Source organism: Hyperoodon ampullatus (genome assembly GCF_949752795.1).
Source record: "Hyperoodon ampullatus genome assembly, contig: scaffold_463, whole genome shotgun sequence".
Lineage (NCBI taxonomy): Eukaryota > Metazoa > Chordata > Mammalia > Artiodactyla > Ziphiidae > Hyperoodon > Hyperoodon ampullatus.
Window position 1 is genome coordinate 1 of NW_027640622.1, and position 202,000 is coordinate 202,000.

Sequence of the window (202,000 nt, forward strand, 5' to 3'; positions counted from 1 at the left end):
GTTTTTTTCTTGTAGTTTATTTCTAATCTCATAGCATTGTGGTTGGAAAAGATGCTTGATATGATTTCAATTTCCTTAAAGTTACCAAGACTCGCTTTGTGATCAGTCCTGGAGAATGTTCCATGTGCACTTCAGAAGACTGTTTACTCTGCTGCTTTTGAATGAAATGCTCTATAAATATCAGTTAGGTCCATCTGGTCTAATGTGTCATTTAAGGCCTTTGTTTCCTTATTGATTTTCTTTCTGGATGATCTGTTCTTGGATGAAAGTGGGGTGTTAAAGTCCCCCACTATTATTGTATTACTGTCAATTTCTCCTTTTATGGCTGTTAGTATTTGCCTTATATATTGGAGTGCTCCTATGTTGGGTACATATACGTTTTCGATTGTTATAGCTTCTTCTTAGATCGATCTCTTGATCATTATGTAGTGGCCTTCTTTATCTCTTGTAACAGTCTTTATTTTAAAGTCTATTTTGTCTGATATGAGTATGGCTACTTCAGCTTTCTTTTGATTTCTATTTGCATAGAATGTCTTTTTCCATCCTCTCAATTTCAGTCTGTATGTGTCCCTAGATCTGAGGTGGGTCTCTTATAGACAACATATATACGGATCTTGTTTTTGTATCCATTCAGCCAGTCTTGTGTCTTTTGGTTGGAGCATTTAATCCATTTACATTTAAGGTAATTATCAATATGTGTGTTCCTCTTGCCATTTTCGTAATTGTTTTGGATTTGGGTTTTTTTGTGGGTTTTTTTGGCTGCATCCCTTGTTTTGGGACATGGCAGTGAAAGTGCCAAGTCCTAACCACTGGACCACCAGGGAATTCCCTGGATTTGTTTTTGTAGGTCTTTCTTCTTTCCTTCCTCTTTTGTTCTCTTATCTTGTGCTTTGATGACCAACTTTAATGTTGTGTTTCAATTCCTTTTTCTTTTTTGTGTGTATCTATTGCAGATTTTTGGTTTATGGTTCCCATGAGCTTTTGATACAGCAGTCTGTATATAAAGAAGATTGCTTTAAGTTTCTAGTCTTTTAATTTCAAATGCAATTCCAATATCCTGCATTTGTGCTCTCCTCTTCTCACAGTTACTGGTTTTGATATCATATTTGTGTGCAGATGATTTCCTACATTAACTGTATGTTTACCTTTACTGCTGAGCTTTCCATTCATAATTTTCTTGTTTCTAGTTGTGGCCTTTTCTTTTCCACCTGGAGAAGTTCCTTTAGTGTTTGTTGTAAAGGTGGTCTGGTGGTGCTGAATTCTCTTGGCTTTTGCTTGTCTATAAAGCTTTTGATTTCTCCTTGAAATCTGAAAGAGAGCCTTGGTGGGTAGAGTATTCCTGGTTTTAGGTTCTTGCCTTTAATCACTTTAAATATATCTTGCCACTCCCTTCTGGCCTGCAGAGTTTCTGCTGAGAAATCACTTGATAGCCTTATGGGAATTCCTTTGTATGTTACTTGTTGCTTTTCCCTTGTTGCTTTTAATATCTTTTCTTTGTCTTTCATTTTTGTCAGTTTGATTAGTGTGTGTCCTGGCATATTCCTCCTTGGGTTCATCCTACCTGGGAGTCTCTCTGCTTCCTGGACTTGGGTTACTGTTTCCTTTTCCATGTTAGGGAAGTTTTCAGCTATTATCTCTTCAAATATTTTCAAAGGTTCTTTCTCTCTCTATTCTTCTTCTGGGAGGCCTATAATGTGAATGTTGGTGCATTTAATGTTGTCCTGAAGTCTCTTAGACTCTCTTCATTTCTTTTCATTCTTTTTTCTTTATTCTGCTCCATAGCAGTGATTTCCACCATTCTGTCTTCCACCTCATTTATCCATTCTTCTGCCCCAGTTATTCTGCTATTGATTCCTTCTAGTGTATTTTTCATTTCAGTTATTGTATTGTACATCTCTGTTTGTTTGGGCTTTAGTTCCTCTATGTCTTTTTTAAACATTTCTTGTATCTTCTCAGTGTGTGCCTCCATTCTTTTCCTGAGATCGTGGAACATCTTCAATATCATTACTCTGAATTCTTTTTCCAGTAGGTGGCCTATCTCCACTTCACTTAGTTGTTCTTCTGGTGTTTTATCTTTTTCTTTCATCTGGGACATATTCCTTTGCCGTCTCATTTTGTCTTAACTTTCTGTGATTGCGGTTTCCATTCCGCAAGCTGCAGGATTGTAGTTCTTCTTGCTTCTGCTGTCTGCCCTGTGGTGGCTGAGGCTGTCTAAGAGGCTTGTGCAGGCTTCCTGGTTCCTGCCCACTGGTGGGTAGAGCTGGTTCTTGTCCCTCTGGGCAGGGCCATGCTCAGGAAGACTTTAAGCAGCCTGTCTGCTGATGGGTATGACTGTATTCCCGCCCTGTTGGTTGTTTGGCCTGAGGCGTCCCAGCACTGGAGCCTACAGGCTGTTGGGTGGGGCTAGGTCATTGGGAGGAAATGGCACCGTCCAGGAGTGCTCATGCTAATGATTACTCACCACAACTACTGCTACCAGTGTCTTTGTACCTGCAGTGAGCCATAGCACCTCCCCTGCCTCTCCAGGAGACCCTCCAATACTAGCAGGTAGGTCTGGCCCAGTCTCTTATGAGGTCACTGCTTTTTTTCCCTGGGTCCTGGTGCACATGAGACCTTGCCTGTGCCCTCCGAGAGTGGAGTTTCTCTTTCCCCATTCCTGTGGAATTCCTGCGATCAAACCCCGCTGGCCTTCAAAACCAGATTCTCTGGGGGCTCTTCCTCCTCTTACCAGGTCCCCACGCTGGGAAGGCCGACATGGGGCTCTGAACTTTCAGTCCTGTGGGAGACCTTTTCAGGTATAATTACTTTCTAGTTTGTGGGTCGCCCACCCAGTGGGTATGGGATTTGATTTTATTGCAGTTGTGCCCCTCCTACCATCTCGTTGTGGCTTCCTCTTTGTCTTTGGATGAAGGGTGTCTCTTTAGGTAGGTTCTAGTGTTTTATTTTCTATGGTTGTTCAGCAGTTAGTTGTGATTTTGGTGTTTTTGTATGAAGGAGTGAGCTCATGTCCTTCTACTCCCCCATCTTGCAACTGTCATCCTGCACCCATTTTTTATTCTAACAATTTTATAGTTTTACAGATTACATTTTGGTCTTTGATCCATTTTGTGTTAAATTTTATATATGGTATGAGGTAGAGGTTTAACTTCATTATTTTGCCTGTGGATATCCAGTTATCCCAGGACGATTTGTTGGAAGACTGTTCTTTCTATTGAATGATGTTGGCTCCCTTGTCAAAATCTAGTTAACCATAGATGCATGGGCTTATTTCTGGACTCTCAATTCCATTGCATTGATATATATGACTGTACGTATGCCAGTACCACATGGTCTTGATTACTGTAGCTTTGTAATAAGTTTTAAAATTGAGATGTGTGAGCCCTCCAACTTTATTTTTTTTGAGATTGTTCTGGCTATTCTGGATCCTTGCATGTCTATATGAATTTCAGGATCAGATTTTCCATTTCTGCAAAAAAAGAGGAGCTGGAATTTTGATAGGGTTTGTATGATCCTGTAGATCAATTTGGAGAGTATTGCAATCTTAACAATAGAGTATATATTTTCTCTATATAAGGTTGTGCCATCTGCAAATGGAGATAGTTTTATTTTTTCCTTTCCAATTTGTTGCTGTTTGTTTCTTTTTCTTGTGTAATTGCTTTGGCTAGAACCTCCAGCCATGAGAGGTTGAATAGAAGTGATGAGAGCAGACATCCTTGTTTTGTTCCTGAGTTTAGAGGGTTAGCTTTCAGTTTGGCACCATTAAGTATGATGTTAGCTGTGTCCGAAATGCCCATGATCAGGATGAGGAAATTCCCTTCTATTCCTAGTTTGTTGGGAATTTTTATCATGAAAATATGTTGAACTTGTTCAGTTGCTTTTTCTATATCTGTTGGAATAATCTTGTGGATTTTGTCCTTTATTCTATTACTAAGGTGTATTACATTGATTGATTTCAAATGTTGAACCAAGTTTTCCTTTGGGGGATAAATTTCACTTGATCATGGTGTATAATCCTTTTCATATGTTGTTTGATTTGGCTTGCTATTATTTTGTTGAGGATTTAAGAATCTATATTAATAAGGGTTACCACATAGTTTTTTGTTTTTTTTTCTTGTGACATCTTTGGTTTTGGTATCAAGGTATTGAATAATATTGGCCTCTTAAAATGATTTGATAGTGTTCCCTCTCCTATTTTGAGAAGACTTTGTGAGGGATTGGTGTTAATTCTTTCAGTGTTTTGTAGAATTCAACAGTAAAGCCATCTGGTTCTAGGTTTTTCTTTGTGGGGAGTGTTTTGTTTTTTATTATTATTATTATTGATCCAGTCTCTTTATTTGTTATAGTTCAATTCATATTTCTACTTCTTTTTGAGTTTTAGTCATTTGGGTCTTTCTAGGAATTTGTCCATTTCATCTAGGCTATGTAATTTATTGGCATACAGTTGTTCCTAGTAGCCCCTTTTTAATTTCTGGGAGTTCAATACAATCTCTCTTCTTTCATTTCTAATTTTAGCAATTTGTGTATTCTTTATATTTTTTTCTTGGTTAATACCACAGTGGTTTGTCAATTTTGTTGATCTTGTCAAAGAACCAACTTGTGGTTTTACTGATTTTCTCTATTGTTTTTCTAGCCTCTGTTTTATTTCTGCTATAATCCTTATTATTTTCTTCCTTTTGCTTGCTTTGAGTTTAATTTTCTTTTTCTAGGTTCTTAAGATGGATGCTTAGGTTATTGATATCAGATATTTCTCTTTTTTTAAATATAAGTTTATACAGCTACATATTTCCCTCTAAACACCACTTTAGCTGCATACCATACATTTTCTTTATCATGTTATATTTTCATTTTCATTCATCTCAAAATATTCTTTAATTTCCTTTGTAATTTCCTCTTTGACCCATTGATTATTTAGAAATATGTTGTTGATTTCCCCATATATGTGAATTTTCCAAATTTCCTTCTTTTATTCATTTAATTTTATTTCATTGTTGTTGGAGAACATACTTTATATAATTTCAGTCCTTTCAGATTTATTGAGAGTTGTTTTATGGTTTAACATGTGGTATATCCTAGAGCACGCTTCATGTGCACTTGAGAAAAATGTGTATTCTATTATTGTTTGGTGGAGTGTTCTAAAGATGTGTTTTAGGTCCAGTTGCTTTATAGTGTTGTTCAAGTCATCAGCTGTTTCTTCATTGATCATCTAACTGTTCCACCTATTATTGAAAGAGGGATATTGAAGTCTTCAACTGTTAGTGTTGAATTGTTATTTCTCCCTTCAATTCTGTCAGTTTTTGCTGTATTGTTTTTGCTTCATTGGGGTTGTGTTGTTAGATGCAAATGCATTTATAAATGTTATCTTCTTAATGGATTGATCCTTTTTTCAATATTTAATGTCCTTCTTTTTTTTTTTTTTTTGTTTCGTGGGCCTCTCACTGTTGTGGCCTCTCCCGTTGTGGAGCACAGGCTCTGGATGCGCAGGCTCAGCGGCCATGGCTCACGGGCCCAGCTGCTCCGCAGCATGTGGGATCTTCCCGAACTGGGGCACGAACCCATGTCCCCTGCATCGGCAGGCGGACTCTCAACCACTGCGCCACCAGGGAAACCCTATAATGTCCTTCTTTATCTCACAGATTTTTGTCTTAATATCTACTTTGTCTCATGTTAGTGTAGCCACTCCAGCTCTTTTCAGATTACTGTTTACATCATATGTCTTTTCCCATCCTTTTATTTTCAACCCATTTGTGTCTTTGGATCTAAAGTGTGTCTCTTATAAACAGCATACAGTTGGGTCTTTTAAAAAATTTATTCTGCCTGTCTCTGCTTCTTAGTTGGAGTGTTTAATCCATTAATATTTAACATCATTACCCATAAGGTAGGATTTACATCTGCCACTTTACTGTTTTTTTATATGTTTTATGTGATATTTGTTCCTCTGTTTCTCCAGTATTGCCTTCCTTTGTGTTAAGTAGATATTTCTGGTGCACTATTTTAATTCCCTTAACCTTTCTTTTACTATATATTTTTGATTTATAGATAACTGAGTTACAAACAAGAACTACATATTTATATGTCTTCTACATGTACCTACATTGCTACATTTTCTGGTACCCTTTATTTCTTTATGTGGATTCCAGTTATTATCTAATCCCCTTTTATTTCAGCCTGAAGAGCTCCCTTTAGCATTTCTTACAGGGCATTTTTTTCTAGCCTCACAGTCTAGACCCCACCAAAGGGCGGACACTGGTAAATTATCCCACACAATTTAAATTGGGATTAGAGAGAATTGACATCTTAGCAATATTGTATCTTCCTAATACAGGGCCACAGTATGTCTCTCCATTTTATTTAGGCTTTTGATTTGTCTTGTCAGCATACTGTAATTTTCAGCATGTCAAATATTGGACATATTTTTTCTTAGATTTGTACCTAAGAATTTCATGGATTTTGGTGCTGTTATAAATGGAACTTTTAAGAAATATCAATTTCCAATAGTTTGTTGCTAATATATAGAAATACAATTGATTTGACCTTGTATCCTTCAACCTTACTAAACTCACTTATTCTAGGATTTCTTTTGTAGATTCTTTGGGATTTCCTATGTAGACTATCATGTCTGTTGTAAGTGGAGACAGTTTTCTTTCTCCCTTTCCAATTTCTATGCTTTTTATTACTTTTTCTTACCTTGTTGCACCAGCTAAGGCCTCCCGTATGATACTGAATAGGAATGGCAAGAGCAGATATCCTTGCCTTTTTCCCAGTCTTAGGGGAAAACATTCAGTCTTCCACCAATACTGATATTAGTTGTAGGTTTTTACAGACATAATTGATCACATAGAGATGGTTCCCTTTCATTTCTAGGTTACTGGGTTTTTATCATAAATTAATTTGAATTTTGTGGAATGCTTTTTCTGTGTCTATTGAGATGGTCATATGGTTTTTCTTCTATAGTCTATTGATGTGGTGAATTATTGTAATTAATTTTGAATGTTGAACAAGCCTTGTATTACCAGAATAAACTACACTTAGTCCTGATTTGTTATCCTTTTATTTATTGCTGGATTCATTTTGCTAATATTTTTTGGAGTATTTTTGCCTCTATATTTATATGCTCGAGTTAATATATAAATAGGTACCAAGTATCAGAAGGACTTTCACTTCTAGTAAATGTACACTATGCAATTTGTAATAACTCTCCTGCTAAAGACAACTAAAAAGCAGGGAAACACATTCATAAGATACCATTTATTTTACAGTTAAAAATGTCATTTTAAAAACAAGATAAGGGCTTCTCTGGTGGTGCAGTGGTTGAGAGTCCGCCTGCCGATGCAGGGGACACGGGTTCGTGCCCCGGTCCGGGAAGATCCCACATGCCGTGGAGCAGCTAGGCCCGTGAGCCATGGCCGCTGAGCCTTCACGTCCGGAGCCTGTGCTCCACAATGGGAGAGGCCACAACAGTGAGAGGCCTGCGTACCGCAAAAAAACAAACAAACAAAAAACAAGATAATATTTTTGGATCTGGCATAGAATTCTTTTCTCTTTTTTCTTCTAAAGGTAGGCATAAATGCATTAACCTGCAACCTGCAAACTCTAGAGCAAAAGAATAAGCAACTGGCAGATCAAATTGCTTCCCTAGAACTTGAGCAAGCAACTTCTGATTACCATTGGGGGTATAAAAAGTCAGTCTAAATTAGCAATTAATGACTATGAGTTTTAAAAACAATCAGAAATCAGGAGATGGGTTTCCTTCATTTTTTTTTTGATAATTATCACAAGTCTGAATAATGCAGGCTAAATATGTCAGAGAGCCCTACGGTATTCAGACAATACAGGATTTAGGAAAACAAGAGTTTAAGACAGCCTTTAAATGTCTGCCTACACAGATGATCTATAATGCTGAAAAGCACCAATATTTCTAACGTTTTAAAATATTTTCTTTTCCATAAATTGTGAGGAAGAAACTTGTATTTTTTTTCTCTTTCTGACAGTTCGATCCATTAGGAAATGAATAGTAAGTTCGATTCCTAAAGGCTACTTGACAAGGTCAATCCATTACAAATAAATGGTAGAAGTCTTAAAACATCTCCAGGTGAAGGAGATTTAAAGAGATGATTGTTATGTTAAACAGCTAATAAGCTTTCCATGTGCTTCTGAATACTTGAGAAAGAATTAGCCATTGCTTCTATAACATGCAAATCATCTTTCAAAATTCCAAAGAAGGCCCTGTTGTGAAGTCTGCCTTAATCTGAACTAAATTCTTTCAAACTCTGTCATAAGCTGCTCATTACTTCAACTATAAAAAATTACAGAGACTAAATCTAAATCCTGGGACTTCCCTGGTGGTGCAGTGGTTAAGAATCCGCCTGCCAATGCAGGAGACATGGGTTCAAGCCCTGGTCCAGTAAGATCCCACATGCCACGGAGCAACTAAGCCCATGTGCCACAACTACTGAGCCTGCGCTCTAGGGCCCGCGAGCCACAACTGCTGAGCCCTCGTGCCACAACTACTGAAGCCTGCATGCCTAAAGCCTGTGCTCTGCAACAAAGAGAAGCCACCTCAATGAGAAGCTCATACACCCCAATGAAGAGTAGCCCCCACTCACTGCAACTAGAGAAAGCCCGTGCGCAGCAACGAAGACCCCATAGAGCCAAAAATAAATAAATAAATAAAAATTAAAAATATATGTATAAATACTCTAATTTTTCATGGCTTTAGAGCCAGACTATCTATATTTCAATTTTGGCTGTGACCTTGGGTGTGATCCTTAACCTCTCGGAGCCTGAGTTTCTTAATGTCTCAAAATGGGGATAATCATACTATTATTAGGAGGTTGTTGAGGTTAAGTAAGTTAATACATGTAAAACATGTAGAGCATTCTAACATTTATTGAATTCTTAGTATCTCAACTGTCTCAGAAGAAAGCCTGTAAGTTCCTATCAGAGCAACAAGGTGCATTAGCTCTAATTCCTGGTACTGTCTCAAACCACGCCTCCCTCCCCCAAGATTAAAGATTCATCCATGTCCTTTCCTGTTGGCCAGGCCTCAGCTGGGCTTATCCACCCACCTGGCTTGGGTCTCTCTGGAAGACCATATCTCAGTCTGCATGATTCTTTCATGCCTCTACTGCCAGTGAGCAGGCCTGTGACCTTATCCTATTAGTGACTTTGACGGGTCTTGCAAGTGATTTGCTCAATGCTGATTCTTGCCTGTCCACAGCATCTCTTGATTAAGGTCTCCCAGTGATATCCCATACCTCAATTCCAGCTTATATGTCTATGCAAAGAATCTTCTCTGACCAAACCTGCCTGGAAGTGCCTCACTTGGCTGTATGAGTCTTGAGGAAAGAGGTTAAGAACTTTTTTTTTTTTCAATCCGAGCAATGTCATTAAACCTATTGTTCTTTGAGAATTAACACTTGAAATTCTCAATAAAAACTACCCTCTAGTATAACCTCTTACTGATTTTTAGAGATATACATATGAATGTGTGTTGTGTATGCCACACCACAGATTTAAATTCAGACCTGGTTACAATACTCGGCTCCATTTACTGTGTGACCTGGGCAAGTTCTTAACCTCTATGGCCTTCAGCGCCAAGGGGATCTGCCCTAACTGTGGGGTTCTACTGTGCAAACCCATAGCAAAATAGGTACTACATTTCTAACTGCTAAGTTAGAAATTGACCTGCTTATGCATCTGCCTTCACTCTCTTCTAATGCAAGAAGAGTAGTTACTCATCTGTATACTCCCTTGCCTACCGTAACACCTAATACATAATAGGTGTTAAAGAAATGTTGATTGGGTAGAGCACAAAGAGGGTCATGTGGTCTTACCAGGCTGTGAGGATTAAATGTCATACTGTGAGTAAAGTGCCCCTCACAGGGCCAACATATACAGTATACTTGTATAAATGTAATTTCTTCTTTTTCTCACACTTCCTAATTTTAGGTTTATGTTTTCCATTTCAGCCTTTAATGACTGTGTAATTTTTAAATTTTTTTATTGAAATATAGTTGATTTACAACGTTGTGTTAATTTCTGCTGTACAGCAAAGTGAGCCGGTTATACTTTTATATTTTTAAATATTCTTTTCCATGTGGTTTATCACAGGATATTGAATATAGTTCCCTGTGCTATACAGTAGGACCTTGTTGTTTATATATTCTATATATAATAGTTTGCACCTGCTAACCCCAAACTCCCACTCCCTCCCTCCCCCATTCTCCCCTCCCCCTTGGCAACCACAAGTCTGTTTGCTATGAATAATGGTGTAACTTAAGTCCGTTACCACAGGCAGTCATGCAGGGAAATACAATGAGAAAAGGTCCAAATGTGAGAAGGTTACTATTCCTGGATTCAAGTTAAATGACTATTTGCCCCACTTCTCATTTGTATTTTAAACATACGTTTTCAAATGGTAGCAGCAGACAGAAGTAGAATTAGTTGCATACACAACTAGGATTATAATGACTTGAAATTAAACAATGTATTAAATGTAGTATTTCTTAAAACTAGGGTGACATTCAGTCAGTGTATACTTGTGAGGGTGACAGAGTCGGTTCCATTTGCGGGGGCCTATGTCATACTGGTTGTTAAAAATTTTGAATAAAATTCGTACTTAACAATCTACTTATAAAACAGCTTTACCAAGATGCTACTATCTCTTGGTTTTATGTATCCTTCTAACAGCTTCTGCTAACTTTTAGAGCTTACCCAGATTTTTAAAATTATTTTAGAAATCACTTTGTGGCTTACTGTTGATCCTTGTCAACCTGCCTTTCATATCGTAAGATAATTCTTTCTGTGTTAGCTTCCTGCTTTTCCAAGGAGTGATGTTTTTGTGCTTGAGTTAAAATGTATATTCTAACCATTAGCATTTTTCTTTGTATGCTGTTTCTGGGGTGATTCTCCAGTTTCTGTTTTGCTCTGTATATTAATAAATTTTATAGTATATTGCCAAGATTATTTAAGCAAAGGTTACATTGAGTTCTGCATTCCACAACTCAGAATCTGAGATATTCACTCATTTAAGTGGTCTCTCTCTAATTTTTGGTGTTCCACCAATTTCCTTAAGTACAGGGCCTATTTAAATAATCTGAAAACAGTCATTTAAGTGACTGCCTTAACATCTACTTTCCTTTAGCAACTGGAACAATTTATTTTTGTTTGTCATAAATTTAAATAAGTGACTTTGTGTCAAACAGTAACACATTTTGATTTTTCTTAGTTTTCACTTATCAGTGCATTAGTGTTCTCTTGGGTGGCAAAAAGGGGAAATTATTTTAAAAGTGTATTTGAAAGAGTAATAGAATTCTTTATGCCTTTGCCTAAAAGAGGGAATTTTATTGAAGAAAAAAGTGCCATTATTTTAAAAATTCTTGGACACATTTTATAAGAGACCCAGACTATCCAAGTTATTTAAAAAAAAATAAAAAGCCTTCCACATTCCAAGAAGGCAAGCAAAGTTATTTTTGAGTGTTTTTATTTGTAATAGCTAGCATATTTTTGGTTAAATCTGGCTCTTGACTTTTTATAAGCTATAGCTACGTTTTGCAGCACATTGGGCACCTTGATTTATAGGACTTGGAACTGAATTTTAAGTTTTAAATAATTCAGCTTTTATGGTTATGGTGTAGCTTTGTTTTTGTAGCATTATTGGCCATCCTTGTCATATATTTTCTGCTGAAGTCTTGACCAAAACATAATCCCAGGGCTTCCCTTGTGGCACAGTGGTTGAGAGTCCGCCTGCCGATGCAGGGGATATGGGTTCGTGCCCTGGTCCAGGAAGATCCCACATGCCGCGGAGTGGCTGGGCCCGTGAGCCATGGCTGCTGAGCCTGAGCATCCAGAGCCTGTGCTCCACAACGGGAGAGGCCACAACAGTGAGAGGCCTGCGTACCGCAAAAAAGAAAAAACCCTCATTATTAAAGGCTGTTTGAATGATTAAATATGTAATTTCATGAAACAGAGACTTCAGTAATGTTTGTCCTAGATAACATTACGTTGAGTACTTGATCAAACAATGTTGGAGTTTCCGACAAACATTTCTTTTGTTTTTTTTTCAGTTTTTTTTTCTTTTTTTACTGCCTTTTACTATGGTAACTGAGGTGTCTGCTATTGACCAAATGGTTGTGATCATTTGTAGCTCCCACTGTCTTAAATAACTACAATCATCCCTCAGTATGTGTGGGGGATTGGTTCCAGGACCCCCCAGATACCAAAATCTGTGGATGCTCAAGTCCCTTATATAAAATGGTGTGATATTTGCATATAATCTATGCACATCCTTCCATATACTTTAAATCATCTCTAGATTATTTATAATACCGAACACAATGTAATGCTATTTAAATAGTTGTCAGTTGCCCGTGTGTGGCAAATTCAAGTTTTGCTTTTTGGAACTTACTGGAAATTAATTTTTCCTGAATATTTTTGATCCACAGTTGGTTTAACCAGTAGATGTGGAACCTGTGGATACAGAGGGCCAACTGCATATAATCCTCAAACTGCATATCTGCAACCACTGATAAAACCACCCCACATCTGGGTTAGGTTGCAACTACAAAGGAATACTTGACATAACAAAAACAGAATTAGGAAACAAAGAACAACAGTGAGTCCTAAGGCACTCATATTTTCATTAGCAGTCTCTCTACATGTTTCATATTACACTATGATCAGCTGTCTAAAGACAGACTAAGTGGTAGCAGTAGCAAATAAATATGAATCCTGGATTCATTACTTTAGAAATAGTAAGGGTATAAATACTTGTTTAAGAAAGAAAATGATTATTCATTCTATGCCTAGAGGTACTGATACCTGTGTTTGCTTTATCAGCTTGCCCAACAGCAGGTGGAAAATGTCTTGGGAAAAATTACTGAGAGTAAAAATAAACTGGCCTATGAAAAGGGAAGACTACAGGTATGAGATTTCGTTTTTTGATTTTTGTTTTCTAATTTTTTAATGCCAGTTGTCAAGCTAAATTTTGCTGGATTTTGAGAGGACTTAGCTCTGTCATTTACTAATTCTATAACTTTGGACAAGATTTTAAGCCTCCCTAAGTTTGGTCCCTCATTGAAATCCAGGTGACTTCTATTTACACACCTATAATATAATACTGAAACCTAAAATTGTGAAGCCAAGGCTCATTCTGTGACAGTATAAAACTTTATTATAATTATTTTATGCATGGTCATTTGCTGCCAATGTAGAAAGCCTATGTTCTCTCTTTCTTTATCGAAGTATAGTTGATTTACAGTATTACATTAGTTTCAGGTGTACAACAGAGTGACTCAATACTTTTATAGATTATACTCCATTTAAAGTTATTATAAAATATTGGCTATATTCCCTGTACTGAACAATCAGTCCTTGTAGCTTGTTTATTTTATACATAGTAGTTTGTACCTCTTAATCTCCTACCCCTGTTTTGCCCCTCCCACCTTCCTTCCCCCCACTGATAACCACTAGTTTATTCTATTTCTGTGAGTCTGTCTCTGTTTTGTTATTTTCATTGCTTTGTTTTATTCTTTAGATTCCACATATAAGTGCTAACATATAATATTTGTCTTTCTTTGTCTGACTTATTTCACTAAGTATAATACCTTTCTGGTCTATCCATGTTGTTGCAAATGGCAAGATTTCATTCCTTTTTATGGCTGACTAATATTCTCTCTCTCTATATATATATATATATGTCTGTGTCTGTGTATATATACGTACACGTATGTATATGTATATATATAGAGAGAGAAAGAGAGAGAACATATATATATATATTCTCACATCTTCTTTATCCAGTCATCTGTTGATAGACCCTTAGGTTGATTCCATATCTTGGCTATTGTAAATAATGCTGCTATGAAGATTGGGGTTTTTTTCCTCCTAAAATAATGGGTTTATTGAGATATAATTCACGTTTAAAATGTAAAATTTAGTGGTTTATAGTACATTCACAAAGTTGTGGAATCATTACCACTGTCTAATTCCAGAATATTTTCATCATGACAGAAAGAAACCCTGTACCCACTAGCAGTCATTCCCCATTCTCCCCTTCCCTAGCCTCTGGCAACCACTAATTTACTCTCTGTCTCTGTAGATTTTCCTATTCGGGACCATGTTTAATTTTTGAAGTGTAAAAAAGAACTCTTTTTTTTTTCTTTTTTTTTACTACCCCCTCCCCGGAGCTGCTTTCCCCCCTTGGTGTCCATACGATTGTTCTCTACATCTGTGTCTCTATTTCTACCCTGCAAACTGGTTCATCTGTACCATTTTTCTAGGTTCCACATATATGTGTTAATATACGGTATTTGCTTTTCTCTTTCTGACTTACTTCACTCTGTATGACAGTCTCCAAGTCCATCCACGTCTCTACAAATGACCCAATTTCGTTCATTTTTATGGCCGAGTAATATTCCATTGTATAAACGTGCCACATCTTTATCCATTCATCTCTCGGTGGGCATTTAGGTTGCTTCCATGACCTGGCTATGGTAAATAGTGCTGCAATGAAATTGGGGTGCATGTGTCTTTTTGAATTATGGTTTTCTCTGGGTATATGCCCAGTAGTGGGATTGCTGGATCATATGGTAATTCTATTTTTAGTTTTTTAGGGAACCTCCATACTGTTCTCTATAGTGGCTGTATCAATTTGCATTCCCATCAACAGTACAAGAGGGTTCCCTTTTCTCCACACCCTCTCCAGCATTTGTTGTTCATAGATTTTCTAATGATGCCCATTCTAACTGGTGTGAGGTGATATGTCATTGTAGTTTTTTTTGTGTGTGTGTGTGTGGTACGTGGGCCTCTCACTGTTGTGGCCTCTCTCATTGTGGAGCACAGGCTCCGGACACGCAGGCTCAGCAGCCATGGCTCACGATCCCAGCCGCTCCGCGGCATGTGGGATCTCTCCGGACCAGGGCAAGAACCCGTGTCCCCTGCATCGGCAGGCAGACTCTCAACCGCTGCACCACCAGGGAAGCCCTGTCACTGTAGTTTTGATTTGCATTTCTCTAATAATTAGTGATGTTGAGCAGCTTTTCATGTGCTTCTTGGCCATCTGTGTGTCTTCTTTGGAGAAATATCTATTTAGGTCTTCTGCCCATTTTTGGATTGGTTGTTTGTTTGTTTATTTAATATTGAGCTGCATGAGCTATTTATATATATTGGAGATTAATGCTTTGTCCTTTGATTTGTTCTCCCATTTTGAGGGTTGTCTTTTCATCTTGTTTATGGTTTCCTTTGCTGTGCAAAAGCTTTTAAGTTTCATTAGGTCTCATTTGTTTATTTTTGTTTTTATTTCCATTACTCTAGGAGGTGGATCAAAAAACATCTTGCTGTGATTTATGTCAGTGTTCTGCCTAGGTTTTCCTCTAAGAGTTTTATAGTGTCCAGTCTTACGTTTAGGTCTCGAATCCATTTTGAGTTTATTTTTGTGTTAGGGAGTGATCTAAGTTCATTCTTTTATATGTAGCTGTCCAGTTTTACCAGCACCACTTACTGAAGAGACTGTCTTTTCTCCATTGTATATCCATGCCTCCTTTGTGATAGATTAGTTGACCATAGGTGCATGGGTTTATCTCTGGGCTTTCTGTCTTGTTCCATTGATTTATATTTCTGTTTTTGTGCCAGTACCCTATTGTCTTGATTACTGTAGCTTTGTAGTATAGTCTGAAGTCAGGGAGTCTATTCCTCCAGCTCCGTTTTTTTCCCTCAAGACTGCTTTGGCTATTCAGGGTCTTTTGTGTCTCCATACAAATTTTAAGAATTTTTGTTCTAGTTCTGTAAAAAATGCCATTGGTAATTTGATAGCGATAGCATTGAATCTGTAGATTGCTTTGTGTTGCATAGTAATTTTCACAATATTGATTCTTCCAATCCAAGAACATGGTATATCTCTCCATCTGTTTGTATCATCTTTAATTTCTTTCATCCGTGTCTTAATAGTTTTCTGCATACAGGTGTTTTGTCTCCCTAGGTAGATTTATTCCTAGGTATTTTATTCTTTTTGTTGCAGTGGTAAATGGGAGTGTTTCCTTAATTTGTCTTTCAGATTTTTCATCATTAGTGTATAGGAATGCAAGAGATTTCTGTGCATTAATTTTGTATCCTGCAACTTTACCGAATTCATTGATTAGCTGTAGTAGTTTTCTGGTGGCATCTTTAGGATTCTCTCTATATAGTATCATGCCATCTGCAAACAGTGACAGTTTTACTTCTTTTCCAATTGGTATTCCTTTTATTTCTTTTTCTTCTCTGATTGCTGTGGCTAGGACTTCCAAAACAGTGTTGAATAATAGTGGTGAGAGTGGACATCCTTGTTCCTGATCTTAGAGGAAATGCTTTCAGGTTTTCACCACTGAGAATGATGTTTGCTGTGGGTTTGTCATATATGGCTTTTATTATGTTGAGGAAAGTTCCCTCTATGCCCACTTTCTGGAGACTTTTTTATCATAAATGGGTGTTGAATTTTGTCATAAGCTTTTTCTGCATCTATTGAGATGATCATATGGTTTTTATTCTTCAAATTTTTACTATGGTGTATCACATTGATTGATTTGCGTATATTGAAGAATCCTTTCATCCCTGGGATAAATCCCATTTGATCATGGTGTATGATTCTTTAATTTGTTGTTGGATTCTGTTTGCTGGTATTTTGTTGAGGATTTTTGCATCTATATTCATCAGTGATATTGGTCTGAAATTTTCTTTTTTTTGTAGTATCTTTGTCTGGTTTTGTTATCGGGGTGATGGTGGCCTCATAGAGTGAGTTTGGGAGTGTTCCTTCCTCTGCAATTTTTGGAAGAGTTTGAGAAGGATGTGTGTTAGCTCTTCTCTACATGTTTGATAGAATTCACCTGTGAAGCCATCTGGTCCTGGACTTTTGTTTGTTGGAAGATTTTTAATCACAGTTTCAATTTCATTACTTGTGATTGGTCTGTTCATATTTTCTATTTCTTCCTGGTTCAGACTTGGAAGGTTATACCTTTTGAAGAATTTGTCCATTTCTTCCAGGTTGTCCATTTTATTGGCATAGAGTTGCTTGTAGTAGTCTCTTAGGATACTTTGTAATTCTGCGGTGTCTGTTGTAACTAACTTCTCCTTTTTCAATTCTAATCTTATTGATTTGAGTCCTCTCCCTCCTTTTCTTGATGAGTCTGGCTAATGGTTTATCAATTTTGTTTATCTTTTCAAAGAACCAGCTTTTAGTTTTATTGATCTTTGCTATTGTGTTCTTTGTTTCTATTTCATTTATTTCTGTTCTGAGCTTCATGAATTCTTTCCTTCTGCTAACTTTGGGTTTTGTTTGTTGTTCTTTCTCTAGTTCCTTTAGGTGTAAGGTTAGATTGTTTATTTGAGATTTTTCCTGTTTCTTGAGGTAGGCTTGTATAGCTATAAACTTCCCTCTTAGAACTGCTTTTGCTGCATCCCATAGGTTTTGGATCGTCATGTTTTCATTGTCATTTTCTCTGGGTATTTTTTGATTTCCTCTTTGATTTCTTCAGTAATCTCTTGGTTATTTAGTAATGTATTGTTTAGCCTCCATGTGTTTGTGGTTTTTATGTAATTTTCCCTGTAATTGATGTCTAATCTCACAGCATTTTGCTCAGAAAAGATGCTTGATATGATTTCAATTTTCTCAAATTTACTGAGGCTTGATTTGTGAACCAAGATGTGATCTATCCTGAAGACTGTTCCATGCGCACTTGAGAAGAAAGTGTAATCTGCTGTTTTTGGATCGAATGTCCTATAACTATCAATTAAATCTATCTGGTTTATTGTGTCATTTAATGCTTGTGTTTCCTTATTAATTTTCTGTTTGGATGATTTGTCCATTGGTGTAAGTGAGGTGTTAAAGTCCCCCACTATTATTGAACATTGGGGTTTTTGAATTAGTATTTTCATTTTCTTCAGATATATACTTGGGAGAAATTGCTCGATCATATGGTAGTTCTATTTTTAGTTTTTTGAGGAACCTCCATACTGTTTTCCATATGGCTGCAACAATTTACATTCCCACCAACATTGCACTAGGGTTCCCCTTTCTCCACATCCTTGCCAATGTTTGTTATTTGTGGTCTTTTTGATGATAGCCTTTCTGACAGGTGTGAGGTGATATCTCATTGTGGTTTTGATTTGCATTTCCCTGATGATAAGCAGTGTTGAGCATCTTTTCATGTGCATGTTGGCCCTCTGTACATCTTCTTTGAAGAAATGTCTATTCAGGTTTTCTGACCATTTTTTTAATTGGGGTGTTTGGGTTTTTTGATATTGAGTTGTATTAGCTGTTTACGTAGTTTGGATATTAACCCCTTATCAGTCATTCCATTTGCAAACATTTTCTCCCACTCAGTAGGTTGTCTTTTCATTTTGTCAATGGTTTTCTTTGCTGTGCAAAAGGTTTTAAGCTTAATTAGGTCCCATTTGTTTTATTTTTGCTTTTGTTTCCTTTGCCTTAGGAGAAAGAACCCAAGAAAGATTGCTACAATGTATGTCAAAGAGTGTTCTGTGTTTTCTTCTAGGAGTTTTGTGGTTTCGGGTCTTACATTCAAGTCTTTAATCCATTTCAAGTTAATTTTTGTAAATGGTATAAGTTAGTGGTCCATTTTCTTTCTTTGTCAAGTGCCTGTCCAATTTCCCCAACACAGTTTATTGAAGAGACTACCTTTTTCCCATTGTATATTCTTGGTTCCTTTGTTGTAAAATAATTGACCATATATGTGTGGGTTTCTTTCTGGACTCTCTGTTTTGTTCCATTGATCTATGTGTCTCTTTTTATTCCAGTACCATACTATTTTGATTACTGTAGCTTTGTAGTATAGTCTGAAGTCAGGGTGCATATGTTAACTCCAACTTTGTTCATTTTTCTCAAGATTGCTTTGGCTATTCAGGATCTTTTGTGGTTCAATATAAATTTTATGATTATTCTAGTTCTGTGAAAAATGTCCTGGGTTTTTGATAGGGATTGCATTAAATCTGTAGATTGCTTTGTGTAGTATGGACATTTTACCAAAATTTCTGTGAACATGGGATATCTTTCCCTTTCCTTATATCATCTTTAATTTCCTTCACCAGTGTTTTATAGTTTTGGAGAGTATAGGTCTTTCACCTTCTTGGTTAAGATCATTCCTAGGTATTTTATTCTTTTGGTGTGATTTTAAACAGGATTGTTTTGCTTTCTCTTTGTGATTGTTCATTGTAAGAGTATAGAAAAGCAACAGACTTCTGTATATTAATCTTGTATCCTGCAACTTTACTGAATTAATTTATTCTAATAGTTTTTTGGTGGAGACTTTAGGGTTTTATATATAAGTATAATGTCATCTGCAAATAGTGACAGATTTACCTTTTCCCTTCCAGTTTGATGCCTTTTATTTCTTTTTCTTGTCTGATTCCTGTGTCTAGGATTTCCAATACTGTGTAAAATATAAATGGGAAGAGTAGGCATCCTTGTCTTGTTTCTGATTTTAGAGGAAAAGCTTTCAGCTTTCCAACATTGCGTATGATGTTAGCTGCCGGTTTGTCATAAATGGCCTTTATTTATGTTGAGATATGTTTCATCTATACCAACTTTGATGAAAGTTTGTATCATGAATGTTTGTTGAATTTTTTCAAATGCTTTTTCTACATCTGTTGAGATGATCATGTGATTTTTATCCTTTGTTTTGTTAATGTGGTGTATCACATTGATTAATTTGTAGGTATTAAACCATCCTTGCATCCCTGGAATAAATCCCACTGGATCACGGTATATAATCCTTTTTATAATTGTTGAATTCAGTTTTCTAATATTTTGTTGAGGATTTTTGCAACTATATTAATCAGAGATGTTGGCCTGTAATTTTCTCTTTTTTTGTGGTGTCTTTGTCTGATTTTGGTATCAGGATAATCGTAGGCTCATAGAATGAATTTGGGAGTGTTCCCTCCTCTTCAGTTTTTTGGAGTAGTTTGAGAAGGATAGGTATCAGCTCTTCTTTATATGTTTGTTATTGATAGAATTTCCCTGTGAAGCTGTCAGGTCCTGGACTTTTGTTTCCTGGGAGTTTTTTGATTACTAATTCAATTCCACTACTAGTGATCAGTCTGTTCAGATTATCTCTTTCTTCCTCATTCAGTCTTGGAAGAATGTATGTTTCTAGAAATTTATCCATTTCTTCTAGGTTGTCCAATTTGTTGGCATATAGCTGTTCATAGTATTCTCTTCTGATGTTTTTATGTACCTCTGTGATATCAGTTGTAATTTCTCCTCTTTCAGTTATTATTTTGTTCATTTGTGTTCTCTGTCTTTTTTTCTTAAAGTGCCTGGCTAAAGGCTTATTGATTTTATTTATCTTTTCAAAAAAACAGCTCTTAGTTTCATTGATCCTTTCTATTGGTGTTTTTTTTTTTTAGTCTCCTTTTCATTTCTTCCTCTCTGATCTTTATTATTTCCTTCCTTTTGACTTTGGGCTTTGTTCTTTTTCTAATTCCTTTAGATGGTATGTTAGGTTGTTCATTTGAAATTTTTCTTTTTTCTTGAGGTAGTCCTGTGTCGCCGTAAACTTCCCTCTTAGGACTGTTTTTGCTGCATCTCGTAGATTTTGGAAAGTTGTGTTTTTATTTTCATTTGTTTCAAGGTATTTTCTGATTTCCTCTTTGATTTCTTTACCTACCCATAGGTTTTAATAGCATGTTGTGTAGTCTCCACGTTTGTGGTTTTCCCATTTTTCTTCCTGTAGTTGATTTCTAGTTACATACCATTGTGTTCATAAAAAAATGCTTGATATAATTTCTGTTCTCTTCAATTTGTTGAGACTTGTTTTATGGCCTAGCTTGTGATCTATCCTGAAAAACATTCCATATGCATTTAAATTTTATTTATTTTTTATTTTTTTAAATTTTTGGCTGCATTGGGTCTTCATTGCTGTGCGCAGGCTTTCTCTGGTTGTGGCACGCAGGGGCTGTTCTTCATTGCTGTGTGCAGGCTTCTCATTGCAGTGGCTTCTCTTGTTGTGGAGCACGGGCCCTAGGTGCACGCCCTTCAGTAGTTGTGGCACGCGAGCTCCAGAGCACAGGCTCAGCAGTTGTGGCGCATGGGCTTAGTTGCTCCGTGGCATGTGGGATCTTCCCAGGCCAGGGCTCGAACCTGTGTCCCCTGCATTGGCAGGTGGACTCCCAACCACTGTGCCACCAGGGAATCCCCCATCTGCATTTAAAAAGAATGTGTATTCTTCTGTTTTTGGACGAAAGTCCCATAGATATCTATTAAGACCAACTGGTCTAATGTGCCATTTAAGACCACTCTTTCCTTATTGATTTTCTGTCCATTGATACAAGTGGAGTGTTAAAGTCCCGTACTATTATTGTATTGTTGTCTTTTTCTGCCTTTATGTCTGTTAATATTTGCTCTATATGTTTAGATGCTCCTGATTAGGTTCACCTGTTTTATGTACATATATGTTAATGAAAGTTAATCCTATTCTTGTACAGATCCCTTTATTATTATATAATGCTGTTTGTTTTCTTTTGTTATAGACTTTATTTTAAAGTCTACTTTGTCTGCTATGAGTATTGCTACCTCAGCATTTTTTTCCTCTTCCATTTACATGAACTATCTTTTTCCATCCCCTCACTTTCAGGCTGTGTGTGTGTCTCTGAGATGTGTCTCTTGCAGGCAGCATATAGATGGGTCTTCATTTTTATCCAGTCAGCCACCCTATGTCTTTTGACTGGAGCATTTAGCCCATTGATATTTAAAGTGATTATTGATAAGTGTGTACTTATTGCCATTTTGTCCCTAGTTTTCTGGTTGTTTTTATAGTTCTTCTCTGTTATCTTCTTCTTTTACTTCCTTCCCTTGTGGTTTGATGATTTTCTTTAGTGGTGTGCTTGTATCTATTGTAGGTTTGTGTATCTATTGTATCTATTGTAGGTTTTTTATTTGTGGTTACTGTGGAGTTCATATATGTTGACCTAGAACTTTATGTGCTTATTTTAAACCGATAGTTATTTCAGTTCAGGTACATTTATACACTTTTAAAAAGCCACATTTTTTATTCCCTCCCACCACATTTTGTGTTTTCAATGTCATATTTTACATATTCATGTCTATCCCTTAACTATTTATTGTAGTTATGGTTGATTTTATAATTTTTGTCTCTTAATCTTGTACTAGCTTATTTAAGTAGTTGATCCACAACCTTTATCTTATATTTGCCTTTTCTAGTGGGATTTTCCTTTCCTATAAATTCTTCTTGTAGCCTTTTCCACTTAGAGAAGACCCTTTAACACTTGTAACATCAGTTAGATGAGCTCTCTTAGTTTTTGCTTCTCTGAGAAGTTGTTCATCTCTCTTTCAATTCTGAATAATAATTTTGCTGGGTAGAGTATTCTGGCTTGTAGGTTTTTCCCTTTCAATACTTTAAATATATCATGCCACTCCCTTCTGACCTGCCAAGTTTCTATGGAAAAAGCAGCTGATAGCCTTACGGAGGTTCCTTTGTATGTTAGTCTTTATTTTTTTTTTTCTTGCTGCCTTTAAAATTCTCTCGTTAACTTTTGCCATTTTAATTATATGTCTTGGTGTGGGTCTTTTTAGGTTCATCTTATTTGGAACTCTTTGTACTTCCTATACCTAGAAATCTGTTTCTTTCTTCATCCTCAGGAATAAATTTTTTCAGCCATAATTTCATCAAATACATTTTTAACCTTCTTCTCTTGCTCTTCTCCTTCTAGGACCCCTAAAATGGGAATGTTGTCCCAGAGGTTCCTTCAACTATCCTCATTTTTTTAAATTTGTTTTCCTTTTTGCTCTTCTGAATTGGTGATTTCCAATACTGTATCTTCCTGATTACTTATGCATTCTTCTGTATCTCCTAGTCTGTTATTAATTCCTTTTAGTGTACTTTTTTTGTTTTGTTTTTTGTGGTACGCAGGCCTCTCACTGTTGTGGCCTCTCCCGCTGCCGAGCAGAGGTTCCGGACGCGCAGGCCCAGCGGCCATGGCCCACAGAACCATCCACTCCGCGGCATGTGTGATCCTCCCAGACCGGGGCACGAACCCGTGTCCCCTGAATTGGCAGGCAGACTCTCAACCACTGCACCACCAGGGAAGCCCTTTAGTGTACTTTTCATTTCAGTTATTATGATTTTCAGCTCCAACTGGTTCTTTTTTATATTTTCTAGTCCCTTGTTAAAATTCTTACTCTATTCATCTATTCTTTCCCCAAGTTCAGTTAGCATTCTTATTACTAATGCTTGGACCTCTATATCTGGTAAATTATTTATCTCTATTTCATTAGTTGTTTTTTTCAGGGTTGTTTTTTGTTCTTTTGTTTCAAATACATTCTTTTATCTTCTCATTTTGCTTTACTTTCTGTATCTCTAGGTAAAAGTTACTTATCCCAAACGTAAAGGGGTGACCTCGTGTGGGAGTGTCCCTGTGCAGTCTGCTCGTGTCCAGTGGCTTTGTTGGGAGAGCTGAATCTGAAATGAGCACAGGTTACATCTTCCCCCAGGGTGTGCTGGCAGTTACCACCTTGGTGGGAGGTAGGGCCAGAGACGGAGGGGCTAGAACCAGAGCAAGGTGTGAGCTGGCATTTCTCCTCTGCTCAATGGCTATAGCCACCCTATCAGGTGTAGGGCCAGGTATCAAGGTGCTGGAGCAGAAGCCCTAAGGGTTAGGTCCAGGCTGGTTTTTTCCCTGTTAAGTGTGCACTCCCTCTCCCCTCCAGCAATGGCAGCCTTCAGCCTAGTGGGCAGCTGCATCGGAGCAAAAGGTTCCAGAGTAGGTACCTGGCGTTGGCTGGGGTATGCACTGGGATGGTCCCAGCACATCAGTAGGAGTTCCAGGTAGCTCCTGCCCCACCACTTCTGCACACACTGGTAATGATTGCCCTCACCCTGTTCAGATGCAGGGCCCAGTCTGAACTGCTCCATCTCCCCCAAGTGCTTATCCTCCTTGACAGTGGCAGCCTTTACCTAGTGTGGAGCTGCTCCAGAGCAAGAGGGGCTGGAGCTGTCATCCGTGCAGGCTAGGGCAGCTGTTGGGGTGGTCTTGGGAAACCGGCCAGAGCCCCAGGCCATTTTTAATCTGTTTCCTCTCCATTGTTCCTGGGAGTAAGCAAGCGTGTGTGCACTCTTCAGTAGCGGAGTCTCAGGTTCTTACAGCTCTCTGGTATGTCCCACTGATTTTCAAACCAGCTAGTGGGATTCATCTTTCCATTGTTGGTCCCCAGGACTGAGGTTCCTAATATGTGGTTCAAGCCCAAAAATCCCCAGGGAGGATCTCTGAACCTGTGATATCCCCTCCTCTTCTGTATCCCTACTAGGGACATAGGTCCCAACCTGATCACTTCTCCCTTCCTACCAAACTCTGTGGATCTTTCTTTGCAGCCTTGGTTGTAGACATCTTCCTGCCAGTCTCCAGTTTGTTTTCACTGAGAGCTGCTACACATATAGATGTGTTTTTGATTTGTTTGTAGGGGTAGGTGAGCTCAGCATCATCCTACTCCACCATCTTGATTCCCTCCATCGCATATGTTTTCCTTTTTGCAAAATTTTTATAACATTCCTAAAAAGAAATAACCCTGGAAATTGAGAGGCAAGGCAATAGAATTGACTTGTGCATGAGATGATACTCTTCTTTCACTCCATGTGAGTTTTGTCCCTAAAGTGTCCTCAGAGCAGGAAGCTTGCCACTAATAAGGCTAGACCTGCCTTAAACCAACTTCAGTAGAAACACTGAAGTCTAAGTTAGTGGTTCTCAGCCTTAGCTACACAGTAGGCTCCCCTGGGGAATTTTAAAAACTCTTCATGCTAGGAAGTATATGATGTCTGCCATTTACTTTGAAATGAATCATTAAAAAAAGAAAAAAGAAAATCGTTTGGTAGATCGATACAGGAAATGATGGATGGATATATGATAAGTAAGTATAAAAATGTTAATGGTTGAATTTGAAAGGCAGGTGTATGCACATTTCAATTTTTCTGTATATTTAAATTTTTTCATAATAAAATATAAAGGGAAAACTCCCCATGAGCGGGCTTGCACCCCAGAGCACTTAAATCAGAATCTCAGGAAATAAGTCATAGGCTTCAATACTTTTTAAATCCCCGTTGATTCCAATGTGCACACATAGTTGAGCACCACTGGACTGAATGGTATGAAGTGAAGTCTGGTTAGGCTTGGCAGCTATAGAGCTGACTGAATAAGTAATCTCAATAGAGATTTGCCGAACACCTCAGTGTTAATCTTATCTCATCTTCCCAAGGAACTTGCCATAGGGTTAGCAGACAAAATCCAGCCCAGAAATGGCAGGTGATCTGAAAGGCAGTTGCTAAATCATGGTTGTGCAACAGTATGTTGTCCAGTAAAACGATAACGCTGGGATTCCCTGGTGGTGCAGTGGTTGAGAGTCCGCCTTCCGATGCAGGGAATGCGGGGTGTGCCCCGGTCCGGGAAGATCCCACATGCCGCGGAGCGGCTGGGCCCGTGAGCCATGGCCGCTGAGCCTGCGTGTCCGGAGCCTGTGCTCTGCAACGGGAGAGGCCACAACAGTGAGAGGCCCGTGTACGAAAAAGAAAATAAGTTCCTTTTCATCCATTTCTTAGGTGTCTCACAGTTTCTATAGTGTTATGTTTTTATAGTTTTATATTAGAAAATATATGGAAGGGGCAATATTAGGGTAGGAGATTAAGAAGTACAGACTACTGTGTATAAAATAAGCTACAAGGATATATTGTACATTACATGGAATATAGCCGATATTTTATAATAACTATAAATGGAGTATAATCTTTAAAAATTGTGAATCCCTATGTTGTATAGTTGAAACTTACATAATATTATAAATCAACTCTACCTCAATTTTTAAAAATATGTATCTATATATATTTAGATCATTTGAAACAGTAGGAGGATATGACCTTGACCTAAATACTGGTATTTCCGAGACTGCCTGGTAAGCTAGCTGTGGAAGCTACTTGGATTTTAATGACACAGAAACATCAGGTCTCTGAGGGCAGCAGGATTTATTTGCTTCTGTGTTCTTCCCCATTTCAGTGTCCTGAATTAGAAATTCTTCCAGAAAAGAAACCCAGTATAAAAAGTAAAGTGCTTTATAGATGAGAACATGCCTTCTGACAAGTTTCAGGCCATTTTATTGAGTACTCTGAGGCTGGGGGTAGCGTCAGTTACCTGAGAAATATTGTGGAATAAGGATATTCTGTGTTTTGTTTGAAGAGAGGCAAATCGAAAATTCTTGAGTGTTCATCAGTATTTTCCACTGAGTTCTAAGGTTAACAGCAGTTTGCTTACGTTTAAAATGAGAATAAGTGTTGCATCAATACCTCTCTTTAGAGGCAGCCATTCTAATTCTGAACCTTAAGTGAATACACTTAAGGGGGAGCCATGGAACATGTTTTATACTGTACACTGTGGAAAAGAGCACCAGAAACAGGCAAAGATGAGAAAAAGGATTCTGCTGATGGAACAAGAGAGATTTCCTAAGACAAAATGTGTTTTCATGTAGCCTTTCTAAAAAAAACGAAGTATTAGCACTCAAATTTTAACAGTTCTTGAAAACAATCAGTGGCTACAACCAAGAGGAGTTTGCCCTTCAGAGGTGGGAAACAAGAAAAGATACTGAGAGAGGAAAAAGTTGATTTAAATTAAAAATTTTGGATGAATTTTTTTCTGATTCAGAGATAAGCTCAGTAATGTTAATTGTCGATTTGTATTGAGAGGGTTGGGAATAAGAGGAAGAAAATGTAGAAAAACACACAATTTGGAGATTTGTGAGTAAATATTAATGATTTTATTCCCCCAAATCATCTTTTCTTTAAAGTGAAAGATGTGAGTAGTCAGCTTTATGAGTTAGTTTTCAAATATAATTCAGCCTATAAGAATTCTGTTAATTCAACTTTCGTAATTCTCTGTGGGTAAACACAAGACTCTTGTCTCCTTACATATTGACAATTCTAATTATCCGTACTCAGAAAGGGTTTTGAATACTAGATACCACAATTTCTTTAAAATTGAAATATTTTACCCACAAAGTCTCACTGTTATATTCATGAGTCATGTTAATTTGGACTTTCCATAAACGCTATAAACCAAATGAATTATCTCAGTACATGTATAAGGCTATAGCCTATTTTATTTGTTGAAATAGCTATTTTAGTAGAAGTAGCGTCATTAGAAAAACAGGATCGCTTTTTACAAGGTTTAAGGATTTTCTGTGATTTTTTTTCTGCAAAACTTGTGACATCTTTTTTTTTCTGTTTTGGAGTGTGTGTGTGTGTGTATATATATATATGTATATATACACACATATATATATGTATATATACGTATATTTATATATATATATATATTTCGTTAATGAGACTTGTTTTTTTATTCTTCTGTTTTTCCTCTAGATAAAAGTTAAGCAGCTAGAAGAACAACTACATTCTTTTTCTGAAACCAGTTCACAGAACGACCATCTACTCAAGTTGAATAAGGCACTAGAGGGCAAATATGCTCAGGTGTGATTAATAGCTATAAAACAGATTGCTTCTATGTTGTTTTAATTAGCTTTTAAGAAATTGGTGACTTTCTCCCCACCTCACCGTATGATCCCAGAAAGATGAATATTCTCTCACTTGACTCAATTTATCAAAAATATTTTAAACACCCTCGATGTACAAGGTTCCACTCAACCACAGAAGAGTTCATAAAGATGCCTGAAGCAGTATTGGGACATTGAACTTGCATGCTCTAATTGCAGGATTAGGAATGTACTCGGCAGATTTTATTATAGAATAGAAGGTTATGCCTTTCAGAAACAAAATAGATTGTATTGTGAGCATGCATAGGGAACATCATCATGATGAAAGCCTCGAGAATCTCTATCATAGAGGAAGTGTTTTTTTAATTTGAACCTTAAAACTTTTGTCAGAGGTGAGGAACAAGTATCTTTGGGTTTTTAATTACAGGCGAACGCAGAACTCATTGCCAACAAGATATACTTGCAATAGCGCACTTGAAAGAGGTATTAGTAGTGAAGGTGCTTACTGGTTAGCATGGTGGCTATTGAGACTGAGACTATTGAGACTATTAAGAATGATTTACAAATTTATCACATTATTTATTTTTAATTTTTAACAGTGTAAGCATGTGTAACTTCTTTAACTATAACGTTTGTGTATGTATACCCTTGGTAACCAAGCAACTAGAATGTGTCTTCAAATGGGTTCTAACAATCTGACTATACTGGTAAAGGGGACCTCATTAGATATGCTTTGTTTCTTCATGAGGACATACTTTACACTAGTATTTTCTTCATTCTGAAAGCAAAGGAACACATTTTAAAGTATATTTTCCATCCCAGCTTCATTTGGAACGTTGTGCTGTTTCTCATAGTAAAGGGGGCACTCACTGAAAAATAATTCTAGGTTTAGTTGATTTTGTCTTTTTAAATTGCTGATGCTTCCAAGAAGGAGGAAGTCTCCAGAGAGGCCTGCATCTTCAAAATTACTTTAAAGCCATAGGCCCCGTGTCAACAATGTAAAGGAACGAAGTTCATCAGTTGTTTTGCCCAGTGTTAGGCCAAACCCTACACACCATGTGACCTTTGCACCTACCGTGACTTCTGTGAGGTCTTCTCAGGAGATTGGAGACTCTGGGATCTCTCTAAAGACTCTTTTGAATGCCATTAAAACCATGGAGGGAAGACTGGAAGGTAAAATAGACATTCTTGCCTCAAGACCATTAAAAAATGATGAGTCACCAAATTTTCTTCACCGGGATTCGGTAAGTGAAGGCCACAAATTAAATCATAAGGAAATTTCAGATTTATACAACAATGAAGAAAAGTAGTAACATCTAGAAAGATAACGTTTGGAGGTGTGAGTAACAACAAGGAAAGAACTTCTTCACAAACAGCAAAAACTGATGATGTAGATCAAAACCATCATTCTGGCTATTGCATACTTAGTTTTTGATTTGGACACAGAAATGTCATATTTGGCTTAAGAGTAACCATTGAGATTTTTAATCTAATTTTCACTTTAAAAATTAATGCTAATAGTCTTAACATTTACAGTAAAATGGGTAAAGCCTGATTTTCAAGTAGAAATACATAAATAGAAGCCCTGAGAACTTGAACACTGGAAAATACTTCCCAAAGAAAACTTACTAGAGCATCCATCTTTGTTTGGTATTTAAAAATAGAAAGTACTGTAGCTTGTCTTCTAGAGTTAACTACAATTTAGACCCTTTCTGTAAGCACTTTTGCTAGTGGCCTTTTCATTTTTATAAATAATTTATAAGCACTGGTAAAATTATAAAAACTATATTCTTCCTAATGTGCTTTTCTAGAACAAAATCCAATAGGTTTTCAAAACCTTCTAAGTTAGCATCTTTTGTAGTATTCTTGAACCCTTACAGAAGACGTTAAAGTATTTTTAACGTTACAGGTTAAAAGTTATAAGGAAGTATAATTTGAGGAAGATGTGGGGAAAAGGCATTCTTCTTTGCTGCTGCTTGGAGTGCCCTTTTCCTGTGGAGGACAATTTGGCTTTGTTTATCACCTTACACCCACAGTTGTACTTTTTCCTACAGATACACTAGCTTGTACATAAGACATGTTTACAAGGTTACTTTCTGAAGTATTGTTTGTTATTAGCAAAAGACTAGAAACAACCAAAATTCCATCAGTAAGAGGCTGGCTAAATAAATCATGGTATATCCATAGTTTGGAATACTGTTTGAAGATATATTTATCTTAATCATAACATATCTATTATTAGGTTAAAACAGTCAAGGTTCAGAAGAGTATACAGAGTATTTTACTATTTGTGTGCAAAAGGGTTGGGGCGATGAAGTATACATATGTATTCACTTTTGAATAGAGTCTCTCTAAAATGAATCGTAATAAATTGGCAACATTATTTTCGAGGAAGGAAACTGGGTGGCTGGGAGATTTTTCACTTTATCCTTTTGTACCTTAAGAGTAATGTGAATGTGCTACCCATCCAGAAAAAATTTATGAACATTTTATTTTCAACAGAAGTAAAAGTAGAGAAAGGATGGTCTTTTCAACAAATGTGCTAAAGCAATTGGGTATCATATGCAGAAACAAAAAAAACAAAATACCTTTGATCCATACCTCTTACCATATATAAAAATTAACTCAAAATGGATGAAATCCCTAAAGGTAAAACTTAAAACTGTAAAACTTCTGAAACATAGGATGAAACCATTGTGATCTTGGATTACACTAAGATTTCTTAGGTTTGACATCAAAAGCATGATCCATAAAGGAAAAAATGTAACATTGACAACGTATGCTCTTCAAAGACATTGTTAAGAAAATGACAAGCTACAGGCTGGGGGAAGAAAACATTTGCAAATCACATATCTGATAAAGGTCTTGTCTCCACAGTTTATTAAAAACTCTCAAAACTCACTAAGAAGGAAAAACAATCTGAAAAAAAAAAAGGCGCAAAGTATTTTATTTATTTGGTGAACACACGTTTCACCAAAAAAGATATACGGATGATAAATAAGCACCTGAAAAGATGTTAAACATCAGTCATTAGGGAAATGCAAATTAAAACTGCAGTGAGGTACTACCACACACTATTAGAATGTCTAAGATTGAAAAACTGATTACCCCAAGTGTTAGTGAAGATGTGGAGGAACTCTCATACATTGCTGAAGGGAATGTAAAATCACTCAGCCACTCTGGAAAATAGTTTGGTAGTTTCTTTAAAAGTGAGACATGCTACGACCATACAACCCAGGCATTCCACTCCTATGCATTCACCAAAGATGAATGAAAGCGTATATCTACATGAAGATCTGTATACAACTGCCCAGAGCAGCTCTACTTGTAACAGCTTAAAACTGGAACAACTCCAGTGTTCAGCAGAACACTCTTCAGCAACAGAAAGGAAGAAGTATTGATATATAAAGAAGAGTGAGTGAATCTCACAATAATTGTGCTGAGTGGAAAATCGTTCAAAAATGAGTACATCAAATATGATTTCATTTATATAAAATTCTAGGAAATAAAAGTGAATTGATTGTGACAGAAAAGAGGTCAGTGGTAGCCTTGGGTGGATGTGTAGGAACAGGGAGAGATAGAAGTGGGGGAAATTACAAAAAGGCATAAGGGAACTTTTGGGATAATGGAAGTGTTCATTATCATGATTATGGTTTATACATATATCAAAATTGTACACTTTAAATATACATAGCTTATTTCAACTATATCTCAGTAAGGCTGTTTTAAAAAATGTGAATGTATTATACTAAAATTAATTATTTTTAAATGTTTAAAATAACATTCTTGAAATGACAAAAACAGTAGCGATAGAGAACAAATTACTGGTTGCCAGGGGACATGGGATGAGTTTGGGGGAGGGTGTGAACACAGAGAAGTAGCACAAGTGAGTTCTTTGCGGCAGTGGAGCAGTTCTGTATCTTGATTGTCGTGATCACAGGAATATGTGCATGGGGTCAAATTACATAGAGCTACGTGCATGTGTGCATACACAGATGAATGCAGGTTAAAAAAATGGTGAAGGGCTTCCCTGGTGGCGCAGTGGTTGAGAGTCCACCTGCCGATGCAGGGGACGTGGGTTCGTGCCCCGGTCCGGGAAGATCCCACATGCCGCGGAGCGGCTGGGCCCGTGAGCCATGGCCGCTGAGCCTGCGTGTCCGGAGCCTGTGCTCCGCAACGGGAGAGGCCACAACAGTGAGAGGCCCACGTACCACACACACACACACACACACACACACAAAAAGTTCCTTTTCATCCATTTCTTAGGTGTCTCACAGTTTCTATAGTGTTATGTTTTTATAGTTTTATATTAGAAAATATATGGAAGGGGCAATATTAGGGTAGGAGATTAAGAAGTACAGACTACTGTGTATAAAATAAGCTACAAGGGTATATTGTACATTACATGGAATATAGCCGATATTTTATAGTAACTATAAATGGAGTATAATCTTTAAAAATTGTGAATCCCTATGTTGTATAGTTGAAACTTACATAATATTATAAATCAACTCTACCTCAATTTTTAAAAATATGTATCTATATATATTTAGATCATTTGAAACAGTAGGAGGATATGACCTTGACCTAAATACTGGTATTTCCGAGACTGCCTGGTAAGCTAGCTGTGGAAGCTACTTGGATTTTAATGACACAGAAACATCAGATCTCTGAGGGCAGCAGGATTTATTTGCTTCTGTGTTCTTCCCCATTTCAGTGTCCTGAATTAGAAATTCTTCCAGAAAAGAAACCCAGTATAAAAAGTAAAGTGCTTTATAGATGAGAACATGCCATCTGACAAGTTTCAGGGCATTTTATTGAGTACTCTGAGGCTGGGGGTAGCGTCAGTTACCTGAGAAATATTGTGGAATAAGGATATTCTGTGTTTTGTTTGAAGAGAGGCAAATCGAAAATTCTTGAGTGTTCATCAGTATTTTCCACTGAGTTCTAAGGTTAACAGCAGTTTGCTTACGTTTAAAATGAGAATAAGTGTTGCATCAATACCTCTCTTTAGAGGCAGCCATTCTAATTCTGAAACCTTAAGTGAATACACTTAAGGGGGAGCCATGGAACATGTTTTATACTGTACACTGTGGAAAAGAGCACCAGAAACAGGCAAAGATGAGAAAAAGGATTCTGCTGATGGAACAAGAGAGATTTCCTAAGACAAAATGTGTTTTCATGTAGCGTTCTAAAAAAAACGAAGTATTAGCACTCAAATTTTAACAGTTCTTGAAAACAATCAGTGGCTACAACCAAGAGGAGTTTGCCCTTCAGAGGTGGGAAACAAGAAAAGATACTGAGAGAGGAAAAAGTTGATTTAAATTAAAAATTTTGGATGAATTTTTTTCTGATTCAGAGATAAGCTCAGTAATGTTAATTGTCGATTTGTATTGAGAGGGTTGGGAATAAGAGGAAGAAAATGTAGAAAAACACACAATTTGGAGATTTGTGAGTAAATATTAATGATTTTATTCCCCCAAATCATCTTTTCTTTAAAGTGAAAGATGTGAGTAGTCAGCTTTATGAGTTAGTTTTCAAATATAATTCAGCCTATAAGAATTCTGTTAATTCAACTTTCGTAATTCTCTGTGGGTAAACACAAGACTCTTGTCTCCTTACATATTGACAATTCTAATTATCCATACTCAGAAAGGGTTTTGAATACTAGATACCACAATTTCTTTAAAATTGAAATATTTTACCCACAAAGTCTCACTGTTATATTCATGAGTCATGTTAATTTGGACTTTCCATAAACGCTATAAACCAAATGAATTATCTCAGTACATGTATAAGGCTATAGCCTATTTTATTTGTTGAAATAGCTATTTTAGTAGAAGTAGCGTCATTAGAAAAACAGGATCGCTTTTTACAAGGTTTAAGGATTTTCTGTGATTTTTTTCTGCAAAACTTGTGACATCTTTTTTTTCTGTTTTGGAGTGTGTGTGTGTGTATATATATATATATACACACATATATATATGTATATATACGTATATTTATATATATATATATATTTCGTTAATGAGACTTGTTTTTTTATTCTTCTGTTTTTCCTCTAGATAAAAGTTAAGCAGCTAGAAGAACAACTACATTCTTTTTCTGAAACCAGTTCACAGAACGACCATCTACGCAAGTTGAATAGGGCACTAGAGGGCAAATATGCTCAGGTGTGATTAATAGCTATAAAACAGATTGCTTCTATGTTGTTTTAATTAGCTTTTAAGAAATTGGTGACTTTCTCCCCACCTCACCGTATGATCCCAGAAAGATGAATATTCTCTCACTTGACTCAATTTATCAAAAATATTTTAAACACCCTCGATGTACAAGGTTCCACTCAACCACAGAAGAGTTCATAAAGATGCCTGAAGCAGTATTGGGACATTGAACTTGCATGCTCTAATTGCAGGATTAGGAATGTACTCGGCAGACTTTATTATAGAATAGAAGGTTATGCCTTTCAGAAACAAAATAGATTGTATTGTGAGCATGCATAGGGAACATCATCATGATGAAAGCCTCGAGAATCTCTATCATAGAGGAAGTGTTTTTTTAATTTGAACCTTAAAACTTTTGTCAGAGGTGAGGAACAAGTATCTTTGGGTTTTTAATTACAGGCGAACGCAGAACTCATTGCCAACAAGATATACTTGCAATAGCGCACTTGAAAGAGGTATTAGTAGTGAAGGTGCTTACTTGTTAGCATGGTGGCTATTGAGACTGAGACTATTGAGACTATTAACAATGATTTACAAATTTATCACATTATTTATTTTTAATTTTTAACAGTGTAAGCATGTGTAACTTCTTTAACTATAACGTTTGTGTATGTATACCCTTGGTAACCAAGCAACTAGAATGTGTCTTCAAATGGGTTCTAACAATCTGACTATACTGGCAAAGGGGACCTCATTAGATATGCTTTGTTTCTTCATGAGGACATACTTTACACTAGTATTTTCTTCATTCTGAAAGCAAAGGAACACATTTTAAAGTATATTTTCCATCCCAGCTTCATTTAGAACGTTGTGTTGTTTCTCATAGTAAAGGGGGCACTCACTGAAAAATAATTCTAGGTTTAGTTGATTTTGTCTTTTTAAATTGCTGATGCTTCCAAGAAGGAGGAAGTCTCCAGAGAGGCCTGCATCTTCAAAATTACTTTAAAGCCATAGGCCCCGTGTCAACAATGTAAAGGAACGAAGTTCATCAGTTGTTTTGCCCAGTGTTAGGCCAAACCCTACACACCATGTGACCTTTGCACCTACCGTGACTTCTGTGAGGTCTTCTCAGGAGATTGGAGACTCTGGGATCTCTCTAAAGACTCTTTTGAATGCCATTAAAACCATGGAGGGAAGACTGGAAGGTAAAATAGACATTCTTGCCTCAAGACCATTAAAAAATGATGAGTCACCAAATTTTCTTCACCGGGATTCGGTAAGTGAAGGCCACAAATTAAATCATAAGGAAATTTCAGATTTATACAACAATGAAGAAAAGTAGTAACATCTAGAAAGATAACGTTTGGAGGTGTGAGTAACAACAAGGAAAGAACTTCTTCACAAACAGCAAAAACTGATGATGTAGATCAAAACCATCATTCTGGCTATTGCATACTTAGTTTTTGATTTGGACACAGAAATGTCATATTTGGCTTAAGAGTAACCATTGAGATTTTTAATCTAATTTTCACTTTAAAAATTAATGCTAATAGTCTTAACATTTACAGTAAAATGGGTAAAGCCTGATTTTCAAGTAGAAATACATAAATAGAAGCCCTGAGAACTTGAACACTGGAAAATACTTCCCAAAGAAAACTTACTAGAGCATCCATCTTTGTTTGGTATTTAAAAATAGAAAGTACTGTAGCTTGTCTTCTAGAGTTAACTACAATTTAGACCCTTTCTGTAAGCACTTTTGCTAGTGGCCTTTTCATTTTTATAAATAATTTATAAGCACTGGTAAAATTATAAAAACTATATTCTTCCTAATGTGCTTTTCTAGAACAAAATCCAATAGGTTTTCAAAACCTTCTAAGTTAGCATCTTTTGTAGTATTCTTGAACCCTTACATAAGACGTTAAAGTATTTTTAACATTACAGGTTAAAAGTTATAAGGAAGTATAATTTGAGGAAGATGTGGGGAAAAGGCATTCTTCTTTGCTGCTGTTTGGAGTGCCCTTTTCCTGTGGAGGACAATTTGGCTTTGTTTATCACCTTACACCCACAGTTGTACTTTTTCCTACAGATACACTAGCTTGTACATAAGACATGTTTACAAGGTTACTTTCTGAAGTATTGTTTGTTATTAGCAAAAGACTAGAAACAACCAAAATTCCATCAGTAAGAGGCTGGCTAAATAAATCATGGTATATCCATAGTTTGGAATACTGTTTGAAGATATATTTATCTTAATCATAACATATCTATTATTAGGTTAAAACAGTCAAGGTTCAGAAGAGTATACAGAGTATTTTACTATTTGTGTGCAAAAGGGTTGGGGCGATGAAGTATACATATGTATTCACTTTTGAATAGAGTCTCTCTAAAATGAATCGTAATAAATTGGCAACATTATTTTCGAGGAAGGAAACTGGGTGGCTGGGAGATTTTTCACTTTATCCTTTTGTACCTTAAGAGTAATGTGAATGTGCTACCCATCCAGAAAAAATTTATGAACATTTTATTTTCAACAGAAGTAAAAGTAGAGAAAGGATGGTCTTTTCAACAAATGTGCTGAAGCAATTGGGTATCATATGCAGAAACAAAAAAAAACAAAATACCTTTGATCCATACCTCTTACCATATATAAAAATTAACTCAAAATGGATGAAAGCCCTAAAGGTAAAACTTAAAACTGTAAAACTTCTGAAACATAGGATGAAACCATTGTGATCTTGGATTACACTAAGATTTCTTAGATTTGACATCAAAAGCATGATCCATAAAGGAAAAAATGTAACATTGACAACGTATGCTCTTCAAAGACATTGTTAAGAAAATGACAAGCTACAGGCTGGGGGAAGAAAACATTTGCAAATCACATATCTGATAAAGGTCTTGTCTCCACAGTTTATTAAAAACTCTCAAAACTCACTAAGAAGGAAAAACAATCTGAAAAAAAAAAAGGCGCAAAGTATTTTATTTATTTGGTGAACACACGTTTTACCAAAAAAGATATACGGATGATAAATAAGCACCTGAAAAGATGTTAAACATCAGTCATTAGGGAAATGCAAATTAAAACTGCAGTGAGGTACTACCACACACTATTAGAATGTCTAAGATTGAAAAACTGATTACCCCAAGTGTTAGTGAAGATGTGGAGGAACTCTCATACATTGCTGAAGGGAATGTAAAATCACTCAGCCACTCTGGAAAATAGTTTGGTAGTTTCTTTAAAAGTGAGACATACTACGACCATACAACCCAGGCATTCCACTCCTATGCATTCACCAAAGATAAATGAAAGCGTATATCTACACGAAGATCTGTATACAACTGCCCAGAGCAACTCTACTTGTAACAGCTTAAAACTGGAACAACTCCAGTGTTCAGCAGAACACTCTTCAGCAACAGAAAGGAAGAAGTATTGATATATAAAGAAGAGTGAGTGAATCTCACAATAATTGTGCTGAGTGGAAAATCATTCAAAAATGAGTACATCAAATATGATTTCATTTATATAAAATTCTAGGAAATAAAAGTGAATTGATTGTGACAGAAAAGAGGTCAGTGGTAGCCTTGGGTGGATGTGTAGGAACAGGGAGAGATAGAAGTGGGGGAAATTACAAAAAGGCATAAGGGAACTTTTGGGATAATGGAAGTGTTCATTATCATGATTATGGTTTATACATATATCAAAATTGTACACTTTAAATATACATAGCTTATTGTATTTCAACTATATCTCAGTAAGGCTGTTTTAAAAAATGTGAATGTATTATACTAAAATTAATTATTTTTAAATGTTTAAAATAACATTCTTGAAATGACAAAAGCAGTAGCGATAGAGAACAAATTACTGGTTGCCAGGGGACATGGGATGAGTTTGGGGGAGGGTGTGAACACAGAGAAGTAGCACAAGTGAGTTCTTTGCGGCAGTGGAGCAGTTCTGTATCTTGATTGTCGTGATCACAGGAATATGTGCATGGGGTCAAATTACATAGAGCTATGTGCATGTGTGCATACACAGATGAATGCAGGTTAAAAAAATGGTGAAGGGCTTCCCTGGTGGCGCAGTGGTTGAGAGTCCGCCTGCCGATGCAAGGGACGCGGGTTCGTGCCCCGGTCCGGGAAGATCCCACATGCCGCGGAGCGGCTGGGCCCGTGAGCCATGGCCGCTGAGCTTGCGTGTCCGGAGCCTGTGCTCCGCAACGGGAGAGGCCACAACAGTGAGAGGCCCACGTACCACACACACACACACAAAAAGTTCCTTTTCATCCATTTCTTAGGTGTCTCACAGTTTCTATAGTGTTATGTTTTTATAGTTTTATATTAGAAAATATATGGAAGGGGCAATATTAGGGTAGGAGATTAAGAAGTACAGACTACTGTGTATAAAATAAGCTACAAGGATATATTGTACATTACATGGAATATAGCCGATATTTTATAATAACTATAAATGGAGTATAATCTTTAAAAATTGTGAATCCCTATGTTGTATAGTTGAAACTTACATAATATTATAAATCAACTCTACCTCAATTTTTAAAAATATGTATCTATATATATTTAGATCATTTGAAACAGTAGGAGGATATGACCTTGACCTAAATACTGGTATTTCCGAGACTGCCTGGTAAGCTAGCTGTGGAAGCTACTTGGATTTTAATGACACAGAAACATCAGATCTCTGAGGGCAGCAGGATTTATTTGCTTCTGTGTTCTTCCCCATTTCAGTGTCCTGAATTAGAAATTCTTCCAGAAAAGAAACCCAGTATAAAAAGTAAAGTGCTTTATAGATGAGAACATGCCATCTGACAAGTTTCAGGGCATTTTATTGAGTACTCTGAGGCTGGGGGTAGCGTCAGTTACCTGAGAAATATTGTGGAATAAGGATATTCTGTGTTTTGTTTGAAGGGAGGCAAATCGAAAATTCTTGAGTGTTCATCAGTATTTTCCACTGAGTTCTAAGGTTAACAGCAGTTTGCTTACGTTTAAAATGAGAATAAGTGTTGCATCAATACCTCTCTTTAGAGGCAGCCATTCTAATTCTGAACCTTAAGTGAATACACTTAAGGGGGAGCCATGGAACATGTTTTATACTGTACACTGTGGAAAAGAGCACCAGAAACAGGCAAAGATGAGAAAAAGGATTCTGCTGATGGAACAAGAGAGATTTCCTAAGACAAAATGTGTTTTCATGTAGCCTTTCTAAAAAAAACGAAGTATTAGCACTCAAATTTTAACAGTTCTTGAAAACAATCAGTGGCTACAACCAAGAGGAGTTTGCCCTTCAGAGGTGGGAAACAAGAAAAGATACTGAGAGAGGAAAAAGTTGATTTAAATTAAAAATTTTGGATGAATTTTTTTCTGATTCAGAGATAAGCTCAGTAATGTTAATTGTCGATTTGTATTGAGAGGGTTGGGAATAAGAGGAAGAAAATGTAGAAAAACACACAATTTGGAGATTTGTGAGTAAATATTAATGATTTTATTCCCCCAAATCATCTTTTCTTTAAAGTGAAAGATGTGAGTAGTCAGCTTTATGAGTTAGTTTTCAAATATAATTCAGCCTATAAGAATTCTGTTAATTCAACTTTCATAATTCTCTGTGGGTAAACACAAGACTCTTGTCTCCTTACATATTGACAATTCTAATTATCCGTACTCAGAAAGGGTTTTGAATACTAGATACCACAATTTCTTTAAAATTGAAATATTTTACCCACAAAGTCTCACTGTTATATTCATGAGTCATGTTAATTTGGACTTTCCATAAACGCTATAAACCAAATGAATTATCTCAGTACATGTATAAGGCTATAGCCTATTTTATTTGTTGAAATAGCTATTTTAGTAGAAGTAGCGTCATTAGAAAAACAGGATCGCTTTTTACAAGGTTTAAGGATTTTCTGTGATTTTTTTCTGCAAAACTTGTGACATCTTTTTTTTTCTGTTTTGGAGTGTGTGTGTGTGTATATATATATATATACACACATATATATATGTATATATACGTATATTTATATATATATATATATATTTCGTTAATGAGACTTGTTTTTTTATTCTTCTGTTTTTCCTCTAGATAAAAGTTAAGCAGCTAGAAGAACAACTACATTCTTTTTCTGAAACCAGTTCACAGAACGACCATCTACGCAAGTTGAATAGGGCACTAGAGGGCAAATATGCTCAGGTGTGATTAATAGCTATAAAACAGATTGCTTCTATGTTGTTTTAATTAGCTTTTAAGAAATTGGTGACTTTCTCCCCACCTCACCGTATGATCCCAGAAAGATGAATATTCTCTCACTTGACTCAATTTATCAAAAATATTTTAAACACCCTCGATGTACAAGGTTCCACTCAACCACAGAAGAGTTCATAAAGATGCCTGAAGCAGTATTGGGACATTGAACTTGCATGCTCTAATTGCAGGATTAGGAATGTACTCGGCAGACTTTATTATAGAATAGAAGGTTATGCCTTTCAGAAACAAAATAGATTGTATTGTGAGCATGCATAGGGAACATCATCATGATGAAAGCCTCGAGAATCTCTATCATAGAGGAAGTGTTTTTTTAATTTGAACCTTAAAACTTTTGTCAGAGGTGAGGAACAAGTATCTTTGGGTTTTTAATTACAGGCGAACGCAGAACTCATTGCCAACAAGATATACTTGCAATAGCGCACTTGAAAGAGGTATTAGTAGTGAAGGTGCTTACTGGTTAGCATGGTGGCTATTGAGACTGAGACTATTGAGACTATTAACAATGATTTACAAATTTATCACATTATTTATTTTTAATTTTTAACAGTGTAAGCATGTGTAACTTCTTTAACTATAACGTTTGTGTATGTATACCCTTGGTAACCAAGCAACTAGAATGTGTCTTCAAATGGGTTCTAACAATCTGACTATACTGGCAAAGGGGACCTCATTAGATATGCTTTGTTTCTTCATGAGGACATACTTTACACTAGTATTTTCTTCATTCTGAAAGCAAAGGAACACATTTTAAAGTATATTTTCCATCCCAGCTTCATTTAGAACGTTGTGTTGTTTCTCATAGTAAAGGGGGCACTCACTGAAAAATAATTCTAGGTTTAGTTGATTTTGTCTTTTTAAATTGCTGATGCTTCCAAGAAGGAGGAAGTCTCCAGAGAGGCCTGCATCTTCAAAATTACTTTAAAGCCATAGGCCCCGTGTCAACAATGTAAAGGAACGAAGTTCATCAGTTGTTTTGCCCAGTGTTAGGCCAAACCCTACACACCATGTGACCTTTGCACCTACCGTGACTTCTGTGAGGTCTTCTCAGGAGATTGGAGACTCTGGGATCTCTCTAAAGACTCTTTTGAATGCCATTAAAACCATGGAGGGAAGACTGGAAGGTAAAATAGACATTCTTGCCTCAAGACCATTAAAAAATGATGAGTCACCAAATTTTCTTCACCGGGATTCGGTAAGTGAAGGCCACAAATTAAATCATAAGGAAATTTCAGATTTATACAACAATGAAGAAAAGTAGTAACATCTAGAAAGATAACGTTTGGAGGTGTGAGTAACAACAAGGAAAGAACTTCTTCACAAACAGCAAAAACTGATGATGTAGATCAAAACCATCATTCTGGCTATTGCATACTTAGTTTTTGATTTGGACACAGAAATGTCATATTTGGCTTAAGAGTAACCATTGAGATTTTTAATCTAATTTTCACTTTAAAAATTAATGCTAATAGTCTTAACATTTACAGTAAAATGGGTAAAGCCTGATTTTCAAGTAGAAATACATAAATAGAAGCCCTGAGAACTTGAACACTGGAAAATACTTCCCAAAGAAAACTTACTAGAGCATCCATCTTTGTTTGGTATTTAAAAATAGAAAGTACTGTAGCTTGTCTTCTAGAGTTAACTACAATTTAGACCCTTTCTGTAAGCACTTTTGCTAGTGGCCTTTTCATTTTTATAAATAATTTATAAGCACTGGTAAAATTATAAAAACTATATTCTTCCTAATGTGCTTTTCTAGAACAAAATCCAATAGGTTTTCAAAACCTTCTAAGTTAGCATCTTTTGTAGTATTCTTGAACCCTTACAGAAGACGTTAAAGTATTTTTAACGTTACAGGTTAAAAGTTATAAGGAAGTATAATTTGAGGAAGATGTGGGGAAAAGGCATTCTTCTTTGCTGCTGCTTGGAGTGCCCTTTTCCTGTGGAGGACAATTTGGCTTTGTTTATCACCTTACACCCACAGTTGTACTTTTTCCTACAGATACACTAGCTTGTACATAAGACATGTTTACAAGGTTACTTTCTGAAGTATTGTTTGTTATTAGCAAAAGACTAGAAACAACCAAAATTCCATCAGTAAGAGGCTGGCTAAATAAATCATGGTATATCCATAGTTTGGAATACTGTTTGAAGATATATTTATCTTAATCATAACATATCTATTATTAGGTTAAAACAGTCAAGGTTCAGAAGAGTATACAGAGTATTTTACTATTTGTGTGCAAAAGGGTTGGGGCGATGAAGTATACATATGTATTCACTTTTGAATAGAGTCTCTCTAAAATGAATCGTAATAAATTGGCAACATTATTTTCGAGGAAGGAAACTGGGTGGCTGGGAGATTTTTCACTTTATCCTTTTGTACCTTAAGAGTAATGTGAATGTGCTACCCATCCAGAAAAAATTTATGAACATTTTATTTTCAACAGAAGTAAAAGTAGAGAAAGGATGGTCTTTTCAACAAATGTGCTAAAGCAATTGGGTATCATATGCAGAAACAAAAAAAACAAAATACCTTTGATCCATACCTCTTACCATATATAAAAATTAACTCAAAATGGATGAAATCCCTAAAGGTAAAACTTAAAACTGTAAAACTTCTGAAACATAGGATGAAACCATTGTGATCTTGGATTACACTAAGATTTCTTAGGTTTGACATCAAAAGCATGATCCATAAAGGAAAAAATGTAACATTGACAACGTATGCTCTTCAAAGACATTGTTAAGAAAATGACAAGCTACAGGCTGGGGGAAGAAAACATTTGCAAATCACATATCTGATAAAGGTCTTGTCTCCACAGTTTATTAAAAACTCTCAAAACTCACTAAGAAGGAAAAACAATCTGAAAAAAAAAAAGGCGCAAAGTATTTTATTTATTTGGTGAACACACGTTTCACCAAAAAAGATATACGGATGATAAATAAGCACCTGAAAAGATGTTAAACATCAGTCATTAGGGAAATGCAAATTAAAACTGCAGTGAGGTACTACCACACACTATTAGAATGTCTAAGATTGAAAAACTGATTACCCCAAGTGTTAGTGAAGATGTGGAGGAACTCTCATACATTGCTGAAGGGAATGTAAAATCACTCAGCCACTCTGGAAAATAGTTTGGTAGTTTCTTTAAAAGTGAGACATGCTACGACCATACAACCCAGGCATTCCACTCCTATGCATTCACCAAAGATGAATGAAAGCGTATATCTACATGAAGATCTGTATACAACTGCCCAGAGCAGCTCTACTTGTAACAGCTTAAAACTGGAACAACTCCAGTGTTCAGCAGAACACTCTTCAGCAACAGAAAGGAAGAAGTATTGATATATAAAGAAGAGTGAGTGAATCTCACAATAATTGTGCTGAGTGGAAAATCGTTCAAAAATGAGTACATCAAATATGATTTCATTTATATAAAATTCTAGGAAATAAAAGTGAATTGATTGTGACAGAAAAGAGGTCAGTGGTAGCCTTGGGTGGATGTGTAGGAACAGGGAGAGATAGAAGTGGGGGAAATTACAAAAAGGCATAAGGGAACTTTTGGGATAATGGAAGTGTTCATTATCATGATTATGGTTTATACATATATCAAAATTGTACACTTTAAATATACATAGCTTATTTCAACTATATCTCAGTAAGGCTGTTTTAAAAAATGTGAATGTATTATACTAAAATTAATTATTTTTAAATGTTTAAAATAACATTCTTGAAATGACAAAAACAGTAGCGATAGAGAACAAATTACTGGTTGCCAGGGGACATGGGATGAGTTTGGGGGAGGGTGTGAACACAGAGAAGTAGCACAAGTGAGTTCTTTGCGGCAGTGGAGCAGTTCTGTATCTTGATTGTCGTGATCACAGGAATATGTGCATGGGGTCAAATTACATAGAGCTACGTGCATGTGTGCATACACAGATGAATGCAGGTTAAAAAAATGGTGAAGGGCTTCCCTGGTGGCGCAGTGGTTGAGAGTCCACCTGCCGATGCAGGGGACGTGGGTTCGTGCCCCGGTCCGGGAAGATCCCACATGCCGCGGAGCGGCTGGGCCCGTGAGCCATGGCCGCTGAGCCTGCGTGTCCGGAGCCTGTGCTCCGCAACGGGAGAGGCCACAACAGTGAGAGGCCCACGTACCACACACACACACACACACACACACACAAAAAGTTCCTTTTCATCCATTTCTTAGGTGTCTCACAGTTTCTATAGTGTTATGTTTTTATAGTTTTATATTAGAAAATATATGGAAGGGGCAATATTAGGGTAGGAGATTAAGAAGTACAGACTACTGTGTATAAAATAAGCTACAAGGGTATATTGTACATTACATGGAATATAGCCGATATTTTATAGTAACTATAAATGGAGTATAATCTTTAAAAATTGTGAATCCCTATGTTGTATAGTTGAAACTTACATAATATTATAAATCAACTCTACCTCAATTTTTAAAAATATGTATCTATATATATTTAGATCATTTGAAACAGTAGGAGGATATGACCTTGACCTAAATACTGGTATTTCCGAGACTGCCTGGTAAGCTAGCTGTGGAAGCTACTTGGATTTTAATGACACAGAAACATCAGATCTCTGAGGGCAGCAGGATTTATTTGCTTCTGTGTTCTTCCCCATTTCAGTGTCCTGAATTAGAAATTCTTCCAGAAAAGAAACCCAGTATAAAAAGTAAAGTGCTTTATAGATGAGAACATGCCATCTGACAAGTTTCAGGGCATTTTATTGAGTACTCTGAGGCTGGGGGTAGCGTCAGTTACCTGAGAAATATTGTGGAATAAGGATATTCTGTGTTTTGTTTGAAGAGAGGCAAATCGAAAATTCTTGAGTGTTCATCAGTATTTTCCACTGAGTTCTAAGGTTAACAGCAGTTTGCTTACGTTTAAAATGAGAATAAGTGTTGCATCAATACCTCTCTTTAGAGGCAGCCATTCTAATTCTGAAACCTTAAGTGAATACACTTAAGGGGGAGCCATGGAACATGTTTTATACTGTACACTGTGGAAAAGAGCACCAGAAACAGGCAAAGATGAGAAAAAGGATTCTGCTGATGGAACAAGAGAGATTTCCTAAGACAAAATGTGTTTTCATGTAGCGTTCTAAAAAAAACGAAGTATTAGCACTCAAATTTTAACAGTTCTTGAAAACAATCAGTGGCTACAACCAAGAGGAGTTTGCCCTTCAGAGGTGGGAAACAAGAAAAGATACTGAGAGAGGAAAAAGTTGATTTAAATTAAAAATTTTGGATGAATTTTTTTCTGATTCAGAGATAAGCTCAGTAATGTTAATTGTCGATTTGTATTGAGAGGGTTGGGAATAAGAGGAAGAAAATGTAGAAAAACACACAATTTGGAGATTTGTGAGTAAATATTAATGATTTTATTCCCCCAAATCATCTTTTCTTTAAAGTGAAAGATGTGAGTAGTCAGCTTTATGAGTTAGTTTTCAAATATAATTCAGCCTATAAGAATTCTGTTAATTCAACTTTCGTAATTCTCTGTGGGTAAACACAAGACTCTTGTCTCCTTACATATTGACAATTCTAATTATCCGTACTCAGAAAGGGTTTTGAATACTAGATACCACAATTTCTTTAAAATTGAAATATTTTACCCACAAAGTCTCACTGTTATATTCATGAGTCATGTTAATTTGGACTTTCCATAAACGCTATAAACCAAATGAATTATCTCAGTACATGTATAAGGCTATAGCCTATTTTATTTGTTGAAATAGCTATTTTAGTAGAAGTAGCGTCATTAGAAAAACAGGATCGCTTTTTACAAGGTTTAAGGATTTTCTGTGATTTTTTTCTGCAAAACTTGTGACATCTTTTTTTTTCTGTTTTGGAGTGTGTGTGTGTGTATATATATATATATACACACATATATATATGTATATATACGTATATTTATATATATATATATATTTCGTTAATGAGACTTGTTTTTTTATTCTTCTGTTTTTCCTCTAGATAAAAGTTAAGCAGCTAGAAGAACAACTACATTCTTTTTCTGAAACCAGTTCACAGAACGACCATCTACGCAAGTTGAATAGGGCACTAGAGGGCAAATATGCTCAGGTGTGATTAATAGCTATAAAACAGATTGCTTCTATGTTGTTTTAATTAGCTTTTAAGAAATTGGTGACTTTCTCCCCACCTCACCGTATGATCCCAGAAAGATGAATATTCTCTCACTTGACTCAATTTATCAAAAATATTTTAAACACCCTCGATGTACAAGGTTCCACTCAACCACAGAAGAGTTCATAAAGATGCCTGAAGCAGTATTGGGACATTGAACTTGCATGCTCTAATTGCAGGATTAGGAATGTACTCGGCAGACTTTATTATAGAATAGAAGGTTATGCCTTTCAGAAACAAAATAGATTGTATTGTGAGCATGCATAGGGAACATCATCATGATGAAAGCCTCGAGAATCTCTATCATAGAGGAAGTGTTTTTTTAATTTGAACCTTAAAACTTTTGTCAGAGGTGAGGAACAAGTATCTTTGGGTTTTTAATTACAGGCGAACGCAGAACTCATTGCCAACAAGATATACTTGCAATAGCGCACTTGAAAGAGGTATTAGTAGTGAAGGTGCTTACTTGTTAGCATGGTGGCTATTGAGACTGAGACTATTGAGACTATTAACAATGATTTACAAATTTATCACATTATTTATTTTTAATTTTTAACAGTGTAAGCATGTGTAACTTCTTTAACTATAACGTTTGTGTATGTATACCCTTGGTAACCAAGCAACTAGAATGTGTCTTCAAATGGGTTCTAACAATCTGACTATACTGGCAAAGGGGACCTCATTAGATATGCTTTGTTTCTTCATGAGGACATACTTTACACTAGTATTTTCTTCATTCTGAAAGCAAAGGAACACATTTTAAAGTATATTTTCCATCCCAGCTTCATTTAGAACGTTGTGCTGTTTCTCATAGTAAAGGGGGCACTCACTGAAAAATAATTCTAGGTTTAGTTGATTTTGTCTTTTTAAATTGCTGATGCTTCCAAGAAGGAGGAAGTCTCCAGAGAGGCCTGCATCTTCAAAATTACTTTAAAGCCATAGGCCCCGTGTCAACAATGTAAAGGAACGAAGTTCATCAGTTGTTTTGCCCAGTGTTAGGCCAAACCCTACACACCATGTGACCTTTGCACCTACCGTGACTTCTGTGAGGTCTTCTCAGGAGATTGGAGACTCTGGGATCTCTCTAAAGACTCTTTTGAATGCCATTAAAACCATGGAGGGAAGACTGGAAGGTAAAATAGACATTCTTGCCTCAAGACCATTAAAAAATGATGAGTCACCAAATTTTCTTCACCGGGATTCGGTAAGTGAAGGCCACAAATTAAATCATAAGGAAATTTCAGATTTATACAACAATGAAGAAAAGTAGTAACATCTAGAAAGATAACGTTTGGAGGTGTGAGTAACAACAAGGAAAGAACTTCTTCACAAACAGCAGAAACTGATGATGTAGATCAAAACCATCATTCTGGCTATTGCATACTTAGTTTTTGATTTGGACACAGAAATGTCATATTTGGCTTAAGAGTAACCATTGAGATTTTTAATCTAATTTTCACTTTAAAAATTAATGCTAATAGTCTTAACATTTACAGTAAAATGGGTAAAGCCTGATTTTCAAGTAGAAATACATAAATAGAAGCCCTGAGAACTTGAACACTGGAAAATACTTCCCAAAGAAAACTTACTAGAGCATCCATCTTTGTTTGGTATTTAAAAATAGAAAGTACTGTAGCTTGTCTTCTAGAGTTAACTACAATTTAGACCCTTTCTGTAAGCACTTTTGCTAGTGGCCTTTTCATTTTTATAAATAATTTATAAGCACTGGTAAAATTATAAAAACTATATTCTTCCTAATGTGCTTTTCTAGAACAAAATCCAATAGGTTTTCAAAACCTTCTAAGTTAGCATCTTTTGTAGTATTCTTGAACCCTTACAGAAGACGTTAAAGTATTTTTAACGTTACAGGTTAAAAGTTATAAGGAAGTATAATTTGAGGAAGATGTGGGGAAAAGGCATTCTTCTTTGCTGCTGCTTGGAGTGCCCTTTTCCTGTGGAGGACAATTTGGCTTTGTTTATCACCTTACACCCACAGTTGTACTTTTTCCTACAGATACACTAGCTTGTACATAAGACATGTTTACAAGGTTACTTTCTGAAGTATTGTTTGTTATTAGCAAAAGACTAGAAACAACCAAAATTCCATCAGTAAGAGGCTGGCTAAATAAATCATGGTATATCCATAGTTTGGAATACTGTTTGAAGATATATTTATCTTAATCATAACATATCTATTATTAGGTTAAAACAGTCAAGGTTCAGAAGAGTATACAGAGTATTTTACTATTTGTGTGCAAAAGGGTTGGGGCGATGAAGTATACATATGTATTCACTTTTGAATAGAGTCTCTCTAAAATGAATCGTAATAAATTGGCAACATTATTTTCGAGGAAGGAAACTGGGTGGCTGGGAGATTTTTCACTTTATCCTTTTGTACCTTAAGAGTAATGTGAATGTGCTACCCATCCAGAAAAAATTTATGAACATTTTATTTTCAACAGAAGTAAAAGTAGAGAAAGGATGGTCTTTTCAACAAATGTGCTAAAGCAATTGGGTATCATATGCAGAAACAAAAAAACAAAATACCTTTGATCCATACCTCTTACCATATATAAAAATTAACTCAAAATGGATGAAATCCCTAAAGGTAAAACTTAAAACTGTAAAACTTCTGAAACATAGGATGAAACCATTGTGATCTTGGATTACACTAAGATTTCTTAGGTTTGACATCAAAAGCATGATCCATAAAGGAAAAAATGTAACATTGACAACGTATGCTCTTCAAAGACATTGTTAAGAAAATGACAAGCTACAGGCTGGGGGAAGAAAACATTTGCAAATCACATATCTGATAAAGGTCTTGTCTCCACAGTTTATTAAAAACTCTCAAAACTCACTAAGAAGGAAAAACAATCTGAAAAAAAAAAAGGCGCAAAGTATTTTATTTATTTGGTGAACACACGTTTCACCAAAAAAGATATACGGATGATAAATAAGCACCTGAAAAGATGTTAAACATCAGTCATTAGGGAAATGCAAATTAAAACTGCAGTGAGGTACTACCACACACTATTAGAATGTCTAAGATTGAAAAACTGATTACCCCAAGTGTTAGTGAAGATGTGGAGGAACTCTCATACATTGCTGAAGGGAATGTAAAATCACTCAGCCACTCTGGAAAATAGTTTGGTAGTTTCTTTAAAAGTGAGACATGCTACGACCATACAACCCAGGCATTCCACTCCTATGCATTCACCAAAGATGAATGAAAGCGTATATCTACATGAAGATCTGTATACAACTGCCCAGAGCAGCTCTACTTGTAACAGCTTAAAACTGGAACAACTCCAGTGTTCAGCAGAACACTCTTCAGCAACAGAAAGGAAGAAGTATTGATATATAAAGAAGAGTGAGTGAATCTCACAATAATTGTGCTGAGTGGAAAATCGTTCAAAAATGAGTACATCAAATATGATTTCATTTATATAAAATTCTAGGAAATAAAAGTGAATTGATTGTGACAGAAAAGAGGTCAGTGGTAGCCTTGGGTGGATGTGTAGGAACAGGGAGAGATAGAAGTGGGGGAAATTACAAAAAGGCATAAGGGAACTTTTGGGATAATGGAAGTGTTCATTATCATGATTATGGTTTATACATATATCAAAATTGTACACTTTAAATATACATAGCTTATTTCAACTATATCTCAGTAAGGCTGTTTTAAAAAATGTGAATGTATTATACTAAAATTAATTATTTTTAAATGTTTAAAATAACATTCTTGAAATGACAAAAACAGTAGCGATAGAGAACAAATTACTGGTTGCCAGGGGACATGGGATGAGTTTGGGGGAGGGTGTGAACACAGAGAAGTAGCACAAGTGAGTTCTTTGCGGCAGTGGAGCAGTTCTGTATCTTGATTGTCGTGATCACAGGAATATGTGCATGGGGTCAAATTACATAGAGCTACGTGCATGTGTGCATACACAGATGAATGCAGGTTAAAAAAATGGTGAAGGGCTTCCCTGGTGGCGCAGTGGTTGAGAGTCCACCTGCCGATGCAGGGGACGCGGGTTCGTGCCCCGGTCCGGGAAGATCCCACATGCCGCGGAGCGGCTGGGCCCGTGAGCCATGGCCGCTGAGCCTGCGTGTCCGGAGCCTGTGCTCCGCAACGGGAGAGGCCACAACAGTGAGAGGCCCACGTACCACACACACACACACACACACACACACACACAAAAAGTTCCTTTTCATCCATTTCTTAGGTGTCTCACAGTTTCTATAGTGTTATGTTTTTATAGTTTTATATTAGAAAATATATGGAAGGGGCAATATTAGGGTAGGAGATTAAGAAGTACAGACTACTGTGTATAAAATAAGCTACAAGGATATATTGTACATTACATGGAATATAGCCGATATTTTATAGTAACTATAAATGGAGTATAATCTTTAAAAATTGTGAATCCCTATGTTGTATAGTTGAAACTTACATAATATTATAAATCAACTCTACCTCAATTTTTAAAAATATGTATCTATATATATTTAGATCATTTGAAACAGTAGGAGGATATGACCTTGACCTAAATACTGGTATTTCCGAGACTGCCTGGTAAGCTAGCTGTGGAAGCTACTTGGATTTTAATGACACAGAAACATCAGATCTCTGAGGGCAGCAGGATTTATTTGCTTCTGTGTTCTTCCCCATTTCAGTGTCCTGAATTAGAAATTCTTCCAGAAAAGAAACCCAGTATAAAAAGTAAAGTGCTTTATAGATGAGAACATGCCATCTGACAAGTTTCAGGGCATTTTATTGAGTACTCTGAGGCTGGGGGTAGCGTCAGTTACCTGAGAAATATTGTGGAATAAGGATATTCTGTGTTTTGTTTGAAGAGAGGCAAATCGAAAATTCTTGAGTGTTCATCAGTATTTTCCACTGAGTTCTAAGGTTAACAGCAGTTTGCTTACGTTTAAAATGAGAATAAGTGTTGCATCAATACCTCTCTTTAGAGGCAGCCATTCTAATTCTGAAACCTTAAGTGAATACACTTAAGGGGGAGCCATGGAATATGTTTTATACTGTACACTGTGGAAAAGAGCACCAGAAACAGGCAAAGATGAGAAAAAGGATTCTGCTGATGGAACAAGAGAGATTTCCTAAGACAAAATGTGTTTTCATGTAGCGTTCTAAAAAAAACGAAGTATTAGCACTCAAATTTTAACAGTTCTTGAAAACAATCAGTGGCTACAACCAAGAGGAGTTTGCCCTTCAGAGGTGGGAAACAAGAAAAGATACTGAGAGAGGAAAAAGTTGATTTAAATTAAAAATTTTGGATGAATTTTTTTCTGATTCAGAGATAAGCTCAGTAATGTTAATTGTCGATTTGTATTGAGAGGGTTGGGAATAAGAGGAAGAAAATGTAGAAAAACACACAATTTGGAGATTTGTGAGTAAATATTAATGATTTTATTCCCCCAAATCATCTTTTCTTTAAAGTGAAAGATGTGAGTAGTCAGCTTTATGAGTTAGTTTTCAAATATAATTCAGCCTATAAGAATTCTGTTAATTCAACTTTCGTAATTCTCTGTGGGTAAACACAAGACTCTTGTCTCCTTACATATTGACAATTCTAATTATCCGTACTCAGAAAGGGTTTTGAATACTAGATACCACAATTTCTTTAAAATTGAAATATTTTACCCACAAAGTCTCACTGTTATATTCATGAGTCATGTTAATTTGGACTTTCCATAAACGCTATAAACCAAATGAATTATCTCAGTACATGTATAAGGCTATAGCCTATTTTATTTGTTGAAATAGCTATTTTAGTAGAAGTAGCGTCATTAGAAAAACAGGATCGCTTTTTACAAGGTTTAAGGATTTTCTGTGATTTTTTTCTGCAAAACTTGTGACATCTTTTTTTTTCTGTTTTGGAGTGTGTGTGTGTGTATATATATATATATACACACATATATATATGTATATATACGTATATTTATATATATATATATATTTCGTTAATGAGACTTGTTTTTTTATTCTTCTGTTTTTCCTCTAGATAAAAGTTAAGCAGCTAGAAGAACAACTACATTCTTTTTCTGAAACCAGTTCACAGAACGACCATCTACGCAAGTTGAATAAGGCACTAGAGGGCAAATATGCTCAGGTGTGATTAATAGCTATAAAACAGATTGCTTCTATGTTGTTTTAATTAGCTTTTAAGAAATTGGTGACTTTCTCCCCACCTCACCGTATGATCCCAGAAAGATGAATATTCTCTCACTTGACTCAATTTATCAAAAATATTTTAAACACCCTCGATGTACAAGGTTCCACTCAACCACAGAAGAGTTCATAAAGATGCCTGAAGCAGTATTGGGACATTGAACTTGCATGCTCTAATTGCAGGATTAGGAATGTACTCGGCAGACTTTATTATAGAATAGAAGGTTATGCCTTTCAGAAACAAAATAGATTGTATTGTGAGCATGCATAGGGAACATCATCATGATGAAAGCCTCGAGAATCTCTATCATAGAGGAAGTGTTTTTTTAATTGGAACCTTAAAACTTTTGTCAGAGGTGAGGAACAAGTATCTTTTGGTTTTTAATTACAGGCGAATGCAGAACTCATTGCCAACAAGATATACTTGCAATAGCGCACTTGAAAGAGGTATTAGTAGTGAAGGTGCTTACTGGTTAGCATGGTGGCTATTGAGACTGAGACTATTGAGACTATTAACAATGATTTACAAATTTATCACATTATTTATTTTTAATTTTTAACAGTGTAAGCATGTGTAACTTCTTTAACTATAACGTTTGTGTATGTATACCCTTGGTAACCAAGCAACTAGAATGTGTCTTCAAATGGGTTCTAACAATCTGACTATACTGGTAAAGGGGACCTCATTAGATATGCTTTGTTTCTTCATGAGGACATACTTTACACTAGTATTTTCTTCATTCTGAAAGCAAAGGAACACATTTTAAAGTATATTTTCCATCCCAGCTTCATTTAGAACGTTGTGCTGTTTCTCATAGTAAAGGGGGCACTCACTGAAAAATAATTCTAGGTTTAGTTGATTTTGTCTTTTTAAATTGCTGATGCTTCCAAGAAGGAGGAAGTCTCCAGAGAGGCCTGCATCTTCAAAATTACTTTAAAGCCATAGGCCCCGTGTCAACAATGTAAAGGAACGAAGTTCATCAGTTGTTTTGCCCAGTGTTAGGCCAAACCCTACACACCATGTGACCTTTGCACCTACCGTGACTTCTGTGAGGTCTTCTCAGGAGATTGGAGACTCTGGGATCTCTCTAAAGACTCTTTTGAATGCCATTAAAACCATGGAGGGAAGACTGGAAGGTAAAATAGACATTCTTGCCTCAAGACCATTAAAAAATGATGAGTCACCAAATTTTCTTCACCGGGATTCGGTAAGTGAAGGCCACAAATTAAATCATAAGGAAATTTCAGATTTATACAACAATGAAGAAAAGTAGTAACATCTAGAAAGATAACGTTTGGAGGTGTGAGTAACAACAAGGAAAGAACTTCTTCACAAACAGCAGAAACTGATGATGTAGATCAAAACCATCATTCTGGCTATTGCATACTTAGTTTTTGATTTGGACACAGAAATGTCATATTTGGCTTAAGAGTAACCATTGAGATTTTTAATCTAATTTTCACTTTAAAAATTAATGCTAATAGTCTTAACATTTACAGTAAAATGGGTAAAGCCTGATTTTCAAGTAGAAATACATAAATAGAAGCCCTGAGAACTTGAACACTGGAAAATACTTCCCAAAGAAAACTTACTAGAGCATCCATCTTTGTTTGGTATTTAAAAATAGAAAGTACTGTAGCTTGTCTTCTAGAGTTAACTACAATTTAGACCCTTTCTGTAAGCACTTTTGCTAGTGGCCTTTTCATTTTTATAAATAATTTATAAGCACTGGTAAAATTATAAAAACTATATTCTTCCTAATGTGCTTTTCTAGAACAAAATCCAATAGGTTTTCAAAACCTTCTAAGTTAGCATCTTTTGTAGTATTCTTGAACCCTTACAGAAGACGTTAAAGTATTTTTAACGTTACAGGTTAAAAGTTATAAGGAAGTATAATTTGAGGAAGATGTGGGGAAAAGGCATTCTTCTTTGCTGCTGCTTGGAGTGCCCTTTTCCTGTGGAGGACAATTTGGCTTTGTTTATCACCTTACACCCACAGTTGTACTTTTTCCTACAGATACACTAGCTTGTACATAAGACATGTTTACAAGGTTACTTTCTGAAGTATTGTTTGTTATTAGCAAAAGACTAGAAACAACCAAAATTCCATCAGTAAGAGGCTGGCTAAATAAATCATGGTATATCCATAGTTTGGAATACTGTTTGAAGATATATTTATCTTAATCATAACATATCTATTATTAGGTTAAAACAGTCAAGGTTCAGAAGAGTATACAGAGTATTTTACTATTTGTGTGCAAAAGGGTTGGGGCGATGAAGTATACATATGTATTCACTTTTGAATAGAGCCTCTCTAAAATGAATCGTAATAAATTGGCAACATTATTTTCGAGGAAGGAAACTGGGTGGCTGGGAGATTTTTCACTTTATCCTTTTGTACCTTAAGAGTAATGTGAATGTGCTACCCATCCAGAAAAAATTTATGAACATTTTATTTTCAACAGAAGTAAAAGTAGAGAAAGGATGGTCTTTTCAACAAATGTGCTAAAGCAATTGGGTATCATATGCAGAAACAAAAAAACAAAATACCTTTGATCCATACCTCTTACCATACATAAAAATTAACTCAAAATGGATGAAAGCCCTAAAGGTAAAACTTAAAACTGTAAAACTTCTGAAACATAGGATGAAACCATTGTGATCTTGGATTACACTGAGATTTCTTAGATTTGACATCAAAAGCATGATCCATAATGGAAAAAATGTAACATTGACAACGTATGCTCTTCAAAGACATTGTTAAGAAAATGACAAGCTACAGGCTGGGGGAAGAAAACATTTGCAAATCACATATCTGATAAAGGTCTTGTCTCCACAGTTTATTAAAAACTCTCAAAACTCACTAAGAAGGAAAAACAATCTGAAAAAAAAAAGGTGCAAAGTATTTTATTTATTTGGTGAACACACGTTTCACCAAAAAAGATATACGGATGATAAATAAGCACCTGAAAAGATGTTAAACATCAGTCATTAGGGAAATGCAAATTAAAACTGCAGTGAGGTACTACCACACACTATTAGAATGTCTAAGATTGAAAAACTGATTACCCCAAGTGTTAGTGAAGATGTGGAGGAACTCTCATACATTGCTGAAGGGAATGTAAAATCACTCAGCCACTCTGGAAAATAGTTTGGTAGTTTCTTTAAAAGTGAGACATGCTACGACCATACAACCCAGGCATTCCACTCCTATGCATTCACCAAAGATGAATGAAAGCGTATATCTACATGAAGATCTGTATACAACTGCCCAGAGCAGCTCTACTTGTAACAGCTTAAAACTGGAACAACTCCAGTGTTCAGCAGAACACTCTTCAGCAACAGAAAGGAAGAAGTATTGATATATAAAGAAGAGTGAGTGAATCTCACAATAATTGTGCTGAGTGGAAAATCGTTCAAAAATGAGTACATCAAATATGATTTCATTTATATAAAATTCTAGGAAATAAAAGTGAATTGATTGTGACAGAAAAGAGGTCAGTGGTAGCCTTGGGTGGATGTGTAGGAACAGGGAGAGATAGAAGTGGGGGAAATTACAAAAAGGCATAAGGGAACTTTTGGGATAATGGAAGTGTTCATTATCATGATTATGGTTTATACATATATCAAAATTGTACACTTTAAATATACATAGCTTATTTCAACTATATCTCAGTAAGGCTGTTTTAAAAAATGTGAATGTATTATACTAAAATTAATTATTTTTAAATGTTTAAAATAACATTCTTGAAATGACAAAAACAGTAGCGATAGAGAACAAATTACTGGTTGCCAGGGGACATGGGATGAGTTTGGGGGAGGGTGTGAACACAGAGAAGTAGCACAAGTGAGTTCTTTGCGGCAGTGGAGCAGTTCTGTATCTTGATTGTCGTGATCACAGGAATATGTGCATGGGGTCAAATTACATAGAGCTACGTGCATGTGTGCATACACAGATGAATGCAGGTTAAAAAAATGGTGAAGGGCTTCCCTGGTGGCGCAGTGGTTGAGAGTCCACCTGCCGATGCAGGGGACGCGGGTTCGTGCCCCGGTCCGGGAAGATCCCACATGCCGCGGAGCGGCTGGGCCCGTGAGCCATGGCCGCTGAGCCTGCGTGTCCGGAGCCTGTGCTCCGCAACGGGAGAGGCCACAACAGTGAGAGGCCCACGTACCACACACACACACACACACACACACACACACAAAAAGTTCCTTTTCATCCATTTCTTAGGTGTCTCACAGTTTCTATAGTGTTATGTTTTTATAGTTTTATATTAGAAAATATATGGAAGGGGCAATATTAGGGTAGGAGATTAAGAAGTACAGACTACTGTGTATAAAATAAGCTACAAGGATATATTGTACATTACATGGAATATAGCCGATATTTTATAGTAACTATAAATGGAGTATAATCTTTAAAAATTGTGAATCCCTATGTTGTATAGTTGAAACTTACATAATATTATAAATCAACTCTACCTCAATTTTTAAAAATATGTATCTATATATATTTAGATCATTTGAAACAGTAGGAGGATATGACCTTGACCTAAATACTGGTATTTCCGAGACTGCCTGGTAAGCTAGCTGTGGAAGCTACTTGGATTTTAATGACACAGAAACATCAGATCTCTGAGGGCAGCAGGATTTATTTGCTTCTGTGTTCTTCCCCATTTCAGTGTCCTGAATTAGAAATTCTTCCAGAAAAGAAACCCAGTATAAAAAGTAAAGTGCTTTATAGATGAGAACATGCCATCTGACAAGTTTCAGGGCATTTTATTGAGTACTCTGAGGCTGGGGGTAGCGTCAGTTACCTGAGAAATATTGTGGAATAAGGATATTCTGTGTTTTGTTTGAAGAGAGGCAAATCGAAAATTCTTGAGTGTTCATCAGTATTTTCCACTGAGTTCTAAGGTTAACAGCAGTTTGCTTACGTTTAAAATGAGAATAAGTGTTGCATCAATACCTCTCTTTAGAGGCAGCCATTCTAATTCTGAAACCTTAAGTGAATACACTTAAGGGGGAGCCATGGAATATGTTTTATACTGTACACTGTGGAAAAGAGCACCAGAAACAGGCAAAGATGAGAAAAAGGATTCTGCTGATGGAACAAGAGAGATTTCCTAAGACAAAATGTGTTTTCATGTAGCGTTCTAAAAAAAACGAAGTATTAGCACTCAAATTTTAACAGTTCTTGAAAACAATCAGTGGCTACAACCAAGAGGAGTTTGCCCTTCAGAGGTGGGAAACAAGAAAAGATACTGAGAGAGGAAAAAGTTGATTTAAATTAAAAATTTTGGATGAATTTTTTTCTGATTCAGAGATAAGCTCAGTAATGTTAATTGTCGATTTGTATTGAGAGGGTTGGGAATAAGAGGAAGAAAATGTAGAAAAACACACAATTTGGAGATTTGTGAGTAAATATTAATGATTTTATTCCCCCAAATCATCTTTTCTTTAAAGTGAAAGATGTGAGTAGTCAGCTTTATGAGTTAGTTTTCAAATATAATTCAGCCTATAAGAATTCTGTTAATTCAACTTTCGTAATTCTCTGTGGGTAAACACAAGACTCTTGTCTCCTTACATATTGACAATTCTAATTATCCGTACTCAGAAAGGGTTTTGAATACTAGATACCACAATTTCTTTAAAATTGAAATATTTTACCCACAAAGTCTCACTGTTATATTCATGAGTCATGTTAATTTGGACTTTCCATAAACGCTATAAACCAAATGAATTATCTCAGTACATGTATAAGGCTATAGCCTATTTTATTTGTTGAAATAGCTATTTTAGTAGAAGTAGCGTCATTAGAAAAACAGGATCGCTTTTTACAAGGTTTAAGGATTTTCTGTGATTTTTTTCTGCAAAACTTGTGACATCTTTTTTTTTCTGTTTTGGAGTGTGTGTGTGTGTATATATATATATATACACACATATATATATGTATATATACGTATATTTATATATATATATATATTTCGTTAATGAGACTTGTTTTTTTATTCTTCTGTTTTTCCTCTAGATAAAAGTTAAGCAGCTAGAAGAACAACTACATTCTTTTTCTGAAACCAGTTCACAGAACGACCATCTACGCAAGTTGAATAAGGCACTAGAGGGCAAATATGCTCAGGTGTGATTAATAGCTATAAAACAGATTGCTTCTATGTTGTTTTAATTAGCTTTTAAGAAATTGGTGACTTTCTCCCCACCTCACCGTATGATCCCAGAAAGATGAATATTCTCTCACTTGACTCAATTTATCAAAAATATTTTAAACACCCTCGATGTACAAGGTTCCACTCAACCACAGAAGAGTTCATAAAGATGCCTGAAGCAGTATTGGGACATTGAACTTGCATGCTCTAATTGCAGGATTAGGAATGTACTCGGCAGACTTTATTATAGAATAGAAGGTTATGCCTTTCAGAAACAAAATAGATTGTATTGTGAGCATGCATAGGGAACATCATCATGATGAAAGCCTCGAGAATCTCTATCATAGAGGAAGTGTTTTTTTAATTGGAACCTTAAAACTTTTGTCAGAGGTGAGGAACAAGTATCTTTTGGTTTTTAATTACAGGCGAATGCAGAACTCATTGCCAACAAGATATACTTGCAATAGCGCACTTGAAAGAGGTATTAGTAGTGAAGGTGCTTACTGGTTAGCATGGTGGCTATTGAGACTGAGACTATTGAGACTATTAACAATGATTTACAAATTTATCACATTATTTATTTTTAATTTTTAACAGTGTAAGCATGTGTAACTTCTTTAACTATAACGTTTGTGTATGTATACCCTTGGTAACCAAGCAACTAGAATGTGTCTTCAAATGGGTTCTAACAATCTGACTATACTGGTAAAGGGGACCTCATTAGATATGCTTTGTTTCTTCATGAGGACATACTTTACACTAGTATTTTCTTCATTCTGAAAGCAAAGGAACACATTTTAAAGTATATTTTCCATCCCAGCTTCATTTAGAACGTTGTGCTGTTTCTCATAGTAAAGGGGGCACTCACTGAAAAATAATTCTAGGTTTAGTTGATTTTGTCTTTTTAAATTGCTGATGCTTCCAAGAAGGAGGAAGTCTCCAGAGAGGCCTGCATCTTCAAAATTACTTTAAAGCCATAGGCCCCGTGTCAACAATGTAAAGGAACGAAGTTCATCAGTTGTTTTGCCCAGTGTTAGGCCAAACCCTACACACCATGTGACCTTTGCACCTACCGTGACTTCTGTGAGGTCTTCTCAGGAGATTGGAGACTCTGGGATCTCTCTAAAGACTCTTTTGAATGCCATTAAAACCATGGAGGGAAGACTGGAAGGTAAAATAGACATTCTTGCCTCAAGACCATTAAAAAATGATGAGTCACCAAATTTTCTTCACCGGGATTCGGTAAGTGAAGGCCACAAATTAAATCATAAGGAAATTTCAGATTTATACAACAATGAAGAAAAGTAGTAACATCTAGAAAGATAACGTTTGGAGGTGTGAGTAACAACAAGGAAAGAACTTCTTCACAAACAGCAGAAACTGATGATGTAGATCAAAACCATCATTCTGGCTATTGCATACTTAGTTTTTGATTTGGACACAGAAATGTCATATTTGGCTTAAGAGTAACCATTGAGATTTTTAATCTAATTTTCACTTTAAAAATTAATGCTAATAGTCTTAACATTTACAGTAAAATGGGTAAAGCCTGATTTTCAAGTAGAAATACATAAATAGAAGCCCTGAGAACTTGAACACTGGAAAATACTTCCCAAAGAAAACTTACTAGAGCATCCATCTTTGTTTGGTATTTAAAAATAGAAAGTACTGTAGCTTGTCTTCTAGAGTTAACTACAATTTAGACCCTTTCTGTAAGCACTTTTGCTAGTGGCCTTTTCATTTTTATAAATAATTTATAAGCACTGGTAAAATTATAAAAACTATATTCTTCCTAATGTGCTTTTCTAGAACAAAATCCAATAGGTTTTCAAAACCTTCTAAGTTAGCATCTTTTGTAGTATTCTTGAACCCTTACAGAAGACGTTAAAGTATTTTTAACGTTACAGGTTAAAAGTTATAAGGAAGTATAATTTGAGGAAGATGTGGGGAAAAGGCATTCTTCTTTGCTGCTGCTTGGAGTGCCCTTTTCCTGTGGAGGACAATTTGGCTTTGTTTATCACCTTACACCCACAGTTGTACTTTTTCCTACAGATACACTAGCTTGTACATAAGACATGTTTACAAGGTTACTTTCTGAAGTATTGTTTGTTATTAGCAAAAGACTAGAAACAACCAAAATTCCATCAGTAAGAGGCTGGCTAAATAAATCATGGTATATCCATAGTTTGGAATACTGTTTGAAGATATATTTATCTTAATCATAACATATCTATTATTAGGTTAAAACAGTCAAGGTTCAGAAGAGTATACAGAGTATTTTACTATTTGTGTGCAAAAGGGTTGGGGCGATGAAGTATACATATGTATTCACTTTTGAATAGAGCCTCTCTAAAATGAATCGTAATAAATTGGCAACATTATTTTCGAGGAAGGAAACTGGGTGGCTGGGAGATTTTTCACTTTATCCTTTTGTACCTTAAGAGTAATGTGAATGTGCTACCCATCCAGAAAAAATTTATGAACATTTTATTTTCAACAGAAGTAAAAGTAGAGAAAGGATGGTCTTTTCAACAAATGTGCTAAAGCAATTGGGTATCATATGCAGAAACAAAAAAACAAAATACCTTTGATCCATACCTCTTACCATACATAAAAATTAACTCAAAATGGATGAAAGCCCTAAAGGTAAAACTTAAAACTGTAAAACTTCTGAAACATAGGATGAAACCATTGTGATCTTGGATTACACTGAGATTTCTTAGATTTGACATCAAAAGCATGATCCATAATGGAAAAAATGTAACATTGACAACGTATGCTCTTCAAAGACATTGTTAAGAAAATGACAAGCTACAGGCTGGGGGAAGAAAACATTTGCAAATCACATATCTGATAAAGGTCTTGTCTCCACAGTTTATTAAAAACTCTCAAAACTCACTAAGAAGGAAAAACAATCTGAAAAAAAAAAGGTGCAAAGTATTTTATTTATTTGGTGAACACACGTTTCACCAAAAAAGATATACGGATGATAAATAAGCACCTGAAAAGATGTTAAACATCAGTCATTAGGGAAATGCAAATTAAAACTGCAGTGAGGTACTACCACACACTATTAGAATGTCTAAGATTGAAAAACTGATTACCCCAAGTGTTAGTGAAGATGTGGAGGAACTCTCATACATTGCTGAAGGGAATGTAAAATCACTCAGCCACTCTGGAAAATAGTTTGGTAGTTTCTTTAAAAGTGAGACATACTACGACCATACAACCCAGGCATTCCACTCCTATGCATTCACCAAAGATAAATGAAAGCGTATATCTACACGAAGATCTGTATACAACTGCCCAGAGCAACTCTACTTGTAACAGCTTAAAACTGGAACAACTCCAGTGTTCAGCAGAACACTCTTCAGCAACAGAAAGGAAGAAGTATTGATATATAAAGAAGAGTGAGTGAATCTCACAATAATTGTGCTGAGTGGAAAATCGTTCAAAAATGAGTACATCAAATATGATTTCATTTATATAAAATTCTAGGAAATAAAAGTGAATTGATTGTGACAGAAAAGAGGTCAGTGGTAGCCTTGGGTGGATGTGTAGGAACAGGGAGAGATAGAAGTGGGGGAAATTACAAAAAGGCATAAGGGAACTTTTGGGATAATGGAAGTGTTCATTATCATGATTATGGTTTATACATATATCAAAATTGTACACTTTAAATATACATAGCTTATTTCAACTATATCTCAGTAAGGCTGTTTTAAAAAATGTGAATGTATTATACTAAAATTAATTATTTTTAAATGTTTAAAATAACATTCTTGAAATGACAAAAACAGTAGCGATAGAGAACAAATTACTGGTTGCCAGGGGACATGGGATGAGTTTGGGGGAGGGTGTGAACACAGAGAAGTAGCACAAGTGAGTTCTTTGCGGCAGTGGAGCAGTTCTGTATCTTGATTGTCGTGATCACAGGAATATGTGCATGGGGTCAAATTACATAGAGCTACGTGCATGTGTGCATACACAGATGAATGCAGGTTAAAAAAATGGTGAAGGGCTTCCCTGGTGGCGCAGTGGTTGAGAGTCCACCTGCCGATGCAGGGGACGCGGGTTCATGCCCCGGTCCGGGAAGATCCCACATGCCGCGGAGCGGCTGGGCCCGTGAGCCATGGCCGCTGAGCCTGCGTGTCCGGAGCCTGTGCTCCGCAACGGGAGAGGCCACAACAGTGAGAGGCCCACGTACCACACACACACACACACACACAAAAAGTTCCTTTTCATCCATTTCTTAGGTGTCTCACAGTTTCTATAGTGTTATGTTTTTATAGTTTTATATTAGAAAATATATGGAAGGGGCAATATTAGGGTAGGAGATTAAGAAGTACAGACTACTGTGTATAAAATAAGCTACAAGGATATATTGTACATTACATGGAATATAGCCGATATTTTATAGTAACTATAAATGGAGTATAATCTTTAAAAATTGTGAATCCCTATGTTGTATAGTTGAAACTTACATAATATTATAAATCAACTCTACCTCAATTTTTAAAAATATGTATCTATATATATTTAGATCATTTGAAACAGTAGGAGGATATGACCTTGACCTAAATACTGGTATTTCCGAGACTGCCTGGTAAGCTAGCTGTGGAAGCTACTTGGATTTTAATGACACAGAAACATCAGATCTCTGAGGGCAGCAGGATTTATTTGCTTCTGTGTTCTTCCCCATTTCAGTGTCCTGAATTAGAAATTCTTCCAGAAAAGAAACCCAGTATAAAAAGTAAAGTGCTTTATAGATGAGAACATGCCATCTGACAAGTTTCAGGGCATTTTATTGAGTACTCTGAGGCTGGGGGTAGCGTCAGTTACCTGAGAAATATTGTGGAATAAGGATATTCTGTGTTTTGTTTGAAGAGAGGCAAATCGAAAATTCTTGAGTGTTCATCAGTATTTTCCACTGAGTTCTAAGGTTAACAGCAGTTTGCTTACGTTTAAAATGAGAATAAGTGTTGCATCAATACCTCTCTTTAGAGGCAGCCATTCTAATTCTGAACCTTAAGTGAATACACTTAAGGGGGAGCCATGGAACATGTTTTATACTGTACACTGTGGAAAAGAGCACCAGAAACAGGCAAAGATGAGAAAAAGGATTCTGCTGATGGAACAAGAGAGATTTCCTAAGACAAAATGTGTTTTCATGTAGCGTTCTAAAAAAAACGAAGTATTAGCACTCAAATTTTAACAGTTCTTGAAAACAATCAGTGGCTACAACCAAGAGGAGTTTGCCCTTCAGAGGTGGGAAACAAGAAAAGATACTGAGAGAGGAAAAAGTTGATTTAAATTAAAAATTTTGGATAAATTTTTTTCTGATTCAGAGATAAGCTCAGTAATGTTAATTGTCGATTTGTATTGAGAGGGTTGGGAATAAGAGGAAGAAAATGTAGAAAAACACACAATTTGGAGATTTGTGAGTAAATATTAATGATTTTATTCCCCCAAATCATCTTTTCTTTAAAGTGAAAGATGTGAGTAGTCAGCTTTATGAGTTAGTTTTCAAATATAATTCAGCCTATAAGAATTCTGTTAATTCAACTTTCATAATTCTCTGTGGGTAAACACAAGACTCTTGTCTCCTTACATATTGACAATTCTAATTATCCGTACTCAGAAAGGGTTTTGAATACTAGATACCACAATTTCTTTAAAATTGAAATATTTTACCCACAAAGTCTCACTGTTATATTCATGAGTCATGTTAATTTGGACTTTCCATAAACGCTATAAACCAAATGAATTATCTCAGTACATGTATAAGGCTATAGCCTATTTTATTTGTTGAAATAGCTATTTTAGTAGAAGTAGCGTCATTAGAAAAACAGGATCGCTTTTTACAAGGTTTAAGGATTTTCTGTGATTTTTTTCTGCAAAACTTGTGACATCTTTTTTTTTCTGTTTTGGAGTGTGTGTGTGTGTATATATATATATGTATATACACACATATATATATGTATATATACGTATATTTATATATATATATATTTCGTTAATGAGACTTGTTTTTTTATTCTTCTGTTTTTCCTCTAGATAAAAGTTAAGCAGCTAGAAGAACAACTACATTCTTTTTCTGAAACCAGTTCACAGAACGACCATCTACGCAAGTTGAATAAGGCACTAGAGGGCAAATATGCTCAGGTGTGATTAATAGCTATAAAACAGATTGCTTCTATGTTGTTTTAATTAGCTTTTAAGAAATTGGTGACTTTCTCCCCACCTCACCGTATGATCCCAGAAAGATGAATATTCTCTCACTTGACTCAATTTATCAAAAATATTTTAAACACCCTCAATGTACAAGGTTCCACTCAACCACAGAAGAGTTCATAAAGATGCCTGAAGCAGTATTGGGACATTGAACTTGCATGCTCTAATTGCAGGATTAGGAATGTACTCGGTAGACTTTATTATAGAATAGAAGGTTATGCCTTTCAGAAACAAAATAGATTGTATTGTGAGCATGCATAGGGAACATCATCATGATGAAAGCCTCGAGAATCTCTATCATAGAGGAAGTGTTTTTTTAATTTGAACCTTAAAACTTTTGTCAGAGGTGAGGAACAAGTATCTTTGGGTTTTTAATTACAGGCGAACGCAGAACTCATTGCCAACAAGATATACTTGCAATAGCGCACTTGAAAGAGGTATTAGTAGTGAAGGTGCTTACTGGTTAGCATGGTGGCTATTGAGACTGAGACTATTGAGACTATTAACAATGATTTACAAATTTATCACATTATTTATTTTTAATTTTTAACAGTGTAAGCATGTGTAACTTCTTTAACTATAACGTTTGTGTATGTATACCCTTGGTAACCAAGCAACTAGAATGTGTCTTCAAATGGGTTCTAACAATCTGACTATACTGGCAAAGGGGACCTCATTAGATATGCTTTGTTTCTTCATGAGGACATACTTTACACTAGTATTTTCTTCATTCTGAAAGCAAAGGAACACATTTTAAAGTATATTTTCCATCCCAGCTTCATTTAGAACGTTGTGTTGTTTCTCATAGTAAAGGGGGCACTCACTGAAAAATAATTCTAGGTTTAGTTGATTTTGTCTTTTTAAATTGCTGATGCTTCCAAGAAGGAGGAAGTCTCCAGAGAGGCCTGCATCTTCAAATTTACTTTAAAGCCATAGGCCCCGTGTCAACAATGTAAAGGAACGAAGTTCATCAGTTGTTTTGCCCAGTGTTAGGCCAAACCCTACACACCATGTGACCTTTGCACCTACCGTGACTTCTGTGAGGTCTTCTCAGGAGATTGGAGACTCTGGGATCTCTCTAAAGACTCTTTTGAATGCCATTAAAACCATGGAGGGAAGACTGGAAGGTAAAATAGACATTCTTGCCTCAAGACCATTAAAAAATGATGAGTCACCAAATTTTCTTCACCGGGATTCGGTAAGTGAAGGCCACAAATTAAATCATAAGGAAATTTCAGATTTATACAACAATGAAGAAAAGTAGTAACATCTAGAAAGATAACGTTTGGAGGTGTGAGTAACAACAAGGAAAGAACTTCTTCACAAACAGCAAAAACTGATGATGTAGATCAAAACCATCATTCTGGCTATTGCATACTTAGTTTTTGATTTGGACACAGAAATGTCATATTTGGCTTAAGAGTAACCATTGAGATTTTTAATCTAATTTTCACTTTAAAAATTAATGCTAATAGTCTTAACATTTACAGTAAAATGGGTAAAGCCTGATTTTCAAGTAGAAATACATAAATAGAAGCCCTGAGAACTTGAACACTGGAAAATACTTCCCAAAGAAAACTTACTAGAGCATCCATCTTTGTTTGGTATTTAAAAATAGAAAGTACTGTAGCTTGTCTTCTAGAGTTAACTACAATTTAGACCCTTTCTGTAAGCACTTTTGCTAGTGGTCTTTTCATTTTTATAAATAATTTATAAGCACTGGTAAAATTATAAAAACTATATTCTTCCTAATGTGCTTTTCTAGAACAAAATCCAATAGGTTTTCAAAACCTTCTAAGTTAGCATCTTTTGTAGTATTCTTGAACCCTTACATAAGACGTTAAAGTATTTTTAACATTACAGGTTAAAAGTTATAAGGAAGTATAATTTGAGGAAGATGTGGGGAAAAGGCATTCTTCTTTGCTGCTGTTTGGAGTGCCCTTTTCCTGTGGAGGACAATTTGGCTTTGTTTATCACCTTACACCCACAGTTGTACTTTTTCCTACAGATACACTAGCTTGTACATAAGACATGTTTACAAGGTTACTTTCTGAAGTATTGTTTGTTATTAGCAAAAGACTAGAAACAACCAAAATTCCATCAGTAAGAGGCTGGCTAAATAAATCATGGTATATCCATAGTTTGGAATACTGTTTGAAGATATATTTATCTTAATCATAACATATCTATTATTAGGTTAAAACAGTCAAGGTTCAGAAGAGTATACAGAGTATTTTACTATTTGTGTGCAAAAGGGTTGGGGCGATGAAGTATACATATGTATTCACTTTTGAATAGAGTCTCTCTAAAATGAATCGTAATAAATTGGCAACATTATTTTCGAGGAAGGAAACTGGGTGGCTGGGAGATTTTTCACTTTATCCTTTTGTACCTTAAGAGTAATGTGAATGTGCTACCCATCCAGAAAAAATTTATGAACATTTTATTTTCAACAGAAGTAAAAGTAGAGAAAGGATGGTCTTTTCAACAAATGTGCTGAAGCAATTGGGTATCATATGCAGAAACAAAAAAAAACAAAATACCTTTGATCCATACCTCTTACCATATATAAAAATTAACTCAAAATGGATGAAAGCCCTAAAGGTAAAACTTAAAACTGTAAAACTTCTGAAACATAGGATGAAACCATTGTGATCTTGGATTACACTAAGATTTCTTAGATTTGACATCAAAAGCATGATCCATAAAGGAAAAAATGTAACATTGACAACGTATGCTCTTCAAAGACATTGTTAAGAAAATGACAAGCTACAGGCTGGGGGAAGAAAACATTTGCAAATCACATATCTGATAAAGGTCTTGTCTCCACAGTTTATTAAAAACTCTCAAAACTCACTAAGAAGGAAAAACAATCTGAAAAAAAAAAAGGCGCAAAGTATTTTATTTATTTGGTGAACACACGTTTTACCAAAAAAGATATACGGATGATAAATAAGCACCTGAAAAGATGTTAAACATCAGTCATTAGGGAAATGCAAATTAAAACTGCAGTGAGGTACTACCACACACTATTAGAATGTCTAAGATTGAAAAACTGATTACCCCAAGTGTTAGTGAAGATGTGGAGGAACTCTCATACATTGCTGAAGGGAATGTAAAATCACTCAGCCACTCTGGAAAATAGTTTGGTAGTTTCTTTAAAAGTGAGACATACTACGACCATACAACCCAGGCATTCCACTCCTATGCATTCACCAAAGATAAATGAAAGCGTATATCTACACGAAGATCTGTATACAACTGCCCAGAGCAACTCTACTTGTAACAGCTTAAAACTGGAACAACTCCAGTGTTCAGCAGAACACTCTTCAGCAACAGAAAGGAAGAAGTATTGATATATAAAGAAGAGTGAGTGAATCTCACAATAATTGTGCTGAGTGGAAAATCATTCAAAAATGAGTACATCAAATATGATTTCATTTATATAAAATTCTAGGAAATAAAAGTGAATTGATTGTGACAGAAAAGAGGTCAGTGGTAGCCTTGGGTGGATGTGTAGGAACAGGGAGAGATAGAAGTGGGGGAAATTACAAAAAGGCATAAGGGAACTTTTGGGATAATGGAAGTGTTCATTATCATGATTATGGTTTATACATATATCAAAATTGTACACTTTAAATATACATAGCTTATTGTATTTCAACTATATCTCAGTAAGGCTGTTTTAAAAAATGTGAATGTATTATACTAAAATTAATTATTTTTAAATGTTTAAAATAACATTCTTGAAATGACAAAAGCAGTAGCGATAGAGAACAAATTACTGGTTGCCAGGGGACATGGGATGAGTTTGGGGGAGGGTGTGAACACAGAGAAGTAGCACAAGTGAGTTCTTTGCGGCAGTGGAGCAGTTCTGTATCTTGATTGTCGTGATCACAGGAATATGTGCATGGGGTCAAATTACATAGAGCTATGTGCATGTGTGCATACACAGATGAATGCAGGTTAAAAAAATGGTGAAGGGCTTCCCTGGTGGCGCAGTGGTTGAGAGTCCGCCTGCCGATGCAAGGGACGCGGGTTCGTGCCCCGGTCCGGGAAGATCCCACATGCCGCGGAGCGGCTGGGCCCGTGAGCCATGGCCGCTGAGCTTGCGTGTCCGGAGCCTGTGCTCCGCAACGGGAGAGGCCACAACAGTGAGAGGCCCACGTACCACACACACACACACAAAAAGTTCCTTTTCATCCATTTCTTAGGTGTCTCACAGTTTCTATAGTGTTATGTTTTTATAGTTTTATATTAGAAAATATATGGAAGGGGCAATATTAGGGTAGGAGATTAAGAAGTACAGACTACTGTGTATAAAATAAGCTACAAGGATATATTGTACATTACATGGAATATAGCCGATATTTTATAATAACTATAAATGGAGTATAATCTTTAAAAATTGTGAATCCCTATGTTGTATAGTTGAAACTTACATAATATTATAAATCAACTCTACCTCAATTTTTAAAAATATGTATCTATATATATTTAGATCATTTGAAACAGTAGGAGGATATGACCTTGACCTAAATACTGGTATTTCCGAGACTGCCTGGTAAGCTAGCTGTGGAAGCTACTTGGATTTTAATGACACAGAAACATCAGATCTCTGAGGGCAGCAGGATTTATTTGCTTCTGTGTTCTTCCCCATTTCAGTGTCCTGAATTAGAAATTCTTCCAGAAAAGAAACCCAGTATAAAAAGTAAAGTGCTTTATAGATGAGAACATGCCATCTGACAAGTTTCAGGGCATTTTATTGAGTACTCTGAGGCTGGGGGTAGCGTCAGTTACCTGAGAAATATTGTGGAATAAGGATATTCTGTGTTTTGTTTGAAGGGAGGCAAATCGAAAATTCTTGAGTGTTCATCAGTATTTTCCACTGAGTTCTAAGGTTAACAGCAGTTTGCTTACGTTTAAAATGAGAATAAGTGTTGCATCAATACCTCTCTTTAGAGGCAGCCATTCTAATTCTGAACCTTAAGTGAATACACTTAAGGGGGAGCCATGGAACATGTTTTATACTGTACACTGTGGAAAAGAGCACCAGAAACAGGCAAAGATGAGAAAAAGGATTCTGCTGATGGAACAAGAGAGATTTCCTAAGACAAAATGTGTTTTCATGTAGCCTTTCTAAAAAAAACGAAGTATTAGCACTCAAATTTTAACAGTTCTTGAAAACAATCAGTGGCTACAACCAAGAGGAGTTTGCCCTTCAGAGGTGGGAAACAAGAAAAGATACTGAGAGAGGAAAAAGTTGATTTAAATTAAAAATTTTGGATGAATTTTTTTCTGATTCAGAGATAAGCTCAGTAATGTTAATTGTCGATTTGTATTGAGAGGGTTGGGAATAAGAGGAAGAAAATGTAGAAAAACACACAATTTGGAGATTTGTGAGTAAATATTAATGATTTTATTCCCCCAAATCATCTTTTCTTTAAAGTGAAAGATGTGAGTAGTCAGCTTTATGAGTTAGTTTTCAAATATAATTCAGCCTATAAGAATTCTGTTAATTCAACTTTCGTAATTCTCTGTGGGTAAACACAAGACTCTTGTCTCCTTACATATTGACAATTCTAATTATCCGTACTCAGAAAGGGTTTTGAATACTAGATACCACAATTTCTTTAAAATTGAAATATTTTACCCACAAAGTCTCACTGTTATATTCATGAGTCATGTTAATTTGGACTTTCCATAAACGCTATAAACCAAATGAATTATCTCAGTACATGTATAAGGCTATAGCCTATTTTATTTGTTGAAATAGCTATTTTAGTAGAAGTAGCGTCATTAGAAAAACAGGATCGCTTTTTACAAGGTTTAAGGATTTTCTGTGATTTTTTTCTGCAAAACTTGTGACATCTTTTTTTTTCTGTTTTGGAGTGTGTGTGTGTGTATATATATATATATACACACATATATATATGTATATATACGTATATTTATATATATATATATATTTCGTTAATGAGACTTGTTTTTTTATTCTTCTGTTTTTCCTCTAGATAAAAGTTAAGCAGCTAGAAGAACAACTACATTCTTTTCTGAAACCAGTTCACAGAACGACCATCTACGCAAGTTGAATAGGGCACTAGAGGGCAAATATGCTCAGGTGTGATTAATAGCTATAAAACAGATTGCTTCTATGTTGTTTTAATTAGCTTTTAAGAAATTGGTGACTTTCTCCCCACCTCACCGTATGATCCCAGAAAGATGAATATTCTCTCCCTTGACTCAATTTATCAAAAATATTTTAAACACCCTCGATGTACAAGGTTCCACTCAACCACAGAAGAGTTCATAAAGATGCCTGAAGCAGTATTGGGACATTGAACTTGCATGCTCTAATTGCAGGATTAGGAATGTACTCGGCAGATTTTATTATAGAATAGAAGGTTATGCCTTTCAGAAACAAAATAGATTGTATTGTGAGCATGCATAGGGAACATCATCATGATGAAAGCCTCGAGAATCTCTATCATAGAGGAAGTGTTTTTTTAATTTGAACCTTAAAACTTTTGTCAGAGGTGAGGAACAAGTATCTTTGGGTTTTTAATTACAGGCGAACGCAGAACTCATTGCCAACAAGATATACTTGCAATAGCGCACTTGAAAGAGGTATTAGTAGTGAAGGTGCTTACTGGTTAGCATGGTGGCTATTGAGACTGAGACTATTGAGACTATTAAGAATGATTTACAAATTTATCACATTATTTATTTTTAATTTTTAACAGTGTAAGCATGTGTAACTTCTTTAACTATAACGTTTGTGTATGTATACCCTTGGTAACCAAGCAACTAGAATGTGTCTTCAAATGGGTTCTAACAATCTGACTATACTGGTAAAGGGGACCTCATTAGATATGCTTTGTTTCTTCATGAGGACATACTTTACACTAGTATTTTCTTCATTCTGAAAGCAAAGGAACACATTTTAAAGTATATTTTCCATCCCAGCTTCATTTGGAACGTTGTGCTGTTTCTCATAGTAAAGGGGGCACTCACTGAAAAATAATTCTAGGTTTAGTTGATTTTGTCTTTTTAAATTGCTGATGCTTCCAAGAAGGAGGAAGTCTCCAGAGAGGCCTGCATCTTCAAAATTACTTTAAAGCCATAGGCCCCGTGTCAACAATGTAAAGGAACGAAGTTCATCAGTTGTTTTGCCCAGTGTTAGGCCAAACCCTACACACCATGTGACCTTTGCACCTACCGTGACTTCTGTGAGGTCTTCTCAGGAGATTGGAGACTCTGGGATCTCTCTAAAGACTCTTTTGAATGCCATTAAAACCATGGAGGGAAGACTGGAAGGTAAAATAGACATTCTTGCCTCAAGACCATTAAAAAATGATGAGTCACCAAATTTTCTTCACCGGGATTCGGTAAGTGAAGGCCACAAATTAAATCATAAGGAAATTTCAGATTTATACAACAATGAAGAAAAGTAGTAACATCTAGAAAGATAACGTTTGGAGGTGTGAGTAACAACAAGGAAAGAACTTCTTCACAAACAGCAAAAACTGATGATGTAGATCAAAACCATCATTCTGGCTATTGCATACTTAGTTTTTGATTTGGACACAGAAATGTCATATTTGGCTTAAGAGTAACCATTGAGATTTTTAATCTAATTTTCACTTTAAAAATTAATGCTAATAGTCTTAACATTTACAGTAAAATGGGTAAAGCCTGATTTTCAAGTAGAAATACATAAATAGAAGCCCTGAGAACTTGAACACTGGAAAATACTTCCCAAAGAAAACTTACTAGAGCATCCATCTTTGTTTGGTATTTAAAAATAGAAAGTACTGTAGCTTGTCTTCTAGAGTTAACTACAATTTAGACCCTTTCTGTAAGCACTTTTGCTAGTGGCCTTTTCATTTTTATAAATAATTTATAAGCACTGGTAAAATTATAAAAACTATATTCTTCCTAATGTGCTTTTCTAGAACAAAATCCAATAGGTTTTCAAAACCTTCTAAGTTAGCATCTTTTGTAGTATTCTTGAACCCTTACAGAAGACGTTAAAGTATTTTTAACGTTACAGGTTAAAAGTTATAAGGAAGTATAATTTGAGGAAGATGTGGGGAAAAGGCATTCTTCTTTGCTGCTGCTTGGAGTGCCCTTTTCCTGTGGAGGACAATTTGGCTTTGTTTATCACCTTACACCCACAGTTGTACTTTTTCCTACAGATACACTAGCTTGTACATAAGACATGTTTACAAGGTTACTTTCTGAAGTATTGTTTGTTATTAGCAAAAGACTAGAAACAACCAAAATTCCATCAGTAAGAGGCTGGCTAAATAAATCATGGTATATCCATAGTTTGGAATACTGTTTGAAGATATATTTATCTTAATCATAACATATCTATTATTAGGTTAAAACAGTCAAGGTTCAGAAGAGTATACAGAGTATTTTACTATTTGTGTGCAAAAGGGTTGGGGCGATGAAGTATACATATGTATTCACTTTTGAATAGAGTCTCTCTAAAATGAATCGTAATAAATTGGCAACATTATTTTCGAGGAAGGAAACTGGGTGGCTGGGAGATTTTTCACTTTATCCTTTTGTACCTTAAGAGTAATGTGAATGTGCTACCCATCCAGAAAAAATTTATGAACATTTTATTTTCAACAGAAGTAAAAGTAGAGAAAGGATGGTCTTTTCAACAAATGTGCTAAAGCAATTGGGTATCATATGCAGAAACAAAAAAAACAAAATACCTTTGATCCATACCTCTTACCATATATAAAAATTAACTCAAAATGGATGAAATCCCTAAAGGTAAAACTTAAAACTGTAAAACTTCTGAAACATAGGATGAAACCATTGTGATCTTGGATTACACTAAGATTTCTTAGGTTTGACATCAAAAGCATGATCCATAAAGGAAAAAATGTAACATTGACAACGTATGCTCTTCAAAGACATTGTTAAGAAAATGACAAGCTACAGGCTGGGGGAAGAAAACATTTGCAAATCACATATCTGATAAAGGTCTTGTCTCCACAGTTTATTAAAAACTCTCAAAACTCACTAAGAAGGAAAAACAATCTGAAAAAAAAAAAGGCGCAAAGTATTTTATTTATTTGGTGAACACACGTTTCACCAAAAAAGATATACGGATGATAAATAAGCACCTGAAAAGATGTTAAACATCAGTCATTAGGGAAATGCAAATTAAAACTGCAGTGAGGTACTACCACACACTATTAGAATGTCTAAGATTGAAAAACTGATTACCCCAAGTGTTAGTGAAGATGTGGAGGAACTCTCATACATTGCTGAAGGGAATGTAAAATCACTCAGCCACTCTGGAAAATAGTTTGGTAGTTTCTTTAAAAGTGAGACATGCTACGACCATACAACCCAGGCATTCCACTCCTATGCATTCACCAAAGATGAATGAAAGCGTATATCTACATGAAGATCTGTATACAACTGCCCAGAGCAGCTCTACTTGTAACAGCTTAAAACTGGAACAACTCCAGTGTTCAGCAGAACACTCTTCAGCAACAGAAAGGAAGAAGTATTGATATATAAAGAAGAGTGAGTGAATCTCACAATAATTGTGCTGAGTGGAAAATCGTTCAAAAATGAGTACATCAAATATGATTTCATTTATATAAAATTCTAGGAAATAAAAGTGAATTGATTGTGACAGAAAAGAGGTCAGTGGTAGCCTTGGGTGGATGTGTAGGAACAGGGAGAGATAGAAGTGGGGGAAATTACAAAAAGGCATAAGGGAACTTTTGGGATAATGGAAGTGTTCATTATCATGATTATGGTTTATACATATATCAAAATTGTACACTTTAAATATACATAGCTTATTTCAACTATATCTCAGTAAGGCTGTTTTAAAAAATGTGAATGTATTATACTAAAATTAATTATTTTTAAATGTTTAAAATAACATTCTTGAAATGACAAAAACAGTAGCGATAGAGAACAAATTACTGGTTGCCAGGGGACATGGGATGAGTTTGGGGGAGGGTGTGAACACAGAGAAGTAGCACAAGTGAGTTCTTTGCGGCAGTGGAGCAGTTCTGTATCTTGATTGTCGTGATCACAGGAATATGTGCATGGGGTCAAATTACATAGAGCTACGTGCATGTGTGCATACACAGATGAATGCAGGTTAAAAAAATGGTGAAGGGCTTCCCTGGTGGCGCAGTGGTTGAGAGTCCACCTGCCGATGCAGGGGACGTGGGTTCGTGCCCCGGTCCGGGAAGATCCCACATGCCGCGGAGCGGCTGGGCCCGTGAGCCATGGCCGCTGAGCCTGCGTGTCCGGAGCCTGTGCTCCGCAACGGGAGAGGCCACAACAGTGAGAGGCCCACGTACCACACACACACACACACACACACACACAAAAAGTTCCTTTTCATCCATTTCTTAGGTGTCTCACAGTTTCTATAGTGTTATGTTTTTATAGTTTTATATTAGAAAATATATGGAAGGGGCAATATTAGGGTAGGAGATTAAGAAGTACAGACTACTGTGTATAAAATAAGCTACAAGGGTATATTGTACATTACATGGAATATAGCCGATATTTTATAGTAACTATAAATGGAGTATAATCTTTAAAAATTGTGAATCCCTATGTTGTATAGTTGAAACTTACATAATATTATAAATCAACTCTACCTCAATTTTTAAAAATATGTATCTATATATATTTAGATCATTTGAAACAGTAGGAGGATATGACCTTGACCTAAATACTGGTATTTCCGAGACTGCCTGGTAAGCTAGCTGTGGAAGCTACTTGGATTTTAATGACACAGAAACATCAGATCTCTGAGGGCAGCAGGATTTATTTGCTTCTGTGTTCTTCCCCATTTCAGTGTCCTGAATTAGAAATTCTTCCAGAAAAGAAACCCAGTATAAAAAGTAAAGTGCTTTATAGATGAGAACATGCCATCTGACAAGTTTCAGGGCATTTTATTGAGTACTCTGAGGCTGGGGGTAGCGTCAGTTACCTGAGAAATATTGTGGAATAAGGATATTCTGTGTTTTGTTTGAAGAGAGGCAAATCGAAAATTCTTGAGTGTTCATCAGTATTTTCCACTGAGTTCTAAGGTTAACAGCAGTTTGCTTACGTTTAAAATGAGAATAAGTGTTGCATCAATACCTCTCTTTAGAGGCAGCCATTCTAATTCTGAAACCTTAAGTGAATACACTTAAGGGGGAGCCATGGAACATGTTTTATACTGTACACTGTGGAAAAGAGCACCAGAAACAGGCAAAGATGAGAAAAAGGATTCTGCTGATGGAACAAGAGAGATTTCCTAAGACAAAATGTGTTTTCATGTAGCGTTCTAAAAAAAACGAAGTATTAGCACTCAAATTTTAACAGTTCTTGAAAACAATCAGTGGCTACAACCAAGAGGAGTTTGCCCTTCAGAGGTGGGAAACAAGAAAAGATACTGAGAGAGGAAAAAGTTGATTTAAATTAAAAATTTTGGATGAATTTTTTTCTGATTCAGAGATAAGCTCAGTAATGTTAATTGTCGATTTGTATTGAGAGGGTTGGGAATAAGAGGAAGAAAATGTAGAAAAACACACAATTTGGAGATTTGTGAGTAAATATTAATGATTTTATTCCCCCAAATCATCTTTTCTTTAAAGTGAAAGATGTGAGTAGTCAGCTTTATGAGTTAGTTTTCAAATATAATTCAGCCTATAAGAATTCTGTTAATTCAACTTTCGTAATTCTCTGTGGGTAAACACAAGACTCTTGTCTCCTTACATGTTGACAATTCTAATTATCCATACTCAGAAAGGGTTTTGAATACTAGATACCACAATTTCTTTAAAATTGAAATATTTTACCCACAAAGTCTCACTGTTATATTCATGAGTCATGTTAATTTGGACTTTCCATAAACGCTATAAACCAAATGAATTATCTCAGTACATGTATAAGGCTATAGCCTATTTTATTTGTTGAAATAGCTATTTTAGTAGAAGTAGCGTCATTAGAAAAACAGGATCGCTTTTTACAAGGTTTAAGGATTTTCTGTGATTTTTTTCTGCAAAACTTGTGACATCTTTTTTTTCTGTTTTGGAGTGTGTGTGTGTGTATATATATATATATACACACATATATATATGTATATATACGTATATTTATATATATATATATATTTCGTTAATGAGACTTGTTTTTTTATTCTTCTGTTTTTCCTCTAGATAAAAGTTAAGCAGCTAGAAGAACAACTACATTCTTTTTCTGAAACCAGTTCACAGAACGACCATCTACGCAAGTTGAATAGGGCACTAGAGGGCAAATATGCTCAGGTGTGATTAATAGCTATAAAACAGATTGCTTCTATGTTGTTTTAATTAGCTTTTAAGAAATTGGTGACTTTCTCCCCACCTCACCGTATGATCCCAGAAAGATGAATATTCTCTCACTTGACTCAATTTATCAAAAATATTTTAAACACCCTCGATGTACAAGGTTCCACTCAACCACAGAAGAGTTCATAAAGATGCCTGAAGCAGTATTGGGACATTGAACTTGCATGCTCTAATTGCAGGATTAGGAATGTACTCGGCAGACTTTATTATAGAATAGAAGGTTATGCCTTTCAGAAACAAAATAGATTGTATTGTGAGCATGCATAGGGAACATCATCATGATGAAAGCCTCGAGAATCTCTATCATAGAGGAAGTGTTTTTTTAATTTGAACCTTAAAACTTTTGTCAGAGGTGAGGAACAAGTATCTTTGGGTTTTTAATTACAGGCGAACGCAGAACTCATTGCCAACAAGATATACTTGCAATAGCGCACTTGAAAGAGGTATTAGTAGTGAAGGTGCTTACTTGTTAGCATGGTGGCTATTGAGACTGAGACTATTGAGACTATTAACAATGATTTACAAATTTATCACATTATTTATTTTTAATTTTTAACAGTGTAAGCATGTGTAACTTCTTTAACTATAACGTTTGTGTATGTATACCCTTGGTAACCAAGCAACTAGAATGTGTCTTCAAATGGGTTCTAACAATCTGACTATACTGGCAAAGGGGACCTCATTAGATATGCTTTGTTTCTTCATGAGGACATACTTTACACTAGTATTTTCTTCATTCTGAAAGCAAAGGAACACATTTTAAAGTATATTTTCCATCCCAGCTTCATTTAGAACGTTGTGCTGTTTCTCATAGTAAAGGGGGCACTCACTGAAAAATAATTCTAGGTTTAGTTGATTTTGTCTTTTTAAATTGCTGATGCTTCCAAGAAGGAGGAAGTCTCCAGAGAGGCCTGCATCTTCAAAATTACTTTAAAGCCATAGGCCCCGTGTCAACAATGTAAAGGAACGAAGTTCATCAGTTGTTTTGCCCAGTGTTAGGCCAAACCCTACACACCATGTGACCTTTGCACCTACCGTGACTTCTGTGAGGTCTTCTCAGGAGATTGGAGACTCTGGGATCTCTCTAAAGACTCTTTTGAATGCCATTAAAACCATGGAGGGAAGACTGGAAGGTAAAATAGACATTCTTGCCTCAAGACCATTAAAAAATGATGAGTCACCAAATTTTCTTCACCGGGATTCGGTAAGTGAAGGCCACAAATTAAATCATAAGGAAATTTCAGATTTATACAACAATGAAGAAAAGTAGTAACATCTAGAAAGATAACGTTTGGAGGTGTGAGTAACAACAAGGAAAGAACTTCTTCACAAACAGCAAAAACTGATGATGTAGATCAAAACCATCATTCTGGCTATTGCATACTTAGTTTTTGATTTGGACACAGAAATGTCATATTTGGCTTAAGAGTAACCATTGAGATTTTTAATCTAATTTTCACTTTAAAAATTAATGCTAATAGTCTTAACATTTACAGTAAAATGGGTAAAGCCTGATTTTCAAGTAGAAATACATAAATAGAAGCCCTGAGAACTTGAACACTGGAAAATACTTCCCAAAGAAAACTTACTAGAGCATCCATCTTTGTTTGGTATTTAAAAATAGAAAGTACTGTAGCTTGTCTTCTAGAGTTAACTACAATTTAGACCCTTTCTGTAAGCACTTTTGCTAGTGGCCTTTTCATTTTTATAAATAATTTATAAGCACTGGTAAAATTATAAAAACTATATTCTTCCTAATGTGCTTTTCTAGAACAAAATCCAATAGGTTTTCAAAACCTTCTAAGTTAGCATCTTTTGTAGTATTCTTGAACCCTTACAGAAGACGTTAAAGTATTTTTAACGTTACAGGTTAAAAGTTATAAGGAAGTATAATTTGAGGAAGATGTGGGGAAAAGGCATTCTTCTTTGCTGCTGCTTGGAGTGCCCTTTTCCTGTGGAGGACAATTTGGCTTTGTTTATCACCTTACACCCACAGTTGTACTTTTTCCTACAGATACACTAGCTTGTACATAAGACATGTTTACAAGGTTACTTTCTGAAGTATTGTTTGTTATTAGCAAAAGACTAGAAACAACCAAAATTCCATCAGTAAGAGGCTGGCTAAATAAATCATGGTATATCCATAGTTTGGAATACTGTTTGAAGATATATTTATCTTAATCATAACATATCTATTATTAGGTTAAAACAGTCAAGGTTCAGAAGAGTATACAGAGTATTTTACTATTTGTGTGCAAAAGGGTTGGGGCGATGAAGTATACATATGTATTCACTTTTGAATAGAGTCTCTCTAAAATGAATCGTAATAAATTGGCAACATTATTTTCGAGGAAGGAAACTGGGTGGCTGGGAGATTTTTCACTTTATCCTTTTGTACCTTAAGAGTAATGTGAATGTGCTACCCATCCAGAAAAAATTTATGAACATTTTATTTTCAACAGAAGTAAAAGTAGAGAAAGGATGGTCTTTTCAACAAATGTGCTAAAGCAATTGGGTATCATATGCAGAAACAAAAAAACAAAATACCTTTGATCCATACCTCTTACCATATATAAAAATTAACTCAAAATGGATGAAATCCCTAAAGGTAAAACTTAAAACTGTAAAACTTCTGAAACATAGGATGAAACCATTGTGATCTTGGATTACACTAAGATTTCTTAGGTTTGACATCAAAAGCATGATCCATAAAGGAAAAAATGTAACATTGACAACGTATGCTCTTCAAAGACATTGTTAAGAAAATGACAAGCTACAGGCTGGGGGAAGAAAACATTTGCAAATCACATATCTGATAAAGGTCTTGTCTCCACAGTTTATTAAAAACTCTCAAAACTCACTAAGAAGGAAAAACAATCTGGAAAAAAAAAAGGTGCAAAGTATTTTATTTATTTGGTGAACACACGTTTCACCAAAAAAGATATACGGATGATAAATAAGCACCTGAAAAGATGTTAAACATCAGTCATTAGGGAAATGCAAATTAAAACTGCAGTGAGGTACTACCACACACTATTAGAATGTCTAAGATTGAAAAACTGATTACCCCAAGTGTTAGTGAAGATGTGGAGGAACTCTCATACATTGCTGAAGGGAATGTAAAATCACTCAGCCACTCTGGAAAATAGTTTGGTAGTTTCTTTAAAAGTGAGACATGCTACGACCATACAACCCAGGCATTCCACTCCTATGCATTCACCAAAGATGAATGAAAGCGTATATCTACATGAAGATCTGTATACAACTGCCCAGAGCAGCTCTACTTGTAACAGCTTAAAACTGGAACAACTCCAGTGTTCAGCAGAACACTCTTCAGCAACAGAAAGGAAGAAGTATTGATATATAAAGAAGAGTGAGTGAATCTCACAATAATTGTGCTGAGTGGAAAATCGTTCAAAAATGAGTACATCAAATATGATTTCATTTATATAAAATTCTAGGAAATAAAAGTGAATTGATTGTGACAGAAAAGAGGTCAGTGGTAGCCTTGGGTGGATGTGTAGGAACAGGGAGAGATAGAAGTGGGGGAAATTACAAAAAGGCATAAGGGAACTTTTGGGATAATGGAAGTGTTCATTATCATGATTATGGTTTATACATATATCAAAATTGTACACTTTAAATATACATAGCTTATTTCAACTATATCTCAGTAAGGCTGTTTTAAAAAATGTGAATGTATTATACTAAAATTAATTATTTTTAAATGTTTAAAATAACATTCTTGAAATGACAAAAACAGTAGCGATAGAGAACAAATTACTGGTTGCCAGGGGACATGGGATGAGTTTGGGGGAGGGTGTGAACACAGAGAAGTAGCACAAGTGAGTTCTTTGCGGCAGTGGAGCAGTTCTGTATCTTGATTGTCGTGATCACAGGAATATGTGCATGGGGTCAAATTACATAGAGCTACGTGCATGTGTGCATACACAGATGAATGCAGGTTAAAAAAATGGTGAAGGGCTTCCCTGGTGGCGCAGTGGTTGAGAGTCCACCTGCCGATGCAGGGGACGCGGGTTCGTGCCCCGGTCCGGGAAGATCCCACATGCCGCGGAGCGGCTGGGCCCGTGAGCCATGGCCGCTGAGCCTGCGTGTCCGGAGCCTGTGCTCCGCAACGGGAGAGGCCACAACAGTGAGAGGCCCACGTACCACACACACACACACACACACACACACACAAAAAGTTCCTTTTCATCCATTTCTTAGGTGTCTCACAGTTTCTATAGTGTTATGTTTTTATAGTTTTATATTAGAAAATATATGGAAGGGGCAATATTAGGGTAGGAGATTAAGAAGTACAGACTACTGTGTATAAAATAAGCTACAAGGATATATTGTACATTACATGGAATATAGCCGATATTTTATAGTAACTATAAATGGAGTATAATCTTTAAAAATTGTGAATCCCTATGTTGTATAGTTGAAACTTACATAATATTATAAATCAACTCTACCTCAATTTTTAAAAATATGTATCTATATATATTTAGATCATTTGAAACAGTAGGAGGATATGACCTTGACCTAAATACTGGTATTTCCGAGACTGCCTGGTAAGCTAGCTGTGGAAGCTACTTGGATTTTAATGACACAGAAACATCAGATCTCTGAGGGCAGCAGGATTTATTTGCTTCTGTGTTCTTCCCCATTTCAGTGTCCTGAATTAGAAATTCTTCCAGAAAAGAAACCCAGTATAAAAAGTAAAGTGCTTTATAGATGAGAACATGCCATCTGACAAGTTTCAGGGCATTTTATTGAGTACTCTGAGGCTGGGGGTAGCGTCAGTTACCTGAGAAATATTGTGGAATAAGGATATTCTGTGTTTTGTTTGAAGAGAGGCAAATCGAAAATTCTTGAGTGTTCATCAGTATTTTCCACTGAGTTCTAAGGTTAACAGCAGTTTGCTTACGTTTAAAATGAGAATAAGTGTTGCATCAATACCTCTCTTTAGAGGCAGCCATTCTAATTCTGAAACCTTAAGTGAATACACTTAAGGGGGAGCCATGGAATATGTTTTATACTGTACACTGTGGAAAAGAGCACCAGAAACAGGCAAAGATGAGAAAAAGGATTCTGCTGATGGAACAAGAGAGATTTCCTAAGACAAAATGTGTTTTCATGTAGCGTTCTAAAAAAAACGAAGTATTAGCACTCAAATTTTAACAGTTCTTGAAAACAATCAGTGGCTACAACCAAGAGGAGTTTGCCCTTCAGAGGTGGGAAACAAGAAAAGATACTGAGAGAGGAAAAAGTTGATTTAAATTAAAAATTTTGGATGAATTTTTTTCTGATTCAGAGATAAGCTCAGTAATGTTAATTGTCGATTTGTATTGAGAGGGTTGGGAATAAGAGGAAGAAAATGTAGAAAAACACACAATTTGGAGATTTGTGAGTAAATATTAATGATTTTATTCCCCCAAATCATCTTTTCTTTAAAGTGAAAGATGTGAGTAGTCAGCTTTATGAGTTAGTTTTCAAATATAATTCAGCCTATAAGAATTCTGTTAATTCAACTTTCGTAATTCTCTGTGGGTAAACACAAGACTCTTGTCTCCTTACATATTGACAATTCTAATTATCCGTACTCAGAAAGGGTTTTGAATACTAGATACCACAATTTCTTTAAAATTGAAATATTTTACCCACAAAGTCTCACTGTTATATTCATGAGTCATGTTAATTTGGACTTTCCATAAACGCTATAAACCAAATGAATTATCTCAGTACATGTATAAGGCTATAGCCTATTTTATTTGTTGAAATAGCTATTTTAGTAGAAGTAGCGTCATTAGAAAAACAGGATCGCTTTTTACAAGGTTTAAGGATTTTCTGTGATTTTTTTCTGCAAAACTTGTGACATCTTTTTTTTTCTGTTTTGGAGTGTGTGTGTGTGTATATATATATATATACACACATATATATATGTATATATACGTATATTTATATATATATATATATTTCGTTAATGAGACTTGTTTTTTTATTCTTCTGTTTTTCCTCTAGATAAAAGTTAAGCAGCTAGAAGAACAACTACATTCTTTTTCTGAAACCAGTTCACAGAACGACCATCTACGCAAGTTGAATAGGGCACTAGAGGGCAAATATGCTCAGGTGTGATTAATAGCTATAAAACAGATTGCTTCTATGTTGTTTTAATTAGCTTTTAAGAAATTGGTGACTTTCTCCCCACCTCACCGTATGATCCCAGAAAGATGAATATTCTCTCACTTGACTCAATTTATCAAAAATATTTTAAACACCCTCGATGTACAAGGTTCCACTCAACCACAGAAGAGTTCATAAAGATGCCTGAAGCAGTATTGGGACATTGAACTTGCATGCTCTAATTGCAGGATTAGGAATGTACTCGGCAGACTTTATTATAGAATAGAAGGTTATGCCTTTCAGAAACAAAATAGATTGTATTGTGAGCATGCATAGGGAACATCATCATGATGAAAGCCTCGAGAATCTCTATCATAGAGGAAGTGTTTTTTTAATTTGAACCTTAAAACTTTTGTCAGAGGTGAGGAACAAGTATCTTTGGGTTTTTAATTACAGGCGAACGCAGAACTCATTGCCAACAAGATATACTTGCAATAGCGCACTTGAAAGAGGTATTAGTAGTGAAGGTGCTTACTTGTTAGCATGGTGGCTATTGAGACTGAGACTATTGAGACTATTAACAATGATTTACAAATTTATCACATTATTTATTTTTAATTTTTAACAGTGTAAGCATGTGTAACTTCTTTAACTATAACGTTTGTGTATGTATACCCTTGGTAACCAAGCAACTAGAATGTGTCTTCAAATGGGTTCTAACAATCTGACTATACTGGCAAAGGGGACCTCATTAGATATGCTTTGTTTCTTCATGAGGACATACTTTACACTAGTATTTTCTTCATTCTGAAAGCAAAGGAACACATTTTAAAGTATATTTTCCATCCCAGCTTCATTTGGAACGTTGTGCTGTTTCTCATAGTAAAGGGGGCACTCACTGAAAAATAATTCTAGGTTTAGTTGATTTTGTCTTTTTAAATTGCTGATGCTTCCAAGAAGGAGGAAGTCTCCAGAGAGGCCTGCATCTTCAAAATTACTTTAAAGCCATAGGCCCCGTGTCAACAATGTAAAGGAACGAAGTTCATCAGTTGTTTTGCCCAGTGTTAGGCCAAACCCTACACACCATGTGACCTTTGCACCTACCGTGACTTCTGTGAGGTCTTCTCAGGAGATTGGAGACTCTGGGATCTCTCTAAAGACTCTTTTGAATGCCATTAAAACCATGGAGGGAAGACTGGAAGGTAAAATAGACATTCTTGCCTCAAGACCATTAAAAAATGATGAGTCACCAAATTTTCTTCACCGGGATTCGGTAAGTGAAGGCCACAAATTAAATCATAAGGAAATTTCAGATTTATACAACAATGAAGAAAAGTAGTAACATCTAGAAAGATAACGTTTGGAGGTGTGAGTAACAACAAGGAAAGAACTTCTTCACAAACAGCAAAAACTGATGATGTAGATCAAAACCATCATTCTGGCTATTGCATACTTAGTTTTTGATTTGGACACAGAAATGTCATATTTGGCTTAAGAGTAACCATTGAGATTTTTAATCTAATTTTCACTTTAAAAATTAATGCTAATAGTCTTAACATTTACAGTAAAATGGGTAAAGCCTGATTTTCAAGTAGAAATACATAAATAGAAGCCCTGAGAACTTGAACACTGGAAAATACTTCCCAAAGAAAACTTACTAGAGCATCCATCTTTGTTTGGTATTTAAAAATAGAAAGTACTGTAGCTTGTCTTCTAGAGTTAACTACAATTTAGACCCTTTCTGTAAGCACTTTTGCTAGTGGCCTTTTCATTTTTATAAATAATTTATAAGCACTGGTAAAATTATAAAAACTATATTCTTCCTAATGTGCTTTTCTAGAACAAAATCCAATAGGTTTTCAAAACCTTCTAAGTTAGCATCTTTTGTAGTATTCTTGAACCCTTACAGAAGACGTTAAAGTATTTTTAACGTTACAGGTTAAAAGTTATAAGGAAGTATAATTTGAGGAAGATGTGGGGAAAAGGCATTCTTCTTTGCTGCTGCTTGGAGTGCCCTTTTCCTGTGGAGGACAATTTGGCTTTGTTTATCACCTTACACCCACAGTTGTACTTTTTCCTACAGATACACTAGCTTGTACATAAGACATGTTTACAAGGTTACTTTCTGAAGTATTGTTTGTTATTAGCAAAAGACTAGAAACAACCAAAATTCCATCAGTAAGAGGCTGGCTAAATAAATCATGGTATATCCATAGTTTGGAATACTGTTTGAAGATATATTTATCTTAATCATAACATATCTATTATTAGGTTAAAACAGTCAAGGTTCAGAAGAGTATACAGAGTATTTTACTATTTGTGTGCAAAAGGGTTGGGGCGATGAAGTATACATATGTATTCACTTTTGAATAGAGTCTCTCTAAAATGAATCGTAATAAATTGGCAACATTATTTTCGAGGAAGGAAACTGGGTGGCTGGGAGATTTTTCACTTTATCCTTTTGTACCTTAAGAGTAATGTGAATGTGCTACCCATCCAGAAAAAATTTATGAACATTTTATTTTCAACAGAAGTAAAAGTAGAGAAAGGATGGTCTTTTCAACAAATGTGCTAAAGCAATTGGGTATCATATGCAGAAACAAAAAAACAAAATACCTTTGATCCATACCTCTTACCATATATAAAAATTAACTCAAAATGGATGAAATCCCTAAAGGTAAAACTTAAAACTGTAAAACTTCTGAAACATAGGATGAAACCATTGTGATCTTGGATTACACTAAGATTTCTTAGGTTTGACATCAAAAGCATGATCCATAAAGGAAAAAATGTAACATTGACAACGTATGCTCTTCAAAGACATTGTTAAGAAAATGACAAGCTACAGGCTGGGGGAAGAAAACATTTGCAAATCACATATCTGATAAAGGTCTTGTCTCCACAGTTTATTAAAAACTCTCAAAACTCACTAAGAAGGAAAAACAATCTGAAAAAAAAAAAGGCGCAAAGTATTTTATTTATTTGGTGAACACACGTTTCACCAAAAAAGATATACGGATGATAAATAAGCACCTGAAAAGATGTTAAACATCAGTCATTAGGGAAATGCAAATTAAAACTGCAGTGAGGTACTACCACACACTATTAGAATGTCTAAGATTGAAAAACTGATTACCCCAAGTGTTAGTGAAGATGTGGAGGAACTCTCATACATTGCTGAAGGGAATGTAAAATCACTCAGCCACTCTGGAAAATAGTTTGGTAGTTTCTTTAAAAGTGAGACATGCTACGACCATACAACCCAGGCATTCCACTCCTATGCATTCACCAAAGATGAATGAAAGCGTATATCTACATGAAGATCTGTATACAACTGCCCAGAGCAGCTCTACTTGTAACAGCTTAAAACTGGAACAACTCCAGTGTTCAGCAGAACACTCTTCAGCAACAGAAAGGAAGAAGTATTGATATATAAAGAAGAGTGAGTGAATCTCACAATAATTGTGCTGAGTGGAAAATCGTTCAAAAATGAGTACATCAAATATGATTTCATTTATATAAAATTCTAGGAAATAAAAGTGAATTGATTGTGACAGAAAAGAGGTCAGTGGTAGCCTTGGGTGGATGTGTAGGAACAGGGAGAGATAGAAGTGGGGGAAATTACAAAAAGGCATAAGGGAACTTTTGGGATAATGGAAGTGTTCATTATCATGATTATGGTTTATACATATATCAAAATTGTACACTTTAAATATACATAGCTTATTTCAACTATATCTCAGTAAGGCTGTTTTAAAAAATGTGAATGTATTATACTAAAATTAATTATTTTTAAATGTTTAAAATAACATTCTTGAAATGACAAAAACAGTAGCGATAGAGAACAAATTACTGGTTGCCAGGGGACATGGGATGAGTTTGGGGGAGGGTGTGAACACAGAGAAGTAGCACAAGTGAGTTCTTTGCGGCAGTGGAGCAGTTCTGTATCTTGATTGTCGTGATCACAGGAATATGTGCATGGGGTCAAATTACATAGAGCTACGTGCATGTGTGCATACACAGATGAATGCAGGTTAAAAAAATGGTGAAGGGCTTCCCTGGTGGCGCAGTGGTTGAGAGTCCACCTGCCGATGCAGGGGACGCGGGTTCGTGCCCCGGTCCGGGAAGATCCCACATGCCGCGGAGCGGCTGGGCCCGTGAGCCATGGCCGCTGAGCCTGCGTGTCCGGAGCCTGTGCTCCGCAACGGGAGAGGCCACAACAGTGAGAGGCCCACGTACCACACACACACACACACACACACACACACAAAAAGTTCCTTTTCATCCATTTCTTAGGTGTCTCACAGTTTCTATAGTGTTATGTTTTTATAGTTTTATATTAGAAAATATATGGAAGGGGCAATATTAGGGTAGGAGATTAAGAAGTACAGACTACTGTGTATAAAATAAGCTACAAGGATATATTGTACATTACATGGAATATAGCCGATATTTTATAGTAACTATAAATGGAGTATAATCTTTAAAAATTGTGAATCCCTATGTTGTATAGTTGAAACTTACATAATATTATAAATCAACTCTACCTCAATTTTTAAAAATATGTATCTATATATATTTAGATCATTTGAAACAGTAGGAGGATATGACCTTGACCTAAATACTGGTATTTCCGAGACTGCCTGGTAAGCTAGCTGTGGAAGCTACTTGGATTTTAATGACACAGAAACATCAGATCTCTGAGGGCAGCAGGATTTATTTGCTTCTGTGTTCTTCCCCATTTCAGTGTCCTGAATTAGAAATTCTTCCAGAAAAGAAACCCAGTATAAAAAGTAAAGTGCTTTATAGATGAGAACATGCCATCTGACAAGTTTCAGGGCATTTTATTGAGTACTCTGAGGCTGGGGGTAGCGTCAGTTACCTGAGAAATATTGTGGAATAAGGATATTCTGTGTTTTGTTTGAAGAGAGGCAAATCGAAAATTCTTGAGTGTTCATCAGTATTTTCCACTGAGTTCTAAGGTTAACAGCAGTTTGCTTACGTTTAAAATGAGAATAAGTGTTGCATCAATACCTCTCTTTAGAGGCAGCCATTCTAATTCTGAAACCTTAAGTGAATACACTTAAGGGGGAGCCATGGAATATGTTTTATACTGTACACTGTGGAAAAGAGCACCAGAAACAGGCAAAGATGAGAAAAAGGATTCTGCTGATGGAACAAGAGAGATTTCCTAAGACAAAATGTGTTTTCATGTAGCGTTCTAAAAAAAACGAAGTATTAGCACTCAAATTTTAACAGTTCTTGAAAACAATCAGTGGCTACAACCAAGAGGAGTTTGCCCTTCAGAGGTGGGAAACAAGAAAAGATACTGAGAGAGGAAAAAGTTGATTTAAATTAAAAATTTTGGATGAATTTTTTTCTGATTCAGAGATAAGCTCAGTAATGTTAATTGTCGATTTGTATTGAGAGGGTTGGGAATAAGAGGAAGAAAATGTAGAAAAACACACAATTTGGAGATTTGTGAGTAAATATTAATGATTTTATTCCCCCAAATCATCTTTTCTTTAAAGTGAAAGATGTGAGTAGTCAGCTTTATGAGTTAGTTTTCAAATATAATTCAGCCTATAAGAATTCTGTTAATTCAACTTTCGTAATTCTCTGTGGGTAAACACAAGACTCTTGTCTCCTTACATATTGACAATTCTAATTATCCGTACTCAGAAAGGGTTTTGAATACTAGATACCACAATTTCTTTAAAATTGAAATATTTTACCCACAAAGTCTCACTGTTATATTCATGAGTCATGTTAATTTGGACTTTCCATAAACGCTATAAACCAAATGAATTATCTCAGTACATGTATAAGGCTATAGCCTATTTTATTTGTTGAAATAGCTATTTTAGTAGAAGTAGCGTCATTAGAAAAACAGGATCGCTTTTTACAAGGTTTAAGGATTTTCTGTGATTTTTTTCTGCAAAACTTGTGACATCTTTTTTTTTCTGTTTTGGAGTGTGTGTATATATATATATATATATATATATATTTCTTTAATGAGACTTGTTTTTTTATTCTTCTGTTTTCCCTCTAGATAAAAGTTAAGCAGCTAGAAGAACAACTACATTCTTTTTCTGAAACCAGTTCACAGAACGACCATCTACGCAAGTTGAATAAGGCACTAGAGGGCAAATATGCTCAGGTGTGATTAATAGCTATAAAACAGATTGCTTCTATGTTGTTTTAATTAGCTTTTAAGAAATTGGTGACTTTCTCCCCACCTCACCGTATGATCCCAGAAAGATGAATATTCTCTCACTTGACTCAATTTATCAAAAATATTTTAAACACCCTCGATGTACAAGGTTCCACTCAACCACAGAAGAGTTCATAAAGATGCCTGAAGCAGTATTGGGACATTGAACTTGCATGCTCTAATTGCAGGATTAGGAATGTACTCGGCAGACTTTATTATAGAATAGAAGGTTATGCCTTTCAGAAACAAAATAGATTGTATTGTGAGCATGCATAGGGAACATCATCATGATGAAAGCCTCGAGAATCTCTATCATAGAGGAAGTGTTTTTTTAATTTGAACCTTAAAACTTTTGTCAGAGGTGAGGAACAAGTATCTTTGGGTTTTTAATTACAGGCGAACGCAGAACTCATTGCCAACAAGATATACTTGCAATAGCGCACTTGAAAGAGGTATTAGTAGTGAAGGTGCTTACTGGTTAGCATGGTGGCAATTGAGACTGAGACTATTCAGACTATTAAGAATGATTTACAAATTTATCACATTATTTATTTTTAATTTTTAACAGTGTAAGCATGTGTAACTTCTTTAACTATAACGTTTGTGTATGTATACCCTTGGTAACCAAGCAACTAGAATGTGTCTTCAAATGGGTTCTAACAATCTGACTATACTGGTAAAGGGGACCTCATTAGATATGCTTTGTTTCTTCATGAGGACATACTTTACACTAGTATTTTCTTCATTCTGAAAGCAAAGGAACACATTTTAAAGTATATTTTCCATCCCAGCTTCATTTGGAACGTTGTGCTGTTTCTCATAGTAAAGGGGGCACTCACTGAAAAATAATTCTAGGTTTAGTTGATTTTGTCTTTTTAAATTGCTGATGCTTCCAAGAAGGAGGAAGTCTCCAGAGAGGCCTGCATCTTCAAAATTACTTTAAAGCCATAGGCCCCGTGTCAACAATGTAAAGGAACGAAGTTCATCAGTTGTTTTGCCCAGTGTTAGGCCAAACCCTACACACCATGTGACCTTTGCACCTACCGTGACTTCTGTGAGGTCTTCTCAGGAGATTGGAGACTCTGGGATCTCTCTAAAGACTCTTTTGAATGCCATTAAAACCATGGAGGGAAGACTGGAAGGTAAAATAGACATTCTTGCCTCAAGACCATTAAAAAATGATGAGTCACCAAATTTTCTTCACCGGGATTCGGTAAGTGAAGGCCACAAATTAAATCATAAGGAAATTTCAGATTTATACAACAATGAAGAAAAGTAGTAACATCTAGAAAGATAACGTTTGGAGGTGTGAGTAACAACAAGGAAAGAACTTCTTCACAAACAGCAGAAACTGATGATGTAGATCAAAACCATCATTCTGGCTATTGCATACTTAGTTTTTGATTTGGACACAGAAATGTCATATTTGGCTTAAGAGTAACCATTGAGATTTTTAATCTAATTTTCACTTTAAAAATTAATGCTAATAGTCTTAACATTTACAGTAAAATGGGTAAAGCCTGATTTTCAAGTAGAAATACATAAATAGAAGCCCTGAGAACTTGAACACTGGAAAATACTTCCCAAAGAAAACTTACTAGAGCATCCATCTTTGTTTGGTATTTAAAAATAGAAAGTACTGTAGCTTGTCTTCTAGAGTTAACTACAATTTAGACCCTTTCTGTAAGCACTTTTGCTAGTGGCCTTTTCATTTTTATAAATAATTTATAAGCACTGGTAAAATTATAAAAACTATATTCTTCCTAATGTGCTTTTCTAGAACAAAATCCAATAGGTTTTCAAAACCTTCTAAGTTAGCATCTTTTGTAGTATTCTTGAACCCTTACAGAAGACGTTAAAGTATTTTTAACGTTACAGGTTAAAAGTTATAAGGAAGTATAATTTGAGGAAGATGTGGGGAAAAGGCATTCTTCTTTGCTGCTGCTTGGAGTGCCCTTTTCCTGTGGAGGACAATTTGGCTTTGTTTATCACCTTACACCCACAGTTGTACTTTTTCCTACAGATACACTAGCTTGTACATAAGACATGTTTACAAGGTTACTTTCTGAAGTATTGTTTGTTATTAGCAAAAGACTAGAAACAACCAAAATTCCATCAGTAAGAGGCTGGCTAAATAAATCATGGTATATCCATAGTTTGGAATACTGTTTGAAGATATATTTATCTTAATCATAACATATCTATTATTAGGTTAAAACAGTCAAGGTTCAGAAGAGTATACAGAGTATTTTACTATTTGTGTGCAAAAGGGTTGGGGCGATGAAGTATACATATGTATTCACTTTTGAATAGAGTCTCTCTAAAATGAATCGTAATAAATTGGCAGCATTATTTTCGAGGAAGGAAACTGGGTGGCTGGGAGATTTTTCACTTTATCCTTTTGTACCTTAAGAGTAATGTGAATGTGCTACCCATCCAGAAAAAATTTATGAACATTTTATTTTCAACAGAAGTAAAAGTAGAGAAAGGATGGTCTTTTCAACAAATGTGCTAAAGCAATTGGGTATCATATGCAGAAACAAAAAAACAAAATACCTTTGATCCATACCTCTTACCATATATAAAAATTAACTCAAAATGGATGAAATCCCTAAAGGTAAAACTTAAAACTGTAAAACTTCTGAAACATAGGATGAAACCATTGTGATCTTGGATTACACTAAGATTTCTTAGGTTTGACATCAAAAGCATGATCCATAAAGGAAAAAATGTAACATTGACAACGTATGCTCTTCAAAGACATTGTTAAGAAAATGACAAGCTACAGGCTGGGGGAAGAAAACATTTGCAAATCACATATCTGATAAAGGTCTTGTCTCCACAGTTTATTAAAAACTCTCAAAACTCACTAAGAAGGAAAAACAATCTGGAAAAAAAAAAGGTGCAAAGTATTTTATTTATTTGGTGAACACACGTTTCACCAAAAAAGATATACGGATGATAAATAAGCACCTGAAAAGATGTTAAACATCAGTCATTAGGGAAATGCAAATTAAAACTGCAGTGAGGTACTACCACACACTATTAGAATGTCTAAGATTGAAAAACTGATTACCCCAAGTGTTAGTGAAGATGTGGAGGAACTCTCATACATTGCTGAAGGGAATGTAAAATCACTCAGCCACTCTGGAAAATAGTTTGGTAGTTTCTTTAAAAGTGAGACATGCTACGACCATACAACCCAGGCATTCCACTCCTATGCATTCACCAAAGATGAATGAAAGCGTATATCTACATGAAGATCTGTATACAACTGCCCAGAGCAGCTCTACTTGTAACAGCTTAAAACTGGAACAACTCCAGTGTTCAGCAGAACACTCTTCAGCAACAGAAAGGAAGAAGTATTGATATATAAAGAAGAGTGAGTGAATCTCACAATAATTGTGCTGAGTGGAAAATCGTTCAAAAATGAGTACATCAAATATGATTTCATTTATATAAAATTCTAGGAAATAAAAGTGAATTGATTGTGACAGAAAAGAGGTCAGTGGTAGCCTTGGGTGGATGTGTAGGAACAGGGAGAGATAGAAGTGGGGGAAATTACAAAAAGGCATAAGGGAACTTTTGGGATAATGGAAGTGTTCATTATCATGATTATGGTTTATACATATATCAAAATTGTACACTTTAAATATACATAGCTTATTTCAACTATATCTCAGTAAGGCTGTTTTAAAAAATGTGAATGTATTATACTAAAATTAATTATTTTTAAATGTTTAAAATAACATTCTTGAAATGACAAAAACAGTAGCGATAGAGAACAAATTACTGGTTGCCAGGGGACATGGGATGAGTTTGGGGGAGGGTGTGAACACAGAGAAGTAGCACAAGTGAGTTCTTTGCGGCAGTGGAGCAGTTCTGTATCTTGATTGTCGTGATCACAGGAATATGTGCATGGGGTCAAATTACATAGAGCTACGTGCATGTGTGCATACACAGATGAATGCAGGTTAAAAAAATGGTGAAGGGCTTCCCTGGTGGCGCAGTGGTTGAGAGTCCACCTGCCGATGCAGGGGACGCGGGTTCGTGCCCCGGTCCGGGAAGATCCCACATGCCGCGGAGCGGCTGAGCCCGTGAGCCATGGCCGCTGAGCCTGCGTGTCCGGAGCCTGTGCTCCGCAACGGGAGAGGCCACAACAGTGAGAGGCCCACGTACCACACACACACACACACACAAAAAAAGTTCCTTTTCATCCATTTCTTAGGTGTCTCACAGTTTCTATAGTGTTATGTTTTTATAGTTTTATATTAGAAAATATATGGAAGGGGCAATATTAGGGTAGGAGATTAAGAAGTACAGACTACTGTGTATAAAATAAGCTACAAGGATATATTGTACATTACATGGAATATAGCCGATATTTTATAGTAACTATAAATGGAGTATAATCTTTAAAAATTGTGAATCCCTATGTTGTATAGTTGAAACTTACATAATATTATAAATCAACTCTACCTCAATTTTTAAAAATATGTATCTATATATATTTAGATCATTTGAAACAGTAGGAGGATATGACCTTGACCTAAATACTGGTATTTCCGAGACTGCCTGGTAAGCTAGCTGTGGAAGCTACTTGGATTTTAATGACACAGAAACATCAGATCTCTGAGGGCAGCAGGATTTATTTGCTTCTGTGTTCTTCCCCATTTCAGTGTCCTGAATTAGAAATTCTTCCAGAAAAGAAACCCAGTATAAAAAGTAAAGTGCTTTATAGATGAGAACATGCCATCTGACAAGTTTCAGGGCATTTTATTGAGTACTCTGAGGCTGGGGGTAGCGTCAGTTACCTGAGAAATATTGTGGAATAAGGATATTCTGTGTTTTGTTTGAAGAGAGGCAAATCGAAAATTCTTGAGTGTTCATCAGTATTTTCCACTGAGTTCTAAGGTTAACAGCAGTTTGCTTACGTTTAAAATGAGAATAAGTGTTGCATCAATACCTCTCTTTAGAGGCAGCCATTCTAATTCTGAACCTTAAGTGAATACACTTAAGGGGGAGCCATGGAACATGTTTTATACTGTACACTGTGGAAAAGAGCACCAGAAACAGGCAAAGATGAGAAAAAGGATTCTGCTGATGGAACAAGAGAGATTTCCTAAGACAAAATGTGTTTTCATGTAGCGTTCTAAAAAAAACGAAGTATTAGCACTCAAATTTTAACAGTTCTTGAAAACAATCAGTGGCTACAACCAAGAGGAGTTTGCCCTTCAGAGGTGGGAAACAAGAAAAGATACTGAGAGAGGAAAAAGTTGATTTAAATTAAAAATTTTGGATGAATTTTTTTCTGATTCAGAGATAAGCTCAGTAATGTTAATTGTCGATTTGTATTGAGAGGGTTGGGAATAAGAGGAAGAAAATGTAGAAAAACACACAATTTGGAGATTTGTGAGTAAATATTAATGATTTTATTCCCCCAAATCATCTTTTCTTTAAAGTGAAAGATGTGAGTAGTCAGCTTTATGAGTTAGTTTTCAAATATAATTCAGCCTATAAGAATTCTGTTAATTCAACTTTCGTAATTCTCTGTGGGTAAACACAAGACTCTTGTCTCCTTACATATTGACAATTCTAATTATCCGTACTCAGAAAGGGTTTTGAATACTAGATACCACAATTTCTTTAAAATTGAAATATTTTACCCACAAAGTCTCACTGTTATATTCATGAGTCATGTTAATTTGGACTTTCCATAAACGCTATAAACCAAATGAATTATCTCAGTACATGTATAAGGCTATAGCCTATTTTATTTGTTGAAATAGCTATTTTAGTAGAAGTAGCGTCATTAGAAAAACAGGATCGCTTTTTACAAGGTTTAAGGATTTTCTGTGATTTTTTTCTGCAAAACTTGTGACATCTTTTTTTTTCTGTTTTGGGGTGTGTGTATATATATATATATATATATATATATTTCTTTAATGAGACTTGTTTTTTTATTCTTCTGTTTTCCCTCTAGATAAAAGTTAAGCAGCTAGAAGAACAACTACATTCTTTTTCTGAAACCAGTTCACAGAACGACCATCTACGCAAGTTGAATAAGGCATTAGAGGACAAATATGCTCAGGTGTGTTTAATAGCTATAAAACAGATTGCTTCTATGTTGTTTTAATTAGCTTTTAAGAAATTGGTGACTTTCTCCCCACCTCACCGTATGATCCCAGAAAGATGAATATTCTCTCACTTGACTCAATTTATCAAAAATATTTTAAACACCCTCGATGTACAAGGTTCCACTCAACCACAGAAGAGTTCATAAAGATGCCTGAAGCAGTATTGGGACATTGAACTTGCATGCTCTAATTGCAGGATTAGGAATGTACTCGGCAGACTTTATTATAGAATAGAAGGTTATGCCTTTCAGAAACAAAATAGATTGTATTGTGAGCATGCATAGGGAACATCATCATGATGAAAGCCTCGAGAATCTCTATCATAGAGGAAGTGTTTTTTTAATTTGAACCTTAAAACTTTTGTCAGAGGTGAGGAACAAGTATCTTTGGGTTTTTAATTACAGGCGAACGCAGAACTCATTGCCAACAAGATATACTTGCAATAGCGCACTTGAAAGAGGTATTAGTAGTGAAGGTGCTTACTGGTTAGCATGGTGGCAATTGAGACTGAGACTATTCAGACTATTAAGAATGATTTACAAATTTATCACATTATTTATTTTTAATTTTTAACAGTGTAAGCATGTGTAACTTCTTTAACTATAACGTTTGTGTATGTATACCCTTGGTAACCAAGCAACTAGAATGTGTCTTCAAATGGGTTCTAACAATCTGACTATACTGGTAAAGGGGACCTCATTAGATATGCTTTGTTTCTTCATGAGGACATACTTTACACTAGTATTTTCTTCATTCTGAAAGCAAAGGAACACATTTTAAAGTATATTTTCCATCCCAGCTTCATTTAGAACGTTGTGCTGTTTCTCATAGTAAAGGGGGCACTCACTGAAAAATAATTCTAGGTTTAGTTGATTTTGTCTTTTTAAATTGCTGATGCTTCCAAGAAGGAGGAAGTCTCCAGAGAGGCCTGCATCTTCAAAATTACTTTAAAGCCATAGGCCCCGTGTCAACAATGTAAAGGAACGAAGTTCATCAGTTGTTTTGCCCAGTGTTAGGCCAAACCCTACACACCATGTGACCTTTGCACCTACCGTGACTTCTGTGAGGTCTTCTCAGGAGATTGGAGACTCTGGGATCTCTCTAAAGACTCTTTTGAATGCCATTAAAACCATGGAGGGAAGACTGGAAGGTAAAATAGACATTCTTGCCTCAAGACCATTAAAAAATGATGAGTCACCAAATTTTCTTCACCGGGATTCGGTAAGTGAAGGCCACAAATTAAATCATAAGGAAGGGCTTCCCTGGTGGCGCAGTGGTTGGGAGTCTGCCTGCCGATGCAGGGGAAACGGGTTCGTGCCCCAGTCTGGGAGGATCCCACATGCCCCAGAGCGGCTGGGCCCGTGAGCCATGGTTGCTGAGCCTGCGTGTCCGGAGCCTGTGCTCCGCAACGGGAGAGGCCACAACAGTGAGAGGCTCGCGTACCACAAAAAAAAAAAAAAAAAAAAAAAAAAAAAATCATAAGGAAATTTCAGATTTATACAACAATGAAGAAAAGTAGTAACATCTAGAAAGATAACGTTTGGAGGTGTGAGTAACAACAAGGAAAGAACTTCTTCACAAACAGCAAAAACTGATGATGTAGATCAAAACCATCATTCTGGCTATTGCATACTTAGTTTTTGATTTGGACACAGAAATGTCATATTTGGCTTAAGAGTAACCATTGAGATTTTTAATCTAATTTTCACTTTAAAAATTAATGCTAATAGTCTTAACATTTACAGTAAAATGGGTAAAGCCTGATTTTCAAGTAGAAATACATAAATAGAAGCCCTGAGAACTTGAACACTGGAAAATACTTCCCAAAGAAAACTTACTAGAGCATCCATCTTTGTTTGGTATTTAAAAATAGAAAGTACTGTAGCTTGTCTTCTAGAGTTAACTACAATTTAGACCCTTTCTGTAAGCACTTTTGCTAGTGGCCTTTTCATTTTTATAAATAATTTATAAGCACTGGTAAAATTATAAAAACTATATTCTTCCTAATGTGCTTTTCTAGAACAAAATCCAATAGGTTTTCAAAACCTTCTAAGTTAGCATCTTTTGTAGTATTCTTGAACCCTTACAGAAGACGTTAAAGTATTTTTAACGTTACAGGTTAAAAGTTATAAGGAAGTATAATTTGAGGAAGATGTGGGGAAAAGGCATTCTTCTTTGCTGCTGCTTGGAGTGCCCTTTTCCTGTGGAGGACAATTTGGCTTTGTTTATCACCTTACACCCACAGTTGTACTTTTTCCTACAGATACACTAGCTTGTACATAAGACATGTTTACAAGGTTACTTTCTGAAGTATTGTTTGTTATTAGCAAAAGACTAGAAACAACCAAAATTCCATCAGTAAGAGGCTGGCTAAATAAATCATGGTATATCCATAGTTTGGAATACTGTTTGAAGATATATTTATCTTAATCATAACATATCTATTATTAGGTTAAAACAGTCAAGGTTCAGAAGAGTATACAGAGTATTTTACTATTTGTGTGCAAAAGGGTTGGGGCGATGAAGTATACATATGTATTCACTTTTGAATAGAGTCTCTCTAAAATGAATCGTAATAAATTGGCAACATTATTTTCGAGGAAGGAAACTGGGTGGCTGGGAGATTTTTCACTTTATCCTTTTGTACCTTAAGAGTAATGTGAATGTGCTACCCATCCAGAAAAAATTTATGAACATTTTATTTTCAACAGAAGTAAAAGTAGAGAAAGGATGGTCTTTTCAACAAATGTGCTAAAGCAATTGGGTATCATATGCAGAAACAAAAAAACAAAATACCTTTGATCCATACCTCTTACCATATATAAAAATTAACTCAAAATGGATGAAATCCCTAAAGGTAAAACTTAAAACTGTAAAACTTCTGAAACATAGGATGAAACCATTGTGATCTTGGATTACACTAAGATTTCTTAGGTTTGACATCAAAAGCATGATCCATAAAGGAAAAAATGTAACATTGACAACGTATGCTCTTCAAAGACATTGTTAAGAAAATGACAAGCTACAGGCTGGGGGAAGAAAACATTTGCAAATCACATATCTGATAAAGGTCTTGTCTCCACAGTTTATTAAAAACTCTCAAAACTCACTAAGAAGGAAAAACAATCTGGAAAAAAAAAAGGTGCAAAGTATTTTATTTATTTGGTGAACACACGTTTCACCAAAAAAGATATACGGATGATAAATAAGCACCTGAAAAGATGTTAAACATCAGTCATTAGGGAAATGCAAATTAAAACTGCAGTGAGGTACTACCACACACTATTAGAATGTCTAAGATTGAAAAACTGATTACCCCAAGTGTTAGTGAAGATGTGGAGGAACTCTCATACATTGCTGAAGGGAATGTAAAATCACTCAGCCACTCTGGAAAATAGTTTGGTAGTTTCTTTAAAAGTGAGACATGCTACGACCATACAACCCAGGCATTCCACTCCTATGCATTCACCAAAGATGAATGAAAGCGTATATCTACATGAAGATCTGTATACAACTGCCCAGAGCAGCTCTACTTGTAACAGCTTAAAACTGGAACAACTCCAGTGTTCAGCAGAACACTCTTCAGCAACAGAAAGGAAGAAGTATTGATATATAAAGAAGAGTGAGTGAATCTCACAATAATTGTGCTGAGTGGAAAATCGTTCAAAAATGAGTACATCAAATATGATTTCATTTATATAAAATTCTAGGAAATAAAAGTGAATTGATTGTGACAGAAAAGAGGTCAGTGGTAGCCTTGGGTGGATGTGTAGGAACAGGGAGAGATAGAAGTGGGGGAAATTACAAAAAGGCATAAGGGAACTTTTGGGATAATGGAAGTGTTCATTATCATGATTATGGTTTATACATATATCAAAATTGTACACTTTAAATATACATAGCTTATTTCAACTATATCTCAGTAAGGCTGTTTTAAAAAATGTGAATGTATTATACTAAAATTAATTATTTTTAAATGTTTAAAATAACATTCTTGAAATGACAAAAACAGTAGCGATAGAGAACAAATTACTGGTTGCCAGGGGACATGGGATGAGTTTGGGGGAGGGTGTGAACACAGAGAAGTAGCACAAGTGAGTTCTTTGCGGCAGTGGAGCAGTTCTGTATCTTGATTGTCGTGATCACAGGAATATGTGCATGGGGTCAAATTACATAGAGCTACGTGCATGTGTGCATACACAGATGAATGCAGGTTAAAAAAATGGTGAAGGGCTTCCCTGGTGGCGCAGTGGTTGAGAGTCCACCTGCCGATGCAGGGGACGCGGGTTCGTGCCCCGGTCCGGGAAGATCCCACATGCCGCGGAGCGGCTGGGCCCGTGAGCCATGGCCGCTGAGCCTGCGTGTCCGGAGCCTGTGCTCCGCAACGGGAGAGGCCACAACAGTGAGAGGCCCACGTACCACACACACACACACACAAAAAAAAAGTTCCTTTTCATCCATTTCTTAGGTGTCTCACAGTTTCTATAGTGTTATGTTTTTATAGTTTTATATTAGAAAATATATGGAAGGGGCAATATTAGGGTAGGAGATTAAGAAGTACAGACTACTGTGTATAAAATAAGCTACAAGGATATATTGTACATTACATGGAATATAGCCGATATTTTATAGTAACTATAAATGGAGTATAATCTTTAAAAATTGTGAATCCCTATGTTGTATAGTTGAAACTTACATAATATTATAAATCAACTCTACCTCAATTTTTAAAAATATGTATCTATATATATTTAGATCATTTGAAACAGTAGGAGGATATGACCTTGACCTAAATACTGGTATTTCCGAGACTGCCTGGTAAGCTAGCTGTGGAAGCTACTTGGATTTTAATGACACAGAAACATCAGATCTCTGAGGGCAGCAGGATTTATTTGCTTCTGTGTTCTTCCCCATTTCAGTGTCCTGAATTAGAAATTCTTCCAGAAAAGAAACCCAGTATAAAAAGTAAAGTGCTTTATAGATGAGAACATGCCATCTGACAAGTTTCAGGGCATTTTATTGAGTACTCTGAGGCTGGGGGTAGCGTCAGTTACCTGAGAAATATTGTGGAATAAGGATATTCTGTGTTTTGTTTGAAGAGAGGCAAATCGAAAATTCTTGAGTGTTCATCAGTATTTTCCACTGAGTTCTAAGGTTAACAGCAGTTTGCTTACGTTTAAAATGAGAATAAGTGTTGCATCAATACCTCTCTTTAGAGGCAGCCATTCTAATTCTGAACCTTAAGTGAATACACTTAAGGGGGAGCCATGGAACATGTTTTATACTGTACACTGTGGAAAAGAGCACCAGAAACAGGCAAAGATGAGAAAAAGGATTCTGCTGATGGAACAAGAGAGATTTCCTAAGACAAAATGTGTTTTCATGTAGCGTTCTAAAAAAAACGAAGTATTAGCACTCAAATTTTAACAGTTCTTGAAAACAATCAGTGGCTACAACCAAGAGGAGTTTGCCCTTCAGAGGTGGGAAACAAGAAAAGATACTGAGAGAGGAAAAAGTTGATTTAAATTAAAAATTTTGGATGAATTTTTTTCTGATTCAGAGATAAGCTCAGTAATGTTAATTGTCGATTTGTATTGAGAGGGTTGGGAATAAGAGGAAGAAAATGTAGAAAAACACACAATTTGGAGATTTGTGAGTAAATATTAATGATTTTATTCCCCCAAATCATCTTTTCTTTAAAGTGAAAGATGTGAGTAGTCAGCTTTATGAGTTAGTTTTCAAATATAATTCAGCCTATAAGAATTCTGTTAATTCAACTTTCGTAATTCTCTGTGGGTAAACACAAGACTCTTGTCTCCTTACATATTGACAATTCTAATTATCCGTACTCAGAAAGGGTTTTGAATACTAGATACCACAATTTCTTTAAAATTGAAATATTTTACCCACAAAGTCTCACTGTTATATTCATGAGTCATGTTAATTTGGACTTTCCATAAACGCTATAAACCAAATGAATTATCTCAGTACATGTATAAGGCTATAGCCTATTTTATTTGTTGAAATAGCTATTTTAGTAGAAGTAGCGTCATTAGAAAAACAGGATCGCTTTTTACAAGGTTTAAGGATTTTCTGTGATTTTTTTCTGCAAAACTTGTGACATCTTTTTTTTTCTGTTTTGGAGTGTGTGTATATATATATATATATATATATATATTTCTTTAATGAGACTTGTTTTTTTATTCTTCTGTTTTCCCTCTAGATAAAAGTTAAGCAGCTAGAAGAACAACTACATTCTTTTTCTGAAACCAGTTCACAGAACGACCATCTACGCAAGTTGAATAAGGCATTAGAGGACAAATATGCTCAGGTGTGTTTAATAGCTATAAAACAGATTGCTTCTATGTTGTTTTAATTAGCTTTTAAGAAATTGGTGACTTTCTCCCCACCTCACCGTATGATCCCAGAAAGATGAATATTCTCTCACTTGACTCAATTTATCAAAAATATTTTAAACACCCTCGATGTACAAGGTTCCACTCAACCACAGAAGAGTTCATAAAGATGCCTGAAGCAGTATTGGGACATTGAACTTGCATGCTCTAATTGCAGGATTAGGAATGTACTCGGCAGACTTTATTATAGAATAGAAGGTTATGCCTTTCAGAAACAAAATAGATTGTATTGTGAGCATGCATAGGGAACATCATCATGATGAAAGCCTCGAGAATCTCTATCATAGAGGAAGTGTTTTTTTAATTTGAACCTTAAAACTTTTGTCAGAGGTGAGGAACAAGTATCTTTGGGTTTTTAATTACAGGCGAACGCAGAACTCATTGCCAACAAGATATACTTGCAATAGCGCACTTGAAAGAGGTATTAGTAGTGAAGGTGCTTACTGGTTAGCATGGTGGCAATTGAGACTGAGACTATTCAGACTATTAAGAATGATTTACAAATTTATCACATTATTTATTTTTAATTTTTAACAGTGTAAGCATGTGTAACTTCTTTAACTATAACGTTTGTGTATGTATACCCTTGGTAACCAAGCAACTAGAATGTGTCTTCAAATGGGTTCTAACAATCTGACTATACTGGTAAAGGGGACCTCATTAGATATGCTTTGTTTCTTCATGAGGACATACTTTACACTAGTATTTTCTTCATTCTGAAAGCAAAGGAACACATTTTAAAGTATATTTTCCATCCCAGCTTCATTTAGAACGTTGTGCTGTTTCTCATAGTAAAGGGGGCACTCACTGAAAAATAATTCTAGGTTTAGTTGATTTTGTCTTTTTAAATTGCTGATGCTTCCAAGAAGGAGGAAGTCTCCAGAGAGGCCTGCATCTTCAAAATTACTTTAAAGCCATAGGCCCCGTGTCAACAATGTAAAGGAACGAAGTTCATCAGTTGTTTTGCCCAGTGTTAGGCCAAACCCTACACACCATGTGACCTTTGCACCTACCGTGACTTCTGTGAGGTCTTCTCAGGAGATTGGAGACTCTGGGATCTCTCTAAAGACTCTTTTGAATGCCATTAAAACCATGGAGGGAAGACTGGAAGGTAAAATAGACATTCTTGCCTCAAGACCATTAAAAAATGATGAGTCACCAAATTTTCTTCACCGGGATTCGGTAAGTGAAGGCCACAAATTAAATCATAAGGAAATTTCAGATTTATACAACAATGAAGAAAAGTAGTAACATCTAGAAAGATAACGTTTGGAGGTGTGAGTAACAACAAGGAAAGAACTTCTTCACAAACAGCAAAAACTGATGATGTAGATCAAAACCATCATTCTGGCTATTGCATACTTAGTTTTTGATTTGGACACAGAAATGTCATATTTGGCTTAAGAGTAACCATTGAGATTTTTAATCTAATTTTCACTTTAAAAATTAATGCTAATAGTCTTAACATTTACAGTAAAATGGGTAAAGCCTGATTTTCAAGTAGAAATACATAAATAGAAGCCCTGAGAACTTGAACACTGGAAAATACTTCCCAAAGAAAACTTACTAGAGCATCCATCTTTGTTTGGTATTTAAAAATAGAAAGTACTGTAGCTTGTCTTCTAGAGTTAACTACAATTTAGACCCTTTCTGTAAGCACTTTTGCTAGTGGCCTTTTCATTTTTATAAATAATTTATAAGCACTGGTAAAATTATAAAAACTATATTCTTCCTAATGTGCTTTTCTAGAACAAAATCCAATAGGTTTTCAAAACCTTCTAAGTTAGCATCTTTTGTAGTATTCTTGAACCCTTACAGAAGACGTTAAAGTATTTTTAACGTTACAGGTTAAAAGTTATAAGGAAGTATAATTTGAGGAAGATGTGGGGAAAAGGCATTCTTCTTTGCTGCTGCTTGGAGTGCCCTTTTCCTGTGGAGGACAATTTGGCTTTGTTTATCACCTTACACCCACAGTTGTACTTTTTCCTACAGATACACTAGCTTGTACATAAGACATGTTTACAAGGTTACTTTCTGAAGTATTGTTTGTTATTAGCAAAAGACTAGAAACAACCAAAATTCCATCAGTAAGAGGCTGGCTAAATAAATCATGGTATATCCATAGTTTGGAATACTGTTTGAAGATATATTTATCTTAATCATAACATATCTATTATTAGGTTAAAACAGTCAAGGTTCAGAAGAGTATACAGAGTATTTTACTATTTGTGTGCAAAAGGGTTGGGGCGATGAAGTATACATATGTATTCACTTTTGAATAGAGTCTCTCTAAAATGAATCGTAATAAATTGGCAACATTATTTTCGAGGAAGGAAACTGGGTGGCTGGGAGATTTTTCACTTTATCCTTTTGTACCTTAAGAGTAATGTGAATGTGCTACCCATCCAGAAAAAATTTATGAACATTTTATTTTCAACAGAAGTAAAAGTAGAGAAAGGATGGTCTTTTCAACAAATGTGCTAAAGCAATTGGGTATCATATGCAGAAACAAAAAAACAAAATACCTTTGATCCATACCTCTTACCATATATAAAAATTAACTCAAAATGGATGAAATCCCTAAAGGTAAAACTTAAAACTGTAAAACTTCTGAAACATAGGATGAAACCATTGTGATCTTGGATTACACTAAGATTTCTTAGGTTTGACATCAAAAGCATGATCCATAAAGGAAAAAATGTAACATTGACAACGTATGCTCTTCAAAGACATTGTTAAGAAAATGACAAGCTACAGGCTGGGGGAAGAAAACATTTGCAAATCACATATCTGATAAAGGTCTTGTCTCCACAGTTTATTAAAAACTCTCAAAACTCACTAAGAAGGAAAAACAATCTGAAAAAAAAAAAGGCTCAAAGTATTTTATTTATTTGGTGAACACACGTTTCACCAAAAAAGATATACGGATGATAAATAAGCACCTGAAAAGATGTTAAACATCAGTCATTAGGGAAATGCAAATTAAAACTGCAGTGAGGTACTACCACACACTATTAGAATGTCTAAGATTGAAAAACTGATTACCCCAAGTGTTAGTGAAGATGTGGAGGAACTCTCATACATTGCTGAAGGGAATGTAAAATCACTCAGCCACTCTGGAAAATAGTTTGGTAGTTTCTTTAAAAGTGAGACATACTACGACCATACAACCCAGGCATTCCACTCCTATGCATTCACCAAAGATGAATGAAAGCGTATATCTACATGAAGATCTGTATACAACTGCCCAGAGCAGCTCTACTTGTAACAGCTTAAAACTGGAACAACTCCAGTGTTCAGCAGAACACTCTTCAGCAACAGAAAGGAAGAAGTATTGATATATAAAGAAGAGTGAGTGAATCTCACAATAATTGTGCTGAGTGGAAAATCGTTCAAAAATGAGTACATCAAATATGATTTCATTTATATAAAATTCTAGGAAATAAAAGTGAATTGATTGTGACAGAAAAGAGGTCAGTGGTAGCCTTGGGTGGATGTGTAGGAACAGGGAGAGATAGAAGTGGGGGAAATTACAAAAAGGCATAAGGGAACTTTTGGGATAATGGAAGTGTTCATTATCATGATTATGGTTTATACATATATCAAAATTGTACACTTTAAATATACATAGCTTATTTCAACTATATCTCAGTAAGGCTGTTTTAAAAAATGTGAATGTATTATACTAAAATTAATTATTTTTAAATGTTTAAAATAACATTCTTGAAATGACAAAAACAGTAGCGATAGAGAACAAATTACTGGTTGCCAGGGGACATGGGATGAGTTTGGGGGAGGGTGTGAACACAGAGAAGTAGCACAAGTGAGTTCTTTGCGGCAGTGGAGCAGTTCTGTATCTTGATTGTCGTGATCACAGGAATATGTGCATGGGGTCAAATTACATAGAGCTACGTGCATGTGTGCATACACAGATGAATGCAGGTTAAAAAAATGGTGAAGGGCTTCCCTGGTGGCGCAGTGGTTGAGAGTCCACCTGCCGATGCAGGGGACGCGGGTTCGTGCCCCGGTCCGGGAAGATCCCACATGCCGCGGAGCGGCTGGGCCCGTGAGCCATGGCCGCTGAGCCTGCGTGTCCGGAGCCTGTGCTCCGCAACGGGAGAGGCCACAACAGTGAGAGGCCCACGTACCACACACACACACACACACACAAAAAGTTCCTTTTCATCCATTTCTTAGGTGTCTCACAGTTTCTATAGTGTTATGTTTTTATAGTTTTATATTAGAAAATATATGGAAGGGGCAATATTAGGGTAGGAGATTAAGAAGTACAGACTACTGTGTATAAAATAAGCTACAAGGATATATTGTACATTACATGGAATATAGCCGATATTTTATAGTAACTATAAATGGAGTATAATCTTTAAAAATTGTGAATCCCTATGTTGTATAGTTGAAACTTACATAATATTATAAATCAACTCTACCTCAATTTTTAAAAATATGTATCTATATATATTTAGATCATTTGAAACAGTAGGAGGATATGACCTTGACCTAAATACTGGTATTTCCGAGACTGCCTGGTAAGCTAGCTGTGGAAGCTACTTGGATTTTAATGACACAGAAACATCAGATCTCTGAGGGCAGCAGGATTTATTTGCTTCTGTGTTCTTCCCCATTTCAGTGTCCTGAATTAGAAATTCTTCCAGAAAAGAAACCCAGTATAAAAAGTAAAGTGCTTTATAGATGAGAACATGCCATCTGACAAGTTTCAGGGCATTTTATTGAGTACTCTGAGGCTGGGGGTAGCGTCAGTTACCTGAGAAATATTGTGGAATAAGGATATTCTGTGTTTTGTTTGAAGAGAGGCAAATCGAAAATTCTTGAGTGTTCATCAGTATTTTCCACTGAGTTCTAAGGTTAACAGCAGTTTGCTTACGTTTAAAATGAGAATAAGTGTTGCATCAATACCTCTCTTTAGAGGCAGCCATTCTAATTCTGAACCTTAAGTGAATACACTTAAGGGGGAGCCATGGAACATGTTTTATACTGTACACTGTGGAAAAGAGCACCAGAAACAGGCAAAGATGAGAAAAAGGATTCTGCTGATGGAACAAGAGAGATTTCCTAAGACAAAATGTGTTTTCATGTAGCGTTCTAAAAAAAACGAAGTATTAGCACTCAAATTTTAACAGTTCTTGAAAACAATCAGTGGCTACAACCAAGAGGAGTTTGCCCTTCAGAGGTGGGAAACAAGAAAAGATACTGAGAGAGGAAAAAGTTGATTTAAATTAAAAATTTTGGATGAATTTTTTTCTGATTCAGAGATAAGCTCAGTAATGTTAATTGTCGATTTGTATTGAGAGGGTTGGGAATAAGAGGAAGAAAATGTAGAAAAACACACAATTTGGAGATTTGTGAGTAAATATTAATGATTTTATTCCCCCAAATCATCTTTTCTTTAAAGTGAAAGATGTGAGTAGTCAGCTTTATGAGTTAGTTTTCAAATATAATTCAGCCTATAAGAATTCTGTTAATTCAACTTTCGTAATTCTCTGTGGGTAAACACAAGACTCTTGTCTCCTTACATATTGACAATTCTAATTATCCGTACTCAGAAAGGGTTTTGAATACTAGATACCACAATTTCTTTAAAATTGAAATATTTTACCCACAAAGTCTCACTGTTATATTCATGAGTCATGTTAATTTGGACTTTCCATAAACGCTATAAACCAAATGAATTATCTCAGTACATGTATAAGGCTATAGCCTATTTTATTTGTTGAAATAGCTATTTTAGTAGAAGTAGCGTCATTAGAAAAACAGGATCGCTTTTTACAAGGTTTAAGGATTTTCTGTGATTTTTTTCTGCAAAACTTGTGACATCTTTTTTTTTCTGTTTTGGAGTGTGTGTGTGTGTGTATATATATATATGTATATATACACACATATATTTATGTATATATACGTATATTTATATATATATATATATATTTCGTTAATGAGACTTGTTTTTTTATTCTTCTGTTTTTCCTCTAGATAAAAGTTAAGCAGCTAGAAGAACAACTACATTCTTTTTCTGAAACCAGTTCACAGAACGACCATCTACGCAAGTTGAATAAGGCATTAGAGGACAAATATGCTCAGGTGTGTTTAATAGCTATAAAACAGATTGCTTCTATGTTGTTTTAATTAGCTTTTAAGAAATTGGTGACTTTCTCCCCACCTCACCGTATGATCCCAGAAAGATGAATATTCTCTCACTTGACTCAATTTATCAAAAATATTTTAAACACCCTCGATGTACAAGGTTCCACTCAACCACAGAAGAGTTCATAAAGATGCCTGAAGCAGTATTGGGACATTGAACTTGCATGCTCTAATTGCAGGATTAGGAATGTACTCGGCAGACTTTATTATAGAATAGAAGGTTATGCCTTTCAGAAACAAAATAGATTGTATTGTGAGCATGCATAGGGAACATCATCATGATGAAAGCCTCGAGAATCTCTATCATAGAGGAAGTGTTTTTTTAATTTGAACCTTAAAACTTTTGTCAGAGGTGAGGAACAAGTATCTTTGGGTTTTTAATTACAGGCGAACGCAGAACTCATTGCCAACAAGATATACTTGCAATAGCGCACTTGAAAGAGGTATTAGTAGTGAAGGTGCTTACTGGTTAGCATGGTGGCTATTGAGACTGAGACTATTGAGACTATTAAGAATGATTTACAAATTTATCACATTATTTATTTTTAATTTTTAACAGTGTAAGCATGTGTAACTTCTTTAACTATAACGTTTGTGTATGTATACCCTTGGTAACCAAGCAACTAGAATGTGTCTTCAAATGGGTTCTAACAATCTGACTATACTGGTAAAGGGGACCTCATTAGATATGCTTTGTTTCTTCATGAGGACATACTTTACGCTAGTATTTTCTTCATTCTGAAAGCAAAGGAACACATTTTAAAGTATATTTTCCATCCCAGCTTCATTTAGAACGTTGTGCTGTTTCTCATAGTAAAGGGGGCACTCACTGAAAAATAATTCTAGGTTTAGTTGATTTTGTCTTTTTAAATTGCTGATGCTTCCAAGAAGGAGGAAGTCTCCAGAGAGGCCTGCATCTTCAAAATTACTTTAAAGCCATAGGCCCCGTGTCAACAATGTAAAGGAACGAAGTTCATCAGTTGTTTTGCCCAGTGTTAGGCCAAACCCTACACACCATGTGACCTTTGCACCTACCGTGACTTCTGTGAGGTCTTCTCAGGAGATTGGAGACTCTGGGATCTCTCTAAAGACTCTTTTGAATGCCATTAAAACCATGGAGGGAAGACTGGAAGGTAAAATAGACATTCTTGCCTCAAGACCATTAAAAAATGATGAGTCACCAAATTTTCTTCACCGGGATTCGGTAAGTGAAGGCCACAAATTAAATCATAAGGAAATTTCAGATTTATACAACAATGAAGAAAAGTAGTAACATCTAGAAAGATAACGTTTGGAGGTGTGAGTAACAACAAGGAAAGAACTTCTTCACAAACAGCAAAAACTGATGATGTAGATCAAAACCGTCATTCTGGCTATTGCATACTTAGTTTTTGATTTGGACACAGAAATGTCATATTTGGCTTAAGAGTAACCATTGAGATTTTTAATCTAATTTTCACTTTAAAAATTAATGCTAATAGTCTTAACATTTACAGTAAAATGGGTAAAGCCTGATTTTCAAGTAGAAATACATAAATAGAAGCCCTGAGAACTTGAACACTGGAAAATACTTCCCAAAGAAAACTTACTAGAGCATCCATCTTTGTTTGGTATTTAAAAATAGAAAGTACTGTAGCTTGTCTTCTAGAGTTAACTACAATTTAGACCCTTTCTGTAAGCACTTTTGCTAGTGGCCTTTTCATTTTTATAAATAATTTATAAGCACTGGTAAAATTATAAAAACTATATTCTTCCTAATGTGCTTTTCTAGAACAAAATCCAATAGGTTTTCAAAACCTTCTAAGTTAGCATCTTTTGTAGTATTCTTGAACCCTTACAGAAGACGTTAAAGTATTTTTAACGTTACAGGTTAAAAGTTATAAGGAAGTATAATTTGAGGAAGATGTGGGGAAAAGGCATTCTTCTTTGCTGCTGCTTGGAGTGCCCTTTTCCTGTGGAGGACAATTTGGCTTTGTTTATCACCTTACACCCACAGTTGTACTTTTTCCTACAGATACACTAGCTTGTACATAAGACATGTTTACAAGGTTACTTTCTGAAGTATTGTTTGTTATTAGCAAAAGACTAGAAACAACCAAAATTCCATCAGTAAGAGGCTGGCTAAATAAATCATGGTATATCCATAGTTTGGAATACTGTTTGAAGATATATTTATCTTAATCATAACATATCTATTATTAGGTTAAAACAGTCAAGGTTCAGAAGAGTATACAGAGTATTTTACTATTTGTGTGCAAAAGGGTTGGGGCGATGAAGTATACATATGTATTCACTTTTGAATAGAGTCTCTCTAAAATGAATCGTAATAAATTGGCAACATTATTTTCGAGGAAGGAAACTGGGTGGCTGGGAGATTTTTCACTTTATCCTTTTGTACCTTAAGAGTAATGTGAATGTGCTACCCATCCAGAAAAAATTTATGAACATTTTATTTTCAACAGAAGTAAAAGTAGAGAAAGGATGGTCTTTTCAACAAATGTGCTAAAGCAATTGGGTATCATATGCAGAAACAAAAAAACAAAATACCTTTGATCCATACCTCTTACCATACATAAAAATTAACTCAAAATGGATGAAAGCCCTAAAGGTAAAACTTAAAACTGTAAAACTTCTGAAACATAGGATGAAACCATTGTGATCTTGGATTACACTAAGATTTCTTAGATTTGACATCAAAAGCATGATCCATAAAGGAAAAAATGTAACATTGACAACGTATGCTCTTCAAAGACATTGTTAAGAAAATGACAAGCTACAGGCTGGGGGAAGAAAACATTTGCAAATCACATATCTGATAAAGGTCTTGTCTCCACAGTTTATTAAAAACTCTCAAATCTCACTAAGAAGGAAAAACAATCTGGGAAAAAAAAAAGGTGCAAAGTATTTTATTTATTTGGTGAACACTCGTTTCACCAAAAAAGATATACGGATGATAAATAAGCACCTGAAAAGATGTTAAACATCAGTCATTAGGGAAATGCAAATTAAAACTGCAGTGAGGTACTACCACACACTATTAGAATGTCTAAGATTGAAAAACTGATTACCCCAAGTGTTAGTGAAGATGTGGAGGAACTCTCATACATTGCTGAAGGGAATGTAAAATCACTCAGCCACTCTGGAAAATAGTTTGGTAGTTTCTTTAAAAGTGAGACATACTACGACCATACAACCCAGGCATTCCACTCCTATGCATTCACCAAAGATAAATGAAAGCGTATATCTACACGAAGATCTGTATACAACTGCCCAGAGCAACTCTACTTGTAACAGCTTAAAACTGGAACAACTCCAGTGTTCAGCAGAACACTCTTCAGCAACAGAAAGGAAGAAGTATTGATATATAAAGAAGAGTGAGTGAATCTCACAATAATTGTGCTGAGTGGAAAATCATTCAAAAATGAGTACATCAAATATGATTTCATTTATATAAAATTCTAGGAAATAAAAGTGAATTGATTGTGACAGAAAAGAGGTCAGTGGTAGCCTTGGGTGGATGTGTAGGAACAGGGAGAGATAGAAGTGGGGGAAATTACAAAAAGGCATAAGGGAACTTTTGGGATAATGGAAGTGTTCATTATCATGATTATGGTTTATACATATATCAAAATTGTACACTTTAAATATACATAGCTTATTGTATTTCAACTATATCTCAGTAAGGCTGTTTTAAAAAATGTGAATGTATTATACTAAAATTAATTATTTTTAAATGTTTAAAATAACATTCTTGAAATGACAAAAGCAGTAGCGATAGAGAACAAATTACTGGTTGCCAGGGGACATGGGATGAGTTTGGGGGAGGGTGTGAACACAGAGAAGTAGCACAAGTGAGTTCTTTGCGGCAGTGGAGCAGTTCTGTATCTTGATTGTCGTGATCACAGGAATATGTGCATGGGGTCAAATTACATAGAGCTATGTGCATGTGTGCATACACAGATGAATGCAGGTTAAAAAAATGGTGAAGGGCTTCCCTGGTGGCGCAGTGGTTGAGAGTCCGCCTGCTGATGCAGGGGACGCGGGTTCGTGCCCCGGTCCGGGAAGATCCCACATGCCGCGGAGCGGCTGGGCCCGTGAGCCATGGCCGCTGAGCTTGCGTGTCCGGAGCCTGTGCTCCGCAACGGTAGAGGCCACAACAGTGAGAGGCCCACGTACCACACACACACACACACAAAAAGTTCCTTTTCATCCATTTCTTAGGTGTCTCACAGTTTCTATAGTGTTATGTTTTTATAGTTTTATATTAGAAAATATATGGAAGGGGCAATATTAGGGTAGGAGATTAAGAAGTACAGACTACTGTGTATAAAATAAGCTACAAGGATATATTGTACATTACATGGAATATAGCCGATATTTTATAATAACTATAAATGGAGTATAATCTTTAAAAATTGTGAATCCCTATGTTGTATAGTTGAAACTTACATAATATTATAAATCAACTCTACCTCAATTTTTAAAAATATGTATCTATATATATTTAGATCATTTGAAACAGTAGGAGGATATGACCTTGACCTAAATACTGGTATTTCCGAGACTGCCTGGTAAGCTAGCTGTGGAAGCTACTTGGATTTTAATGACACAGAAACATCAGATCTCTGAGGGCAGCAGGATTTATTTGCTTCTGTGTTCTTCCCCATTTCAGTGTCCTGAATTAGAAATTCTTCCAGAAAAGAAACCCAGTATAAAAAGTAAAGTGCTTTATAGATGAGAACATGCCATCTGACAAGTTTCAGGGCATTTTATTGAGTACTCTGAGGCTGGGGGTAGCGTCAGTTACCTGAGAAATATTGTGGAATAAGGATATTCTGTGTTTTGTTTGAAGAGAGGCAAATCGAAAATTCTTGAGTGTTCATCAGTATTTTCCACTGAGTTCTAAGGTTAACAGCAGTTTGCTTACGTTTAAAATGAGAATAAGTGTTGCATCAATACCTCTCTTTAGAGGCAGCCATTCTAATTCTGAACCTTAAGTGAATACACTTAAGGGGGAGCCATGGAACATGTTTTATACTGTACACTGTGGAAAAGAGCACCAGAAACAGGCAAAGATGAGAAAAAGGATTCTGCTGATGGAACAAGAGAGATTTCCTAAGACAAAATGTGTTTTCATGTAGCGTTCTAAAAAAAACGAAGTATTAGCACTCAAATTTTAACAGTTCTTGAAAACAATCAGTGGCTACAACCAAGAGGAGTTTGCCCTTCAGAGGTGGGAAACAAGAAAAGATACTGAGAGAGGAAAAAGTTGATTTAAATTAAAAATTTTGGATGAATTTTTTTCTGATTCAGAGATAAGCTCAGTAATGTTAATTGTCGATTTGTATTGAGAGGGTTGGGAATAAGAGGAAGAAAATGTAGAAAAACACACAATTTGGAGATTTGTGAGTAAATATTAATGATTTTATTCCCCCAAATCATCTTTTCTTTAAAGTGAAAGATGTGAGTAGTCAGCTTTATGAGTTAGTTTTCAAATATAATTCAGCCTATAAGAATTCTGTTAATTCAACTTTCGTAATTCTCTGTGGGTAAACACAAGACTCTTGTCTCCTTACATATTGACAATTCTAATTATCCGTACTCAGAAAGGGTTTTGAATACTAGATACCACAATTTCTTTAAAATTGAAATATTTTACCCACAAAGTCTCACTGTTATATTCATGAGTCATGTTAATTTGGACTTTCCATAAACGCTATAAACCAAATGAATTATCTCAGTACATGTATAAGGCTATAGCCTATTTTATTTGTTGAAATAGCTATTTTAGTAGAAGTAGCGTCATTAGAAAAACAGGATCGCTTTTTACAAGGTTTAAGGATTTTCTGTGATTTTTTTCTGCAAAACTTGTGACATCTTTTTTTTTCTGTTTTGGAGTGTGTGTGTGTGTGTATATATATATATGTATATATACACACATATATTTATGTATATATACGTATATTTATATATATATATATATATTTCGTTAATGAGACTTGTTTTTTTATTCTTCTGTTTTTCCTCTAGATAAAAGTTAAGCAGCTAGAAGAACAACTACATTCTTTTTCTGAAACCAGTTCACAGAACGACCATCTACTCAAGTTGAATAAGGCACTAGAGGGCAAATATGCTCAGGTGTGATTAATAGCTATAAAACAGATTGCTTCTATGTTGTTTTAATTAGCTTTTAAGAAATTGGTGACTTTCTCCCCACCTCACCGTATGATCCCAGAAAGATGAATATTCTCTCACTTGACTCAATTTATCAAAAATATTTTAAACACCCTCGATGTACAAGGTTCCACTCAACCACAGAAGAGTTCATAAAGATGCCTGAAGCAGTATTGGGACATTGAACTTGCATGCTCTAATTGCAGGATTAGGAATGTACTCGGCAGACTTTATTATAGAATAGAAGGTTATGCCTTTCAGAAACAAAATAGATTGTATTGTGAGCATGCATAGGGAACATCATCATGATGAAAGCCTCGAGAATCTCTATCATAGAGGAAGTGTTTTTTTAATTTGAACCTTAAAACTTTTGTCAGAGGTGAGGAACAAGTATCTTTGGGTTTTTAATTACAGGCGAACGCAGAACTCATTGCCAACAAGATATACTTGCAATAGCGCACTTGAAAGAGGTATTAGTAGTGAAGGTGCTTACTGGTTAGCATGGTGGCAATTGAGACTGAGACTATTGAGACTATTAACAATGATTTACAAATTTATCACATTATTTATTTTTAATTTTTAACAGTGTAAGCATGTGTAACTTCTTTAACTATAACGTTTGTGTATGTATACCCTTGGTAACCAAGCAACTAGAATGTGTCTTCAAATGGGTTCTAACAATCTGACTATACTGGTAAAGGGGACCTCATTAGATATGCTTTGTTTCTTCATGAGGACATACTTTACACTAGTATTTTCTTCATTCTGAAAGCAAAGGAACACATTTTAAAGTATATTTTCCATCCCAGCTTCATTTAGAACGTTGTGCTGTTTCTCATAGTAAAGGGGGCACTCACTGAAAAATAATTCTAGGTTTAGTTGATTTTGTCTTTTTAAATTGCTGATGCTTCCAAGAAGGAGGAAGTCTCCAGAGAGGCCTGCATCTTCAAAATTACTTTAAAGCCATAGGCCCCGTGTCAACAATGTAAAGGAACGAAGTTCATCAGTTGTTTTGCCCAGTGTTAGGCCAAACCCTACACACCATGTGACCTTTGCACCTACCGTGACTTCTGTGAGGTCTTCTCAGGAGATTGGAGACTCTGGGATCTCTCTAAAGACTCTTTTGAATGCCATTAAAACCATGGAGGGAAGACTGGAAGGTAAAATAGACATTCTTGCCTCAAGACCATTAAAAAATGATGAGTCACCAAATTTTCTTCACCGGGATTCGGTAAGTGAAGGCCACAAATTAAATCATAAGGAAATTTCAGATTTATACAACAATGAAGAAAAGTAGTAACATCTAGAAAGATAACGTTTGGAGGTGTGAGTAACAACAAGGAAAGAACTTCTTCACAAACAGCAGAAACTGATGATGTAGATCAAAACCATCATTCTGGCTATTGCATACTTAGTTTTTGATTTGGACACAGAAATGTCATATTTGGCTTAAGAGTAACCATTGAGATTTTTAATCTAATTTTCACTTTAAAAATTAATGCTAATAGTCTTAACATTTACAGTAAAATGGGTAAAGCCTGATTTTCAAGTAGAAATACATAAATAGAAGCCCTGAGAACTTGAACACTGGAAAATACTTCCCAAAGAAAACTTACTAGAGCATCCATCTTTGTTTGTTATTTAAAAATAGAAAGTACTGTAGCTTGTCTTCTAGAGTTAACTACAATTTAGACCCTTTCTGTAAGCACTTTTGCTAGTGGCCTTTTCATTTTTATAAATAATTTATAAGCACTGGTAAAATTATAAAAACTATATTCTTCCTAATGTGCTTTTCTAGAACAAAATCCAATAGGTTTTCAAAACCTTCTAAGTTAGCATCTTTTGTAGTATTCTTGAACCCTTACAGAAGACGTTAAAGTATTTTTAACATTACAGGTTAAAACTTATAAGGAAGTATAATTTGAGGAAGATGTGGGGAAAAGGCATTCTTCTTTGCTGCTGCTTGGAGTGCCCTTTTCCTGTGGAGGACAATTTGGCTTTGTTTATCACCTTACACCCACAGTTGTACTTTTTCCTACAGATACACTAGCTTGTACATAAGACATGTTTACAAGGTTACTTTCTGAAGTATTGTTTGTTATTAGCAAAAGACTAGAAACAACCAAAATTCCATCAGTAAGAGGCTGGCTAAATAAATCATGGTATATCCATAGTTTGGAATACTGTTTGAAGATATATTTATCTTAATCATAACATATCTATTATTAGGTTAAAACAGTCAAGGTTCAGAAGAGTATACAGAGTATTTTACTATTTGTGTGCAAAAGGGTTGGGGCGATGAAGTATACATATGTATTCACTTTTGAATAGAGTCTCTCTAAAATGAATCGTAATAAATTGGCAACATTATTTTCGAGGAAGGAAACTGGGTGGCTGGGAGATTTTTCACTTTATCCTTTTGTACCTTAAGAGTAATGTGAATGTGCTACCCATCCAGAAAAAATTTATGAACATTTTATTTTCAACAGAAGTAAAAGTAGAGAAAGGATGGTCTTTTCAACAAATGTGCTAAAGCAATTGGGTATCATATGCAGAAACAAAAAAAACAAAATACCTTTGATCCATACCTCTTACCATATATAAAAATTAACTCAAAATGGATGAAATCCCTAAAGGTAAAACTTAAAACTGTAAAACTTCTGAAACATAGGATGAAACCATTGTGATCTTGGATTACACTAAGATTTCTTAGATTTGACATCAAAAGCATGATCCATAAAGGAAAAAATGTAACATTGACAACGTATGCTCTTCAAAGACATTGTTAAGAAAATGACAAGCTACAGGCTGGGGGAAGAAAACATTTGCAAATCACATATCTGATAAAGGTCTTGTCTCCACAGTTTATTAAAAACTCTCAAAACTCACTAAGAAGGAAAAACAATCTGGAAAAAAAAAAGGTGCAAAGTATTTTATTTATTTGGTGAACACACGTTTCACCAAAAAAGATATACGGATGATAAATAAGCACCTGAAAAGATGTTAAACATCAGTCATTAGGGAAATGCAAATTAAAACTGCAGTGAGGTACTACCACACACTATTAGAGTGTCTAAGATTGAAAAACTGATTACCCCAAGTGTTAGTGAAGATGTGGAGGAACTCTCATACATTGCTGAAGGGAATGTAAAATCACTCAGCCACTCTGGAAAATAGTTTGGTAGTTTCTTTAAAAGTGAGACATGCTACGACCATACAACCCAGGCATTCCACTCCTATGCATTCACCAAAGATGAATGAAAGCATATATCTACATGAAGATCTGTATACAACTGCCCAGAGCAGCTCTACTTGTAACAGCTTAAAACTGGAACAACTCCAGTGTTCAGCAGAACACTCTTCAGCAACAGAAAGGAAGAAGTATTGATATATAAAGAAGAGTGAGTGAATCTCACAATAATTGTGCTGAGTGGAAAATCGTTCAAAAATGAGTACATCAAATATGATTTCATTTATATAAAATTCTAGGAAATAAAAGTGAATTGATTGTGACAGAAAAGAGGTCAGTGGTAGCCTTGGGTGGATGTGTAGGAACAGGGAGAGATAGAAGTGGGGGAAATTACAAAAAGGCATAAGGGAACTTTTGGGATAATGGAAGTGTTCATTATCATGATTATGGTTTATACATATATCAAAATTGTACACTTTAAATATACATAGCTTATTTCAACTATATCTCAGTAAGGCTGTTTTAAAAAATGTGAATGTATTATACTAAAATTAATTATTTTTAAATGTTTAAAATAACATTCTTGAAATGACAAAAACAGTAGCGATAGAGAACAAATTACTGGTTGCCAGGGGACATGGGATGAGTTTGGGGGAGGGTGTGAACACAGAGAAGTAGCACAAGTGAGTTCTTTGCGGCAGTGGAGCAGTTCTGTATCTTGATTGTCGTGATCACAGGAATATGTGCATGGGGTCAAATTACATAGAGCTACGTGCATGTGTGCATACACAGATGAATGCAGGTTAAAAAAATGGTGAAGGGCTTCCCTGGTGGCGCAGTGGTTGAGAGTCCACCTGCCGATGCAGGGGACGCGGGTTCGTGCCCCAGTCCGGGAAGATCCCACATGCCGCGGAGCGGCTGGGCCCGTGAGCCATGGCCGCTGAGCCTGCGTGTCCGGAGCCTGTGCTCCGCAACGGGAGAGGCCACAACAGTGAGAGGCCCACGTACCACACACACACACACACAAAAAGTTCCTTTTCATCCATTTCTTAGGTGTCTCACAGTTTCTATAGTGTTATGTTTTTATAGTTTTATATTAGAAAATATATGGAAGGGGCAATATTAGGGTAGGAGATTAAGAAGTACAGACTACTGTGTATAAAATAAGCTACAAGGATATATTGTACATTACATGGAATATAACCGATATTTTATAGTAACTATAAATGGAGTATAATCTTTAAAAATTGTGAATCCCTATGTTGTATAGTTGAAACTTACATAATATTATAAATCAACTCTACCTCAATTTTTAAAAATATGTATCTATATATATTTAGATCATTTGAAACAGTAGGAGGATATGACCTTGACCTAAATACTGGTATTTCCGAGACTGCCTGGTAAGCTAGCTGTGGAAGCTACTTGGATTTTAATGACACAGAAACATCAGGTCTCTGAGGGCAGCAGGATTTATTTGCTTCTGTGTTCTTCCCCATTTCAGTGTCCTGAATTAGAAATTCTTCCAGAAAAGAAACCCAGTATAAAAAGTAAAGTGCTTTATAGATGAGAACATGCCATCTGACAAGTTTCAGGGCATTTTATTGAGTACTCTGAGGCTGGGGGTAGCGTCAGTTACCTGAGAAATATTGTGGAATAAGGATATTCTGTGTTTTGTTTGAAGAGAGGCAAATCGAAAATTCTTGAGTGTTCATCAGTATTTTCCACTGAGTTCTAAGGTTAACAGCAGTTTGCTTACGTTTAAAATGAGAATAAGTGTTGCATCAATACCTCTCTTTAGAGGCAGCCATTCTAATTCTGAACCTTAAGTGAATACACTTAAGGGGGAGCCATGGAACATGTTTTATACTGTACACTGTGGAAAAGAGCACCAGAAACAGGCAAAGATGAGAAAAAGGATTCTGCTGATGGAACAAGAGAGATTTCCTAAGACAAAATGTGTTTTCATGTAGCGTTCTAAAAAAAACGAAGTATTAGCACTCAAATTTTAACAGTTCTTGAAAACAATCAGTGGCTACAACCAAGAGGAGTTTGCCCTTCAGAGGTGGGAAACAAGAAAAGATACTGAGAGAGGAAAAAGTTGATTTAAATTAAAAATTTTGGATGAATTTTTTTCTGATTCAGAGATAAGCTCAGTAATGTTAATTGTCGATTTGTATTGAGAGGGTTGGGAATAAGAGGAAGAAAATGTAGAAAAACACACAATTTGGAGATTTGTGAGTAAATATTAATGATTTTATTCCCCCAAATCATCTTTTCTTTAAAGTGAAAGATGTGAGTAGTCAGCTTTATGAGTTAGTTTTCAAATATAATTCAGCCTATAAGAATTCTGTTAATTCAACTTTCGTAATTCTCTGTGGGTAAACACAAGACTCTTGTCTCCTTACATTTTGACAATTCTAATTATCCGTACTCAGAAAGGGTTTTGAATACTAGATACCACAATTTCTTTAAAATTGAAATATTTTACCCACAAAGTCTCACTGTTATATTCATGAGTCATGTTAATTTGGACTTTCCATAAACGCTATAAACCAAATGAATTATCTCAGTACATGTATAAGGCTATAGCCTATTTTATTTGTTGAAATAGCTATTTTAGTAGAAGTAGCGTCATTAGAAAAACAGGATCGCTTTTTACAAGGTTTAAGGATTTTCTGTGATTTTTTTCTGCAAAACTTGTGACATCTTTTTTTTTCTGTTTTGGAGTGTGTGTATATATATATATATATATATATTTCTTTAATGAGACTTGTTTTTTTATTCTTCTGTTTTCCCTCTAGATAAAAGTTAAGCAGCTAGAAGAACAACTACATTCTTTTTCTGAAACCAGTTCACAGAACGACCATCTACGCAAGTTGAATAAGGCATTAGAGGACAAATATGCTCAGGTGTGTTTAATAGCTATAAAACAGATTGCTTCTATGTTGTTTTAATTAGCTTTTAAGAAATTGGTGACTTTCTCCCCACCTCACCGTATGATCCCAGAAAGATGAATATTCTCTCACTTGACTCAATTTATCAAAAATATTTTAAACACCCTCGATGTACAAGGTTCCACTCAACCACAGAAGAGTTCATAAAGATGCCTGAAGCAGTATTGGGACATTGAACTTGCATGCTCTAATTGCAGGATTAGGAATGTACTCGGCAGACTTTATTATAGAATAGAAGGTTATGCCTTTCAGAAACAAAATAGATTGTATTGTGAGCATGCATAGGGAACATCATCATGATGAAAGCCTCGAGAATCTCTATCATAGAGGAAGTGTTTTTTTAATTTGAACCTTAAAACTTTTGTCAGAGGTGAGGAACAAGTATCTTTGGGTTTTTAATTACAGGCGAACGCAGAACTCATTGCCAACAAGATATACTTGCAATAGCGCACTTGAAAGAGGTATTAGTAGTGAAGGTGCTTACTGGTTAGCATGGTGGCTATTGAGACTGAGACTATTGAGACTATTAAGAATGATTTACAAATTTATCACATTATTTATTTTTAATTTTTAACAGTGTAAGCATGTGTAACTTCTTTAACTATAACGTTTGTGTATGTATACCCTTGGTAACCAAGCAACTAGAATGTGTCTTCAAATGGGTTCTAACAATCTGACTATACTGGTAAAGGGGACCTCATTAGATATGCTTTGTTTCTTCATGAGGACATACTTTACACTAGTATTTTCTTCATTCTGAAAGCAAAGGAACACATTTTAAAGTATATTTTCCATCCCAGCTTCATTTAGAACGTTGTGCTGTTTCTCATAGTAAAGGGGGCACTCACTGAAAAATAATTCTAGGTTTAGTTGATTTTGTCTTTTTAAATTGCTGATGCTTCCAAGAAGGAGGAAGTCTCCAGAGAGGCCTGCATCTTCAAAATTACTTTAAAGCCATAGGCCCCGTGTCAACAATGTAAAGGAACGAAGTTCATCAGTTGTTTTGCCCAGTGTTAGGCCAAACCCTACACACCATGTGACCTTTGCACCTACCGTGACTTCTGTGAGGTCTTCTCAGGAGATTGGAGACTCTGGGATCTCTCTAAAGACTCTTTTGAATGCCATTAAAACCATGGAGGGAAGACTGGAAGGTAAAATAGACATTCTTGCCTCAAGACCATTAAAAAATGATGAGTCACCAAATTTTCTTCACCGGGATTCGGTAAGTGAAGGCCACAAATTAAATCATAAGGAAATTTCAGATTTATACAACAATGAAGAAAAGTAGTAACATCTAGAAAGATAACGTTTGGAGGTGTGAGTAACAACAAGGAAAGAACTTCTTCACAAACAGCAAAAACTGATGATGTAGATCAAAACCGTCATTCTGGCTATTGCATACTTAGTTTTTGATTTGGACACAGAAATGTCATATTTGGCTTAAGAGTAACCATTGAGATTTTTAATCTAATTTTCACTTTAAAAATTAATGCTAATAGTCTTAACATTTACAGTAAAATGGGTAAAGCCTGATTTTCAAGTAGAAATACATAAATAGAAGCCCTGAGAACTTGAACACTGGAAAATACTTCCCAAAGAAAACTTACTAGAGCATCCATCTTTGTTTGGTATTTAAAAATAGAAAGTACTGTAGCTTGTCTTCTAGAGTTAACTACAATTTAGACCCTTTCTGTAAGCACTTTTGCTAGTGGCCTTTTCATTTTTATAAATAATTTATAAGCACTGGTAAAATTATAAAAACTATATTCTTCCTAATGTGCTTTTCTAGAACAAAATCCAATAGGTTTTCAAAACCTTCTAAGTTAGCATCTTTTGTAGTATTCTTGAACCCTTACAGAAGACGTTAAAGTATTTTTAACGTTACAGGTTAAAAGTTATAAGGAAGTATAATTTGAGGAAGATGTGGGGAAAAGGCATTCTTCTTTGCTGCTGCTTGGAGTGCCCTTTTCCTGTGGAGGACAATTTGGCTTTGTTTATCACCTTACACCCACAGTTGTACTTTTTCCTACAGATACACTAGCTTGTACATAAGACATGTTTACAAGGTTACTTTCTGAAGTATTGTTTGTTATTAGCAAAAGACTAGAAACAACCAAAATTCCATCAGTAAGAGGCTGGCTAAATAAATCATGGTATATCCATAGTTTGGAATACTGTTTGAAGATATATTTATCTTAATCATAACATATCTATTATTAGGTTAAAACAGTCAAGGTTCAGAAGAGTATACAGAGTATTTTACTATTTGTGTGCAAAAGGGTTGGGGCGATGAAGTATACATATGTATTCACTTTTGAATAGAGCCTCTCTAAAATGAATCGTAATAAATTGGCAACATTATTTTCGAGGAAGGAAACTGGGTGGCTGGGAGATTTTTCACTTTATCCTTTTGTACCTTAAGAGTAATGTGAATGTGCTACCCATCCAGAAAAAATTTATGAACATTTTATTTTCAACAGAAGTAAAAGTAGAGAAAGGATGGTCTTTTCAACAAATGTGCTAAAGCAATTGGGTATCATATGCAGAAACAAAAAAACAAAATACCTTTGATCCATACCTCTTACCATACATAAAAATTAACTCAAAATGGATGAAAGCCCTAAAGGTAAAACTTAAAACTGTAAAACTTCTGAAACATAGGATGAAACCATTGTGATCTTGGATTACACTAAGATTTCTTAGATTTGACATCAAAAGCATGATCCATAAAGGAAAAAATGTAACATTGACAACGTATGCTCTTCAAAGACATTGTTAAGAAAATGACAAGCTACAGGCTGGGGGAAGAAAACATTTGCAAATCACATATCTGATAAAGGTCTTGTCTCCACAGTTTATTAAAAACTCTCAAATCTCACTAAGAAGGAAAAACAATCTGGAAAAAAAAAAGGTGCAAAGTATTTTATTTATTTGGTGAACACACGTTTCACCAAAAAAGATATACGGATGATAAATAAGCACCTGAAAAGATGTTAAACATCAGTCATTAGGGAAATGCAAATTAAAACTGCAGTGAGGTACTACCACACACTATTAGAATGTCTAAGATTGAAAAACTGATTACCCCAAGTGTTAGTGAAGATGTGGAGGAACTCTCATACATTGCTGAAGGGAATGTAAAATCACTCAGCCACTCTGGAAAATAGTTTGGTAGTTTCTTTAAAAGTGAGACATACTACGACCATACAACCCAGGCATTCCACTCCTATGCATTCACCAAAGATAAATGAAAGCGTATATCTACACGAAGATCTGTATACAACTGCCCAGAGCAACTCTACTTGTAACAGCTTAAAACTGGAACAACTCCAGTGTTCAGCAGAACACTCTTCAGCAACAGAAAGGAAGAAGTATTGATATATAAAGAAGAGTGAGTGAATCTCACAATAATTGTGCTGAGTGGAAAATCATTCAAAAATGAGTACATCAAATATGATTTCATTTATATAAAATTCTAGGAAATAAAAGTGAATTGATTGTGACAGAAAAGAGGTCAGTGGTAGCCTTGGGTGGATGTGTAGGAACAGGGAGAGATAGAAGTGGGGGAAATTACAAAAAGGCATAAGGGAACTTTTGGGATAATGGAAGTGTTCATTATCATGATTATGGTTTATACATATATCAAAATTGTACACTTTAAATATACATAGCTTATTGTATTTCAACTATATCTCAGTAAGGCTGTTTTAAAAAATGTGAATGTATTATACTAAAATTAATTATTTTTAAATGTTTAAAATAACATTCTTGAAATGACAAAAGCAGTAGCGATAGAGAACAAATTACTGGTTGCCAGGGGACATGGGATGAGTTTGGGGGAGGGTGTGAACACAGAGAAGTAGCACAAGTGAGTTCTTTGCGGCAGTGGAGCAGTTCTGTATCTTGATTGTCGTGATCACAGGAATATGTGCATGGGGTCAAATTACATAGAGCTATGTGCATGTGTGCATACACAGATGAATGCAGGTTAAAAAAATGGTGAAGGGCTTCCCTGGTGGCGCAGTGGTTGAGAGTCCGCCTGCTGATGCAGGGGACGCGGGTTCGTGCCCCGGTCCGGGAAGATCCCACATGCCGCGGAGCGGCTGGGCCCGTGAGCCATGGCCGCTGAGCTTGCGTGTCCGGAGCCTGTGCTCCGCAACGGGAGAGGCCACAACAGTGAGAGGCCCACGTACCACACACACACACACACAAAAAGTTCCTTTTCATCCATTTCTTAGGTGTCTCACAGTTTCTATAGTGTTATGTTTTTATAGTTTTATATTAGAAAATATATGGAAGGGGCAATATTAGGGTAGGAGATTAAGAAGTACAGACTACTGTGTATAAAATAAGCTACAAGGATATATTGTACATTACATGGAATATAGCCGATATTTTATAATAACTATAAATGGAGTATAATCTTTAAAAATTGTGAATCCCTATGTTGTATAGTTGAAACTTACATAATATTATAAATCAACTCTACCTCAATTTTTAAAAATATGTATCTATATATATTTAGATCATTTGAAACAGTAGGAGGATATGACCTTGACCTAAATACTGGTATTTCCGAGACTGCCTGGTAAGCTAGCTGTGGAAGCTACTTGGATTTTAATGACACAGAAACATCAGATCTCTGAGGGCAGCAGGATTTATTTGCTTCTGTGTTCTTCCCCATTTCAGTGTCCTGAATTAGAAATTCTTCCAGAAAAGAAACCCAGTATAAAAAGTAAAGTGCTTTATAGATGAGAACATGCCATCTGACAAGTTTCAGGGCATTTTATTGAGTACTCTGAGGCTGGGGGTAGCGTCAGTTACCTGAGAAATATTGTGGAATAAGGATATTCTGTGTTTTGTTTGAAGAGAGGCAAATCGAAAATTCTTGAGTGTTCATCAGTATTTTCCACTGAGTTCTAAGGTTAACAGCAGTTTGCTTACGTTTAAAATGAGAATAAGTGTTGCATCAATACCTCTCTTTAGAGGCAGCCATTCTAATTCTGAACCTTAAGTGAATACACTTAAGGGGGAGCCATGGAACATGTTTTATACTGTACACTGTGGAAAAGAGCACCAGAAACAGGCAAAGATGAGAAAAAGGATTCTGCTGATGGAACAAGAGAGATTTCCTAAGACAAAATGTGTTTTCATGTAGCGTTCTAAAAAAAACGAAGTATTAGCACTCAAATTTTAACAGTTCTTGAAAACAATCAGTGGCTACAACCAAGAGGAGTTTGCCCTTCAGAGGTGGGAAACAAGAAAAGATACTGAGAGAGGAAAAAGTTGATTTAAATTAAAAATTTTGGATGAATTTTTTTCTGATTCAGAGATAAGCTCAGTAATGTTAATTGTCGATTTGTATTGAGAGGGTTGGGAATAAGAGGAAGAAAATGTAGAAAAACACACAATTTGGAGATTTGTGAGTAAATATTAATGATTTTATTCCCCCAAATCATCTTTTCTTTAAAGTGAAAGATGTGAGTAGTCAGCTTTATGAGTTAGTTTTCAAATATAATTCAGCCTATAAGAATTCTGTTAATTCAACTTTCGTAATTCTCTGTGGGTAAACACAAGACTCTTGTCTCCTTACATATTGACAATTCTAATTATCCGTACTCAGAAAGGGTTTTGAATACTAGATACCACAATTTCTTTAAAATTGAAATATTTTACCCACAAAGTCTCACTGTTATATTCATGAGTCATGTTAATTTGGACTTTCCATAAACGCTATAAACCAAATGAATTATCTCAGTACATGTATAAGGCTATAGCCTATTTTATTTGTTGAAATAGCTATTTTAGTAGAAGTAGCGTCATTAGAAAAACAGGATCGCTTTTTACAAGGTTTAAGGATTTTCTGTGATTTTTTTCTGCAAAACTTGTGACATCTTTTTTTTTCTGTTTTGGAGTGTGTGTGTGTGTGTATATATATATATGTATATATACACACATATATTTATGTATATATACGTATATTTATATATATATATATATATTTCGTTAATGAGACTTGTTTTTTTATTCTTCTGTTTTTCCTCTAGATAAAAGTTAAGCAGCTAGAAGAACAACTACATTCTTTTTCTGAAACCAGTTCACAGAACGACCATCTACTCAAGTTGAATAAGGCACTAGAGGGCAAATATGCTCAGGTGTGATTAATAGCTATAAAACAGATTGCTTCTATGTTGTTTTAATTAGCTTTTAAGAAATTGGTGACTTTCTCCCCACCTCACTGTATGATCCCAGAAAGATGAATATTCTCTCACTTGACTCAATTTATCAAAAATATTTTAAACACCCTCGATGTACAAGGTTCCACTCAACCACAGAAGAGTTCATAAAGACGCCTGAAGCAGTATTGGGACATTGAACTTGCATGCTCTAATTGCAGGGTTAGGAATGTACTCGGCAGACTTTATTATAGAATAGAAGGTTATGCCTTTCAGAAACAAAATAGATTGTATTGTGAGCATGCATAGGGAACATCATCATGATGAAAGCCTCGAGAATCTCTATCATAGAGGAAGTGTTTTTTTAATTTGAACCTTAAAACTTTTGTCAGAGGTGAGGAACAAGTATCTTTGGGTTTTTAATTACAGGCGAACGCAGAACTCATTGCCAACAAGATATACTTGCAATAGCGCACTTGAAAGAGGTATTAGTAGTGAAGGTGCTTACTGGTTAGCATGGTGGCTATTGAGACTGAGACTATTGAGACTATTAAGAATGATTTACAAATTTATCACATTATTTATTTTTAATTTTTAACAGTGTAAGCATGTGTAACTTCTTTAACTATAACGTTTGTGTATGTATACCCTTGGTAACCAAGCAACTAGAATGTGTCTTCAAATGGGTTCTAACAATCTGACTATACTGGTAAAGGGGACCTCATTAGATATGCTTTGTTTCTTCATGAGGACATACTTTACACTAGTATTTTCTTCATTCTGAAAGCAAAGGAACACATTTTAAAGTATATTTTCCATCCCAGCTTCATTTAGAACGTTGTGCTGTTTCTCATAGTAAAGGGGGCACTCACTGAAAAATAATTCTAGGTTTAGTTGATTTTGTCTTTTTAAATTGCTGATGCTTCCAAGAAGGAGGAAGTCTCCAGAGAGGCCTGCATCTTCAAAATTACTTTAAAGCCATAGGCCCCGTGTCAACAATGTAAAGGAACGAAGTTCATCAGTTGTTTTGCCCAGTGTTAGGCCAAACCCTACACACCATGTGACCTTTGCACCTACCGTGACTTCTGTGAGGTCTTCTCAGGAGATTGGAGACTCTGGGATCTCTCTAAAGACTCTTTTGAATGCCATTAAAACCATGGAGGGAAGACTGGAAGGTAAAATAGACATTCTTGCCTCAAGACCATTAAAAAATGATGAGTCACCAAATTTTCTTCACCGGGATTCGGTAAGTGAAGGCCACAAATTAAATCATAAGGAAATTTCAGATTTATACAACAATGAAGAAAAGTAGTAACATCTAGAAAGATAACGTTTGGAGGTGTGAGTAACAACAAGGAAAGAACTTCTTCACAAACAGCAGAAACTGATGATGTAGATCAAAACCATCATTCTGGCTATTGCATACTTAGTTTTTGATTTGGACACAGAAATGTCATATTTGGCTTAAGAGTAACCATTGAGATTTTTAATCTAATTTTCACTTTAAAAATTAATGCTAATAGTCTTAACATTTACAGTAAAATGGGTAAAGCCTGATTTTCAAGTAGAAATACATAAATAGAAGCCCTGAGAACTTGAACACTGGAAAATACTTCCCAAAGAAAACTTACTAGAGCATCCATCTTTGTTTGGTATTTAAAAATAGAAAGTACTGTAGCTTGTCTTCTAGAGTTAACTACAATTTAGACCCTTTCTGTAAGCACTTTTGCTAGTGGCCTTTTCATTTTTATAAATAATTTATAAGCACTGGTAAAATTATAAAAACTATATTCTTCCTAATGTGCTTTTCTAGAACAAAATCCAATAGGTTTTCAAAACCTTCTAAGTTAGCATCTTTTGTAGTATTCTTGAACCCTTACAGAAGACGTTAAAGTATTTTTAACGTTACAGGTTAAAAGTTATAAGGAAGTATAATTTGAGGAAGATGTGGGGAAAAGGCATTCTTCTTTGCTGCTGCTTGGAGTGCCCTTTTCCTGTGGAGGACAATTTGGCTTTGTTTATCACCTTACACCCACAGTTGTACTTTTTCCTACAGATACACTAGCTTGTACATAAGACATGTTTACAAGGTTACTTTCTGAAGTATTGTTTGTTATTAGCAAAAGACTAGAAACAACCAAAATTCCATCAGTAAGAGGCTGGCTAAATAAATCATGGTATATCCATAGTTTGGAATACTGTTTGAAGATATATTTATCTTAATCATAACATATCTATTATTAGGTTAAAACAGTCAAGGTTCAGAAGAGTATACAGAGTATTTTACTATTTGTGTGCAAAAGGGTTGGGGCGATGAAGTATACATATGTATTCACTTTTGAATAGAGTCTCTCTAAAATGAATCGTAATAAATTGGCAACATTATTTTCGAGGAAGGAAACTGGGTGGCTGGGAGATTTTTCACTTTATCCTTTTGTACCTTAAGAGTAATGTGAATGTGCTACCCATCCAGAAAAAATTTATGAACATTTTATTTTCAACAGAAGTAAAAGTAGAGAAAGGATGGTCTTTTCAACAAATGTGCTAAAGCAATTGGGTATCATATGCAGAAACAAAAAAACAAAATACCTTTGATCCATACCTCTTACCATATATAAAAATTAACTCAAAATGGATGAAATCCCTAAAGGTAAAACTTAAAACTGTAAAACTTCTGAAACATAGGATGAAACCATTGTGATCTTGGATTACACTAAGATTTCTTAGGTTTGACATCAAAAGCATGATCCATAAAGGAAAAAATGTAACATTGACAACGTATGCTCTTCAAAGACATTGTTAAGAAAATGACAAGCTACAGGCTGGGGGAAGAAAACATTTGCAAATCACATATCTGATAAAGGTCTTGTCTCCACAGTTTATTAAAAACTCTCAAAACTCACTAAGAAGGAAAAACAATCTGGAAAAAAAAAAGGTGCAAAGTATTTTATTTATTTGGTGAACACACGTTTCACCAAAAAAGATATACGGATGATAAATAAGCACCTGAAAAGATGTTAAACATCAGTCATTAGGGAAATGCAAATTAAAACTGCAGTGAGGTACTACCACACACTATTAGAATGTCTAAGATTGAAAAACTGATTACCCCAAGTGTTAGTGAAGATGTGGAGGAACTCTCATACATTGCTGAAGGGAATGTAAAATCACTCAGCCACTCTGGAAAATAGTTTGGTAGTTTCTTTAAAAGTGAGACATGCTACGACCATACAACCCAGGCATTCCACTCCTATGCATTCACCAAAGATGAATGAAAGCGTATATCTACATGAAGATCTGTATACAACTGCCCAGAGCAGCTCTACTTGTAACAGCTTAAAACTGGAACAACTCCAGTGTTCAGCAGAACACTCTTCAGCAACAGAAAGGAAGAAGTATTGATATATAAAGAAGAGTGAGTGAATCTCACAATAATTGTGCTGAGTGGAAAATCGTTCAAAAATGAGTACATCAAATATGATTTCATTTATATAAAATTCTAGGAAATAAAAGTGAATTGATTGTGACAGAAAAGAGGTCAGTGGTAGCCTTGGGTGGATGTGTAGGAACAGGGAGAGATAGAAGTGGGGGAAATTACAAAAAGGCATAAGGGAACTTTTGGGATAATGGAAGTGTTCATTATCATGATTATGGTTTATACATATATCAAAATTGTACACTTTAAATATACATAGCTTATTTCAACTATATCTCAGTAAGGCTGTTTTAAAAAATGTGAATGTATTATACTAAAATTAATTATTTTTAAATGTTTAAAATAACATTCTTGAAATGACAAAAACAGTAGCGATAGAGAACAAATTACTGGTTGCCAGGGGACATGGGATGAGTTTGGGGGAGGGTGTGAACACAGAGAAGTAGCACAAGTGAGTTCTTTGCGGCAGTGGAGCAGTTCTGTATCTTGATTGTCGTGATCACAGGAATATGTGCATGGGGTCAAATTACATAGAGCTACGTGCATGTGTGCATACACAGATGAATGCAGGTTAAAAAAATGGTGAAGGGCTTCCCTGGTGGCGCAGTGGTTGAGAGTCCACCTGCCGATGCAGGGGACGCGGGTTCGTGCCCCAGTCCGGGAAGATCCCACATGCTGCGGAGCGGCTGGGCCCGTGAGCCATGGCCGCTGAGCCTGCGTGTCCGGAGCCTGTGCTCCGCAACGGGAGAGGCCACAACAGTGAGAGGCCCACGTACCACACACACACACACACAAAAAGTTCCTTTTCATCCATTTCTTAGGTGTCTCACAGTTTCTATAGTGTTATGTTTTTATAGTTTTATATTAGAAAATATATGGAAGGGGCAATATTAGGGTAGGAGATTAAGAAGTACAGACTACTGTGTATAAAATAAGCTACAAGGATATATTGTACATTACATGGAATATAGCCGATATTTTATAGTAACTATAAATGGAGTATAATCTTTAAAAATTGTGAATCCCTATGTTGTATAGTTGAAACTTACATAATATTATAAATCAACTCTACCTCAATTTTTAAAAATATGTATCTATATATATTTAGATCATTTGAAACAGTAGGAGGATATGACCTTGACCTAAATACTGGTATTTCCGAGACTGCCTGGTAAGCTAGCTGTGGAAGCTACTTGGATTTTAATGACACAGAAACATCAGATCTCTGAGGGCAGCAGGATTTATTTGCTTCTGTGTTCTTCCCCATTTCAGTGTCCTGAATTAGAAATTCTTCCAGAAAAGAAACCCAGTATAAAAAGTAAAGTGCTTTATAGATGAGAACATGCCATCTGACAAGTTTCAGGGCATTTTATTGAGTACTCTGAGGCTGGGGGTAGCGTCAGTTACCTGAGAAATATTGTGGAATAAGGATATTCTGTGTTTTGTTTGAAGAGAGGCAAATCGAAAATTCTTGAGTGTTCATCAGTATTTTCCACTGAGTTCTAAGGTTAACAGCAGTTTGCTTACGTTTAAAATGAGAATAAGTGTTGCATCAATACCTCTCTTTAGAGGCAGCCATTCTAATTCTGAAACCTTAAGTGAATACACTTAAGGGGGAGCCATGGAACATGTTTTATACTGTACACTGTGGAAAAGAGCACCAGAAACAGGCAAAGATGAGAAAAAGGATTCTGCTGATGGAACAAGAGAGATTTCCTAAGACAAAATGTGTTTTCATGTAGCGTTCTAAAAAAAACGAAGTATTAGCACTCAAATTTTAACAGTTCTTGAAAACAATCAGTGGCTACAACCAAGAGGAGTTTGCCCTTCAGAGGTGGGAAACAAGAAAAGATACTGAGAGAGGAAAAAGTTGATTTAAATTAAAAATTTTGGATGAATTTTTTTCTGATTCAGAGATAAGCTCAGTAATGTTAATTGTCGATTTGTATTGAGAGGGTTGGGAATAAGAGGAAGAAAATGTAGAAAAACACACAATTTGGAGATTTGTGAGTAAATATTAATGATTTTATTCCCCCAAATCATCTTTTCTTTAAAGTGAAAGATGTGAGTAGTCAGCTTTATGAGTTAGTTTTCAAATATAATTCAGCCTATAAGAATTCTGTTAATTCAACTTTCGTAACTCTCTGTGGGTAAACACAAGACTCTTGTCTCCTTACATATTGACAATTCTAATTATCCGTACTCAGAAAGGGTTTTGAATACTAGATACCACAATTTCTTTAAAATTGAAATATTTTACCCACAAAGTCTCACTGTTTTATTCGTGAGTCATGTTAATTTGGACTTCCCATAAATGCTATAAACCAAATGAATTATCTCAGTACATGTATAAGGCTATAGCCTATTTTATTTGTTGAAATAGCTATTTTAGTAGAAGTTGCGTCATTAGAAAAACAGGATCGCTTTTTACAAGGTTTAAGGATTTTCTGTGATTTTTTTCTGCAAAACTTGTGACATCTTTTTTTTTCTGTTTTGGAGTGTGTGTATATATATATATATATATATATATTTCTTTAATGAGACTTGTTTTTTTATTCTTCTGTTTTCCCTCTAGATAAAAGTTAAGCAGCTAGAAGAACAACTACATTCTTTTTCTGAAACCAGTTCACAGAACGACCATCTACTCAAGTTGAATAAGGCATTAGAGGGCAAATATGCTCAGGTGTGTTTAATAGCTATAAAACAGATTGCTTCTATGTTGTTTTAATTAGCTTTTAAGAAATTGGTGACTTTCTCCCCACCTCACCGTATGATCCCAGAAAGATGAATATTCTCTCACTTGACTCAATTTATCAAAAATATTTTAAACACCCTCGATGTACAAGGTTCCACTCAACCACAGAAGAGTTCATAAAGATGCCTGAAGCAGTATTGGGACATTGAACTTGCATGCTCTAATTGCAGGATTAGGAATGTACTCGGCAGACTTTATTATAGAATAGAAGGTTATGCCTTTCAGAAACAAAATAGATTGTATTGTGAGCATGCATAGGGAACATCATCATGATGAAAGCCTCGAGAATCTCTATCATAGAGGAAGTGTTTTTTTAATTGGAACCTTAAAACTTTTGTCAGAGGTGAGGAACAAGTATCTTTTGGTTTTTAATTACAGGCGAACGCAGAACTCATTGCCAACAAGATATACTTGCAATAGCGCACTTGAAAGAGGTATTAGTAGTGAAGGTGCTTACTGGTTAGCATGGTGGCTATTGAGACTGAGACTATTGAGACTATTAACAATGATTTACAAATTTATCACATTATTTATTTTTAATTTTTAACAGTGTAAGCATGTGTAACTTCTTTAACTATAACGTTTGTGTATGTATACCCTTGGTAACCAAGCAACTAGAATGTGTCTTCAAATGGGTTCTAACAATCTGACTATACTGGTAAAGGGGACCTCATTAGATATGCTTTGTTTCTTCATGAGGACATACTTTACACTAGTATTTTCTTCATTCTGAAAGCAAAGGAACACATTTTAAAGTATATTTTCCATCCCAGCTTCATTTAGAACGTTGTGCTGTTTCTCATAGTAAAGGGGGCACTCACTGAAAAATAATTCTAGGTTTAGTTGATTTTGTCTTTTTAAATTGCTGATGCTTCCAAGAAGGAGGAAGTCTCCAGAGAGGCCTGCATCTTCAAAATTACTTTAAAGCCATAGGCCCCGTGTCAACAATGTAAAGGAACGAAGTTCATCAGTTGTTTTGCCCAGTGTTAGGCCAAACCCTACACACCATGTGACCTTTGCACCTACCGTGACTTCTGTGAGGTCTTCTCAGGAGATTGGAGACTCTGGGATCTCTCTAAAGACTCTTTTGAATGCCATTAAAACCATGGAGGGAAGACTGGAAGGTAAAATAGACATTCTTGCCTCAAGACCATTAAAAAATGATGAGTCACCAAATTTTCTTCACCGGGATTCGGTAAGTGAAGGCCACAAATTAAATCATAAGGAAATTTCAGATTTATACAACAATGAAGAAAAGTAGTAACATCTAGAAAGATAACGTTTGGAGGTGTGAGTAACAACAAGGAAAGAACTTCTTCACAAACAGCAAAAACTGATGATGTAGATCAAAACCGTCATTCTGGCTATTGCATACTTAGTTTTTGATTTGGACACAGAAATGTCATATTTGGCTTAAGAGTAACCATTGAGATTTTTAATCTAATTTTCACTTTAAAAATTAATGCTAATAGTCTTAACATTTACAGTAAAATGGGTAAAGCCTGATTTTCAAGTAGAAATACATAAATAGAAGCCCTGAGAACTTGAACACTGGAAAATACTTCCCAAAGAAAACTTACTAGAGCATCCATCTTTGTTTGGTATTTAAAAATAGAAAGTACTGTAGCTTGTCTTCTAGAGTTAACTACAATTTAGACCCTTTCTGTAAGCACTTTTGCTAGTGGCCTTTTCATTTTTATAAATAATTTATAAGCACTGGTAAAATTATAAAAACTATATTCTTCCTAATGTGCTTTTCTAGAACAAAATCCAATAGGTTTTCAAAACCTTATAAGTTAGCATCTTTTGTACTATTCTTGAACCCTTACATAAGACGTTAAAGTATTTTTAACGTTACAGGTTAAAACTTATAAGGGAGTATAATATTGAGGAAGATGTGGGGAAAAGGCATTCTTCTTTGCTGCTGTTTGGAGTGCCCTTTTCCTGTGGAGGACAATTTGGCTTTGTTTATCACTTTACACCCACAGTTGTACTTTTTCCTACAGATACACTAGCTTGTACATAAGACATGTTTACAAGGTTACTTTCTGAAGTATTGTTTGTTATTAGCAAAAGACTAGAAACAACCAAAATTCCATCAGTAAGAGGCTGGCTAAATAAATCATGGTATATCCATAGTTTGGAATACTGTTTGAAGATATATTTATCTTAATCATAACATATCTATTATTAGGTTAAAACAGTCAAGGTTCAGAAGAGTATACAGAGTATTTTACTATTTGTGTGCAAAAGGGTTGGGGCGATGAAGTATACATATGTATTCACTTTTGAATAGAGTCTCTCTAAAATGAATCGTAATAAATTGGCAACATTATTTTCGAGGAAGGAAACTGGGTGGCTGGGAGATTTTTCACTTTATCCTTTTGTACCTTAAGAGTAATGTGAATGTGCTACCCATCCAGAAAAAATTTATGAACATTTTATTTTCAACAGAAGTAAAAGTAGAGAAAGGATGGTCTTTTCAACAAATGTGCTAAAGCAATTGGGTATCATATGCAGAAACAAAAAAACAAAATACCTTTGATCCATACCTCTTACCATATATAAAAATTAACTCAAAATGGATGAAATCCCTAAAGGTAAAACTTAAAACTGTAAAACTTCTGAAACATAGGATGAAACCATTGTGATCTTGGATTACACTAAGATTTCTTAGATTTGACATCAAAAGCATGATCCATAAAGGAAAAAATGTAACATTGACAACGTATGCTCTTCAAAGACATTGTTAAGAAAATGACAAGCTACAGGCTGGGGGAAGAAAACATTTGCAAATCACATATCTGATAAAGGTCTTGTCTCCACAGTTTATTAAAAACTCTCAAAACTCACTAAGAAGGAAAAACAATCTGAAAAAAAAAAGGCGCAAAGTATTTTATTTATTTGGTGAACACACGTTTTACCAAAAAAGATATACGGATGATAAATAAGCACCTGAAAAGATGTTAAACATCAGTCATTAGGGAAATGCAAATTAAAACTGCAGTGAGGTACTACCACACACTATTAGAATGTCTAAGATTGAAAAACTGATTACCCCAAGTGTTAGTGAAGATGTGGAGGAACTCTCATACATTGCTGAAGGGAATGTAAAATCACTCAGCCACTCTGGAAAATAGTTTGGTAGTTTCTTTAAAAGTGAAACATACTACGACCATACAACCCAGGCATTCCACTCCTATGCATTCACCAAAGATGAATGAAAGCGTATATCTACACGAAGATCTGTATACAACTGCCCAGAGCAGCTCTACTTGTAACAGCTTAAAACTGGAACAACTCCAGTGTTCAGCAGAACACTCTTCAGCAACAGAAAGGAAGAAGTATTGATATATAAAGAAGAGTGAGTGAATCTCACAATAATTGTGCTGAGTGGAAAATCGTTCAAAAATGAGTACATCAAATATGATTTCATTTATATAAAATTCTAGGAAATAAAAGTGAATTGATTGTGACAGAAAAGAGGTCAGTGGTAGCCTTGGGTGGATGTGTAGGAACAGGGAGAGATAGAAGTGGGGGAAATTACAAAAAGGCATAAGGGAACTTTTGGGATAATGGAAGTGTTCATTATCATGATTATGGTTTATACATATATCAAAATTGTACACTTTAAATATACATAGCTTATTGTATTTCAACTATATCTCAGTAAGGCTGTTTTAGAAAATGTGAATGTATTATACTAAAATTAATTATTTTTAAATGTTTAAAATAACATTCTTGAAATGACAAAAGCAGTAGCGATAGAGAACAAATTACTGGTTGCCAGGGGACATGGGATGAGTTTGGGGGAGGGTGTGAACACAGAGAAGTAGCACAAGTGAGTTCTTTGCGGCAGTGGAGCAGTTCTGTATCTTGATTGTCGTGATCACAGGAATATGTGCATGGGGTCAAATTACATAGAGCTACGTGCATGTGTGCATACACAGATGAATGCAGGTTAAAAAAATGGTGAAGGGCTTCCCTGGTGGCGCAGTGGTTGAGAGTCCGCCTGCCGATGCAGGGGACGCGGGTTCGTGCCCCGGTCCGGGAAGATCCCACATGCCGCGGAGCGGCTGAGCCCGTGAGCCATGGCCGCTGAGCGTGCGTGTCCGGAGCCTGTGCTCCGCAACGGGAGAGGACACAACAGTGAGAGGCCCGTGTACTGCAAAAAAAAAAAAAAAAAAATGAAAATTGTAAATTTTGTAGTGTAGTTATTCTCATTAAAGTCAATTTCCTGGTTTTAGTGTTGAACTACAATATAAGATGTCATCATTAGAAGCAGGGAAAAGAGTGCATGGGGACTCTGCACTAATTTTGTAAACTCCTGTGACTCTGTATTTCAAGATAAAGTATTTTTTAAAAGAGTAGTATTTAGAATAGTATGATGAATCTGAAACAACTGTGTAGATATACTAAAAGTATTTCAGATATGTAAAAGTCGAATACTTCTAATTAGGATTAGGACACTATTTAGAAGACTTCTGTAACACTATTTTCTTGACACTATTTAGTTCTTATTCACCTTTGCTTTTATGATATTAATTTGTTGTATTTTCAAATTCTGTGATAATCAATTTCTCCCCCATTTTTCATCTTAGCATCATTGTCTCATCTACCTTACCTTCATTCTGCGCTGTCATAGAGATTGACATATATTACAGATTTGCCCATGTTTATTAACAGATTTTTTTTGCTTTGTAGTTTTAAGGGGGAAAACAGCTACTAAAGCTAGTTTTTATTTACAATAATATATAAGCATATTTAATTAAACATTTTAAATTTGGTTTCTAAATTGCTGTGTCTTATTCTAATTGCTGATTGACTGTGCTTTGGGAGAATCATTTATCATTTCTTTTTTTCTACTAAGGTGAAATCCATTCTTGAAAAGAAAGAACGTGAGCTCTCACGAGTTGTGAAGGGTCGTGCTGCAGCCCTGAAAGAGAGTCAGAAGTTGAAACATGACCTCAAAGCTTTGGAGGACAGGGAGAACAAGAAGGCAAGACATCAATCCTTTCTGAAGTCTGTTACTGAAATGAAGCACTTCTGAAATCTTTCATGAGCCATATTCTTTCTTTTCTTGTGACCTTTAGTAAAACAGAATGAGGATTGATCAGAAGAGGATTTTTTTTTCCTAAAGAAAGGATAACTTTAGAAGAGCTCTAAAATATTTCCTTTAAAAATACATGATTTAACTCCCAATGTTTTTTTTTCTTCCTGTCTTAAAATAATCAAAAGTCCCATTTTTTTCTGTTGAAACACATCTGACCTTGTTAATAATAACCACATACTTATGTATTATTAATGTGATATAACACTGTTAAGAGTTTATGTTAAGTCAAATTACCAAATGCTTTCTGCTTAACAGTGTGTGTACTTAGTGGGAAGAGAGGTAACATCCCAAAATTCTTTACATCAGGTGCTAGATTTTGCCCCTCTGAAGAGGGCTGTGAGTCACATCATTCTTCAGCAGCTTCCACTTATGGTCCTCTTTCCTCAGATAATTCTGATGGGCTTCAAAGGTGTTATCTTCTTCTGACCCCATGGTAAGATAGCTGAGGAGGGCTAGCACAGGCCAGTCTGGGACCACCTCTAGACCCAAGAAGCTGTTGGTCCTTATGTCTCTAGTTAATATATGTGCTGTGACACGACAATAGTTAGGATGCACTGCAGAGCTCTTCATAGGATCCATATGATCTAGGGTTTAGTTTTCTTTTTCTCAAAGTCAAAATAACTTAAGAAACAAAATAAATATAAAATATACTTTAATTATTCCTCTTAGCATTCTACCAGACCTGGTTTCCATACTCTTCTAGAAGTCATGGGACTCAGCAGAATAACCAGAAAGGATCAAATATCTTTGTCTTATTTCATTTTCTATTAGGTGGGAAACTTTCAGCAACAACTGGCAGAAGCTAAAGAAGACAACTGCAAAGTTACAATCATGTTGGAGAATGTGTTGGCTTCTCACAGTAAGATGCAAGGCTCTCTGGAAAAAGTGCAAATAGAGCTTGGGCGGAGGGATGCAGAGATTGCAGGCCTCAAGAAAGAAAGGTACCAGAGATTATTTTTCTGTCTTTGTACTTGTATTTTTCTGCTGCGTTGTGGTAAAGAACAGAGTGCAGTCAACAAACAGTCATTTTCTATTGATCCCCTTGTGAAAATAAAGTAGTAAAATGGTATTTAAAGAACTAGCAAATTCAGAAAAATCTGGAATTATAAATAAAAATGATATCCAAAAATTCTCATATTTTGTAGCGATGTAAATAAGTATGTATTCTAGAAATTCATGTGATATATGCTGTTTTATCCTTGCTGTTTTCTACACCATTTATACCTGCCCTTGGGTCTACAGAATGGTAATTGTCAAGATTAAAGCCAAGTGTCTACTTCTGCTTGAATTAATTATCCATTAATTAGTATCCTATTTATTTTAGATGAATCATTCTGAGAACTACTTTTAGCCATGTTTTGTAAGTGAACTCCTTTAAGTGTTTCAAAAATTACATAAAAGTTTCCCTTTTAGGTTAATGAACAAATGGTTTGAGTTTAATCAGACCTCTAAGACATATTGTAATACATTAGTGGTGAATATTGCCTCTGTGTTATGGGAGAACAAGTGAGTTTTATATTCCTTATTGTGCTTGTTTTTTTACATATTATGAATCTGTATTACCTCTGAACTTAAAAAAAGTCAAGGGGATGGTATTAAAAATTGTTTACTATTCACAATAAAATTCTGGGTAAAAAGCAGAAATCTCAACAGCAAGCCAGTCCATACAGAGGTGATATATTTTTGTACTAGTAATATATATATAGTATAAAGTTACCAGCCCATAAGTTAGTCATTAACATGTACTGATACTTTAATATATAAAGCCAAATTGAATCATAAATGGGACAAGTTTTTAATCCATAGGAAAATTAGTTTCTTAACCTGAAGCTGAGGCTACTAATTGTCACCTGCCAACTCTCAGATATTCTGAGCATCTGTAGCCCACTACATATGCCATTTGGGCTTCCTGGAAGGTGCCCTGTAACTCCCAGTGGTATCACTCCTAGATGGTACTTTTCTGTGGTCACTCTCCCTGTGCCCTTCATTTACAGGGCTCTAAATCAACAGCGGGTACAGAAGCTGGAAGCAGAAGTGGACCAGAGGCGGTCCAGAATCCTTGTCATGGATGCCCAGCACAACAGTAAGGTAGAAGCCAGGTTTTTATAGATGATAACATTGATATTTTTTATTTTATTGGCATATTGCTAATTTGGAAAAATGGAGTAAAACAATCGGGTAAATTTCCTTTCCATTCAAGTCTGAGTTTTGAACAGTGACATATTTCCAAATGGGAAATGGGTCTGTGATCTTACAGTGAACCATTTATTGGCAAACCAGGACCATAAATATGCCTAACTCTCTTTGTCTTATATGGTCTGCATTCTTTTCATGTATTAATGCATAAGTGAACTTAAAGGGCTTAGAAAACAACATTACTTTAGTCAGAAGTAGCGAGAGTGATCCCACTTAATAAGGAGGCATACTCACATGTTTATAGGTGTATACACACATGAATATGTATCGACATGTATGCACACATATAAAATAGAGATATTTCCTATAAAAAGCTTTTTCTAGAAGGATATACAAGGGACAGTTGCCAGTTCTTATCTCTCTAGGCAGTGAGACCAGAGGGTCATAGGATCAGGAAGGGGAGTTCAACTGGTTTAAAACCTTAGAAATTAGGATAAATAAGTTGGCTCTATTTTCCAAAACTCTCTAGTGACCAGTGGAGCATACCCTTCCCATCACCTTCTAAGAGTCTCCTAAGGACTGTCTGTAATAAGTTCTCACATATATATATTCCAGGCATCTGGAGTCTTTGGTTCTCTTTCCAAATAATTATTGTTTCAAAGTTTAAAGAGTGAATATACAGTGTTATGGACTTCTTGTATCTGTTACAGTGGAATTATAAACAATCTTCTTCCTTCTCTCTTTCAGATGGAGGCTCTACAAAAAGCTCTAGATGTAGCTAGAGAAGAAAACAGGAGACTGGCTATGAGCCTGGAGCAAGCTCTCCAGACAAATCATCAGCTGCAAACAAAGCTTGATCCTGTTCAAGAGAAATTGGAAAGCAAAGAACTTGAGCTACGGAATTTGGAAACCTTCATGTAAGGGCAGTATAGTCACAGTGGAATTAGGCAAGAGCCTCTGGGAGAGAAAGTTTGGCTAATTCACATAAACCAGTTAAACCCTTTTTCCCTACTTTGAGCTAGTACTCCCAGCAGAGCCATGTGAAGGAAGCAGGCATAGTTGAGCAGAGCAGATATTAGCTGGCTGGGGTACGCTCCTTTTCAGCTCTTCCCTCATATAGTGTCGGTCTTCTTCTGTACATGAAGGTTTAAACCAAGTTGGAAGGGATACTTACATGTTTCTGCCAAACCTTTTCTATCAGAAGCTTATGTGTCCTTTAAAAGCATGATTTGGAAAAGTAGAAACAGAAGGATGGATGGGAATAACCCGTCCAGGAGTGGGATAATGCCATTTAAGCAGCTGCTAAACCATTCATTGTTTTCAACTTTTTCCCTGAGATTAGTGAGGTCAAACCCATCAAGTTCAGGTCAACCCACTAAAGTTTATTTGTTAAACTTTATCTAGGCAAATAGGATTTAGATATTAATAACATCCCATGAAGGGAAATGCATTGTGCACGTGGATCTTTATTCCTTTCATGTAGTGGACATACTGATATAGCAGACAAGTATAAGCTAAAGCAAAGAAGGTAGTTTTCATATTTGTAATCTGTACAAATTTTATATTCTGGTGAAATGTTGCTGGCTCAAGACTACTCAGTATTGGTTAAAACAAGAGTATGTGTTTCACTCTTTTGGGTGGATCTCTTTATATTGAATAACTTTTTGTTTTTTAATGCTGTAGGTAAATGCTTATTTCTTCTTCTGTTAATGAGTTCCAGATCAGTGACTTTTTTCCCGGTGACTGATCTGCTTCTCATTGGTAAATGACGCCTACTAAGATGTTTTCTAAAGGTGATTTATCATGTCTCTTTTTCAAAACAGAGAACAGATGAGTGAAGAATCCAAAATAGAAGCAGAATTGCATGCTGAACGCATAGATGCTCTAAGGAAGCAGTTTCAAATTGAGAGAGAAACTGCAAAGAAAGCAGCACAACGGGAAGTGACTGAGGTATGGAGGCAAGTGACAAAAGTCTCCCTCTAGGTGAATGCCTTTGAAGAGGAGAACCAGCTACAGGATTTCCGAGAATGGCTACAGTTGTTCTTTCGTTCTTCTAATCCCCATTTTGCCAGCAAGCCAGATACATCTCTATGCTGTTTGTAAATTAACACAGAAAAAGTTTCTGATATACAGTTATCTGCCCAATGAAGGAATGCCTTGATGACAGCCTTCCCATTGGAGAATAATAACTGAGTGGGAAGGAGGAGACCGCCATCTGCTAGACAGATGGCAAATCACCTGTCTCCTCAATTCACTTAACTAGCATCCATCATGCACCTACCTCCTCCTAAGAGGCACAAGTAAAAACAGCAGAAGATGTGGTCCGTGCTAAATTACCCCTTATTTAATTGTCATCTCCACTCTTTACATGAGACAACTAGGAAGACATCAGAAGATGTTTCCTGGATAGCTAGAAGCTGTGTACAATTTTAAAGGAATTCAAAAGTAAGGGAAAGTTTGTTTTAGGCTGGTTGGGTGATCGAAGAAGAGGGGAAGCTTGACGAAATTCTACAGGGTTGAGACTGGCAGAGCTGACAGGGCTGTGACACTCTATGTAAGAGGATGAACAAAGCTTAGTTACAGAAATAAATAGGACATGTGAGCAAAGAAAAAGGATTTGCCTCTCTTGATCAGAGCAGAGACTTTAGGAAATTTCTGAGAAAAGGGGGTTAGCTTAGATGAGACCAGCTGGTAGATGGCCTTGACTACCAGAATGTTGGATGGAAAGTATTAGGTAAAAGGAGAGCACTGTAGGTTTCTGAGAAGGCTGTGAGCACAATGTTAGGTCAGTTAGTCTGTTAGCAGTGGAGAGTAGGTAAGAATGAAGAGAAACTGGAAACATGGAGGGTAAGGGGAACTACAGCAGTTACTCTGGGCTTCAGATGATTAGAGCCAAGCAAAGTGTTTCTGTTGAAAATAGAGAACAATCAAATCAAAAATCCATTTTAATTAATAGAAAAATCAGACACTAAATGTATCATAAGCAAAGGGGAGGGAGTAATTAAAATAATTCCAAGACTTGGTTGGGGTGGCCAGTCTGTATTTTGCCAAATTTAGCGTATTTAGCAATTGCACTTGACAGCGCACAGTCACAAAATCAGATTCAACCGTTTATAGGATGCTTTGTAAATTGAAAAAGCACTGTATAAGTGTTAAAAATATTATAGAAATAATTTCTGTGGGAAACAAAAATGGGCACTGAAATTAAAAGTACCTTTATTCAGAGAGAGTTGTTCAGAATATTTAAAAGTTTATATCCTTTTAACAGGGATCAGTAAAGATGGTGAACTTGTGCAGGAGAGACCAAGGAACAGTATGAGTGTGATGTCTTGAGCAGTTAGTGGCAGGGGTGGGTTCAGGATACACTGTTTAAGATTCCCAGCGCTGCCTCTTATTAGCAATGTGTAAATTTACTATCTGTGCAGAAGACTTCACTTCTGAGTCTCAGTTTCCTCAATCAAAATGGAAATCATCACAACTGCTTTCCAGGGTGGTTTTGAGGGTTAGTTTTTAGGGCTTACCCAGTTTTGACAAAGCTGTGATTGAGGTAATGGTGGAATATCTAACAGAAATTTAGTTGGGTGACAATAAAAGAGTAACACTGTAGTGTGAGGTTAGGATCTGAGGGAATGAGCTAGTATAAAGAGAAAAGGTAACACATAATTTTGACTTTTTTCTTTCACATGTTAAATACTTACCAGCCACAGAGTATACCACCCTCCTATCATCTCCCTTCTCAGCTGCCGACTCTTCTTCCTACAAATCCAGTGGTACTCATTTAAGGGCATATGGGGAAGAGGGGGAACTCTGTAAAATGATTTAAGTAATGTTAAAAGATAAATTGAGGAATAATAAAATTAAGAGTTTATTTGAACAAAAGTCAATTTGAGTCAGGCAGTATGCAATCAATTGCAATAGAAAGGCGCTCTGAGGAGTTGTATAAAATGAAAGACTTTTATAGGCAGAGGGGAGCAGGAACAAGGAAGTTATACTAGGCAAAAAAGTAGATTAGTTACTAGTAGCAGAGTTACTTCCTTTAAGGGATGGCAGGGGTCTGTCAGGCAGATTACTCACCTAATGCTGATCAGGCCATTCCTGATTGACTGGTTTAAGAGTCCTTTTCTGGGAGAGCCAAAACTGTAATTAAGTCTCAGTTTGGTGACATAAGGTTTAGCATAAGTGACTTCATTGTGGGTCTGTTGTCTTGTTTTGAATAGTAATCACTATGTTATTTTTCCACTAGACAAGTTTATTAAAATTTCTAAACATAAAGCAATATTCATAAGAAGTATAAACTACTATGTAAATAAGCTACAAGGATATATTGTACAGCACAGGGAATATAGCAAGTATTTTATAATAACTGGAGTATAATCTATAAAAATTTTTAATCACTATGTCCTACACCTAAATCTAATATAATATCATAAATCAACTATACCTCAATAGAAAAAAAAGCAAGATTATGAAAATACATGCAAGGATAGTCAATAACTGACAGGTGTATTTACATACACTCCATATAATTTATTTTCACTTCTCCATACATGAGGTTACAAGTGACAGAAAGAGATCAGCTTAAGCTTTAAAAAGAAAAAAAAAACCTTTAAAGCACAGCAATGAGCACTGAGCAATTAGTGTGTGCCAGGCTCTATATTGCTTTTCTACCTCCTCTTGTTTAACTGTTACATGAATCCTATGAAGTAGGCTATTCTCATACTTTTCCAATGATGAACTTTTAGCTTAGGGAAGTTAATTATCTGAAATTACTTGACTAGTGTGTGGTGAAGCTGAGATTTTAACTTCTGTCTGATTCCAAAGCCATGCTCTTAGAAAGCAAATAACGAACATACATTTACATTATCTGTTGTAAGAAAAATTGTGTTCTTTAATGTTAAACATTATGAAAATCACTGAGAGTGTTTCTCCACAAATCTACTTCTTATTATTGCCTCACTTACCCTCCTTTTTAAAATATCTATTTATTTGGCTGTGCCAGGTCTTAGTTGCAGCACACAGGATCTTTAGTTGTGGCACACAGGATCTAGTTCCCTGACCAGGGATCAAACCCGGCCCCCATGCATTGGGAGCACAGAGTCTTAGCCACTGGACCACCAGGGAAGTCCCATCACTTAACCTCCTTTTTAAAAGAAAGGTCCAAAGAGAACAAAATATAGGGACACAGCTAAACATAAGCTTCTCTTACTGTATGGAAGGTTAAAATGTTCTAATTTTCCCTTTGTATCCCACAGCTGAAGAAAGCCCTTGATGAAAGCAACTTCAGAGAAGTGGAAGTATCCCAGACCAACCGGGAGCTGTGGCAGACACTTACAGAGTTGAGAAAGGTACTGAACGGCAGCAAGGAGAAAATAAAGGATCAAAAGGCCCAAATTAAGTTCCACTTATCAGCTAAGGCGAATAATGCTCAGAACATAGAGAGGAAGAAGGTTGTATGAGAAACCCTAACTCTCCTCTCCTCCTTATTATCTGATGAGGATCCAGGCAGGAAGTGATGTCTGGGGAATATGGTTTCAGAGCCCCACCACCACCATGTGTTCTCTGGGAATTACAGCTACACCTGGGAAGTGGGCAGGTTGCCTGGGGGGAGGTGGGGGGAGACTCTTTGTCCCGCGGAGATACTGCTGCATCCGTGTTTGGTTTCTCATTAGCTGCCAGTGTCACATTCTGGCTCCCCAGCTGTCTCTTCCACAGTGATTGTACAAGACTTTGCTCTTTCGGGGTCAGGGGGCTGGATGGGAAGGAGAGCCCAGCAGGAACTGGTAACAGTGGATCTCATGTGGGATTCTTTCTGTCAGCCTATAGGCAAAAAGAGCAAGCCAGTTTTTCCACTGACCATCTTTCTATGTTATTTCCACATTTACATTCACCAAATAGAAACAGAATTGAGGCAAAAGGAGCTAATTAAGGATCAGTATCAGAAACAAGGCTATGAACGGGTAGATGATTTCCACACACTGTTTACCATTCACATGAAATCCCAAACTTGGACAGGTTCAGCAACCGTCTCCCTCTTTGTGCCTTACCAGTCACTGAGTATCCAGAAATGTGTATCTGAAATGACTAACCTACAGCAGGAGATGCAGCTGTTGGCCAACAGCCAACATGATCTGTCAGCTCAGAAGAAACAGCAGGAGCTGCAACTCGAGGCAGAGCAGAAGAGGAGGTGGGAGCTGGAGCATCGGTGCCAGGTAAAAGGGTTCCTAAGATTCATCTCAGAGATTACCAGCAAAGGCCATGTGCAAAACCCAGCATGAGGGCACCTGGCTTTTCTAGGCTCTATAGAAGAAGACAAACTTACAAGTCGTTCACCTTAGCTAAGTCCTTAGAACCTTATTTAGGAATGAAGCCTGGAGCTTTGACTATGGCACCTCGTCTTCATGTTCAACGTAATAAAAATGATACTCATTTTTGAAGAACGGCTAAAGCTCACATATGCAAAGTACTAGTTACTAAGTAAGACTTGTGAACTTCATAGTCTTTCAGGAACTTTACACCCCTTGGTTCTTCCCCATAGCTCAGATACATCTGTTGCCGTTACAGGACTTTTATCTACTCCCAAACTAATGAAAAGCACATTTTATTACTAAAAAGGGATTTCAAGAGACCATCAAGCTCTTGCCTTCCAACAGAGATTGTCTGCTATGAAAAGTATTCTCCAGTTCTGGAAAGAGATGTTAATCATCTTTTCTCAGGAGAATCTGTAAATCAAAATCTATAATCATATACACAAATGTATACTGTAGGTTAAACTGAAAATAATAGTTTTTATCCTATAGTCTGGTAGCACCTGGAGTTAGAAAGTACCCCATCATACTTTCATAATTTGGTGGCTCATTTATTACAATATTGAAGCTTTTTCTTCCATATATAGTACATTGGGAGTTTGTCAAAAATCTCTGTATCACGTTTTCAGGAATTGGAAGAAACATTTAGACACCTGAAGAAATGTAAAGAGGCAACAGAGGATAAACTGAAAGAAGCTAGTGTGGAATCAGAACAGGTAAGGCAGACCCACGGACATGAAGACTTAGACAAGCTTCCTCAGACACGATGACCCTGAAACACAAGTGCGTATAATATCCTTCAGTAACACAGTTGTCAGGAGTGCATAAGGCAAGAACCAATACCTTAGTATAGCTTCCGTTATAAAGAATAGTTTTAGATTAAGATTCTGTGTCTTGATGAGACATCATAGAATGCTAAAAGATTGATTGACATTGACTAATATTAACTTGGTCGTCCAAGCCCCTGAAATTCCAGAAATCCCTGGAATTGGGATTGACATATCTACACTAATATGTATAAAATAGATAACCAATAAGAACCTGCTGTATAATAAATAAATAAAATTCAAAAAAGAAGAGATACTTAAGCTAAAGGTATCACAGTGACCTTGCTGCCAGTTTATCCCTTTTGTAGCCATTAAGTTACATGATAATATGACTGCCAGAATGGTATATTAAAAGGAATATGGGGGGCGGGGTGAAGACTGTGCACTAGGATGATGCGGAATTCGCGTCTGCTCACAACGAGGGCACCTGGGGGACCACGGACACCTAAGGGGACGGGAGGAACCCCCATAGACCAGGTAGGACCTGGGGCGTGTGGGGGAGTGAAGGAGGAGGAGAGCTGCCGTCTCTTCTTCCTACAAATCCAGTGGTACTCATTTAAGGGCATATGAGGAAGAGGGGGAACTCTGTAAAATGATTTAAGTAATGTTAAAAGATAAATTCAGGAATAATAAAATTAAGTTTATTTGAACAAAAGTCAATTTGAGTCAGGCAGTAGGCAATCGATTGCAATAGAAAGGCGCTCTGAGGAGTTGTATAAAATGAAAGACTTTTATAGGCAGAGGGGAGCAGGAACAAGGAAGTTATACTAGGCAAAAAAGTAGATTAGTTACTAGTAGCAGAGTTACTTCCTTTAAGGGATGGCAGGGGTCTGTCAGGCAGATTACTCACCTAATGCTGATCAGGCCATTCCTGATTGACTGGTTTAAGAGTCCTTTTCTGGAGAGGCCAAAACTGTAATTACGTCTCAGTTTGGTGACATAAGGTTTAGCACAAGTGACTTCATTGTGGGTCTGTTGTCTTGTTTTGAATAGTAATCACTATGTTATTTTTCCACTAGACAAGTTTATTAAAATTTCTAAACATAAAGCAATATTCATAAGAAGTATAAACTACTATGTAAATAAGCTACAAGGATATATTGTACAGCACAGGGAATATAGCAAGTATTTTATAATAACTGGAGTATGATCTATAAAACTTTTTAATCACTATGTCCTACACCTAATACTAATATAATATCATAAATCAACTATACCTCAATAGACAAAATCAATATTATAAAAATATATGCAAGGATAGTCAATAACTGACAGGTGTATTTACAAAACTCCATATAATTCATTTTCACTTCTCCATATATGAAGTCACGAGCTTAAGTTTTAAAAAAAAAAAAAAAAACCCTTAAAGCACAGCAATGAGCACTGAGCAATTAGTGTGTGCCAGGCTCTATATTCCTTCTCTGCCTCCTCTTGTTTAACTGTTACATGAATCCTATGAAGTAGGCTATTCTCATACTTTTCCAATGATGAACCTGAAGCTTAGGGAAGTTAATTATCTGAAATTACTTGACTAGTGTGTGGTGAAGCTGAGATTTTAACTTCTGTCTGATTCCAAAGCCATGCTCTTAGAAAGCAAATAACGAACATACATTTACATTATCTGTTGTAAGAAAAAGTGTGTTCTTTAGTGTTAAAAATTATGAAAATCACTGAGAGTGTTTCTCCACAAATCTACTTCTTATTATTGCCTCACTTACCCTCCTTTTTAAAATATCTATTTATTTGGCTGTGCCAGGTCTTAGTTGCAGCACACAGGATCTTTAGTTGTGGCACACAGGATCTAGTTCCCTGACCAGGGATCAAACCCGGCCCTCATGCATTGGGAGCACAGAGTCTTAGCCACTGGACCACCAGGGAAGTCCCATCACTTAACCTCCTTTTTAAAAGAAAGGTCCAAAGAGAACAAAATATAGGGACACAGCTAAACATAAGCTTCTCTTACTGTATGGAAGGTTAAAATGTTCTAATTTTCCCTTTGTATCCCACAGCTGAAGAAAGCCCTTGATGAAAGCAACTTCAGAGAAGTGGAAGTATCCCAGACCATCCGGGAGCTGTGGCAGACAGTTACAGAGTTGAGAAAGGTACTGAACGGCAGCAAGGAGAAAATAAAGGATCAAAAGGCCCAAATTAAGTTCCACTTATCAGCTAAGGCGAATAATGCTCAGAACATAGAGAGGAAGAAGGTTGTATGAGAAACCCTAACTCTCCTCTCCCCCTTAGTATCTGATGAGGATCCAGGCAGGGAGTGGTGTCTGGGGAATGTGGTTTCAGAGCCCCACCACCACCATGTGTTCTCTGGGAATTACAGCTACACCTGGGAAGTGGGCAGGTTGCCTGGGGGGAGGTGGGGGGAGACTCTTTGTCCCGCGGAGATACTGCTGCATCCGTGTTTGGTTTCTCATTAGCTGCCAGTGTCACATTCTGGCTCCCCAGCTGTCTCTTCCACAGTGATTGTACAAGACTTTGCTCTTTCGGGGTCAGGGGGCTGGATGGGAAGGAGAGCCCAGCAGGAACTGATAACAGTGGATCTCATGTGGGATTCTTTCTGTCAGCCTATAGGCAAAAAGAGCAAGCCAGTTTTTCCACTGATCATCTTTCTATGTTATTTCCACATTTACTTTCAGCAAATAGAAACAGAATTGAGCCAGATGGAGTTAATTAAGGATCGGTATCAGAAAAAAAGCTATGAACAGGTAGATGATTTCCACACACTGTTTACCATTCACATGAAATCCCAAACTTGGACAGGTTCAGCAACCGTCTCCCTCTTTGTGCCTTACCAGTCACTGAGTATCCAGAAATGTGTATCTGAAATGACTAACCTACAGCAGGAGATGCAGCTGTTGGCGAAGAGCCAAAATGATCTGTCAGCTCAGAAGAAACAGCAGGAGCTGCAACTCGAGGCAGAGCAGAAGAGGAGGTGGGAGCTGGAGCATCGGTGCCAGGTAAAAGGGTTCCTAAGATTCATCTCAGAGATTACCAGCAAAGGCCATGTGCAAAACCCAGCATGAGGGCACCTGGCTTTTCTAGGCTCTATAGAAGAAGACAAACTTACAAGTCGTTCATCTTAGCTAAGTCCTTAGAATCATATTTAGGAATGAAGCCTGGAGCTTTGACTATGGCACCTCGTCTTCATGTTCAACTTAATAAAAATGATACTCATTTTTGAAGAACGGCTAAAGCTCACATATGCAAAGTACTAGTTACTAAGTAAGACTTGTGAACTTCATAGTCTTTCAGGAACTTTACACCCCTTGGTTCTTCCCCATAGCTCAGATACATCTGTTGCCGTTACAGGACTTTTATCTACTCCCAAACTAATGAAAAGCACATTTTATTACTAAAAAGGGATTTCAAGAGACCATCAAGCTCTTGCCTTCCAACAGAGATTGTCTGCTATGAAAAGTATTCTCCAGTTCTGGAAAGAGATGTTAATCATCTTTTCTCAGGAGAATCTGTAAATCAAAATCTATAATCATATACACAAATGTATACTGTAGGTTAAACTGAAAATAATAGTTTTTATCCTATAGTCTGGTAGCACCTGGAGTTAGAAAGTACCCCATCATACTTTCATAATTTGGTGGCTCATTTATTACAATATTGAAGCTTTTTCTTCCATATATAGTACATTGGGAGTTTGTCAAAAATCTCTGTATCACGTTTTCAGGAATTGGAAGAAACATTTAGACACCTGAAGAAATGTAAAGAGGCAACAGAGGATAAACTGAAAGAAGCTAGTGTGGAATCAGAACAGGTAAGGCAGACCCACGGACATGAAGACTTAGACAAGCTTCCTCAGACACGATGACCCTGAAACACAAGTGCGTATAATATCCTTCAGTAACACAGTTGTCAGGAGTGCATAAGGCAAGAACCAATACCTTAGTATAGCTTCCGTTATAAAGAATAGTTTTAGATTAAGATTCTGTGTCTTGATGAGACATCATAGAATGCTAAAAGATTGATTGACATTGACTAATATTAACTTGGTCGTCCAAGCCCCTGAAATTCCAGAAATCCCTGGAATTGGGATTGACATATCTACACTAATATGTATAAAATAGATAACCAATAAGAACCTGCTGTATAATAAATAAATAAAATTCAAAAAAGAAGAGATACTTAAGCTAAAGGTATCACAGTGACCTTGCTGCCAGTTTATCCCTTTTGTAGCCATTAAGTTACATGATAATATGACTGCCAGAATGGTATATTAAAAGGAATATGGGGGGCGGGGTGAAGACTGTGCACTAGGATGATGCGGAATTCGCGTCTGCTCACAACGAGGGCACCTGGGGGACCACGGACACCTAAGGGGACGGGAGGAACCCCCAGAGACCAGGTAGGACCTGGGGTGTGTGGGGGAGTGAAGGAGGAGGAGAGCTGCCGTCTCTTCTTCCTACAAATCCAGTGGTACTCATTTAAGGGCATATGAGGAAGAGGGGGAACTCTGTAAAATGATTTAAGTAATGTTAAAAGATAAATTCAGGAATAATAAAATTAAGAGTTTATTTGAACAAAAGTCAATTTGAATCAGACAGTATGCAATCGATTGCAATAGAAAGGCGCTCTGAGGATTTGTATAAAATGAAAGACTTTTATAGGCAGAGGGGAGCAGGAACAAGGAAGTTATACTAGGCAAAAAGGTAGATTAGTTACTAGTAGCAGAGTTACTTCCTTTAAGGGACGGCAGGGGTCTGTCAGGCAGATTACTCACCTAATGCTGATCAGGCCATTCCTGATTGACTGGTTTAAGAGTCCTTTTCTGGGGGAGCCAAGACTGTAATTAAGTCTCAGTTTGGTGACATAAGGTTTAGCATAAGTGACTTCATTGTGGGTCTGTTGTCTTGTTTTGAATAGTAATCACTATGTTATTTTTCCACTAGACAAGTTTATTAAAATTTCTAAACATAAAGCAATATTCATAAGAAGTATAAACTACTATGTAAATAAGCTACAAGGATATATTGTACAGCACAGGGAATATAGCAAGTATTTTATAATAACTGGAGTATGATCTATAAAAATTTTTAATCACTATGTCCTACACCTAATACTAATATAATATCATAAATCAACTATACCTCAATAGACAAAATCAATATTATAAAAATATATGCAAGGATAGTCAATAACTGACAGGTGTATTTACAAAACTCCATATAATTCATTTTCACTTCTCCATATATGAAGTCACGAGCTTAAGTTTTTAAAAAAAAAAAAAAAAAACCCTTAAAGCACAGCAATGAGCACTGAGCAATTAGTGTGTGCCAGGCTCTATATTCCTTCTCTGCCTCCTCTTGTTTAACTGTTACATGAATCCTATGAAGTAGGCTATTCTCATACTTTTCCAATGATGAACCTGAAGCTTAGGGAAGTTAATTATCTGAAATTACTTGACTAGTGTGTGGTGAAGCTGAGATTTTAACTTCTGTCTGATTCCAAAGCCATGCTCTTAGAAAGCAAATAACGAACATACATTTACATTATCTGTTGTAAGAAAAAGTGTGTTCTTTAGTGTTAAAAATTATGAAAATCACTGAGAGTGTTTCTCCACAAATCTACTTCTTATTATTGCCTCACTTACCCTCCTTTTTAAAATATCTATTTATTTGGCTGTGCCAGGTCTTAGTTGCAGCACACAGGATCTTTAGTTGTGGCACACAGGATCTAGTTCCCTGACCAGGGATCAAACCCGGCCCTCATGCATTGGGAGCACAGAGTCTTAGCCACTGGACCACCAGGGAAGTCCCATCACTTAACCTCCTTTTTAAAAGAAAGGTCCAAAGAGAACAAAATATAGGGACACAGCTAAACATAAGCTTCTCTTACTGTATGGAAGGTTAAAATGTTCTAATTTTCCCTTTGTATCCCACAGCTGAAGAAAGCCCTTGATGAAAGCAACTTCAGAGAAGTGGAAGTATCCCAGACCATCCGGGAGCTGTGGCAGACAGTTACAGAGTTGAGAAAGGTACTGAACGGCAGCAAGGAGAAAATAAAGGATCAAAAGGCCCAAATTAAGTTCCACTTATCAGCTAAGGCGAATAATGCTCAGAACATAGAGAGGAAGAAGGTTGTATGAGAAACCCTAACTCTCCTCTCCCCCTTAGTATCTGATGAGGATCTAGGCAGGGAGTGGTGTCTGGGGAATGTGGTTTCAGAGCCCCACCACCACCATGTGTTCTCTGGGAATTACAGCTACACCTGGGAAGTGGGCAGGTTGCCTGGGGGGAGGTGGGGGGAGACTCTTTGTCCCGCGGAGATACTGCTGCATCCGTGTTTGGTTTCTCATTAGCTGCCAGTGTCACATTCTGGCTCCCCAGCTGTCTCTTCCACAGTGATTGTACAAGACTTAGCTCTTTCGGGGTCAGGGGGCTGGATGGGAAGGAGAGCCCAGCAGGAACTGATAACAGTGGATCTCATGTGGGATTCTTTCTGTCAGCCTATAGGCAAAAAGAGCAAGCCAGTTTTTCCACTGATCATCTTTCTATGTTATTTCCACATTTACTTTCAGCAAATAGAAACAGAATTGAGCCAGATGGAGTTAATTAAGGATCGGTATCAGAAAAAAAGCTATGAACAGGTAGATGATTTCCACACACTGTTTACCATTCACATGAAATCCCAAACTTGGACAGGTTCAGCAACCGTCTCCCTCTTTGTGCCTTACCAGTCACTGAGTATCCAGAAATGTGTATCTGAAATGACTAACCTACAGCAGGAGATGCAGCTGTTGGCGAAGAGCCAAAATGATCTGTCAGCTCAGAAGAAACAGCAGGAGCTGCAACTCGAGGCAGAGCAGAAGAGGAGGTGGGAGCTGGAGCATCGGTGCCAGGTAAAAGGGTTCCTAAGATTCATCTCAGAGATTACCAGCAAAGGCCATGTGCAAAACCCAGCATGAGGGCACCTGGCTTTTCTAGGCTCTATAGAAGAAGACAAACTTACAAGTCGTTCATCTTAGCTAAGTCCTTAGAATCATATTTAGGAATGAAGCCTGGAGCTTTGACTATGGCACCTCGTCTTCATGTTCAACTTAATAAAAATGATACTCATTTTTGAAGAACGGCTAAAGCTCACATATGCAAAGTACTAGTTACTAAGTAAGACTTGTGAACTTCATAGTCTTTCAGGAACTTTACACCCCTTGGTTCTTCCCCATAGCTCAGATACATCTGTTGCCGTTACAGGACTTTTATCTACTCCCAAACTAATGAAAAGCACATTTTATTACTAAAAAGGGATTTCAAGAGACCATCAAGCTCTTGCCTTCCAACAGAGATTGTCTGCTATGAAAAGTATTCTCCAGTTCTGGAAAGAGATGTTAATCATCTTTTCTCAGGAGAATCTGTAAATCAAAATCTATAATCATATACACAAATGTATACTGTAGGTTAAACTGAAAATAATAGTTTTTATCCTATAGTCTGGTAGCACCTGGAGTTAGAAAGTACCCCATCATACTTTCATAATTTGGTGGCTCATTTATTACAATATTGAAGCTTTTTCTTCCATATATAGTACATTGGGAGTTTGTCAAAAATCTCTGTATCACGTTTTCAGGAATTGGAAGAAACATTTAGACACCTGAAGAAATGTAAAGAGGCAACAGAGGATAAACTGAAAGAAGCTAGTGTGGAATCAGAACAGGTAAGGCAGACCCACGGACATGAAGACTTAGACAAGCTTCCTCAGACACGATGACCCTGAAACACAAGTGCGTATAATATCCTTCAGTAACACAGTTGTCAGGAGTGCATAAGGCAAGAACCAATACCTTAGTATAGCTTCCGTTATAAAGAATAGTTTTAGATTAAGATTCTGTGTCTTGATGAGACATCATAGAATGCTAAAAGATTGATTGACATTGACTAATATTAACTTGGTCGTCCAAGCCCCTGAAATTCCAGAAATCCCTGGAATTGGGATTGACATATCTACACTAATATGTATAAAATAGATAACCAATAAGAACCTGCTGTATAATAAATAAATAAAATTCAAAAAAGAAGAGATACTTAAGCTAAAGGTATCACAGTGACCTTGCTGCCAGTTTATCCCTTTTGTAGCCATTAAGTTACATGATAATATGACTGCCAGAATGGTATATTAAAAGGAATATGGGGGGCGGGGTGAAGACTGTGCACTAGGATGATGCGGAATTCGCGTCTGCTCACAACGAGGGCACCTGGGGGACCACGGACACCTAAGGGGACGGGAGGAACCCCCAGAGACCAGGTAGGACCTGGGGTGTGTGGGGGAGTGGAGGAGGAGGAGAGCTGCCGTCTCTTCTTCCTACAAATCCAGTGGTACTCATTTAAGGGCATATGAGGAAGAGGGGGAACTCTGTAAAATGATTTAAGTAATGTTAAAAGATAAATTCAGGAATAATAAAATTAAGAGTTTATTTGAACAAAAGTCAATTTGAATCAGACAGTATGCAATCGATTGCAATAGAAAGGCGCTCTGAGGATTTGTATAAAATGAAAGACTTTTATAGGCAGAGGGGAGCAGGAACAAGGAAGTTATACTAGGCAAAAAGGTAGATTAGTTACTAGTAGCAGAGTTACTTCCTTTAAGGGACGGCAGGGGTCTGTCAGGCAGATTACTCACCTAATGCTGATCAGGCCATTCCTGATTGACTGGTTTAAGAGTCCTTTTCTGGGGGAGCCAAGACTGTAATTAAGTCTCAGTTTGGTGACATAAGGTTTAGCATAAGTGACTTCATTGTGGGTCTGTTGTCTTGTTTTGAATAGTAATCACTATGTTATTTTTCCACTAGACAAGTTTATTAAAATTTCTAAACATAAAGCAATATTCATAAGAAGTATAAACTACTATGTAAATAAGCTACAAGGATATATTGTACAGCACAGGGAATATAGCAAGTATTTTATAATAACTGGAGTATGATCTATAAAAATTTTTAATCACTATGTCCTACACCTAATACTAATATAATATCATAAATCAACTATACCTCAATAGACAAAATCAATATTATAAAAATATATGCAAGGATAGTCAATAACTGACAGGTGTATTTACAAAACTCCATATAATTCATTTTCACTTCTCCATATATGAAGTCACGAGCTTAAGTTTTTAAAAAAAAAAAAAAAACCCTTAAAGCACAGCAATGAGCACTGAGCAATTAGTGTGTGCCAGGCTCTATATTCCTTCTCTGCCTCCTCTTGTTTAACTGTTACATGAATCCTATGAAGTAGGCTATTCTCATACTTTTCCAATGATGAACCTGAAGCTTAGGGAAGTTAATTATCTGAAATTACTTGACTAGTGTGTGGTGAAGCTGAGATTTTAACTTCTGTCTGATTCCAAAGCCATGCTCTTAGAAAGCAAATAACGAACATACATTTACATTATCTGTTGTAAGAAAAAGTGTGTTCTTTAGTGTTAAAAATTATGAAAATCACTGAGAGTGTTTCTCCACAAATCTACTTCTTATTATTGCCTCACTTACCCTCCTTTTTAAAATATCTATTTATTTGGCTGTGCCAGGTCTTAGTTGCAGCACACAGGATCTTTAGTTGTGGCACACAGGATCTAGTTCCCTGACCAGGGATCAAACCCGGCCCTCATGCATTGGGAGCACAGAGTCTTAGCCACTGGACCACCAGGGAAGTCCCATCACTTAACCTCCTTTTTAAAAGAAAGGTCCAAAGAGAACAAAATATAGGGACACAGCTAAACATAAGCTTCTCTTACTGTATGGAAGGTTAAAATGTTCTAATTTTCCCTTTGTATCCCACAGCTGAAGAAAGCCCTTGATGAAAGCAACTTCAGAGAAGTGGAAGTATCCCAGACCATCCGGGAGCTGTGGCAGACAGTTACAGAGTTGAGAAAGGTACTGAACGGCAGCAAGGAGAAAATAAAGGATCAAAAGGCCCAAATTAAGTTCCACTTATCAGCTAAGGCGAATAATGCTCAGAACATAGAGAGGAAGAAGGTTGTATGAGAAACCCTAACTCTCCTCTCCCCCTTAGTATCTGATGAGGATCCAGGCAGGGAGTGGTGTCTGGGGAATGTGGTTTCAGAGCCCCACCACCACCATGTGTTCTCTGGGAATTACAGCTACACCTGGGAAGTGGGCAGGTTGCCTGGGGGGAGGTGGGGGGAGACTCTTTGTCCCGCGGAGATACTGCTGCATCCGTGTTTGGTTTCTCATTAGCTGCCAGTGTCACATTCTGGCTCCCCAGCTGTCTCTTCCACAGTGATTGTACAAGACTTAGCTCTTTCGGGGTCAGGGGGCTGGATGGGAAGGAGAGCCCAGCAGGAACTGATAACAGTGGATCTCATGTGGGATTCTTTCTGTCAGCCTATAGGCAAAAAGAGCAAGCCAGTTTTTCCACTGATCATCTTTCTATGTTATTTCCACATTTACTTTCAGCAAATAGAAACAGAATTGAGCCAGATGGAGTTAATTAAGGATCGGTATCAGAAAAAAAGCTATGAACAGGTAGATGATTTCCACACACTGTTTACCATTCACATGAAATCCCAAACTTGGACAGGTTCAGCAACCGTCTCCCTCTTTGTGCCTTACCAGTCACTGAGTATCCAGAAATGTGTATCTGAAATGACTAACCTACAGCAGGAGATGCAGCTGTTGGCGAAGAGCCAAAATGATCTGTCAGCTCAGAAGAAACAGCAGGAGCTGCAACTCGAGGCAGAGCAGAAGAGGAGGTGGGAGCTGGAGCATCGGTGCCAGGTAAAAGGGTTCCTAAGATTCATCTCAGAGATTACCAGCAAAGGCCATGTGCAAAACCCAGCATGAGGGCACCTGGCTTTTCTAGGCTCTATAGAAGAAGACAAACTTACAAGTCGTTCATCTTAGCTAAGTCCTTAGAATCATATTTAGGAATGAAGCCTGGAGCTTTGACTATGGCACCTCGTCTTCATGTTCAACTTAATAAAAATGATACTCATTTTTGAAGAACGGCTAAAGCTCACATATGCAAAGTACTAGTTACTAAGTAAGACTTGTGAACTTCATAGTCTTTCAGGAACTTTACACCCCTTGGTTCTTCCCCATAGCTCAGATACATCTGTTGCCGTTACAGGACTTTTATCTACTCCCAAACTAATGAAAAGCACATTTTATTACTAAAAAGGGATTTCAAGAGACCATCAAGCTCTTGCCTTCCAACAGAGATTGTCTGCTATGAAAAGTATTCTCCAGTTCTGGAAAGAGATGTTAATCATCTTTTCTCAGGAGAATCTGTAAATCAAAATCTATAATCATATACACAAATGTATACTGTAGGTTAAACTGAAAATAATAGTTTTTATCCTATAGTCTGGTAGCACCTGGAGTTAGAAAGTACCCCATCATACTTTCATAATTTGGTGGCTCATTTATTACAATATTGAAGCTTTTTCTTCCATATATAGTACATTGGGAGTTTGTCAAAAATCTCTGTATCACGTTTTCAGGAATTGGAAGAAACATTTAGACACCTGAAGAAATGTAAAGAGGCAACAGAGGATAAACTGAAAGAAGCTAGTGTGGAATCAGAACAGGTAAGGCAGACCCACGGACATGAAGACTTAGACAAGCTTCCTCAGACACGATGACCCTGAAACACAAGTGCGTATAATATCCTTCAGTAACACAGTTGTCAGGAGTGCAAAAGGCAAGAACCAATACCTTAGTATAGCTTCCGTTATAAAGAATAGTTTTAGATTAAGATTCTGTGTCTTGATGAGACATCATAGAATGCTAAAAGATTGATTGACATTGACTAATATTAACTTGGTCGTCCAAGCCCCTGAAATTCCAGAAATCCCTGGAATTGGGATTGACATATCTACACTAATATGTATAAAATAGATAACCAATAAGAACCTGCTGTATAATAAATAAATAAAATTCAAAAAAGAAGAGATACTTAAGCTAAAGGTATCACAGTGACCTTGCTGCCAGTTTATCCCTTTTGTAGCCATTAAGTTACATGATAATATGACTGCCAGAATGGTATATTAAAAGGAATATGGGGGGCGGGGTGAAGACTGTGCACTAGGATGATGCGGAATTCGCGTCTGCTCACAACGAGGGCACCTGGGGGACCACGGACACCTAAGGGGACGGGAGGAACCCCCAGAGACCAGGTAGGACCTGGGGTGTGTGGGGGAGTGAAGGAGGAGGAGAGCTGCCGTCTCTTCTTCCTACAAATCCAGTGGTACTCATTTAAGGGCATATGAGGAAGAGGGGGAACTCTGTAAAATGATTTAAGTAATGTTAAAAGATAAATTCAGGAATAATAAAATTAAGAGTTTATTTGAACAAAAGTCAATTTGAATCAGACAGTATGCAATCGATTGCAATAGAAAGGCGCTCTGAGGGTTTGTATAAAATGAAAGACTTTTATAGGCAGAGGGGAGCAGGAACAAGGAAGTTATACTAGGCAAAAAGGTAGATTAGTTACTAGTAGCAGAGTTACTTCCTTTAAGGGACGGCAGGGGTCTGTCAGGCAGATTACTCACCTAATGCTGATCAGGCCATTCCTGATTGACTGGTTTAAGAGTCCTTTTCTGGGGGAGCCAAGACTGTAATTAAGTCTCAGTTTGGTGACATAAGGTTTAGCATAAGTGACTTCATTGTGGGTCTGTTGTCTTGTTTTGAATAGTAATCACTATGTTATTTTTCCACTAGACAAGTTTATTAAAATTTCTAAACATAAAGCAATATTCATAAGAAGTATAAACTACTATGTAAATAAGCTACAAGGATATATTGTACAGCACAGGGAATATAGCAAGTATTTTATAATAACTGGAGTATGATCTATAAAAATTTTTAATCACTATGTCCTACACCTAATACTAATATAATATCATAAATCAACTATACCTCAATAGACAAAATCAATATTATAAAAATATATGCAAGGATAGTCAATAACTGACAGGTGTATTTACAAAACTCCATATAATTCATTTTCACTTCTCCATATATGAAGTCACGAGCTTAAGTTTTTAAAAAAAAAAAAAAAAAACCCTTAAAGCACAGCAATGAGCACTGAGCAATTAGTGTGTGCCAGGCTCTATATTCCTTCTCTGCCTCCTCTTGTTTAACTGTTACATGAATCCTATGAAGTAGGCTATTCTCATACTTTTCCAATGATGAACCTGAAGCTTAGGGAAGTTAATTATCTGAAATTACTTGACTAGTGTGTGGTGAAGCTGAGATTTTAACTTCTGTCTGATTCCAAAGCCATGCTCTTAGAAAGCAAATAACGAACATACATTTACATTATCTGTTGTAAGAAAAAGTGTGTTCTTTAGTGTTAAAAATTATGAAAATCACTGAGAGTGTTTCTCCACAAATCTACTTCTTATTATTGCCTCACTTACCCTCCTTTTTAAAATATCTATTTATTTGGCTGTGCCAGGTCTTAGTTGCAGCACACAGGATCTTTAGTTGTGGCACACAGGATCTAGTTCCCTGACCAGGGATCAAACCCGGCCCTCATGCATTGGGAGCACAGAGTCTTAGCCACTGGACCACCAGGGAAGTCCCATCACTTAACCTCCTTTTTAAAAGAAAGGTCCAAAGAGAACAAAATATAGGGACACAGCTAAACATAAGCTTCTCTTACTGTATGGAAGGTTAAAATGTTCTAATTTTCCCTTTGTATCCCACAGCTGAAGAAAGCCCTTGATGAAAGCAACTTCAGAGAAGTGGAAGTATCCCAGACCATCCGGGAGCTGTGGCAGACAGTTACAGAGTTGAGAAAGGTACTGAACGGCAGCAAGGAGAAAATAAAGGATCAAAAGGCCCAAATTAAGTTCCACTTATCAGCTAAGGCGAATAATGCTCAGAACATAGAGAGGAAGAAGGTTGTATGAGAAACCCTAACTCTCCTCTCCCCCTTAGTATCTGATGAGGATCCAGGCAGGGAGTGGTGTCTGGGGAATGTGGTTTCAGAGCCCCACCACCACCATGTGTTCTCTGGGAATTACAGCTACACCTGGGAAGTGGGCAGGTTGCCTGGGGGGAGGTGGGGGGAGACTCTTTGTCCCGCGGAGATACTGCTGCATCCGTGTTTGGTTTCTCATTAGCTGCCAGTGTCACATTCTGGCTCCCCAGCTGTCTCTTCCACAGTGATTGTACAAGACTTAGCTCTTTCGGGGTCAGGGGGCTGGATGGGAAGGAGAGCCCAGCAGGAACTGATAACAGTGGATCTCATGTGGGATTCTTTCTGTCAGCCTATAGGCAAAAAGAGCAAGCCAGTTTTTCCACTGATCATCTTTCTATGTTATTTCCACATTTACTTTCAGCAAATAGAAACAGAATTGAGCCAGATGGAGTTAATTAAGGATCGGTATCAGAAAAAAAGCTATGAACAGGTAGATGATTTCCACACACTGTTTACCATTCACATGAAATCCCAAACTTGGACAGGTTCAGCAACCGTCTCCCTCTTTGTGCCTTACCAGTCACTGAGTATCCAGAAATGTGTATCTGAAATGACTAACCTACAGCAGGAGATGCAGCTGTTGGCGAAGAGCCAAAATGATCTGTCAGCTCAGAAGAAACAGCAGGAGCTGCAACTCGAGGCAGAGCAGAAGAGGAGGTGGGAGCTGGAGCATCGGTGCCAGGTAAAAGGGTTCCTAAGATTCATCTCAGAGATTACCAGCAAAGGCCATGTGCAAAACCCAGCATGAGGGCACCTGGCTTTTCTAGGCTCTATAGAAGAAGACAAACTTACAAGTCGTTCATCTTAGCTAAGTCCTTAGAATCATATTTAGGAATGAAGCCTGGAGCTTTGACTATGGCACCTCGTCTTCATGTTCAACTTAATAAAAATGATACTCATTTTTGAAGAACGGCTAAAGCTCACATATGCAAAGTACTAGTTACTAAGTAAGACTTGTGAACTTCATAGTCTTTCAGGAACTTTACACCCCTTGGTTCTTCCCCATAGCTCAGATACATCTGTTGCCGTTACAGGACTTTTATCTACTCCCAAACTAATGAAAAGCACATTTTATTACTAAAAAGGGATTTCAAGAGACCATCAAGCTCTTGCCTTCCAACAGAGATTGTCTGCTATGAAAAGTATTCTCCAGTTCTGGAAAGAGATGTTAATCATCTTTTCTCAGGAGAATCTGTAAATCAAAATCTATAATCATATACACAAATGTATACTGTAGGTTAAACTGAAAATAATAGTTTTTATCCTATAGTCTCGTAGCACCTGGAGTTAGAAAGTACCCCATCATACTTTCATAATTTGGTGGCTCATTTATTACAATATTGAAGCTTTTTCTTCCATATATAGTACATTGGGAGTTTGTCAAAAATCTCTGTATCACGTTTTCAGGAATTGGAAGAAACATTTAGACACCTGAAGAAATGTAAAGAGGCAACAGAGGATAAACTGAAAGAAGCTAGTGTGGAATCAGAACAGGTAAGGCAGACCCACGGACATGAAGACTTAGACAAGCTTCCTCAGACACGATGACCCTGAAACACAAGTGCGTATAATATCCTTCAGTAACACAGTTGTCAGGAGTGCATAAGGCAAGAACCAATACCTTAGTATAGCTTCCGTTATAAAGAATAGTTTTAGATTAAGATTCTGTGTCTTGATGAGACATCATAGAATGCTAAAAGATTGATTGACATTGACTAATATTAACTTGGTCGTCCAAGCCCCTGAAATTCCAGAAATCCCTGGAATTGGGATTGACATATCTACACTAATATGTATAAAATAGATAACCAATAAGAACCTGCTGTATAATAAATAAATAAAATTCAAAAAAGAAGAGATACTTAAGCTAAAGGTATCACAGTGACCTTGCTGCCAGTTTATCCCTTTTGTAGCCATTAAGTTACATGATAATATGACTGCCAGAATGGTATATTAAAAGGAATATGGGGGGCGGGGTGAAGACTGTGCACTAGGATGATGCGGAATTCGCGTCTGCTCACAACGAGGGCACCTGGGGGACCACGGACACCTAAGGGGACGGGAGGAACCCCCAGAGACCAGGTAGGACCTGGGGTGTGTGGGGGAGTGAAGGAGGAGGAGAGCTGCCGTCTCTTCTTCCTACAAATCCAGTGGTACTCATTTAAGGGCATATGAGGAAGAGGGGGAACTCTGTAAAATGATTTAAGTAATGTTAAAAGATAAATTCAGGAATAATAAAATTAAGAGTTTATTTGAACAAAAGTCAATTTGAATCAGACAGTATGCAATCGATTGCAATAGAAAGGCGCTCTGAGGGTTTGTATAAAATGAAAGACTTTTATAGGCAGAGGGGAGCAGGAACAAGGAAGTTATACTAGGCAAAAAGGTAGATTAGTTACTAGTAGCAGAGTTACTTCCTTTAAGGGACGGCAGGGGTCTGTCAGGCAGATTACTCACCTAATGCTGATCAGGCCATTCCTGATTGACTGGTTTAAGAGTCCTTTTCTGGGGGAGCCAAGACTGTAATTAAGTCTCAGTTTGGTGACATAAGGTTTAGCATAAGTGACTTCATTGTGGGTCTGTTGTCTTGTTTTGAATAGTAATCACTATGTTATTTTTCCACTAGACAAGTTTATTAAAATTTCTAAACATAAAGCAATATTCATAAGAAGTATAAACTACTATGTAAATAAGCTACAAGGATATATTGTACAGCACAGGGAATATAGCAAGTATTTTATAATAACTGGAGTATGATCTATAAAAATTTTTAATCACTATGTCCTACACCTAATACTAATATAATATCATAAATCAACTATACCTCAATAGACAAAATCAATATTATAAAAATATATGCAAGGATAGTCAATAACTGACAGGTGTATTTACAAAACTCCATATAATTCATTTTCACTTCTCCATATATGAAGTCACGAGCTTAAGTTTTTAAAAAAAAAAAAAAAAACCCTTAAAGCACAGCAATGAGCACTGAGCAATTAGTGTGTGCCAGGCTCTATATTCCTTCTCTGCCTCCTCTTGTTTAACTGTTACATGAATCCTATGAAGTAGGCTATTCTCATACTTTTCCAATGATGAACCTGAAGCTTAGGGAAGTTAATTATCTGAAATTACTTGACTAGTGTGTGGTGAAGCTGAGATTTTAACTTCTGTCTGATTCCAAAGCCATGCTCTTAGAAAGCAAATAACGAACATACATTTACATTATCTGTTGTAAGAAAAAGTGTGTTCTTTAGTGTTAAAAATTATGAAAATCACTGAGAGTGTTTCTCCACAAATCTACTTCTTATTATTGCCTCACTTACCCTCCTTTTTAAAATATCTATTTATTTGGCTGTGCCAGGTCTTAGTTGCAGCACACAGGATCTTTAGTTGTGGCACACAGGATCTAGTTCCCTGACCAGGGATCAAACCCGGCCCTCATGCATTGGGAGCACAGAGTCTTAGCCACTGGACCACCAGGGAAGTCCCATCACTTAACCTCCTTTTTAAAAGAAAGGTCCAAAGAGAACAAAATATAGGGACACAGCTAAACATAAGCTTCTCTTACTGTATGGAAGGTTAAAATGTTCTAATTTTCCCTTTGTATCCCACAGCTGAAGAAAGCCCTTGATGAAAGCAACTTCAGAGAAGTGGAAGTATCCCAGACCATCCGGGAGCTGTGGCAGACAGTTACAGAGTTGAGAAAGGTACTGAACGGCAGCAAGGAGAAAATAAAGGATCAAAAGGCCCAAATTAAGTTCCACTTATCAGCTAAGGCGAATAATGCTCAGAACATAGAGAGGAAGAAGGTTGTATGAGAAACCCTAACTCTCCTCTCCCCCTTAGTATCTGATGAGGATCCAGGCAGGGAGTGGTGTCTGGGGAATGTGGTTTCAGAGCCCCACCACCACCATGTGTTCTCTGGGAATTACAGCTACACCTGGGAAGTGGGCAGGTTGCCTGGGGGGAGGTGGGGGGAGACTCTTTGTCCCGCGGAGATACTGCTGCATCCGTGTTTGGTTTCTCATTAGCTGCCAGTGTCACATTCTGGCTCCCCAGCTGTCTCTTCCACAGTGATTGTACAAGACTTAGCTCTTTCGGGGTCAGGGGGCTGGATGGGAAGGAGAGCCCAGCAGGAACTGATAACAGTGGATCTCATGTGGGATTCTTTCTGTCAGCCTATAGGCAAAAAGAGCAAGCCAGTTTTTCCACTGATCATCTTTCTATGTTATTTCCACATTTACTTTCAGCAAATAGAAACAGAATTGAGCCAGATGGAGTTAATTAAGGATCGGTATCAGAAAAAAAGCTATGAACAGGTAGATGATTTCCACACACTGTTTACCATTCACATGAAATCCCAAACTTGGACAGGTTCAGCAACCGTCTCCCTCTTTGTGCCTTACCAGTCACTGAGTATCCAGAAATGTGTATCTGAAATGACTAACCTACAGCAGGAGATGCAGCTGTTGGCGAAGAGCCAAAATGATCTGTCAGCTCAGAAGAAACAGCAGGAGCTGCAACTCGAGGCAGAGCAGAAGAGGAGGTGGGAGCTGGAGCATCGGTGCCAGGTAAAAGGGTTCCTAAGATTCATCTCAGAGATTACCAGCAAAGGCCATGTGCAAAACCCAGCATGAGGGCACCTGGCTTTTCTAGGCTCTATAGAAGAAGACAAACTTACAAGTCGTTCATCTTAGCTAAGTCCTTAGAATCATATTTAGGAATGAAGCCTGGAGCTTTGACTATGGCACCTCGTCTTCATGTTCAACTTAATAAAAATGATACTCATTTTTGAAGAACGGCTAAAGCTCACATATGCAAAGTACTAGTTACTAAGTAAGACTTGTGAACTTCATAGTCTTTCAGGAACTTTACACCCCTTGGTTCTTCCCCATAGCTCAGATACATCTGTTGCCGTTACAGGACTTTTATCTACTCCCAAACTAATGAAAAGCACATTTTATTACTAAAAAGGGATTTCAAGAGACCATCAAGCTCTTGCCTTCCAACAGAGATTGTCTGCTATGAAAAGTATTCTCCAGTTCTGGAAAGAGATGTTAATCATCTTTTCTCAGGAGAATCTGTAAATCAAAATCTATAATCATATACACAAATGTATACTGTAGGTTAAACTGAAAATAATAGTTTTTATCCTATAGTCTGGTAGCACCTGGAGTTAGAAAGTACCCCATCATACTTTCATAATTTGGTGGCTCATTTATTACAATATTGAAGCTTTTTCTTCCATATATAGTACATTGGGAGTTTGTCAAAAATCTCTGTATCACGTTTTCAGGAATTGGAAGAAACATTTAGACACCTGAAGAAATGTAAAGAGGCAACAGAGGATAAACTGAAAGAAGCTAGTGTGGAATCAGAACAGGTAAGGCAGACCCACGGACATGAAGACTTAGACAAGCTTCCTCAGACACGATGACCCTGAAACACAAGTGCGTATAATATCCTTCAGTAACACAGTTGTCAGGAGTGCAAAAGGCAAGAACCAATACCTTAGTATAGCTTCCGTTATAAAGAATAGTTTTAGATTAAGATTCTGTGTCTTGATGAGACATCATAGAATGCTAAAAGATTGATTGACATTGACTAATATTAACTTGGTCGTCCAAGCCCCTGAAATTCCAGAAATCCCTGGAATTGGGATTGACATATCTACACTAATATGTATAAAATAGATAACCAATAAGAACCTGCTGTATAATAAATAAATAAAATTCAAAAAAGAAGAGATACTTAAGCTAAAGGTATCACAGTGACCTTGCTGCCAGTTTATCCCTTTTGTAGCCATTAAGTTACATGATAATATGACTGCCAGAATGGTATATTAAAAGGAATATGGGGGGCGGGGTGAAGACTGTGCACTAGGATGATGCGGAATTCGCGTCTGCTCACAACGAGGGCACCTGGGGGACCACGGACACCTAAGGGGACGGGAGGAACCCCCAGAGACCAGGTAGGACCTGGGGTGTGTGGGGGAGTGAAGGAGGAGGAGAGCTGCCGTCTCTTCTTCCTACAAATCCAGTGGTACTCATTTAAGGGCATATGAGGAAGAGGGGGAACTCTGTAAAATGATTTAAGTAATGTTAAAAGATAAATTCAGGAATAATAAAATTAAGAGTTTATTTGAACAAAAGTCAATTTGAATCAGACAGTATGCAATCGATTGCAATAGAAAGGCGCTCTGAGGGTTTGTATAAAATGAAAGACTTTTATAGGCAGAGGGGAGCAGGAACAAGGAAGTTATACTAGGCAAAAAGGTAGATTAGTTACTAGTAGCAGAGTTACTTCCTTTAAGGGACGGCAGGGGTCTGTCAGGCAGATTACTCACCTAATGCTGATCAGGCCATTCCTGATTGACTGGTTTAAGAGTCCTTTTCTGGGGGAGCCAAGACTGTAATTAAGTCTCAGTTTGGTGACATAAGGTTTAGCATAAGTGACTTCATTGTGGGTCTGTTGTCTTGTTTTGAATAGTAATCACTATGTTATTTTTCCACTAGACAAGTTTATTAAAATTTCTAAACATAAAGCAATATTCATAAGAAGTATAAACTACTATGTAAATAAGCTACAAGGATATATTGTACAGCACAGGGAATATAGCAAGTATTTTATAATAACTGGAGTATGATCTATAAAAATTTTTAATCACTATGTCCTACACCTAATACTAATATAATATCATAAATCAACTATACCTCAATAGACAAAATCAATATTATAAAAATATATGCAAGGATAGTCAATAACTGACAGGTGTATTTACAAAACTCCATATAATTCATTTTCACTTCTCCATATATGAAGTCACGAGCTTAAGTTTTTAAAAAAAAAAAAAAAAAACCCTTAAAGCACAGCAATGAGCACTGAGCAATTAGTGTGTGCCAGGCTCTATATTCCTTCTCTGCCTCCTCTTGTTTAACTGTTACATGAATCCTATGAAGTAGGCTATTCTCATACTTTTCCAATGATGAACCTGAAGCTTAGGGAAGTTAATTATCTGAAATTACTTGACTAGTGTGTGGTGAAGCTGAGATTTTAACTTCTGTCTGATTCCAAAGCCATGCTCTTAGAAAGCAAATAACGAACATACATTTACATTATCTGTTGTAAGAAAAAGTGTGTTCTTTAGTGTTAAAAATTATGAAAATCACTGAGAGTGTTTCTCCACAAATCTACTTCTTATTATTGCCTCACTTACCCTCCTTTTTAAAATATCTATTTATTTGGCTGTGCCAGGTCTTAGTTGCAGCACACAGGATCTTTAGTTGTGGCACACAGGATCTAGTTCCCTGACCAGGGATCAAACCCGGCCCTCATGCATTGGGAGCACAGAGTCTTAGCCACTGGACCACCAGGGAAGTCCCATCACTTAACCTCCTTTTTAAAAGAAAGGTCCAAAGAGAACAAAATATAGGGACACAGCTAAACATAAGCTTCTCTTACTGTATGGAAGGTTAAAATGTTCTAATTTTCCCTTTGTATCCCACAGCTGAAGAAAGCCCTTGATGAAAGCAACTTCAGAGAAGTGGAAGTATCCCAGACCATCCGGGAGCTGTGGCAGACAGTTACAGAGTTGAGAAAGGTACTGAACGGCAGCAAGGAGAAAATAAAGGATCAAAAGGCCCAAATTAAGTTCCACTTATCAGCTAAGGCGAATAATGCTCAGAACATAGAGAGGAAGAAGGTTGTATGAGAAACCCTAACTCTCCTCTCCCCCTTAGTATCTGATGAGGATCCAGGCAGGGAGTGGTGTCTGGGGAATGTGGTTTCAGAGCCCCACCACCACCATGTGTTCTCTGGGAATTACAGCTACACCTGGGAAGTGGGCAGGTTGCCTGGGGGGAGGTGGGGGGAGACTCTTTGTCCCGCGGAGATACTGCTGCATCCGTGTTTGGTTTCTCATTAGCTGCCAGTGTCACATTCTGGCTCCCCAGCTGTCTCTTCCACAGTGATTGTACAAGACTTAGCTCTTTCGGGGTCAGGGGGCTGGATGGGAAGGAGAGCCCAGCAGGAACTGATAACAGTGGATCTCATGTGGGATTCTTTCTGTCAGCCTATAGGCAAAAAGAGCAAGCCAGTTTTTCCACTGATCATCTTTCTATGTTATTTCCACATTTACTTTCAGCAAATAGAAACAGAATTGAGCCAGATGGAGTTAATTAAGGATCGGTATCAGAAAAAAAGCTATGAACAGGTAGATGATTTCCACACACTGTTTACCATTCACATGAAATCCCAAACTTGGACAGGTTCAGCAACCGTCTCCCTCTTTGTGCCTTACCAGTCACTGAGTATCCAGAAATGTGTATCTGAAATGACTAACCTACAGCAGGAGATGCAGCTGTTGGCGAAGAGCCAAAATGATCTGTCAGCTCAGAAGAAACAGCAGGAGCTGCAACTCGAGGCAGAGCAGAAGAGGAGGTGGGAGCTGGAGCATCGGTGCCAGGTAAAAGGGTTCCTAAGATTCATCTCAGAGATTACCAGCAAAGGCCATGTGCAAAACCCAGCATGAGGGCACCTGGCTTTTCTAGGCTCTATAGAAGAAGACAAACTTACAAGTCGTTCATCTTAGCTAAGTCCTTAGAATCATATTTAGGAATGAAGCCTGGAGCTTTGACTATGGCACCTCGTCTTCATGTTCAACTTAATAAAAATGATACTCATTTTTGAAGAACGGCTAAAGCTCACATATGCAAAGTACTAGTTACTAAGTAAGACTTGTGAACTTCATAGTCTTTCAGGAACTTTACACCCCTTGGTTCTTCCCCATAGCTCAGATACATCTGTTGCCGTTACAGGACTTTTATCTACTCCCAAACTAATGAAAAGCACATTTTATTACTAAAAAGGGATTTCAAGAGACCATCAAGCTCTTGCCTTCCAACAGAGATTGTCTGCTATGAAAAGTATTCTCCAGTTCTGGAAAGAGATGTTAATCATCTTTTCTCAGGAGAATCTGTAAATCAAAATCTATAATCATATACACAAATGTATACTGTAGGTTAAACTGAAAATAATAGTTTTTATCCTATAGTCTGGTAGCACCTGGAGTTAGAAAGTACCCCATCATACTTTCATAATTTGGTGGCTCATTTATTACAATATTGAAGCTTTTTCTTCCATATATAGTACATTGGGAGTTTGTCAAAAATCTCTGTATCACGTTTTCAGGAATTGGAAGAAACATTTAGACACCTGAAGAAATGTAAAGAGGCAACAGAGGATAAACTGAAAGAAGCTAGTGTGGAATCAGAACAGGTAAGGCAGACCCACGGACATGAAGACTTAGACAAGCTTCCTCAGACACGATGACCCTGAAACACAAGTGCGTATAATATCCTTCAGTAACACAGTTGTCAGGAGTGCAAAAGGCAAGAACCAATACCTTAGTATAGCTTCCGTTATAAAGAATAGTTTTAGATTAAGATTCTGTGTCTTGATGAGACATCATAGAATGCTAAAAGATTGATTGACATTGACTAATATTAACTTGGTCGTCCAAGCCCCTGAAATTCCAGAAATCCCTGGAATTGGGATTGACATATCTACACTAATATGTATAAAATAGATAACCAATAAGAACCTGCTGTATAATAAATAAATAAAATTCAAAAAAGAAGAGATACTTAAGCTAAAGGTATCACAGTGACCTTGCTGCCAGTTTATCCCTTTTGTAGCCATTAAGTTACATGATAATATGACTGCCAGAATGGTATATTAAAAGGAATATGGGGGGCGGGGTGAAGACTGTGCACTAGGATGATGCGGAATTCGCGTCTGCTCACAACGAGGGCACCTGGGGGACCACGGACACCTAAGGGGACGGGAGGAACCCCCAGAGACCAGGTAGGACCTGGGGTGTGTGGGGGAGTGAAGGAGGAGGAGAGCTGCCGTCTCTTCTTCCTACAAATCCAGTGGTACTCATTTAAGGGCATATGAGGAAGAGGGGGAACTCTGTAAAATGATTTAAGTAATGTTAAAAGATAAATTCAGGAATAATAAAATTAAGAGTTTATTTGAACAAAAGTCAATTTGAATCAGACAGTATGCAATCGATTGCAATAGAAAGGCGCTCTGAGGGTTTGTATAAAATGAAAGACTTTTATAGGCAGAGGGGAGCAGGAACAAGGAAGTTATACTAGGCAAAAAGGTAGATTAGTTACTAGTAGCAGAGTTACTTCCTTTAAGGGACGGCAGGGGTCTGTCAGGCAGATTACTCACCTAATGCTGATCAGGCCATTCCTGATTGACTGGTTTAAGAGTCCTTTTCTGGGGGAGCCAAGACTGTAATTAAGTCTCAGTTTGGTGACATAAGGTTTAGCATAAGTGACTTCATTGTGGGTCTGTTGTCTTGTTTTGAATAGTAATCACTATGTTATTTTTCCACTAGACAAGTTTATTAAAATTTCTAAACATAAAGCAATATTCATAAGAAGTATAAACTACTATGTAAATAAGCTACAAGGATATATTGTACAGCACAGGGAATATAGCAAGTATTTTATAATAACTGGAGTATGATCTATAAAAATTTTTAATCACTATGTCCTACACCTAATACTAATATAATATCATAAATCAACTATACCTCAATAGACAAAATCAATATTATAAAAATATATGCAAGGATAGTCAATAACTGACAGGTGTATTTACAAAACTCCATATAATTCATTTTCACTTCTCCATATATGAAGTCACGAGCTTAAGTTTTTAAAAAAAAAAAAAAAACCCTTAAAGCACAGCAATGAGCACTGAGCAATTAGTGTGTGCCAGGCTCTATATTCCTTCTCTGCCTCCTCTTGTTTAACTGTTACATGAATCCTATGAAGTAGGCTATTCTCATACTTTTCCAATGATGAACCTGAAGCTTAGGGAAGTTAATTATCTGAAATTACTTGACTAGTGTGTGGTGAAGCTGAGATTTTAACTTCTGTCTGATTCCAAAGCCATGCTCTTAGAAAGCAAATAACGAACATACATTTACATTATCTGTTGTAAGAAAAAGTGTGTTCTTTAGTGTTAAAAATTATGAAAATCACTGAGAGTGTTTCTCCACAAATCTACTTCTTATTATTGCCTCACTTACCCTCCTTTTTAAAATATCTATTTATTTGGCTGTGCCAGGTCTTAGTTGCAGCACACAGGATCTTTAGTTGTGGCACACAGGATCTAGTTCCCTGACCAGGGATCAAACCCGGCCCTCATGCATTGGGAGCACAGAGTCTTAGCCACTGGACCACCAGGGAAGTCCCATCACTTAACCTCCTTTTTAAAAGAAAGGTCCAAAGAGAACAAAATATAGGGACACAGCTAAACATAAGCTTCTCTTACTGTATGGAAGGTTAAAATGTTCTAATTTTCCCTTTGTATCCCACAGCTGAAGAAAGCCCTTGATGAAAGCAACTTCAGAGAAGTGGAAGTATCCCAGACCATCCGGGAGCTGTGGCAGACAGTTACAGAGTTGAGAAAGGTACTGAACGGCAGCAAGGAGAAAATAAAGGATCAAAAGGCCCAAATTAAGTTCCACTTATCAGCTAAGGCGAATAATGCTCAGAACATAGAGAGGAAGAAGGTTGTATGAGAAACCCTAACTCTCCTCTCCCCCTTAGTATCTGATGAGGATCCAGGCAGGGAGTGGTGTCTGGGGAATGTGGTTTCAGAGCCCCACCACCACCATGTGTTCTCTGGGAATTACAGCTACACCTGGGAAGTGGGCAGGTTGCCTGGGGGGAGGTGGGGGGAGACTCTTTGTCCCGCGGAGATACTGCTGCATCCGTGTTTGGTTTCTCATTAGCTGCCAGTGTCACATTCTGGCTCCCCAGCTGCCTCTTCCACAGTGATTGTACAAGACTTTGCTCTTTCGGGGTCAGGGGGCTGGATGGGAAGGAGAGCCCAGCAGGAACTGATAACAGTGGATCTCATGTGGGATTCTTTCTGTCAGCCTATAGGCAAAAAGAGCAAGCCAGTTTTTCCACTGATCATCTTTCTATGTTATTTCCACATTTACTTTCAGCAAATAGAAACAGAATTGAGCCAGATGGAGTTAATTAAGGATCGGTATCAGAAAAAAAGCTATGAACAGGTAGATGATTTCCACACACTGTTTACCATTCACATGAAATCCCAAACTTGGACAGGTTCAGCAACCGTCTCCCTCTTTGTGCCTTACCAGTCACTGAGTATCCAGAAATGTGTATCTGAAATGACTAACCTACAGCAGGAGATGCAGCTGTTGGCGAAGAGCCAAAATGATCTGTCAGCTCAGAAGAAACAGCAGGAGCTGCAACTCGAGGCAGAGCAGAAGAGGAGGTGGGAGCTGGAGCATCGGTGCCAGGTAAAAGGGTTCCTAAGATTCATCTCAGAGATTACCAGCAAAGGCCATGTGCAAAACCCAGCATGAGGGCACCTGGCTTTTCTAGGCTCTATAGAAGAAGACAAACTTACAAGTCGTTCATCTTAGCTAAGTCCTTAGAATCATATTTAGGAATGAAGCCTGGAGCTTTGACTATGGCACCTCGTCTTCATGTTCAACTTAATAAAAATGATACTCATTTTTGAAGAACGGCTAAAGCTCACATATGCAAAGTACTAGTTACTAAGTAAGACTTGTGAACTTCATAGTCTTTCAGGAACTTTACACCCCTTGGTTCTTCCCCATAGCTCAGATACATCTGTTGCCGTTACAGGACTTTTATCTACTCCCAAACTAATGAAAAGCACATTTTATTACTAAAAAGGGATTTCAAGAGACCATCAAGCTCTTGCCTTCCAACAGAGATTGTCTGCTATGAAAAGTATTCTCCAGTTCTGGAAAGAGATGTTAATCATCTTTTCTCAGGAGAATCTGTAAATCAAAATCTATAATCATATACACAAATGTATACTGTAGGTTAAACTGAAAATAATAGTTTTTATCCTATAGTCTGGTAGCACCTGGAGTTAGAAAGTACCCCATCATACTTTCATAATTTGGTGGCTCATTTATTACAATATTGAAGCTTTTTCTTCCATATATAGTACATTGGGAGTTTGTCAAAAATCTCTGTATCACGTTTTCAGGAATTGGAAGAAACATTTAGACACCTGAAGAAATGTAAAGAGGCAACAGAGGATAAACTGAAAGAAGCTAGTGTGGAATCAGAACAGGTAAGGCAGACCCACGGACATGAAGACTTAGACAAGCTTCCTCAGACACGATGACCCTGAAACACAAGTGCGTATAATATCCTTCAGTAACACAGTTGTCAGGAGTGCAAAAGGCAAGAACCAATACCTTAGTATAGCTTCCGTTATAAAGAATAGTTTTAGATTAAGATTCTGTGTCTTGATGAGACATCATAGAATGCTAAAAGATTGATTGACATTGACTAATATTAACTTGGTCGTCCAAGCCCCTGAAATTCCAGAAATCCCTGGAATTGGGATTGACATATCTACACTAATATGTATAAAATAGATAACCAATAAGAACCTGCTGTATAATAAATAAATAAAATTCAAAAAAGAAGAGATACTTAAGCTAAAGGTATCACAGTGACCTTGCTGCCAGTTTATCCCTTTTGTAGCCATTAAGTTACATGATAATATGACTGCCAGAATGGTATATTAAAAGGAATATGGGGGGCGGGGTGAAGACTGTGCACTAGGATGATGCGGAATTCGCGTCTGCTCACAACGAGGGCACCTGGGGGACCACGGACACCTAAGGGGACGGGAGGAACCCCCAGAGACCAGGTAGGACCTGGGGTGTGTGGGGGAGTGAAGGAGGAGGAGAGCTGCCGTCTCTTCTTCCTACAAATCCAGTGGTACTCATTTAAGGGCATATGAGGAAGAGGGGGAACTCTGTAAAATGATTTAAGTAATGTTAAAAGATAAATTCAGGAATAATAAAATTAAGAGTTTATTTGAACAAAAGTCAATTTGAATCAGACAGTATGCAATCGATTGCAATAGAAAGGCGCTCTGAGGGTTTGTATAAAATGAAAGACTTTTATAGGCAGAGGGGAGCAGGAACAAGGAAGTTATACTAGGCAAAAAGGTAGATTAGTTACTAGTAGCAGAGTTACTTCCTTTAAGGGACGGCAGGGGTCTGTCAGGCAGATTACTCACCTAATGCTGATCAGGCCATTCCTGATTGACTGGTTTAAGAGTCCTTTTCTGGGGGAGCCAAGACTGTAATTAAGTCTCAGTTTGGTGACATAAGGTTTAGCATAAGTGACTTCATTGTGGGTCTGTTGTCTTGTTTTGAATAGTAATCACTATGTTATTTTTCCACTAGACAAGTTTATTAAAATTTCTAAACATAAAGCAATATTCATAAGAAGTATAAACTACTATGTAAATAAGCTACAAGGATATATTGTACAGCACAGGGAATATAGCAAGTATTTTATAATAACTGGAGTATGATCTATAAAAATTTTTAATCACTATGTCCTACACCTAATACTAATATAATATCATAAATCAACTATACCTCAATAGACAAAATCAATATTATAAAAATATATGCAAGGATAGTCAATAACTGACAGGTGTATTTACAAAACTCCATATAATTCATTTTCACTTCTCCATATATGAAGTCACGAGCTTAAGTTTTTAAAAAAAAAAAAAAAAAACCCTTAAAGCACAGCAATGAGCACTGAGCAATTAGTGTGTGCCAGGCTCTATATTCCTTCTCTGCCTCCTCTTGTTTAACTGTTACATGAATCCTATGAAGTAGGCTATTCTCATACTTTTCCAATGATGAACCTGAAGCTTAGGGAAGTTAATTATCTGAAATTACTTGACTAGTGTGTGGTGAAGCTGAGATTTTAACTTCTGTCTGATTCCAAAGCCATGCTCTTAGAAAGCAAATAACGAACATACATTTACATTATCTGTTGTAAGAAAAAGTGTGTTCTTTAGTGTTAAAAATTATGAAAATCACTGAGAGTGTTTCTCCACAAATCTACTTCTTATTATTGCCTCACTTACCCTCCTTTTTAAAATATCTATTTATTTGGCTGTGCCAGGTCTTAGTTGCAGCACACAGGATCTTTAGTTGTGGCACACAGGATCTAGTTCCCTGACCAGGGATCAAACCCGGCCCTCATGCATTGGGAGCACAGAGTCTTAGCCACTGGACCACCAGGGAAGTCCCATCACTTAACCTCCTTTTTAAAAGAAAGGTCCAAAGAGAACAAAATATAGGGACACAGCTAAACATAAGCTTCTCTTACTGTATGGAAGGTTAAAATGTTCTAATTTTCCCTTTGTATCCCACAGCTGAAGAAAGCCCTTGATGAAAGCAACTTCAGAGAAGTGGAAGTATCCCAGACCATCCGGGAGCTGTGGCAGACAGTTACAGAGTTGAGAAAGGTACTGAACGGCAGCAAGGAGAAAATAAAGGATCAAAAGGCCCAAATTAAGTTCCACTTATCAGCTAAGGCGAATAATGCTCAGAACATAGAGAGGAAGAAGGTTGTATGAGAAACCCTAACTCTCCTCTCCCCCTTAGTATCTGATGAGGATCCAGGCAGGGAGTGGTGTCTGGGGAATGTGGTTTCAGAGCCCCACCACCACCATGTGTTCTCTGGGAATTACAGCTACACCTGGGAAGTGGGCAGGTTGCCTGGGGGGAGGTGGGGGGAGACTCTTTGTCCCGCGGAGATACTGCTGCATCCGTGTTTGGTTTCTCATTAGCTGCCAGTGTCACATTCTGGCTCCCCAGCTGTCTCTTCCACAGTGATTGTACAAGACTTAGCTCTTTCGGGGTCAGGGGGCTGGATGGGAAGGAGAGCCCAGCAGGAACTGATAACAGTGGATCTCATGTGGGATTCTTTCTGTCAGCCTATAGGCAAAAAGAGCAAGCCAGTTTTTCCACTGATCATCTTTCTATGTTATTTCCACATTTACTTTCAGCAAATAGAAACAGAATTGAGCCAGATGGAGTTAATTAAGGATCGGTATCAGAAAAAAAGCTATGAACAGGTAGATGATTTCCACACACTGTTTACCATTCACATGAAATCCCAAACTTGGACAGGTTCAGCAACCGTCTCCCTCTTTGTGCCTTACCAGTCACTGAGTATCCAGAAATGTGTATCTGAAATGACTAACCTACAGCAGGAGATGCAGCTGTTGGCGAAGAGCCAAAATGATCTGTCAGCTCAGAAGAAACAGCAGGAGCTGCAACTCGAGGCAGAGCAGAAGAGGAGGTGGGAGCTGGAGCATCGGTGCCAGGTAAAAGGGTTCCTAAGATTCATCTCAGAGATTACCAGCAAAGGCCATGTGCAAAACCCAGCATGAGGGCACCTGGCTTTTCTAGGCTCTATAGAAGAAGACAAACTTACAAGTCGTTCATCTTAGCTAAGTCCTTAGAATCATATTTAGGAATGAAGCCTGGAGCTTTGACTATGGCACCTCGTCTTCATGTTCAACTTAATAAAAATGATACTCATTTTTGAAGAACGGCTAAAGCTCACATATGCAAAGTACTAGTTACTAAGTAAGACTTGTGAACTTCATAGTCTTTCAGGAACTTTACACCCCTTGGTTCTTCCCCATAGCTCAGATACATCTGTTGCCGTTACAGGACTTTTATCTACTCCCAAACTAATGAAAAGCACATTTTATTACTAAAAAGGGATTTCAAGAGACCATCAAGCTCTTGCCTTCCAACAGAGATTGTCTGCTATGAAAAGTATTCTCCAGTTCTGGAAAGAGATGTTAATCATCTTTTCTCAGGAGAATCTGTAAATCAAAATCTATAATCATATACACAAATGTATACTGTAGGTTAAACTGAAAATAATAGTTTTTATCCTATAGTCTGGTAGCACCTGGAGTTAGAAAGTACCCCATCATACTTTCATAATTTGGTGGCTCATTTATTACAATATTGAAGCTTTTTCTTCCATATATAGTACATTGGGAGTTTGTCAAAAATCTCTGTATCACGTTTTCAGGAATTGGAAGAAACATTTAGACACCTGAAGAAATGTAAAGAGGCAACAGAGGATAAACTGAAAGAAGCTAGTGTGGAATCAGAACAGGTAAGGCAGACCCACGGACATGAAGACTTAGACAAGCTTCCTCAGACACGATGACCCTGAAACACAAGTGCGTATAATATCCTTCAGTAACACAGTTGTCAGGAGTGCATAAGGCAAGAACCAATACCTTAGTATAGCTTCCGTTATAAAGAATAGTTTTAGATTAAGATTCTGTGTCTTGATGAGACATCATAGAATGCTAAAAGATTGATTGACATTGACTAATATTAACTTGGTCGTCCAAGCCCCTGAAATTCCAGAAATCCCTGGAATTGGGATTGACATATCTACACTAATATGTATAAAATAGATAACCAATAAGAACCTGCTGTATAATAAATAAATAAAATTCAAAAAAGAAGAGATACTTAAGCTAAAGGTATCACAGTGACCTTGCTGCCAGTTTATCCCTTTTGTAGCCATTAAGTTACATGATAATATGACTGCCAGAATGGTATATTAAAAGGAATATGGGGGGCGGGGTGAAGACTGTGCACTAGGATGATGCGGAATTCGCGTCTGCTCACAACGAGGGCACCTGGGGGACCACGGACACCTAAGGGGACGGGAGGAACCCCCAGAGACCAGGTAGGACCTGGGGTGTGTGGGGGAGTGAAGGAGGAGGAGAGCTGCCGTCTCTTCTTCCTACAAATCCAGTGGTACTCATTTAAGGGCATATGAGGAAGAGGGGGAACTCTGTAAAATGATTTAAGTAATGTTAAAAGATAAATTCAGGAATAATAAAATTAAGAGTTTATTTGAACAAAAGTCAATTTGAATCAGACAGTATGCAATCGATTGCAATAGAAAGGCGCTCTGAGGGTTTGTATAAAATGAAAGACTTTTATAGGCAGAGGGGAGCAGGAACAAGGAAGTTATACTAGGCAAAAAGGTAGATTAGTTACTAGTAGCAGAGTTACTTCCTTTAAGGGACGGCAGGGGTCTGTCAGGCAGATTACTCACCTAATGCTGATCAGGCCATTCCTGATTGACTGGTTTAAGAGTCCTTTTCTGGGGGAGCCAAGACTGTAATTAAGTCTCAGTTTGGTGACATAAGGTTTAGCATAAGTGACTTCATTGTGGGTCTGTTGTCTTGTTTTGAATAGTAATCACTATGTTATTTTTCCACTAGACAAGTTTATTAAAATTTCTAAACATAAAGCAATATTCATAAGAAGTATAAACTACTATGTAAATAAGCTACAAGGATATATTGTACAGCACAGGGAATATAGCAAGTATTTTATAATAACTGGAGTATGATCTATAAAACTTTTTAATCACTATGTCCTACACCTAATACTAATATAATATCATAAATCAACTATACCTCAATAGACAAAATCAATATTATAAAAATATATGCAAGGATAGTCAATAACTGACAGGTGTATTTACAAAACTCCATATAATTCATTTTCACTTCTCCATATATGAAGTCACGAGCTTAAGTTTTTAAAAAAAAAAAAAAAAACCCTTAAAGCACAGCAATGAGCACTGAGCAATTAGTGTGTGCCAGGCTCTATATTCCTTCTCTGCCTCCTCTTGTTTAACTGTTACATGAATCCTATGAAGTAGGCTATTCTCATACTTTTCCAATGATGAACCTGAAGCTTAGGGAAGTTAATTATCTGAAATTACTTGACTAGTGTGTGGTGAAGCTGAGATTTTAACTTCTGTCTGATTCCAAAGCCATGCTCTTAGAAAGCAAATAACGAACATACATTTACATTATCTGTTGTAAGAAAAAGTGTGTTCTTTAGTGTTAAAAATTATGAAAATCACTGAGAGTGTTTCTCCACAAATCTACTTCTTATTATTGCCTCACTTACCCTCCTTTTTAAAATATCTATTTATTTGGCTGTGCCAGGTCTTAGTTGCAGCACACAGGATCTTTAGTTGTGGCACACAGGATCTAGTTCCCTGACCAGGGATCAAACCCGGCCCTCATGCATTGGGAGCACAGAGTCTTAGCCACTGGACCACCAGGGAAGTCCCATCACTTAACCTCCTTTTTAAAAGAAAGGTCCAAAGAGAACAAAATATAGGGACACAGCTAAACATAAGCTTCTCTTACTGTATGGAAGGTTAAAATGTTCTAATTTTCCCTTTGTATCCCACAGCTGAAGAAAGCCCTTGATGAAAGCAACTTCAGAGAAGTGGAAGTATCCCAGACCATCCGGGAGCTGTGGCAGACAGTTACAGAGTTGAGAAAGGTACTGAACGGCAGCAAGGAGAAAATAAAGGATCAAAAGGCCCAAATTAAGTTCCACTTATCAGCTAAGGCGAATAATGCTCAGAACATAGAGAGGAAGAAGGTTGTATGAGAAACCCTAACTCTCCTCTCCCCCTTAGTATCTGATGAGGATCCAGGCAGGGAGTGGTGTCTGGGGAATGTGGTTTCAGAGCCCCACCACCACCATGTGTTCTCTGGGAATTACAGCTACACCTGGGAAGTGGGCAGGTTGCCTGGGGGGAGGTGGGGGGAGACTCTTTGTCCCGCGGAGATACTGCTGCATCCGTGTTTGGTTTCTCATTAGCTGCCAGTGTCACATTCTGGCTCCCCAGCTGTCTCTTCCACAGTGATTGTACAAGACTTAGCTCTTTCGGGGTCAGGGGGCTGGATGGGAAGGAGAGCCCAGCAGGAACTGATAACAGTGGATCTCATGTGGGATTCTTTCTGTCAGCCTATAGGCAAAAAGAGCAAGCCAGTTTTTCCACTGATCATCTTTCTATGTTATTTCCACATTTACTTTCAGCAAATAGAAACAGAATTGAGCCAGATGGAGTTAATTAAGGATCGGTATCAGAAAAAAAGCTATGAACAGGTAGATGATTTCCACACACTGTTTACCATTCACATGAAATCCCAAACTTGGACAGGTTCAGCAACCGTCTCCCTCTTTGTGCCTTACCAGTCACTGAGTATCCAGAAATGTGTATCTGAAATGACTAACCTACAGCAGGAGATGCAGCTGTTGGCGAAGAGCCAAAATGATCTGTCAGCTCAGAAGAAACAGCAGGAGCTGCAACTCGAGGCAGAGCAGAAGAGGAGGTGGGAGCTGGAGCATCGGTGCCAGGTAAAAGGGTTCCTAAGATTCATCTCAGAGATTACCAGCAAAGGCCATGTGCAAAACCCAGCATGAGGGCACCTGGCTTTTCTAGGCTCTATAGAAGAAGACAAACTTACAAGTCGTTCATCTTAGCTAAGTCCTTAGAATCATATTTAGGAATGAAGCCTGGAGCTTTGACTATGGCACCTCGTCTTCATGTTCAACTTAATAAAAATGATACTCATTTTTGAAGAACGGCTAAAGCTCACATATGCAAAGTACTAGTTACTAAGTAAGACTTGTGAACTTCATAGTCTTTCAGGAACTTTACACCCCTTGGTTCTTCCCCATAGCTCAGATACATCTGTTGCCGTTACAGGACTTTTATCTACTCCCAAACTAATGAAAAGCACATTTTATTACTAAAAAGGGATTTCAAGAGACCATCAAGCTCTTGCCTTCCAACAGAGATTGTCTGCTATGAAAAGTATTCTCCAGTTCTGGAAAGAGATGTTAATCATCTTTTCTCAGGAGAATCTGTAAATCAAAATCTATAATCATATACACAAATGTATACTGTAGGTTAAACTGAAAATAATAGTTTTTATCCTATAGTCTGGTAGCACCTGGAGTTAGAAAGTACCCCATCATACTTTCATAATTTGGTGGCTCATTTATTACAATATTGAAGCTTTTTCTTCCATATATAGTACATTGGGAGTTTGTCAAAAATCTCTGTATCACGTTTTCAGGAATTGGAAGAAACATTTAGACACCTGAAGAAATGTAAAGAGGCAACAGAGGATAAACTGAAAGAAGCTAGTGTGGAATCAGAACAGGTAAGGCAGACCCACGGACATGAAGACTTAGACAAGCTTCCTCAGACACGATGACCCTGAAACACAAGTGCGTATAATATCCTTCAGTAACACAGTTGTCAGGAGTGCAAAAGGCAAGAACCAATACCTTAGTATAGCTTCCGTTATAAAGAATAGTTTTAGATTAAGATTCTGTGTCTTGATGAGACATCATAGAATGCTAAAAGATTGATTGACATTGACTAATATTAACTTGGTCGTCCAAGCCCCTGAAATTCCAGAAATCCCTGGAATTGGGATTGACATATCTACACTAATATGTATAAAATAGATAACCAATAAGAACCTGCTGTATAATAAATAAATAAAATTCAAAAAAGAAGAGATACTTAAGCTAAAGGTATCACAGTGACCTTGCTGCCAGTTTATCCCTTTTGTAGCCATTAAGTTACATGATAATATGACTGCCAGAATGGTATATTAAAAGGAATATGGGGGGCGGGGTGAAGACTGTGCACTAGGATGATGCGGAATTCGCGTCTGCTCACAACGAGGGCACCTGGGGGACCACGGACACCTAAGGGGACGGGAGGAACCCCCAGAGACCAGGTAGGACCTGGGGTGTGTGGGGGAGTGAAGGAGGAGGAGAGCTGCCGTCTCTTCTTCCTACAAATCCAGTGGTACTCATTTAAGGGCATATGAGGAAGAGGGGGAACTCTGTAAAATGATTTAAGTAATGTTAAAAGATAAATTCAGGAATAATAAAATTAAGAGTTTATTTGAACAAAAGTCAATTTGAATCAGACAGTATGCAATCGATTGCAATAGAAAGGCGCTCTGAGGGTTTGTATAAAATGAAAGACTTTTATAGGCAGAGGGGAGCAGGAACAAGGAAGTTATACTAGGCAAAAAGGTAGATTAGTTACTAGTAGCAGAGTTACTTCCTTTAAGGGACGGCAGGGGTCTGTCAGGCAGATTACTCACCTAATGCTGATCAGGCCATTCCTGATTGACTGGTTTAAGAGTCCTTTTCTGGGGGAGCCAAGACTGTAATTAAGTCTCAGTTTGGTGACATAAGGTTTAGCATAAGTGACTTCATTGTGGGTCTGTTGTCTTGTTTTGAATAGTAATCACTATGTTATTTTTCCACTAGACAAGTTTATTAAAATTTCTAAACATAAAGCAATATTCATAAGAAGTATAAACTACTATGTAAATAAGCTACAAGGATATATTGTACAGCACAGGGAATATAGCAAGTATTTTATAATAACTGGAGTATGATCTATAAAAATTTTTAATCACTATGTCCTACACCTAATACTAATATAATATCATAAATCAACTATACCTCAATAGACAAAATCAATATTATAAAAATATATGCAAGGATAGTCAATAACTGACAGGTGTATTTACAAAACTCCATATAATTCATTTTCACTTCTCCATATATGAAGTCACGAGCTTAAGTTTTTAAAAAAAAAAAAAAAAAACCCTTAAAGCACAGCAATGAGCACTGAGCAATTAGTGTGTGCCAGGCTCTATATTCCTTCTCTGCCTCCTCTTGTTTAACTGTTACATGAATCCTATGAAGTAGGCTATTCTCATACTTTTCCAATGATGAACCTGAAGCTTAGGGAAGTTAATTATCTGAAATTACTTGACTAGTGTGTGGTGAAGCTGAGATTTTAACTTCTGTCTGATTCCAAAGCCATGCTCTTAGAAAGCAAATAACGAACATACATTTACATTATCTGTTGTAAGAAAAAGTGTGTTCTTTAGTGTTAAAAATTATGAAAATCACTGAGAGTGTTTCTCCACAAATCTACTTCTTATTATTGCCTCACTTACCCTCCTTTTTAAAATATCTATTTATTTGGCTGTGCCAGGTCTTAGTTGCAGCACACAGGATCTTTAGTTGTGGCACACAGGATCTAGTTCCCTGACCAGGGATCAAACCCGGCCCTCATGCATTGGGAGCACAGAGTCTTAGCCACTGGACCACCAGGGAAGTCCCATCACTTAACCTCCTTTTTAAAAGAAAGGTCCAAAGAGAACAAAATATAGGGACACAGCTAAACATAAGCTTCTCTTACTGTATGGAAGGTTAAAATGTTCTAATTTTCCCTTTGTATCCCACAGCTGAAGAAAGCCCTTGATGAAAGCAACTTCAGAGAAGTGGAAGTATCCCAGACCATCCGGGAGCTGTGGCAGACAGTTACAGAGTTGAGAAAGGTACTGAACGGCAGCAAGGAGAAAATAAAGGATCAAAAGGCCCAAATTAAGTTCCACTTATCAGCTAAGGCGAATAATGCTCAGAACATAGAGAGGAAGAAGGTTGTATGAGAAACCCTAACTCTCCTCTCCCCCTTAGTATCTGATGAGGATCCAGGCAGGGAGTGGTGTCTGGGGAATGTGGTTTCAGAGCCCCACCACCACCATGTGTTCTCTGGGAATTACAGCTACACCTGGGAAGTGGGCAGGTTGCCTGGGGGGAGGTGGGGGGAGACTCTTTGTCCCGCGGAGATACTGCTGCATCCGTGTTTGGTTTCTCATTAGCTGCCAGTGTCACATTCTGGCTCCCCAGCTGTCTCTTCCACAGTGATTGTACAAGACTTAGCTCTTTCGGGGTCAGGGGGCTGGATGGGAAGGAGAGCCCAGCAGGAACTGATAACAGTGGATCTCATGTGGGATTCTTTCTGTCAGCCTATAGGCAAAAAGAGCAAGCCAGTTTTTCCACTGATCATCTTTCTATGTTATTTCCACATTTACTTTCAGCAAATAGAAACAGAATTGAGCCAGATGGAGTTAATTAAGGATCGGTATCAGAAAAAAAGCTATGAACAGGTAGATGATTTCCACACACTGTTTACCATTCACATGAAATCCCAAACTTGGACAGGTTCAGCAACCGTCTCCCTCTTTGTGCCTTACCAGTCACTGAGTATCCAGAAATGTGTATCTGAAATGACTAACCTACAGCAGGAGATGCAGCTGTTGGCGAAGAGCCAAAATGATCTGTCAGCTCAGAAGAAACAGCAGGAGCTGCAACTCGAGGCAGAGCAGAAGAGGAGGTGGGAGCTGGAGCATCGGTGCCAGGTAAAAGGGTTCCTAAGATTCATCTCAGAGATTACCAGCAAAGGCCATGTGCAAAACCCAGCATGAGGGCACCTGGCTTTTCTAGGCTCTATAGAAGAAGACAAACTTACAAGTCGTTCATCTTAGCTAAGTCCTTAGAATCATATTTAGGAATGAAGCCTGGAGCTTTGACTATGGCACCTCGTCTTCATGTTCAACTTAATAAAAATGATACTCATTTTTGAAGAACGGCTAAAGCTCACATATGCAAAGTACTAGTTACTAAGTAAGACTTGTGAACTTCATAGTCTTTCAGGAACTTTACACCCCTTGGTTCTTCCCCATAGCTCAGATACATCTGTTGCCGTTACAGGACTTTTATCTACTCCCAAACTAATGAAAAGCACATTTTATTACTAAAAAGGGATTTCAAGAGACCATCAAGCTCTTGCCTTCCAACAGAGATTGTCTGCTATGAAAAGTATTCTCCAGTTCTGGAAAGAGATGTTAATCATCTTTTCTCAGGAGAATCTGTAAATCAAAATCTATAATCATATACACAAATGTATACTGTAGGTTAAACTGAAAATAATAGTTTTTATCCTATAGTCTGGTAGCACCTGGAGTTAGAAAGTACCCCATCATACTTTCATAATTTGGTGGCTCATTTATTACAATATTGAAGCTTTTTCTTCCATATATAGTACATTGGGAGTTTGTCAAAAATCTCTGTATCACGTTTTCAGGAATTGGAAGAAACATTTAGACACCTGAAGAAATGTAAAGAGGCAACAGAGGATAAACTGAAAGAAGCTAGTGTGGAATCAGAACAGGTAAGGCAGACCCACGGACATGAAGACTTAGACAAGCTTCCTCAGACACGATGACCCTGAAACACAAGTGCGTATAATATCCTTCAGTAACACAGTTGTCAGGAGTGCATAAGGCAAGAACCAATACCTTAGTATAGCTTCCGTTATAAAGAATAGTTTTAGATTAAGATTCTGTGTCTTGATGAGACATCATAGAATGCTAAAAGATTGATTGACATTGACTAATATTAACTTGGTCGTCCAAGCCCCTGAAATTCCAGAAATCCCTGGAATTGGGATTGACATATCTACACTAATATGTATAAAATAGATAACCAATAAGAACCTGCTGTATAATAAATAAATAAAATTCAAAAAAGAAGAGATACTTAAGCTAAAGGTATCACAGTGACCTTGCTGCCAGTTTATCCCTTTTGTAGCCATTAAGTTACATGATAATATGACTGCCAGAATGGTATATTAAAAGGAATATGGGGGGCGGGGTGAAGACTGTGCACTAGGATGATGCGGAATTCGCGTCTGCTCACAACGAGGGCACCTGGGGGACCACGGACACCTAAGGGGACGGGAGGAACCCCCAGAGACCAGGTAGGACCTGGGGTGTGTGGGGGAGTGAAGGAGGAGGAGAGCTGCCGTCTCTTCTTCCTACAAATCCAGTGGTACTCATTTAAGGGCATATGAGGAAGAGGGGGAACTCTGTAAAATGATTTAAGTAATGTTAAAAGATAAATTCAGGAATAATAAAATTAAGAGTTTATTTGAACAAAAGTCAATTTGAATCAGACAGTATGCAATCGATTGCAATAGAAAGGCGCTCTGAGGGTTTGTATAAAATGAAAGACTTTTATAGGCAGAGGGGAGCAGGAACAAGGAAGTTATACTAGGCAAAAAGGTAGATTAGTTACTAGTAGCAGAGTTACTTCCTTTAAGGGACGGCAGGGGTCTGTCAGGCAGATTACTCACCTAATGCTGATCAGGCCATTCCTGATTGACTGGTTTAAGAGTCCTTTTCTGGGGGAGCCAAGACTGTAATTAAGTCTCAGTTTGGTGACATAAGGTTTAGCATAAGTGACTTCATTGTGGGTCTGTTGTCTTGTTTTGAATAGTAATCACTATGTTATTTTTCCACTAGACAAGTTTATTAAAATTTCTAAACATAAAGCAATATTCATAAGAAGTATAAACTACTATGTAAATAAGCTACAAGGATATATTGTACAGCACAGGGAATATAGCAAGTATTTTATAATAACTGGAGTATGATCTATAAAACTTTTTAATCACTATGTCCTACACCTAATACTAATATAATATCATAAATCAACTATACCTCAATAGACAAAATCAATATTATAAAAATATATGCAAGGATAGTCAATAACTGACAGGTGTATTTACAAAACTCCATATAATTCATTTTCACTTCTCCATATATGAAGTCACGAGCTTAAGTTTTTAAAAAAAAAAAAAAAAACCCTTAAAGCACAGCAATGAGCACTGAGCAATTAGTGTGTGCCAGGCTCTATATTCCTTCTCTGCCTCCTCTTGTTTAACTGTTACATGAATCCTATGAAGTAGGCTATTCTCATACTTTTCCAATGATGAACCTGAAGCTTAGGGAAGTTAATTATCTGAAATTACTTGACTAGTGTGTGGTGAAGCTGAGATTTTAACTTCTGTCTGATTCCAAAGCCATGCTCTTAGAAAGCAAATAACGAACATACATTTACATTATCTGTTGTAAGAAAAAGTGTGTTCTTTAGTGTTAAAAATTATGAAAATCACTGAGAGTGTTTCTCCACAAATCTACTTCTTATTATTGCCTCACTTACCCTCCTTTTTAAAATATCTATTTATTTGGCTGTGCCAGGTCTTAGTTGCAGCACACAGGATCTTTAGTTGTGGCACACAGGATCTAGTTCCCTGACCAGGGATCAAACCCGGCCCTCATGCATTGGGAGCACAGAGTCTTAGCCACTGGACCACCAGGGAAGTCCCATCACTTAACCTCCTTTTTAAAAGAAAGGTCCAAAGAGAACAAAATATAGGGACACAGCTAAACATAAGCTTCTCTTACTGTATGGAAGGTTAAAATGTTCTAATTTTCCCTTTGTATCCCACAGCTGAAGAAAGCCCTTGATGAAAGCAACTTCAGAGAAGTGGAAGTATCCCAGACCATCCGGGAGCTGTGGCAGACAGTTACAGAGTTGAGAAAGGTACTGAACGGCAGCAAGGAGAAAATAAAGGATCAAAAGGCCCAAATTAAGTTCCACTTATCAGCTAAGGCGAATAATGCTCAGAACATAGAGAGGAAGAAGGTTGTATGAGAAACCCTAACTCTCCTCTCCCCCTTAGTATCTGATGAGGATCCAGGCAGGGAGTGGTGTCTGGGGAATGTGGTTTCAGAGCCCCACCACCACCATGTGTTCTCTGGGAATTACAGCTACACCTGGGAAGTGGGCAGGTTGCCTGGGGGGAGGTGGGGGGAGACTCTTTGTCCCGCGGAGATACTGCTGCATCCGTGTTTGGTTTCTCATTAGCTGCCAGTGTCACATTCTGGCTCCCCAGCTGTCTCTTCCACAGTGATTGTACAAGACTTAGCTCTTTCGGGGTCAGGGGGCTGGATGGGAAGGAGAGCCCAGCAGGAACTGATAACAGTGGATCTCATGTGGGATTCTTTCTGTCAGCCTATAGGCAAAAAGAGCAAGCCAGTTTTTCCACTGATCATCTTTCTATGTTATTTCCACATTTACTTTCAGCAAATAGAAACAGAATTGAGCCAGATGGAGTTAATTAAGGATCGGTATCAGAAAAAAAGCTATGAACAGGTAGATGATTTCCACACACTGTTTACCATTCACATGAAATCCCAAACTTGGACAGGTTCAGCAACCGTCTCCCTCTTTGTGCCTTACCAGTCACTGAGTATCCAGAAATGTGTATCTGAAATGACTAACCTACAGCAGGAGATGCAGCTGTTGGCGAAGAGCCAAAATGATCTGTCAGCTCAGAAGAAACAGCAGGAGCTGCAACTCGAGGCAGAGCAGAAGAGGAGGTGGGAGCTGGAGCATCGGTGCCAGGTAAAAGGGTTCCTAAGATTCATCTCAGAGATTACCAGCAAAGGCCATGTGCAAAACCCAGCATGAGGGCACCTGGCTTTTCTAGGCTCTATAGAAGAAGACAAACTTACAAGTCGTTCATCTTAGCTAAGTCCTTAGAATCATATTTAGGAATGAAGCCTGGAGCTTTGACTATGGCACCTCGTCTTCATGTTCAACTTAATAAAAATGATACTCATTTTTGAAGAACGGCTAAAGCTCACATATGCAAAGTACTAGTTACTAAGTAAGACTTGTGAACTTCATAGTCTTTCAGGAACTTTACACCCCTTGGTTCTTCCCCATAGCTCAGATACATCTGTTGCCGTTACAGGACTTTTATCTACTCCCAAACTAATGAAAAGCACATTTTATTACTAAAAAGGGATTTCAAGAGACCATCAAGCTCTTGCCTTCCAACAGAGATTGTCTGCTATGAAAAGTATTCTCCAGTTCTGGAAAGAGATGTTAATCATCTTTTCTCAGGAGAATCTGTAAATCAAAATCTATAATCATATACACAAATGTATACTGTAGGTTAAACTGAAAATAATAGTTTTTATCCTATAGTCTGGTAGCACCTGGAGTTAGAAAGTACCCCATCATACTTTCATAATTTGGTGGCTCATTTATTACAATATTGAAGCTTTTTCTTCCATATATAGTACATTGGGAGTTTGTCAAAAATCTCTGTATCACGTTTTCAGGAATTGGAAGAAACATTTAGACACCTGAAGAAATGTAAAGAGGCAACAGAGGATAAACTGAAAGAAGCTAGTGTGGAATCAGAACAGGTAAGGCAGACCCACGGACATGAAGACTTAGACAAGCTTCCTCAGACACGATGACCCTGAAACACAAGTGCGTATAATATCCTTCAGTAACACAGTTGTCAGGAGTGCAAAAGGCAAGAACCAATACCTTAGTATAGCTTCCGTTATAAAGAATAGTTTTAGATTAAGATTCTGTGTCTTGATGAGACATCATAGAATGCTAAAAGATTGATTGACATTGACTAATATTAACTTGGTCGTCCAAGCCCCTGAAATTCCAGAAATCCCTGGAATTGGGATTGACATATCTACACTAATATGTATAAAATAGATAACCAATAAGAACCTGCTGTATAATAAATAAATAAAATTCAAAAAAGAAGAGATACTTAAGCTAAAGGTATCACAGTGACCTTGCTGCCAGTTTATCCCTTTTGTAGCCATTAAGTTACATGATAATATGACTGCCAGAATGGTATATTAAAAGGAATATGGGGGGCGGGGTGAAGACTGTGCACTAGGATGATGCGGAATTCGCGTCTGCTCACAACGAGGGCACCTGGGGGACCACGGACACCTAAGGGGACGGGAGGAACCCCCAGAGACCAGGTAGGACCTGGGGTGTGTGGGGGAGTGAAGGAGGAGGAGAGCTGCCGTCTCTTCTTCCTACAAATCCAGTGGTACTCATTTAAGGGCATATGAGGAAGAGGGGGAACTCTGTAAAATGATTTAAGTAATGTTAAAAGATAAATTCAGGAATAATAAAATTAAGAGTTTATTTGAACAAAAGTCAATTTGAATCAGACAGTATGCAATCGATTGCAATAGAAAGGCGCTCTGAGGGTTTGTATAAAATGAAAGACTTTTATAGGCAGAGGGGAGCAGGAACAAGGAAGTTATACTAGGCAAAAAGGTAGATTAGTTACTAGTAGCAGAGTTACTTCCTTTAAGGGACGGCAGGGGTCTGTCAGGCAGATTACTCACCTAATGCTGATCAGGCCATTCCTGATTGACTGGTTTAAGAGTCCTTTTCTGGGGGAGCCAAGACTGTAATTAAGTCTCAGTTTGGTGACATAAGGTTTAGCATAAGTGACTTCATTGTGGGTCTGTTGTCTTGTTTTGAATAGTAATCACTATGTTATTTTTCCACTAGACAAGTTTATTAAAATTTCTAAACATAAAGCAATATTCATAAGAAGTATAAACTACTATGTAAATAAGCTACAAGGATATATTGTACAGCACAGGGAATATAGCAAGTATTTTATAATAACTGGAGTATGATCTATAAAAATTTTTAATCACTATGTCCTACACCTAATACTAATATAATATCATAAATCAACTATACCTCAATAGACAAAATCAATATTATAAAAATATATGCAAGGATAGTCAATAACTGACAGGTGTATTTACAAAACTCCATATAATTCATTTTCACTTCTCCATATATGAAGTCACGAGCTTAAGTTTTTAAAAAAAAAAAAAAAAAACCCTTAAAGCACAGCAATGAGCACTGAGCAATTAGTGTGTGCCAGGCTCTATATTCCTTCTCTGCCTCCTCTTGTTTAACTGTTACATGAATCCTATGAAGTAGGCTATTCTCATACTTTTCCAATGATGAACCTGAAGCTTAGGGAAGTTAATTATCTGAAATTACTTGACTAGTGTGTGGTGAAGCTGAGATTTTAACTTCTGTCTGATTCCAAAGCCATGCTCTTAGAAAGCAAATAACGAACATACATTTACATTATCTGTTGTAAGAAAAAGTGTGTTCTTTAGTGTTAAAAATTATGAAAATCACTGAGAGTGTTTCTCCACAAATCTACTTCTTATTATTGCCTCACTTACCCTCCTTTTTAAAATATCTATTTATTTGGCTGTGCCAGGTCTTAGTTGCAGCACACAGGATCTTTAGTTGTGGCACACAGGATCTAGTTCCCTGACCAGGGATCAAACCCGGCCCTCATGCATTGGGAGCACAGAGTCTTAGCCACTGGACCACCAGGGAAGTCCCATCACTTAACCTCCTTTTTAAAAGAAAGGTCCAAAGAGAACAAAATATAGGGACACAGCTAAACATAAGCTTCTCTTACTGTATGGAAGGTTAAAATGTTCTAATTTTCCCTTTGTATCCCACAGCTGAAGAAAGCCCTTGATGAAAGCAACTTCAGAGAAGTGGAAGTATCCCAGACCATCCGGGAGCTGTGGCAGACAGTTACAGAGTTGAGAAAGGTACTGAACGGCAGCAAGGAGAAAATAAAGGATCAAAAGGCCCAAATTAAGTTCCACTTATCAGCTAAGGCGAATAATGCTCAGAACATAGAGAGGAAGAAGGTTGTATGAGAAACCCTAACTCTCCTCTCCCCCTTAGTATCTGATGAGGATCCAGGCAGGGAGTGGTGTCTGGGGAATGTGGTTTCAGAGCCCCACCACCACCATGTGTTCTCTGGGAATTACAGCTACACCTGGGAAGTGGGCAGGTTGCCTGGGGGGAGGTGGGGGGAGACTCTTTGTCCCGCGGAGATACTGCTGCATCCGTGTTTGGTTTCTCATTAGCTGCCAGTGTCACATTCTGGCTCCCCAGCTGTCTCTTCCACAGTGATTGTACAAGACTTAGCTCTTTCGGGGTCAGGGGGCTGGATGGGAAGGAGAGCCCAGCAGGAACTGATAACAGTGGATCTCATGTGGGATTCTTTCTGTCAGCCTATAGGCAAAAAGAGCAAGCCAGTTTTTCCACTGATCATCTTTCTATGTTATTTCCACATTTACTTTCAGCAAATAGAAACAGAATTGAGCCAGATGGAGTTAATTAAGGATCGGTATCAGAAAAAAAGCTATGAACAGGTAGATGATTTCCACACACTGTTTACCATTCACATGAAATCCCAAACTTGGACAGGTTCAGCAACCGTCTCCCTCTTTGTGCCTTACCAGTCACTGAGTATCCAGAAATGTGTATCTGAAATGACTAACCTACAGCAGGAGATGCAGCTGTTGGCGAAGAGCCAAAATGATCTGTCAGCTCAGAAGAAACAGCAGGAGCTGCAACTCGAGGCAGAGCAGAAGAGGAGGTGGGAGCTGGAGCATCGGTGCCAGGTAAAAGGGTTCCTAAGATTCATCTCAGAGATTACCAGCAAAGGCCATGTGCAAAACCCAGCATGAGGGCACCTGGCTTTTCTAGGCTCTATAGAAGAAGACAAACTTACAAGTCGTTCATCTTAGCTAAGTCCTTAGAATCATATTTAGGAATGAAGCCTGGAGCTTTGACTATGGCACCTCGTCTTCATGTTCAACTTAATAAAAATGATACTCATTTTTGAAGAACGGCTAAAGCTCACATATGCAAAGTACTAGTTACTAAGTAAGACTTGTGAACTTCATAGTCTTTCAGGAACTTTACACCCCTTGGTTCTTCCCCATAGCTCAGATACATCTGTTGCCGTTACAGGACTTTTATCTACTCCCAAACTAATGAAAAGCACATTTTATTACTAAAAAGGGATTTCAAGAGACCATCAAGCTCTTGCCTTCCAACAGAGATTGTCTGCTATGAAAAGTATTCTCCAGTTCTGGAAAGAGATGTTAATCATCTTTTCTCAGGAGAATCTGTAAATCAAAATCTATAATCATATACACAAATGTATACTGTAGGTTAAACTGAAAATAATAGTTTTTATCCTATAGTCTGGTAGCACCTGGAGTTAGAAAGTACCCCATCATACTTTCATAATTTGGTGGCTCATTTATTACAATATTGAAGCTTTTTCTTCCATATATAGTACATTGGGAGTTTGTCAAAAATCTCTGTATCACGTTTTCAGGAATTGGAAGAAACATTTAGACACCTGAAGAAATGTAAAGAGGCAACAGAGGATAAACTGAAAGAAGCTAGTGTGGAATCAGAACAGGTAAGGCAGACCCACGGACATGAAGACTTAGACAAGCTTCCTCAGACACGATGACCCTGAAACACAAGTGCGTATAATATCCTTCAGTAACACAGTTGTCAGGAGTGCAAAAGGCAAGAACCAATACCTTAGTATAGCTTCCGTTATAAAGAATAGTTTTAGATTAAGATTCTGTGTCTTGATGAGACATCATAGAATGCTAAAAGATTGATTGACATTGACTAATATTAACTTGGTCGTCCAAGCCCCTGAAATTCCAGAAATCCCTGGAATTGGGATTGACATATCTACACTAATATGTATAAAATAGATAACCAATAAGAACCTGCTGTATAATAAATAAATAAAATTCAAAAAAGAAGAGATACTTAAGCTAAAGGTATCACAGTGACCTTGCTGCCAGTTTATCCCTTTTGTAGCCATTAAGTTACATGATAATATGACTGCCAGAATGGTATATTAAAAGGAATATGGGGGGCGGGGTGAAGACTGTGCACTAGGATGATGCGGAATTCGCGTCTGCTCACAACGAGGGCACCTGGGGGACCACGGACACCTAAGGGGACGGGAGGAACCCCCAGAGACCAGGTAGGACCTGGGGTGTGTGGGGGAGTGAAGGAGGAGGAGAGCTGCCGTCTCTTCTTCCTACAAATCCAGTGGTACTCATTTAAGGGCATATGAGGAAGAGGGGGAACTCTGTAAAATGATTTAAGTAATGTTAAAAGATAAATTCAGGAATAATAAAATTAAGAGTTTATTTGAACAAAAGTCAATTTGAATCAGACAGTATGCAATCGATTGCAATAGAAAGGCGCTCTGAGGGTTTGTATAAAATGAAAGACTTTTATAGGCAGAGGGGAGCAGGAACAAGGAAGTTATACTAGGCAAAAAGGTAGATTAGTTACTAGTAGCAGAGTTACTTCCTTTAAGGGACGGCAGGGGTCTGTCAGGCAGATTACTCACCTAATGCTGATCAGGCCATTCCTGATTGACTGGTTTAAGAGTCCTTTTCTGGGGGAGCCAAGACTGTAATTAAGTCTCAGTTTGGTGACATAAGGTTTAGCATAAGTGACTTCATTGTGGGTCTGTTGTCTTGTTTTGAATAGTAATCACTATGTTATTTTTCCACTAGACAAGTTTATTAAAATTTCTAAACATAAAGCAATATTCATAAGAAGTATAAACTACTATGTAAATAAGCTACAAGGATATATTGTACAGCACAGGGAATATAGCAAGTATTTTATAATAACTGGAGTATGATCTATAAAAATTTTTAATCACTATGTCCTACACCTAATACTAATATAATATCATAAATCAACTATACCTCAATAGACAAAATCAATATTATAAAAATATATGCAAGGATAGTCAATAACTGACAGGTGTATTTACAAAACTCCATATAATTCATTTTCACTTCTCCATATATGAAGTCACGAGCTTAAGTTTTTAAAAAAAAAAAAAAAAAACCCTTAAAGCACAGCAATGAGCACTGAGCAATTAGTGTGTGCCAGGCTCTATATTCCTTCTCTGCCTCCTCTTGTTTAACTGTTACATGAATCCTATGAAGTAGGCTATTCTCATACTTTTCCAATGATGAACCTGAAGCTTAGGGAAGTTAATTATCTGAAATTACTTGACTAGTGTGTGGTGAAGCTGAGATTTTAACTTCTGTCTGATTCCAAAGCCATGCTCTTAGAAAGCAAATAACGAACATACATTTACATTATCTGTTGTAAGAAAAAGTGTGTTCTTTAGTGTTAAAAATTATGAAAATTACTGAGAGTGTTTCTCCACAAATCTACTTCTTATTATTGCCTCACTTACCCTCCTTTTTAAAATATCTATTTATTTGGCTGTGCCAGGTCTTAGTTGCAGCACACAGGATCTTTAGTTGTGGCACACAGGATCTAGTTCCCTGACCAGGGATCAAACCCGGCCCTCATGCATTGGGAGCACAGAGTCTTAGCCACTGGACCACCAGGGAAGTCCCATCACTTAACCTCCTTTTTAAAAGAAAGGTCCAAAGAGAACAAAATATAGGGACACAGCTAAACATAAGCTTCTCTTACTGTATGGAAGGTTAAAATGTTCTAATTTTCCCTTTGTATCCCACAGCTGAAGAAAGCCCTTGATGAAAGCAACTTCAGAGAAGTGGAAGTATCCCAGACCATCCGGGAGCTGTGGCAGACAGTTACAGAGTTGAGAAAGGTACTGAACGGCAGCAAGGAGAAAATAAAGGATCAAAAGGCCCAAATTAAGTTCCACTTATCAGCTAAGGCGAATAATGCTCAGAACATAGAGAGGAAGAAGGTTGTATGAGAAACCCTAACTCTCCTCTCCCCCTTAGTATCTGATGAGGATCTAGGCAGGGAGTGGTGTCTGGGGAATGTGGTTTCAGAGCCCCACCACCACCATGTGTTCTCTGGGAATTACAGCTACACCTGGGAAGTGGGCAGGTTGCCTGGGGGGAGGTGGGGGGAGACTCTTTGTCCCGCGGAGATACTGCTGCATCCGTGTTTGGTTTCTCATTAGCTGCCAGTGTCACATTCTGGCTCCCCAGCTGCCTCTTCCACAGTGATTGTACAAGACTTTGCTCTTTCGGGGTCAGGGGGCTGGATGGGAAGGAGAGCCCAGCAGGAACTGATAACAGTGGATCTCATGTGGGATTCTTTCTGTCAGCCTATAGGCAAAAAGAGCAAGCCAGTTTTTCCACTGATCATCTTTCTATGTTATTTCCACATTTACTTTCAGCAAATAGAAACAGAATTGAGCCAGATGGAGTTAATTAAGGATCGGTATCAGAAAAAAAGCTATGAACAGGTAGATGATTTCCACACACTGTTTACCATTCACATGAAATCCCAAACTTGGACAGGTTCAGCAACCGTCTCCCTCTTTGTGCCTTACCAGTCACTGAGTATCCAGAAATGTGTATCTGAAATGACTAACCTACAGCAGGAGATGCAGCTGTTGGCGAAGAGCCAAAATGATCTGTCAGCTCAGAAGAAACAGCAGGAGCTGCAACTCGAGGCAGAGCAGAAGAGGAGGTGGGAGCTGGAGCATCGGTGCCAGGTAAAAGGGTTCCTAAGATTCATCTCAGAGATTACCAGCAAAGGCCATGTGCAAAACCCAGCATGAGGGCACCTGGCTTTTCTAGGCTCTATAGAAGAAGACAAACTTACAAGTCGTTCATCTTAGCTAAGTCCTTAGAATCATATTTAGGAATGAAGCCTGGAGCTTTGACTATGGCACCTCGTCTTCATGTTCAACTTAATAAAAATGATACTCATTTTTGAAGAACGGCTAAAGCTCACATATGCAAAGTACTAGTTACTAAGTAAGACTTGTGAACTTCATAGTCTTTCAGGAACTTTACACCCCTTGGTTCTTCCCCATAGCTCAGATACATCTGTTGCCGTTACAGGACTTTTATCTACTCCCAAACTAATGAAAAGCACATTTTATTACTAAAAAGGGATTTCAAGAGACCATCAAGCTCTTGCCTTCCAACAGAGATTGTCTGCTATGAAAAGTATTCTCCAGTTCTGGAAAGAGATGTTAATCATCTTTTCTCAGGAGAATCTGTAAATCAAAATCTATAATCATATACACAAATGTATACTGTAGGTTAAACTGAAAATAATAGTTTTTATCCTATAGTCTGGTAGCACCTGGAGTTAGAAAGTACCCCATCATACTTTCATAATTTGGTGGCTCATTTATTACAATATTGAAGCTTTTTCTTCCATATATAGTACATTGGGAGTTTGTCAAAAATCTCTGTATCACGTTTTCAGGAATTGGAAGAAACATTTAGACACCTGAAGAAATGTAAAGAGGCAACAGAGGATAAACTGAAAGAAGCTAGTGTGGAATCAGAACAGGTAAGGCAGACCCACGGACATGAAGACTTAGACAAGCTTCCTCAGACACGATGACCCTGAAACACAAGTGCGTATAATATCCTTCAGTAACACAGTTGTCAGGAGTGCATAAGGCAAGAACCAATACCTTAGTATAGCTTCCGTTATAAAGAATAGTTTTAGATTAAGATTCTGTGTCTTGATGAGACATCATAGAATGCTAAAAGATTGATTGACATTGACTAATATTAACTTGGTCGTCCAAGCCCCTGAAATTCCAGAAATCCCTGGAATTGGGATTGACATATCTACACTAATATGTATAAAATAGATAACCAATAAGAACCTGCTGTATAATAAATAAATAAAATTCAAAAAAGAAGAGATACTTAAGCTAAAGGTATCACAGTGACCTTGCTGCCAGTTTATCCCTTTTGTAGCCATTAAGTTACATGATAATATGACTGCCAGAATGGTATATTAAAAGGAATATGGGGGGCGGGGTGAAGACTGTGCACTAGGATGATGCGGAATTCGCGTCTGCTCACAACGAGGGCACCTGGGGGACCACGGACACCTAAGGGGACGGGAGGAACCCCCAGAGACCAGGTAGGACCTGGGGTGTGTGGGGGAGTGAAGGAGGAGGAGAGCTGCCGTCTCTTCTTCCTACAAATCCAGTGGTACTCATTTAAGGGCATATGAGGAAGAGGGGGAACTCTGTAAAATGATTTAAGTAATGTTAAAAGATAAATTCAGGAATAATAAAAATAAGAGTTTATTTGAACAAAAGTCAATTTGAATCAGACAGTATGCAATCGATTGCAATAGAAAGGCGCTCTGAGGATTTGTATAAAATGAAAGACTTTTATAGGCAGAGGGGAGCAGGAACAAGGAAGTTATACTAGGCAAAAAGGTAGATTAGTTACTAGTAGCAGAGTTACTTCCTTTAAGGGACGGCAGGGGTCTGTCAGGCAGATTACTCACCTAATGCTGATCAGGCCATTCCTGATTGACTGGTTTAAGAGTCCTTTTCTGGGGGAGCCAAGACTGTAATTAAGTCTCAGTTTGGTGACATAAGGTTTAGCATAAGTGACTTCATTGTGGGTCTGTTGTCTTGTTTTGAATAGTAATCACTATGTTATTTTTCCACTAGACAAGTTTATTAAAATTTCTAAACATAAAGCAATATTCATAAGAAGTATAAACTACTATGTAAATAAGCTACAAGGATATATTGTACAGCACAGGGAATATAGCAAGTATTTTATAATAACTGGAGTATGATCTATAAAAATTTTTAATCACTATGTCCTACACCTAATACTAATATAATATCATAAATCAACTATACCTCAATAGACAAAATCAATATTATAAAAATATATGCAAGGATAGTCAATAACTGACAGGTGTATTTACAAAACTCCATATAATTCATTTTCACTTCTCCATATATGAAGTCACGAGCTTAAGTTTTTAAAAAAAAAAAAAAAAAACCCTTAAAGCACAGCAATGAGCACTGAGCAATTAGTGTGTGCCAGGCTCTATATTCCTTCTCTGCCTCCTCTTGTTTAACTGTTACATGAATCCTATGAAGTAGGCTATTCTCATACTTTTCCAATGATGAACCTGAAGCTTAGGGAAGTTAATTATCTGAAATTACTTGACTAGTGTGTGGTGAAGCTGAGATTTTAACTTCTGTCTGATTCCAAAGCCATGCTCTTAGAAAGCAAATAACGAACATACATTTACATTATCTGTTGTAAGAAAAAGTGTGTTCTTTAGTGTTAAAAATTATGAAAATCACTGAGAGTGTTTCTCCACAAATCTACTTCTTATTATTGCCTCACTTACCCTCCTTTTTAAAATATCTATTTATTTGGCTGTGCCAGGTCTTAGTTGCAGCACACAGGATCTTTAGTTGTGGCACACAGGATCTAGTTCCCTGACCAGGGATCAAACCCGGCCCTCATGCATTGGGAGCACAGAGTCTTAGCCACTGGACCACCAGGGAAGTCCCATCACTTAACCTCCTTTTTAAAAGAAAGGTCCAAAGAGAACAAAATATAGGGACACAGCTAAACATAAGCTTCTCTTACTGTATGGAAGGTTAAAATGTTCTAATTTTCCCTTTGTATCCCACAGCTGAAGAAAGCCCTTGATGAAAGCAACTTCAGAGAAGTGGAAGTATCCCAGACCATCCGGGAGCTGTGGCAGACAGTTACAGAGTTGAGAAAGGTACTGAACGGCAGCAAGGAGAAAATAAAGGATCAAAAGGCCCAAATTAAGTTCCACTTATCAGCTAAGGCGAATAATGCTCAGAACATAGAGAGGAAGAAGGTTGTATGAGAAACCCTAACTCTCCTCTCCCCCTTAGTATCTGATGAGGATCTAGGCAGGGAGTGGTGTCTGGGGAATGTGGTTTCAGAGCCCCACCACCACCATGTGTTCTCTGGGAATTACAGCTACACCTGGGAAGTGGGCAGGTTGCCTGGGGGGAGGTGGGGGGAGACTCTTTGTCCCGCGGAGATACTGCTGCATCCGTGTTTGGTTTCTCATTAGCTGCCAGTGTCACATTCTGGCTCCCCAGCTGTCTCTTCCACAGTGATTGTACAAGACTTAGCTCTTTCGGGGTCAGGGGGCTGGATGGGAAGGAGAGCCCAGCAGGAACTGATAACAGTGGATCTCATGTGGGATTCTTTCTGTCAGCCTATAGGCAAAAAGAGCAAGCCAGTTTTTCCACTGATCATCTTTCTATGTTATTTCCACATTTACTTTCAGCAAATAGAAACAGAATTGAGCCAGATGGAGTTAATTAAGGATCGGTATCAGAAAAAAAGCTATGAACAGGTAGATGATTTCCACACACTGTTTACCATTCACATGAAATCCCAAACTTGGACAGGTTCAGCAACCGTCTCCCTCTTTGTGCCTTACCAGTCACTGAGTATCCAGAAATGTGTATCTGAAATGACTAACCTACAGCAGGAGATGCAGCTGTTGGCGAAGAGCCAAAATGATCTGTCAGCTCAGAAGAAACAGCAGGAGCTGCAACTCGAGGCAGAGCAGAAGAGGAGGTGGGAGCTGGAGCATCGGTGCCAGGTAAAAGGGTTCCTAAGATTCATCTCAGAGATTACCAGCAAAGGCCATGTGCAAAACCCAGCATGAGGGCACCTGGCTTTTCTAGGCTCTATAGAAGAAGACAAACTTACAAGTCGTTCATCTTAGCTAAGTCCTTAGAATCATATTTAGGAATGAAGCCTGGAGCTTTGACTATGGCACCTCGTCTTCATGTTCAACTTAATAAAAATGATACTCATTTTTGAAGAACGGCTAAAGCTCACATATGCAAAGTACTAGTTACTAAGTAAGACTTGTGAACTTCATAGTCTTTCAGGAACTTTACACCCCTTGGTTCTTCCCCATAGCTCAGATACATCTGTTGCCGTTACAGGACTTTTATCTACTCCCAAACTAATGAAAAGCACATTTTATTACTAAAAAGGGATTTCAAGAGACCATCAAGCTCTTGCCTTCCAACAGAGATTGTCTGCTATGAAAAGTATTCTCCAGTTCTGGAAAGAGATGTTAATCATCTTTTCTCAGGAGAATCTGTAAATCAAAATCTATAATCATATACACAAATGTATACTGTAGGTTAAACTGAAAATAATAGTTTTTATCCTATAGTCTGGTAGCACCTGGAGTTAGAAAGTACCCCATCATACTTTCATAATTTGGTGGCTCATTTATTACAATATTGAAGCTTTTTCTTCCATATATAGTACATTGGGAGTTTGTCAAAAATCTCTGTATCACGTTTTCAGGAATTGGAAGAAACATTTAGACACCTGAAGAAATGTAAAGAGGCAACAGAGGATAAACTGAAAGAAGCTAGTGTGGAATCAGAACAGGTAAGGCAGACCCACGGACATGAAGACTTAGACAAGCTTCCTCAGACACGATGACCCTGAAACACAAGTGCGTATAATATCCTTCAGTAACACAGTTGTCAGGAGTGCAAAAGGCAAGAACCAATACCTTAGTATAGCTTCCGTTATAAAGAATAGTTTTAGATTAAGATTCTGTGTCTTGATGAGACATCATAGAATGCTAAAAGATTGATTGACATTGACTAATATTAACTTGGTCGTCCAAGCCCCTGAAATTCCAGAAATCCCTGGAATTGGGATTGACATATCTACACTAATATGTATAAAATAGATAACCAATAAGAACCTGCTGTATAATAAATAAATAAA

The 202,000-nt window shown here is 36.9% G+C and overlaps 1 pseudogene across 1 annotated transcript; it reads left to right on the forward strand.

The window, feature by feature from the left end:
* Positions 1–2,606: 2,606 nt before the first annotated feature.
* LOC307070085 (coiled-coil domain-containing protein 150-like) lies at positions 2,607–150,159 on the forward strand (annotated as a pseudogene). The gene is made up of 15 exons: positions 2,607–2,795; positions 7,555–7,670; positions 12,838–12,921; positions 120,372–120,479; positions 133,270–133,325; positions 137,762–137,890; positions 138,776–138,945; positions 139,999–140,092; positions 140,888–141,057; positions 141,964–142,090; positions 145,393–145,587; positions 146,029–146,097; positions 146,188–146,349; positions 147,075–147,161; positions 149,918–150,159. The product of its transcript is annotated as a coiled-coil domain-containing protein 150-like (transcript).
* Positions 150,160–202,000: the final 51,841 nt, after the last annotated feature.